The sequence below is a fragment of the Cupressus sempervirens genome, chromosome 5, assembly GCF_028749045.1.
Source record: "Cupressus sempervirens isolate cs-2001-9-10 chromosome 5, ASM2874904v1, whole genome shotgun sequence".
Lineage (NCBI taxonomy): Eukaryota > Viridiplantae > Streptophyta > Pinopsida > Cupressales > Cupressaceae > Cupressus > Cupressus sempervirens.
Genome location: NC_143122.1, coordinates 455,402,687 through 455,691,044, shown reverse-complemented (window position 1 = coordinate 455,691,044; position 288,358 = coordinate 455,402,687). Strand labels below are relative to the sequence as shown.

At 36.6% G+C, this 288,358-nt stretch overlaps 2 protein-coding genes and 1 long non-coding RNA gene across 5 annotated transcripts; all 3 read left to right on the top strand.

Annotated features, from left to right (window-relative positions):
* The first annotated feature begins 68,147 nt into the window (after positions 1–68,147).
* On the top strand, positions 68,148–286,133 carry LOC149556741 (internal alternative NAD(P)H-ubiquinone oxidoreductase A2, mitochondrial-like). 2 transcript variants are annotated; one of them, XM_089831254.1, is made up of 8 exons: positions 68,152–69,285; positions 104,855–105,068; positions 131,421–131,581; positions 137,265–137,330; positions 189,150–189,313; positions 189,545–189,659; positions 285,017–285,196; positions 285,279–286,133. In XM_089831254.1, exons 1-8 carry the CDS (start codon positions 68,647–68,649, stop codon positions 285,429–285,431), a joined length of 1,692 nt encoding a protein of 563 aa, XP_089687380.1. In that variant the 5' UTR covers positions 68,152–68,646; the 3' UTR covers positions 285,432–286,133. The 2 variants fall into 2 exon arrangements, with proteins under 2 accessions (XP_089687381.1, XP_089687380.1); XM_089831255.1 differs by lacking the exons at positions 189,150–189,313; positions 189,545–189,659 and having other exon boundaries at positions 68,148–69,285.
* Positions 71,554–75,652, top strand: LOC149556743 (uncharacterized). 2 transcript variants are annotated; one of them, XM_089831252.1, is made up of 7 exons: positions 71,554–72,311; positions 72,501–73,149; positions 73,272–73,504; positions 73,622–73,774; positions 73,846–74,246; positions 74,351–74,756; positions 74,892–75,652. In XM_089831252.1, exons 2-7 carry the CDS (start codon positions 72,533–72,535, stop codon positions 75,473–75,475), a joined length of 2,394 nt encoding a protein of 797 aa, XP_089687378.1. In that variant the 5' UTR covers positions 71,554–72,311; positions 72,501–72,532; the 3' UTR covers positions 75,476–75,652. The 2 variants fall into 2 exon arrangements, with proteins under 2 accessions (XP_089687378.1, XP_089687379.1); XM_089831253.1 differs by having other exon boundaries at positions 71,966–72,311; positions 72,504–73,149.
* Positions 76,875–80,390, top strand: LOC149556742 (uncharacterized). Its single transcript, XR_016364769.1, has 3 exons — positions 76,875–76,965; positions 77,183–78,832; positions 79,673–80,390. It is a non-coding gene; the product is annotated as an uncharacterized LOC149556742 (long non-coding RNA).
* Positions 286,134–288,358: the final 2,225 nt, after the last annotated feature.

Here is a 288,358-nt window from a genome sequence, read left to right as displayed (position 1 = left end):
AAATTAGTAGTTCACTTGACCATCGTCTCCACCTTTGAACTGGCATCTCTAACTATAAAACTATCATTTGTGATTTCCCAACGACCCACTATTTTGTCGTATGTGATTTTTCTGGCAAGTTTTATTGTCCATGTGGTTTGTTGTTTGCATTCTGCTACTATCGTCTGCGATTGACCAGAGTAAGAATCATGTATTTACTATTTTATTTTTTTGTCATTTCTGAGTTCTAACATCTCTGAATTTTTATCATCTCTGCCTACATTCTGTCATTTGTGATTTTTTAATTATAAAAGAAAAAAAAGAGTATAAATCAAAATTTGACCTTTTGTGGATTTGTAGGATTGGAGTCATTCTAAGCTTATTTATGTATAGAAAAAAATTTAATAAAAAAGTTAAAATATTTTTTTCCCATAGTTATCTTTTATTTTTTGAGATTTTTTTCAAGCTAATCAACTTGCATACTGTAGCATTGCAGATGGGAACATTTTAGAAACACCTAACCATATTTTCTTGCAGGTTTTCTTTAATGTTTTATTGCTCTTGGGAATGAAATTGAATGCTTAATCATTTGTCTTTGAATGTATGTTGCAATTAATTTGATAAATCCAACCCACTCTTGAATGTCTTGAAGCTAAAACAATCCAAATTTAATCTTGAATTCCTTAAGGAGATTCACAAACATTTTTTGGAATGAATGGTTAGAAGTCAAATACACTCTTGAATGCATAAAGGTCAAAGAAAAATGCTATAATATACATTTTCACTTGGGTTTAAAATGAATCTCATCAAATCTTGAACTCTTAAGGTTCAAAGAACATTACAATGAACATTTGCATTTGGTGTTTAAAATGAACACACACTCAATCTTGAATGACTTAAAAGAATTGACTCTTTCCTTGTCAAATTTATTATGTTAACGACGATCGATTTACTTTTGTTGATGAATCCTTGCTTTTATTATGTTGATGATGCTATCAAGTTGGAAATAACAATGCATACTTAAACATGAGTGTCTTTAAAAGTTGATAGAAAATCTAAGCTTCATCAGAAAAGAACAAGTGTCTTTTAAACCCAAGATCACTTACATATTCACTCCTCTCACACCTTTGGGTGATCTTGATTGCACAACAAATAAGTGGCCTTGTTTTATATTTTTTAAGGAGGCCTACTTGGGGATTTCATCACCCCTTAGGAGGACCTCAACTCTAGCCTTCTATCAAAGTATAAATATCAAGAGGTGAATCGAAAGACACCTCTCTTGGAAGTAAAATCTTGTCACTCTTGGCTAAGCCCCATAGAATTTTATACCTTTGGGAAGTGAAGGTGGATATTTAGGTTACCATCTCCTCCCAGCTGTGTGACATTATTTTCTTTCATCTACATATTTGGGCCTCATGTACCTTGCGTATATTGAGGACACCCCTAGCTGAGCTTGTATTTCCTAGTCAAAACCTTATAGGGTTGTTGGTGTGTTTGTTGTGCTAAGTGTTAAAAAAACCTCCACATTTGAAGGGGACACACCATCTAAGATTTTCTTGTATATATATTTCATTATAGGCTTTGCATGCTACATTTCAAAAAAATCCAAAAACATTTCAAAAATAAGAAAATAACAAAAAGAAGCTCTTATGTACCAAGCAAGCAATGGGGACAATAGTAGTGGAGGCTGAATGAAGGGAGTGTAGGATGGTTGGTGCTCTAAGAATTTTTGAGTTGGCTGGTGCTTTGTTAGGTGAGAAATTGGAAGGGGGAAATCTTGCAGGAGGTACTGATCATGTTGGGACATGAGATCAAAATGTGGATATTCTGGCAAACTCTACAAGGTTTGTGGGTTCTAGTTCCACTAGATGTGGGGTCTAAAAAATCCCTTTGGATCCTTTACCTACAAATCACATGCCTGGATATGAATTTGAGCTTGAAAAGATCCCGTTGGAGAATGTGGAGGAGACCAAAGAAAGGAAAGTAGAGAACTCGCTGAAAAGGTTAGGAGACCAAAGGGCATGGTCTTCTCTGTTTGGTAGGAAACCTAGAGGAAAATCATCTTTCCCTCTGATCACATCAAAATTTTGCTAGGAGAAAGGTGAGTTTCAAATCTTTATTCCAGACCCCATTGTTGATTTCTCTATCTCTTCTATGGAATTTACTCTTGTTGTTAAATTTATGGGGGCTAGACCAAATATAAATACTTTGAAAAATATGATAAAATAGAAATGGGTTATTTGTGGTCAAGTTGATATAGCTCCTATGATGAATGGCTTCCTTTCATTCATTTTTAACTACAAGGAAGATATGAACATGGTTCTTTGTGGAGGACCATGGTCATTTGGAAAAAGCACTCTCACTATAAAAAAAAATGGGAGCCAAACATGGACTTATCTAATGCCTTCTTCTTAACTACCAAAATCTCGGTTAGACTTCCTAGTCTTCCTTTGGAATTTTGGCATGATGATATTTTTAAGGGAATAGTTGGTTCCTTTGGGGAACTAATTACAATGGATAATGCTACGGCTTCAAAGTCTAAACTTTAGAGTGCAAGATTATATGTGAAGGTGGAAAATCTGAAACACCTTCCTGAATAGGTGGAACTAATTTCAAAACTTGGAAAAAGGACACAAGAAATTATATATGAAGATCTTCCAAATACTTCTTTTACTTGTAAAAAATAGGGCCATTGGGTGAAAAATTTCCCTAACAAAAGCAAGAACTATCCTAAGACTGATAAGGAAGATAAAAAGAAAGAAGAAGAAAACCAAGCAAGAAGTTTGGAAACCTAAAGCTACTCTTGAAAAGGGTTTGAAGGATAAATTGAATCTTGAAAATTACAAAACTGGCAAGATGTCAAATTCTGCCTTGAAGGATAACCCGAGTAGTGAAAATCAGGAGACTAGCATGTTGTTGGATTCCGCCTTACTTGAGGAAAGTAAAGAGAATGTGGTTGACATGATGAAACAATTAGTCATCTACTAGAAGAATGATATAAAATGGGAAGATCTAGTAGAAATGGAGGAAATGGAGGAGGGCAAAATTTTGGCAGATAGGAGTAGATCTTTGGTTTCGAAAGAAACCTAGAATGTTGATTTCCAATCTATTGAAATCTAGAATGTTGTTTCTCGGCCTCTTGAGACACCTTTGTGCAAAGAAATAGGTCCCTTTCGAAATGAATCTGAAGTTGAGGAGAGGAGCATGGAACGGAAGGATTTGAAATAGAAACTGAGTTAAAGGAAAAAGACTAAAAAGAAAAGTAATACAACTCCTAAAGGAGTAGAGACTATAAGTACTAAACTAGAGCAGCAATCCAAGGTGAAACCAAATGTTGGAACTCTGAAGAAACGTGGAAGGAAATCTTCTAGGAAAACTAGAGAGATAGAAATTTTATAGAATATTGCTGATGGAAGATAGGCAACTATTCTGGATTTTACCGCTAAAAAATAAACATGAAAATTATCACTTGGAATTGTTACCAATTTAACATACCTCCTAAATTGCTATGTTATATGCTAAACTAAGTATGTTTTAAGTGCTAAGAATACATATTACAGAATGAAAAGAATGCAAAAAGTAAAGTACATGAATCAATAAACAGGAAGATTGATCACTTTTATTCATAATACAATTACCAAAATAGTACATTTTTTATTATTTTTATCCAAAACTATTTTGATGAGGTACAAAGTGTTCAAGTTTTACATAGTACTTAAATATAATGCATTCAGATATCACAAGCATTCTCAGCTCCTAACATAATATCTAAATTAAACACATTGTATAAACAGAAAAGTACTGAAAAGAAGATAAGACCAAAGGCATCCATTGCATGAATGGAAGGTTTGTTGCGCTAAATGTTGAAGGGTTGAGCCTGCACCTCCATCTGGGACTAAACCTATAAAAAAAATGAAAGAAGAGATGGGTCAGTTCATATGAACTAAGCAATGGAAAAATTTCTTGTCATCTATACTCTATTGTTCCTACAACATGGTTATTCAGATAACTATGTTAAAAGACAAGAAGGAAAGAGAGAAATAAAAAATAAAAACATGTCTATGCTAATGAGTTTGTTCCATGTGCAGATAAAACTATGAGAGAAGTACATCATGGCACCATACTAGAATGTTGTAATACAAATCTAAGATATCTTCTACACCAACAGTATGTCACAGTTGTATCAACAACGAACAACAAGAAAGAAAAGGTGCCACAGTTATATCAAAATATGAACATTATAAAAGCAAAAGCAAGCAAAGTACCTACAACTTCCAGATCTCAAGTCTAGTAGCAGATTTTGAGGTTTTCAAAGTTCAAAATATCTCATAACAAAAGAAAAAGAAGGCAACATTCATAAGTAAATTTTGCGGAAAGAGGAACAAGAGATCATAGAATTAAAGGCAGTTGTTTGGGATCTTAAGTCACAAATGAAACTTCCATTACTACCATAGAAGAAATAGGATAAGAAAATCAAGGAATTAGGAGAAAACCTTACTGTAGTGAATGTTTACAACACAAAGTAGAATGGGTAAGTTGTTGATGAAGGACTCTACAGGAAGAAAATGATGAGATTGGAATGATGGCTTCTGAGGGGAAGATACATGAACTTGGTATGAAGCTTAAGCGACAAAAGAATCGGAATCTTGAGCTAAGACACCAAATTCAAGAATTATTGAACTACATGGAAAAGCTGCTGATGAAGGACTATACAGTGAAGAAAATAGCTTGAAGACAAAGATATTTCATCAAATAAAATGTCAAAAGACAATGTTACTGGGGAAGTTTTTAACTGATGGAATTGTTGATTCGACAATGGATGATCAAATAAACTTATACCCAGCAAGCAAACTAAAGCTTTGAATAGCAAAATATAAACCGAGAATTGCATATGATGATTATAACTCCAATGCTATGAAAAATATGCAGCTCATACTATTAATGCAAATAATCAAAGAAATATGGCATCTTACAGCATTTATAAGTCAAAACTTGACTGGATGAGAGAAAGCTCAAGAAAATATGGTGTCCAAACATACAGAGACAGCAAGCAAGGAAATTTTAGAGTTACCTCTATAATGCAGTATAGTAAACCCTTGCAAATCCCAACATCCATGCCATGAAAGAAATGTGCAGACAATGAAATACAAGAAGCTGTCTATGATCAGCTATATGGAATCTCAGTTTTTATACCATCGTGCCATATAAAACCTAGACTATATCAGCAGCTGTCCAACCAAAAGAATGGAATCTCACAGGAATGAATCATGCCTAGCAAAGGAATCATGGCGTCTAATGACAGGTACCAAAAAAATGAAGCCCACAGTCAAAGCTCACGCATGAAGGGCATCCAAAGAAATGACCATCATGAAGTCATATGGAGAAAACAAAAATGACTACAACAAAGCTCATGTCCAAGGCCATAATAAAGCTCCCAAAAAACCATGTTGTCCAAGACCATAGTATGGCGTCCAAGAATAGATCAAAGAGAAGAAAATCATAGAGTTTTCCCACTGCGGCTAGGGTTTTAAACCCTCTTTCCTCCTCCATACATGAGCAACCAATTGAAAACAAAACAAATGCCTATGCCTTCTGCCTTAGACATTTTTCATGTTTTTGTATGCTATATTTTAACAAGTTTCAGGTCCATGCTAAGTTATGAGTTAGGTTATTTTTATATTTTAAAAACTGTATTTTTTATTTATTTGTATGTGTATATAACGATGATATTTTATATAAATCATTTTATACATATTCAACTAATAAAAATTATATTTCATGATTTCTTTTTATTTTTATTAATACTAATACGTTTTAAAATTAACAAATAACATTAATTAAAACATATTAATATAAATATAAATAAAAGAATTAAAATTAAATAATTTTCTTTATAATATTTATTTAATATTAACATGTTTATAGAAAATGATAAAATATAATAATAAACACAATAATGTTAAATTAATATAATAAAATGAGCTTTGATTATAAAATTAATATGTCAAGTGGTTGTGATTATAAGACCATTGATTTTATTAATTAATTAAAGGAAATTATAAGAGTTTTAAATGTTTTTAATGCCTAAATGCAAGGAGAGGAAAGCTAATTTTGAACTTCAAGAAAGGACATTAGGTTAAGACTTCAGTAAGGAGCTATTTTTGGAGGTCAAGGATAGTTTTAGTTTCTCATGCAGTGATGGTATTACAAAGTGTTATTTTTAGCTATTTATGGAGTAGTTAAGATCAGTTATGCATCTAGTTCTTATCGAGAGCCTATTTTATGCATATATTATGTAATTAGGAGTAGTTTTACATGCTATATTTGTGGGTTACTTAATGAATTCGAGTTTGGGTTTTTGTGCATGATTTTGGGCAAGTGGTTAAGAGTAGTTTTCAAAGGCTTCTTCATAGTTTTCATCATTTTTGGATGATTTTTTTTAGGCATGATCTTGGAATCTGAGTTGGGGTTTTTTTCTATATATTGTACATTCACCTCATTATGAGGAACCTTCTTTCAGATTCAAATTTTTGCACATTGCAAATTTTGAGTTGATTGTAAGGGCATTTGTAGCAGAGATTTTTCAGCATTGATTATAGAGATTCAGTGGTTCTTTCTCATTAATTCTTGTGCAATATTGTGGATTTTTTTCTTTAATGTTGTGTTTGCCTTCATTTTAGTTACGCTCTTTATTGCAGATTTGAATCTTGATACATCTGATTACAGGTCTATGTTTGTGATCATTGTCTTTCTACAAAAAATTGGTCAAACTTAGGTATCCCTTTCAAAGCAGAAGATTCCAATCCTTACATAGAAACACTTTTGTGGTTACATGTTTTTCTGAGTATTATGAATCAATTGTCTTTTCATGATTCATGTTGATTTGATTAAAGTTACATTCAAAACCATTGGTGTATCACCTCATTAGGATTAGTTTTTATTACTTGTTATTCATTTATTACCCTTATCTTGCATTTAATTTAGGATTAGGTGATCAAAACTTAGGAACCAGCGTAGCTTTCAGAGATTCATCTCTCATTTTAGGAAAACCCACCACCTAAGAGAGTTTCCATGTTTCAGCACGATGGCTAGATTTTGAATCTCACTATAGGTGCAATCCTGATCGACAACAATTTTTTGGCACACTCGATGGGACATGAACTAATTCTCAGTTCATTTGAGTTACATTGATTTACTAGTTTTTGGTGTGAAGATCAGTATTTCAGCCTTTGGAGGCATAATTTACATGCACCTGGCAACTCGGGAAAGGAAGAATTCACTTGGTTTCATAAAGATTAGTTGTTGGTATGTTTATTACAGTTTTATATTCAGATTTCTAGCTTACTATATGAGCAGATATATCAAATTATTATGGCAGGTCAGTGTACCCATCTTCATATTATGACAAAAATGTATATCAAGATCCTTATCAGTCATATACACATAGTCAAAATGTTGATTTTACTACAGCAACAATTTATCTGAAATCTCAAAGTTGTTATCAGACTCAAGAGTATGAGATTCAATGTGAACTCCAAGAATTTAAAGAGACTAGAAAATGACATGAAAAATTAAAAGATATGTTGCATGATTTTAACAATCAAATAAATGAGCTTAAGAGGTAGCAGGACTTTCAAGCCCATATTCATAAGCAGGAAGTTGAAGAAATGCATAAAAGTTTTGGAAATTAGTTGGCTGAAGAAAGAAGACGCTATGAAGAACTTGTTGAAAGAGAACAATAGTATGAGGTACGATGTCAAAAGTATGAAGAAGGTTTTCAAAGGAAATTGAGAGCACATGAAGAATTTCATGATAAGGAGTTACAAGATCAAAAGATTATAATTAGAAGGTTGGAAACCTCATATAGAAACTTAAAAGATAATCAAATTCAGAATTCAAGTTCCCTATGCTTCATCAAGCAAGAAAAGGAAGAACCTATACTTCAGTAGATATTGTCATATAGCAAACTCATTCCTAAAGCTCAATCAATTCTGGATGTTCCAATTCAGCATGTTAAGGAGATTCATAAGTTTGATTTTATGATTTTTAATTATTTCCTTCCAAAACAATAGGTTGAAATTGAAAAGTTAGATCCACCACAAGAAGTTTCTCATATAGGAAAAGTTGATAATTTTCAAGGTCCACTTGATTTGTTTAATGAGCTTCCTGGTATTGTGAGTGAGGAAGAAGATGAGGTTCATGCTAAACAAGAGGAAAATCAAAAAAATACTCAAATTGACTTCAGGACAACAAGAAGATAAAGATGATTTTACTGTTTTGGTCATTCAAGATAGTTCTACTAAGGTATGTAACATTCCTATCTTTTTTAAGGTTGAAGATGATTCTTTTTGGGAAGAAATGGAAGCATTTATTACAGAATTAGATATTCCTTATATATCAATAGATAAGGCAAATCAAGTGCAGACAGTTATTATTGGGGAAACTACTGTGGACAGTCAAGTTCAAAGGCATAAACATGAAGATAATGTTGAAGAGAGATGCCAAGAAGCAGAAACAAACACATTTTTGGTGTATGAGGAACAGGTCAATCACAAAATTGTTGCTGTCAAAGGTATGAATTTTTATGAGGACCAGGAAAGCATTATTGAAGACTTTTGTTCTTTCCTTAATAATGATATGGTACCATTGTAGGAGTTAATTATTGATCAGAAACATCAGGTATATGAAATGATTCCCTTTCCTCTTGATTCTCTTGAATCTAATATTCCAAATCAGTTTGATGTTATGCTTGAAAGGAAGGATGAAAAAGTTAAAATCAGAAAGAGTGAGCAAGAATTTGTCATCACAAATAGTTGCCCTATTAGACATTGTGCCAGGATGGATCTGAAACATGAAGCTTTAGATATTAAAGAGAAGCTCCCACCTTCATACGCATCTCAGACAACTAGCCTATTACTTTCATAATACGTTCCAAGTAAAATTGATAGTTTCATGCGCATGCCATATCATTTCAGTCATATGGATGCATGAAATCTAACCTCTATTGGTCAGAAAAGGAAGCTATTTCAATCAGTCTGTAAATGGATGTATTTGAGGATCTTGATGATTGATTAGCTTAGGGTAGGTTAGGTGTGATTTAGTTTTTGGATTTCAATAAGTGTTGCTTCAACACATTTAGATTCAAGTTTCAGCATGTTAGTTGTTAGTAATAAAGCTGGAAACTACAGCACATCATTATAAATCTGCCATCAACACATGAGCTACATATCACACAAAGCATGGAATGAATTTCGATGCCCTGAATCATACATACCCCATGGGTTCATAATAGGTTCATGATGACATGGTGTAATTTTTAGCCATTTAGCTATAAGAAAATTAGAGAACATTCAGGCATATTGTTGGTACAGATCCTTTTGAAATATTTTTAGAAAAATAGCAAGTATAAATTCTAGTTTTTGAATTATGGTTAACTTGAATGAATATATTGCCCCATAATAGTAATATGATGTGTTATCCAGCATCATACTAGATTGATATGCCATCGTATACAACATAAAAATACTGAAAAATAGGAGGAATGGTCACTCTAAAATAGCTGGTATACCACCCTAGTACAATCATAAATAACGCACCATATTGTTGTTATGATGCAAGGTACGGATTCAAGATTTGCAGTTAAAGTTTTGTAGTTTTTTTTTTAATAGATTTTCAGCCAAATCTACAAGGTGCCATAACAACTAGCAGCTATCAGTCCTCACAACCATGATACAATTGTTTTGTCATAGAAAAGAGATCAGAAAAGAAACTATGTTATCTCTTTGTTGTGGTACAATTCCATCTTGGTTATCAAAATGAACAGCTACGAGATCCTATGGCAACTAACAGATTTGTTTTCAATTTTTAATTTCGGTTTTAGTTTCAGTTTGGTGTGGTGAGGTGTGTTTATTTCAACAATGTTTTCAGTTTGGTAATTTTCTAAAAAAAATTTAAATGTTGAAGATGACTCTGCACCCAATGGACTTATAAGGCAGCTAGTCTATTATTGTTTAGCAGGCAAACAACCCTGAGAGGTCACCAAAATTGTTACCAATTTTACATACCTCTTAAATTGCTATGTTATATGCTCAACTAAGTATGTTTTAAGTGCTGAATACATATTACAGAATGAAAAGAATGATGAAAGTAAAGTACGGGAGTTAGTAAACAAGAAGATTGATCACTTTTATTCATAATACAAGTACCAAAACAGTATATTTTTTATTGATTTTATCCCAAACTATTTTGATGAGGTACAAAGTGTTCAAGTTTTACACAATACTTAAATACAATGCATTCAGATATCACAAGCATTCTCAGCTCCTAACATAATATATGAATTAAACACATTGTATAAACATAAAAGTATTGAAAAGAAGATAAGAGGAAAGGCATCCATTGCCTGAATGGAAGGTTTGTTGCACTGAATGTTGAAGGATTGAGCCGGCACCTCCATCTGGGAGTAAACCTTAAAAAAAAATTGAAAGAAGAGATGGGTCAGTTCATATGAACTGAACAATGGAAAATTTTCCTATCATCTATACTCTACTATTCCTACAACATGGTTATTCAGATAACTATGTTTAAAGACAAGAAAACAAGAGAGAAAATAAATAAATAAAACATGTATATGCTAATGAGTTTGTTCCATGTGCAGATACAGGTATGAGAGAAGTACATCATGGCACCATACTAGAATGTTGTAATACAAATCTAAGATATATTCTACACCAACAGTATGTCACAGTTGTATCAACAGCGAACAGCAAGAAAGAAAAGGTGGCACAATTATATCAAAATATGAACATTATAACAGAAAATGCAAGTAAAGTACCTATAACTTCCAGATCTCAAGTCTACCAGCAGATTTTGAGGTTTTCAAAGTTCAAAATATCTGATACCAAAAGAAAAAGAAGGCAACATTCATAAGTAAATTTTGCAGAAAGGGGAACAAGAGATCACAAAATTAAAGGCAGTTGTTTGGGATCTTAAGTCACAACTGAAACTTCCATCACTGCCACAGAAGAAATAGGATAAGAAAATCAAGGAATTAGGAGAAAACCTTGCTATAGTGAATGTTTACAACACAAAGTAGAATGGGTAAGCTGTTGATGAAGGACTCTACAGGAAGAAAATGATGAGATTGGAATGATGGCTTCTAAGGGGAAGATACATGAACTTGGTATGAAGCTTAAGCTCCAAAAGAATCAAAATCCTTAGCTGAGACACCAAATTCAAGAATTATTGGACTACATGGAAAAGTTGTTAATGAAGGACTATACAATGAAGAAAAAAACTTGAAGACAAAGATATTGCATCTAATAAAATATCAAAAGACAATGTTACTGGGGAAGTTTTTAATTGATGGAATTGTTGATTCAACAATGGATGATCAAATAAACTTATACCCAGCAAGCAAACTAAAGCTCTGAACAGCAAAATATAAACCTAGAATTACATATGATGATTATAGCTCCAATGTTATGAAAAATATGCAACTCATACTATTAATGAAAATAATCAAAGAAATATGGCATCTTAAAACATTTATAAGTCAAAACTCGACTCGATGAGAGAAAGCTCAAGAAAATATGGTGTCCAAACATACAGAGATAGAAAGTAAGGAAATTTTAGAGTTACCTCTATAATGTAGCACAGTAAACCCTTGCAAATCCCAACATCCACGCCATGAAAGAAACATGTAGACAATGAAATACAAGAAGCCATCTATGATCAGCTGTATGGCATCTCAATTTTTATCGTGCCATATAAAACCCAAACTATATCAACAGTTGTCCAACCAAAAGAATGGCATCTCACAGGAATGAATCATGCCCAGCAAAGGAAGCATGACATCTAATGGTAGGTACCAAAAAAATGAAACCTATAGTCAAAGCTCTCGCATGGAGGGCATCCAAAAAAAAAAGACCATCATGAAGTCGTATGGAGAAAAAAAAATGACTACAGCAAAGCTCACGTCTAGGGCCAAAATAAAATGCCTAGAAAACCATGTTGTTCAAGCCCATAGTATGGCATCCAAGAATAGATCAAAGAGTAGAAAATCATAGAGTTTTCCCACTGTGGCTAGGGTTTTAAACCCTCTTTCCTCCTCCATACATGAGCAACCAATTGAAAACAAAACAAATGCCTATGCCTTTTGCCTTAGATGTTTTTCATGTTTTTGTATGCCATATTTTAGCAAGTTTCGGGTCCATGCTAAGTTATGAGTTAGGTTATTTTAATATTTTAAAAACTGTATTTTTATTTATTTGTATGTGTATATAATGATGATATTTTATGTAAATCATTTTATATGTATTCAACTAATAAAAATTATATTTCATGATTTATTTTTATTTTTATTAATACTAATACATTTTAAAATTAACAAATAACGTTAATTAAAACATATTTATTTTAATATAAATAAAAGAATTTAAAATAAATAATTTCCTTTATAATATTTATTTAATATTAACATGTTTATAGAAAATGATAAAATATAATAATAAACTGATAATGTTAAATTAATATAATAAAATGAGCTTTGATTGTAAAATTAATATGTCAAGTGGTCGTAATTATAAGACCATTGATTTTATTAATTAATTAAAGGAAATTATAAGAGTTTTAAATGTTTTTAATGCCTAAATGCAAGGAGAGGAAAGCTAATTTTGAACTCCAAGAAAGGACATTCGGTTAACACTTCAGTAAGGAGCTATTTTTGGAGGTCAAGGACAGTTTTAGTTTCTCATGCAATGATGGGATTACAGAGTGCTATTTTTAGCTATTGATGGAGCAATTAAGATTAGTTATGCATCCAGTTCTTATCGAGAGCCTATTTTATGCATATATTGCATAATTAGAATTAGTTTACATGCTATATTTGTGGGTTACTATTGGGTGATCATTTTACACAAGGTCAATGGCAGGAATCCATTGCGCAATTCCTCTCTTGAAAAGATAATCTTTTGGGATCAACTCCAAGGTTCAGTATTTGTCTTGCAACGTACCAAAATTTGCTCAGTTGAAGATAAATGTGATTTTTCACAAGGAGGCCTTTGCTAGTTCTACTATGATCTTGAAATGAAGTAAATCTATTTTCTATCTCAAAATAATACACAAAAGAAAAATATTTTTGCATTTTTTGGTTTTTCAATGAATGTAATCTAACAGTGCAACTAAAATGAGTTCCTATTCTAACAAGGGGTTAGCAAAGCAAATAAAGAAACTGAAAGCAAATAATATGAAATTGAAATCCTAAATAGACATAAGCTACAGAAAATAACATGCTGTGAGTTAAACTTTCAAAGAAATCGGTAGGAAACCAATGAAAATAGGAGCAATGCTTCCTAGAATCCATTGATGCAATCATCAATGGGAAATTTCAGTAACTGAATGATATTTCACTCTTCATCAAATCTCAAGGCCATAGAAAGTGTGCTCATGTGAGACAAAGAGTTATGTAGGCACAATTTGGTGATTTCTCCTCAAGCTCGATATGTCAACATAATTTGTAAATCTATAGCAAACACTAGAACTAAAAGATTGCGCAACTAGACACAATGCAATAAACCTTTGGTTCAATCATAATTCCATGAACAAAATTCACAAAATAATGACACATTCAAGCAAGAATGACTACGCTCCAAATGCAAGCACCAAAAGCATAATTTTATTGCATAATAACAGCGACCTTGATTACATATTACAATGGGGTATTTATAAGAAATCGTCTCCTCAATTTTTTTAAAGAGTGAGAGATATCTTCATGCAATAAAATGTTTTTAAAACATTAAAACAAACTAAATATATACAGACTAACAATTAATCTTGTGCTTAGAGGGACTCCATCAATATTTTATTCATTTATTGGATGCATGAGCCTTTTACATGTCAAAAATAGAGAAAGCATGAGAGAGAAAGTAAGAAAAAGCCTTTAGTCAAAGTAGGACTGTCTGGAGGTGCCAAAAATAGAAGGTGATCCTTCACTAGGCATGTGTTGAAGTTAAACTGTCATTAGAATGTGTTGTGCTATTTTTGGAACTAGCAGTTAACTGTCGGCACACCTCTAAATTGCAAAGCTACAGACCTATATACCTGTAGAGTTGCACACCTCAAAAATGAGGAGCTGCAGACCTGTTTACCTATGAAGTTGTGCACCTCAAAAATGTGGAGTTGTGTACCTACGAAGTTGCATGCCTCGATAGCTCAAATTGCCAAAAAATCAAAGTTGTCAATTTTGAAAAAGGTTTATGGTTTATGCTCAAATGAGGTTTTAGATCACTTTTTGTGTATATACTTTGCCCCTTTTTGATAATTTATACCCTCTTTATAGCCAGTCACTTTCATAAACTTGAACTCTTGCGTCTTCAATCCAAAATACCAAGGCACCTGTGTTGAATCTTGTCATTAATAGCTGCATAAGATGAGGAACTTGTTTCACTTCATGTGTCCAACCTCTGTATATTCGACCTTTTTCTTCTCTCCAACTACCCTATCCTTTGTGGCAAGAAACCAAGTGATCCAGATGATCAAATGTTTGAAACTTTTTATATTTTTTCACAAGATTTTCTAGGCATTTTTGGAGGTCTTCTGCTCAAAATTTCAAGTCAAAACCTTCGTTGATCCCTAAAACTGGGCAACCAAAGGCTCATTGTTTTAGAGACTGAAATTAGATCTTTAATTCTTCTTTCCAATGGTGTAAACGGTTTTGATTTTCGAGCTATAGGTCAAAAGTTATGACCTAGACAAGTTGAGGATACCTTTTTTACCTACAAAAACAAGCAAACATTAGTCCAGATAGATGAAAAATACTTAATTTAAGACAAACACCTCTGAAAGACAAATTTTAGTGCACCTTGCGCACCTCGGAGGTGTGCTAGGTGCATTCTTTTATTTATTTTATTTATTTTTTATTTTTTTATTTTATTTTTTTTGCAAGGTGAACGGGGGTGCGCGCGTATAGAGGCAAAAAAAATGTTTGGCATAGTGTGGCATGCAGCACATTGATGAAAATAATGAATGGTATATTGTCAATATGTATGTACCTAATATTAAGAATTCTAGAAAAAAGGTATGGGAAACTCTGTCTAATATAAAGAGTAAAGACTACTATGGTAGATGGATCTTCATGGGGGATTTTAATGTTCCTCTTTATGACCATGAAGAAAAGGGGGGTAATGTGACTCAATTAGATGGGAGACTGGATTTTATGGATTTCATTAATAAAGAGGGTTTAATGGATCTGGATCTTCATGGTATAGCGTTTACCTGGAGTAATAAGAGGACAGGTGATGATTGTATTCAGGCTCGATTGGATAGAGCTCTTATTTCTCCTGACTAGAATAAAGATTTTGTATGCAAGTTAGAGGTGTTACAGAAAATTGGGTCAGACCATTTTCCTCTAATCTTTACTGCTGATAAGGTTAATATCACAAAAAAAATTCCTTTTAGGTTTGGAAATGTGGATGCAGCATCTGCAGTTTGAGCGTAAATTGGCTGAATGTTGGAATATAGATATTGATGGAACTACTCTTTTTAGAGTGGCTTCTAAACTAAGAAATGTCAAAAAGGAGGTTAAAATCTGGAATAAAAGATGTTTTGGTAATATTTTTGAGAGTAAATCAAATATCAAGGAAGAACTGCAAAATATCCAAGATAGGATATAGAACAAAGGATACACTCTTGATCTTTTTAGAGAAGAAAATGAAAAATTGGTGGAGTATCATGACATTGTTACTAAAGAGAAAATTTATTGGAGGCAAAGATCTAGATTGGTCTGGCTAAATGACAGAGATAAAAATACTAGGTTTTTCCACCTTTCTACTCTGAAGCATAGAGCTAAAAATCATTTCTAAAATCTTAAAAAAGGAAATATGAAGATTACAGAGGAAAAGGAAATTTCAGTAGAGATGGTCTCCTTTTTTTCCACTCTGATGACATCTAACTCTAATATTGATCCTATTCACCAAGTAGAACTTTTAAAGGTTATTCCATCTCTGATTATTGAAGAGCAAAATAAAATGTTAGGTGTTATTCCTAAGGAAGAGGAAAATTTTAAGGTAGTTTGTTCCTTATGAGGGGATAAGTCTCCAGGACTAGATGGTTTTCCTATGTTCTTTTTCCAAAAAGAATGGAAATTGGCTGGAAAAGATGTGTGTGATACTATTAAAGAATTTTTTGGGGCAAAACCTATGCTGAAGGAGATCAATTCCACCTTCCTCTACCTTATTCCTAAAAAGGTTGGGGCTGATTCTCCAGACCAATTCAGGCCTATTAGTTTGTGTAACTCATTCTATAAGATTATCTCAAAAGTCCTCACTTCTAGGCTACTTATAGTGCTGCTGTCTCTTATTGTTGAACAACAAAATGGTTTTGTACTAGGTAGACAAATTCTTAACTATGTTATTGCTATGCATGAGAATATTCACTCTTTATCTTGTTCCAATAATCAAGATTTTATTATGAAAATTGATATTGCATAAGCTTATGATAGAGTGGAATGGACTTTTCTTTAAAATAATTTATTGGCCTTTGGCTTTAGTAATAGGATAGTAAGGGTAATTCTTCAATTGATTTCTACAACCTTGATTGTTGTACTGGTGAATGGGTATTCCTCTGTATTCTTTAGCCCTTCTAGGGGATTGAGACAAGGAGACCCTTTATCCCCTATTCTCTTCACCATTATGGTTGATTTTTTGGGAAGGTATATTGGGAAATTGGTTTTGCAAGGGGATATTAAAGGTTTGCAGCCTTCTTCTCAGCCTCTTACTTTCTCTCATGGACAATTTTTTGATGACACTATTTTCATGGGGAAAGTTGAAGTCAGGGAAGCCAGAAATCTTTAAAAAGCTCTCAGCCTCTACTCTTCTACTTCAGGTTAGTTGATTAACTAGAACAAGAGATCTTTGTTTTTTGTTAACACCCCAACTTTAATACAGGAAAAAAATTGCTAAGATTCTTGGGTGCTAAATAAGTTCTTTTCCTTGTATTTACCTGGGTCTCCCTTTGGGACCTTTAGCTCTAGATTCTTTTTGAGATGATCTCATTAAGAAGTTTAATAAGAAACATACTGGCTAGAAGGGTAACCTTTTGAGCCAAGCTAGCCAAATCACTCTCCTTAAAGCTTGTCTCCAAAGTGTCCCTACTTATGCTTTGAATATCTTTAGAATTCTAGTAAAATTTGTAGATACTATTGACAAAATCCAAAGAAATTTTCTCTGGTCTAGCAATGAGGAAAGGAAGAGAATGACTCTGATAGCTTGGGATCAAATTTGTAAGCCTATTAGGGAAGGTGGTCTGGGAATTAGGTCAGTGTGAAGTATGAATAAATCTCTTCTTGCTAAGCAGGGATGGAGAGTGTATCATGATGATAAGGAATGGAGCACTATATGGAAACATAAATACATTTTTAATACTCATTCTTTATCTAATTTTCTATCATATCCTAATGTTCTCTCCCCTTTCTGCATCTAGGGGGCTATGCAGGGAGCTAAGAAAATCTTAAGAAAAGGATGCTCCTAGAAAGTTGGAAATGGGTAGAAGGCCAGATTCTGGGAAGATGCTTGGATCTTGGATCATCCACTGATTGAAGAATTTGAGGATAGGACCCAAATTGATATATGTAAGCAATTGTATGGAATACTTGTGGGACATTACTAGTATAATAACACTTGGGTTAGCCTTGTTGATATTAAGTAGGATTTTCATAATATCCAAATTATGTTGAATGCCTTTTGTTTGTATCCCCATAAGGAAGATAAAATGATATGAAGTGTTGAATATAAGTGGTTGTTTCAAAGTTTCGTTTGTGTTCAAATCTGAGGAGAAAGGTTTTCACCCTTCATGGACTAGAGCTTGGATTAAAGGTCTTACTCCAAAAATAAATATCTTTTACTAGATATTGCTTTAGAATAAAATTCTTACTCAGGACAATTTGCAAAAGAGAGGCATTAATGTGGTTAATTGGTGTAGCCTATGTAAAGAAGGTTATGAAGATAGAGATCACTTGTTCTAAAATTGTACTTATAGTCAAAAAGATGGAGTTCTATCCTCAACTTCTAGAATATTACTTGGGTCCATCAAAACAACATTGAAAACTCTTTTTAGAGCTAGAATTGTCTATCTAAGGATAGTGATGTTGGTTTCCTATGTAAAATCACTCTTCCCCATCTCTGGTGGGGAATCTAGAAAGAAAGAAATAACAAAATCTTTAGAAAAAAAGAATTTCCTGAGTGGGTGCTTGGCGAAAACATTGTCAAAGCTATAAAGGAAAACTTCAAATCCCAGACAAAGTGCAATGAAGATTTCCAAATTGGCAATCCAATGCATACTAAAGGTTCTAAAATGAAGAAAGAAGATCAAACACTAAATACTAAGTGGAAGGCTCCTACTATGGGATGGATCAAAGGGAATTTTGATGGTGTTGATAAAGGAAATCCTGGCAAAGCAGGTTGCAAAGGGGTTTTGAGGGATCACACTTGTAATATTATAGATGTTATTGCTATACCTATTGATAATTCTACTAGTCATAAAGTTGAGGCTGCTACAACTCTTTATACGATGAAGATGGAAGTGGAAACTGGTTATCGGTACCTCTAGATGGAAATAGACTCCTTGAATATCATAAATATGCTTAATGGTAAAAGTCTTATTACATGTTCTATTGAAGCTAGTGTAATGAAAAATTAAAACCTTAATGGATAAATTTGATAAAGTCATTTTCTCTCATTTCTATCATGAAGGAAATATTGTGGCTGACTAGATTGCTAACCAGGCTATCCAACAAGAATGTAAGATGAGCTAGCATGATGACCTAAGTAGGAGTGTGGATTTGAAAGCACTAATTAATTATGACAACTCACACCATAGAAGGAAAGATTTTCTAAGATTGGTAATTTAATGATAAGTGGAGGTGGGGTTATGGAGGAGAGTGTTATATTCCCTAGGAAGTACCTACAAGTGATTGTTACTTCTGCTTGACACATAAGTGTTTTAATGAGCACCTAGGTAGTTCTAATGAGCACCTTAGCTTTTCTCAAATCTTTATGTCTCCTAGTCTACTCTAATTTGGCATTTCACAAAGAATTTTTTTTTTTGGAAATGGGCGAGGAATCGAGAAAACAAGAACCAAAGAATTGTAAAGCATGGAAGCCCAAAGCCTCTGTTTGGCAAATTTTGGAGAAGGGTGATATTACTACTTACCTAGAGCACCTTCATGGATACAAACCACATATCATAGAGGCCTTCTTTAAAAATTGGTTTGAAGATAGGGTTTCCATGCATGTTGTTACAATTTACTTGACTAAAGATTTCATTGTCAAAGTCACGGGGCTTCCTAAGGAGGGCATAAAGTTTAGCAAGGAAACCAATATCTCTAATGCTGCATTCAAGAAATTTTTGAAGACAAAAGAGGAGGAAAAGAATTTGGAGAAAAATGGTGACTTTTATGAGCTGACTTAAATAAAAGTTATTTGGCAGGACGTCCTCTCTTACATCCCTGAGTACTTCATTTTAGATGGTAGGGCAAAAAGAGATCATAAATTTCATTTTGTGTTTCTGAATCATTTTTGGTATAAGTATATGATCTCTTTTCCATTTTATCTGAGGTTCTTCTTGCTTTAAAGTCTTCAAGCCCATAGGGAAAAGGATTCTCATCTGGTTTTACATGAAGGGCTAATACTTTTAATTGAAAAATATTGTAAGAGTAAGGCAATTGTATCTTCCCCACCCTTTGAGAAAAAGAGAGGTTTTGTTAGTGAAACTCATTCAAGAAAGAGTAAGGGAGATGAAGGGGTAAGTGTGAAAAAGAAGAGTCTAAAGCAGAACACACCTCAAAAAAATGTTGAGGAAATTACTGAGTCTAAGAATTCAAACAAAAATGATGAAATGAATATGAAGAATGAGAAGAATACGGATATGGGGGACTTTAGTTCAAACCTAGAGGGTTACCCTGGCAGCAAAGGTGAGCCTGGAAAGGACGAAGTTGAGGAAAGTTATGACAAAAATATAGGGTTGAAAAATATTGGAGAAGAGGATAAAAACCAGAGTGAGCAACCCTAGAAAGCTACTGAGGAAAATGTGGCGAAAGATAGTGGGAATGAGAAGGATGACCTCACTAGTAAGGGTGCTATGAGTATGGAGGAAGATACAAGGAAGGAGAAGGATGACTAAATTGGTAAGGATACTACACTTTCTTTCCTTCACACTACCATGCTCAAGGAAAAATCCTCTCTCCAAGGTGATTCCTGGATGTACAATGAGTTAATGAATCTGAAAAAAGGAATGGGAAAGATGTAGTAGGACTAGGAAACTAATCGAGCTAAGATCATCTAGCTGAAAGTTCAAGTTGGCAATATCCTAAAGAAGTTAAAGGAATATGAACATGAGCTCTGTCTTTTGAATAGGGAGAGTGGTAATAAGATGGAATAGGTCACTTCAAGAATTTGTGTGGTTGCTACTAGCTTAGGTAAGAGAAATAATGAGGAAATCATGTCTCCTAGAGTGCCAAGAAAAAGAACAAGAAAGAATTCAAGGAAGAAGGCAACTGAGGCAACTTGGGGATCTGGGTTCTCTACTACTAACATTATCCAAAACACTATGGAGGCAAGCAAGGAGGTGGTGAAAATGATCAAGGAGTTGCAATAGTTGTTGGTGGTGGTTTTGGTAACTAGTCTTTGGTTTGGGTTTCTTAACTGGTTTTTGTTCCTCTTGTTTAAACTTTAGGTTCTAGGTCCTTGTAAAACTTGGCTTTGTTTACTGGTTCTTTTTTGTGGTTTCAGCTCCCTGTAAAACCTACTTTTGTAACTTTCATACTGTAGGTTTTAGGTCCTTGTAAAACCTGGTTGTGCTTATTTAAATATCTTTTGTTTTTTTGTTAAGGGTTTCAGGTCCCTTTAAAACTTTTTTTTACCTTAATCTAAAACAAAAAGAAGCTTTTATTTTCCCCATCACTTCTTCTATCCATAAAATTCATCACCATCATACATCTCTTGTCTTAATCATTCAAATCATTGCTCAAAATCTTAATCATCTCTAATCATAATCATTTCCTTATCTTCTTAATCATTCAATCAAATCCCTAATATCCATCCTAGTCATGGTTCATAATCCACATAGAGATCTAATTCCATCATCCAATGCTTCATACTCATGATTATTAATCCAATCTCTTGTCAAATTCATTTATTTCTAATCAATTACTTATTCAATCGATTTTCATCTTCATCCAAAATCAATCAATCATTCTTCATCTATTCAAATATTCTTCTAATTCAATTTTCATAAAATCTTCTACTTTGGACTTAGGAGCACCATCATAATCATTGGACTTTAATCTTAGTTATCTTAAATGACCCAAATCTCATCAAGGTTATCTCAAACCTTCATCCAATATCATATCAAATCAAATCAAATCCAATCAATATCAAGTCAAATCCAATTCAAGTCAAATCAAACACAAAGTCAAAATTTGCTCCTAGTGTTAAGGCCATATTTCATCCATCACCAAATCTTTCATCACCCCTCATATAAGTTTCATGGATAAAAATTGTCTTAACCAAATGGTTGGGAACCTTCAAAGGTAATAAGGAGTGACACCTCCAGCACAAACCCCATATCAAATCAATCCTCAAAACTTCATATCTAATTCTAATCCATCTCATGTTCATTATTCTCCTAGCTTTGACAAGGGAAATCTACCTCATTATCCTTCAACCGCATATGATTTCATTCATAGCCCACTCAATTCCTCAAACAAAAATTTCATTTCCAAAGAAATTGAGGAACTCAAGAATTCTATCTTGAGCCTAGCAAATCCAAAGCAAAAGTCTACCTTCCACAACATATGTTCTCTTCCCTCATGTTTCCAAGACCATAATCCTCATGTCCCATCCAACCCAAATCCTCCATGTAATTCCCCATACTTTTAACTTAATTTCCAAAACCATCATCCCAATCCCCTACCCATACCTCCACCTTCACACAACCCTAATCCTCCAAAATCAACATCATTACCACCTTTTAATAGGTTTATCTCACTAGGAACCTTGTCTAAGTACAAAACTAAAAATAAAGTGATCCAACAACCCAAAGTCATACACCCAATTCCATCTCTCAACCTTCCTCCAAAGCATGCCATTATGGATTCCTTTTCTCCTCTAGATCTGAGCATTTCACCATCCCATTATTCCCTTATCTCTTAATATCCATTTATCCCTATTATTCCATCTCATGATCCCCTTCCTAATCAAGATCAAGACCTTCCATGTACCATGCACATTATTGATTCCATTCTATCTCAAGAGTTAGCATCCATAGATCCTCCACTTCATGAAGATTCTCCTTCCACTCCATCCACTAATACTCCTCCATGTCAAGATCAAATCACTCCATCTCATGGTTCAATTCCCTCCACTACATTATATGATTCTATTCTATTATATGATCCAATCATTCCTTCCATTCCACTACATGATCCTCTCTTAAGTCAAGATCAAAGTACCCCTTCATTTGCCTTTCATGATCCCACTCCATCTCAAGATCCTATTATCCCTCATAATTCCCCTCATGATCCTAATCCTCCACATGACCCTATCAGACCTATCCAATCCATTCATGAACCCCCTATGCATGGACTCATATCTTGTATTTAAAATGATAAGTATCCCATTGAAGAAATATTGTCTCAAGATGTTGGTACACCTTCCACTCTTTCAAACCTAAAATTCCTCCATCCAAACCTAAATGTTCCCATCATCCATATTCCAAGTCCATTTTGGGTCCTTACATTCCAAAGACAAACCCTTCATCCCTTCCATCCGTTTTGGGTCCTTACATACACCCATCCACCATATCCATTTTTTCCACTTCATCCCCTCATATACCTATTCAATATCAACAAGGGCACACATCCTTGAATTCCTTCCAATGTTCACCCTCCGTAATTTCATCTACCATCTCTCCATACCATTTATCTTCATACACCTATCCCATGGTCAATGGAAACACATTGGATGCCAAAGATAAACTGAATAAAGACAAAAATCTACAAAAATCCAAGGATCAACATGTCCACTCTAAACGACATGTTCAAGAAAAGAAAAATGTGGTCCAAAGGAAATAAAAAATCAAAAGGACACAAAGGCTCAAAATAAAAAGTGAAAAAAATATGTGGATTCCAAAGCTACTTAATGAAGCAACGAATCTCAAAGAAAACATCAAAATGACATCCAATTTCATTAATCCAAAGGCTTCCCTCATTCATAAATGCTCAAAGCTTCCATTTTCAAAATCCATTTTGGGTCCTTACGTACCCAAATCCAACATCCTAAATCCATCATCTCCTTCATCCATTATGGGTCCTTATAACCCAAAATTCAAACTTTCTCCTACATATCCTCTAAAATTTCCTCATTTCCATCACCCTTCAAGGTGTGTATTAATTTTGATCTTTCTAACTCCTTCATCCACTCATTCACCAGTCTTCCAACCTAGCATCCATCAACCATATCTTCCTCCCAACCACTCCACCCCCTTAATCCAAACTTTTTCATAAGTCCTTGATCTCCATTTCCCAACCCATTTCACCCTTCTTTTCACTATCCTACCAACATCTATGAGAAAATAGTAAAAAATTCCTTGAAAAATAATAAAGAAAGATAAATAAATATCAAGGGATACCATTCATGTATCTAGATGCTTGAGTCCTCCCTTTATTTTCCTATCATGAATCCAATGTCTTCCAATTGCACTTATCAACCCATTCATTATTTTTCTTCCACTTGCACTCTACACTGCGGAAAAGCTCCATCCGTACTGAATTGCCTTACATATCTTCCATATTTCCATCATCTTTTTCCATCTTTGATCTTGACTATCATGTTCATTCATGCCCACTCAACATATTCCTTGCACATTATCCACACACTATCATAAATACTCCCACCATTTGTTCACATATTTGATCTTGACATCCTACCAATATCTTGCATCCCATAGTCCTTGGCATTTTCCTTTCTACTATCCTCCATCCATACACCTTCATACTTCCATCCTCCTTTCATATGTCCTTGGTCTTGGTTATCCCATCCATTTCATGTCCCACATTTTATCCATACTCTTCATATCATTATCCCTATTTCATACCCTCCCTCCCATATCCCTTATTCATTCCATTTTCAAGCCTGTTCTTGTGATAAATACTAGAGACACAACAACAAAATATTCATTTATGCTTTGGAAATACACATGCCTTCCCTTCCTCCATACAACAGCCTTCGCATCATCTTTCCATTTCTACACATCTTTCCCCACCACTTTTCCTTCCATTTTTCCTATCCTTCGTATGGGGCATTTTTGGTCACTCCTTTGAAACATGGTTCTTGGCTCCCCATTGTCCTATACTGGATCCTTTGGTCCCCATATTATTCCTACATTCAGATATCCCCACCCTTTTCATCCAATTACCATTCCTTGGATCTCCCTTGTCACTAGTCCCAATCTAGTCATTTTCATCAATTCAATCAATTCATTTCTCCTCTAATCTAATCATATTCCCTTCTAATCATTTCATACACATCATTTTCCATAGTCAATTGCTTCATTTTACTATCTATTTGCATATACCTTGATCAAATTTCTAGTCTTCCATTAAACAAACTTTCTTCTAGAGAGCATTTATCAATTGCTCTCTCGCATTCCCCTTCCATTTCAATTCAATTCATCCATCATCTTATCATATCTTATCTAAATTCTTTTATTTATCTCATGACACAAAGCTTTACACCATCAAACTGAGCTTATCAAAATGGTGATTGCAACCAATTTTACACAAACTCACACTAAGACTAAATGATTTGAGAATCTTGTTCCTTTCACACAATTGTCAGTGAACAATCACAAACATTTCAATACAATTCAATCAAACAATCAATTTTTTCCTTACAGAATGCATCCTTCCTACACAGGATTAACAAATTTCACTATCAGAATCAAGTTCATGCCAAGAACTGTGGACTAAATGACTATTTGGCCATAAGGTTTTTTTTGTTTATTTTATCTTTGTGTGTCAATGATAGCCTTCCTAGGTGTGTCTCAATCTGTTGGAAATATTCAAGACTATGCTAAGTTACTGAGAGGGAAGGGGTGAATCAGTAACTTCTAAAACTTCTACCAATTTCAATTCTTAATTCAATAAACCAATTAACATTTAATTCACCACATCTAATCTAATTGCATGCATGAGAAACTAAAAATATAAAAGCATCCACAACACTTGAACACAATGATTTGGTGACCCAAAAACCTTCCAAATAGAAAGTAAAACTGGGGTGGGGATGATACCCACAAACTTCAATACTGTAGTATAAAGTTGGCTTGTTAAGGCTTACATTGATCACTTCTAATGATCTGCCCTATTAGGAGCAAATAGAACTACTAGGTCCACCTTGTGAGAGGATTTAAAAACATACAATGAAGTATGCACTCGGTAAATAAATTTGGAAAAGACTATTAGGTCTACCTTGTTAAAGGATTTTGACTAGTTCACCTATAAGGATGAAGTAGTAGATCTCTAATTTGCAACTGAGTTTGTTGATAGAGATTCCTTGATGTACTGATCACCTTTCTGTGATAGATTTGTCATTGCTACTCCTTATGCTGATATGACCTTCATAAATCTTTATCTCCTACTTACATTCACATTCTTGCACTTGCATTACATATTCATTACATTCCATACTACATTAGATATGATACAATACATCACATATATATATGCAAATCCAATTTACAAAATAAAAAAGTTGACCATGACACAAGTTAACACAAATATGACAAAGTTGGTCCACATGAAGATACTCGGGTTCTAAAGACTGACTCAATGAGGTTTTGATACTCAGCATCCACTTTCACTGCTTGGCATCATCATGCTCTTGGTGAATGTAGAAGCTTGGTCCATACTGATCACTTCAAGTAGTCTTGAACTCAGTCTGCACTTGTGACTCGATAGATATTATGTAACTTGGCAAACATTGAATCACTTGGTTATCATGGAGTGGCTTGGTTAACATTGCCTTCACATTGGATGAACTAAGAACTTGGTAGACACTGTAATGCTTGATAACCACTAACTTCGCATCATATGAACTACAAACTTAGTAGCCACTGATAAACTTGGTATACACTAAACTACTTGGTTTATACTACTGAACTTCACACTAACTAAATCAGCTCAGTAACCACTGGTAATAGTCCAAAGGACTCGGTAGTAATTGTAGAAGCTTGGTGGCTACTGAATTACATGGAAAACATTGTAAACTATTCAAGGAGCTTGGTTGTTGTATAGAATTTGAATAAGTGTGTGTCACTAATAAAAAACTTGACTAATATGTCAATAATCTCGATCTTCAATATCTTGGTATCATATAAATGGTTTAACCTGATTACACGTGTCATTTTGTGATATGATCTATTTTCATGATTCTTTAGCACATCTCTATCAGTTTTTTAGTTATGGTTCTACATTGCTCATTAAGGGCAACAAGTTTGCATAGTTTCCACCAAGATCCCTAAAAAGAATTTGGATGTGCTTAGACCTCTCCAGTGCATATATGTCATATTTTTCATCATGACTATGAAGTCTACATCTATGTTGCTAAAGTCTCTATTTTGTTGAAAGTCCAGCCCACTCAAAGGAATCTTGTTATCTACACTTCTATAGCATTTGATGCATAACTCCTCTTGCAATATCAAACTAGGGTGTGCTCTCCCATATGAATAGAATTGAATCCCATACATTCATGTAATTCAACTATATTTAGATTAATTATTATCCAATTCACCCTGTTGCCTTCCACCCTTACCAACAAGTCATGCAAGGCCTTGTTTTGAGCCTTTTTTTCCTTCCCTTTTCTTTCCCGTGTATATTTTAAGAAAATGGGGCAAAATTTATTCCTTTTTCACCGCAGGGCACGCTCCTCCCTTTTCATCACTATGACATGAATCTTAGGACTCCTAGCCTCTTTGAGGAAACCTATATTTTCTTTTCTTTGATATAATCTTGTTCTGACATCGCATCAAAGAGGGGTAAAATGTAGATGCTTAAAATTGTCCCAAACACTATATTAATTTATTTAATATTTCCTTTGACATTATAATTAATCATTAATTAATTAATTATATTTTCCATATTCTTCTACTTATTTAATTAAATTTCTTAAATTAAATAGGTTCATTTCCCTAATGTATTTAAATTTGATTTGAATACATCCCCTCTAATTTATTAAACTTATTTAATACATGGTGCTCCATAAATCCCCTTTTAAATAAATTCTAATTTATATAATTCCCTCCACTTTATTAAATTACTTAATCTAGTGATTAAGTTAAATCTTATTTAATTTAATCTTAATCTCATCCTATAAAACCTAGTCTACACCCATCACTCTCATCCTTCTAAGCCTATCCATTAATTAATTCCGCTTATTTATCTTAAACATGTTTATAAACACCTTTTAGCTCTTAAGTGTTTGCTCACACATGTGAGAAGCTCATGATCCAATAAAGATTCCACTTCATTTACACCTTTGTCCCCCACTCCTTTCCCCAAGGTTGCTCACACGTGTGAGCATACCTTGAGCCTCTCAATCATAAAGGTTATTTTTTACTTTTGCATGGCTTTGTTCTTTAACCCATGTGTCTCCCTTGTGGCACTTATGCGGATGTCAAATAGGTGCCACCTCCCCAAGGCCTCTCTCAAACCTATAAATACAACCCTTTTCTCAAACATTTTTCATCTCCCTCATTTGCATTGTTATCATGATAGTTTAGAATTAGAGCTTTTTAGTGATCTTAATGATTTTATGCATTGTTACTAACCTCTTGATAGTTGTTAGATTTCATTTCATTTGCATTGTTAATCTAGTTTGATTTCTTGCATCCACATGCATATCCTTTGAGTGCTTTCAAGCATGGTTGCTTCTATAGTCGTTGCTTGAAGTATTCTCTGTTCATCTTAGTATAGTCTCATTATCATTGCATATCATTTATCAATCATTGGGATTCATAGTTGTGTTTGGGAGAGCACATCTAGTACATCCCCCACACTTAAGCACACCAACAAGGTCTCTTATGGGCGCCCTTGTTGAGTTGCTTTGAGGTTGTGTGGGAACTCTTTCTTTTTTGTTACTTAAGTTATAAAACTGAAGTCTAACATTAGTTATTTTAAATTTGTTATAATCTTTGATATTCACATGCTACTAATGTTTGCTTGTTTATGCGTGCTCCCGATAGGTTATGTTTTCACGCATACATTTTGGCATACCTAGTGCGACCCACGTCCCTTTTCCATTATTAAATTCACTCAAAAACTTGAATTTTTTTGTAAAAAAAATTGCGCATTGTTATCTCCGTTAGGATGCAGTGTCGTCTGCACAGACATTTTTTCGTCTCTACAGATCATTGTCTCTGTGTTTTGCCATCTCTTCCAGACTCAACCCACAAAAATTGTCAATTTTTTTTTTGTTCTATCATCTCTGCATACTAAATTGTTGTCTCCACAGTTTAATTTTTTTATCAACTACATTGTGGGTGGCTAAAAATCAGTAGTTCACTTGACCATCGTCTCTACCTTTGAACTGGCATCTCTAACTATAGAACTATCGTCTGCGATTTCCTAGCCACCCACTATTTTGTCATATGTGATTTTTCTGGCAAGTTTTGTTGTCCATGTGGTTTATTGTCTACATTCTGCTACTATTGTCTATGATTGACTAGAGTAAGTATCATGTATTTATTGTTTTATTTTTTCTCATCTGTGAGTTCTAGCATCTTTGCATTTTTGCCATCTCTGCCTGCATTCTGTTGTCTACAATTTTTAAATTATAAAAGGAAAAAAGAGTATAAACCAAAATTTGACTTTTTTGTGGATACGTAGGATTGGAGTCATTCTAAGCTTATTTACATATAGAAAAAAATTTAATAAAAAAGTTAAAATATTTTTTTCCCATAGTTATCTTTTATTTTTTGAGATTTTGTTAAAGCTAATCAACTTGTTTACTGTAGCATTGGAGATGAGAGCATTTTAGAAACACCTAACCATATTTTCTTGCAGGTTTTTTTTAATGTTTTATTGCTCTTGGGAATGAACTTGAATGCTTAATCATTTGTCTTAGAATGTATGTTGCAATTAATTTGATAAATCCAGCCCACTCTTGAATGTCTTGAAGCTAAAACAATCCAAATTTAATCTTGAATACCTTAAGGAAATTCACAAACATTTTTTGGAATGAATGATTAGAAGTCAAATACACTCTTGAATGCATAAAGGTCAAAGAAAAATTTCATGATATACATTTTCACTTGGGTTTAAAATGAATCTCATCAAATCTTGAATGCTTAAGGTTCAAATAAAATTACAATGAACATTTGCATTTGGTGTTTAAAATGAACACACTCTCAATCTTGAATGACTTAAAAGAATTGACTCTTTCCTTGTCAAATTTTTTACATTAATGATGATTGATTTACTTTTGTTGATGAATCCTCACTATTATTATGTTGACAATGCTATCAAGTTGGAAATAACAATGCATTTTTAAACATGAGTGTCTTTAAAAGTAGAAAGAAAATCTAAGCTTCATAAAAAAAAACAAGTGTCTTTTAAATCCAAGATCACTTACATATTCACTCCTCTCACACCTTTGGGTGATCTTGATTGCATAGGAAATAAGTGGCCTTCTTTTATATTCTTTTAGGAGGCCTACTTGGGGATTTCATCACCCCTTAGGAGGACCTCAACTCTAGCCTTCTATTAGAGTATAAATATCAAGAGGTGAATCGAAAGACACCTCTCTTGGAAGTAAAATCTTGTCACTCTTGGCTAAGCCCCAAAGAATTTTATACCTTTGGGAAGTGAATGTGGAGATTTAGGTTACCATCTCCTCCCAACTATGTGACATTATTTTCTTTCATCTACAAATTTTGGCCTCATGTACCTTGTGTATATTGAGGACACCCCTAGCTGAGCTTGTATATCCTAGTCAAAACCTTATAGGGTTGTTGGTGTGTTTGATGTGCTAAGTGTTCAAAAAACCTCCCCATTAAGGATTAATTGGTAATAAAGGCTTAAGTTTTATAAGTTACTGATTCACACCTCCCCTCTCAATAACTTTGCCTATCATTTATATTTCCAACAAACATAAGTGATTATTTTAATATGTTTTATATTGCACATCTTTTGTCCCACATTGCTCATGTGAGTGGAATGGACCCTTGGAGAAAGAATAAAAGGGAGCATTAGTGGCTTCATTCGGCAAGTGGAATATGAGAAGAAATTGATGTGTGAGTTGCATATCCATTCTTAGCATTAGAGGATATTTATCCTCTGTTGTGACATTCTAGATGTCATTCCCTTGGGGTTTGGCCTTTGGAATTCATTGCTATCAAATTCATTAATAAGCAGATTGGGTGCATTCCTAGCTATAGGTAGATTGGGTGTTTGGTCATATCATTCTCGCTTCTTTTTCGATGCTTATGCCATTATGAAGGGATGATTTTATGAGAGTCTTGGACTGATTGAAGGAAATTTTTACTGTAGCAGCACTATAGCGTGGCACTATTCATAATAATATAGTAGCAAGATGGGAAGTCATTACTGGAAAATTATGTTATAATGTTGGAGTAATTAGTGAATTAAAAAGTCTACTATGTATTTGATTTTATTAGTTAAAAATGAATATTATTTCAATAGTTGTTCAATCTTTAGTTTACATATTATTATAAATTCCTTCTTGTTCATGTTATGTGGTTTTAAATCTATGCAAAGACATAAAAACAAACAAACATTTTATTTCTGGAGCCATAAAAGGGTTTAAACATTTAATGGAGAAATTAAGAGTTGGATACAAATTATTTGACTAAATTCCTATCAGCAGTTGGTTCAGTTGTTGGGAAATTCTAGGGTGTCCATTACAAAGTGGGGCCTCCTTTTAGTAAAACGTGCATGTTTTACTTAACCAAATCCATGCGAGAAGAAAACAAGTGAAAAGATTAAAACAAAAAGAAACAAAGCTGAAGTTGAAGTTGCACTTTCTTGCTTCAACTTTGACTTCTTCCTTGCATAGGACATGTTGGAGAAATGGGAAAATGGAAGAAAGGATTTTGCACTTTCGCGAATGATACTGTCTTGAACTAGAATTTGAAGTATAAAGGGAACACGGTTTAAGTTCAACTTCAATTTGGTAAAACTTTGGGTATCAGTATCAACAATCGACAAGATAAATATGGGGCTAACACTTCTAACCCACTCAATGTGCACACATAAAGTCCTTTTCCTATATACAAATTAAAAGAAAAGACTTTTATCTCACATGAAAAGTCAACTTATTTTCATTGGTTGACTTTCTCTTACACATGGATCATGCCATAAGTCAACCCCCGCCCTTGATTATCTACATCTTGATCTTGATCTCAACCACCTATCTACCTTTAAAAAGAGAGAGCTCTCTCCTTCTCAAAGGATCCACATTCTTGAGTATTATTATGTTGCAAGTTTCTTAATAGGTGTTCATAGAGCTTTGTGGATAATTTCTCTTCCTTGTGTAAATTCTCTCATTACCATCCTCAAATTAGCTTAAATTCATTTACAAGGACTTTAGATGCATTTATAATAGCTTAAACTACCTATGCTCATCTTGCTTAATCTAGTTGCATTTGTGCATTCTCATTCTGGCATAGATCATACTTTCATTGAATCTTGAGAATTCTTTGGACACTTGCATTCTTTCTTTTATCTCAAGAACCTACCATTGCATGGTTTACTAGTAAGGGTTGTGTCTTTAAGGCTCAGCTGAGAGCTATTCATATGCTCAAAAATACTCCTTTGCACTCCATGGATAGGGAGCTCTAAGCCAACATTCAAGCATTCCAGTTCATGGGGTCACTTGAATAGAAGGGTTTAGAGTAGTGCACATTTCTAGTGTACATTTTTGGTGCCCACTGTGGGGTAGAACATTCTGGTTTTTCTCCTGATCCACATCTTTTTCTTGCACTTTCTGCTTGTTATCTGATCTTTTAATTATTTTTTACAGTCATGAATATTGGGCAATGTTTTCTCAATATTATATGATATTTATTTATACTATTGTAAAATTCTTTTTGAGTAAAAGTATCACACTCCTATAGAGAACTCTATCGTACCAGTATATGAAGGTTTATCATTTGGCTTAAGGAGAAATATTTTACAAGGAAAAAGTATTGTACCAATACTAGAAATTATTGTACAATACTTTGTTAGCTAAAAATATCACCTAGCCTAAAATTGGTTTCTATTTTGGTTCTTTGGTTAGTTTTTTTATCTATAACAGTCTGTTTGTCAAGTTTTTTAGGTTCATTACAGTCTGACAAAGGTCCTATTACAGCTTTTCATATTGTTTTTGGGACTAACTCTTGTTGGACTAACGATTGTGCTTGTAGGTTCTGCCTTAAATGCTTGAAAATTTTTCATAAAAAAATACATGTCAAAACATCAAATAAAAAAAGGCTACTAACGATTGCTTTCAAGGCTACCTAAAAGCATAAAAACCAAACAAGTGCTTGTATTTTCCCTTATTTTGCATGCAGTGATCTTACTAATTGTTTGTATTTGCATAGGCACATAAGACTTGTGATTGTAGTCTCTTGGTGGTAGGAGAGTACGCTCTTCACCCTTGTGGAGAATCAGGAATCTTGACCCACCTTTAGATTTCAAAGGAAAGATGGTTAATGGAACTTGTTTGACATGTTTAGGGGAAGCAATTGGGATAGGAGAGTATTCTCTTCACCCTTGCGATGAATTAGAAATCTTGGCCCCCAAGGGTGGATACAATCTATTTTAGTCTAGCATCCTTTTGTCATGCCCAAACTTACTTTCAAAAACACAACTACAATTTAATTTTTTTAAAGTGCACTATAGATTTTGTGTATAGATCTAGGTTAATTATGAATGTTATTATTGGATGGTGACTTGTCAATGTGAATTTCCACTAAATTTGGATATGGTAGAGTTAGTTGATGAAACAAAATTAGTTTCAATCGAAATCTAGATTATAAGTGTTTTATGAGGAATCACCTAGTTGACTTCCAAGGTCATCATACTAAATTATAATGATATATTGGATATAACCCCTTTCACCTACTTTACTCTTAATTAAGACACTTCACAAATGTAAGTGAAGTTCAATTATCGTATTGATGTAGTAGCATTGTTTCTAGGTTTTACAAATGCAAAGATGTTTTATAAATTGTCAAAATGTGGTTTGAAAACAATTGCCCTTCTACATACATCCCCTCCTCATTTATCTTTCATTTGCATATAATTGCATATATATATGTATGTATGTATGTATCCCCTAAATGAACTCCTGATATATCATTTGTGTCTTTATTTTATCTTATCTATTTATTTATTTATTTCTATTTATTTTATTATTATTATTATGATCCCTTTTAATTTGCTAAATTAAATCCTACTATACTATGTTATTAAGTTCAGTCTAAAATATAATTCCCTAATCCAAAGTTTATACAAGGTGCCTATGACCAATCTCTATTAAAGAATACTAGCACAACCCACTTAACTTATTTTTCGTAACTATTAAAACACCATATTAAACCTACCCTAAATATCCTAATTCTTTTTTTAAAAACACACACACACACACACACATTACAAATCATTACTTTCGAGTAATCCCTCCACAATACTATAAATTGCTTCTTTTCGCTTAACATCTAAATGCCTAACTAAGCCCACTAATACTAATACCACCTTGATACAAATATAAACTAAATTACATAAATAAATTATCATATAAAATACTATCACTATCCTAAGCCCAAGATATTTACTAGCCTAATCGACCCCCTTCCATCCTATCAATATACTTTTATAAAACATTTGTACCCATCCCAAACTTGACCTATACATCCCAATCTCCCAACACATGTCACAACTACTAACCAACCCCAAACTTAACACTAAACAATATGACACCTTACCTTGATCTCATGCTTGCTTGTCCCCTCCTGATGCCTACCCCAAGATGACCTCCCCACCCCAAGCACTAGGACTAAGGTGTCTTCCTTACTTCCTTCCAAAGGAAAGTCGACTAGGGAGTGTGTCAAATTTATGATAGACCAAAAAGCATGGTTGTTATCACCATACATGCCTAGAAGGATGGGAGAGCATTTTCAAAATAATGAACCCATTTTTTTTAAAGAAAAACCACTAACCAAATGTGTCTTTTTTGTCTTACTCCAAGGAGGGGCACCTTGGTGGGCGGTCCTGACTTTATGTTAGTGGCTTTCCCTTTTCAAACATGTCATGTGTGCCCATTTGATGTAAATGTGCCTAGGCTAGGAAGTTAGTTTTTTTTTTTTTGAGTTTTTTTTTCCCTCCATGAAGTTGGTGCCCACAAGTTTAAAAGTGAGACTTTCCCCTTAGCCCAAGGTTGATATACTTGGGATTGGGGTCTGACTTAATGTCAAATTTGTCCCCATTCCTCATATCCTCATGCATGAGACTCCCAAGAAAAGTAAGATATGTGCTTGGGTAATGATAGTTTTTATTTTAGTTTATTCTATATTTTGTTTAGTTTGTTGTAGTTAGTCTATTTTTTATTTTTTTTGATGGGGACTACTCCTAGGTACTTCTAAGCTTAATTATTAGTGTCTAGTCTTAGCTTACTTTTTTTTAAAACTGACATAATCTCAGTCAGACTATATATATATATATATATATATATATATATATATATATATATATATATATATATAAACTTATGTTGTTTTCAAGAGAAGTTGACCTCAGGGTCACATGATCTATGTATAATTTTGTTTTAGCTTAAGGATATATATATATTTTATTATTATTATTTTGTTTTGTTCTAGGAATATTCGCTTGAATATTTTAAGGGATTGTAATAGGGGAAAGTTATGTTTCCAATCCTCATACATTTTCTAGAGAGGAAAATGTGGACCTATAGCAAGTCTATTTTAGATTTGGTCTAAGTGTTACTTTTGTGAAGCTAAATTTCTTTGTGTTTGTCTATTCCATCATAAATTTTTAAGTAAATATATTGGTTGATAGGATGGTATTATCTTCCTAGCAAATTTGTTTGAACTTTGAAAACCAAAAGATTAAATGAATATACATATACAATGAATTATCAAACATGATGATTTTCTTCCAAGTTATGAAATGCACAACATATAACTTTTCAATGCAACATATATATTTTGAATTTGACCAACTCTACTCATAATATTCTTCCACATATTGTTTATGAAATATATATATATATATATATATACCTACCAATCATCTACAATAACCCAAGGAGAAGGATCTCATCCAAATTTTCTCTCATAACACATCAAATTTAACATGGAAGATTTCCTACAAGTAAAATATATGTATACAACTTTTTTTTTCAATTTTTCCTTCCACAATTCCAGATGATATATAATGATACAAATCCCTTTTTACAACTCCTACTAATCTTTTCATAAGACATCAATTTTTAAGGACTATCTCCTTAATACACACACACACACACACACACACACACACACACACACACTCTACTAAATCAATCCTTACACCTTTTAAATAGAATATGATAATATGAAATTTTTATTTTGCACCACATTGAGATAACAAAGGAGACTTAAAATCTCAACACATTTAAGATGACATGAACATCAATCTCTCTTTGCACACTTGAATCATTTCAAACTTTATCAAGGGTGGAACCTTGATGCCTTCAAGGGATGCATCTTCATGCGACCTGCACATATCTCACAAAATAGGAACCATGGAGGCTCACCTCGCAACCTAGGCCTCAAGGAGGCCACCCACCGAGCTAGGGGAAACAAGGCTCAATCGGGATACATTCAAACAACATCACAACCCAAGCACCAACATGGATACAAGAATCTCATAGCACATTTACAACCCCAACCAAGGTTTTCACAATGATTCCAAATGGAATCATAAACATTGGGTGAAGGTGGGCTCTCCGAGGAGGAGAATGCCATATCCTTATGAACAACAAATCTTGCAATTACAATATGCCAATAAGGCTTTCAAGGATCATGCCACAACAAGGCCATCAATAATCACATGCCTCAACAAGGCTATCAACACTTACTCTTCTTCACATATCCTCACTTATATCTCCCATGGAACAATAGAAAGGTATATGGCTTCAATGGAGCCCATACTCCATGAAAACTATCCCTTCTCCAAGAGGAGGATTTCTCAACTTCAATGTTGAGCCCAACTAACCCCTTCACCCCAAGGCTTATCTTCCCTCCCAAGGGTGAGTGAAGCCTTCACACCCAACACAACATTCAATCCACCACAATAAATCAAGAAAACAAAACCAAATGCAAGTGAATCCAACATGCTCATTTACAATCACAAACATTTACAACACACACCATATGCAAATCACGTAATTCCTACAAGAACACTATCACAAGTTCCATATTTCAACTTCCATGAGATGAGACAAAAACCAAGCATGAAACACTAACCTCCTTCCAAGCTAATGGTTGATGAATAGTGATGAAGAGCGCCCTCCTTGATTTCCAAGTTTCTTCTCCTCAAAAACCCTAAGTGTCTCTACAATTAGAGACTGGGTGAACAACAACTAATTTGGCACAAGCTCCCTAAAAATACCTCCACTTTCATTCCCACCTACCCTTCCTACCCCCTTGTACCTTTCTACCAATAAGAAGTTAACCAAGTGGAGGGGTGAGGAAAGAAGTCATGCGACACTTTGATTTTTGAATTGGCTTAAAATGACTAGTTTAGAGAGTCTCCTAGGTCCCTTAGACCAACTCATGGTTATATTTAGATCCCCAACATATACTACTACCATGTGGGTGACTTATTTGCACAAAAATAACAATTGGGAACCACTTTTAGGCCCTCTAAAGTTCCTATCACATTTGAATTCAAAATCCATCACAAAGGTGACTCATCCTAACACTCTCCCAAGTGTGTTCACTTGAATTCATAATGGGGATTAGATTTGGTTTGAGTGACTTCATGCCCAAAAACCTTATATGACATGTCATTTACACATAGAAAATGTGAGTGTCAAATGACACACATTAAGATACTTTACACAACAAAATGACATGTCTCTAATTATTCATGATTTCTAACTTTATTACACCCATGCACAATCACATTACGAAATAAACACAATACAACGAGGTTTTGAATCTTCCAAAGATTCACCTTGGCTTTACCATGTTCACATAGTTTTGAACCTTGTTTCCCCGAATAATTTCCATGGTTCAACTTTTCCTACACACTCAACTTAAACATTAGTAGTCCAATGAAAATAGTATAGAAGTACATGTACATAGATGCAGAATAATCCATTATCACATTAACATACACAATTGTTTCCCCTTTCTAATCATTTCCATAAAGTATTCAAACATTGAAATATCAAAATATGTGTATAAGCATTTATCTTAACTTAACATAATCAAGTTAACATTCTAAATATCATCACAATCCTTTCTATCATAACAATGAAACACTGAAGTCATATTTATTGAATCATTAAAACAATTAAATGGATCCCGAAATATGTCATGAGTGAAAATCATTAATATGCAAACATGTTGACTAGTATCCTTTTATCACATTATGAGATGTGTGTCCCTAGGGTCAATTTCTCAGGTCATTAGAATACTTTTATAATTATGTCATCATGGTTTAGAACCAATTCTCAAACACAACCTTTATTGTTTGTTGTCATTATAATCTACATTCCTTGTTTCTCATGAGATTAAATGTTAATTCCTCTTTCCTAATTGTCTAGTAGATCATACCTTGAATTCCTTGACCAAGTTCTCAGCTTGAACATATTGAATCTCGTTTCATGTGGTCTTATCTCATCAAACTCATATTATTGAATAGGGTATTAAACTTATAATATTCAAAATCTACATTCATCCCTAACAGAATCTCATAATCATTCTAAGTAACAAAAATGTCAATCATGACCTAATTTAACTCCTAATCACATGCATTCCTTATGGTTTATAATAGGGTATGAGTGTGGGCCTTACACCTTTAGAGGGCCTTCTCTTGAGAAATCAAGGGGAATGACCCAAGTGCAGACAAGAAAACCAAGCTATACTGATCCACTCAAAATGCAAGGCTACCAAGGACACAAAACCTTGGTAGACGTAGTGTTTTTCTTTGTTTAGTGTGAGTACTTATGGGATTGGGACCATGAGGAAAATGCTAGGCAAGAACGCTTAAGGTGTTCTTGTGACCACATTGTTTGTTACTTTCCATAGGGCATGGTGTCTCATAATTGGGTGCAGGAGGAACAATACGAACACAATCTTAATATAAACACTTTAGGTTAGTAATTACCTTATTTTTCCACTCAACTTCTTGGTGTAAGGATCGATCCTAGTGGATTACTATGATCACCCCAAGATTTTACACTCATCATCTATGTACCCTTAGTTATACTAATGGCACCTCCATGACAAAGCCAATATCTCTTGTGGGCAACCACTTGGTGTGAGGTGAAGGGGCACTTAGTGTGGGCAATTTGTTGAGTAATGAACCTTGACTCTTAGGTAGATCTTCTTGGCAAGTGTTTTCAAATGTTTTGGACCTATATAAACATTCTTACAAATAAAACATCTCATTAGCATTGGTAGGAATTTTCTTTGATATCACAATTACATGTTGGAAAGGTTGCTTTGTCCCTTGTTCAACTATTTGAGACATGCAAATTACCCTTACTATTTGAAAACTATGTTTTTCTCTGACAAAAACTAAGGTCCTATACTATCTGCATAACACTTTGTTCTGAAAACATTTGATGATCAAATTGAAACATAATTCTTTCTTGTTCAAAACTACTCTTTCTCATAATTGACTGGCACACTATCATACAACTGTAGGAGAAATATCGTACGATATTATTTTGCTGAAATTATATTGCCTACCTTATATATATTCTATCATCTAGATATAGTCAACTATATCACCCTCCTTAAGGAAATGTATCACCTAAAGGAAAAGTGTTGCCTCACTATTGTCAACTATATTGGCTGATGCTTTTTGTTTTCCTAATATTACTTGGATCTCTAAAAAAAATCACCTGGCTTCTACTTCTTGTAAAACTAAGTTAAAATTGTGTCTAGTTAGTCTAGTTGTGTTATCACATCATCCTAACTAAGTGTGGTAAAAAATCTCTGTGTTAGGTATTGTTCTAAGTCAAAAAGATGAGTTTAGTCTATCATATGTAAGCTAAAAACAATAAATAATAGTCACTTGTTGAAATCTAGTTATCTTTCTATGCTAGCTACTTGCTATCAAGCTTCTTTCTCACTCTCTTGGCTCTAGTCACTAGTGTTGTAAATGCTTGGGCACTCTTGACAAGCCACTCACTTATTTTATCTTTGCCAAGTGATCATTCTTGATCCTCCGTGCTTCAAATATGAAATGCTTCTCTCATCCTATTAAATGAAGATATTTCCTTATATGTTGGTTGCGACTAGGTTCCAAATTGATAAAAATAGTCATCCTTTTTTCACCTTCAAACAATTGAAAACTCCAACTAGGCACCCTCATGGATAACCTTGTGTGGAGGATCTTTTCTTTGATAAACCACAAGAACCTAATATCTGGCACAACTTGCTCTAGAGCTTTGAGAATCCATTTGGTACACCCTTTGATACACCCAAGGTTGAAAAAAATGTAGCATTCACCATGCATCTCGAGGTGATAAAAAGTTGCTTAGAAGAACAAGTGCGAGAGAATGAAAGATTTAAAGAGTCCATAAACATGGCTAATAGAGAAAGAACCTACCATCAAGATGAGTCTGATGCTCATGCACATAATGACTAAAATAGGCAGGGCTACTACAACAACCCATTTGATAGTATCTCTCTCGATGACAATGATGGAAACAATAAACCTCCTAGGACTCCTAGAGTCTATGCAGGAGCATGCCCATCACCACCTAGAAATTCACAATCACATCATGAAAGTGATGATGAAATCACTAGTGAAGACTTGATGAGATTCCAACAAGATGAGGTCGCCCAAAGGATACTGCTCAAAGCCTTAGAACAAAATGGAGACCAATAATTTAAATACATGACAACAAAGAGATGGAAATTCTCTCAAGACTTTGATGTACAAATGATAATCCAAAAATGACAACATACTAAAGATGAGATCTTGAGGGAAGAAATGCAAAAACTTAGAAATCAATTTACACAACTTTCTAAGGAAAAACCCAAAACATCCTTTGTTGAATTGATATGTGCTCTTCCTCTTGATAAGAGTCTTTACATGCTTCCATTTCCTAGGGATATAGAGGTTCTAAAATATGATAAATATGATAGAAATGGTGATCCTCACAACCATGTAAGATACTTCTATTCTAGCAATATGGACTTCATGCATGAAGACACATACCTTATGAGGTTGTTTCCTAGGAGCTTGAGAGGCCAAGCCATGGAACGGTTCGCAAAATTGTTGCCTCCTCTTAAAACATTTGATGAGCTTACACAAAATTTCATCCAAAAATACTCTTACAACATTCAACACCCCATTACTATGCTAGATTTGTGCAACATTAAATAAAAACAAGGTGAATCCTATGCAATGTATCTCCTGCAATGGAGATCTTTACATTCTAGATATCCTTGACAAATTCTTGAGACTGAGAAGATTGAAATTTTTTTCAATATACTTGTACTATGACTCTACTTCAACCTTAGAAAATAACTCTTTGCATCCTTCAATTCCATAGTAGAAAGTGCATACCACATTAAGAATGTTGCTATTAGAAAAGGTGGCATTGCCTTGAATAAAGACAAAATTGGTAATGGGAATGGAAAAGACAAGAACAAGCCTTGGAATAAGAACAAATATGTTGTCAATGATGGAGTAGTGGATACTCCTAAGACCAAGGATTTTTCCTTTAACCTTTCCAATTCTATTTATGCTGTGAAACAACAAGAGACTTCAAAGTCTCAAACATCTGATAAAAAATATATATATATAAGCCAAGACGTGTTTACACACCTATGGTAGAACCTTATCAAGTAGTTTTGAAAACCCTACTTGCAAACAAGCTAGTCACACTTCCAAATAACTCCTGACCCTACGATCCACCCATCATACCTACTTGGTGGAGAGAGGACCATGTTTGCAGTTACCATAGGAGCAAAGGCCATAACAATGAACATTGCTTCAAGATCAAAGATGTTATCCAGGATCTCATCGATACCAAAAAAGTTGTATCGGATGGCATAGTTAAAAACTTTGATCACAAAGCCTTCAAACAACCATTACTAGAATATGAAAAAGGGGAATCATCTAAGGCTAACAAGAAAAATCATGATGCAAAGATCAACTACACGTACACTGACACTAACAGTGTCAGAAACATGATAGAACCTATTGAATATCTTTGCATGATGGGTCCTAAGTTTGAAAAAGAACCCAATTATGATATAGATGATGAAATACCTAAGGTATTCCTCAAAATTTGCAATGTATCACAAAAACATAGGACCACTCGACCTAAGGTATTCTTATAGTGGAAAAACCTTCCTCCTTGCATGGTGAGACGCTTAATGCTGTCACTAAAGGGAAATCAAAAGTTGTCCTTAAAGTTGCAAATGATCCTAAGAATGCATTATCATCCAACAAGTAGCTACCCTCACTATATCTAGCTATGAACTTATTAATCAGTTGAAAAGAACTCGGACACAAATACCCATCTTTGAATTGTTAGAACTATCTCCCTTGCACAAGGAGATCCTTGAAAAATCTTTACCCACATCCAATGTCCCCACAAATATTAGCTAAGTGATTCCAAGCTATGGTGAACCATATTTCTTCACCACATTACCTCACATTCTCCAAAGAATATGACAAATCCTTTAGTCATCCCCATAATCTAGCCTTGCACATAGAAGTCCAAATCTTTTGTACTCGTATTTTCCAAGTATTGATAGAAAATGGTGCAAGGTTAAACAATATCTCTTTCAATGTTATTCAATAGTGCAGCATGTCCAAATTTACTATCGACCCTAGGTGGAAGATCACCATCAAAGCCTATGGTGAGGTTGAATGGCCTTGTAAAGGCCTTATTGTGCTACCAATCCACGTTGGTCCTATTGAAAAAGTTGTGGTCTTCCAAGTTCTAGAGATCCCATTAGCATATAATTTGATGCTTGGAAGACCATAGATTCATGACATGCAGGAAGTATTGTCTATGTACCACCAATGTATAAAGTTTCCCTTCAATGATACTAGAATAGTTCATTCCTGGGGACAATTCTATGTCTATCAACAGACTATCATTTGTTGACACACTCATCCCTCACAATTACTCTTCTCATGAGCTCAAATTATCTCTCCAAGAGTGTGAACAAAAATTGAAAATGATGAGCCTAGGTATGGAAGAGTGCACTCTAGATTCTGTTGGTGCTCTACTAGTTTCTCCTCAATCTTACATGAAACCTTATAAAAAATTGAAGCCCTCAGCTTCCACTATGACCATTTTGGGCTTTTTTGTTCAATCCTCAATTCCCCTAGAAGTAGAAAAAGAAGACCAAGCTATCAAAGATTGAATATCTATGGAAGAGGAAGATATGGAGGAAGTCACGGTCATTATTCCTATCTCTCCTAAGCATTATGGAAAATGATACAAATTTCTTTAAAATATGGGCAATTAGGGCTACGAGTCCTTAATTGGTAAAAAAAAAGCTCCAAACCCTTAAGTCATATCGAGGGTCACAAAACTAGAGATATTGTTGGCCTAGGCTTTGGGCTAGAAGATAAAGTACCAATATTTGAAAGAAGATCTCCCATGTTTAGCAAATCAGAGGATGATGAACCATCCTTTGCTACAACCATCCAATAAGAAGAGGATCTTATGTGTCCTACTTCTCTCCTTTGAAGAGAAGAACCTATGATTACCTCTAATGATGTTGAGGCTTCTACCTATTGACAACACCAATTTAATGAACCTGATCATGAAGATCCAAACAAATGAAGGATAAGAAAGAACATTGCTCACTTGATTGGTAGGAACCAAAGTATAGATTATGGTGAGTATGAATGGAAAAGTATCTCTAATGCATCTTGTGAATTAGGAGTGGATTTCATCCATGCCTATGCTACTCAACCAAATGTGGTCAAAGAATCTAGTTTAGGGTTTGACGTGTTTTCTTCACAAACTGCTTTAGTGGATCACACTGATCCCTCTAGGCCCATTCTTGATCTAGATTCCTTTGGAACTTTCACTATAGGCTCAACTTATCATATCATTAGAGATGATTCCTACCATATCAATAACCTTGAAGCTTCCACATTCCTCTCATTAATCCACCATGATCTCATAGATTGGTCTTCTCGACACCAAGGACTTGAACTACCATCTTTCTATAGTGATTATAACATTTCTTGTTACCTCAATGCCATTGAACCTATGTTATCTTCCACCATCAAACCCAAAGTTAACATGATAGAAAAAAAATATCAAGTACCTCATTCATTAAATCAAAAGAAAAAATAAGTGTTCATTCGGAGAAAACCACTTTGTGGAGGTGTCTAAACCAAAAAAAAGAAGTAAAAATAAAGACGCATCTAAAGGTGAAAACCTCTTTGAGGAACCTACAGATGAGGTACTTAGTAGTTTGACAAGCTATTTTGAGGATAGATCTTTGGTCCTCATCAAACCCACAAAACCTATCAACTTTGGTACACAGGAGTCTCCTAAAATCATTCATGTGGCTCACTCTCTATCAGCTGAAGAAAAGGAGGACTTTACTAAGTTCTTTCTAGAGAAGAAAATCAAATTTTCCTAGACCTACCTAGATATGCATAGTATTAACACTAATCTCATTATGCATCATCTATCTATTTCTCCTAGTGTCAAGCCTATTAAACAAAAGTTGAGAAAAAAATACTCACATGTGGCTCTTTTTTTCAAGACAGAATTAGAAAAATTCCTAAGTGAAAACTTTATCAGAGCTATTGATTATGCAGAATGGATCTCAAACATTGTACTTATGTCTAAAGTCCATTCGGGTTTGCACCAATTTCAAAGACCTAAACAAAGGATGCCCTAAGGATGATTTTACATTGCCTAACATAAATATGATAGTGGATATGACTGCAGACTATGAAATTTACTCTTTAATGGATGGATTCTCTCGGTAAAATCAAATAAAAAATTGCTTGTGTAGATCAAGATTTTTTTTACATGTGCATGGGGTACCTTTTGTTGGATTGTCTTGTCCTTTGGGCTAAAATAGACAAGATATACCTATCACCAATCCATGACCACCATCTTCTATGACATGATGCACAAAAATATGGAAGACTATGTTGATGACAGATTGGCCAAATCTAAACAAAGAAAAACACATCTTGATGACCTTAGTTTGATATTAGATCGCATGGAACAATTTAAACTTAGATTAAATCCAAAAAATTGTGCCTTTGGTGTCACATCAGGTAAATTGCTAGGTTATATCATATTAGAAAAAGGCATTGAGGTTGATCCTGAAAAAGTGCAAGCCATCATGGAAATGCCTCCTCCCAAGAATATTAGTCAATTACAAAGTCTCCAAGGGCATCTACAATCCATTAGGAGGTTCATATCTCAATTGGTTGATAAAGATCAATCTTTCAACAAAAACTTGCATAAAGGCTCCACCTCTATCTGGATTGAAGATTGTCAACAAGGCTTAGATCAAATCAAAAGTTATTTTCCCAAACCTATAGTATTGATGCCATCTATACTAGGAAAAGCTTGGATTCTATACATCTTAGCTATAGATTCTTCCCTAGGAAAACTCATAGAAAAAAGTATTGAAACTAGAAAAGAGCGTACTATTTACTACATCAGTCGTACTTTAGTGGCCTATGAGATGAACTACATCAACACTAAGAAGGTTTGCCTTGCAATGGTATTTGCCTCCCAAAAGATTAAACTCTACATATTGGCTCACACAATGCATCTCATAGCAAAAATAGATCCTCTCAAGTATTTATCGAGTAAATCTGCACTTACTGGACATCTTGCTAAATGGATGATGATTCTCTCCAAATTTGACATTTAGTATGTCAAGGAAAAGCTATTAAGGGACAAGCCATTGCTAATCAACTAGTTGATTTTCCACTACTAGATAAAACTCCTATACAAATCAAGTTTTCAGATGCTTCCATTATGTATATCATTGAAAGAACTTGGAAGATATTCTTTGAAGGTTCTCACACCCAACATGGGGTTGGTGCAGGCATTTTGTTTATCACACCTCATGGTTACACAATCCCTAAGTCCTACAAGCTCTTGTTTCCTTGCACTAATAATATAGTAGAGTATGAGGCCTTAACAAATGGGATTAAAATGGTTTTAGAATGGAGGATCATGTAGATGCATATCTATGGAGATTCTCAGCTTGTCATAAACCAAGTTAATAATGAGTATCAAACCAAAGATGATAAGTTGGTACCCTATAAGAAATTTATTGATGCTATACAAAAATATTTTACATTTGTGACATTTAAATAAATTCCTTGAACAAAAAACAAGGTTGTAGATGCTATGGTCACCCTAGCATCTATTCTTCAATTACATGATCAAGAATAACATTTTGCATTCCTGGTGGAATAATTATGTCACCCTGCATATGAATCCTTTGACAACCATGTGATCTACACTATTGTTGGCCATGACTCCTCATGTTACTCCACCATTTTTTCCTACCTATGTGACTAGATCATTCCTGAAGATCTCACATGAAATCAAAAGTTCCAACTCCTTCACAGTGCCTCACACTACACCCTTGTCTTTGGTGACTTGTATAGGAAGGGTTTACATGGAACACTCCTTAGATGTCTAGAACTAGAAAAGTCTGAAAAGACATTAGCCAAAGTCCATGATGATATGTATGGGTCACACTCCAATGGCCTTGCACTTGTTCTAAAGCTACTTAGGACATGCTACTATTGGCCAACCATGTAGGCTGACATTGTTCACTATGCTAAATCCTGTAAGAAATATTATTTTCATGGTAACTCGATTCATGCTCTAGGACATGACTTTATACCTTCTATTACATATTGGTCATTTCAACAATGGGACTTTGATTTTGTAGGAAAGATTCACCTGAGTTTGTCTAGTGGTCACAATTTTATCATCACAATAATAGAATATTTTAGAAAATGGGTTCAAGCTTACATTTATCTGTTGCTACAGGCAAGCATGTTGCCTTATTTATTCTCAACCACATTATCTATCGCTATGGCATCCCATCGTCCATCATTATCGATAATAAAGGATAGTTTAAAAATAAGGACCATAAATAGTTGTGTAAGAAATTCAAGATCAAACAACACTGGTCCTCAATCTACTATCCCCAAGGGAATGGCCAAGCTGAGGCCTCTAATAAGCCATTGCTCAAAATTGTCCATAGTATGGTTCACAAATTAGGTAAAGATTGGCAATTACAGATCAATCCAACACTATGGACCTACAGGACCACCATACATACTCCTACACGGGCTATACCTTTTTCTTTAATCTATAGTTCTAAGGTTGTATTCCCATTACAAGTCGAGATTCCCTCACTACGAGTCTCCCTACATGGGTTGATAACTAATGAAGCCCATAGGGCTATGAGGATATAAGAGCTAAAAACCCTCGATGAGCTCCACAAGACTGCTTTTGATCACATGAGGGCCTATCAAAAACATATTTCTACTACCTATAATAAAAAGGTTCATCCTCGTCAGTTCCAAGTAGGTGAGCTTGTACTTCAAGAAAATCCCAAAAATTAGAAAAACAAGGAATAGAAAGGGAAGTTTGAGCCTAATTGGTTGGGTCCTTACATTGTTATAGTAGCATTTGGATCTGGTGCCTATCAACTTTCTACTCCTGAAGGGGAACAACTAGCTGAGCCTATCAACATTCTACATCTGAAGAAATTCTACGCTTAAAGGCTCACAACTTAGTTGTCTGTATATATCTATTAATCCTGAAAGAAATCTAAAAATTAGAAAATGTCATGAAAAAATAATCATCTTAGTGAAAACCTCACAATAGGGGCTTTGACATATCACCAAAAAAAACTAAAAATCTCAAAAAATCCAAAAGGATCATAAAAAGTCTTGAAAAAAATTGTCAAGTGGTGAAAACCTGGAAAGAGGCACTGCTTGAAACCCTTGCACCTTTGTCTATCAGTCTCATTCACTCCATAATACTTTTCTTAGCTTGGAATTGTCTCTTGTCCTTGTCTTGGAGGCACAATTGTTTCTCTTATTAGGGTCTCCTTGTGTGTTGGTGTTTCTTTGGAAACTTGTCTAACATTGTTTCTCAACACTACGTCCCCCCCCCTCGACATCGAGTGTTTCTCAACACTTTTCAGATACTCTTGTGATATTCCCCATTTTAAAAGTTGAATTTAATAAATACTATTAAAATAAAATAATAAATAAATAAATAACACAAGTCATTGTTAAATATATTTTAAGAGGTCAAATTAATACAATATAATACTATATAATTGATATAGTTATAATGTGAATAGACATAATTTCTTTGGGAACTCCTCAGCAAAGAGAAACATATATGATACATGCAATAATAGTGACTTTCATAAGGAACCTATGTAAGAAGAAGCCCAAACACGAGTCTACTTGGCACTAGTTCAATATTTAATGTTGTTGAAGGTACAACTCATATCAAGAGAGCATGAACCTATATAATTTGATAATCAGATACACTATCTAACCGTTTGCATATTGTTGAGGTTCCCAATCAGACATAACATTATCAAACCACTCACATAATATTAAAGTATCCAATAGGCATAATAATTATAGCTGTAGCATAAGTCTTAAAGATCTTTTGTAACAATTTCATTGATTGCAAGATATCATTCTATCCTATCGGGGACCACAAAGATCATAAACTACATATATTAGACATATCTAAAAAAGAAAGGTTTAGTCTTCAAATACAACTCTTCTACTTCTTGAAGTGTATTTTCAATTTTTATATTACCATAACTTTGTTCCAATAATAATATTGACTATTCATTATTAATATTGAGCTGCAAAGGAATAAGGTAAAAGAACTTATGTATTTATCCCAAAATTCATAGGATATCTAAAAGGGATATTATAGTGGTATTAGAGCCTAGTTCCTGCCATCCTGTGAGTGAAGGCTTATGGAAAAAACTTACAAGAGGAGGACAAATAAAACAACAATGAATGACTTGGAAAATGAGGTGAGATCCTATATGGATCAAAACAACCAAACCAACCAAACAATATTGAATCAAATGGAAAGATCAAATCAAGCACTTCTCCAAGCATTGCAAGATATGGGAAACTCTATCAACAATTTGAGAGGTCAACCCAACCAGACAAGAGAGACTAGCTTTACTCACTCAGAAAATAATAATGTGTTTTTTGCAATCAGAATACCACAACCATTATTCCTTCATAGAGCAGAGCTACCAAGAGAATAAGATGGAATAGAACAACCAATGACTGGGACTAAGGAAATCGCAAGGGCATATGTAGCTCTAGGGCCTAACATTAGAGAATTGGTATCTTTTAGAGAATTTTGTGATGATAAACGATGAGAGAAATCTAGAAGGACTATAAATAAAGAACTCAAACATAAGATTAACAAAATAAAGCTTCCACATTTTCATGGTTCATAAAAGATTACACTACGCCAATGATTAGAGAAATTAAACACATTTTTTTATTATGAATCCCATGATGGAAGAAGATGCCTTGCAATTTGCTATAGTGCATCTAAAGGGACCAACACATGATTGGTGGACCCATGGGCGTATCTCATTGGGACATAAAGATGTAAAATCCTATGAAGAATTCTTTCAAAAGCTCATGAACAAATTTGATGATAAGGACATCGAATGGTATTTTCAAGAACTAACTCAACTCAGAAAAACTAGAACAGTGGAAGACTATGCTCACAAATTCTAAGAGTTATCAGTTATGGTCCTAGACCTTTCCTAAAAGAGACTCACTCATATATTTATAAAAGGATTAAAAGACTCCACTAGGCACTCTGTTAAATTGCATGAACTACAAAACTTGGAAGAAGCCATTAGATAAACAAAAATGGTAGAATCAAACCCTTCAAAGGAAAGATCTAATAATTTTTCAGCAAAGACAGAACATAGAAACAATGACTTGAGAAAATATCATAAAGAAAAAGAACATCATTTTTGCAAAGTGTCATGCCCAAACTACGAGGGCAAAAACACACAATTTTTTTTTTTTTTTTTATAATTATAATTATTAAATAAAGTGCTTTAAGATGAAATGATTGAGATAACATTTTAAGTACTGGTTCTCTACATTACGTCTTAAGATTAAAAACATGAGGACGATTACGTTGTTAAGATATTGAAACTTTTGTTATAAGATTGATATCGATCAAAGATATGTTATTTGATTATCTTACAACAATATGAAACAACTATTTAATCAACAATGTAAATGTATTCGGGTTTAGATTAATTGTAATTATCTAAACAAAATTTACTAAAAAAAATCTCGTAGTTAATTATTGATTGACAAACTAATCGATAAAGAAAATCACTTTAACACCATTGACTATATTAAAGCTGAATATATAAATATCTAAAACTTATTAACTTAAAACATTTCGACTAACTTATCATAAAAATTTACTCTCTAATTTTACTAAATTTAAAATTCATTTACTAACAACTAACCAAATCTAACGCCAACTAACTAAGAAGGAACTTATAACATTTCATAATTTTAACATAAGTCTAAACTTATTTAAATTTAAACCAACTAACTAAATCATACTAATAACTAAAACCACTAATATAAATAAAATTTTAAAATAGAAACTTTTAACAAATAACAATAAACAATAAAATTAAAACTTTAAGACTTAAATAAAATTAAAACTAAATCTAAATTCTAACATCACTATCTACCAATAAATTTTAAAACATACTAATTCTAATAAGGAAATTTATTAAATCACTAATAAAATTGAAACTAAGAATTTAACATTTAACTATATGTAGCATAGACTAACTAGCACAAAACAAAAACTAATCTAAAACTAAATTAAATTATAAATTAACATATTTCTTAATTAAACTAACCCATCCCCAAACCTAAACATGACTCACTATCACACCAATTAATACTACCTCAAACCTAATACTCTATACCTATACTAGGCCGGCATTCACCTTTCCAAAGTCCTTAAGGTGGCGTCCAACTAATGCAGTCATCCTTTAAAAAGTTTGTAGCGCTTTCCCATACTGCAAACTCTGCCCGAGGTGATATGGTGCGCTGACCCAGGGTGGAGTGATGTGGGTGGCCCAAGAGGAGGGTGAAAAGAATAAGTTTGAACTTAATTAAATGCATTCCCAACAAAGGCAGCGAGACTGAGCACTTTTTCAAGGACGCATGACCCAAGGTTGAGATGAGGGGACATGGTGATGTCACCCTCATAACCACTAGCAAATTAAGATAAAAATTAATAACAAAAGTCTTTTCAAATCATTTAGGAGGGCTACGTCTAGCAAGGAAAGGAAGAAAAGCATTTAAGGAAAAAGTAATATAGGTAAGGTTTAGGATACTAGCTATATGAAGTTATAATTATATTATTTTTTTGAATTTTCCTTGTAAATTTAACAAGCATAACAATGTTTTCTCCTATTTGTTTTATTACAAAATTTAAATGAAAAGGATAATTAATAGAATATTTTCTGTTGCTCAAACTCATTTAATTTCTTCTCTCATACAAAAGGCAGAGAGTTTTACTCTCTTTCAACACACTTTTTTTTTTGAAAAATTTTCTAAGTATAGAAGTTACAAGGCAAGTATTTTTTTTTTCAAGGTGTATTTTTTTTGAATAGATTTAAAACATTTATACCAAAATATTTGATCTCCTATAAATCTTAATTTGGAATAATACGACCTATGTCAATAATTTCTTTTAAATGAAAAATCCATAGAGCCTAATTACAACCTTAACATACTAAGAATATGAATTATCCATTTTATTCAATAATGCAATGCTTGTTGATTCAAATAATCGTGCAACCTGAATCTACATCCATGATCATAATTTTTGTTTTCAACAGATAAGGAAACTTGAAATTTTGTTAAATTGAACATCATCAATTCCATCCTATTTTTGAGATTCATCCATCTAAACTCAATTCACAATTACATCACATGATAACCAAATATACTCGATCACCACTTTTGTTAGCTAACTGGACGGTCCGACGGTATTTTGTATTCTGTAGCCGACGGTTTGGCGGTGTTTCTGTAGCTGACGGTCCGGCGGTATTCTGTATTCTGTAGCCGACGGTCCGATGGTGTTTCTGTATTTTGTAGCCAAAGGTCCAGCGGTGTTTTTGTATTCTGTAGCCGACACTCCGGCGGTGTTTCTATATTCTGTAGCCGACATCGTTGGTAAATAGTTTGTAGCGGATAGAATAATTGTGGCTGACGGACTCCTTCGGGAAGGTTCAACGATAGTATTTATATCCTGTCTAGGATCATTGTAAAGGATCATATCATTCATCTACTATTGCGAATAATAATATAAATTCTGCTGTTCATGTTCTATTGTCTGTATGCGTTCATTTTTTTTACCTGTACGGTAAACATTTGGCGTCGTTGCCTTATGAATCTGGAAGGTGGGAAGAATGAAAACTAATGCCAAATCAGCTTAACAAGGATCGGAATAAGGTGAAGGGAAAAGATGGAATCCGTACTGCATAAGAACATTTAATTCTGGCACAGCAGGCAGACCGCCGAAGGAGGTTCCAGAAGCTTGCCGACAGAAATAGGAGTGCGGAGGACTTGTTGGAGGAGACTCAGCAGCGGGTGGAATTGGTGGACAAAGCACGGGAGGAGTTCTTGAACTTATGTTCGCCAAGGGAGGAAAACTCTGACGGAAGAACATCGACTTGCATAGCTCGCAGTGCCGACGGAGCACAAGCGTGGAGTGATCTCTTCATCCAAGATAGACTTTCGCGGGAAACAATTTCAAAGGATCCTTCTTCTTCACCAAGGTTCGTAGCTGTCGACACCTTCGATGCCAGAGTGCAGACTGCCCATGTGGGAATTCAGACTGCTGGTGCGGGAGTGCAGACTGTTGGTGTGGGAGTTCAAACCACTAGTGCGGGAGTGCAGACCTCTGGTGTGACAGTGCAGACCTCCAGTGTGGTGATGGCGGGACCCAAAGAAAAGCTGCCGAAATTCAAAGGCGATGGTACAGCTGACCCCATCCGACATTGTAAGACATGTGAGACAATCTGGCGGGCAAATGGAATCACAGATGCCAATGAATGGGCCGGGCAATTTTCGGCAACCCTACGGGGTGTCGCGATTGATTGGTTTTCGGATATGGATCCGTAGAAGCTAGATACATGGGATAACATTAAAAAGGAGTTCGTGGCAGAATTTAAACTCTTGCGGGACGATAATGAAATCGTAGCGAAAATTTTCAATACCAAGCAAGGGAAGCACGAAACTATCCGTGTCTATGCCAGAAGATTAAAAGACTTAATAAACAAAATGGAAAGCAAGCCAGCGGACGGATTGCAGAAAAGATGGTTCGTGGACGGCCTACAATCGAAATTGCGGAGGAAAATGAAAATTGTCCCACCATCGTCATATGTGGATGCGTATAACAGAGCACTAGACCTTGAAAGTGAGCAGAAGACAAAGAAGAAAAAAACTACCTCCTCTGATTCTGATGACGACAAGCCTGCCAGAGATGATAGTAGTGACAACGAAGGCAGCAGCAAGAAGGTTTGTGCCCTACAGAAGGATATGGTTCGCATGACGAAAGAATTTAAAAACATGCAGAAGGAGCCAAAAGGCAGTGAGTTGTGGTGCACGGAGTGTAAGACAGACGGGCATACTAAAGGATCGTGTCCAAAGAACCAATTCTGTGACATTTGTCAGATCATGGGCCATTCGACAAAGGAGTGCCCCTTTAACATGAAGACAAGAGGATCTCCGCAGATGTTTCTCACATAGGAGGCTTTCCCGTCGGGTAGTAGCGGAAATAGGAATACCGTCGGTGCTACATTCGGAGGATACATGAATAATAACAGAGGGCAAAATAATAACAATAATAACAATAATAATGGGAGCCGAAGTCGAACTCAGTATGATGCAAATGGACGGCCGATCGTTCAATGCCGAGCATGTAATTTGTGGGGTCATTTTGCGTGGGACTGTACAATGGCAAACACATCCAAATTATTATGTAGATGGTGCGGATTCGACGATCACAAAGATTCCAAGTGTCCAAAGGTTAGAGTAAACTTGATCACTGTTGGCACGGATGTAGAGGAGGTTCTGGCAATTACACGGAGGCAAGTGGAGGAAAAGAGAAAAGTGGGGGAAGTGTAGGCGGACATTGCAAAGGCATCATCGGCGGGAACATCTCAGTTGAAGGATATCACCGGCACCTTGGAAAGGAACTTCGCAGAACAAAACATTGTATGACAGATCTTACAAACGGAGATACTAGTCAAGATAAGTGACCTCCTTCTCATAATGCCCCAGTTACGGATGGCTATTCTGAATCATACACCGTTTTCGAAAACACCAGAGGACACAGGAAGGAATAATAGGGAAGTGATGACAACAGACCCAATGCTGCTGGCACTCCTCCGGACGGCATCCAACGGTAGTCAAGATGGGGATTTTGGGAAATGTTTTGACAGAAACAATTGTTGACGGAGGGTCTGGCGTGAATGTATTGCCAGAGGATACTTGGAAGAAGTTGGGAAAGCCGACGCTGTGGCCACCTGCATTTCAATTGCTCACGGCAGACCAACATGGAATCAAACCGTTGGGAATTCTGAAAGCGCAACCGGTAACAATTGGTACGCAACCATTTTTATTGAATTTTGTGGTTATTCCTTTGAAAAGAAAAGGATATGATGTTATTCTTGGACGAGATTGGTTGGTGCAAGCCAAAGTAAAGCATGACTGGAAATGAAATACCCTATCAATGGAGCGCGGAGGTAAAAGATTCATAATTGACCTACACACGCAAATGGTTGGCGAGGAGGCAGCATTGTCAGATTCTGACAGTGAAGGCGAGAGTGATGATGAAGGAAAGAGGAGAATGGAACTGGATGAAGAAGGAGTATTGAGACTTGACGGAGGATCGAATGACGACGACCTAGACTCGGTGAATGGCCTTTACCACTGGCAGATAGAAGACTACGAACTCTTTTTGAGATGTAATATTCTAAGGGTCGACGAAGATGAGAAAAAGGAGGAAAACGAATGTCCGGAGGAATGCAGGGAATTGGAAGAAGGAAAAGCTGTCATGGCTGAAGCTAAGGGAAAGAACATACAGTCTAAACACAGAAAAACGAAAAATCTCATTCTCTAGTACATGGTGAATGGATCGCGTAGAAGGAAAAGGTTACACCGCAGCATAAATTTAGTGGAAAGGCACCGACAGCAAGGAAATAATCCAGTTGCGCGATGACTATAGGCATAGTGGGCGACGGGGGTGGCACAGAACAAACGTAAGGTGTACGACGGCCAGAATGAAACCAAAGTGAAAAAGTTTAAGGGCAGATGGGTTGGACCATATCAGATTCGGAAGGTCGGTGACAATGGAGCGATCAGATTATCAACTTTGGACGGGCAGAAGGTACCTCCAGTAGTCAACATATCCAAATTCAAAATATATAGTGCTAGGAAGACTCCATCGTTGTCACAAGATGGCCAGCTGACTCCGTCGCCATTGCAGAATGGCGACGCCTCGAGGCAAAATAGAGGTACCTCTGTTATTTGATTTCTTTTAAGAGGAAAAAAAATGAAAAAAAAAAAAAAAAATTTGAAATTTTTTTGAAAAAGGGCCGCGGATAGAAAGGCTCGCTGGCAGTTGCTGTCCGCGGGCAGAAAATGAGGGGCCGCAGACAGATAGACCCGCGAACAACTGTTGTCTATGGGCAGACAAGCCCCACGGGCAGGGAACCGATGGTCCCCGCGGACAGTCTGTCCGCGGGTTATTAAAAGCCCCGCGGGCAGATGTCCGCGGGCTTACCATTTTATAAACCCTCGCTCAGTTAGCCACGGGTAGAAAAAGAAAGACCCACGAGTAGAAAAAGAAAGACCGTGGGTGAAGACGGAAAAGCTGCGAGGAGAACAGAAAGGCAGCGGGGAGAACAGAAAGGCCACGGGCGACGAAGTTGTGGTTGCGTCTGGCGAAGTTTTTTAAATTACCGTGAAGTGGTTGCTGGCGAAACTTTGCTGTCGTCCAACCAGATCCTTTTCCGTCGTCCAACCAGATCCTGGGGTTACTGTTGCGGGTCATTGCCATGGGAAGAATTGATCTATAGCAATGGTGCAGGTTTCAATTCATGATTTGCCCTATGCTCATCCGTAGAGGCTGTTTTCATCTCTTGCTAATTGTGAGCATGGTAGCAAACATTATTTTTCGACAGAGAGTGTGCTTGTAATGAATAGAGGATACTTATTTACCAAAAAAAAAAAATGACGACAAAATCAAGTTGTTCAGAATGAGTGACAGATGATGCCAAAGGGAAGGGGACACATCCGTGGTTGCCAGAAAGAGTGCAGAATCGGCAAATAATGACAGAAATGGTGTGTTCCGTGCATTTTTGTGTGGGTTTCGAAGTGCTAATTTGGTCTTGGCGGGCGCACCCGGGGCGCTGCCCCAGGACCCCGCGGGGGTGCTGCCCCTTGACCCCACCTTGGGCGTTTCCCCCTAGACCCCCAGTCGTGGCGGATATCAGTTGTGGGAGTTTGACCAGTTGAGAAGAGTTGAAGTTGTTGCAGGCATGGACTTTCTGTGTACCTGAGGTAGTGGGAGCAAGTTTTGGCTGTGAGGCTGTCTTGGTAGATGCGTAGAGAGCTCGAGAGGAGCTGATCATCCAGTTGGAGGCAGTGCAGCGACACTTGGCTCAGGGTACCGAGGAATTGAAAAACAAAGAAAGCAACACAGGTGGCTATCAAGGTCAGCTTGAGGAGACAGTATTGTGTTAGCAGAGGCTCCGGATGTAACGGGATGAATGTGGAAGTGATGTGACAAAAATAGATTTTTCTTGTTGTAGTTACTCTGTTAATGTATTTGTTTGTTAATTTGTCTCAAATATTTTGTCAGTCGTCAAGAGACGACTTTTCTTTTTGGGGGGGATGGTGTTAGTTGACTGGACGGTTATCCCGTCTAGGATCATTGTAAAGGATCATATCATTCATCTACTATTGCGAATAATAATATAAATTCTGCTGTTCATGTTCTATTGTCTGTATGCGTTCATTTTCTTTACCTGTACGGTAAACAACTTTTATTGGCAAACCTAATTCAAAGGCTCAGTCGAGAAAGAATCAGGAAGAAAACTCAGCTTCGTTGCCATTACAACAAAGTGTGAAATACAATTTACATGGGATATCAATCCCAAACTTACAACAATTTAGTTAAATTTTCTTCATGACCCTCACCAAAGGAATTCATAACAATTTTCTGCAACACATTTCAAGAATCATGGAGGGAACAAAATCTGATCAGGTGACCAAAAGCATGACCAAGAACAATTCAAAACATTCATATTTATACAAGGTTTTCACAACAAGATCTACAACGAATCAACACTAGGGAAAGGTGGATTCTTCCAACTAGGAGAAGTCGAGCACAACACTAAATCAGATGCCCAATCAGGGCTATTAACCAAAAACTTTCGTTCTTCCATTTAAAAATACCATACTCATACGAGGTTTGTGCTGACGAGTAGGGGCCCATAACACCCTACCCTTTCTCCCTCTTCTCATCCTGAGAAGAGACTCTACACTGATTGGAGTCCAACTAAACAGACATTTCCCAAAATTGGTCACTTTTTCCCTCTCCAAGGGTGAGTAATACCAAAACACCCATGCGAGAAAAAATCTCAAAATTGCAAACATAAATATGAAAGGAAAACATCCACAATAACATGGTTTTCAAATCTTCCCAACATACCCACAAACATACAAACATTGAAACAACAACAAGGTAGCATAAGCATGAGACAAATATGAAAACTGAATAAGGGAGATGAGAATTTCCTACCTTTACAAAGAGGTAATGGAAATGAACAATTTGAGTAGAGTTTTCACTTCCTTCCTTCAATCTTCAAGAACTCCTCTCTAAATGTAGAGATTGAGTAACAACCTCTACAAGTCCAAGAAGGGCCTCTAAATAAGCCTCTAACTCAACCACCCAAAAGGAGCAATAACTACTTCCACCCACTAGCAATTCTAGAAACTCCTAACTCAGCCCACACTATGGTTAAACACAAAGTGGAGGTGAGGTGGGGTGACTCAAGATAACCACTTGCAATTTTCGCACAAAGGAAAAATGAGACTTTTTGAGTGGCCTCAAAAGTCAATAAAAGGGGCTTAGGGGTTGGAAAAGACCCCTAACCCATACCCATACCCTTTGGGTATAATAATTTCATGTTTTAAGCCTTAGGAAAAAGGTTTAGAGCCAAATAAAATCTAGGAATAAAATAGGACCTTCTAACTACTCTAACATGCAAATTAAGCACTAATCCGGATTAAGGGATGACTAACCTAGATTAAGAACCCAATTAGCAAATTGACACCAACTAAACCAACTGGGGTCCAAAGGTTAAACAACTAACCTTAAACAACACACTGAAGCACATAAACACTTTTACGAGTGTCAAGCAACACTAAAAGAACATAATTACGAACATTAACATTCACTGAACAAAGAAGATACATACATATATCTCACAAGACAATACATGAATTACGAACAACAAGGTTTCCAAAATTAGCACAAGGAGATCAATTATGTTCCTCCGTAGGGTTTCTCGGCTAAATATCTGCACACTCATTGCACACATCAGTAGTCCCGTAAAATCACATGTACATACATGTATACGTATCATAAATTTACATAAATTAAAACATACATCAATAACAATTTCTTCATCCTGCTTAATTCTTAATCATTTAAAATATCTTAAATCAAAGTCTCAATCCTACATTTACTGATTTCATCAACATACATATACATGAAACATTAAATGATAATCATCAAATATATCTGAAAGTAACATCACACAACATGAAATAATAAAGTATGTTCTAAGCATCAGATAATGTCTCGACATCTCAAGTCGTGAATATCAAAATAATAGTAATGTATCACTATGCTACGATGGGCCGGGGCGAGGCCTCACACAAAAGACAATGGAGTGTTGGGCATTAATACCAAGGAAAGGATGCTCTCAAGAAAAAAGAGGACATAATAAAGAAAGGCGTATGCTTTAGATGTAGAGAACCATGGGCATCAGGTCACAAGTGTAGCAAAGGGAATCAAATTAATATAATAGAAGAAACATCCAAGAGAGAAACAAAAGAGTCGCATAAGAAAGCAAGACATGATCCAAGATATCTAAATAGTATCCAAGAACAAAATGAAGGAAAAAAGAAATGGTATTTTGAAAAAAATTCTGCTTGATGCATAAATTTGAATGGAATTAGTAAGCGATATTAGAGAAGAAGGGAAAATAAATGAGATCATAAGAAATTATTCACTTTTCAATTAGTATTTGTACCTATTTCTTTTGGATTGACAAGTTAAAAACAAGTAATTGATTATGAGAACTTTTAATAAGCGTATGATTGTAAATATTCAATTGTATTTTACTCAAAATTTCCTCAAAACTCCTGGAACGAAACTATAGAAAGATCATGCACTTCTAGAGGCCTTAGGATGAGATAAAGTCTCTCCTATGGATTAAATAGAGAGGGATACTCCTAAAGGGATATCCTAGTGACCTAGGACGAGATAAAGTCTTTCCTAAGGATTCTAGACATGAGTACATCCTAAAGGGATACTCAAAGAGGCCTAGGAAGAAATAAAGTCCCTCTTGGGAATTACAAAGATGGATAATCCTAAAGGGATGTCCATAGAGGCCTTAGGATGGGATAAAGTCTCTCCTAAGGATTTAAAAATAATTAGGGATTATCCTAAAGGGATATCCATCAAGGCCTAAGGGCAGGAAAAATTCTCCCTTAAGGATTACAAATGCATGCTAAAAGAGTACTAATAAGATCTGGGAAGAGATAAAGCCTCTCCCAAGGACCATAAGAATTCTCATCAAGACTCGTCAGGCATAGCCATGATAAAATACTATAATACATCAAGATAAGTTACATATTTTGAATTATTTTTAGTATTTAACATTATGATCTTTAGTTTTAACAAACTTATTTTTGTAAACATATTATAGTTCTAATTTCTAACTAGAATTCTTTTGCAGGACTATCGATCAAATTATAAGGATAGAATATTGAATTACTTGAGGACAAGCAATTTGGGGAAAGACACACTATGATATCCCCCATTTTAAAAGTTGAATTTAATAAATACTATTAAATTAAAATAATAAATAAATAACACAATTTACTATAAAATATTTTTTAAGAAATTGAATTAATATAATATAATACTATATAAATGATATAGTCATAATGTGAATATAATATAATATAATTGACAATATTGATTATACAATATAGATGAATTTTGTAAATAACTAAAAATAATGTATTATTATAATTATTACATTATGATAAAATAATCACTGTAATAATAAATACATACATAATGCACACCAAAAATTGATAGTAATATTACAAGAATAAATGAACATTAATAAAGGAATATATGATCCAATCAGTAAAGGTCATTATGAGCATCATAATGGCGATGTAAATGAATTTTATGTACTAGAAAATATATGTTACAATACTAATGATATCAAATCAAAAAGTTACACCTAGAGTAAGGGAACAATATTCTCAATATAAACTGAGTGTGTCTATTCAACGACAAGAGGTGTGACCTTAAGAGTCACGTCCATCCAAGAGCCCACTTCTATACTGTAATACCTATAAGTCCATTTGGAAGGATGACATGGGGAAGTGGAAGGAATCAAAAGAAAGACAATTGCAAATTTAGAGGTAAATTGCTAAGTCAGATCACATCTATTACTAAAGTCGCAGAAGCAAACAAGGTTGAAGACCAATATCTATTCGAGAGCCAAATAAGACAAATACCACTTGTGAGAGAAAAAAATATTTTGAAGGAGATTAATTGGCATCCACAACACCACTAGATGTTGGGTATCAAATCCGAGAAGGAATATATTATGCCTTTTAATTTCTTTGGGAAATCCTCGGCAAAGAGAAACATATATGATACATGCAATAATAGTGACTATCATAAGGAACATGTGTAAGAAGAAGTCTAAACACGAGTCCACTTGGCACTAGTTCAATATATAATGTTGTTAAAGGTACATCTCATATTAAGAGAGCATGAACCTTTGAAATTTGATAATTAGACATACTATCCAACTGTTTGCATATTGTTGAGTTTCCCTATGGGTCATAACGTTATCAAACCACTCACATAATATTAAAGTATCCAATAGTCACAATAATTATGGTTGTAGCATAAGTCTTAAAGATCTTTTGTAATAGTTCCATCAGTTGCAAGATATCACTTTATCCTATTGGGGACCACAAAGATCATAAATTGCATATATCAGACATATCTGAAAAGAAAGGTTTAGTCTTCAAATAAAATCTTCCACTTCTTGAAGTGTATATTTTTATATTACCATAAATTTGTTCCAATAATAATATTTACTGGTCATTATTAATATTGAGCTACAAAGGAATAAGTTAAAATAATTCAAGTATTTGTCCCAAAATTCTTAGGATATCTAGAAGGGACATTACAACTCTACCTATAATCTAGGATGCTACAATATTTCTCACTATTAGATGCAAGTCTTGAAGAAGTGGCCATGTGACTTACACACACACTCTAAACAATAAACTTGTTTAGCTATGATGAACTTTATCTTCTTTGTGTATTTTTCATGATGATTTCTTTGTTGATGTTCCCTCCCTAATAGTCTTTCGAGGATGTCATGGACTAGAAGAATGGGGGCATGAGACATGCTTTACTTACTTTCTCCTTATGGGTATACTTTGTTAGTGTAAGGTGTTTAGAGCATTCATGCTTGTCCTACTTAACACCTTTGACCTACAACATATCATCCTTGTCTATTTTCACAAGATCACACTCGAGGGTTATCCTGACACTCATGCCTTGATACAAGTGTAATCTTGCTACACTAAACTTAGGGAATCTAATTGCATTAGCCATCTTGACTTACATTTCTTTGATGCTTAGATTGGGTTCCCACATTTCTATCTGACATAGATCATAATCGTATTCTCATAGTTATACTAGTGATGATTGTATGATCTTATGATGTTCCTAATAATGCTCAATGATGAAATTAGAATCTAAATGTTTTGCGACCCTTGTAGGTAAACCAATTTGCATACTAGTTTTCATTATAGGCTCATTCTAGCTTAGTCTTGCATTTTAGATATGGAGAGAGCTCTCTCTTCATCTTTCATGGACACGTTAGATAATTGCATTCATCTCTTCTAAAATCTTTCTCTCGATCATGTCTTTTATTCCTTGTCGATCATATCTACTTTCTTGCTTCTTCTATATCTATCATCAAAATGGTTAATAATATCATCAAATCTATCTACCCTTTTAGATATCTTATTTATCCTTTTTTTACTTTACCTAATTTTGATGTCCTGGCGTTGATGCTCAAAAATGGTTCGTGTCTACGGTTTCATCAAAATGAAGCTCCATTTGACATATAGTGCACTTTTTGAAAGCAAAAGTCTTCTCCTCATTCTAACTAGTCCTAATATCATCTCTTCACTCTTATTTCATTCATATCTTCATTCACCACCATGATCATGTGTTTCGATACACCAAATCATCTTCATCTTGCGTTCCTACATTCCTGCATCATCCTAAACTGTCTGTCAACCTTCTAGGGATTTCCATCCAATACAACCTTAGTTTGACCTTTGTTTGACAAATTTTGACCAAATGTGACCATGTTTGACTGATTTTATCCATGTTATGACCTCTTTTTATCATTTTGGGCATGCACACAAAGTTTCAGGTCATTCCGAGTCCAATCGGGCTATTTTTGGTTTGTGGAGCCTTCTAGGGCGCAATCTGCACTTTCAGAGTGCACTTGGGCTTCCCAAGTGCACCCAAGTTGCACTCAGTACTGTCATAGCACACTTGGGATTACCAAGTGCACACTAGGTGCACTCGGGTGCTTTTTGGGCACACTTGGGGCAGTAAGATGCCCGGAACTGCTCTCGAAGTCCCTATGTTGCACTTTGGAGGCCATAACTTTTGCATTTAAACTTTGATTTTCAATCCGTCAATTGCATTGGATTCATGTCTTTGTTGTGAACAAATTGAGCTATCATTTTCATTATTTGGTCACTGTCTTGAGTGGTAACCCTTGAAAATACTCTTGGGCCCTTGAATTGACATCACTTTTCATACTAATTCATCCCATTTTCTCATTCCACTAACTCTGATCTTTTGGCCAACCTGATTGTATCTCAATAATGACTATCATCATCATATCCTCTTTCAAATCAATTGCACATCATTTTGGAACCATTTCAACATCATTAGAAATCATATCAAATCAACTTGCAATCATATTAAACTAACTCAAAATCATATCAAATCAACTTAGAATTATCCCAAATCAACTCAAAATCACCCAGAATCAACCATAACCAACTCAAAACATGTTAGATACCTTAAATCAATCATCAACTATCCAATCCTAGGCATTGTTGTGGCTTTCAATGCTATGGAAACCTATCAATCTATCAAATCTTATCGATCTGACCTTAGTACTATCATGACTCTTAGTGCTAGGTCAAACTATCATTCATGTCATATGATCTTTGACATCGTCAAGTCTCTCAGTGTTGCATCATGGCGTTATCAATCATTTAATAACATTGACAGTGTCTGTCAGTGTTATTTATCAACCAATCTCAATCTTGTAGCATTTTACAATGCTAGTTGAATGTTACATGTCCTTAGTTCATGTCATGTGTCCTTGGCATGTTATCAATTTCATCAATCAATCAATTTGACCATGGCTTTGGTCTATCCATCATCATCCTCGTCAACCTCCATTATCATCACATTTCATCAAAGGATACTGTCACACTTATTTAATCAAAGTGGCTAATCATCTACTAATTTTCTCTATAGGATTAAATAACCCATAATTTAATCCTATGTCATTTCACTAATTATTCTTCTAAACTAACCCCCTCAATTAATTGATATTTTATTGATTAATTGATTCATCATTCACGAACCATGGAAATTCTCAATTTCCTAAGTCATATTTTCCTCCATTAATTCCATTTTCACTAATTTCTATTTGTGTGGAATAATGGATTTTTAGTTCAAATATTCCACAAAATATTGACATCATCGTGACACATGGGTGTGACACCTCATGGATTCTCCATTTACACTTGGCTAAGGTATGTCATACTCCATATATTCTTATTCTCTTATGCACATCCATATTTGGCTTCTATTGTCATAGATTCTTGGCTTTAAGTGGGTTTGAGGTGTCATATGACGCATCATAGATCCTCTTCCATCTTTAGCCAAGTTTGACTTCCAAGCGTCATACAATCCTACACTTGGCATCTTGTGTCATATGTGTCATGGATTCTCAAAGGAATCTCTTTCCATATCACATATCTAAGGTGATAATTTCAATGCTCTCATCTTCCGTGTTGGTTATAAAATGAGCATTCTTCCTCTCATTTCTAGTCCCTAGTTTCGTAGTCTTTTTGCTCTTTCTCTCACACAAAAATCACATCTTCTAGTATTCTCATAGCATTATCCCTATCATAGACTTTTGCTTCCTAATTGTGTGCACTATAGGCAATTTGGAGCCACATCACATAGAGAAGAAAGAAGGACATGGGAGAAACAAATGAAAGAGGGGGTTTCTAACCTTGTGTTGCTTCCTTTTTGTTTATTTGACTTTTATGGTAGACTAGAGGGTGTCAATGTATGTTTAGTGAGTTTGTGATCCACTCATAGTATGTTAGACATTAGCCCATTTTCTAGTCCTACACCTGGATCCATTTTTGGGATCAAAATTGAAATCCGAGTTCATCTTGATGGTCAAAATCACATTTTAAAATCCCACCTTCTTCTATGGAGCTAGTTGACCTTTTGAGGTCTAATCTTCACATCTTAGTTGGGGCATCTTTGTTTCTCCATGCCTTCATGATTTCTACACTTCATAACTACTTCAAATCACATCTTTCACATCTAAATCATCTTTCTACTTGATTTGACCTAATTTTCAAGCTTTATCCTTCTTGGTCAACTCCAGTCAAACTAGGGCATCCTATCATTTCTTTATGCTCACTCTTTGGTTCTAATCACTCGTATGCCATCATGAACTTTGCTAAATCTCAATTTTTTCATATCTGGCTCATATTTGCATTCCCTTTACCTCATTTTGATTTTGATCCCGAGGGAGCAGAAATACTCTATCATTGCTTGCTTGCTACAACTATCCATTTCTTAGGACCATATGTTTGATCTTCTTATTCTCTCTCTCTCTCTCTCTCTCTCTCTCTCTCTCTCTCTCTCTCTATCTATCTAATTTTCTTAGGTGTTGTTACTCGTCTTGGGTCCTGATATCTTCTCTTTCCTAGTGTTTAGTACTATCTCTAATAAACCATACATTCACGACTTGCTATCTCTTTCTGTGTTTCATTCTTTAGAATCAAATCTCTCTATCTATTGCTGCCTACTTGGCTTCTATATTCTTTGATGTCATGTATTCCTAGATTGATCACACATTAGTAAAAAAAGGGAAAATGTAATCACCTCAAAATGGTCATCTAGACTATTAGCCCCCTTCTCAACATTTTGGCTAAATTAGTTAATTATTTTCCTAGGCTAAATTGTTAAAAATCAATTAATTTGATTTTAAACTATAGTTTGACTATAATATCATAAGTCCATATTTGATTAAAAGAACGTCCCTTTTAAATAAAATAAAAGACCCCGTTCTTCTAACCCACTCAATGTGCACACATAAAGTCCTTCTTCTATTTACAAATTAAAAGAAAAGGTTTTTGTCTCACATGCAAAGTCAACTACTTTTCATCGGTTGACTTTATCTTACACATGGATCATGCCAAAAGTCAACCCCCACCCTTGATTATCTACATCTTGATCTTGATCTCAACTGTCTATCTACCTTTAAAAGAGATAGCTCTCTCCTTCTCAAAGGATCTACATTCTTGAGTATTGTTATGTTGTAGGTTTCTCAACAGGTGTTCATAGAGCTTTGTGGAGAACTTCTCTTCCTTGTCTAAATTCTCTCATGACCATCCTCATATTAGCTGAAATTCATTTGCAAGTAGCTTAGATGCATTTGTAATAGCTTAAACCACCTAGTTTAGTTAGAATGGCTCTTGTAATATGCTCATCTTGCTTAATCTAGTTGCATTTTCATTCTAGCATAGATCATACTTGCATTGCATCTTGAGAATTCTTTGAACACTTGCATTCTCTTGTCTCAAGAACATCCCATTGCATGGTTTACTAGCAAGGGTTGTGTCTCTAAGGCTCAATTGAGAGCTATTCATATGCTCAAAAACACTCCTTTGCAATCCATGGATAGGGAGCTCTAAGCCGACATTGAAGCATTCCAATTCATTGGTCACTTGAATAGAAGGGTTTAGTGTAGTGCACATTTCTATTATATAAGTAAATGCTTAGGCAAGACACCTATAAGCAAGAAGCCCAAGGTGAAAACTATGATTGAACTGGATGAGAAAATAGGGTGTTGGATCACTGATTGTATAAGTCCGCTAAGGGTAAGGATTGTGACGATATAATGCAACATTAGGACAAATGATGCATTGGCCAAAGAGAGGCTAGTATCTTTTTGGTAGAGCTTTTTCATAATAAGATCCTATATTCTAGACGTAATTTATACGACTTTTAGCCAAGCTCGATGTCCTAAAGACTTGTAACATAGTTAAGCCAAAAAATGGGCTAATAGCTTAGCTTGTACAATACTCTAGTAACAAATGAGAGGTCCTAGCTTTTGAGTCCCACTTGGTTTATATGAGTTTTAGCTCACCATATTTGGTAGCCAAACTAGGTGTTCCAAGCACCAATAACCTAATTGAAGGAGGTTGCTGGAAATAAGAAATGCTTGAATAGACAACGTGGTGGCAAAAAATTGTTAATTAATGTAATGCTAGAAGACTAAAGCATCAAATAAATGGTCCAAGATTCATGTTGTAGCTGGTCCATATGAACCATAGTTCAACATGTTGCTTACAAGGCAAACCTAGATTGACAAAGAACTAGTTAAAGAGGGGCTAATAACTCGAGGTTTTAAGTGAGAGTTCTAGTCAATCTATATGTGTTATAGTTTAATTTGCAACATCATAACTAAATTAAGGTCGACAAACGATCATAGCTAGATTGTTATAGTTCAATCTACAACATCATAAGTAAATTAAGATCGACAAACAATCATAACTAGATTACGATCAACAAACATCTAATAGAACTGAAAGAAATATTGAAGATACGCCTTCTATATTAATTGACTTAAAAGAAGATAATATCTTAGTTATTAGTCCCTGCCTATCTATAGGCAGGGTACTAATGTTTTTGGTTGTGGTCACCAATTAAATTTTATGAGCAAAGTCTACATATTGCTAAAGTTTACAATTATTTATTTTTAAATGAATTTTTAAACATTAATTTCTTATTTGTGATTCGCTAATCTCTATTTTTGTAGGGGTAATATTCAATTTTCTCCAACAAAAATTCAAATATTTTTCTAACATTAATTAATGAATGCACATTAATTACAACTTCATCTTTTCAACATTTGTGACAAGTGGATTAACTTTAAAAAAGATAATCATTTTATCTTCCACCTCACAAATAAATGTCTAATCAATATTAATTATCAACATTAATTCCAAATATTTGCACTTGTCACCAATTTATATTTTTAAATTTATTTTTTCTTTCAATTTATTTTTTTCTTTTTAATATTTTAAAAGTTTATAATAAATTAATCAATATAAACCTTAAGATATGCAATATAACATATTAATGGTTAATAACTTATTTTTATATATAAAATGATTATTATATCATATCACATGTAATATATAAATAAATGATTTTATTGTATATAATGTGAATATGATTTGTAATGATGTTTTAAAAGTATTGAATATTATAATAATATTTTTTAAGACAATAAGACAACATAAAGAAGATCAAATATTTAAAATTGATTAGTTTGTAATTGTGATGTGAATATCAGGATTTAACTGTGTGATTTTTGAGTCAAACCCGATGACCCATGTTTCATGAGTAGTGATTCAACATGAATCCATCTCTCATGAGAATAAATGGAACACTTAGCACTCATTGGATCTAGGTGATGCTCACAGGGGTGAAGCACCGGGACTTCCCGGGAGGTCACCCATCCCAGTACTACTCCAGCCTGAGCGCGCTTAACTACAGAGTTTCCTCCACAGTTAAACCCAACGCTTATTTTACAAATAAAACTTCCATCTATTTTTTTCTATTTTTTTAAGGTAATTTTTATATTTTATTAAATAGAAGTAGATATTTACAATTTTTAGGCAATTCATGCTTGCCAAAGATCTGAACATCTTAACACTAGGCCACTACAAGTATTCAGCTACACCCATTATACATTTGACAAAATGGTCATAAGCACCGAAGAACCTCCATCTATTTTATCTACTTTCTAACCATCACATAAGACAAGGACTCGAGCTCAACTAGAACTCTTGTTAGAGTTTTGGATTTGGATCTTCCTTGCTCATTTGAACTTAGATCAGCATTGCACAATTTTAGTCATTTAAAAAAAATTACACAAATTCCTTATGAATCAATGCTTAAGTATTATTACAATGACGTGGAGGACAGTGGAATGCATGAGATTCTCACGTAAACAGTGCCGGCGTATGTTCTAGGACTGTAAGACTGCCCACTTGACAAAACAGAACGTGTATACACGTCATTGCTCACCAATCATAAGTTATTCTGTTTCTGGCATTGCCTACGAGTTTCAGATTTTGAGCTTAATTGAATCTAATTAGAGTATGACCCGTAATTTTCCTACATTTTGTCTATCATCTGTTGCAGAAGCTGCCCTGTTTTTTCAATTCATTAGAAATCAAACTGAAAGGAAAAATTTACAAAATAGCCGGGAAGTCATCTTTTTGCATTTTTTCTCCCGGTTGTAGAACAGATTATATCGAGGGATTTAAGTTTGTTCAGATTTTTATTTTTCTCACACTGTGGCATTATGACCAAAAAAGGCACCAACTTTCCGAAGTTATAAGTCTTTTGTAATTTAAGAGATCGAGTTCGTGAAAGCAAGTTGTTTGGCCGTCAGTTTGCATATTTTTGCCAACGAATGATGAATCTGAAACATATTGAGTAGATCTAATAGCCAAAACCAAAAAAGAAATATACGGATATTAGAATTTTTTTACTCATGGCCTGGTTACCTTCTATGAGAAGACAATGGCAATCGTCTGCTTTTAATCTGGCAAAGAAAGCTTCCAATGGATTCAATCAATCTGAGTTTCATTCTTCTTTTTGTAATTCAACAAGGTTTAATAATTATAGTGTATTTAACCCATCTGAGGCAGGGGTAGGGCTCCAAGGGCTTCCGAGTAGCAGAAAAGTTACAACAAGTTTGCAGAGTAGGTTTGGTCAAGTGGATCCGTCGACCATAACCAGCCAAAAAAAAAGTACTAGTGAAACAAATGATAACACGGCGAATACAAATGCCTCGGATGATGGGAACAACCGTCTTCCCAACGAGGTGAAATGTCTGGTCGGTTTGGGGCCTACTAAGGCAGGAGAGAAGGCCAGAGTTGTAGTACTGGGGACTGGTTGGGCTGGATGTCGTGTTATTAAAGGTTTGGATACTAAACTTTATGACGTGGTTTGCATTTCTCCTCGGAACCACATGGTTTTTACTCCTTTGCTAGCGTCAACCTGTGTGGGAACACTTGAATTCCGGTCTGTGGCCGAGCCTGTTAGTAGGATTCAACCCGAATTGTCAAGGTCACCGAATTCTTACTTTCTTCTGGCACACTGTCAAGATATTGATCCAGACAATCACGAGGTAAGTTAAATTCTTAAATTAGATTTGTGGAACAGTAGAATTTGTAAAACAGCGGGAAGCTTTTGGCTCTTAAGCTTCCAAATGTTCTTTTGGTACTGAATAATGGCCATTGTGTATGTTACTCGTTTTGAAACCTTTCGGCTTATGTATGCTATCTGCCATGGATCGAGGGGAAACCATTCCACCAAAATCTGCTTGCGGCTTGAATCCAGTTTCATCTTTTTAACCTTAGGCAATGTAGCCACGGTGGAAGGTTTGGGTAGAAGAGAGGTACGAGGTAAAACATGGAGCATTTTAAATTGAAACGCTCTTCTGAAAATGCAATTTCTAGCTTTTCTTTGCAGTCTTTCAAGATCCTGCACCTAAAACTGACTAGGAAATACATCACGAAATTATTTACACCCATACTGCCATTTTGCAAAAGATTTCTTCAAAATGCCTGTTCGTGAACTGCAAAGTCCTAGCCACCCTCCCTATCTGCCACTCAAAGATTTTTGCTAAAATTGACTGTTCCCATCTGTGAGGAGAAGGTTGTATTCTTTTCGAATTTCACAACAATGAAAGTTTTTATGCTCGCCACTTCAACAATAGAGAAATATCAGAGGTAGCTTCTATGAGTTTATGTACTGTTTATAAAGATTGTTTTACTTTTGCCTTGGTTCTTTCTAAACGGATGCTCTTCTATTTAATCTGCAATATAGAAGACCTCCCTTTTGTGGCCTCCGTGCTAAATTTGGCCTCTAATTGTGGCTTCTAATAGAAACGGTATTGGACATAGGCATTCTCAGTGTAAAAGTAATACGAGTTATTGATGCAGACTTTCCTTTGATCTGCAAGGGAAACCCTAGTTGCAGCTCCTAATAGTGAGGAAAAAGTAAAAATAAACTAACAGCAGGAGCAGAAATCATAGCAATTTTTTCAAATGCTCTATTTTTGAGATTTATTACAGTACAAACTCTCTTCAATGCTTAGCTCAGCTCAGGCAATGCACCCCTAAACTGGCTTTAAGAAAAAAAGAAAAGCTCCTAAACACTGTACTACAACAGCCATTAATGGCAGTTAGAACAAAAAATCCAAAAAGATCGAGGCAGAAAATTAAAATGACAGTTTTGAAGTCATTGCTTTAAAGACACTGCACATCAACCACCGCATCATTTAGAAATTTGAACTTCTTGGTGCAAAGAACTCAAGAGCCTGATTCCCATAGCCTGCCCTTCCGGCATTTTAAGTTCTTTTCAATTTTTCACAATTTTTTTTCCTTTTCTTCTAGCTTCTTGTTGGACCATAAGTTGTCCTTGTCTGCCAATTTATTTTTCCTATTTTTTCAACTTGTTTTGGGCGCAGACCCACCTCTAGTGGTTCTCCTATGCTGAAAGCCATTATTGCTCTTCCCATCCCTTGACCAAATTTCTATCGTGCCTACACATAAACAACTAAAATAAAAAGTTGACTTACAAGAATAACATGTTCCGGCAAGTGCTTTCTCTTTCTCAATTATACGATTTAAGTATGCTTTCCATTTCTTCTTTCCTGCTTGTATCGTGTCATTGGATTGTTGCCCTATCGCAGACTATCTAGAGTCCTTTTTTCTCCTTATGCATTTGATTGCTATATCATCTTATGTCTTGCTCACAATAACATGCCCTTCATAATCATTTTCCACAATGTTAACCTCTTGAGGTCTTATTCGCTGCCATCAAACATAGTTCTCCAAAGATCTCTAGCTTTGTTGTTGCTTTATCTCTGATGTGGATTGCTTCCACAGTTTCAGAATCTTGGATCACCTGGTACACTGCATCCTCTTCACTATAGTCTTCAAGCTCTTCTCCTCTTCCATTTTAATCATTGATATTTCCCCTTTTGTGTTAACATAACATTTTCATCCCATATATCCTCTTCATCTTCATCTCATTCATTTAATGCCCCAAGCTTTTTCTCAAGACATAAATGGCACCATTTTAAGTTTCTAAAAAATAAAGCACAAAATAGAATAAATACAAATGTCTATTTTATAATGCCTGGTTGTGGTGGTGATAGTGGGGTTGCTGGCGTCACCATACATTTACTCAGCCAGGTATCAACTTGTGTGGCTCCAACTCCCTCTTGGAAATGTCAGTGCTGTGTCTGCCAAGGGTACAACAACTTGGGGTACTCCCACAATGATGGCTACTGGGACTCTCGCTGGCAAGAGCAAGTGCATGTCTAATACTCATAGTGATTGTCTGAACTAGAGGTGGTGGTCACACGGGTCATACTGGCACTGAGTAGGTCTTTGCTGATTCATTGTTTGAACATTAAAACTGCATTCTAGGCTAACATCTTTGTGACTGGTGTCTTTGATAGATGAAGATATTGAAATTGTTGTGCATCCATAGCCTTCTGCTTGGCGCTTCCTCTTCCTTGGCAGTTGTGTTGTTGATGGAACAACTTCCTCTCTAGCTGCCTAAATCTCCAAATGATCCCAATAAAATAATGTCGGCCACCCTAGTTCTAGCTGTCCCATTTGTTGGGTTCGATCCCATCGCTTTGGAGGCACCTATATATATATATATCAGAGTAACGAGAATCGCCATAAAATCGCCTGAATCGGCGATTCGGCGATTAGATTCAGCAATGGCGATTTTTTTGGAGTCGGAAATCGCCATTGCCGATTTCTTCAAGTGAATCGCCTGAATCGCCGATTCAGGTGATTCAGGCAAAAAATCGCATGAATCGCCTAGAAAAATCGGCAGGAATCGCCCGCGGCCAATAAAGTATAGAGTTGTAAAATTTTAAAAAATTGCTTGGTTTTTTTACTTTGTTTTTGACCATTTCTCTTTGTTATAACCCTAAAGGGCCTTCTATTTATTTAACATGAGTAGAAGAGAGGAAAAGTGAGAGAGAAGAAGAGAAAAGAAAAGCCATAGGTTTCTAACCGGCAAGAAGAAAGAGCACAAAAGAGATCAGCAATCCATTTGGGGAGGCCATCAATTGCATTGGGAGCATTAGGGAGCCAATCTCAACACTCCTCAACTCATTTGCAAGAGGTAAGTGCTCTTTTTTTTTTTGCATGTTAGTGTATTATGCATTTTTTGTTAAATTTTCATAGTTTTCAAGATTTTTAGTTTAGATCTTGAATGTTCTTTATTTTTACTAAGTTGCAAACTAGGTTTTGTTGTTTTGTAGCTTTTATTAGCTTCAAACTTTGATATTTTACATATAAATTTTTATTGCAGCAGCCTTTGCTTTCATTTTTTGCAAATTCGCAATGGGTAGAAAAGATGAATGTTGGAAATATAACGAAGAGTTTCCTGGAAGAACCAAATATCAAACAAAATGTATTTTTTGTAAAGAAAAAATAACTTCTGGGGGTATTTATAGATTGAAATACCACATTGCTGCTATACCTGGACACGATGTTACAATTTGCACTCACCAAACTCCTGAGGCAAAACGCACTTGCTTAATGGCATTAGAAAAAATTGAAAAAGACAAAGCCAATAGGAAAATGCAACTTGAAGGGTTAAGGGGTATTGGCTCCCATGTTCCCGCATCCGCATCTGCAGCCGCATCCACATCTGCATCTGCATCAGCTTCTGCATCTGTAGGTTGTGTTGGAGAGGGTTCTTCTAGGCCTCCTTTTTATCCTAGTTCTTCTGCTCGTGCTGGTGCTAGTCGGTCACATACTGAGACAGAGTCCCACACCAACCTATTGCAGCCTAGAGTGCGGAAAAACAGAATGGATAGTTACTTTGTGCCCCACACTACTCCTGGTTCCCAACCCACGCTTGAGGGCATGGGTTTGAACAAGGAAATTCATGATGCTGCCAGAAAGGAGATATGCAAATTTTGGTACTTTTGCAACATTCCATTTATTGCAGCCAGGTAATTGATTCTTTTTTCGTTGTTTTCTTTAAAGTTAAAATTAAAAGTAAAAGTAAAACTTTAATTATATTTACTTGTTTTATAATTTGAGTCTTTGACATCTAAATTTTTATTTGTGACAGGGCTCCTTATTGGCAGAACATGATAGACGCGGTTGCTATTTGTGGTCCGGGGTTTAAAGCCCCAACTGAGGCTGAGTTGAGCGGATACCTCTTGGATGAGATGGTAGAGGACATGAGGGCTGAGCTCGAGGAGAACCGAAAGGAGTGGATTGCAAAGGGTTGCACCATCATGACTGATGGTTGGACAGATAGGAGGAATAGAACACTCCTCAATTTTCTTGTATCCTGTGGAGGTAATTGATCATTCTACTTTCCTACATACATAATTGTAAATTTTGATTTGTTGAATGCTAATTTGTTGATGATCCATTTAATTTTAATATTCTAATTCGTTGTTTTGTTACTTGTAGGATATACCATGTTCATCAAATCCATTGATGCTTCCGCACATGTAAAAAATGCCACATACTTATGTGAGGCTATTGAGGAAGTCATAGCAGAGGTGGGAGAACAAAATGTGATCCAGGTGGTGACGGATAATGCAGCAAGTTATGTTGCTGCAGGTAAACTTTTAACTTTTCAAGTTTTGAAAATAAATTTATTTGAATTTCTAATTGACTTAAAATTGTTGTAGGTAAACTTTTGATGGAGAGGCACCCCACCATATTTTGGTCCCCTTGTGCGGCACATTGCATTGACCTCATGTTGGAGGAAATTGGCAAACTTGAGTTTGTCAAGTCATGTGTGGAAAGGGCAAAAAACATATGCAAATTCATTTATAATCATTCATTTGTCCTTAGCACAATGAGGAAGTACACAGAAGGAAAAGAGTTAGCTCGCCCAGGTATCACGAGGTTTGCCTCGAATTTCATCACCTTGCAGTCCTTGTTGACATCAAGGGATGAATTGAGGAGCATGTTTGTTGGGCGGGAGTGGATTTCCTCTTCCTATGCTACGACCACTGTAGGGATAGATGTGGCGGATTGCATATTTGATGAGGATGGTTTTTGGAAACCCGCTAGAGAAATCCTGCAGGTAAATTTATTGCAATTTAACATTTAGTATTTTACTTTTACTTTAAGTTATATTATTTTATATTTAAGTTTTGACTCAAGTTTTTTGTTTTACTTTATATGTAGGTCACTGAGCCCCTTGTAGCTTTGCTACGAACTGCTGATGGGGAGAAGCCCTCTATGGGCTACATTTATGAGGGCATGGATAGGGCCAAGGAGGCCATCAAAGCCCAATATGCAGGAGTGCAGGAGAGGTATGGCCCTATTTGGGACATCATCGATAGGAGATGGCAGAATCAGCTCCATCGACCCATCCATGCAGCAGCTTACTTTCTGAATCCGGCATATCGTTTCCGTCCTGAGTTCAAGGCGGATGCGGAGGTTCTCACTGGCTTATACACAGTGATTCAGAGGTTGAGTAGCGATGAAGATAGCGCTGCTACGATTGTTGAGCTAGACCAGTTCAACAATAAAGAGGGGCCACTTTTCTCTAGCAGGATGGCCATAAATGCTCAGACAACACTACAGCCAGGTAAAAATTAAATAATATATTCAATGTTCATGAATCTAGATTCTAATCTTAAAGTTGATTATGTAATTTTAGAGTTAACTTGTAATTTGTAAATGAGACTAATTGTTTCTATTTTCAATTTTTCCCTTATTGCAGATAGATGGTGGCAAATGTTTGGGGCCACAACCCCAAAACTTCAAAAAATTGCCATTCGTATTCTGAGTCAGCCAAGCAGCGCTTCTGGATGTGAGCGCAGTTGGTCCATGTTCGAGCACATCCATTCGAAGAGGAGAAACAGGTTGACAGTGCAGAAGTTGAATGATATTGTCTTTGTTCATTACAACCTCCGTCTTAGGATCAGACAGATTTTGGGCACTGACTCCTCTCCGATCATTCTAGAGGAGATTGATCCAGAATCAGAGTGGCTCACAGAGGTTGTGGATCCAGTCTTCACTGAGGAAGACTGTGTGTGGGTTGACCAGGTGGATATAGAGGCTGAGGCAGCTAGAGCACGTTCTTCAGGCATTGGTAGACGCACACGTGCACGCACAGGCACAGGCCCTAGCGACGTTCATGAGCCCATCTTACATGCAGGAGATATGGCTCGGCAGTCCTCTAGGACCTACATTAGACGCCTTGCTACTAGGCAGACTGGATACTCAGAGGCTGAGGCTGAGGCTGCAGCCGAGCTTCAGGATGATGTTGAGGATGATGATGATGACTATGAGTCTGAGGCTTGAGCTGGAGCCTTGTTTTTATATTTTGTTTACAGATATTGGTACTGAATCATTGATAGACATATGTTTCAAACTTTCATGGATCTTCATCTTAGATTCTTACATACATTTATGATTTGATGTCTTATGGATCATCTTACATACATTCTATGATTTAAATCATTGTGATCATTTGATTTCTATTTACTTCAGCTAGCCTACAATTTACATTTTAGATAACATAGTTACATATGTGATGGATTTTATGTTCCATGTTTATGTATGTTAAGTTTTAACTTCTATTTGATGATGTTATAGTGTGTTTAAGTTATATTCAATAAAGGGTGCATGAAATAAGTTTTAAATTGTTAAAATCTTTAAATTTAAAGGGTTTTTTCAAATTTGCCGATTCATTGCCGATTCATTGCCGATTCACGATTCGATTCGGCCTTGCCGATTCCGATCCGATTCCGATTCTTGTTACTTTGATATATATATATATATATATATATATATATATATATATATAACATTGAGTAACCCAATGACATGTTGGGTGATATGAAGTGTCTTACGCCTTCATGAATCCTTTCAGATAGCCCCCTTGTTCATTGTGCACTTTACCCACACTTAGTTGGGTCATAAATTCTATTATCTTGAACACTACATTTGAAGCTCGATTGACACCCAATAGTTTACATTTGAGGAGGTCATGTGTGCACTTCCACTTTGCCGTGGCTAAGAAGTTCTTCTTGAGTTGCCTATTTCCTCTCGAGTCGCAAATGTTCTCTCACTTTGCCTGTGTCAAATCTTTTCTTCAAACCTTCTCAATGAGTGTCTCCTTATGTTGTGGATTTATCTTAGTTGTTTTTCCTACATAAATCCCTCTTGAGGGAACACCAACGCCCATATGAAGCTTGGGGGTCTGTACAAAACAATCACTCAAAATATACATGCTAAATTTTCAAACTAATTTAATGAATTAATAAATAACAATTTTTTTCTTTTTCAAAGTTACACGAAAGATAGTTATAATGACCTTAGTATCATCTACACATGATTACTGTCATAGTTACGGGACTTTGCGAGTCCGAGGCAGAGTTAGTCTTTCCGAGGCAAATGGCCTCTAGAATCAGACTTGATCGAGGCTTGGCAGAGTCCACGTGGACTCGCCAAGTCCTGAGCTCAGGGCTCTCACCTGCGGCTGAGGACAAAAAGTGGAAAAAAACATTAAAATAAAAAGCTAAGTTGCCTTTTTTTGGTTTGTATAACATCTGTTTGACCTAAAAAGGTCATTCCACCCTTTGCTAATGCTTGTGATAGAGAGGAAAGGATTAGAGAAGAGTATTGGGTTTTGAGAGAGAAATTAGCAAACCGTTTGGCTCTCCCATATTGATTGCTGATGGTTTGTGCAACTTTGTAGCTTGCACTTAAGCATCGAGAGGAGCTTAAGGAAGCATTTGGAGGAGGCTTCTACAAACTTGCATTTCCATTGTTTGTGCAAATTTGAAGAGGTAAGCAACAAGTTGCATTTCTTTTTGTTGTTTTGTAAATTGTTTTACATTCATATTTTTTACTTTCCATTTTGTTTACATTTGTTTTAGTCTCTACTATTTAGATTTATTCTAATTTATCTCGACGAAAAACTTGATAAGTAAGAAGGCCGTAAAGTTTAAAAATCTGATTTGATGCTAACATTTTTCTATTTATAATATATTCATATTGTAGTAGCAAACACATTGACATCATGCCTCAAGGTGAGCTTTGTGGAAGTGGAGCTAGGGCTGCATGGAACCCTAATGCAGACCCAACTGCAAGAGCAAGGGATAGGGCTTGGAAACATGCCATTCTGGGCCACAAAAAGGGAGTTGTTACATGTTGGCATTGCGGTGTAATATATAGCGGGGGAGGCATAAATAGATTGAAGTATCACCAAGCACATATATCTAGGTGTGATGCTAAAAAATGCAAAGAAGTACCCCAGGATGTTATGCAAGACATGCAAGCTCTTCTAGAGGAAAATATGGAGAAACAAGAAACAATAATTGAAAAAGAAGCAACAAGAAAAAATAGCACAACTAGCTCAATAGGGATCTTCTAGTTTTCACTCTCCATTATCCCCTACTCCACCTATTGCTGCTACAGCTTCTATGAGTGTGACCATTGAGCCTCGCATTCGTAAGAAAAGGTTGAGACTTGATTCCATCTTTGTTCCACGCACGGCTCCAGGTACACAACCATCACTTTAGAGCATGGGTTGGAACAAGGAGAAGCATGATAATGCAAAATTGGCATTTGGAGGCGTCTTCATCTACAACAACATTTCATTCAATGTAGCAAGGTACTTATTTATTTTAATTTTAATTTATGTCTTACTTCTCTTGCTTTCAAGTTTCAAGAGACAATAATATGGTTATTTTGTTTATTTTAATTTATTTTCAAATTTAATAGTAATAATATAATATATTAATTTGTTTAACTTTAAATTTTATTTAATTTGTTTTAGGTCCCCTTATTGGCAAATTGCAATTGATGCTGTTATTGTGTGTGGTTCGGAGTTCAAAGCCCCTAGTGTTGACGAGCTAGAGGCCCTATTTTGACCCAAAGGGTGGTTGATGTAGAAGGTGCAATTAAGGAGCAGCATGAGGTTTGGAAGACGAAGGGTTGCACCATCATAACTGATGGTTGGATTGATAGAAGGAGTAGAACACTCCTCAACTTTCTTGTCTCCTCATCAGGTAATTGTAGACATTAAAAATTTAGAAGTAGAACTTGTACTTAAGTGATTATGTTTATAAGTTATGAATTTATGATTGATCATTGATCATTATACTAATTTGTTTCTTTTTCTTCAGGTGCCATGGTTTTTTTAAAATCAATTGATGCCTCAGGAAAAACAAAGAATGTTGAATATCTTTGTGTGGTAATGGATGAAGTGATAAAGGACGTGGGTGAGGAGAATGTGGTGCAGATAGTTACAGATAATGCAACAAATTATGTTGCTGCAGGAGAATTTCTTATGGAGAGACACCCTCACTTATTTGGACCCCTTGTGCTGCTCACTGCATTGACCTTATGTTAGAGGATCTTGGTAAACTCCTTTGGATAAAAACAATTATAGAGCAAAGAAGGAGTGTATGCAAATTCATATATAATCATACATGGTCCTCAGTCTCATGAGGAAATACACTAAACAAAAGGAGTTGTCTCGTCCAGGGGTCACTAGATTTGCAATCAATTTTCTCACATTGCAATCTTTGCTTGATTCAAATTGAGACGCATGTTTGTGAGGAGTGGATTGCATTATCATATGCAAAGACCATTGTAGGGATTGATATAGACGAGGCTTCCTTTTGGACACCGATCATTGATATTGTGAAGGTAATGTTCCTTTTTGTAAGGAAACTTGGCAACAAAGAATATAACCGTTTCCACATAACCCATAATAGATCTGAAATAAATACGAAATTAAAATCCACATGCAAGAGAATAGACAACATACCCACAAAATTGTGACACAAGATATACCCTGGGAAACCCTCATTGAGGGAAAAAAAACCAGCCTCCAAAAGCATCCATCACCATGTATTATTCAGCAAAATAACCATTGCCATACAACCATGGAAGCCTTCATGGCCATAGCCACAACCGAGCAAACTATGTGAACAAGCATGAATGCACACATCCCATGCCATGCTTTCAACCTTCACAAATGCTCCCTTGGCTAACCTGTCAAGCCTTGTCCCGCTTGACTCTTGCCTTTTTCACTCTTACTCTCTCTCTCTATATATAACAACTACCCTTGTGGCTGCTTATATAGTAGCAAGTCAAACAAAACCAAGTGGTATTACATAAACCATGTGCTAAAACCATGTGCTACCTAACCCACTGACCCCACATTTAATATTGGGCATTTAATTCTTTTCCCCAATATTAAATAATTACATAAAATATTTTTACAATGTTACAATACAACTCATCAAGAATATTCCATGGGAATCTTTACATGTTGCACGTCCATCTAGGCACAATATTACATAACAAAATAAAATAATAAAATATAACAATATTATGCAATGTGTGCAACACCCATTATCTCAACACTTTTTGTCCTCATTTCAATTTTTTTGTTTATGAAATTTTGTTATAAATTATTGTTCATTTTTTAAAGAAAAAACTTAAAGTTGATTGTTTCTCTTTCAACTTTCATAATGATTGCAGTTCGTAAAACCTCTTTTTGTTCTCCTACGAATTGCTAATGGAGAGAAACCCTTGGTGGGTTACATTTATGAGGGCATGTATAGGGTGAAGGAGGCCATTTGCTCTTTTTTGGCAGGGAATCAAGATAGGTATGGGCCTATATGGGATGCCATTATAGACGTTGGCACAATCTACTTCATAGGCCTATACATGTAGCAGCCTACTTCCTTAATTCAGTATACCAACTCAACCCACATTTCAAGGCAGAGTGGAACACAGAGATTGCTGATCCTGTCTTCAGTGATGAAGACAGAGTGGGTTGATAAGGTGGATCGGAAGGCTGAGGCAATAGCTATGGTAGTCAAGGATGCTAGAGTGCAAGCAGACAGAGTCCAGGACCTTAAGGCTAGGAGTGATGGATTCGAGTCTGATGATGAGGATTATGTGGGTGAGGGTGAGGATGAGGATGAGGATGAGGATGAGGATCAGCCTCAGACAAAAGGAGAGAGGATGGCTCTACAATCTTCCGTGACTTATCTTAGGCGTACTCGTAGCAGGACATAGACTACTATGAGCCTTAGTCTTCTACTGTTCTACTCTCTAGTTGTTATATTGATATATGTTTTGAACTTTTGATACCATGGATTTTGTAATCTATGAATATTGTAGACATTTGACACTGCAGTAACACTATATTTATTACTTTATATTGTATTATTCAGTTTTTTCCTTTCAGAAATTCACTTTTATACTCATGTGATCTATGCAAAATTGTGTATGTGTATTAAGTAGCTTCTATTTATCTCAATTATTGTGTATTTGATGTTAATTGACTAAAAAATGCATGAATTTTTTTTTGAATTTCATGTGTTTGTCAATTTCCGGAGTCCTTGCCGAGTCCGATCACCAAGTTTGAGTCTGAGTTGGATTTTGACTTTTCGAGTCAGAGGCGAGTCCGAGTCTCATAACACTGATTACTGTTTCATTTCCATTTATACATATTCAAGTAAAGAAATAATTGATTTAACTGCTTCTCAATTTAATGAAAGAGAAACTAATCTTAACCATAATATTCATCTACAATACATAATTGAAAATGCGGGACAATAAATATAAAGTACCCGAATTTTAGATGTTTTGCTTATAGACCTTATCCTTGAGTTTTGCAAGCCTTGGCTTCTAGAGGAGAGGAGAAGCATTGCCAAGAGCTTAACAGATAAATAATTCTTGTAGTCTATGCTTGATTCATAATGGTGCAATGTCTTATTTTAGAGAATATATTTCAAATATCTATGTATAAGTTTGCGCTTCAGTTATCTATGATTTTGAAAGGAAATTACTTATATGAAAAATGCCATAGTCTTGCTCGATCTAGAGCAATCTTACTATATTGTTTATAAAGAAAGAAGACATTAAATCATATCTTGATCGAGCTCTAACAACACTAATATTACTTTCCAATCTAGGCTTCAATTACGACCTCACTATATCAAATTAAAAACATGAAGTTAAGCAAAGGTATTTTCATGACTTGACTATAGGTCGCCTCTTGAAATGCTCAAAATTGTCTTGAGCAATGCTGGTGATCAGAGTCACTGGTTGCTACGTGAAATGCAAGGATAGTAGCAATCGACTATTGCTGCCTGGTGCAGGAAGCTCGACACCAAAATATTAAATATGAACAAAAGCAATGCTTGAATAAGGAAGAAGCTCTATCTCATGCAAGGTGGAGCTAGAGGATGGTATGCATCTATTGAAGAATTCTGTGGAACTCACAGAGAAGAATGTGAAGCAAGAATGGAATGAAAGTATTTTAGAGCGTAGGTGATGGTATTCACTTTGTTGGAGATAAGAAAGTTGTTTCAAAATGAGCTATCACTCCATAAATCTTTTCCTTCTTGGCTGCATGCTCAGTTACGAGCAAGAAAATGTGAAGGTGGCGAGGAGTTATAATACAAAAGGCCATCAACACAAGTATGTGGTGATATTATTAAATTGTCCACCAATCATCATAAGGGCCAATGAAAAATATAATAGAGATATGGCCGCCCAAATAAAATAATAAAATAATGGCCAAGGAGTAAAAATAACTCAATGTCTCAATATAATATTATCATGCTATACCCACCTATACTTGTGTATATATGTACACACGTATATATATATATATAAGTATGATAATCCAACAACGTATCAAAGTATACGTCGTATATATATAAGTGGGCATATATGTACGTCTTATTTGAATTTACGCATACATACATATATGCGTATTTACATATGCAAGCATATATAGGTGTTATGGGATTATTGTATTAAAACATAACAACATCACACAAGCTCTTAGACCATTTAATTATATAAGGTAACACATTAATTTAATGTTTAACAATCTTTTTAATAATGCATATATATTGACTGGGTAGCTCATGGTAATCCATAGTACTCTTGCTTGCCTAGCCATTTACCCCTTAGCCTTGCTGGTTAGAATTCATTCCTTTCGACCCATAGGCGGATTGGTGTCCCTCATCCAATTCCTCTCTGCCAATGCTTCCCCCCTTCGATGTGCTCCTGCAAAAAGAAAATTCTCCACGATAATAAAATATTCCTTAAAATAAATCAAAATGAATAACCAACTTTCCATGATTTCAAGATAACAGTAATCATAATAACATCACAACGATTAACTAACATGTCCTCGTTACATGAAATTATAATGAATAACCATCTTACCATTTCGCATGATCATAAATAATTTTACCTATCAACTGACTTCATATGAAACCTCAACAGCTATATGAACAATTTTAAATTTGGTAAAATTTGGGATGTAACATATATGTCGTATGGAAAGTGTTTACTAACTACTGTAGCTAGATTCTTGGAATGTGCTACCATATGGACCAGGTCATACGTTGTATGAGAGTTACAAGGACTATATGGTGACAGTAGACTCACATGTCTTATGGAAGTTGCAGACCATACAAAGCTCTTGAAGTCCACACAAGGAATCCATATGAAGGAACAAATAGGTTGAATGGAGGTCAATGGGTAAACTTCTCTGGCCCTTTGTGCCAATTATTTTACCGTAATTTTTTCATAGTCCTCTTTATTTTTATTATTTCTTCATCTCCCATCTTTTTTGACTTTCTTTTCTTGGCATTTTAAAGATTTTGTATACTTTAATAATTTTTTATACCTTCACAGTATTGGTTAGTCACCTTAGTTTCACTAGAAATTTTAGTCTTTGCTATTGGCCCATTCCTATTCTCTTGAATTTCAATTGTCTTGCATTAAAAATTTTTCTCCTCAATTTTTTCATTTTGCTGTTTTCTTCATTTCACTCTCTTCCTTAACTTTGATATTTTGTCTATTTATTCTTTTCCACCTTGCATCACAAGGTTTTCTTTTTATTCCATTGCCCCACTTTGCCAATCTCATTTTTATCTTGGAGGCATACTGCCACGAACAAGTACTCAGGTCACTTACAATGCGTGCCAATAGACTCTAGATCAAATTTCTTATCCAAGGGTGCAAGTCCAATACTTTTATAATGTTTGTCAATATATCAGCCTCTATATTGGTGGTACTATGTTACATCCTTTCCATTGACCTCAAATTGACCTGTAGGGTTTGGTATGACTCATCATAATCTGTTTGAGGTGGTTAGTGGGGGTTTGATGCCTTTCTCTATGTAGTCCTTGACAAGGTCTTCATTGTAGCTACTTCACTCATACATGAACCAACTGTCAACCCTCACAACTATTTTTATACAAGGTTCAATATCTTTCCCATAAGCCTCAAGGTCAATCTCCTTTTCTAACTCCTCAGGATTTGCATCTTGTTTGGTTTTATCCTCCTCCTGCTTCTTTTTCGCTTCCTCATTAGTCTCATACACCAAATACCCTTATTGCATACCTTCGTAAGGTGATATCCACTTCTAATGGCGGCTCATTTGTCTCTGAAGTACTGGAATGTCAAAGTAAGAGTTTGTTAAATGCTTATGGATTCTTGGCACAAAAATACCTTATACATGTTTACTCACTAGCCTTTCCTTAGCCATTTGGCTCGTTTCACCCTAACATTCCTTTGGTGCTAATTATGTGAGTTTTGTTCCACTACAACATGTAGGATATAACACCTAATGTTTTAGGATGAAACACCAAATATAGAATCCTCTCTTGAATAAGGAATCTCATATGCTTAACAATTTAAATGAATTGTGTGATCAATTGAGACAACCTCAAAGTTCCTTCTTAACTATGGACTTGCACTCAATTTTATGATGTGATATGTTGGTTATCACAAAGGGACTTATGTTGTTCAATCAATGGATATCAACTTGACTTTAACTTCTTCCAACCAAACTAGTTGCAAAGTGTTCCATCCAAATTTTTGGACTAATTTTAAATGTTCCTTATAGTGTTCATTAAAATTTCAAAGTTCATTGAGGATGATGAAACACAAAGGGGAGGGTATGTTACATCCCAATTTAAAAATGTTGATATAATCGTTGAGGTTTCATGTGAAGTCAATTGATAGGTAAAATTAGTTATGATCATGTGAAATGGTAAGATGGTTAATTGTTGTAATTTCATATGAAGATGACATGTTAGTTAATCATTATGATGTTATTATAATGTTACCTTGAAATCTTGGAAAGTTGGTTATTCATCATGAATTTGTGGAAAGTGAAATGGTGGTTGGCCGTTATGATAGTTTATGAATGATAACTTGTTATACTAATTGTGATTATATTGAGAAACGTGATATTATCATCGATAATTTCTTCCTTACAGGAGCACGTTGAAGGGGAGGAAGCATTGCCAGAAAGGAATTGGGCATGGGGGCACCACCTACCTTTGAGTAAATAGGTAAGAGTCCTAAACCACCACGAACAAGGAAATCGGCTAGGCAAGAAAGTGTATACCAAGGGTCACAACCATGAGCTAATCGGTTCAACTTATATAATTCAATAATTACTCAACTTAAATCTTGAGAACTATAGTTGCCTTTAAGCAATATCATTTTATGTTTTAATATTATCTTATGTTACTGGTCCCTATATCTTATGTTTAATACTATTATATGTTCTAGTATTATTATTATTATTTCTTGACATTAGTTTATTTTCTCTTTGAGCGGCCACATTTCTATATTGCTCTCATCGGCCTTTTTATTATTTATTATTGGATGGCCATATTATCAATATTATTATTACAATGTGCTGATGGCCAAAAAATCTTTTAACTCTTGCCACCCTTGTATCTTGCTCATTACTGAGCCAAGAAGGCTACATTTCACGTGATGGCTCTTGATTATAGATATCTTTTCTTCTTGGTAAAAATGAGATGCTAGTATTCCCTCATTTTTTATTTCTGCTCTGCTCTTGATACTTTCTCTACAATTGAATACACCTCTTATCGACATTTGCATTTAGAGTTTCTTACATCAGTAGATATATAATCATCGCATTTTGAATTCTCTTGGAGAAGGCATTCCATGCATCATCTAGAGCTTCTTATATTGTGCAAATCGGACATTAATCAGGTCATGTTGTTACCTTTGCACATGTATCAGTATATTCTGCAAATAGATTGTAATGCACGACTAAAGCATCTAAAGATTTTCCTACTCTGTTTTATTGATTGTAAATGAAATGATGATCTTCTTATGAACAACATGATTGTGCTGAATTGCAAAGTTTATATTTGTTTGAAAGTTTTTATTGAAATATAAACTAGCACATGTGCATCGTAAACAAGAGTATTTGCAATATACTTCTTGCAATGAGAAATTTGTACGTTGCAGATTCAAATTTGTAAAAGATCAAACTTCTATACCATTTTATATTAGAGAGCCAGATTGGTTGAATATCAAATTGATTAAAGGAAACTATCATTACATTGTAAATGCCAAAATGACAAATATACTGGCTATTATATGAATGCTTAATCATTTCCAAATTTCCTTTGGAAATGCCAATGCCAGAATGGTAGAAGAATTGGCCGTTCATATTAAGATTTAAATTCATAATTCTCTTAATAATGCTAAGGCTAGAAAGAAAGATTATTGGCGGTGATTACCATTACTCATACAACCACGTGATGAATCATCCAAGAGGACTAACATGGTAATGGTGTGAACGGAGGATACTCTTGCATGATAAAAAGAAAGAATCTTCAGTAACTAAAACAAGCAATGTGTTTTGATTAAGAACCAGTGTCATCTCGTGGTAGTCTAGAGTATAGGTCAAGGTATAATATAGTGGCGAATTTTCGTATTTTGGCGAATTTGAGGTTTTGCTAGTGTTATTTTTGGCGATTTGTGAGCCCTTCCATGGTTTCCCTGGTCGCCAAGCTTTGTTGGGTTTACTTGGTTGCCTAGCATTGTAATCGCCAAGGCAAACGTTACGTTTGAGTTTTTTCTTGGCAGTATTTGCCTTTCACGCAGCCGACCAGGTAATGCTTATCGAGTAATGTTCGCCAGGTTTCAAGTTTCCATTTCATACAGTATGGGGGAATTTGCCATCCCACTTTCATTTTACCGTGGAGGAGTCGGCTCGTTTCACGTTATGGAAAGTGGAGGAGTTGGCTCGTTTTGCCAACACACTTTCAGTTTGCCGTGGAGGAGTCGGCTCATTTGGTGTGGTAAATTGGTAATTGATTTGTAATATGTATAAATCTGAATTCGCCAAGCAATGAGACATTCACTAAATACCGCTGGCACTCCATCAAATTTCTAGCAGCGCAGGACACATCGCGGGCACGACTCAGACTCCAAAGATAGCTTCCAAAAGTGGTGGTATGTGCTATAAAATATTCTCCTTGAGCTTATCTAGTTTAATTTAATAAGAAGCTTATCTACAATTTTCTTTCTTATCTCATTTTCATTAGAAATTTTTCAAAAAGTGGACGCAATGCTGGAAGTTGTTGGCGACGTTAATGGTTTTTAAAGCTTGAATACATGGATATTGACCACCTTTATTTCCTTTGTCGTGGAATGTCAATTCACCAACTGTCAAAAATCAGATTTGAAATTTAACTTTTTTTCTTTAAGTTTCAATTCCTAGTCTGAAAGTAATACTGCTTATTCTCAGGGAAGTAAACGGATTGTTAGTGGATTGAGATGTTAGGGGAGGGTGAGTCTATAACTAATATTGCTCAGTCTGAGGGAAGTGACAAGGGTAAGACCCCAAAGGGCAGTGAAGGGATTAATCTTACATCAAAATGCCAAAAACCTCTGCCATAATCTTGTCCATCTTTGAACAGGCAATGCCTCTCCGAAATTGTCCAAAGCTTCAATGAAACTGGAATCCACATGGCCCACATTGTAGAAGAGGATGAGATGCATAAGCAACAAGTAATGTAGAAAGTTGAAATTGCCAAGCTCAACTTGCTGAGTTGTCACCATCTACCCATGAATACTATCAGCAATGAATGTTCCAAAATCATACCCCACATTAGTATGTGGGTCCTGAATGTCTAGAGCTATCACATACAATGTTGGGGAAGCATCCATGGATCCATCTACTCCCAATAGTTTGTTCAACTCGAAAACTGTTTTCTGAAAGTATGGACAAAAATATGACAAGGGTATAAAATCAGTAACCTTTTTCGAGAATTCTCCTTTCATCTTGTTTTCCCTCGGGATATGTCACAACATTGCCTGTTTTGTATAGAAACCTCTCTGTTTCTGAAATGCTGCTTCCAATTTTTCCAGTTTAATAGGAATTGACATGGGACCCTGCAAATCAAATGCTTCAGCAAAAGCATCCTTACTTAATGTACAGAGAATGCTCATATCCTTTCTATGAAAGGACCGAGTGGTTGGATTATATGCATTTACCAATGCCTTGATAAGGTCAACATCCACGTATACCTTTGACATTATCAACTTCCCCAGGTTCTTCGTCCATGGATTTGAGATGGAAACCTTTTGCACCCTATTCTTGTAAAAGTACCAGAATAATTCAGTTCCATTGGTGTCCGGTACTTGAGCATCTCTACAGAAGCTGTAAGGTTCTCTAAACATGTGGACATTAGCACTTTGAGCATTGGAAGATTTAGGGAGAATCTTCAACCATTCTTCTACAAATTTGGCAGACAATGAAACCTTGCTGCCCTTTGCAGTGCCCTTCTTTACTGATGATTCTGCTTCTGCCATTCTGATCTTACTGCAAATTCTTTTTGCTTTGTTAGCTCTAGATATTTGAGAATTCTAGTTTTTTGCAACTTGGTGATGAGCCACGACGTTAATGGCTTTAAAAGCTTGCATGTGCATGGATATCGACCAGTAGTAAGTACTGCCTTTATTTCATTTGCCTTAGAATGTCAACTCATCAACTGTCGGGAATCAGATAATAGATTTGAAAACTTGTTCTTTTGTACTTTCAAGCTTTAAAAATAAAATCTTATGAGTTGCGAAACCATTCTTTCTACACTTTGTCGCAAGCGGTTGAAGTTAACCTTGAATTCTTTTTGCGAAACTGCAAAACCCTTCTTTTTCTTTTCTCAGGCTATCGCAACTGTTAAATCAAATATTGACTTTACCCTTGCGACCCTGCGATAAGCCTTATATCCTCTTCCAATGAGATTCCCCTTTTGTCGCAGCTTCAGAACTTAAACTTTTCACATTGCAGTCTCGCAGTTGTCAAAACCCATTTCCTTCTAACCGGTGTGAAGTGGCGAAGACGACTTCATGTTAACTTTTCGTGGCTTTGCAGGATGACATATCTTTCTATCGGAACCTTGGAACATGAAAATCCCTGCCATCGTGGTCTCGCGGTTGCTAGAAGTCTTTTCCCTTTAACTGCTGCGAACATGCGAAAACCGCCTGAATTAACATTTTGCGGTCTCGCAACCAACAGACTAACTGCCTGGAAAAAACCTCCGATGATGTGATCTCCCTTTTCACGACTTCACAACATAAAAGTTCACTGAATCACCATCATTTAACTGCCGATGCCGCGAAATATCCTTTTTGCAAAGTCGCAATGTTAACTCCTTTATCTTTTCAATTGACGATGATGCGATCTCTGCTCTCCTCGCGGTTTCGCAACACACAAACTATTAACTTTCACTTTGACAGCGACATTGTGATAGATCTGTTTAAAGCCTTTCTCGTGGTTTTGCAACCACCAACTTCGAGTTGATGAAACCCTTTGCAAACCTCCGATGCCATTGACTTCGCATATGTTTTTTTTAACCTTGAATACAATGAAATGATTTGCCCAAAAAATTAAAATTTTGCTATGATTATTATTTTTTGTTCGCCAATGTATAAATTCTTTGTGGTTTTAAAATAACACAATTTGCCCAAATTTTACACGTTGTTTGAGAGACTATGAATGATTCGCCAATGGAGATTATTATTTTTTCTTTGTAAACTATTTTTTTTGTCAAAGCGTTTTACACTTTTCGCCAAGTTTTTACACCTTTTCTAAAGGAGGGGTTTCTTAAAGTATACCCTGGTATAGGTCTTGTTGTGTAGTCGAGCAGTGATTGGCTACTCTTAACGCTAGGATGCTCAGTGGTTGGGTAGTGGTTCCCAAGCCTGAATTCCAGGGTAGGGAGGGCTTTTCTTGGTAGAGATTGTGTGGGGGTACTTAGAGGCCTGTGGTTGGGAGGTTAAGCCCAATGGTAATGCTTCTCCTCTCCACCAAATGCCAAGGCTTGCACAAGGCAGAGATATGATAGGCATTCAGATATCTGCTAGTAATAGGTATTTTACTTTTATGAAGTTGAAGATATGTTAGATGGTTAATATCATTTAATCAGTTATTTTCTTTGGTTATAGCCGTTGGATCTCTTCCATTTGAATATGTAAAGTAGTTGGGAAATTGTCTTCATTTGATTATGAAAAGTAATGTATCTTTATTAGGAGAAAAGATCTCTCTTCCATTAAGTAACGATTGGTTATGATGGTAGTTATATTCACCATATTTGTTGAATGCATACTCCTTCAATTGTTAGTTAAGACATTTCAGTTATATTGATTTTAGCCGTTAACCTCTTTCATATGAACATGTAATATAGCTGTTATTGCCTTCTCATGCTCTTGAATATGAAATAATAACTGTCTTCAATGACATGTTAGTTGTTAACCAAGGTCCAGGAAAAGGGGTTGTTACATGAAGGAAAGGATTTAGAAAGCTAATCTACTTCGAGAATGCAAGAAATTGTGGATGTCTTTGTGACTGTAGTAGACTTAGTTTAGTTATCAACATCAACCAAATCAGCACAATCTCCTAAGGTAAATGTAAGATGTTCATAACTTCATACTACCACCATTCCATTAACATCATCCATCGATGCATATCAATATTCAAGCAATAATCGTAGTTAAAATCATAAATATGCCATTCAACCACACAAGGTGTACTTACAATTAGCAAGAAGCTAGTGGTTTGGTCTAAACAAGTTCACCAAAGATGTTCCAAAATATCTTCCATTCAACTAAACACTTTCTATTCAACATGAAATGAAATTCTAATCTAAGTGAGGGAGTGAAGTAACCATGCAACACTCCAAAGCAATACAAGTAATCCACCATGAAGACCAACAATGAATTGATAATTACTTTGATAACATTATGGAAACAATTTCAACAAGTCTCCTCTCCTATTCTATTCTAATCTTAATTTATTCTCCCCTCTAATCTTAACTACTAAAAATGAGAAGGCCTTGGCCTTCTATAGTTACTCAATTACAATGAAGGCCGAAGATTAATTTAAGATCAAGGATCAAGTTCAACCCATTACAAACCCTAATTAGGGTTGCCACCACTATCACCCAATTAGATGAAGGCACCATCTTGTAGGCCAGTAAAAAAATTGCAATGCTTTTGAGAACCAATGAGAAAATAGATAAGGTAGAGGCACTAGATGCCTTCCACATGTACATTTGACATAATATGATTGAATGTGCTTGAACACGTGCAATTGGAGCCTTTTGATTGGTTGAAGACGAGTGGGGGCCACCTCAACATCCTTATCCCATATAATTGATAAACATCTTTGGTGATGAGAAAATATCTCTTGATATTCAACATTATCCAGCCTTCAATTATGATGGCATATTCCCAAATTGCTTCATCTTCTCAATTTTTTTCCATTTTCTGAAAATCTTCTCATTGCCATGATTTTGCACTTGCTTGTAGTTGCACACTTAATGTCTCTTTCGATGCCTTGACTTTGATCTTCTTGAAGTATGGAAGTTTTTGATGTAGCTGTATCTTTCAAAGTGAACTTGGATTTCCGGAGATAATTCAAGTTGGTTACGATCTTCTTTAACTTGTAGGCCTGCAAATTTTCTCTCTCTCTCTCTCTCTCTTCTTTGGTTTTGCACCCCATCTTAATCTTGTTTTTTGAATTTGCATTTTCAACTTGGAGCATCATCTTTCTTGTCCTTGAGCATCCTTGTCTTGTTCTTGATCTCAAACCATCTCTTTGTTTGAAGTTTTGAGCTTGATCCTGTAGCACGCATTTTGTTTGTGCGATGGTTGAGGATTTGCATACTATCCATGTTCTAATCTTTAAAATTGCTCCAATGAGTGAATCTCGATTCAGACCTCTCTCCTTCATGGTTACTTTGCAAAAACAAAAGAGAAATATTATCAAGCTCACAAAATCTCAAGTGTAAATATTAAGGAAATATGAAAGCTTACATGAGAAGAAGTTGCATCTAGAGCTTTAAATCAACTTTTTCCTCTACTTGATCAAGAACTGCCAATTTTCTAAGGCCTGATTTTTCTAATTTATACCCAGATTTCTCTATTTAGCACACTTCAACTTTGATTTTGTTGTTTTTTTAGCTCAGATTTCCTCTTTTGCAAGTTTTAATTCTGATTTTTGGTTTTCTACCCTAGATTGCTTTCTTTACAATCAGAGATTCATCCCTTTTGAAATCCTCCTCAAAATTAACTTTTACTCCACAAAAGTTGGTGCTTACTTTATATAATTTGCTGCTTCTTGATAAGTAGTTCACTGCGTTTATGATGATATCAATCTGCATTTGGTTTGATGCAAAAATGAAATGGATCTCCTTTATATAGGCACTTTAGTGAAAAAGAGGTGGCCAGTGGTCTAGGTTGCTTGTCCTTGTTTGGCCAATTAAATTGATTTTATTTAAACGTTTGAATTCTTCTAATGAGGCTGACCTGTCTATTTAGCAATAGCTCATCTCCATGGTGGAAATTATGAAATCTCAAGTTTTGGAAATTTCCCCTTGGCAGATATCCTAAGTTTTTAAGGTTTTTGACCTTGAATTTGGAGTTGATTGTCACTTACTTTAGTTCATTTGCCATCCATTTTTTCTCAAAGAACTTGAGTTTTTCCTCAAATTTCATCAAACCTGCCCCTCAAACTTAGTTTTTTATCCTTTTGATTAATATTGAGTTGATAATTATCTTTGAAATGCTATTATGGCTAGGCGGGTTTTTGGATTCTTGGGATTATCTTGGGGTGGAAATCCTAGGATTTGGAGATTTCCTTCCCACTTTGCATGTTCCATTTTGTTAATTCAAGTATAAACTCATGCTTGAAGATGGTTTTCAAGGCTTATCAATCATATGATTACAATCCCTTTTCATCTCACTTTTCATCGTTTATCCCAGAATTTCAACTGATTTTTCTTTCATCATTAACTCTATCATTCTCCATCAACTTGGTTTTTGAATTTCACCTAGGGCAGCCTTCAATCTGGGACAGAGATTTTGAAATCTTAGGATTTTCAAGGGGCGTAAATCTTGAAATGTTGAGATCTCCCCTGCACTTAAATGACAAAACTTTCAATTGCTCCCCCTCCACACTTGGATTTATCCATAAAATTTCATGCCTTGTTCAAACTCTGAATCTCATAATCTCCCTGTGAAATCTTTGATTTGTTAATATTTTGCAAGGGGTAGAAATATTTAGATGTTTAAATTTCCTCTCTCTTTTCAAGTTAACTCCCAATTGTTTACTTCAGTCTCTCCAAGTTGGAGGGCAAAATAAGCTCTATAAAATGTAAGATTTAATACAAGTTACAACTTATACTTTAAGTTATATTTTATACCTATATTTTATATAAATATTGTCAAGATGTTTCTGGTTCATATGAGTTATAGTAAAGATTTTAGATTTGGGAGATTCTAGAAAAAATCACACTTTGCCAAATTTTTGGCATTGACATGCGTCCTCTATGTTAGCTCCCACAACTTTTCTTGTCTTTGTAAGATAAAATTGAAACTAGAACAAGGATTTTCGAAGGATTGTAACTGATTTCATCACAAATCCCTTGATTTCAACTTCACATGCTTGACTACTTTTGGCCCATCTCTCATAAAATGGACTAGGTTGACTATCTAGCAAGGAAAAGCTACCCAAACTTATCTCTAAGACTTGGAGACTTAAAAATTGCCATCAACAGACCACCTAAGATCGCTACTTCTACTGCCAAGCAAAAGGAAGGGGATCCCCATGATGGAACCCAAATTTTCACAAAATTTTTGTCCTAAGCACCATGGAAAAGACAGAATCTTTAGATCCTACCCACTACTTATTTTCAAACAATATGCTTCAAAGTATTAAAATTCATGAGCAGGACAGTTGTAGGTGGTTCACAGAGATTTGAAGCAAGAATGAATAGACAGTGATGAATCAAGAGAATAGTACAAAAGTTAAAGGAAATGAGCTGTTGTGGAGTATTTAAAAAACATGGTTGCAGATCTACAGTATGAGAAGTGTCAAGGTTCTGCTGTCACAGAGATACCTTATGGTTATAGAGAAATAATTTTCTCAGCCTTCTATTATTCTTCTTGATCCCATTTACATGCAGTTCGACATTTCTTGGATAACTATGAAATACACTGGTAGTACACTACGAACCTGATGAACTAAACTCTGAAATGGATTAAAGCATGCTGTAATGTATCCAGAGAATAGATTTGTTTGAACTTGAAGACTGCAATCAGGAACAACATATCTATAACGCAGCAGTGCAAAGGAATCAAATAAATATATGCGAAGAAGCATCGAGTCAATCTTATTTCTGATACATGCAGATAAAGAGGCAATCATTATACCAGTTGCAAATAGTGGAATCCAAAGGTGGGAGGTAAATGCAGAAACAAAGAATCCATCTATTTATGGCACAATGATTAAAACAGTGATTAAGAAATAATGACCTATCATATTCAGCACCAGAAAAACAGAGTGTGTATAAATTTGAAAATTTTGTTTCAGATTATGCAAGTATGAATAAGCCAATCTTAAGGGTCTTTACTGGAGAAGCATTAAGTAGGGAGAGACCATATTGCCGGCTGTATAAAGAGAAAGTTATTTGTGCAAGTAAAATCATCAGGAAAGGGTATCCAAGACCACAAAGAGAATGCACAATGGTTTGCCTCTGGACAATGGTAATTAGATACTTCATTCAAGCTTTTCCGTGGATGGTCACTTTGTGGTCAAGAACAGACTAGACACACAGGAGGAAAATAGAGACAAAATAAAAGATTACTAGGCAGCGATAGGAGACAGGTAGAAAGACAATCAGAATTCTGACAGGTATTGTGTGTAGTGCTAACAAGCAACAGATTTGTTTGAGAGAAGGAGCAGAGTAAACTATGTGCAAGCAATTATGAGTCAGTAACAGTTAGCAACAATACTTGGATTCTCACCGTAAATGGCCTGGATGGCAGGAGCAAATACATAAGAATTGGTCAATTTCTAGTATGGAATACCCACCCAAACAGTAAATACAAAAATAAAAGGAAATATTGCAAATTCAAATAAAAGAAAACACATAAAAGAAAGCATGAGTCTCGGATGCTAGCGAATGGTCTTCTAGGAGATTTTGGTGTGTTGACATGATTCTTGTTTTGCATTTCATCCAGATTCTAGAGAATCTTAGTGCCCATATCCTTCGAAGCCACCAAAGCAAGCGATCTGTGTTCTTTATTATTAATCTTATTTAATCATTTCTAACGTTGCTACATGTTTGTTGTAGGATGAGAATGGGTGGCTAGAATTTGTTGCTGTTGAATTCTTTGTAGAAGAGGAGTTTCCCAATGGAGGGTTTTCAAAGAGAAGTTTGTTGCAAGGAGCCAAATGTTGCATGAAATGGTAGCATGAAACGAGGGTGAACAAAAGGTAACGAGAGCCGTGAGATATGAAGGACGCCCAATCAGAGACTTTCGGCATGAATGATCATTTCAGACTTGAAGAAAAAATGCGATGAGTATGAAGTTTAATCTACCCGAGTTCAAAAGCATGTGCTTAAGAGGAGGGCGCGATAATTTTTGACGCCGGTTCAAATTACCTTCTCCAAGTCGTGACTACGGCGGTTTTATGATCAGGAATCTATGGTTATTGTGATTGGTAAAAGGAAGCCATTTGATGGATGAAGGATTGCGTAGGAGGCATTCACGGACTAAAATAAATCATATTGAATATTATAAGCCCTAGGAGATATAATTGATGGCTAAAGTTCAAATTGATAAACATTGAAATAATACAACCACCAATTACAATACGGGTTAGGTATTTGTTAGTTGTATTATGCAAAGGTGCATTGTTTGGTTGAATAACCAATGCCTTTTTATCCTCTATAAATAGGAGGATGTAAAATCAAAACAATATGTACATAGCCCATATTATATGAAACTCTTTGCAATATTTTTCTTAAGTATACATACTATCATTTTTTTTTCAAAGGGAAATTGTTGAAGTATTGAGCAAAGCAGTTGGAAATTGAAAATTATTGAACATAAACACTAAAGTTTTCTATGATTGAGTTGTATCGAATAGAGCATCAACAAATGTGGGTGTCTCTAGTACAAGCTATCCAGCAATAAAATCAATAAGAATTTTTTTTTTTTTAGAGTTAGTATGTGTATAACTTGTCCTTTGTGATTTGATGATCATTTGTTTATAATTTACTATTTCGATAGGTACATAGAATTATTCATTGCTTTTCAGATTTGATAAATACGAATATTGCAGGATATAATCTTTCCAATATTTGTATCTGTTGTGTCCACATAAAGGTTAAATCATGATAGACTAGTCTGAATATGCAAAAGTGTAATAATTCATAGCATCGTAATCATTGAATTATCAACAAATATAATATCATTAATATCATTAAGTTATATGTAAGAAATATATGTTTGACTCTGTTACCCATTAAAATTTAGCACTGATCATTAATTTGTCCATAATTTTCAACCTATATGCTGGCAATTCTTTAGCTTTTTCTTTTGAAGAGTTTGAATCTTATTCATAATAGTAATTCGTTTTAACTTATTCTTTCAGCAACACACAAATCTAATAAAATAATCAAAGTTTGAAGATAGGAAGTTATTAATTGTTATCCAAAAGTTTCCTTAAACACTTGCCAGTTGAGGAATTTGTTTTTATGTTATAATTCGTTGTAAATCATCTTGGATCCGAGTTTTTGTTATCCAGGATTTGGGTAAATAGGCCCTGGTTTGGCAGAGCTAGAAGCGCAGAGGATTTGAATTGATTAGATTAATCCTGTCAAGTTGGCCAAAATCAGTTAGATACCCAGCATTGAGCAGGCAAGGCTCATAGGTATCTAACCAGTGATTTTGATAACCAACACCCCATTTGCAACAAGGTGATGATATGAAAACCTCACAAGAAGTGCAAGTGCTTTTCTGTATTGATTGGATCTTCCTCTAGTGTATCATCTCTTTTAACTATCCATTTCCCTCAAGTTGCATATCCCAACATGTTGATTGCCAAGGTGGGTCCTTTGGGCTCTTGGTTGATTCTAAGTTTTGAGCTATTGAGAGTTTCCCAAGTGGGCATATTATCTAGAGTTGCCAATTTGATTTCCCCATTCTAGCCAGGCTCCTTGAAATTATAAGATCCAAGGCAACAAAATTTAAACTTCCTAAGCTTGATTTTAGTACAAACATTATATTTTAGAATAACTTGTGCTATTAAAAAGTGCATTCATTGGAGGTGCTTATTGTGCTATAATATCCACCGATGTTGTATTGCGTTAGTGGCTTATTGTGTCTCTAACTATTGCTTGTCCAATTTGTTAAGTGTGACAAGTCATTCCTTCAATCTTTTCATGCCACTAAGATGTCTTTCTATTGCGATTCTCAAGCTTGACACCATGAAGTCACTAGGGACCACAACCTCCTGCCCATACATCATTGAAATGGTGCATGTCTTGTCTTTTTATGTACAACAGGTGTACAATACTATCATAACTCGTTCCTTCAAATTTTAGTCCTCAACACTACATGACTTGTATATGATTGAGACCAATGCTTTATTTGTTTGTTTTGCTTGGTTGTTGGGTCTTGGGTAGTACAAACTTGAGAGATTATCTAAAATATTGAACACCGTAGTCATCAATCAAATAACATGGCTGACAAAAAGCACCCCTTTATCACTTGTGATTTGATTGGAATGCCATATCGTGTTACTATTTGCTCATATATGAACTTTGTTGTATTGGTGGCAATATTGTCGTAGGTAGTGCCTTCACCTCTACCCACTTTGTGAGATATTCCTTGGCTATCATATTATATCAACACATATATGTGACTGACCTTCAATGGTAAGATGGAATCCAATCTCATTTGTCAAAAAGTTCCCGAGGTTGGGAAGGAAATAGTGGCTTAAAGGCTCACTTTGGTGATTTGTCATCTCTTTGGCATGTATCACATCCCACTACCCATTCACAAGCATTTGTATGTAGTGTTGGCCACCATAGCTCTGCTAATAAGACTTTGCATGCAATGTTTTTTGGTCCCACATGGCTGTTAGCCAAACCTTCATGTGCTTTTGTCAACACTTGGAGTCCTCATCTTGCATGACACATCTTTGTAGCACATGGTCATGACCCATCTTGTATAAGAAGCCATTTATGAGTTGGAAAGTTTTTCTTTTAAGGGTTAGTTTTCTCCCCTGGCTTGGTGCATCTCCCTTAGAAAGGTAGATGTTGATAGGTACTCCCCAATGCTCTTGTACTATAGTGACAATGTTACAACTTGAAATCGATGAGCATCTGGAAAGTCCTTGTCCACCTCGTTAGGTGGCTTGTTTGACTTGATCTAGACAATTGGTGAACAATGACATGGCTCTTTTTTAGTCGGACAACAATGATGAATGCAAACTCTTGCAATAAGAGTAACCATTTACTCATTCATCCTTGGGCAATCAACTTATTTATGAAGTACATCAGAGCATGGTGGTCCATGAAAGAAACTTCTGGATGGAGTGCACCATCCAAAATGCCTTTCTTTCAATTGCTTTGTAATTCGTTTCTACCTTTGAGAGTAGGCAACTAACATAAAGTATAGGATGATCTATTCCTTGGAGCCATAGTTTTGCCATTGTAGCCTTAATTGCGTAGTTGGAGGCATCTATACGCAAACAAAATTCCTTGTTCTAGTATGGGTACACCAAGATAGGCGCATTTACTAGTCTTGACTTTAGCTCATTGAATATTTTGTCTTACTCCTCTCCCTACATGAATGGTTGTTCCTTCCTTGTCAACATATCTAGGGGGTGCAAAATCTGAGCAAAGTTCTTTATAAATCTTTGATAGCAGCCAACATGTCTGAGTAATGATTTGACTTTTGTTCAATTTTTGATGTCTCCATTTGTATGATGACCCCTAACTTATCCGAGTTAGTCTCAAATCTTTTGTCGCAAACACATGGCTCTACAAATTGCCTTGGGGCAGCATACATATGCACTTTTTTAGGCTTAAGGACAATCTTGCCCTTCAAAACCTCTTCATGCATTGTTTGAGTGCATTGATATGAATATCCTACCCACAGTGTATTGGCCGACAATCCAAAAATTCTTTGAAGTTTCCCACGAACAGGTTGTCAAAGATGTGTAAGATAGTGTGTTGGAAGGTAGACATGGCATTACATAGATTGAATGACATTTTGTTGTATGTGTACACCCCATCTTCTACTATGAAGGTAGTCTTCAATTTGCCTTTCTTGACGATACTTATCTGGTTGTACCTTGTGAATAGCTTTATAAAGAAATATATCTAATGGCCTATAATTTCCTCTATTACAGTGTTTGTGAATGAAATTGGGAAGAGATCTTTGATTGTTACTACATTTAGGCATGTGAATAACACACAATTCTTGATCTAGTAGGCATCCTTGAGGGATATTACAATTGGTGAGATCCACTTGCTCATTTCTACCTTGAAGATTATGCTTTCCTCTGGCATTTTCTCAATCTCCTTATGCACCTTGGCAACTTAGTTTTTGTTCATTCTATAAGGTCTCTTCCATACAACTTATGCACCTAGTACGAGGGGAATTTCATAATGCAAATGTCTAGTTGTGTCCCCTTTAATTCTTTGTTTGTTCAATTGAAGGTGTCCTTATACTCTGAATATCTTGAACGTGGATGCTTTCGATACGAGGTTCTAGTTGTCACCACTTAGGATGACCTTCAGATTGTCTTCATAGCACAAACATATCTTATTCACACTTCACTCTTCATTTTTCATTACATCTCTTTCAAAACATGGAGAGCTCGTATTATCCACCTGCACTACTCTCCCTTCTATTCTTTGTACTTTAGGGGAAAAGTAGCATTCTTTGCATTGTGGTGGACTTTTTCAATCTTCCCAATTTGTAGCATGTTGCATTCAAGGAGAAAGCTTTCGTAGTCTTCCTTTTGCTAGTGGAATAATCTATTTATAGAGAGTTTGTTTCATCCTTGGAGCGGTCTTCAAATTTGAGCACCCCTTCATTATAAGGTTTGATTGCTTTCCTTCATCCAGAGTCACGTCCATCTTTAAACTTTGATTTGGAGGATGCTAGTTCCTTGCTTATTGCTTGAATCCTAAGGTCAATGATGTACTTGCTCCCTTCATTTTTGATCGAGAGTGTATTCTACTTCCAATTATGGTTTTCCTTTGCAGTGATTAACCAACCCTTCCCAAGGAGTTGCCTCATATGCCTTCTCCAACAAGATCACTAGAAAAGTCCTAGAAAATCATTGTTTACCCATTATTACTTTTTGTACTATCAATGTCCCCAACAACTTAATGCCTTATTGGTCGACATCCACTAAGTGTAAGACTGGTGGACTGAGTGTTAGCTTCCCCAGGCATTTCCAAGTTTCCTCCAGTAGCACATTGACTTGTGTTTGTCAACTTCCCCCAAGTATTTCCATCTAGACGATGGTTGACTTCCTCTTGATGCTCACTATCAACAACATAGGGTCAACAACTTGGTTGTCTTTAGGTGGTGACTTTGCTACTGGTTCCCCTTATGGCTTGTATTGTTTCTAGCTGGCTATGCTGACTATATTTGTGATTGTTATTTTTAATCATGGAATGGTTTGTAAAAGGTTTCTTAGCTTTACATGTATCATTATTTGTAGCAATTGTTGTACTCTATTCTTTTTTGACTTTGACCAAAGAGGGGTACTTGTAGCTTCATTGGAGGCTTTTTGCTCATTTGCCATCACCAATTCTACCTTAGCCTTGGCCTCTCAAAGTATTTAGTTATTTGTTCAAGGGGTACATTGCCTTCATCTATAGCTTGGAAATTGCAAGTACTTCCTCATCTAGATCCTCTACAATCAACATGTTCACTTACTTCTGCTTTGGATAGTCAACATCTTCACAGTTTTTGGGTTCACATTATTTGCACAATCCTATCTTATTTTGTTTGCTTTGGCACTCTTGGGTGAAGTGACCTCATTCATTGTACTTCTGACACTAAATAATTACTCTTCCCTTTGTGTTATTTTGTATTTTGCTTTGTGGTCCACTATTGTTATCATTGCTATTATTTCCTCGCTTGTCGCATTAACTGCTAGGTGATGCATTAGAATTTGTAAATGGTTTTGGTGCTGTAGATGGTGGGCTTGATTGATCCCTTGAGTATAGAGTACTTATGTGCTCCTTGTTTTCAAGTTGTATGGGCATTCCTTGATGGAATGCCTTGGTTTCTAACATATGTCACAAAACAATTTCTTCAAATATGTCATTTTTTGTGTGACCTACTTTGTAGTCAGTGCTTCACATTTTTAATGCTCATTTGAACTCTCTTTCTTAGCCTTTAATTTCTTTATCATTTGTAGCTTATCCTATTTGAGGGCTTGTCCCGATTTCAACTCACTGTCATTGCTGGTATCCTTCGTACTTCTGTCATTGCTTGTTTCTTTCCTCGTTATGTTCTTGTTTTCACTTTCAACATTCATTGCCTGATTGTAGGCATTGATGTATGATGACATATGTGCTACCTTCATCTTCTTACTGGGCATGGGAATCAGTCCCTAAATGAATCAACTCTTCCTCAACTCATCAGTTGGCTGGTTTTCCATCTTGCCCAGTAGTTCCTTGAGCCTATGATTGTAAGCTTAGACATTTTCATGTTTCCCTTGCTTGTTGTTGTAAATTCTAGCCACAATTTCACTATCACCTCTTAGGATTTTAAAGTTCTTGTAGAATGCCTTCTTTAGGTTGTCCCAAGCTTGTTCATCTTTCATTTATGAGAACCGGTCTATGGCTATTCCTTATAATGTGGCTGAAAAAAAACCTTAACCAACTATCCTTATTAACCCGACCTCTTGGCAACCATATGGTTTCACATGTCTTACTGTGCTATATAGGATCCTCTAATCCATTACCAATGAACTTAGGGAGTTTTTACCTGTCATTACCAAGACTTGTTGGGGGGCCACTACCATTTTGGACTGCTATGTACCATGTATCGAGGAATTGACTAGACTACTTTTCTCTCCTCGACATTTTAATGCTTCTCTTGCACTCCTGCCTATGTGCAAGCCCTCTTCACGTCCACCATTAGTATTTTTTGCATCTTGGTTACTTTCCTCATTTTGGAACCCCCTTCTCTAGGCCTTTGGTGCAGGTCCCATATTCTCAGTTCCTTTTCCATAGAAAGGTTATCAATGCGGTGTAGATTTTTTTCAAATATCTTGGCATCCTCATTCTTGAGGTTCCTTCCTTCGTTCTCTTTGTGAATTATCGACTGTATTGATAGGCTACTCTCCGTGGACTGTCTTAGAGTCTTCTTCGGCTGAATTAATTATGTTGATTGATTGTTTGTTAGCTCAACAAACTCTTTGTTTTGTTCGTCAAGGAGTGGTAGGCTTTTAGCAATTTCCTCCCACTTGCTCAAGATATGTCCCTTCTTTTATGGATGGTTTGTATCTTTCTTGATTACGTCCTTGGTTAATCCTTCTACTTTTACTTTTTGCTGGACTCTAGGGTTCCTCGGTGTTTCTCTGCAACCACCGGTTCCTTTCACTCTTTTTCTTGATCCAAAGATATCTTCTCACCTTTCCCTATCCCCCCTCTCGGGTGTGCATAATACATCATTTGCCCTTATGTGGAAGTAGGGGCATTGATTGTCGGAGGTGCAACATTTTCTTGTATCACGTTCTTCTTCCTCCCTTTGGTTTCTTTCCTCGTATTATTGTAGTTTCTATTGCTGACATTGTTCACAATCTCTGTCCTCTCGAAGACCTTAAAGGATAATAAAGTTGCACGCTGACAACTTTTGTATTTTTTAGAGAAGATGTTGACCACATTATTTATTGTCAAATTGTCTCATATGGTGCTCATAGGGACCTCTCAGTTGAGGGCCTCCCTTTAAATATATTGGTTGATGGATGCTTCCCAAAAATACACCAGGTGTTATGTCAACTCGTTGTCCATCGTGTCTTCTCTTTGACTTCAAACACTTTAGATCAGCCCATTACACTGCCATCTACTTGTTGCCGTTCTTCTCTATGGTATAGATGTCTAGGCTTCACACAACTACTTTTCCAAAGTGTTTACTCCCACATGGAACTTACCATACAGAGTTAATATAGATATTGTTTGCAGAACATAGAATAACAAAATGTAACAATGCCAACCAAAATATAGTTTCAGAAAGATGTTTCTTTCATTACCATATGCACTGTGTACAATGTAGAATTGGTCCGCGATAGACAAAATGGGTGTCATAAATACTACTTGGCAGTTGCTTAAGAGTATTAACTGCCAATAACTTACTTGTCCGGAACAAACAATATCATACAAGCCAACTATTATTTACATTATTAATACTTTGACTAGCAACATGTTTATTTATGAACACCCAACATAACTGTTATCTACATAATTTTTAATTATTTAGTTAAATTATTTCTTTCTCCTCATCCACATCAGTCAAATAATTTATAACAATTAATTTCACCGGCTTGTTCTAGTTTCTTTAATTAACTAATTACCTAATATTTCTTTCACAATTATTAAAATAAATAAATAAATTGAATATCTTTGTCTTAAAAAAATAAAATCAATATCTTATTCATTATTCTATCTTAAATTCATGCATGAGTTATACTATTTTAATTATTTGATTCTCTATTTTATTTCTGATACACCTTCAACACTTCAGTTCAGCTCACAGTCACTCTCCATTGACTCTTCAGTTGATTCAGTCTTCTAATCCATTCATTCACTTAACTCATCATCTCAATCAATTCACTGAATCATGTAACCAGTTCATTTCCTAAATTTAACCTTCATGTCCTCTTAGTTATTCTCATCCATCGATCTTCAGTTCAATCTCTAATGTTGATCAATATTAGGTTGAATCTATATATCGATTATCTTTCATCAAACCAAACCCTATTCAATTATTATCAAGAATTATCATTACCTGGCTAGCTATCTTATCAATTATTCAATCATTCAAGTCCATTTCAAAGTATCATCAAGTGTCGAGTATCGGAATGCAACCATCATGTTGACAAATTGAGCAATCATCATATCAGAATCGTGAAGCATATTCAAGAACATTAGAGAAACACTATGGTCTTGATGAAGGTATTATTGTTTATCATCCTATTTTATGCATTGACCTTACAAATTTATCGTGTGTTGTGATTGACTTTAAATTTGGTTTTTCTGTTATTCCTTTCTTAATAACATGTAAATTTTCATCTCCACATGAATATTGTCGTAGCTCTAAACATAATTCTTGAAAGACAAATTCCCTTCTACTGCCTATACACTTAAAGATTAAATGGTGATATGCGTCACTAAAATTTACAAATCGGATAAAGTGTATCATAGCTACTCAAAAGAACAGCTATTCATAAGGATTATTCATCCTCACTAGCATTGACTTTCAAAATTATCTAGCGAGAGACAATATTTAAGATATGCAGTTTCCCAAGACACATGCAACTCATTGTGAACAGTCTCTCAAAAAACAAAATTAGAATTTAACCTACTTGAGCATTGATAGGCGAATGGATTTAGGTGATGTGACAATATAGTCTTTTACTTTTAAATCGTATTCATATATAACTTTAACAAAATGTATTTAGTAGAGCCTTGGTCTTGTATGCAGATTAACTTTTCCTCTTTTGACTATGTTTTTCAATTATTTCAGTCTACCCTGGAAATGCGCTTGAAATCTTTCAATTTATAGGCACATTAGGGGAGAGGAGCCAGTAAATGCTCACCCTAACTTCACACTTCTTGAAATTCTAAATGAAATTTTTAGATTACTCAATTTTTTACAGAAGCTAATTGGTCAAGCACCCTATTAAAACAAAATTTTAAGTTCACATGGTCAAATATGATGCCACATCAGTATAGTTTTTGTTTAAGTGTCCAAAATGGTCCCAAAAAGTGATAATACCCATAGGTATGCACTAAATCTTGTTCAATGGTGCATTGATGTGTTTGCACATGAGTGGTTCTTTCTTAAAATTTTGAGGCATCTTTTTGGGGATATGCATTGATGGGACATTTTTAGTACACCACTATAGGTCTATTTTATTCATCTACTGGTCTAATCTACTCACCTAACATATCACCTATTGGACCCTACCCATGCATTGGCTCCTATCACCTATCCTTTACTTTTTGAAATATTTTAAAGCAATCTTATTTAGGAAAAACATTTTGCCTTAATTTTTAGCAACTTTCTTCTGTTGGCAATCTATCATTTTTAATCGATTTCTGTAAACAAAACTTTGGAGAATTTTGGTATGGTTTACAAGTCATGGTGTCCTGGTTATAATTTCTGATTGTGCAATGGGACTATGATATAGGTGCTACAAGGTTTAAGCAGTTCCAGCATGCATGTCATCTAGTAGCATTCTAATTTATTTTGAATCTATAAACATTTGATCTATACTTAGACTATTTTAATTGCTGGATTCAGATATATTGTGAGACTGTTGGAGAAAATGGATCCCAAACTAATTGCAAGCGGGTAAAGGTTGCCTACGATAAGCTAATAATTGCTTCAGGGGCTGAGGCTTTAACTTTTGGAATCCATGGGGTTAAGGAATATGCAACTTTTCTTCGTGAAGTGCATCATGCTCAGGAAATCCGTCGAAAGCTTCTAACAAATTTGATGTTGTCTGATATTCCTGGTAAGTTATACAAATCTTTCCAAGAAATATATTATTTGGATAACTTTGAAAAGATTGTGTCACACAAGTGCCATGCCTTGTAGTAGGTACAAAAACATATCATACGCACACAAGCCCTCATATCCACACACACACATACGTGTTCACCTAATACAAGAGGTCAGGCCTGGTATAATATTATTTATTATCTTATTCTGAATGCAAGAAATGTTTCATAAGTTTGTAACCAAAATTTTTCAGTTACATTATGAGTTTGAAACAACTGCATTTCAATTATATATCTTTTCCTATGCTGGTAGATGCAACAAATGATTTGTAAACAATTTATTTTATCTTTGTTTTCATTCTGAATAATATTTGTGCATTCCATTCATTTATGTGCTACCTGTACTATAGTATCCATCTGAAGCTATTGGTTAATTCAAATGTTTACACCATACATTCATTGCACGGTAATCTTAGAATCACAGTTTATTCTCATGCTATTCTGAATAACTGGAGTTCATTATTCTTATTTATTCAAATCAAATTTCCATCAGTGCCAGAGCCTGTGGATACTGCCTGCTAAATGTGGATAAGTTTAGATAGTGTGAAGCTGGTTTTGCATGCATGGGATACTCGTAAGTGATTTTTGCATGCTCTCTTTCTTTGTCATTATAAATTTATGTTGATGCCAATTTTTTTCTTCAAAATCTCTTTTCATTTCAAGAGGTTAGAGACCGCTTACTAATGGAGTGATCAAGCTTTACTCACTTGAGTGTTAGATGTAATGTCCTCGAAGTTTGATAAATTAAATTAATTATTCTAAAGTTGTCTAAAAAATTTATAAATTAAAAGGATGACTTTGTTTTAATTAATTTAACTAAAAAGTGTCTAAAATAAAATTATATTATAGTCACTTTATTTAATAAAATTCTCCAGTTTGTTTGAGAAGCAACTTCGTGAGGGAAAGTCTAGAAGCTTCACCCAATTGTCATAAATGGGAGGGGTTTGCAATGCATTCAACATGTTGAGATGATTATTGAAATTATGGAAACGTTTGTTGCTCTACATTGACTACATCTCTAATGTCACAAACTTTCAGCAGATTGACTAAGGGCTGGACGAAACCCTAGGTCTTCCCGAGAGTGGATTTGTGATGGAGTTCACATTTAGCCAGATTTGTGAAGTGGCTAATGAGACAAATTTGCAGCATTAAGGTTAAATATCAAACAGAGGTAATTTGCATTGTCTAGAATGTAAAGATAATTGTTCTGAATATTAACGGCAATAATAAAGTTTAATGTTTAGAAGCTGTAATCCTTTATTTGAACCAATGATTATATTATTCAGCCTAATAGCATTTCATTGATATAAAAGGGTATAGGATTCATTGAGGATGTAAAGTTGTGAAATTTCATCAGCTGTAAAATACCAATGGCAATGATTAATTCTTGCCAAATATTACAAGATTATATTATGGGCGATTAACATTTCTAGTGACCTAATAATTTTGTGAAGATAGGCGATTAATATTTGTATTCAGCATTGGAAATACTTATGCATAGAAATTATATTCCTAGATTCATTGTTCTCTCATTTGCGTGAGCATTTCCATGGTTAATTCCTGGCATGAAGACTTTAGAGATTGCAGTTTTCTTGGATTTAATGGAATATGAGTGCAGTTTGCTTATCCAGGTAACAACGGTGATGGCTGGAAATATTTTGGGTATTGACAGGAATAACAGGAATCATTTTTGTGATTGGTCATTGCCTTAAAAGGGTTGACAAAAGTTGCGTGACATTGGAAGTTAGAGGACACATTGAAGACTCATGGTATTTTCTTCAGGAGCCAAATAGGGTGCTGTGAATATGCTAGAGTTGTCTTGCTGTGTGAACTAGGTGTTATCAGCTATTGGTAATAAAAGATATAGATGGTGAGTCGTCAGGTGTTTGCATAGAATCATCAGGGGTTGGTCATCAATTGCCATCCATAGTTAATAATGTTAAAAGGAAGGGGTTTCAATATGGAATGAGAAGAGTGGTAAACCTTTTCCTTGAGCAACTGGCCTGGTGAAATAGTGAGAAGGACCAGCCCACAACACCTAGGCATGAGCTGATGCAGTGGAATCATCGCAAGGATAATTTGAATTGATTTATTACCATATGATTCAGATTTGATGCTGCTGTTTGTGACAAAATTGAATCTGTTATAAAAAGGTCAGAATTATATATCTCGCTTTGAAAGCTTTATCAGCTTGTTGATAAAGAATACAGAATTGAAAGGTTCTTGCAAATTCATAATCATTTACCAAAATGTATAAATGAGACACTTAGAACCATGTAATTTGTATGGATTTCAGTGTTATCAGAATTATATTCTTTAGTAGGCTGTCCAATGATTTGTGGTTGTAATGTTCCGTTGTTCAATTAACCTTTAGGAACTTGTTTGCCCATGTGTGAGCATGGCGAACGCTAGAATCAAACTCCAGACAAAGTGTGCACTTGGTCACAATAGCCATACATAACAGCTTGAGTAGGACGTATGGTTGTGCAGGACCACCTATTGGTTGGAATTCTGGCTGTACGGTAGCTACTAGAGCTTGCTGTGGAGGTCGTATCGTAGTGAAAAACTGATGTTTGTACAGTATGCTCAGGAGGCCGTACGGTAGTAGACTGGGCCATGTAGGATGGTATGCAATTCGTACAGTGGAATTTGAGATGTACAGATATGGCCGTACGAGGTGTGGCAATTGTTTGGTGAGGGGAGGAATGGGCTGTACGGTATGTATTTTGGCCACAGGTTTGCAATGAGTGGTGCGGTGTGTGAAATTTGAACTATAACTGGATGCTAGAACAATGCATTCACTGAAGATGCCAATTAACGTTAGTACAAGGGTTTCAATCCAATCTCCATATATATATATGCCAATATGAAACAAGATGGTGCGCCAATTTGCTAGATTCAAGCGAGTAATGCAAAGATGGAATAGGGTGAGGTTTGAATCCCACTGAAACCGAAAAGCCAAGTAGGGAAGATCTTTCACTTCCGAAATAGCGAACAATAGAGAATTCCAATGGGAATTCGTAGTACAAAAATAATTTAAATCGCATACCAACTACTACCTACATGTGCTTAAATACCCATCGGGAAAACCTTTCCGAGGGTGTACAAAGATAGCTGATGGCTACACCTACCTATAGAAATAATTAATAAAAAAATGGGTCCAAGATATACTAAATCAATCGGCCCATTAACAAATGTTTGAAATATTTATTTAATGACGGGAACATTACAGTCTTTCTGTCCCAAAATTTGCTTGTCCTCAAGCAAATGCAAATTTGATTCTTGGAAACCTTTTGCAATCAGCTTCTTCATTTTCGAGTTAGGTACCAAGCAGATCTTATCACCGTAGTAAATGATATCATCAATAACTTTGTATCTTTCATCTTGTATATCACCATCCATCAATTGGCATGGAAAATGGTTCTTGGAGTACTCGATCAATAGATGGGCCCGCCAATTATCCAAGGAATGGGGTAAGGTGTTGTTTGTTATGTTTTTACTTGCAGCGTCTAGGATCTTATCATGTTTAAAAATGGCCTCCATCTTCTTGATTGTGACTTCCCTCGATCCTTTATTTGACATTCCTCTTAACAACACCTTCTTGCTGTCCATCTTGAATGAAAAGTCCATCTTCAAACTTTGGGTGTACTGGTCAAGGGTCTCCATCCATTGGATGCCCAATATGATATCAGTATCAACCAAATTTATGACAAATAAATCATCTGTCAAGGTATAGTTTCTCATGGAAATTTTTAGCCATGGGATCACATGAGTGCAAGGTAACAAGGTTCCTCCAGCAACCTTAACCTTGAATCCTCCATGCTCTACTGTATGCAAGCCCTTACTAGTGGCCAAAGATGAATTGATGAAGTTGAGTGTGACACCACTATCAATCATGAATGTGACTTGTTTCCTCGGGAGTCTTCCATGAACCCTGAAGATACTACTTTCAGCCACTATAGTGAGGGTAGCAATGGAACCCTCTTTTTGTATCAGGGCATTTATTCTCTCCTATTGATTAATTTCTTTACCAGTCACTATAGGTACTTTTCCTTTGTCGTCATCAGGAAACACCTCAATGTAATGAATCTTCCCCTTCCCAAGGCAGCGATGACCTGTCCCCATGGTTCCTTGCATGTGAAACAAAGATTTGTCATCCGGAGCACTTGCCGACAGTCTTCATCCAACAAAGGTTTTTTCCGAATTGGCTCCTTGTCTTTGTCTTATTGTTGGGACGGTGTCAACATAGCTATGTGAGTTTTAGAGGAAGATGTGGCCCTGTCACGCACCTTCTTAATAGCTTCCTTGAGTACGCATGGGTCAACCCTTTGATCCAGCCTCTCAGAAGCTCTCTCAACCCATCCATGAATAACATGATTCGACGTCTTTCAGAGATATTTGTGACTAGTACTGTTAGCCTTTGGAACTTAGTGATGTAATTGTCTACCGTACCTGTTTGCTTTAGTTGAGCTAGATATTTGAAGTTTAGTTTAGGATCCTTACCATCGAACCGATCAATGAGTCTCTCAGTGAACTCGACATAAGAGGTTAATTGGTTATGGCTGAGAGTGACCAATCCATGATGCCACCACTCTTGCATCACTCCTTCTAGATAGGGTGTTGTGAACTTGATTGTTTCCTCTTCGAGCATCGAGTTGAGTTGGAAATAGGTGTCTGCCTTCAAAACCCATGCTTGTGCGGTAATGGCTCTAGATCCATCAAATGGTGATAAGTTTACCTTTCCGATCTTTCTCTTGAGATTATCATTAAAATAATTGCGATTCCCCCCACTTGAATATCTCATTTTTAGATCAACATAGTTTCTGTAAGATATATCACCTTCCATATTCGCGTTCCTCCAATCTTCCCGAAGTTTTTCTTGCATTTCCTGAAAAGTGGGCTTTCTTTCTTTGCGTGGCACTTCTATCCTTGGAAGGAAGATGGGTATCAAGGGTCGAGAGCGAGAGGGTTGAAAATTGTTCCTTCTCAAAATAGAGTCGTTACTATGCCCATTTTGTTCTCTTGTTGTCTATTCCTCAGGCAATTTTTGTAGTGTTTTGTGCATAAGCCTTTGGGTTTTGTTGATTTGCATTTGGTTTCTGCTGAGCTCTTTTAAAAGATTCATGAGTTTTGTCATAGGATCCTGATGATTTGCCATTCTACCAACAAGGTTATTTCGCCTTCTCCTTTGAGTACACACTTGCATTCACTTCCACAGGTTGGCAGAATAACTAGGCTTTGATACCATTGTAATGTTTCGTTGTCCGATTAACCTTCAGGAATTGGTTTGCTCGTGTGTGAGCTTGACGAACGCCAGAATTAAACTCTAGACAAAGCGTGCACTTGGTCACAATAGCTGTACAAAACAACCTGAGTAGGATGCACGGTTTTGCAGGACCACTTATTGGTTGGAATTCTGGCCGTACAGTCGCTACTAGAGTTTGCTGCAGAGGCCGTACGGTAGTGACACACTGATGTCCGTACGGTATGCTCAAGAGACCGTATGGTAGTAGATTGGGCCATATAGGATGGTATACAATCCGTACGGTGGAATTTGAGATGTACAGATATGGCCGTATGGAGTGTGGTAGTCGTGTGGTGAGGGGAGGAATAGGTCGTATGGTATGTATTTTGGCCACAAGTTTGCATTGAGTGGTGCAGTGTGTGCATTATGAACTATAACTAGATGCTAGAACAATACGTTAACCGAAGATGCAAATTAATGCCAATACAAGGGTTTCAATCCAATCCACAGATATATATATATATATATATATATATGCCAATTTGCAACAAGATGGTGCACGGATTTGCCAGATCTGAGCAAGTAATACAAAGACGGAATAGGGTGAGGTTTGAATCCCATTGAAACTGGAAAGCCAAGTAGGGAAGATCTTTCACTTCCAAAATGGTGAACAACAGAGAATTCCAATAGGAATTCGCAGTACAAAGAAATAATCTAAATCGCATACCAACTACTACCTACATGCTGTGCTTAAAATACCTGTCAGGGAAACCTTTTTGAGGGTGTGCCAAGATAGCTGACAACCACACCTACCTACAGAAACAATTAAATAAAAAATGGGGCTGACATATACTAAATCAATCGGCCCATTAACAAAGGTTTGATTAAATATTTATTTAATGATGAGAACATTACAGTGGTTGCATCCTATCTTCCAACGAATGAGTTCAAATACAACATAGTCAAATCTTGCACACAAATTTTATGACTTAATGTCTAACGCCACACACATTCGAAATCACACAACAATATGTCAACCGTTTGAAAGAATGCACTTGAAGGGAAAATTTCAGAACTAGTTAATCACAACTGTTTGACGAAATTGCGAAAAGTTAAAGTGCAAACATGTGCAAGATTCTTATAAGGGATCTGTTGATGTGATTTTTATGGCACCACAACATGCATAACTATATACTTTGTTTTCCAAACAAAACACCAAACTCCAACCCTCTCTTGAACAAGGAGGCTCATATGCATGCAAAGGTGATATTACTCCTTCCTTGATCGAATGGTCAATATTTCCTTACGTGCATTGGCGTAGTCAATGTAACATGTGAGATGCCCTTTGAATTACTTGTTTGCTTCCTTGGCCACTTGCTTTTCCCAATGGTGTGTGATCATTCTTTTTTAATTATTTGTTGATTGTTGTCTCAGACTTCACAAAACCGCCTCGATGCTTGTATTGGGTACTTAATCCTACTCGCACATGGATTTGAGTATGTCAATGTGGCAATGGCTATGTCCTTTCTGTTTGACAGGGGCGCTTGGTAGTCAACTGTGTATTCCTTCCACTTTGGTTAACGGTTTTTTCCTTGATTTAATAAGATTTTCTATAATGCTTAGCATACATTCCTTTAGGGTCTCCAACATGATCGTTGACATGTAGAAACCTTCGTTGATGTTTTGATTTATTTCCATCCGATTGCATTCATTGGTAGGGACGTATTCATCTATACCCTTTCATGATTCCCTTGTCATTCTCTCTTGATAGTGAGCATTGTCAGGTTTGTTGGGTGGATATTTTGCAACCGACAATTTTGGGTAAAAATCCAGTCGCAAAATAGGATGACCAGCCACAGTGTGTGAGACAGAGTCTCTCCTACCTTAAAGGGAAGGCTCCCCCTTTTCACCGTTCCTTGGATCAACTCAAGGTAAGCAAGAAGTCAAGAGATTTTATAAAATGGGTGTTATCAATATACTTTCTTCTTATCTTTCAAGAAAGAATCCAGTTACTCGTGGAGCGAGTAATGGGCAAGGTGAATCTCTAACTACACTTCTATCAAGAGCTGGAAACAGTGATACCAATAAACCTTCACTAACTTAAAGGCTAGCTGAAAATGTACTAGTTTGGCTCTAAGTCCGGTCATACTTCTATATAGAAAAGCTCTACAGTTAGGTCACAAAGACTCTTAAAAGTAAGAATAACTTAACTATTTTACAAATTAAGAAAGAAGTATAAGCTATAGACAAAGCTTCTAGCTATATATTTCCACAATCACTACTAGTCAAAGCTTTAGGTCTGATTGCTTCTATGCTCTTTTCTTGAACACACAATAATAACATGAATAAAAAACAATAGGTACAAATTATAGTCAAATCTTCTAATTTGCTCTATCACAATTGCTTCTAGTCAAAGCTTCAAATCCAGTTGCTTTCTTTATTCACTTTTCTCCCAAATTCGTACTACGCAATCAAAGTTATGCTTGCACAAATGTGGTAGAGCTTTCTTTCATACAAAAAAAGATGATTTTTACAATGAGGGGGTAGTCTTTTATATAGGCATAGGAGTTGAGAAAAAGGTGGAGGAAAAAGTGGGAGCAACTCAACCAACTTTGACCTATTCTAACTACAAGAGAAAATATAGGATTACATGCAACTGCACATGCAAGTAGCATTAAATCTTTTACATACACTTGTAACTCGCATTACCTGTAATTGCATATCTTCATTTAATACATCCTCTTCAATTACAAACATGAAAGAAGAAGAAGAAGAAAGACGGAAGAGAATTAAAACAATCCTAGGGATTGTCCTGAAAAGGCCTTGTACTTGGCGATGCTATCCTGGATGATCATAGGATTGGAAGTTCCTAGTACTTTATACTGCTGCATTCACCTTGATAACCATGGTGTTGCATCTTTTGATAACCTTTGACTTCGATGAATTGTTTGCTGTCATGTGGAAACTTGATGTGATCCAACTTTTCTCACTCAAGTTGTGAATTCTTCTTTGTAGATTGGTACATTCTAGATTCTCTGACACTTTGAAAACCTTCTTGATGGTGTCTGGATGTAAACTCGGAACAACTTTCCATGAGCACCTTTAACTAAGTGCTTGGCGCATGGGAATGCGTGCAAATGGAGATTGCTGATTTAAAAGTGCGACTTGAGCTTTCAAGATGTCATTGCACGGAAAGTGGATTACATGTATATGCAACATGTAATGAGGAATGGAAAGTGAGATGACATGCAAATGTGGATGGAGGATGCACTTTTACATGTAAGTGCAAATGGAAGATTAGGTGCAAAGCACGAAAAGATGGGGAAAATGGAAAAGCATGTATTTGCTCATGGAGGCGTGGATGCATATGGAGAGATGAAAATGGAAAATGGAAGAGGGATAATGAATTTTATAGTCATCTTTGGTGAAAAGGTGAAGTCAAAGTACATGAAAGATGAAAATGACATCTATTTGATTTTTCAAAAAGTGACTTTTAATCAAAATTGGACCTTTGAGATGCAATTACACATAAGGCATTTTGTGTAATCGTGTCGTGCGAATGGATATGGAAAGTGAGGAGTGTGAATGAAAGCAAAAAATGGGATTACATGCATGTGCGGATGGTGAATGAGATGGAAAACATGTAATTGCATTTGTCGGATGAGATGTGAAGTGTTGTGACATGGAAGATGGAAGTGAAACGTGATAATGCTTTCGCATGAAGTAAAGCAACAAGTAGTTCTTGGGAAAGAACTTTTGACTTCTCCGAAGTGGAAAAAACCGACAAACAAACACAAAACAAACACATGCCTTTGGAAAAAGACTCAAATATGTCAACAAGCAAGCCACTTTAACATGCAAATTCAAATTTGGAATTTGGGGAAATTCCAAAAGTGTGCAAATGAGAGTTCTTATCATTTTTAAAGGCAAAATGCACTTTTCATGGCATATATATGAACAAGTGTACAATAACAAGCCATAATATGCATGGAAATAGCAAGATAAGCATGCATTGATGAGCAAGTTTGAAAATGTCCACTTACTTGGAGGTTAAAGAGCCAAAATAGCAAGTTTTACAGACTTGAAGACGAATTCTTCCTCAAATCTGGATTTTCAAACAACTTTTTGACTTTTCCTGTATTTGCATATAATGGACATTCAATGGTCGAATTTGACAAGAGAAGGCTAAAAACATGGTCTCCAAAGACAAGAGTATGCATTTAAAACTCAAAAACAATCCCTCTTGATCAAAGGTATGGGCTGGATATGCCTTTTTTTTGAATTTTTTGAACAAAAACATGACTTTTTTATGCAGAAATCTGGGCCGTTTTTGCAAAAACGTGGCAAAAAAATGCATGTTTTTTAGTCATTATTGACTTATGAATGCAAAAACAGCTTCCTCAAATGCATATTGTTTACCGTACAAGGTAAAAGGATACTTATTGCATGTAGTATAGCAAGATATAACAAAGAACATATACTTATTCATATACACAATATGAACTCCAATGCTTACAATATGATTTTGCTCACTCCAATGATTTGGTGATTACAATGATGTTACAAAGTCCCTTTCGGACGGTGTACATATACTTTACTGAAGGAGTGACTCAACCATCACGTGCCCTTTCGGATACAATTCTACCTGTCGGCTACAATATAGAATTTACGGACATCATCCTCCCCAAAAAGTAAAGTCGTCTCCGAACGACAATACAAAAAAACTCAAAAATAAACAACTAATTACATTAATGTATAGATACTAAGCATATGGATGCGTCACTGGCGTAGTGGCTATCCACGCCCTCAGCTTGTTCAGCTTTGCCCGTAGCTTGTACACTTGCTCCTTCCGAACTTTCAATTCAGCCTCAGCCTCCATCTGAAGCTCCAAAGTTGATTGCATCATCCCATCAATTTCTCCCAGCTCCCTCTCTTTCTCATCTGCCACCTGCTCCTTTTGTGTTGCTAACTGTTCCTTCTTTGCTGCCACTTTCTGTAGTTGACTCTGTTTGACTAACAAGGCTACCTTCTCGGATTCCTAGGCTACCCTCTCCATAGCTAGCCTGACGGCTGACTCCTCCCAAGCCCTCTCAGTTGCTACTTGATCTGCCTGGCTCCTCCGAAGGGTGTAATATGCCTCCTTGTGTATCTCCACTATCTCCTGAGTCAAAGCCTCTACTTGGCTTTCCATACCAGGATCTCTCGTCATGGCCCAATCTTGTCGCATCTTTGCAGTCTCCACCCTCGGCCATCCTCGTTTCTCAAAATAGTCTGTTAAGGTAGCTGGGCACCGTAATTTCATGAAGGATACTACTCTCTCTAGCTCCTTTACTACTGAGTCAATGCTTGTCTCTCTACAGAAGCCATTACCTGGCGATCTCGAGTTGCTAGAGCTACTATATCAGCAAAGAATGCCTCTTTCATCATTGTTTTTGGCGCTACTGGATGCTGTTGTTGCACACCCATAGCCCTCTCTATTGCTTCCGCCATCCGCTCAACAACGCTATGTGGTAGTCCCTCATCCTGTGTTGGCTCCTCCACCTATGCCTGCAAAGGGTCTTCCTTCGGAATTACTTCTCGTGTAGGTGTATGCAGGTATGCCACTCGAGGCGCTGGGGTATAGTGGAGCTGCATACTTAGGTACGTGCTCAACTTCTGGGTTATGCTTTCTCTGTCTCGCTTAGGAGATGCTAATAATGCCGTATCCACTGTAACCACTACATCTGAACCCACTGTCCAATTGGACACTCGACGCCCTCAAACCTTCGCCTGTTAGTATCTCCATTACTCCTACCTCAGTGTCTATTTCTACATCAGGTACAAGTACCTCAGCCCCAGCCTCTGGTAAAGCCTCACGAGTAGGCTCCATCGTTAGCTCTGGAATGACTGTCTCGATTGGTGGCAGATGTTCCTCTACTAATGCCTCAGGAATAGCTCATGTCTCTGTTCGTGCCTCCGTGGTAGGCTGAATCACAACTGAAGTTGGCATCATCACTATTGGCTGCCTGCACTGACCAAACCCCAGAATGCCATGTATACCAACAAGAGCCAAGTGTGCTATTGCTGAAAGTGCAAGCCGTGGGAATCTCAATGGTGTAGCTGTAATTACTTCTACTTCTTCATCCTCTTCCTCTTCTTCGTCAGTCCCACTTTCCTCAGAAGAAGTCTCCTCCCAACCACTATCAATATTTCTACCGTTTGGTCTTGGTTTTCTATCCGATCGTGGTCTTGGTGCCAAGTGTATCAAGATGTCTCCACTGCATAATCAGGAGTTTGCCTGGCATGAGTGGTCCCGATTTGGCCTCCAATGCATCGTTGGGGATCACCCACGTCGTTGCCTCCAAGAATAGCTTGATGGTATAATGTGGCATGTAGAATGTCTTGTGCTGTAATGTCATAAATTCATACATTCATTCCGCCAACAATGCAACCTAGTCATACACCCTACCATGCAGAACCCCGTTCATCATCACCGCATATGGAATGAAATATCTGAGGCGCAGCTAGGGCCTGTGAGGCGACTCTTCACAACGTCCATTGGACAACGCCAGTGACCTTCCAACACGTTGGATTTCTTCAATCCTCTATCCCTTGATGTGTCTGTGAGAGCTTCTTGCTCTGCTTGTGTCAGATCCCCACATACCAGCTGTATCAATTGTGTCTTTACTTCTCGACTTGACTTTTTTGGTTTGCTATCTATTTTCCTTCCCCCTTGTGCATGACCAAGTATCCCAAATACCCGTGTGAAGTCGGCTAGTTTGAATGATATCACCAAGTTGCAACCAAAGTAAGTAAACGTACTGGTTCGAGAGAACCTATCATACGTTTCTATCATGATGCGTAAAAACCCTTCATAATCTCTGATACAGAACACAAGCATTTGTATCACCCATTCGACCTGTGCCTTCCGAATGTTGGCCTTCACTGGATGGTTATCAGGTAATCTGCTGAAGCTTTTGTTTGCGCTCCGTCTGTTGTGCTAAAATTAAAACTTCCTGTGTTGTGCGTATTTCATCCTTATTTTTTATCTTATTCCTATCCTTGTTAGGCAGATTCGGCATTATCTTCATAACACTTCCTTTGTTCTAGGTTCAACTGGCAACGACGCCAAATGTTTACCGTACAGGGTAAAAGAATACTTATCGCATGTAGTACAGTAAGATATAACACATAACAGATACTTTATTCATATACGCAATATGTACTCCAATGCTTACAATATGATTATGATGATTACAAATGACAATGATTCAAAGTCCCTTCCGGACGGTGTACATATACTTTTCCGAAGGGGTGACTCAATCGTCACGCACGTTTTTGGATACACATCTACCCATCGGCTACAATATAGAATTTACCGACATCATCCCCCAAAAAGTAAAGTTGTGTCCGGACAACAATTACAAAATTACCGAGACAGATTAAAAAAATGGAATACATTAACTGTGACTAACAGAATAGATTACATTCACATTCCTCCTGTGCTTGCACCAAACTAGTATCTAAAACACGTTGCATTTGTAGCCTCTGCTAACACCATACTGTCTCCTTAGCCAATCTGACCTTGATAGCCATCGGTGCCGCCTTCTCTGCTTCTAACTCCTAGGTACGCTGAGCCAAGTGTCGCTCTACTGCCTCCAACCGGATGGTCGACTCTAGCTCTCTATGCATCCACCAAGATAGCCTCACGTCCAACACCTACTCCGAGTGCCTCAAAGTGTAGCATCCCTCTCGAAAGACTTGCTCTAGTGCTCTCTCCACCTCTGGCACACAGACACTCCATGCCTGCAGCAGCTCTAGGTCTCATCAACTGGTCACACTTCCCACGACTGATAACTGAATTGATCGGGGGTTTAGGGGGCAATGCCCCCAGCGGGGTCGAGGAGCAGCACCCCCGTGGGGTCTTGGGGCTCGAGGGGCAGCTCCCCCATCGCCAAGACCAAATTAGCACTCTCAAACCCACACAGAAGTCCATGGAACACACTATTTTCTTGATTTTCTTCTGACCCCATACTCTTTCTGCCAACTGCTTATGTTTTCTTCACTACTTGTTTATTTTTTTCCCTTCGACACCATACGTTATTCATTATGAACTGTTTTGATTTTTCGTCTTTTTAAAAAAAAAAATTTAGAATGTCCTATCACCATTCTGCTGTGTCCATATGGTGGTTGTCTCTTGTATTTGAACTAGTGTAAGATATTTTGTTGCATTGTACAGTGGTCCCTTGTTGTCAATACCGTATAGTGTATGGCTACACAATGTATTGCCTCCATAGTGTATTTTGTAGGGTCACCTCTACCTCATTTAACAATGGCCGTACAACAATATTTGTCTTTTATAGCTGTCTGTATGATGCTCTTCCTAGGTCGTACGGACTATCGTAGTCCCTTGTGCTGTACGATCTACTTCCTGTTGCCTCCTCTCTTTGTCTCCCTTGCCGTATGGTGTATCAGTGTACCGCTTGTGCGATTTCTACTCTTCGCTTGGCTGTACGATGGATCACTGTGATTACCTATTGCCTCTACACAAGGTCACATGGTCCAATATATCCCCCCTATTGCATTCTGTACATTCGTACGACCCTTAAGTTTGTTACTCCCTTTATATTTTCTTTCTTCTGTACAGTGTTTGTTCTGAGTGCTTCCTTAATGCTTTTCCCTTGCGTATGGTGGTATGGCCGTATAGCTTCCCAGTTTGCACGTCCATACCATACTTGCTTGCACTTATTATAATTCCTCTTATAGCCGTACAATGAAAATTTGCTCAACTTTATACATTATTTAATGGTATATGTGATTTATTGAATCCGTACAGTACTATTATCCCCTGCAGATAAGTCTTCCAGTGCATTGTAATTCTTTTATCACCATTCTATTAACAAATTACAATTTCACATTCTTTATTATTATTTACATTTACTTTTACATATATACATTAATAATTACTATTTTTATACTGTCTCTTAGTTGTTTGTCCGCGTGGGCGTGTTATTACTTTTTTGATTAATTTTCAACTTTGACCCATTCACTGCATCGAGCACTTCCTTCCTGTCGAGCCTCCATATTTTGATAGCTCCATTATTGCCGACTTCATGGATTTTGTATGATCCTACCCACTTTACTTTGAACTTTCCTGGTCTAATGTCATTCCACCCATTATACTTCAAAACTAAGTGGCCTGGTTCAAATTTATTCAATTTTTAATACTTGTCATGCCATACCTTATGCCTATTTTGTGTAACTTCTGTGGCCCATTGTGTTTGCAATCGTCGCTCTTCCAGTTTATTTAAATTGTATAAACTTTCCTTCAGGTTTTCCATATCTCCTAGCTTGTTTTCGATCGCAATCCTCAAACTTAGTACCATGAATTCCGTCGGCTACCACCCCTTGCCATCAATAGCTGTATTCTTGATTCTAGAACCTTTACTCCATACTACTGCAACTTTTATTAAGCCCTTCCTCTTTGTTTCTTGTGCAAACTGTATGATGTGTTTTCCTTACTGCTGGTACCTTTTTACTAATCCGTGGTGCATCATAACCTTTTCTTTTCGTGCGGTCCATTCACTGTGTACCATATGGTGGAATCTTTCCTTTTTTTGGGTTCGTATGGTATGTTCTTCCTCTTGTACTGGCCATACGGTATGTTCTTTCTTTCGGCTTCAACCGCAACTGCCTTGCCTTCTTTCACTTCTCTGTATTCCTTCGGACATTCATTTTCCTCTCCTTCCTTACCTTCGTTGACCCTTAACATATTGCAGCTCAAAAATAGCTCATAGTCCTCCATCTGCCAATAGAGTAGGCCATTCACCAAGTCCAGGTCGTCATCGTTAGACCCTCCTTCCAGTCCCAATACTCCCTCTTCATCAACTTCCATTCTCTTCTTCCTTTCGTTGTTCCCTCCACCTTCGCCTTCAGAATTCGACAACACTGCCTCCTCACCTATCATCTGTGTGTGCAGGTCAATTATAAATCTTTGGCCTCCGTGTTCCATGGATAGGGTATTTCGTTTCCAATCATGTTTCACTTTTGCTTGAACCAACCAACCCTATCCAAGGATAATGTCATACCCTTTTCTTTTTAACAGAATGACCACGAAATCTAATAGAAATGGTTATGTTTCGATAGTTACCGGCTGTGCCATCAGGGTTCCCAGTAGCTTGATTCCATGCTGAAATGCAATGAATAACTGAGATGTAGGTGGCCACAATCTACGTTTTCCCAACTTTTTCCATATATCCTCCAGTAACACATTATTGACCCTCCGTTGACGATTGTGTCTGTGAGTACGGTTCCCAGGATACTCATCTCTACTACTGCTGGATGTCTTCCCGTCATGAGTGCCAGTAGCATTGGGTTTGCTGTAGTCGTTCCACTGCCATCCTTTCCTAGTTCCTCCGTTGCTTTCGGAAGTGGTGTCATGTTCAATATCGCCGTTCGCAGCTGAGGCATTGTAAGGTCATTTAATTTTATAGGAACTCATATTTGCATTACTTGCCTTATCATGTTTTGTTCTGCTAGGTTTCTCCTCGAGGTGCCGGTAGAGTCTTTTGCTTGCAACTTTCCTGTTTCCATCTGTTTCTCCAACTTCGTTCGTGCTTGCTGCAACCTCTTCTTTTCTTCCTCTGCATCAGGGTACTTTGCCTTCTTAGCTTGCTCACGTGTAATGGCTAGTGCTTTCTCATCACATTTTTTGATGCTTAACAAATTCACCCTCTGCTTCGGGCATTTTGAATCTTCGTGGTCTCTCAGAACACACCATCTACATAACAACTGCGGTGTCTCCTTCGTGGTACAATCTCTGGCGAAGTGCCCCCAGAGATTGCACGCACGACACTATATCATCGGCCGTCCACTCAAGTCGTATTGTATCCGACTTCGGCTTCCATTAATATTATTGATTCCACCTCTTTCGCACTAGTTATTGTTGTGATATCCTCCTGAGGTTGCATCGTTGTTCGTGTTTGTTCTGGTGGACACTTCCTGCATTAGTAACACTTGCTAGTGTCCCCTTGACTTCATGTTGAATGGGCATTCCTTTATGGAATGTCTTACAATTTGGCAGATATCACAAAATTGTTTTTTCGGGCAGGAGCCCTTTGTGTGGCCTTCCTCCTTACAGTTCGTACACCACAATTCCCCATTCACCGAGTCAGGATTTTTTTTTAGATTTTTAAATTCCTTCATCATCTGCAGCATATCCTTCTATAATGCTCGAACTTTCTTACTCGATTCTTCGTCGTTGCTGCTACTTTTGGACGATGAATCGTTTGAGTCCGACGATTTGTGCTTCTTCTTCTTGCCTTTTTTTGTTCACTATCCAGATCCATTGCTCGATTATACGCATCTACTTACGATGCTGAAGGTACAATCTTCATTTTCTTCTTTAGAGCCGGCTGTAGCCCCTCAACAAACCATCGTTTCTTTAATCCATCAGCCGGTGGGCTCTCCATCTTCCCCACCAACTCTTTTAACCTTCTCACATAGACATGGATCATTTCGTTCTTTCTTTGCTTTGTGCTGTATATTTCTGCCACAATTTCGTTGTTGTGCCTTAGCAGTCAGAACTCTGCTATGAACTCCTTTTTGATGTCTGCCCATGTAGTCAATTTTTGAGGATCGACATCCGCAAACCAATCAATGGCCACACCTTGCAAGGTCGTTGGAAACTATCGAACCCAATCATCCTCGTCCATTACACCATTTGTCGTCCATATTGTTTCACATGTCTTGCAGTGTCTGATTGGATTTGTCGTCCTGTCACCATTGAACTTCGGCAATTTTTCTTTTGGTCCTGCCATTACTACTTTCTTCTGAAGTGGTGGTGCTTGCTATGTACCCGCGTTGTTTCGAACACCTGCACTTTTTTGCATAATTGTGCTGCTTCGGACAACTACTCTACTTCCAACAATTGCGTTACCTGGTGAGAAAAGATCTTCCTCAAACGAAGTTGTTCAATTCTCTGCCTATATCCGTTCGTCGGGTTTATCGGGAACAAAGAGTTCACTCCATGCTCGTGCTCCTTTGGCACTTCGAGCTGTGTGAGTTACTTCCCTTCAGTTCGGATTCTCTACCCTCGGCGTATACAAGTTAAGAAACTCCTCCCTTGTCTCTTCCACCAAATTCAATCGCTGTTGAGACTCTTCTAGTAATTCCTTGGCTTGCTAGGTGAATGCACTCCCTCCGTCTGTGCTCCTTTACCCCCTCGGTGTCCGTTACTAATTTGCTGAAGCTTCTATTTGCGCTCCGCTTGTTGTGCTAAAATTAAAACTTCCTGTGCTATGTGTATTTCATCCTTATCATTTATCTTATTCCTATCCTTCTTAAGTAGATTTGGCGTTAATCTTCATAACACTTCCTTCGTTTTAGGTTCAACTGGCAACGACGCCAAATGTTTACCATATAGGGTAAAATGATACTTATCGCATGTAGTATAGCAAGATATAACACAGAACAAATACTTTATTCATATATGCAATATGCACTTCAATGCTTACAATATGATCATGCTCATTCCAGTGATTTGGTGATTATAATGATGTTCCAAAGTCCCTTCCGGACAATGTACATATACTTTATCGAAGGGGTGACTCAACTGTCACACACCCTTTTGGATACAATTCTACCCATTGGCTACAATATAGAATTTACCGACAACACATATACATGAATCAAAATGCAATAATGTGACTGCAAAATGCAAAAAAGTGGATAAAAACCCCAATTTCTTGGCATTTTTAGCAAAAACCTAATTCATAAAGGCATGAAATGAATTCATTTTTGGCTTGTAAGTTCAAAAATGTGAGCCAAGATGTATTGTAAATGATTGATGATGCCAAAACGCCTCTTTTCCTTGCAAAAACGTGATTTAAATCACTCTAAATGGATTTATTTGAAGATTTTTCCAAAAACGTGCCCTTGGAAGGAGTTCGAAAAAACGTTGTTTAACAAGATAAACCCATTTTTTATGTTAGAAAATCGATTGCCAAGCAAAAACGACCCTATTGGAGAAAATCCCATGCAAATCCATAAAAAAAATCTCCATTAATGATTAAAATCGGGTTCTTGGAGGGCAAAAACATGTATTTCTTCAAAATCGGACTTTGTGGAGACCAATACACATATTAAAACATGCTTTAGTTTAAAATCAGACCTTTTAGAGTCAATAACATATTTTAAAATGTGCAAACAAGGCAACTCAAATCTTTTTGGGTCAATGGCATATTTTAAAATGTGCAAGCAATCAAAATTGGACCTTTTGGATGCAATTGCATAGTTTAAGTTACATCTCACATTTTGGATACAAAGACATAAAAACTTAACTTTTGATGCAGTGACATCAAAAATGTGCACTTTTGATAACCTTTTGATGTAATGACATCAAAAAGGTTCACCAAGTTGAATTTTATATGCAGTGACATGTAAAATGTCCACTTTTGATGGATTTTACACGTAATTGCATATAAAATGTCCACTTTTGATAACTTCAAGTCATTTAATCCACTTAAATTTATAAAAATGTTACTAAATGAGTCATAAACAATATTTATATATTATATTTAAAAATATAACATATAAACATCATTTAAAAAGTAACATTTAAATGAGCATTTGATTTAAAAATCAAAAATTAAATTGGAACTATATAGTTATATAGTCACTTTAAGTGAAAAATTAAAAAGTAACTCAACTTAAAATTATAACATAAAGTGGACTATAGTCACTTTAAGTTAAATTTTTTAAGTTAAACTAACATAACAAAAAGTGAATTTAGGTTATATTTATCAAAAAGTGAAAGTCAAAATAAAAATATAACATCATATTTTTAATTTATGCTGTTGTATCAAAAAGGTCCACTTTTTGGGAACTAAAATGTCCATATCTCTTGACTGACAAGTCCGATTGAGCTCCAGGTTAGACTGAATTGAAGGGAAAAGCGAAAGGCATGACATGAGCTTTTAAAACCAAAGGACTAAAAACCAACAAACGCAAACTCACAAGCAAACAAAAGATGATGAAGGCTTCAAAAATCAAGTAAAGGCTCAAAAGAAAGCAAAACGAAAAAACTTGACGAAAGCCTTTAGTAAAATGATTTGATACATGAATTGAAATGGATGGATCGATCAACATTAAGCAATTGAATATCAAATTCAAGCTTAGAGAAATGCAAAACTAGTTTGAAAAAGTTTTGTGCTGTTACCAACATTTTGTGGTGACAAAATGCAGGACAACAGGGTTCATATACTAATAAAGTACATATAAAATTTATTACTATGATCTGCGTCGTCCACCAACTCTTGCTCTTCTACTTACATGGAATGTGTAACCTTTGTCTTATCTCATTCCAAAGTGCATTTGGTTGTTTCTTACACCCAATCTCATTGTCATTTGCAGCTTGGCTTTGATACCATGTTGGGTTTTTTTTGAGAATTGCTGCAAATGTATTTGCATTGCCATAATGTTTGGTATGTGATTTCCAAATGACAACAACCTCTTATTTAAATTGAGAATAAACCATGAAGAGATATGTCCCATGACATGTCCCATGAATGGGACATGTCTATTCGATAATTAATATAATAAACATTTAATCATTGTTATATATATATTTCTCTCATATAAAAAAAAAAACTTATGTATGTCAATTATATCTTGTATATAATTATATATAGGTTTATTTGACAGAAGCTACCAAACATCAACATGAACAACTTTAACTCAAGAAAGACTATATTCTTGATGATAAGGAGAAAGAAGAGACAACAATAGACAATGCAGATAATCTTACAGAGGCAACAAATTTAAATGCAGACAAAGGTGAAGGAAAATCAGTTGATGATAATTAGTTGGGTGAACAGGTTAGAGAAGAAACGAATGCAAAGATAGACCAGACTCATGGAGGAGATGAGGAGAGAGGTCTTTAGGAGAAAATTGAGCATAAAGTGGAGGCAAAAGACAATTGGAAGGAAGTGGCTAAATTCTTAGATGACAATACTACTGATATGGAGAACATGCAAATAATACAAGGTCCAATTTAGTTGAACACTCTCAGTTCAATTCTGTTGATAGGACTTGCTTGAGTGGCTTAGACCGAAGAAAGAAAGCAGATTCCAAGGTTACACAAGAAAGATAATGAACTACTTTCCCTTGCATCATAATTCTTAAGCAAAATCATGTTCACCTATTTAACAAATCAGAATGAGTCTTTGTTGAATGCAGTAAATGCTCATTTTGAATATTTGGAGAAGTCTGCAATGGTGAAAGTTAAGAATGAATTTGATGCTAGGAGATTTAGTAAGCTAAACTCATTGATAGCCACTGATAAAATTTCATTGGGAGTTTCTATTCACCAGTTGAAGGATGCATTATCAGTAGGATGTAAAATCTATAAAGCTTGTATCGTATATCCTAAGTGTTTTTTTTATATTGACAAGATCACAAAGGATAGTGAAGTGAAGCTAACACAAATATCACAAGCATTTGATCCTTTGAAGGAATTAGCCTCAATCCATGCAGCTCATGTGACTTCATTGAATGATAAAATCAAAACAGTTATCACTGTGAGAGATAGAATGAAGGGAAGGGTCATTGAATTGCTAAACTTAATTATTCCTAAGCTTCACATTTTGTTGAGAGGTTTGAAGGAAGTAGTTGCAACCTATGAATATCTTGATGCACCTGATTTGGTTGAAGCAGGAAGCTGGCTTAATGCAGATTGTGGACAAGTTTTGGTTGCAGAGTGCATCAAAAAGAGTTGGGACACAAATTTTTCTGCTCTGAGAAACAATGTCTGCGATGTATTTAAGCTCTCGTAAGTATATTTTTGCATACTTGTCTATACAAACAGATTTCATAAGGTTTTGGTAGTCACATTTTGTGAAGATTCCCAACCTTTTCTATTGATGTCAAGGGGGGAGAGATAAGGAGTGAAAAATGAGACAATTAGCTCAGGGGTAGCACAATTTTTTGGTCAGGGAGAGATCTTTATGGAGTTTGGCATTTTGTTTGGATACTTAAGCATTTTTCACTAAGTGTTGCTGTCAATGGCAAAGGGGGAGATTGTTAGCAAGAGACACTGATATCATATATTGTATGCTGTCATTGATGACAACCATACACATTAATACTGGTTACTCGTCATTTTTTGGTTACACTCAAGATCAGATTGATAAATTGACTAAGTATGTCAAAACAGGGACAATGTATAGGTTACGATGTATTGATCAATACAAACAACAAAGTTCGAGTTTTAAATCAGGCAACTAGGATAAGATTCTACAAGGTATACACTATTTCGAGTTTTGAGTCTTGCAACTAGGATAAGATTCTACGAGGTATATACTATGTTATCCTATGTTCACACTTGATGTTATCATTTCCTCGAGTTATGAAGTTGTCAGTATCGATTAAGAAATGAAGTGTGAAGAACAATCTCAGTTAGCTATTGGATCAGTCAATAATCCTAACAGATTGATGATCTGATTGGTTTGAGAGTTATAATTGTTAGAGTTGACATGATTGATGATATATATGTGTTTGGTGAAGGTTAGCATGAAGATTTGTGAATAGATTTGGCCAACGTTCTACACATCACACTTTATGTTCTTGACACCGATTAGTTGAGTTATTGTTTTTGGAATCAGGTATATAAGATCGAGTTTTGGAGTTGATTTAATATAGAAAAGTAGAGTGAAGTACAAGAATGATATGTTGATATGTTGTTTGTACAAAGAACCTAACTACAGAGGGTAGGTTGATGATTTTATATTGTACTACATAGATTTTTTAAGGCATAGTTGATGCTATTTCTCTGTTCATTATTTTGGATTATAGTCCAATCATTTTGTATGACAATGAGTCTTTATATGTTATAATCTACGCAGTGAGCTCTAGGCACTGTGCTTGAATGCAAGTGCATTTCTCTTTTTGTACACAATCAACCTTTAACAGGGTTATTATTTCTTTAGAACAATCATTTGTCGGTTTTGTCCCAATGTGGTTTTTCCCCTAATAGGTTTCCACACAAAAGTCATGGTGTCATAATGTTGTGAATGCTTTGTCTATTCTTTTGTTCTTTTCTTTCATTTTTATTTGGTTTATGGTTGTGCAATTAGTTTAAGAAGGTTAAAAAGTTTAGAACACATAACATATCTAAAGTTGAACACCAAAGCAATGAACTCACACTGGAGGATATACATGAGAATTTGAGACTAGATTGTTTCAAGGGATGTCTTCAACAAGATATGTTAGGATTATATTTATCTATGGATGAAGTACCAACCTAAGGAATATAGAACTCATCACTTGGACATAAGAGGGGAAAGTGGAAAGCATGAACTCTGTAAGGAACGGGAGAAAAATGATTGCAATACACCAATTGCATCAGGAGTCTCACACATCCACTCTTCACATAAAATGGAGGTGTTGGAAGTGGTTGCATCAAAAGAAGAAAGGGTAATTGCAAATTATGAAACCGTAGAAGAGGTCAGAGCGAGAGAAGATCTTCAAACACCACAAGAGTAGGGGAAAGAAAAAGAGGCTATTGAATCCTCGTGTATCATGAATGAGTTAAGTATGGGGATCCATTAGGATGATAAGGTTGACCTCACATCATTGCAATGATTGTGCATAGGGGATGACAAATGAGTTGTTGAATCTTGGAACCATGGTTCAAGTTTTTTTGAATTTGTTAGAGATAAAAATATCAATGAAAATTCTCTTTAATGCTTCTATTACAAGTAATGCTTCTAATACAAGTAAATCAGAAGTCACTTCATGTATCTAATATCTTCAACTTGAAGTTGATAAACAAGGGAAGTTGCCATTGACATTGAAGTTGCAAAGGGGTAGAGTTCAGCAAAAGATTCCTTCTTTTGAGAAAAGTTCAAGAAAGGAATGTTTGAATTTAATAGCAATAATAGGTTATGCTCCCCATATATATGTTATCCAAAATAGTAATGACTACCATTATGTTCCATTTACAGTTACAACAGTAGGAGGACAATTGAACATTTTGACATCTCTAGGTTCAAAAAGGGCAATGATTCAGATTTGTATCTTCATCACAATGGATGGTAACATCTAGCAAATTTCAAAGTCATTCATGATAACTAGAAGTTGGATAAATGGTGATGGTCCCCTTAAACTCCTGAGGAAAGGTATTGAGTTTGACTCTATGGTCGAACAAAATCTTCTCGTTAGTCAAGAGTGCAGCCAGCCATGATACCTATTTTGATTGGAGGCACAAGGAGCAAATTATGGAAACCAGAATGGTGCAGCGGCAACAGGAGGGTATATGCATCATTCAATAATGGATATAAGTTTAAGATTATTAATGGAGATCCTTGAAAAGAGTCTATGCTGCATTGGGTGACTTGTCCTAACGATGAACGCTACAAGATCAATATTCCGGGTGATCAACTTAACTATATTAAAAAACCATTGGAACTCTAATCTTTGGATTCAGATGTCAACATAATGAGTAGATTCTATAAGGAGTCGAGTGACATACACATGAAGCAGCGGATAATGTTGAACCATTCTACATATTTACTTGGGATCTAGGAATCATCTTGACAATATAAGAGTTCTTGTGGGAAAGCATTTAACAAGAGGGGGAGATTGTAATGTTCCTAATCAATTTTGTGAAGTCTTTGGAAAGAGAAAATTGCAATAATGATTGCAAAGATGTATAGTCATTTAGTTATAAACATATTTGAAGATGAACTACATAAAGAAGCAACTTTAGATAAGAAAACATTATTAGTGATCAGTTATGAATACCAGGTGTGATGATTGGTGGCAGCAATTAATATTAATAGGCATGATTTGTTAACCTTTATTGAGATAGAAGAAGGATGTAAGCGACTGAGTCATACTGCAAGCTACATAAAGTATATGGTGATAACCATAATCAATGATCATGAACATAGGAAAGCCAATGATCAAAGTCGATGCAGATCAAGAAAGTGACTTAAGTCAAGCTTTTTAATAAGTATCAGTAAATTAGGCATCAACACAAGGAGGATATTAAGTGGCTGTGGTTTAATGAGTATCGCACTACCCGTATCGATCACCATATTTTTATATTGTCTAAATTGATGATTAAGACTTAGTCAACAATATATGAATTATGAAGAGGTGACAAAAAGGCTATAAAGAGATGACTCAGAAAAGTCATAAGTGCCATGTAATACTTGGTCAAGAAGTCATCAACACTATAATACCGAAGGACCATGATGTAGAGAAGGGAAATTGGCAACTATGTAAGTAGTGGTAAGTATCCCGATCAAACAAGCAATGGAAAAAGCATGGAATGATATCATTGCCAGCAACTAGACCATATCGATCTAGTAGATCAGAAAACACTTTCGATGACCACATCAAAGGATAACATCGATTAACAAATCGATTATTTTTAAGCATTTGAAGGCACGATGATTATCAGCAGTTATGACTTGACGATGGTCAAGGATGTGTATCATTCATACATTCTTAGAAGGCACAAATCATCTTCACATTATCAGTGACCTGTTATTTAGAAGATTAGTTATCAAGTCGAGCAAGATGGTGGTTGAGAATCCTATTGGCAGTGCTGCATCATGCATTGATTAGTAAATAGAGTTATTAACCATTAAGAGAAGACTAATCGATCATTTGGAAACACATGGTCTAGTTTATTTTTGAACATCACTGATGACAGCAACATCATAATGGAAACTCATAAACTAATTGTTATCACTTAAAAAAGGAACAGCTGTCAAGGGATGTGACTCATTGAATGAAGAGGTGCATTCTTTTCTATTTGTAAGGTCTAAATGGGAGATGGATCACTCTCCATCATTTAATCATTGATAACCTTGTTATACATAATCCAGTTGGATTTGCTCATATCAAAACATCCCCTTCTCAGGCATTAGTCGGTTGAAACTACATAAGTTTATATCAGAAACAGTACCTTTTGATTGCAGGGAAAAATAGTATATATCAGACATAGGATCCTATTCATTGCAAGATTATAATTCATTGTCTTAGCTAACAACTATATTGCTGTTAAGTGATTTTTACAATAAACAATATTATCACTGTAAGTGATATGTAAGTCATCATTGCACACAACTCAAAGATCACATCTGATTTAGCAATTGGATTGCCATTGGCAATTTTGTCTTACCAATTATTTGCTTACAATTAAAGAATCATATTAGAAACCACAATGTGATCTGTATAAGTGATTTTAGACTAAGTTCATAAGCACATTCTCCATTGATAAATCAGACAAGGCTAATATTCTTGGCATTAGAAATAAAGATAAACTTGCAAAATCATTATCATTAGAGATCAAAGGCTCAGACATCTATATAAATATAAATATATTTCTTGGAATAATAATATCATTTTCCATCTTATCAATTGCATTATTTTCACATTCGTAAAGCATAATCCTTAGTAGCAATTAAGGACTTGAAGGAAGGTTGTCTCTTGTGATTTGAGTTAGAAGGTAATTGTCTCCATTTCCTGACTTAGCCAAAAATGAGACATTACAAATACCACAGAATTAAATGACCGTTATAATGCACTTGTGACTTGGTACATATTATAATCGTAGAATTGACTTTATACATATATGCACTTAACAAAAATATTCAGACTTGAAATATTTTATCTTTTGTGTCCTCTCTCAACCTAATGCTTATATGAGCTTGGAAGGATCATTGTAATTTGTTGCTCTAAAGTCTCCTTTGACACTACTGGACTGAACAATGATTATAATGCATTTGTTACTTGTCATGTAATGAAATTGTAGAATAGATAATATACCATATGCAATCAACAGAAAAAAGTATGCATTATGTTTGTCTTTTGAAGAAACTAAGCTGCTACAAATATAAAATAACTGGACTTTATAATCCACTGGCTGCATTTGATGAGAATTCATTTCCGTTCATATATAAATGCAAATAGGAATACGTGTGCATTCTATTTGTTAATTGTTGCTTCTGGAAAGGGTTTAACATTTAGCTTAATTTTTCTCAAGTTGGTACGTTTTTTGATGGAAACACAGGAATAACAGAGGATGAGAAAAAACGACTTCTACATTGTGTTGTTGTAGGAGGAGGACCCACAGGTGTGGAGTTTAGCGGTGAACTCAGTGATTTCATTAAAAAAGATGTGCATGAGAGATACTCTCATGTTAAAGATTATATTCATGTCACTCTTATTGAGGTACTTTGAAGTTCAAGCTTATTAAATATTGTTGTCTTGATCAGTTCCTTTTCTTTCCTTATTTCTTTCTAGCTAACATAAATAAATTCTTGGCTTCAGCCTTTTTATTTAAAATTTTAACAAATATCCATATTATACAAAAATGCTGCTCAGCAAATGCTTAAAAGTATTCATCCAAATCACATCAAATCTGCTGTTGACTCAATCTAAAATCTGAAGATTTCTTCCAGAAAGACAACAAAAAGAAATTATATGTATTGCACAATTACTTCCTTTTAGCCTAGGTCACAGAGTTTTCTGAACTTCAAGCATGGAATTTGAAACTTGTCAAATTAATGTTGGCAAAAACATCATTAGAATTGACAAATAAATTTGTGTTGGAAAAATGAGTTGATTTTTACTAAAATGATTCTTGCTAAGCACTTTTTTCAGGAGTTTCAATAGGTTTTTTAAAATTAATTAAAGCACAATTCGATAAAACATATAATTAGTCATGCTGAACTTGCTGTTGACTCATATTAATAATCTGTTGCTGGCACCTAGGGCATAGGATTGCTCAAATTAATGCTATTTAAGAAACAATAAAGTTCTAGGAGATCACCTTGTGGTGTAGTGGTGTTGTGGTTGCACGGTTAATGGTGCAACCAAGGTTCAAATCCCTGCTTGGCCCAAAAATAGTGTTAATGCTGGTTGGGCCTGTCTTGATTGTTGCATGTGGTGGGCTGGGAGTGATCACGAACCCTGTGTTGGACCTACATTGGGTGTGTTGGTTGTGCCCTTCGGGCTTGGTGTCCAAGCCGGGCTTCTGTGTGCTTGCAGATCTTGGGTGTTGGATTTGGGGGTGAGGTCCCCCAGATTGTGGCCTCACTAGTTCATAGCTCTAGTCAAAAGCGAAATATTACCGATAAAAAAAAGCAATAAAGGTTCTGATTTTTATGATACTAGCTCCTTGCTTGAGTATAATGATGGTGTTGATGTCAGGGAAAGTGTGGAGGATGTTGTTGGTGTCACCATGAGTGTTGACATACAAGATGGGAGTGTCAAATATGAGGATTGCATAGAAAATATGAGCTCTAACAATTCTGATTTTATGCTGGTACTCAAGATTTGGGCACTTCTGATACATATTATGATGCAGTCTCATGTTACAGTGAGTTTGATTTTTCATATCAGACTTTAGGAAATGAATCAGAGAATTCTTTGGTTGATATTAGGTCGCAGGACCATATCTTGCTGAGGCTTACAGTTACATGGGAAGTGGGACTGCGGGGAGGCTGTTGTAGCAGCTTCCACTTGATCAGACGAGCCATTGGTTGAGGTTCTTAGCAATAGGACCCTGGCTATTGACGTGTGCAGAGATGATAAAACACATGATGATATTTATAATGAGGTGAGTGATGCCACTACAACTTCAAAGAGCTTGCGTAGGAGTCATAAATTTTAGAGATATCACTTAGTTGGGTAACTAAAGGTGAGTGATAGTCGAATTTCTACAACCATTGAGCGTTGTGATGCTCCTTGTCAGATGTTAGCCATATTTGTTTAGGGTACTCTTATGTTGGATGAGCATAGTGATAGTAGCCTCCTCTCATAGAGATCTAGTCACTTTAATAAGCAGTTTGGATAAAGGAGTGCCCCTCATTGTTAAAATCATCTTCTTATTATATGCAAGAGAGCTCTGCCAAACTTGTGCAAGCATACCTGTGGGTGTAGTGCAAATTTGAAAGAAAAGTGAATAGAAAGAAGCAATTGGATTCAAAGCTTTGACTGGAAGCAATTGCAATAGAACAAATTGGAAGTTGTGATGGTGACTTGTTCCTATTTATCTTTCGTTCATGTTATTATTGGATGTTTAATAGAGCATAGTGAATATAAGAAACAATTGGAGTTGAAGCTTTGGCTGGGAGCGATTGTGGTAATATATAGACTAGAAGCTGCAACTAGAACTCTTATTATTGTCTCAAATTCACGCAAATAGTTAGAAATTCTCTACTTTTGGAAGTTTGTGCGCCCCAATAGTAGAGATTTTTCTTATAGAATAGATAAAAGTAGACGTAGATCTAAGTCGGTACACTCTCAATCAACCTTTGAGTTGGTGTTTGGTATTGGTATCACTGTTTCCAGCTTTAGACAAAAGTGTAGTGTAAGAGATCCACCTTGCCCATTACCTGACCCACGAGTAAGTGGATTGTTTCCTGAAAGAAAGAGGAAAGAATATTAGTAACACCCTATAACACATCTCTTAACTTCTTGCTTGCCTTAAGTTGATCTAAGGAATGGAGAGAAGGGGGAGCCTTCCCTTATAGGTAGGAGAGACTGTGTCTCGCATGCTGTGGCTGGTCTACCCATTTTGCGAGTGAATTTGCATAAACTGTCAGTTGCAAAATATGCACCCAATAGGATGTATTGAAACAACTTGGAAGTCTTGCCATCTCCTTTTTTGAATAGGTGGCCTTCATAGCACAAGCCTTCGACAAGACAACAATTATACCTCAATTTCTCTAGTAGAAAGGCTTAGGTGAACCTTTGACATCTTCAAAGAAGAAGAGGTTTAATGCACTTATTGTCACAAGTTTGGTCACTTGAAGAAAGATTGTAGGAAATAGTTGGCAATCGTGCAGTCTTCACACAAAGGGTCTTAGCAAAAGGTCCCAGTTTCTTTGTATTGAAGTGATGATTTTGACTCATATGCCTTCTGATCAACTTAATATGGGAGGGTTTTAATAATTTTTCCCCAAAAATTATCTAGTTGGTTTTCATAATTTTTTTCTTAAAAACATTCAGCTGAGTTTTACCTTTTTTCCAAAAAACAGAGTTTCGTATTCTCTGATCCATATTTCTACTTCTGTTTGAATTTGATTGATTTTTCACCTCAAAGATCATGTTGGTTTTGATCAAATTTTCACTTCAAAATTTGTGTTTCGGTTTGGTTGATTTTCTGCCTCAAAAGATTTCTAGTTTATATTATATGTGAAGTTTGCATGGATGTTATTTCAGGGGTTTTACTAGATTTCTCTGAAAAATGATGCTCTGTACTCTTAAATCAGGGTATTTTGTAGTCATTTTTTGGGTATCCGGCTCATCTGTAATAGTTTGGAGGGTTTGGCAGTTGTTCTCATTGTGGCTTTGTCTACAAAGAAGGGCAACTTAGTTGTTCTCAGTGTGTCTCTGTCTACTAGAAAAGGGCAGCTCAGTTATCCAACATTAGGTTGGATGTTTTTTGTGATGATTTATGCTTAATGGTTTTGTAGATTTTGGCAGGGTAAATGGCAAAATCAGTGACAGAGTCTACCCTCATGGTGCAAACCATTCTGAAGAAGAGAACAACCTTCTCTTTTTCTAGGCTACTCTTGGTCTGTTATATTCCATAGATCTAGGGAGGGTCTCAGCTACAACAAAATGTTATGAAGGATTTGTAACTACAAGACATGTAGTGTCTTCTGCAGGGTAGTTCATAGAATGACCATTAAGGGGGTGGTTCTTGTTAAAATTAGCTTGTTCTTCTTAAATCTTAGTTAATGGTCATTTAGTCTTTATTTTTTATTTTTTCTTAATTTAATCTATTTTTAGACTACGCTATTATTAGTGTCTGTAAACTCTATTTAAGAGGTAATTGCTAATACAATTATTCATCCAGTTTTTAACAATTTCAGAACTTAGGTAACTAAAATTATCATTGTTAAATGCCAATTGATACTAATAAATATGAAATATTTATTAGTTGGCGTTAATATTTATCTTTATCACTACTATTATACTATGAAATGTATTAATTTCACAACTCTGAATATTTCTATAATTTTTTTGTATATATATTATATAAAAATGTATCCAAGGGGAAAATTTTTCCCATTCCAATGTACTTGGTTCTTATGCCCATATCCGTATTGGCAACTTAGCACAATAGCCTTCAACATAAGGATATGCTTGATCATACTGATTGTTCCTATTCTGTTGTATGCTTATCTGTTTCATTTTCTTCCATTTTCCATATTCAAAATATACATTTGAACCTTAAACAAAATGATTTATGCTGAAAATCCCTGAGCATCATGTTTTCCTTTATACTTGAATTGTGGCTTATCTCCTATTTCCTTCATGTTCAAAATTCTTACTTCAATCCTCTTATTAGTTTATGGTTCTGGACCTTTTTATTTCTTCATTCTGATAGTCATTATTGTTATTGTGGATCCCAACAATACGTCCATTCTCTTATTGGAGTCCATTGGGAAATATCATCATTTTAATCATTGAGCGTCCAAGTCGTTCAGAATTTTCGCATGTCTTTTGACCTGGGTTTTCATAGGCTGTAAGTATAGGCTTTGTGTTTTAAACATTCGATTCATTTTTACTTTTAAGATGTAAATCTTAAAATTTCTAGCCTTGCATATATTGTTTTTTCTGACTTGACAATTTTGATAACATGTTAGTTTCCCGGACTCTTTGAAATTGGGATCTTGAGCAAAACTCTTGATCTGAAAATTCCTACCCACAAAATTAACAGACTTCACTACAGATTGCTGTGCTCCAAGATGTGAATGTTAATAATTAAAATCTCAAGTAACGTGCCTAATAAATCCAAGATATTCAGATCTTTTGAAACCTTTAGTCATCAAGTTCCAATTGATGCAATGAGAATAGTTGATGCCAAGGACTTGGGAATGCTTTCTGGATTATAGGCATTCAACCATATGGAACTTTATGGTTCTATGTGTAGATATCTTAGCCCTAGACATCTTTCTGCTTTTGTCAACAATTTCAAAGAGGTTTCAGCTTTCTGAATCTTAATTCTTGGGGTCTTGGATAACTGATCAGTGAACTTAAGGAAGCTTGAGACTGTTTTAATGAGTCCATTCTAATCTTTATCTGGTCCTAGAGAATTATACCTTGCGCCATCAACAGTGCTGGATAATTTTCCAAAGACCTTTTTACAAAACATTTGCAATAATTGTATGATGGAACTAGAGAGGAAATGAAAAGGAATCAGATAGTGATTACATACAATGTAACCTTGTCCACAAACTTACCAGATCAAATCCCTTTTAAGACCCTTTTTCCTTCTTAATTAATAATATCCAATCTTTCCCCAATCATTTCATGTCTGATGATCTAGTGATTTGCCCCACCTTTTCCTAGCACTCGTAATAATGGATTCAATGTACAATTTGATGGTCTGCTGTTCCACTGACATATAATAGTTATTGTCTCCATGCCATATGCAGATCAGATCCACTAAAGATCTCTTGTTCTTAAACACATAAATTCCTTCCCACTACCTTTCGTTTTCTATCTTTGCCCTCACTTTTCAATCTTAGCTTTATTTACTTATTTCTTAAGTGTTTTATAAATTTATAATCACCTCGGGATTTTCCGAAATCCATATTTTTTACATTTCTTGTAATAATGCCACTTCAAGGCTTGTAATAACCATTGCTAATTTTGCCTGAGTATTTGTCTAGTAGGTTACACTCTTACAAAAGATTGATAGAATTCTTATTTACTTGTTATATTCTTGAACAATCCATAGTTTTTGACCAACTTCAAAGGTAATGATGAGAAAGACAATTGTGCGTCTGTAAAAGTAATTTTGTTTTTACTGTATATTTGGACTCGCATTAGAGAAACAGTTATATGAAATCAAGATTGGAGTAAATGCTTACAAATTTCATATCCGTGTGAGCAGGCAAATGAAATCCTGTCTTCTTTTGATGTGCGCCTAAGGCAATACGCTATTAAACATTTAACTAAGGTAAGAATTTTTCTTTAAATGAAATATTTGTTGAGGGAAGCATTTTATTCAAATAGGAATTCAATAATTGTTTTGTTCCATTTTTTTTCGTAGAATTTTTTACATTGATATGAAGTTTCTGTAGGTATGATTTAAATTATGCAATGTACTCCCCTGTAATCTGGCATTGAGGTTGGTTAGTTTACCAGCTTGAAATCCAAAAGTATTTGTAAATTAAAAAATATAGGATTCACTTCTCTAATTTTTGTCTACTCTATGCACATTATGGTTCTGTTTATTAGAGAATACCAGATTGAGATTGTTGACAATAATGAGATGGCTTCATGAACAAATACTCTATGACTTGAGCACTCATAACTATGTCTCACATGTTTGTCGTTATGTTTCTAATTTTCTGTTGGAGTTATTCAAATTAATAATGTTTTAAGCTTAAGAATGAAGGCTATATTATTCTAGGTGATAGGGAGAAGGTTGACCTATTATTCGAGATCCTGTAGGTCAACGATATGGTCAGGGGACTAAATTAGAGGTTTATGGAGCTTTGGAAGGGCTCTGTGAGTTGTTTCAAATGCTTAGATAATAGTTCCTACATTTTAGGAGTTATTCCTATTTTTAGGGAATGATTGGGATTTGGTTTTGGGGTGTCTACATACTATTCCAGATGAGTTGAGATCACTCCTGTATTTTAGGGAGGGGTCCTTATTTTTAGGGAGGACTGACAGTTGACTTGTTAAACACTTGGAGCACCATGGAACAGAGCAGGTTCCCTTTTGAGCAGTTTCAGTTGGTTGGAGACGGGTTGCTAAATTTTAGGGTGAGTTCCTATCTGCTAGGGGAAAATGCCAGTTAGCCTGCAGGGTTTAGTCTTCATCAGTGATCATGGCACTTAAGATAGAATTCAAATATGAGCCTGGATTCACAATTTATGGATTAATAAGAAAATATTTAATATTTCCCAAGTTAAGGAATTAAATAAATTAATATTATAATTACTTTGTAATAGAATAAATTACAAGTTGTGGACCCTTAGCTAGGTAGACCACTTAAAACAATAAAATAATATAAAGGTTATTTTATTATCTCTTTTTAACAAAGTAATAAAGCAATTTTATAATAAAAAGGAAAAATGAAAACCTAATTCAAAATTAGGGTTGGAGCTGAAAATAAAGGTGAATAAAAAAGGTTTTGACTCATTCATGATTTTCTAGGTTATTTTATTTATCAAATATTCAATGCAGAGTTATGATTTTGAGAATTGCGGCCATACCGTTTTAAAAAATGAAACCTTTTGAAAAAGAGAAGTCACAGACTTCTCAAACTTGTCTATAGATTGGAAATTCACTGATATATCAACTTTGAGAGCAACTGGTAGTTTGAAATTGTGATAGATTTGCAGGTTGGGGATGCTAGTTAGGGTTTATTATACAGATCTGGAAAGAGCAGCTATCATACATTATATGATAATGTAATCACTCCCAGCTGAGCCAAAATTGCTTGAAGAAAATATGAGATAAATAATGCATTGACCTAACCCATGGTAAAAGGAAATGGCCTACAAAAATGAAATGAAATGGATCAAATCATATGCGTAAGTACTATAATTTTTTTGAAAAGCACCTAATCAAATTGTAAAAACTTTTCCTTTAGGAGTTCTAATGGTGTAAAGAAGTTATACTTTATAGCATACATGTCACATGTGAGAGAAGTTATACTTTATATTGTCGTGCCAAACAGCCAAACAACAATAAACTTATAAAATTCAACACCCCTATCAAGGAGACAATTTTGTTATAAAAGACAAAATACACAAAACATGGGAGTCAACAAAGAAATTCATTTGTGGGAGAGCTAAGACTCCAAAATACAAGTGCTGGAGTGCAAATCGTATTAGTTTCAAACTTTCAACCTAAGTTGCCGGTTCAAGTTTGGGTTCAGATGCGGGTTCTAAATTCGTTCAAGTTTTTTTTGGGGTGGGTTCAAATTCATTTTGGGTTCGTCCGTACAAAAACATATATATGATATGTATATGTATATATATGCAGCAGAAAATAAGTTCATACACCACTACGCTAATAGTAAAGCAACATAGCAATATGGTTTCTCTTTGTAGCCTTTTTTGTGGTCTATTTTAGGGTTGGGGGATTGGATTGACTAAGATGGACCAAGAAAAACTTTAACAAAGTAAAACAATTCCATTTTTTGGTAAAATTCAGCCTGGGTTCTGCTGCAGATTTGGCAATTTGCCATAGAAACTGCAAAGTTTGTGTCGGATTCGTCTAACAGAATTTGGACAGACTTTTGCAAGAATGGGACCAAACCTTGGGCTGGCCAAGGAAGAATTTGGTAACATAGGTTTCAACAGGTTGTGTGTTTGCCAGGCAATTCTTTCCATCCATACAGCAGCAAAAGGAGAGGAAATTGCATTGAGGGTTTGAATTTTGGAAGGCTTTCAGTTCAAAACCAGTTTGCAGTAGCTACAGGTTTGTGTTCAGATTTCTTAACAGAAGCTGTAGGTGCATAACAGACCAAAATGAAAATACCATTGATCCTACAGCGACCAGCAAGGGGAATAACAGTGCGTTTTCAAGGAAGCTTTGTCTAGGGGTTTGAAGCATTTCATGACCATTTTTAAGTGTATTTGAGTCTGTAAACAGAAATCAGACCCTGCATGCTGTAACCAACCATTATCATTTCAATCAAGGTCAAGCTTCTTCATCTGGGTATGTCATAAAATGTTGAATGATTTTATTTCCTAAATCTGAAGTTGTATGCTTCCTGTTTACTACATTTACAGTCATCTATTGGTATTATTTGGGAGTCATATTGCTACCCTTCCATCTTCATATCATAGAAACAACATTGGTAGAGATGAAACATCAAAACCCCAACACAAACTTCTGGAAAGCAAATAAAAAAACTTGGACCAGAACTAAAAAATGTAGAAAGCCGAGGTTGCAAGAAAACTGTTTGCCAAAATGACAAACTTCCAAAATTTAAAAAAAACAGAACAGAAAACTATAAGGAGTTCTTAAGAAATATCACAAAGGAATGTTGTATTTTTCATCTTTCCAACGTATAAATGTATTCAGCATTTGTTTAACCTAGAGAAGGAACAAATATATATATATATATATATATATATATATATATCATGTTTCTCTTCTCTGTGCAACTGTCAAATACGATGGTGCAACCCTTAGATTATGTCCCATGCTTCTTATGGACAGTGGATCTCATATCTACCACCTTTTTTATTCAAGATTAGGCTCCTTACCTCTTCATCATTCGGAGCTTTGAACTTTGCCTCATCAACAACAATAGCATCCACAAAACATTTACCAGTAGGGAGATGCAGAAGAGACAAAAATAAAAACTTATTCCCTTGCTTGATGAAGGAGAATTGAACAATGGAATCAAAAATCACCAGCAGTATTCGTCATCATTTGGTAATAATGTCTATTGCAACCTGTTTTCTCAGGTGACAAATGAGAATTGGGAGAGGAATGTGGTACAAGATGAAATTAATTTTGATCCATGAACAATATGACCCACATTAAAATTTGAACAAAGGGAACGGAGGAATTTTTTAAGTAAAGTGTGGATGTGGGCCATAGCATCCATTTCTCCTCTTTGCCTCTTTATAAAATCCTCTTAGTCAAAATATATTTACTAAGTTAGGACGTCTTGCACAAGTTGAGGTGGAATCAGTGTGCATAAAGAAGCATCTTCACTAGCTATATGGTCAATGTTGAATTTCAGGCGATCAATGCCTATCGGATATCCCACTAATTTTGGTATGTGTAATATCCTACCTGGATATTCTTTTCCAATTTTCCTCAATAAAATTCTAGAAATGTAAACGGAGAATTTCTGCAATAAATCGAACAAATACTCATATAAAATACTTAGAAAATGTTATTGCATTATAATGTTTAACAATACAATAACAATCCAATCATAAAAATAGTGATAACAGTTAGATTGGATAACCAGAAATGAACTTGAAATGTAACTATGAACTTTGTCAGGAATTCACCATAGATGATGAACTGGGGCTACATCCAATCCACCCAAGAAGAACCTTAAGGGTTTGCATCCTCAGATCCTAAATAGAAGTTGAAACTTCTTTAATTTCTCCAAGAGAAATCTCAAACCAAATCAATATCCAAGCATGTCCAAATGAAACCATCTCTCCTCCTTTTAATGTCCAATGTCATAATTCTTCGGCTTCACCTACCCTGTCTCCTTGTCTTCTTGCCATTTCATCTTTTCTTAATGCTCCTTTAATATAAATCTAGCAATATTACTAATCTGCATTAAGCTCTCATAAGCCAACTTGAACATTTCATAAATTTAACTTTAATTTTTTTAATGTCCCAAAAAGGGGACATAACAATCCTCCCACCTTGAGATTCTTGTCCTCAAGCAATCAATCTTGTAATTATCTTGGGATCCCATATAAATCTGCTAGAAGCTATGCAACTCAATCTAGAAACAGACAGATAATATCCTCTAATATTGTGAAGCAAGTGGTACAAGTGCAACTCATCTATCCATAGGATACATGGATCCCATGTCAATCTGAAAATTACTGCTACACCCAGCTACTGTGCTACTTGGATTAAAATTGATCCAGACACAAAAATGTGTAGCAACTTGTCATAACTTCAAAAAGTGAAGCACTCATCCTGTCAACTCTTGGATCCGAAACCATCCCATCCATCTGATCCTAGTAATAGGAGTGCATCCTCCTACAATCTTCTCTGGAAATCACCCTATCGCTGTAGTCTTGCAACTATGTCTCAACACTAATGTGTACACCTGAGTCCCAAATCCTGCAATCAATCTCATCCTTGTCATGTAATTCAGTTGGATCTTCCTCATCCACTTAAAAATGTGGATTATCAAAAGTCGAATCAGCATCCATCTCAAATAAATAAATGTCAACCAATTGAATGTCTTCCATCTTATCTTGATGTTCCAATGCTTCCATCAATTTCTTGGTGCAGCTATCCAAATCATAGTTCTGTTGAATACTATCCAGTTCCTTAATTGCTTTTTGGAAAAACACACGCCTTCCTTTATCCTCCTATTCCCTGGATTGATTGGTGACGATAATCAGATTTTTGTTTCATGAATAGCAACTCATGTATTATCCAAGGCATTTCGAGCATCCTTAAGCTCCCTATTGAGCTTACTAATCTCATCCTCTTTTTTTCCCTAGTTGACCAGCATAATTCTTAGCAACATTTAAGATGTAATCCCTATCTATAAGTAGGCATAAATAATCTGATTTCAACGATTCCAAGGCTACTTTAACCCCTTGTAAATCAGTAACATAAGAATCTCTTTCCATTCCCATTTACCTCTTTTCTATTTGTGCCTTAATGTAAAGATCCTGAACAATCCTATGAGTGTCATCATAGCTCACTAAGGCTGCAACAATCATATGTTCAGCGACTCTCAATTGTTTCTTCAAGAATTGCTTCTCATCATTTTCATTATGAATTGCATTTTCTGATAGGTTATCCAAATCACCATCTTCCTTGAATGGCATCTTTGCTCAGTCCTCTAAATCACTATTATGTACAAGTGAATTGCTGATATAAGAAACAAATGATTCATTATGTCTCAAACTCCCCGTTTGATTGATTAAAGCTAAGGGTGTTGCTATGTTATTAAACAATTCCTCATGACATGAAGTTTTGTAAACTTCCTTGGAGACATCCAACATGTTTTCACATTGAGTATAACTATTCTTAATAGAACGGTTGTCAATTTTAGTCTCTAAATCACCAATGTAGAGTTTTGAATGTCCCATACCTTTGGCAATAGTTGAATTCATGTCATGACCACTAATCATGTTACTTTGTGGGGGCAAAATGGTGAAATTCGTATCATCTCCAAAGCTGTTCTGTATTTCTTTGGTTATCCCATCATCAAAAACATGACCGGTGTCCAAGTTTGGTGACATGTGAAACAAATCTGCTCTCTCCTCATTTGATTCTTGCTCCTTTTTGGAGATCCAACAACCTGTTTGCTTGCTGAAATTAGCTCATCTTCAGTCATGAACTCCTCTAACTTTTCAAATTTATGCTCAATCAATTCTCTAGAGAATTCATGTACAGTTGGTGATACAATATGTTTCTTCTTCCAAATGACCAACAATTCAGATTGCAATTGTTGGGATATTTCATTATCTTCATCAAGGATTAAAGATATCGTGGTGTGCATGCATTGTAATTTGTAATGCCTATCCCTAGTTTACTTTTCATGTTGGATTGCTGAATTGTTTTATGCCAGTTTTATGATTAGTGGTACTTGGTTACCGGATTTGATTTGATGTTATTCCATACTCATTTTACTTATTTGATGAACTACTTGATATTCAGTTATTTCGTGTGTTTATGTTATTCTTTCAATAATGATGCTATTATATAGTGATTTTAGTTATTGTATGATGATAGATAAATGGATGTTTTATATGCAGTTTCTATGGTTACTTACCTCATACTTGCATGTGTATAGTGTATTTATATGTTTATTGACATTCCTGATGTGGTTGAGGGAGGGAGTCATAGTCACCTGCTAGTCGAGATCTACATGATGCACCACTCCCTGCCATTGCTTGTTTAGTTTATATTATATGTGTATGTAAATGCTTGAATTTTATGCAGATTGCAGGTACTAGGCATGGACTTCCCTGAATTGTGAAGATGAGCGTGCCCAATTGCAGTATCTCAAAAGATAATTTCATGATTTAATTTAATAAAAAAATTTATAAAGAAAATTTAATATTTAATTATGTTTAATTAATTGAGAAATTAATTAAATAAAAGAATTAAATTTAAAAGATATAGTTGAAGTTCTAATTTTGGTGTAATCATATTTATTTAATTTAATAATAATATATTTAGGAGTTTCATATTTATAATAAACTCTAAATGTTATTATTATTAATAAATATTTTATTAAAATACATCTTGTGAATTAATAGAAGAGAGAGGAATTGATTTAAATAAAGTTACATTAATTGAAGTTGCAAAAAGGTTGCACATCTAATTTAAATTATAATAAAAATAATAAAGGAAAAGGGTTTTGCGTGATTGCAAAATCGAAGCCCTAATTTGGGGAAAGCTCTTTAGTAGGAAATTAGAGCTCATTTCTCCATACATAGGTTTGGAGGAGCCAATTTTTCCAAGAAGAGAGTTTCGAAAGAAAAAAAAATTGGTTGCGAGTTCTGTGCATTTGGTTGTTAGCATCAGATCCAGGTAGGATCTTGTGGGTTTTGCGTAATAGTTTCATTCTTTTGAAATATCTATCTTCTCCGTGTTTGTATGGAATTGTTTTCAGAATTTATTTTGAGTTAAAACCTTCATATTGAAATTTATTGTTATCCATTCTTGAAAATGTCTGTGAACGATTTAATTAATTGAGACCCTTGTTTGTGAATCTTGTATTTGTAATTTGATTAATTAAAATCGGGATGTGGGTTTAGAAGAGATAACTAGATTTGTTTTATAAGTTTTGACTATTTAATCTGGGTTGCTATACTAGGTTTATATTGGAAAATTTATCAATTTTTTTTTTTAATATAATCACCCATTAATTTATAATTACTGTGATAATTATAAAAATATTAAAAAAAAAAAAAAAAAAAAAAAATCTTGCAAGTGGGCATGATTGTGTTTGTTTTAATTAAAAAATATTTTATGTTGGGCAGGGGCCACTACCCCCCCTCACCCACCTCCCTTCTTTAGTTTGTCGGCGACAATACAACTGCTCATGACAAGCCTCCTACCGAAGCAACAGGTACTATTGATGCAGACCTGCTATTGCGATAGTAGGTGTAATGTCCCCATCTTTTTAGCCTCTCAATGAAGTTCTTAGCCTTTCATTCTTTGAAGGCTTAGTGGACAAATAAGGTGAAATAATTAAATTAATTTCTTAGAGTCATTAAATAATTTAAAAATTAAAAGGTGACTTTATATTTAATTAATTTAATTAAAAAGTGACTAAAATAAATATTAAATCATAAGTCACTAAAATAATATTTTATTATATGGAAAAGGGAATCTTCTAGAAGCACAACTAATTATTGTTGGAAAGGAGGAAGCTTCTTGAAAAGTGCAATAAAATAATATTTTTGTTCTTCTAGAAGGGGTGAAGGAATAAAATAAATAGAGGAGAGAACCTCATTGTAGGGCATCCAGATTTGATATTGAGATTTTCTTGTGCACTTGTGGAGCCAAGGGTTTCTGCAGGACATTTCAGTCATTAAGAATGATAATTCTCTTTGATTGACAACTTTGAGGCTGTGAAACTATCAGCTGATATTGTTGCATTTGTTGGAGGTGATATTTCAGTCATCTCATTGAAGCTTATTGAGTTTTTGCAACAATTCATGAAGAAGATACACTTCAAATTTAAGGATTATTCGATGCCCTCATTTTATCTACACTTTGGAAGGAGTTAATCAGCTAATTCGAAGGCATATTAGGAAGTTTATACCCATCTGCTACAGTACCATCGCTACAGGAATTGTGAACATTGTCATCACTACAGGAATTGTGACTAGTGTTATGGCTACAATGGTCGTGAATAGTATTGCTACATTGCTGTGAACAATACCGCTACAGTGCATGACAAATTCTGATCAGTTTTAAAGCTGCCTACCAATCTCAAGTTCCCTTTATTTTATCTTCATGTTTATGCATTATTTGAAAATACATCTATATGGTTCTGTATGAACAGTCTAGTTAGATTGTTGAAGGCATTGTAACTTGATTTAATATAAGAATTTTTATATTAGCAAAATATCAATTTTGAAGTTTGAAAAATAATGTTAGTTTGCATGCCAACTGTTTGACATAATGTCACTTGGCTGTAAGTGTTAATTTGCATTGAATAGATGTCATATATTACATCAAGAAAAAACAGAAAAAAAGAGTTGCATTTCATGTTAGGTGTAGACTAAGCGGAAGAGAAGTCATTTTTCAATCATCCTATGATATTAGAAGTCATCTTTCTTATTTTGAAAACAAACTGAAAATAAAATCAGTCACATATCTCTTTGCTGTACAAGTGTTTGACAAAATTTCTTAAAGCAAATATAGCAAGTTGCAATCAGATTTGGATAGGGATGTTATAGTAGTTGCTGCAACACCCTTTACTGGCCTTTGGGCTTTAAATACTTGTAAAGGGAAGTTTGTTTCAAAATTAAATTTTGTTTTAATATATTTTTATTATTATTAAATATTAACTTTGTTAAATATATATATATTTTTTTGATAGGTAATGGGCCAAAGCCTAGATTAATTATTATTATTTGTTTGAAATTAATTATTATGTGTTAAACTTGGGTGGATTCGAACCCAACACCTCTCCATTGAGAGGCTCACAAGTTACCATTGTGTTATAGGCTCTTGCCTAGTTAAATATTAAATGTTATTATTAGTTTTAATAAATTTTTAATTGAAGTTGTTAATATTATTAAATATTATTGTTAATATTAAATAATATTTTTATTACTATATTAATTTTAATAATAAAAAATTATTAATGAATAACTTAGTACTATTTGTTAATAATTTAAATAGTTATTACTGTTATTATTTAATAATTATTATCTGATACTAGTAATGTTGTTAATTGCGGCTAGGGCACAAATGGTGAGATGGGTGGTAGCTAGGGCACAAAAGATGAGCTAGGTAGCGACTAGGGCTTAGAAGACGAGTTGGGTATCATCTCCACCTTGATTCTCACTTGCCACATACATGGAGGAGGCAAGATAGTAGATCGAGAAGATCACCTACAGAAAAAATCAGATTTGGAGAAATGCTCCTCTGTGGACTTTTGGAGAAGATCACAGAAGGATATGTTTGCATTTTGAATCGAAGTAATCTTTGGTACATTTCGAGTAACAACAATGATCAAGCTTCCGTCCATCTTCCGCTCTCAACCAGTTGTGCAACCCCCTAGAAACAAGCTTCAGTACATGAAATTTCACCAATTTGTTCAACCACCATTTGACATTTGTGGGGAAGATTCACAAATTGAAAGATCGTTGTTTTCTTGCTTTGCGGCTAGTGAGGATAAGGCTGTCCCACCTGATTTTCACCATATCTTTAGAAGGAACCTGATTGTTCTTAAGGCGAGACCAAGAAAATAGACTCTTTGTCCGCCTTCCTTCAACAGAGTGGGTATCTTAGGGTCTGGTCCTTCAAAAGGCCTTTGCAAGTTTCATGAAACTACATCCCCTAGGAACGCATGTTTCCAATCTCATGAGAGAGGCCAATCCTCAAAATCTCAAGTGCATAGGTCGATGACGATTTACTCTTTGCCTAGTAATGCAGATCCCTCTCTCTTCAAGAAATTCACCCATTAGACTTCAAGCTTCTATGATCTTGAAACCTCATGTGCAGATGCAGGGGATGCCCTCTCTATGACAAAGGGAAAAAATTATTTGGGCCCTAAAGCAACCCACCAAAGAAACGAGAACTCATGATATCTTAGATTATCCCATCATTAGATTTGGTCTGGTGGAAATCACATTTAATTAGGTCCAGCTCACGCCCTCAGTAAAGGACCTCCGTTCTTGAGCTAGCATTTGTAAGTTCTGGGGAAAGGCCTTTGATATCTCTTAATTATAGGATTTATATTTTTCAGAATGGGAAGAGGTTTCTCAAGTCTTTTATATTGATAAGCATTCTGGTTTATTTATAGGTTTATTCCATTCCCCCATCGAAAGGGATGTTGTTTTACAAAATAAAGCATGGACTCACGAAGGTCATGGCCTATATATCTAACTTCTCCCCCTTGATGTTTGATCTCCGTTTTGTCCCATTTTGGTTGCAATTTTCCAATCTTCCACTGGAATATAGAGAGTTCTAGATCCTAGAAATCATGGCAAACAAATTGGGCATTTTCTTTAACATTGATCATGTTGCATATTCCAACCCTACCCTTCCTGTTAGAATTTGTATCCTCATGGATACTTGAAAACCTTTTCTTGTGAACATCATCCTTACCTCCAAACTTGGGAGCCGGGATCAAGAAATTTTCGTTAAACTTCCTAACAATGTTTGCCACATTTTCCATTCTTCTGATCTCCTCTCCAACTTTTGTAACTTAGTTGTTTCAAAGTCTTCCTAGTCATGAGCTAATCAACTTTCGGCCCATAGTACCAAGGAGTTTGAAAAGCATAGTATAGATTTGTCCCTTTCAACTCCCCCCCCCTTTAGTTCCCACAACTGTATCCCTCTTTGGCTTGCTCCACCTCCTTTATCCCTTCTTGGCCCAAGTAACCCGTCCCCCATCATCCTTTCACAATTTGCCTCCTTTTTGCTTCAATTCAATCCCGTTCAAGGATTGGCTGGAACCTAGCTTCATTTCCCAATCGATCTCTTTTTTCCTTGAGGTCATTGCCAAAGAGTATAAGCTCCACAAATAATCAGATCTACATGTAATACTGTAGGATTTTCAGTGCACTTCATCTTACTTGGGCTACTGAGCTTGGGTTTTTCAATATTACCCCTCCGGAAATTCCTTCATTTTCGCCAGCCCATCATGCACCCCTGCTTTTCAAAATTTCATTGCATTACCCACCCCAGTGGGTTTTGATTTTGAAAAATCTCTCATTACAATAGACCCCATTGATCTTACCCACAAAGAGGGGAAGTAAAAACAAAATCCCAAGTATTTTCAAGTACTTCATTGTCTCGCCACTCCTCCACTTGGACAAGAAGAAAAATAACAAACAAACCAAAACAAACATGTTCAACAGTTCAGATTTACTAGATCATCAAAGCAGTTTTGATTCAGTCCTTCTCAACAGTAAAGGTTTGAGGATTGCAGGTAGCACTCCTCAAGGGTCATGAAGATCATATCATGGAATGTCAGAGGCATGAATGCCTCTGACAAGTGTTCCTGAATCAAGAAGCAACTTGATTCGAGTAAAGCGGATATTATTCTAATTCAAGAAACTAAGATGTTAGACAAAAGTTTTCAGACCCTCCTCCCTATATGGAAGAAATGGCGTATAATCAATGTTGCCGCACAAGGTGCTTCTGGAGGCTTATTCACAATTTGTAATCCCAAAGCAATTAGCTGGAACCAATAAACTCAAGTCCTCATTGCCAACTTGCCAAAGTAACACATTTTGGCTTCCAATTCATGGTTCTCAATGTCTATGCTCCCAACTCCACGCTAGATAAGGCAATGTTGTGGGATAACTTGTCTCTAGTAATTTAAGGGCTGCCTATTCACCACTTCATACTTGGAGGAGATTTCAATGCCATTATATCTCCCACAAAGAAACAAGGTGGGATCTTTCCTCCCTTAAAGGTTATGGAAGAATGCTCTAATTGACATTATTCCAGCCAATGGGAAATTCACTTGGTCCAACAAAAGAAAAGACATTCTTCAGGTAGCAGATAGGTTAGACAGGTTCCTTCTTTCCCCAAATTGTTTTCCCAATAATACAATCACTTCCCATATATTACCCTTTCTGTGCTTTGATCACTACACAATCTCTATGGTTATTGAACATCCCAACTCCACACCGCACATATTTTCTAGCTTCAAGTTTGAGAAAATGTGGCTTCGACACCTGAAACTCCTCCCTTCAATCAAATAGTGGTGGAATTCTTTCCCCCCTTGTTGGCACTCGAATGTACCACTTCCACATGAAGCTCCAATGTATACAACAAAAATTATGCCAATAGAATAAAGCTGTCTTCAAAAACATATTCTATCAAAAACAGAAGATTGAGGTAGAGTTAAAACAAATCCACGAAGAGATAATTCAAAAGGGCCTATATTGACATATGTCACATATCTATAACAAACAAAAGTAGCTTCAAGATGAATGGGTAGAGCAATGCAAATGCGAAGAGATCTACTGGCAACAAAAATCCAGAGAGACATGGCTATGTGAAGGGGACAGAAACGCACAATATTTTCATGCAACTGCCAAAATTGAAAAAGCTAGCCCAACAATACCATCTTTAGTATTCAACATGCATCTTTCAATAATCTCCTTCTCAGCAGAGAGGAAATTCAGAATGAAGGCCTCAGATTTTTCACTGAACTTCTAGCCGTAGCCGACCTATTAGCACCTAAAAGTGTTCTTGCAAAGGATCTTATCTTGCAATACATCCCCCCTCTGATTTCCCTAGATGATAATATTTCTTTGCTAAAGCTGTTTACTCTAGAGGAAATTAAAAATAGTGTCTTATCCCTACCCCCAGATAAAGCTCCTAGCCCTGATGGATTCACTACTATTTTCTTCCTAAAAGCATGGGATATTATAGGTTTTGATCTTCTGCTGGCAATGGAAGAGTCAAGAAAAAATGGAGCAATGCTTAGCAACTTCAATGCTACCAACATAGTCCTAATTCCAAAAATCAAGCAGCCCAAAACATTCACAGATTTTAGGCCTATTGTACTTTGTAACACATTCTACAAAATCTTTACCAAAGCAATATACCTCAGGCTGCTTCCAATCATACAAAATATAATATTGACACAAGGAGGATTTGTCCTTGGTAGAGAAACTGCTGATGGTGCTATAGTGGCCCGTGAGGTCCTTCACTCTATCAAACAACATATTATTCCTGCTTGTTGTTACATCCCAATTTTTGACCTAATTTGAAATATAGCCATTGAGGTTCACATGAAGTCAGTTGGTAGTTTAATTCGTTATAATCTGACGAAATGGTAAGATAGTTAGTCTTTATGATTTGAAGTGAAGATAACATGCTAGTTAATCGTAATCATGAATTCATGGAATTGAGATGATGGTTAACTGTTGTGATTATTTATAATTAAATAATTTATTATGATAATATACTTTAACTGTGGAGAATTTCCTTATAGGAAGCATGTCAAAAGGGTGGAAGCTTTGTCAGAAAAGAATTAGGTAGGCACATCACCACATTGAGCAAATGGGTTGAGAACCTAACAACTCGAAAACAGGGTACATCTGTGGGACCCACATGAGCTATTAAGGAAGCAATATAATAAAAACATTAAATAATAAAAATAAAAATATAACGCATACCTTTAAAGATTGTTTATTAAATTTTATCTTATCATTATTATAAACCCTTTAATACTAACACATATATAAAAATGAAATGACACCAATAAATTATAATTTAATAATCTAATGATGTCATTTCACCAATATATACACGTGAACATATATGAGCATATAATAATAATAAAATAAAAATTTTAAACTCTTCAACTCCTTATTCCTTTTCCCTCTTTATTTCTTTCTTTAATAATTTGAATTTGTGATGCATTTGAATGGCCTTCTTGATAATTGAAGGTAGCCAAGAAGTCAAGGCTGGCCATTTAAAAGAATATTATGAATTATGATAGACACAACTCTTTTTCTCACTGCATTACCACTACCTTTACATCCACCTGTTACTGCATTTTAGCAAGCCGAGTAAATCTGAGATCATTATCGGATTCATAACATACCATCTCGTCTGATTTTCTCCTTCCCTTCTTCATTCATCGACGAGTACAGAGCAAGGAAAAACATGGGAGATCATTAATTCCGGCCGTGGGAGGAAGAAATATCTTGCTACTGGTCACGTGGATCATGCTTAGTCCATTTCGATGGCAACTCATGATTGTAGTTTGTTCTGGAGATACTCCCATCATACCATAGTCATATTGACAGTAATCCATTCAGTTCTTAGTTATTTTATTTATTTATTTGTGTAACCTACTTCAAGTGCTGCGAGCCAAGATTGGGACTTCATAATTGAAAGGCTTCTAATTATATTTCAGCAAGAGCAAGAACCAGATATTGCAATCATTCTCTATCACAAGGGGATGGTGATCAGGTCATGCATTCTCTTAAATACTCTTTCAAAATTTGATATATGATGTGATTCCCTAAAAGCTAGAGAAGGAGATCTTTAATCTAGACTTTGTAGAAGTATCTTTTGTTCCTCATGATGGCTGCACATAAGCTTAAGTATTGAATAGCAAGTTATAAATCAGAATATTGATTCCATAATAGAATATAGATTTTTATATCAGAACTTTGTTTAAAAGGGTGGTCATATCAGAGCAAGCTTAAACAAAAGTATTTTCCATGTGCCTCTGAGATAAGGGATAGTACTTTCAAGAAGAATCAATAAATAATTTACAAAGCAATTTAAATCTTTGCTAAGCCATAGACCCAAGTCGGGCACACTGCATTGGCTGTGAATATAAAATGTATCTGTACTGTTATGAAAAACAAGTATTATGAATCTTTTTTTGAAGCCAACAACAACATAGTACGGATCCATAACCATTATACCGATGGATATTAAACTTAAACAATCAAATTTTGGAATCTTTAAAGAACATAATGATGTAATCACAGATTGTGAAATGCTGGATGTATGTAATCTTTCTTGTATAATTGATAGAACTGGTTGTTCTGAGAATTCCAAACACCTGGGTCTATCTCGGCTATGTAGCCAAGGAAATGGGCGATGAGGTGAGAGAAAAGAATATGCAATAATGTGATTCAGTATTAGTTATGACATAATAAGATTTAATATTTTAAAAAAAGAAACATTTAATAGCTCATGCAAGATCCTATTTAATGTATCTTTTGTTGTCAAGTTAGGAGGTGTGGTTAATACCAGGATGTCCAGTGTATCACAAGATGACTCTTGGTTGTTTCGGGTAGGGAGGGCCTTTCTCGTTAGAGATCATGTGGGGATAAGATTTGGTCCGAGGTTGGGTGGTTAAGCCCCTGACAATGCTTCAACTCTCCCCAAGTTGTTGGATGTACAATAGACAAAGATAAGTTGTACATTAAATTGTTTGTTTCTGATTAGATAAACAGGTTTTACAGGGATCCTGAAACCCGAGAGTTAATACAAATCAGGCTGAAAATAAGCATTAGAAGCCTAGCCACAAAAGAAACAAGTCTAAAGTCTGAAGTAGCACAAGGCCCAGCCAAATAAACAAAGGCCAAACCAAAAAGACAAAATGGAACAGCCAAAAGCCAGAACGAAAAGCTAGTAAAAAAGGAAAAAATAGGAACTACTCCTCTATCTTTCTTTCCAGCTCCTGCATGACTTGAGCAGCCTCCTGAGCCATCTTGTTCTCCTCGGCCTCTTGCTGGTGAGTCCTGAGATCTTCCTAGTCCAGAGTAGAAAAGGTGATACCAGTGGTATTGTCTTCATCGGATCTGGCTTTACCCCTGTCTTTTCCTTCCACATCCCCCTGCATGCCTCTATCTTTAAGCCACTCAGTTAAAGATAAAATGTTTGTTTGTTGGAAACAGGTAATATCACTTTTATGATGTATATGCAAGAAGGTAAGATTAATTGAGTTATTTCTTAGTTATAGATATTATATACCTAGATGCAAGAGATAGATTTATGGATTGTTTTTCATTTATATGAATATCGAATATGGGCATATTTTCTAATCTTGAGTCATTGCCACAGTTAAGTAATCAGAAGGAATTGGAAGCCCTAATTGAAATCAGTGGTAATTGGAACCCTAAATGATACAACGGAATCGAACGCCCAAATTGAATCAGTGGTATCAGAAGCCCTAATTGAATCAGTGGTAATTGGAATCCTAAATGATACAGCAGTATCGGAAGCCCTAAATGAATCAATGGTTACCGAAAGCCTTAAGTGGTAACAAAGTAATTGAAAGCCCCAAATGAACCATTGTTAATCGATGCCCTAATTGATACAGTGGTATGTGATGCCCTAATTTTAAATATAATGGTATTTAATCGTAATCATCATTTGATTTGGAGATAGTGGTTTTGAGATGGTAGTTGTCATGCGATATTGTTATAATGGTATTTGTGGACTAATCCGGGTGGTTGCAAAAGCATCTCTAGTTTTGATTTCGATCTCAAATTTCATGGTATGTGGTTTTTAACTTCTATTGTAATTTTCATTGATTGTGTTTTCAGCTCTTCGTTAAGAAATTTTGTTTAACTGTTTTTAACAGTAAATCTCTTTCACATGAACATGACTAATATAACTGTCTTCCTATGAAATTGAAGTAATATCCATATTTTTTGGAGATGTTAGTTGTTAAATAAGACCTGGGAAACTAGGATGTTACACTTGTGTGGTAAAGCTTGACATGATGAAGGCTTATGACAAGGTAAAGTGGGCCTTCCTGCATAAGGTGTTACTAAGATTTGGCTTCCACCCTAAATGTTGCAAGTGGATTATGGCATGCATCAAAGGTGCCATCTTTTTGATCATCATAAATGGTCAATCAGTGGGATTGTTCAATAGCACACAAGGTGTTAGACAAGGAGATCCCTTATCTCCATTTTTATTTATCACTCTGGCAGACACACTTAGCAGAAGTATAGCGCACAATTAATCCCAAGGTCTTTGGAATGGTATTCATATCCCCAATACAACATTTGCAATTACACATTCATTATTCGTGGATGACACTCTTTTATTTGGCCAAGTATACATTTAGGAAGCAAGGCAGATGAAAAAAGTTCTTGATTTGTATGAATCAGCATCTATCAAAAGATTAATCATGCAAAATCTACTATCTTTATTTTTAATGCCAATCAAGCCACTAAAAATATGATAGTAGACTGTCTAGGCTTCAAAGAAGCACACCTTCCAAGTTCATATCTGCGGATTCCACTCTTCATGGGGACAAACAAAATTCAGTATTGGCACATCATAATTGACAGGCTTAAAGCTCGTACATCTTCATGGAAAGCTAGATGGCTTTCCTTACCAGGGAGAATCCTTTTGGTCAAAACATGCCTTGCTGCGATCCCAAACTATTTTATTGCTGTCCTCAAAGCCCCTACCACAGTCATTAAAAAGATGGAGCAAATTATAGCTAACTTCATTTGGAGAGAAATATGACTGACAAAAAAAGTCCCGCTAGTCTTCATCAAAAATATGTCTAGACAAAAAGTTGGAGGAGTGGGTTTACATGACATTCATATAAGAAATTTAGCATTTGGTGCCAAACTAGCATGGAACATGTATGCAAAGCCTCATGCATATTGGGTACAAATTATGCAAGAAAAATATCTCGATTCTCCTCTCAACACTAGAATTTTTACAGCAGCCAATCCTCCAGTGGGATTTGTGATGTGGAACTTTCTGATTCAATCTAGAGAAAGTATCACAGAGTTTGTCTCTTGGGAAGTTAACAATGGGGAACAAGTAAAGTTTTGGACTGATTCTTGGGGAGGAAATCCACCTTTGATAAGCAATCTTGATCTCAACTTCATCTATCCCTTGATTTCACAGCTCTGGGGTGTAGCACTTATAAATTATGTTGATGTTGTGGAATTGGGCTTCAATTGGGTGATATGGAAAGATCCATCAACTTTGCCTATCCCAATTCTCTATCAGCAATTATTAGCAAATACATTACATGGGAGTGTAGTATTCCTAAATGGTAACAATGACAAAATCATATGGGCTCCTGCTTCCAATGGTATCTACTCAGTAAGAGCAGGCTATTCTGCAATTAAAAAAATACAAGAACATCAAACACTTATCAAACCATACATATTTTGTTGGTCAAATACGGTTCCCCCTAAAGCTGGTTGCTTTGCATGGTTGGCTATTAATTATAGAGCCCTTATGAGTGACAGATTGGTGAGATTGCATATTGTAAATCAGTTCCAATGTACAATGTGCAATAAGACAACAAAAACATCAGATCATCTCTTTCTATCATGTGAGTTTGCCCTGGATTGCTGGTCACACGTCCTTCCAAAACTGAGTTATCAAATGCCTCTTCCTAACACACTTGCGAATTTGTTTCTAGCATGGCCAATCCTGTTTAAAGATTCATTCTTTTCATTCGTTTGGATCCTTATTCCTACAATAACAGTATGGTCAATATGGTGGGAAAGAAAAATGAGAATCTTCAGATACACATCCTCCACAATTGTGAAGTTCTTGAACAAGTTAGACACTTCTATTGAGTAAGCCATCTCGACATATGTCTACATTAGCAAAAACCAATCCTCAATATTTTCATCTTGGGACAGCAAGATTTTAAAAGATTGGCCAGGTATAAAGCTTCCTTTTCCAGGGTCACAATTTACCACTAATAAACAAAAGGTGAATAGGAAGGAGATTAGATGGAGACCGCCTCTACCTCCATATGTTAAGCTAAATTTTGATGGTGCCTCAAGAGGCAACCCAGGACAGTCTGGTATTGGATTTGTATCCTAAAATCACTTTGGTGATCTCATTATGATGCTTGCAATGCCATTTCCCCAACGGACCAATAATCAGGCTGAAGCAATGGCATTGTTAATTGGCCTTCAACACACCCTAAGGATAGGCTGCACAAAGGTTCACATTAAGGGGGACTCTACGCTTATTGTGGAGGGCATCAAATACCAAAAGTGCTCCAACTGGCGCATCAAATATATTATGACCCAAATCTGGAGTATTATGCTAATGTTTCCATCTATTTGCATCACTCACACATATCGTGAGGGAAATAAATTGACTAACAATCTCGCAAACCACGACTGTAATGGTATAACTTTGCACTTTGAAGGGCCAATACCACATATTTTCGACTTCCCCGATATCATGCAAAACATAATTGAAGATCACACAAGTTTTGCATAATCAGCTCTTTTCTCTGGTGAAATATACCCTTAGGGAAGTCATTCTTCTTCTCCCAAAGACCTCTTTTTTCTCTGTTTCATTTCTTTGTTCCAGGCTTCCATGCCTTTGTTATATTTCTTTATTTTAATATATATTTCATATAAGCCCTGGGCCTTTTGCTTTAAAAATAAAATAAAATAATAATATTGTTTTTAAATGATGGATTCTATAGTTGTAGCAATCATGCGATATAAATCAATTTAAAAAAATTTGGGGTTTTATTTTTAAAATATTTCTAATGATTTTTTGAGAGTTGAGACTCATGTGAACTCGAGAACTCAGCAAATCTATGACTTAAAAACAAAAATGAAAACTTGAAACCCAATTGTGAAAATTGAGCTTTTATGTTTTCAAAACTTAATGAATTATTAAAGCTACGTTTGTTACGTACTCTATGTGATGTGTGGTTTGCTATTGTGGGTTTCGGGTTTGACTTAGTGCTTGACCATTCAAGATGTTTACTAGAGGCTTGGGGGTTTTGTTTTATGATGATGTTTTGTATATGATCTTTCATACCCGACCATGGTGATGATTCACGTATTTTCTATGATGAGTTTGTTCAGATGTTTGTGGTGCTTTCTAGTTTCTTGTGTAGAACTAAGGTGAATGGTGTGACTTTTCTGGTGTAACTTTTGAGTCTTTGATCAGTTATTTTTTGATGCTTTCTAGTTGCTTGTATAGGATTGAGGTGATTTTTGGGTTTTATCTTTTGGTGCTTTCTAGTTGCTTGTATAGGATTGAGGTGATATTGAGATTTGTCTTTAGGTGCTTTTCAATTGCTTTAAAGGACTAAGATGAATATTGTACTTTATCTATAGGTTCTTTCTAGTCGCTTGTAAAGGACTGAGGTGAAAATTGTGATTCTATGAGTTATACTTTTTATGAGCCTAGGGTAGGTAATCTATGTGTACGTTGAGAAGGGGCTTGCAATGGAGGCCAAATCCCTAAGTGGCTGCCTGGGTAACCCATTGTAAGTTGTTTTAATAAGTGATAACATTTCTTTAAATGGGTTTTAAAATGAATTAATAAGTTATTGTTTTTCCTCACCCATGCCTCGAGTGCTAGTACAGGCTAGGATGGGAGTAGAGAGGATGCTTGGTTGTGACCTTGCTTTGTTAGTATGCCTTGTTTGTACGAGAGGATACTGGTGCCGCATAGAGACACTAGGGGGCCAGAGTCTAGAAAGGCTGCCGGGGAAACCTTAAAGAGTTGGCTCATGCGATGACACTTGCCCACTTACATATTAGATTTCCTACTTGTCATTGTTGCCTCTGGGTTTAGATGTCATTTGCGTCTTGGTACCTTTGAGATAGATTGCTTTTAGGATTTCCTTGACCTAGATGTTGGATTTGACTTTTGGGATTGATATCTGTATGGGACTTGAGGTCATCTCCTCAACATGGTGGGAGTGGACCATTTAGGTTCCACGAGGTTAGCTGGTAGTTTTTAGTTTTACCATTGAGATCTGTCCGTTGGATGCCATTGCTGGATGTACCTGTGTAGTTGTTTCTTTCTATTTGATCTTGTATTTGTGATGTATGGTTATATTCTTTTGTATTGTATTTGTTTTACCAGAGATACTATGGGATGATGTATATTCTTTGAGCTTTTCATACCCTGTGACCTGTACAAGGATGATTATGCATTTTGGTTATGCCAAGTGGTGTTAGCCGACTGGATTGTCGTTGGTGTTTTTGTAGCCGACGGGATGATTGTCGTCGGTGTTTCTGTATTCTGTAGCCGACAGGTAAATAGTTTGTAGCGGACATAATGGTTGTGGCCGACGGACTCCTTCGGGAATGTTCAGCGGATAGTATTTATATCCCATCTGGGATCATTGTAAAGCATCTTCTATCATTAATCTTATGAAGCATAATGTATGTCTGGCATATGCGAATATAATTCTGCTGTTCGTGTTCGTGTTCATTGTCTGTATGCATTGTTTTAATTTACCCGTATGGTAAACAAGTGGCATCCTATGTAATTGTATATTCTTTAAATGGATTTGTACTTGTGGTTATCTATGATATGGATTTGTTATGTATTATTTGCAGTAGTAATAAAACTTGAATGTGATTCAACGTTATGGAACCCTTAAGAGATGTAATTCGTTTTTGTAATGCTTATGCATGTTTGTATGTTATTGCTTCTGCTATGTTATTGATTGTTATTATCTTTATGTTAAAAGAAAATAAAAATGTTTGGCAAACTTTAGGTTGTTTTCTTTTGGGTTCCCTGGCAGGGCATCACATGCATGCTTTCACATTATTAGGATAATGCTCCCTAATTTTAGTCAAGAAGCATTGAATTAATTGATGAATCAAATCCTTGCATTCAAGATCAATCATTATGGAAAACGATCTGATCTTCTTCATAATATCCAAGATCTTAACCCTAATGGCAAATGTGGGATCTTTGTCATCATGTAACCCATGAAAAGTTCTCAGTAAAACTTTCCTCACCACATTATCATTATAGGCTGCCATAGTTGCAGTTATCCATGTAATCTCAGTGAAACATGAAGCCACTGCAAGTCTAACATTTTTATTTGGATGTTCCATAAGTCTATGCTAAACCAAAGCAATCATTGAAGGTTGTAAAACCCAATTAAGAAGCCTACAATCTGTTTGGTCTACCTTGGACAAATATGTTTCTATTTCTTCTGGCTTGAAGACAATACCATCTAGGATTTTTGTGGACTTCAATTGTAAGCCAATCATATACAGCCAGTTGCCCATTTCTATTTCTTTTGGTAAGTCCTGAAGTTGTTTACGATCAAATGTGTAATTGAATTCCTTTGAAAAGTTAGTACTTTTCAGATCTTTCATTTTTTCTTTATTTTTTTTCTCTAACTATAAGATGCTATCACTATTCTAAAGTACTTGTACCAATGCTATTACTTAGGAGTTTGTGTGCTGACAAACAATACTGATTTGTGTGCTGATTGTTATTGAAGCTCGCTCTAAAATGTGTTGCAGCATACATTTAGATACTATCTAGCCGTGTTAAGTACTGCAACCTCTGTAGGAACTTCTTGCTAGTTCAGCTAATATACCTCACTGCTGTAGCTTGTTTGCTGCCTTCCAATGACAGTTCTAAAGATCAAAATTGTGTTTGAAAATTTCACACAGTTGTTAGCCGACTGGATGGTCCCGGCGGTGTTCTATAGCCGATGGAATGATTGTTGTCGGTGTTTTGTATTTTGTAGCCGACGGGTAAATAGTTTGTAGCGGACATAATATTTGTGGCTGACGGACTCCTTCGGGAAGGTTTGGCGAATAGTATTTATATCCCGTCTAGGATCATATTAAATCATCTTCTATCTTCTATTACCATTCATCTTATGAAGTATAATGTATGTTTGGCATATGTGAATATAATTCTGCTATTCTGTTCCATTGTCTGTATGCGTTGATTTCTTTACCAGTACGGTAAACATTTGGCGCCGTTGCCTTATGAATCTGGAAGGTGGGAGGAATGAAGATTAATGCCAAATCAGCTTAACAAAGATCGGAATAAGGTCAAGGAAAAAGATGGAACCCGTACTGCGCAAGAGAATTTAATTCTGGCACAGCAAGTCGAACGCTGACGGAGATTTCAGAAGATTGCCGACGGAAACCGAAGCGCCAAAGAATTGTTGGAGGAGACTCGACAACGGGTGGAATTGGTGGAAGAAGCATGGGAGGAGTTCTTGAATTTGTGTTTGCCGAGGGAGGAAAATTCAGACGGAAGAGCATCAACTCGCACGGCTCGCAGTGCCGAGGGAGCACGAGCGTGGAGTGACCTCTTCGTCCAGGATAGACTTCCGCGGGAAACAACTTTAGAAGATCCTTCTTCTTCACCAAGGTTCGCAGCTGTCGACACCTCCGGTGTGGGAGTGCAAACCGCTGGTGTGGGAGTTCAGACTGCCGGGGTGGGAGTGCAGACCGCCGGTGTGGGAGTTTAGACTGTCAGTGTGGGAGTGCCGACCGCTGCCGGTGTGGGAGTGCAGACCGCCGATGTGGGAGTGCAGACCGCCGGTGTGGGAGTGCAGACCTCCAGTTTTGTGATGGCGAGACCCAAAGAAAAGTTGCTGAAGTTTGAGGGCGATGGTACAGCCGACCCCATCCGACACTGTAAGACATGTGAGACGATCTGGTGGGCAAATGGAATCACAGATGCCAAGGAATGGGTCGGGCAATTTTCGGCAACCCTACGGGGGGTGGTGATTGATTGGTTTTCGGATACGGATCCATAAAAGCTAAATAGTTGGGATAAAATTAAAAAGGAGTTCTTGGCAGAATTTAAACTCTTGCGGGATGATAATGAAATCGTAGCAGAGATTTTCAATACCAAACAGGGGAAGCACAAAACTGTCCATGTCTATGCCAGGAGATTAAAAGACTTAATAAACAAAATGGAAAGCAAGCCGGTAGACGAATTGCAAAAAAGATGGTTTGTGGATGGCCTACGCTCGAAGTTGCGAAGGAAAATGGAAATTGTGCCACCATCGTCATATGTGGATGCGTATAATAGAGCACTGGACTTTGAAAGTGAACAGAAGACAAAGAAGAAAACTAGCTCCTTTGATTCTGATGACGACGAGCCTGTCGGAGATGATAGCAGTGATGACAAAGGTAGCAGCAAGAAGGTTCGTGCCCTACAGAAGGATATGGTTCGCATGATGGAGGAGTTTAAAAACATGCAAAAGAGCCAAAAGGCAGTGAACTGTGGTGCACGGAGTGTAAGACCGACGGTCATACTAAAGGATCGTGTCCAAAGAACCAATTTTGTGACATTTGTTAGATCATGGGCCATTCGACAAAAGACTGCACCTTTAACATGAAGACAAGAGGATCTCCGCAGGTGCTTCTCACACAGGAGGCTTCCTCGTCAAGTAGTAGCGAAAACACGAATACCACTGGCGCTACATCCAGAGGATACAGGAATAATTGGCGTGGACAGAATAATAACAACAATGCGAATAATAACAATAATAATGGGAGCCAAAGTCGAACTTAGTATGATGCAAACGGACGGCCGATTGTTCAATGTCGAGCATGTAATTTGTGGGGTCATTTTGCGCGGGATTGTACAACGGCAAACACACCGAAATTATTGTGCAGATGGTGCGGACCCGGCGATCACGAAGATTCCAAGTGTCCAAAGTTTGGAGTAAACTTGATCACTGTCGGCACGGATGTAGAGGAGGTTCTGACAATTACACGGAGGCAAGCGGAGGAAATAAGAAAATTGGGGGAAATGCAGGCGGAAATTGGAAAGGCATCGTCAGCAGGGACATCTCAGTTGAAGGATATCACCGACACCTTGGAAAAGAACTTCGCAGAACAAAACATTGTACGACAGATCTTACAAACGGAGATATCAGTCAAGATAATTGACCTCCTCACAATGCCCCAGTTATGGACGGCCATTTTGAATCATACACCGTTTTCGAAAGCAACGAAGGAGACAGGAAGGGACAGTAGGGAAGTGATGACAACAGACCCAATGCTGTTGGCACTCACGTCTGGACGACATTCGGCGGTCGTCGAGATGGGGATTTTGGAAAATGTTTTGACAGACAATTGTCGACGGAGGGTCCGGCATGAATGTGTTGCCGGAGGATACTTGGAAGAAGTTGGGAAAGCCGACACTGTGGCCACCTACATTCCAGTTGCTCACGGCAGACCAGCACGGGATCAAACCGTTGGGAACCTTGAGGGCGCCACCGGTAACTATTGGTACGCAACCATTTTTATTGGATTTCGTAGTCATTCCATTGAAAAGAAAAGGATATGATGCTATTCTGGGACGGGATTGGTTGGTGCAAGAAAAAGTAAAATATGATTGGAAACGAAATACCTTATCAATAGAGGGTAGAGGCAAAAGATTCACAATTGACTTGCACACACAAATGGTTGGCGAGGAGGCAGCATCGTCAGATTCAGAAAGTGACGACGAAAGTGATGATGAAGGAAAGAAGAGAATGGAACTAGACGAAGAAGGAATATTGAGACTAGACGGAGGATCGAATGACGACGACCTAGACTCTGTGAATGGCCTTTACCATTGGCAAATAGAAGACTACAAACTCTTTTCGAGTTGTAATATGCTAAGTGTCGACGAAGTTGAGAAAAATGAGAAGAATGAGTGTCCGGAGGAATACAGAGAAGTAGATGACGCAAAGGAGGTTACGGCTGAAGAAGGGAAGGACATACAATACAGACCCAGAAAAAAAAAATTCCCACCATTTGGTACACGGTGAATGGACTACACAGGAGGAAAAGAACGCATTGCACCATAAAATTGGTTGAAGGGTACCGACAACAAGGAAATAAGTTAGATGCGCGACGACCGCAGGCACAGTGGGTGACGGAGGTAACACAGAATAGACATAAGGCGTGGCATGAAAAACTCAGTAGGTTTCAGCCGAGGCAGTTGGTACTCAAGTACGACGGTCGGGATGAAATGAAATAGGAAAGGTTTAAGGCAAGATGGGTTGGACTAGATCAGACCCGGGAGGTCGGCGACAATTGGGTGATAAAATTGGAGATATTGGACGAGCAAGAGGTGCCTCCGGCAGTCAACGGATTTAAATTGCAAATATATGGTGCCAGGAAGACTTCGTCACTGTCACAGAATGGCCAGTTGACTCCGTCGTTGTTGCAGAATGGCGACGCCTGGAGGCAAAATTGAGGTGTTGTCTTTCTATTTTATTTTTTGTTAGAAAAAAAAAAAAAACCTATCCAGGAGGTGCTCCGTGGGCACCTGTCCGGAGGTGTTCCGCGGCACCTATCCGGAGGTTGACGGGAGATGTCCCGCGGGCACCTGTCCGGAGGTGCTCCGCGGGCAGCTCTCCGAAGGTTTGCGGGAGGTGTTCCGCGGGCACCAGTCCGGAGGTCCGCAGGAGGTGTTCCGCAGGCACCTGTCCGGAGGTGCTCCACGGGCACCTGTCCGGAGGTTCGCGGGAGGTGTCCCGCGGGCACCTGTCTGGAGGTCCTCTTCCTGCTGGGTATTCACGCGCCTTGTGAAGACCTCTTTCAAGTCTGCGGATGGGTGAATGTTCACAGTTTCAGTTGTTGTAAGCTTTCGTGGGAGAAAAAGAAAAATTAAACCAGAGGTATTGTCGATGTTCCTCACAGAACATGGCCGAGGAAAACAAAAGCGATGGAAGGAGAAACTTGTAGAGAGTCTGAATAGCAACAGACAAATAGAAGCAGGAGGGGTTGCTAAAAAAAAATAAAAAAAAATGACGGCAGAATCAAATTGTTCAAAATGAGTTACAGATGATGCCAAAGGGAAGGGGAAGCATCAGTGGCTGCCAGAAAGAGTGTAGAATCGGCAGAAATGCTGTGTTCTGTGCAGTTTTGTGTGGGTTTCGAAGTGCTAATTTGGTCTTGGCGGCCTGCCCCTCGACCTTGCCCCCTGGACCCCCAGTCGTTGCGGATATCAGTCGTGGGAGTTTGACCAGTTGAGAAGAGTTGAAGTTGCTGCAGGCACAAACTTTCTGTGTACTAGAGGCACTGGGAGTAGGTGTTGGCCGGGAGGCTGTCTTGGTGGATGCGTAGAGAGCTCGAGAGGAGCTAATCATCCAGTTGGAGGCAGTGCAGCGACACTTGGCTCAGGGTACCGAGGAATTGAAAACAGAGAAAGCAGCATAGGTGGCTATCAAGGTCAGCTTCATTAAGGAAGCAGTGTTGTGTTAGCAGAGGCTACAGGGACGGGATGAATGTGGAAGTGATGGGACAGAAGCAGATTTTTCTTGTTGTAGTCACTTTGATAATGTATTTTGTTTGTTAATTTGCCTCAGATATTTTGTAATTGTCATTTGAAGACGACTTTTCTTTTTGGGGGGGGATGGTGTTAGCCGACATGGTCCGGACGGTGTTTTATAGTCGACGGAATGATTGTTGTCGGTGTTTTGTATTTTGTAGCTGACGGGTAAATAGTTTGTAGCGGACGTAATATTTGTGGCCGATGGACTCCTCCGGGAGGTTCGGCGAATAGTATTTATATCCCATCTGGGATCATATTAAATCATCTTCTATCTTCTATTACTATTCATCTTATGAAGTATAATGTATGTCTGGCATATGCGAATATAATTCTACTATTCTGTTCCATTGTCTGTATGCGTTGATTTCTTTACCAGTATGGTAAACAATAGTGAGACTTGAAATAGCCCAGTTCAGAGTATAGAGTGTTGGCAATACTGTCTAGATAAATCAACACTGCAAATTATGCTGCAACTTATGAATCCGATAGGGGACTTGTAGTTCAAACACCCCTTTCTAATCTTTTTCACTTTCAAGATGATCACCAAGAGAGTCTCAAAAGATCAAACACCAATAACTTATTTACTGTCAAGATCAAAGATCTCTACTGGTATAGGTGGCCTGCAACAACATTAAACACAACCATTTCTTATTTAACAGCATGATTTCTTGAGGCTCCTCATGGGTACATTTAGAAAGTCTGTTGAGCTGATTCTGAAAGTGGCTAACTTCTCACACCTTTACACTGTTAGGAATCTCTCATCCTTACAAGACCCAAAAGGAGTTGTGCCCGAGAACCACTAAATAAACTGAAGGTTCTCAGTCAGAAGCAATAGCAAATCCATGTAATATCCTGCTCAACAAGCCAAGAGACCCCCCAATATTCCAGAACTACCTTCACGATTTTATGAACCCGCCACACGATTCCTAAGAAAGTTTTCTTTACAAACTTGTTGCGTAAATAAAAGAAACGAGAATCATTTAGAATAATACAGGTTTGATTGAATATAAACTGGCCTTGCCAAATAGGCTAATCATAAATTACCGCCAGTCATTAGTTCACCAGAAACAATTTGACTTGTCGCAGTTCATAGGGATTATAAATAATAACCTTAATAACAAGAAACAATTAAACAGTATAATAGTAAAGAGACAATGATGTCCATTTTCTGTTCCCCGAGTTTGATTTCAAATACATGTCAAATGTTGTTGACTTCAACGCCCTTCCCAAATTGTAAATTGTTTACAAGTTTCAATAACAAGAATGCCTGTTGAATTCAATTTCTAACCACCTTGTATTGTCATGATTTGGCTAGCGGTCTTTCCCTTGTTTTCCAGTTGTGTCAGAACAATTTGCTAGTTTAGAGTTTGTTCGTAAGGCTCCGCAAGAGTATTTTGAATCAGTTTGCAAGTTCTAGTTAGCCTTTTGTCTCAGATTTCAATGATAGTGTAATGGTTTTTGTCCACCCAAGTAACACTTATTTTTAGTAGCTAAGGAAGAGGAATTTTTTTTCATCCAAAAGACAATGATCTATCACATTCCCTGAACTCCATTATCGTATCTCTATCATTCCAGACTCTGTTACAAGATCATGGTAGATTGTCGTTTTCAGTGTAAACTGCTCCAAAAAAGAACCTTTCCCAGTCGAAATCTTCAATGTATATTAGGTATTCTATACTTCACCGAGCAAATAATTATTCACAAAACATTAACTGATGCTTCCTAGATTATTAATTTCCTAGCGGCAGTACTAAGAAAATGTTAATTTTTTTTTCCAAACATTAGAAAATGAATTCACCCGGGCATCTCATAAAACTTTGGCAATCCTTTTATAGACCAAGACAATATGCAACAAGAAAATGAAGGGTTGTGCGCGTGAAACGTCAGTGTGTGGTGACAAGCTCACAATTCGAACTTGATAAACTTCCTGACTCTAGGTTTCCCTAATGGCAAAAAATAAGCATAACTTTTCTTTCTCTGTGATGGAGCCAAATTTTTGCAAATTTTAAGGCCTCCAGTTATGAAATAATGTTGGAAACTTAGATTAAGTATTTTCATTGATGTCATTTTCTTATTAGAGGTGTGAAAGAGGAAGTTATGTATGTTACTCTTGGGGTTTCCTGAAGAAATCTAATACACTGCCTGTAGGAAGAAGTTGTTTCCAATATTGTTTATAAGTTTCACAAATGGCTTGGTTGTTGCAACAAAGGTTCAATATAAGAGACATAATTGATTGAAGTTATAAATGAAACAATTTCAAAAAACAAGGAATGAAGTCAAACTACTCATTAAGACAGCTCAGGAAAGTAGATTAGAGGCAGAACTGGGTCAAATAGTGATGGATCTTTTAAAACAGAGTCAATCAAATATGGCCTGTGTTAAATTCAGGGAGCATAACATAGATAGCTGCTGAGGCAAAATCTGTGCTCTGTCCTTTCTCGAAAGATGATGCAAATGCAGTTGCAGAATTAACCAATGTATTGTCTAGAATACCATTGTTCAATATTGCTTGTGTACGAGAGAAATTGCAATTACTTTCAAAGACCTGCTCAGTTCAGATGAACTTCAGGAAGCAGACTTGTATTACATTTATAATTTTCATCTCATAAGGTTGGTACCAGCCACCCAGCAATTGTTGAGCATATTATTCTTCCATGCCTAGGAGTTATAGCTTATGCCTACACTTTGCCAAACATCAGTAATCAAACAAATATTGAGGGGCCATGTGTATGAAGACATTTCAAACATAGAACCGCGTAATTCAAATTTGAAGAGAAGGGAGTGATAAACGATGCAATAAATATATCCTCAAAAATCATCCCTATACCGTGAGTTCCATGATAGTCTACTATTGGATTGCTCACTGCAAATTCAATGGATAGATAAGCAAATAGCTTCTGGAGTTGGACGTTGAAGTATTTGAATGGTAAACGATAATGCCCACCAAATGCAAGGAACAGTGAATAATATCGTAGAAGGGACAAGTTAGCAGTCTGAAGGAGAAGACATTGAAATGGAGTGGCAATATGAAAGAAAGCACTTCACAGATTCTGTCAAGAATAAATCGATTATCCCTACACATCATTACAAGGGTGATGTCTGGAGCAATATTTGTGAGAATTATAGTGAAACCGTTGAGATATCGAGTGAACCATAAATTTGGGTATCATTAAAAGTAAAACTTGGACTTTTAACGGAATGGAGAGTGATTGAGGATATGTTTAAATCACCATCTGTGGACCTGTAACTGATCTTAGGGATGAACATGTGCAGATATGGAATGCACAATTTCCTCACACCATATTGATCATAACTGGAGGTCATCCGCCAAATTTTTTCATTCGATGAGGGCATCCAAACAGTGTCATCTTGATAAGAATTCAAGCTTTACAGAGTTCCTGAGCAAATGACTTCATATTCTTATCAGGTGCCATGGAAACCTAATGACTTCTTCCTTGGTTTTTGCCATAGGTTTGTACGCACAGAAGAATGAGACAGAAACATTGGAACGGATGTGGGAGATACCATAATAGCCCTAGACAATATTATTGAAGCACTCAAAAGGAATAACCATAAAAGTCCAAATGTTTTCTTTTTTGAAATGGTTATTTTTAAATTTGTTATATTAACAAATATTTTGGGATTATCGGGTAGTTTTATGGATTAGGTGCCCAAGTGATTGTGTTCTTCCACTCACCTTTTCATAGTATATAAGTGTATGGCCATTTCATTCTTAAAAACAATCTTTTTCCATATACAATACATACTCATATTTAAAATTTTTATATATTATGAGGCACTGATGATGTATTATATTCTCCCATTGGCAAAGAAATGAATTCTTGAACAAAGCCCGTGGTTTAATTATTGGGTGAATTTTGTGCGATTCAGATAAATTCACAATAGATGGATCATCTGTAAGAAGTGTCTTTATTGTGATTTTATTTTTGGCATAATTATTTATTTTAAATTTCAGAGTTGAAATATTATTAAGTTGTGTCCTTTATAATTATTTTTTAAATTCTATAAATATTTTAATGTTCAGACAAATGGACTAGGTTATTATTGCATTTTAAACTTGATAAACATAAATGTTGTGAAACATTTAATTATTTCTATATTTATGTCTAGTTTGTCTCCATATTATAGGAGTTAAAGTGCATCCTAGACTTAGTTTAAAATTCTGTTTATATAATTGATCCGTCGCGTTTGAATTGTTAATTTGTTTATAGTTTAAATATGTTGAACTTTATGATATTGACTCTGATTGCACATTTAATTAAGCATTGGTCTTTACATTACTCTTGATTCATAATCCATATGCTGGCAATTGTTTCATTTCTTTCGTGTGAGGAATTAATATATTCATTTGTTGCATTAATCTATAATTATTCTTAATTTAAAAACATTATCACATTTATACAATCATTTACTTTTGTTCTCAGTTTATAATTTGCAGGTTAAAAGCTTTCTATAATTCTTGCCATTTTGAAAGCTTTCATTATATTCGTGTTCTAATCAATCTACTATAAGGATCCTAGGATTAAGTGTTTTGTTCATAATTAGGTACACCCACCATGGTTTTGCAAAGCTAGAAGCACAAGGGATTTGGATCGCATCGATCAATCCCATCAAGTTGATCTTAACCGGTTGGATATCCCAACATCAAGCAGGCAAGGCTCGTAGGATTCCAATCTGCAGTTTTGGGAACTAACACTCTGCTCGTCACCAATTTCTCACCTCCCTTCAACACACGACTGAGAGTCCAAAAACAAAAGGCTTAAACATTTCATGGAAGCAATTGTTCCCAATATATCTTGTGACTCACTCTCAACACGAAAGACACCGATATCCAAAAATCCTCCACTCTTCCATTTTCACTTATGGAAAATCTATTGAATCTTGTGATTGAAATATGTAGTTCCTCCCTGGAGTTCACATAGAGGCAACCCAAGTTCCCAATCCCGCGATAGAACTTGTGAAATGTTGATTCAAAATTTGTAATGTTTTCTCAGACTTATGGGCAAGGAATACCCTCCTGGACTAATTTTCCCATTGAATCAAGATTCACCAATTTCGTCGACAATTTACAATAACCCACCAATATTAAATCAGCTTAAGGAAATATTGAATGCCTTAATATAATTAAAAAGACTTGACTTCTCATCTTTAGAAATACATCACGACACCAAATATTTATTCTAATATCTAGTTCCAGGCGATATGTATCGTCCGTGAGAAAAATGAAGCTTGCAAATTTTTGAACATTAATAATTTACGACCCACTGTTTCTTATAATATCTTCAAACACTAACATTAAACCTCAAATATTTCCACTCCGGTAATTTACAACAATAGTTTAGAGAATTTTCTATCCGCAACATATGGTTTGGGCCCCCACCACCGGTTAACTCAAAATTCTAGCATATTAATTGCTACTAATGAAAAGGCAATTTAATATTTTTCATCAAACCAATGAGCTCCTTCCTGTAAGATAATCCAGCAAAACTTTGTACATGTTGCGGGTACCCCGAGTCTTTAATATTTGCAAACTCAAGCAAAAATAATTCCCAAAGCTACTATAAACATTTTGAACCCACTAAAAATATCAGATCTCAAAACACAATCTGGCTAGAATATCTTTGATAAAAATTCTGATAAATAATTCTCAGCTTTTAGGAAAAACTCTAATAAAATACTTCCGCGATAATTTCTTTTGTCAATAAAATTCAAATGATGGTAGGATTTTTGGCTCTGATGCTCCATTGTAATATCCTACCCGAATATTCTTTTTCGATTTTCCCCAATAAAATTCAAGAAATATAAACAAAGAATTTATTTAATGTCCCTATTTTTAGCAGGTTTTTGCAATTGGCTTGGTCAGTTTACAATCACAACCCTCATTAGTTGACAGTGGGATTTGAGCATCTCAGTTGTGGGATTATAGGCTTTCCACTAGACTATGGTGTGTTTTGGCTTCGTTTGAGGGACTTACTACTTATAGTAAGTCAACTATTGATTCTAATTTGAGTTAGAGGAGTTGAATGATTGTCTCAATTTTTTTTTTGGGCTTTTGGTTTGGGCTCCAAGAATCTTGGAGGGAGAGTATTTATAGTCAGTCACCCTGTCAAGTTCATTCATCGTCTTTCTTCATCAGGATCACTTTGGTGTTGTTAGATTTTGATTCTGATGCTTCCTTAATTTTTTTTTTGGATCGGTAAATGGCCGAAGCCTAGATTAAATTTTCTTAATTAATTTAATTAATTATTTTTTATGTGTTGAGTGAATTCAAACCCAAGACCTCCCACATGAGAGGCTCACAAGTTACCATTGTGTTGTAGGCTCTTGCCTTCTGATGCTTCCTTAGTTGTTTTCACAAGACGGGTGAATTATTATTAATATTCATCTGAATAAGCTGAGGTTGCTATTTTTGTTGGGGTTGTATGTTGGTCGCTTCTATATCATAGTTCGTTGGAATTGGGTTGAAAAGTTTTAAATTGTGGGCACAAGAAACAATGGCCTTGTGTGTCAGAATATTATGTTATGGTGGAAAATGTCATTTTTGGGAGCCAAAAGCAATTAATAAATTATATTGTAATGACACTTTATTATATTTTAATATTGTGTGGAGGAAGCTTCTTAAGTGGAGTTTATTTGGGAAACTTGTGCCATTCGGAGATTATAAATATGTGCCCATTTGATGAGAAAAGCATCGTACTATTTGATTATCTATTGCTTTTGTTCTCTTTGTGACAATTTTGAGTTTGTGGATTTTGTGGCCTTCTGAAATATAAGGGTTTGATCTAGAGATTTGAGATTAAGTTGGAGTTTCGAAATTAGTGCCGAGCTATAGTGATTTTGTTTATATTTTGAATAGTTATTGTATCTCCCATACTATGTTTCCTGTGGCTGGGAGAAGTAAAGAATTTAGTGGAGAATCTATAAGCTGAAGTAATGATTTAAATGCCATGAATTTCTTTACTGTGGTGCAATTTCTTCCTTGCTATATGGTGGTGTTTGGGTCTGCAACTTGGTGTTTGATTATATGCATTCCTGATGCCTAAACTTCTAGTCTATTAGATTTCAGGGTAAGTGCTGTTAGGAGTTTCAAAGCTGCACATTAGGCATGGACTTAATAGAGTCTAGGCACTAGTGTTATCAGCTATTGGGCACCTGTGTTATTGCAGACCTGGGCATATTATTGGAGAAAACAGAATTGCTTCCTGGTATGATTGATTTGTCCTATTGGGCTGTTGTATTTTGGACACCACTTTGGGTGACTGTTGCTTCCAAATGCAGCTTGCTGTTTGGTTTTGAGCGTCTATGCTGAATCTTCTCAGGGCAACAATATTGGTAGTCGTGGCATTTGAAGGGAATCAATTATAAATAGATTCTCAATTTTAATTACAGATTTCCTTATCTCATAAGCATTTGTTTTTTGCCAATTAAGTGAATTGTAAAAGTTCAGTTTTCCAGAGCTAGTGCGACTTAAATTGCATTTTCAGAATTTTATTACAATTCAGAATTTTCATTTCATGGTTATGTGCAAAGAAATTTTTATAAAAAAAGACAAGACCACTGAAAAACAACATATTTGATCTATCAGCCCTTGCTTGCCAAGTGTTTGACAAAATGCCAAACAATTAAATAATGAAGAAATTGGTGTTGTCAAGTTTAGAACCGGTGAGAGTTTTTTATAGTGGCATTAGAGCAATTTCCTGCCATCTCATGGCGTAGGAAATTCTTTCTTATTTCAGATCCTCAGTAGTGATTGGAGTGATCAGCACTCTTGTTGTTTCTAGTTATGGATAGACACATGAGGCCTAGTAGTTTCAGGAGCTAGTGAAGTAGTGAGGAAGATAGTAGGAAAATAAATGCCTCCAGAAAGAGAGTTGATAAACTTAAGCTTCATTAGTAGAGATTTCCTGAGAGACTATTGGATCTAGAGACGATTGATAGGGCAGCGAGGTATATGGTTTTCGCCTTTTAGAAGACCAACATTGAGGATGCAGGGAAGAAGGCTTGAGTTCTTTCTGCTTGGAATTCAGGAGGCGGATGACCACCAAAAAACAACATATTTGATCTATCAGCCCTTGCTTGCCAAGTGTTTGACAAAATGTCAAACAATTAAATAGTGAAGAAATTGGTGTTGTCAAGTTTAGAACTGGTGAGAGTTTTTATAGTGGCATCAAAGTGGTTTCCTACCATCTTATGGCATAGGAAATTCTCTCTTATTTCAGATCCTCAATAGTGATTGGAGTGATCAGCACTCTTGTTGTTTCCAGTTATGGATAGACACATGAGGCCTAGTAGTTTTAGGAGCTAGTGAAGTAGTGAGGAAGATAGTAGGAAAATAAATGCCTCCAGAGAGAGTGTTAACAAACTTAAGCTTCATCAGTAGAGATTGCTTGAGAGACTATCAGATCTAGAGACAATTGATAGGGCAGCGAGGTATATGGTTTTCACTTTTAGAAGACCAACATTAAGGATGCAGGGAAGAAGGCTTGAGTTCTTTCCGCTTGGAATTCAGGAGACGGATGTACTTGTGTTTAGTATGACATCCACTAGTCCTATTCGTAGTTTTGATGGACTTTCCACACAAAGACATGTGGATGTGCTTGTGCCTTTGGTTGATAGCAATACCTGAGCTTCAGCCGGTCCATGATTGTAGAGTTGTTGCTGCGGATAGTGCAGGTGCTATTGGGGCAGTAGTTACTACTAATTATTCTAACCCTCTCTAGGAGGGTATTGTTATTGGATATTTGAATGTCAATTGTTGCAGTGTTACTCCTTTGCGAGAGGCAGTTGCTCGTGTAGGTGGGACTAATGTATGTATGAAGTCACGCAATTGTGTTATTGATGATTTGGGTGTTACAATGGATTCAATAGATGTTGGTTTATGCTCTAGCATTATTCATTCACTAGTTTGTATAGAGTCATGTGTGCAAAATCAATTTGTGTGACGAGCATATAGATAGTATGGACATCTTAGATGATCCATTTGAGAATGCTATGAGCTGCACTAGGTATGAAATTCCATGTCAGAAATTGGGTGATGACTATGAGGAGGTTTTTGTTGGGTCCTAGGATCAAGATTTACAGGGACTTTTTGTTGAGGAGGAAGTAGAGTCATGTGAGGAGTGCAATACAATGAGTGCCTTTGCTTCATCAAAGGAGGTGTCAATTGAGGTAGCGAGTAGTTATACCTCGACTGCAAATGTGTGCAAAGACAGTAGCACACATGCAGTGAGCAATCTTGTTGTGAGCGATTTTGATTCAGTTTCCTATCACAGTGCAGTCAGTGAGATAGAGAGTTTGCATAGGAGGCAGGGGTTACAGAGGCATCATGTTACCAGTTAGTTGGAGGTGAGTAAGAGTGACATTTCTTCAGTTCTTGAGCATTATGATGCTATCTGTTAGATGGTAGTTACATCAGGTTGGGGTACTCTAATGTTAGATGAGCACAACCATAGTAGTCTTTCCCTAGCAGAGGTTCATGTGCTTCGAGAGGCTATCAGGATCTTGAAGCATTGTTACTCTCAGCTAGTTGTTGACAGGGATTACCTTTTGGAGTGGGGTAGCACTTGTTATAAGATGTTGTGGTTGAGTTCACCCAGGAGCTTGAGGTGTTTGTGGACTCTCTTGAGTGTACTTAGTTGGCTCTTTAGGAGTCACAGTCATAGTTGGATAAGGTTACCATGGAGTTAGAGTAGGTATAGTAGATGCCAACCCCAGATCCCGTTCAGTTCCATATTGTGGTTGGTGGTGAGTTTGCTTCTATGGTTGGGGATGATGGATGCAATGATGTAGCTAAAACATTTGTCTAGGATATGGGTGCAATAGGTACGAAGGAGGTGAGAGCATCAGTGGAGAAAAGCTCTCATGATGATTTGCTTCCTTCTATTGGATGTGATTCTATTTCTTCATCTCATACAATTTGTAGCATTGGATAGTTGTCAGTGCCACATTTTCAGAGGAATCAGTTGTGGGTCATGGGGAGCAGTTGTATCTTTTGGAGAGTTTGAATCTGCTGGAGAATTCAGACAAAGTGTCTAAGGGTACTCTCTTCTAGGGCTCTCGTGTTATTGAGAGGTTGGTGGGAACAATTGTAGAGACTTTGTCTACAATGCTTCCCCATAGGGATCTTGTGGTCAGTTTGTTGAGAGAGTTGCCCAGGATCCTGCTTAACCAATAGCTTGGAGTCAAAGATTGGAACCATCTACTGATTCCTAGTTTGGTACTGATGAGTCACTAACAGAGATTGGAGGTTTTTACTTGTATTACACAATAAGAAGTGCTCATCATTTCACATTTGACCCAAAAATAGAGGATTTGGTTTCACATTGGTGTGGGTTGGCTCCAGTTTCATACCATCCATTATGGGATGGGTTAGCACCATCTTTTGTAGATGGGATTGACAATACTAGCAAGTTAGACCACTGGTAGTATCTACACACCTAGGACAGTTTATTAGAGGTTGGAGTTGGTGATAGTTATTTAGGTACTTATGGTAGTTACAAAGTAATGAGAATTGGAATTGGCAAGGTTGAATCAAATTGTGAATTGGCCATGAATCATAATCAAATCGGCTATGAATTGACAAATTAAACCTTTTAAATTTAAAGATTTTAACAATTTAAAACTTATTTCATGCACCCTTTATTGAATATAACTTAAACACTATCAAATAGAAGTTAACATACATAAACATGAAACATAAATGATAAATCCATCACATATATAACTATGTTACATGTAAAATGTAAATTGTAGGATGTAGCTAAAGTAAATAGAAATCATATGATCATAATGATTCAAATCATAGAATTTGTGTAGGATGAAGATCCATAAGACATCAAATCATAAATGTATGTAAGAATCTAAGATGAAGATCCATGAAACATATGTCTATCAATATCTGTAAACAAAATGAAAAAACAAGGCTCCAGCTCAAGCCTCATCATCATCCTCAAGCTCGGTCATAGCCTCAGCCTCTATGTATCCAGCCTGCCTTCTAGAAAGGCGTCTAAGGTAGGTCCTAGAGGACTGTCGAGCCATGACCCTTGCATGTAAGATGGGCTCATGAACAACATCACTATGGCTTGGGTCTGTGTGTGTGCGTGTGCATCTACCGGTGCCTAAATGTGCTCTAGCTGCCTCCTCTACCATGGCCACAGTATCAACCTCTCTATTGACCTGGTCAACCCACTCATGGTCTTCCATAGTGAAGACTGGATCCACAACCTCAGTGAGCCACTCTGATTCTGGATTAATCTTCTCCAGAATGATTAGAGAGGAGTCAGCGCCCAAAATCTATCTGATCCTAAGATGAAGGTTGTAATGAACAAAGAAAAGATCATTCAACCTCTGCATAGTCAACTTATTTCTCCTTTTCGAGTGATTGTGCTCAAATGTGGACCAACTGTGCTCACATCCAAAAGCGTTGCTTGGCTAAGTCAGAATACGGATGACAATTTTTTGAAGTTTTGGGGTTGTGGGCCCAAACATTTTCCACCATCTATCTGAAATAAGGGAAAACAAAAACAATTAGTCTCCTTACAACTTTAAAATTACATAATCAACAAATAAAATGCACAACTTATAAGTCAAGCTTAAGATTCATGAATATATTATTTTTACTTGGCTATATTGTTGTTTGAGCATCTATTGCCATCCTATCAAAGAAAAGTGACCCTTCTTTATTATTGAACTTGTCTAGCTCAATGGTTGTAACTGTAATATCCTCATCACTACTCAACCTTTGGATCACTGTATATAAGCCGGTGAGAACCTCCTCATCTGCCTTGAAGTCAGGACGAAAATGAAATGCCAGATTCAGAAAATAAGCTATTGCATGGATAGGTCGGTGGAGCTGATTCTGCCATCTCCTATCAATGATCTCCCAAATAGGGGCATACTTCTTCTGCACTCCTGCATACTAGGCTCTAATGGTCTCCTTGGCCCTATCCATGCCCTTATATATGTAGCCCAAATAGAGCTTCTCCCCACCAACAGTTCGTAGGAGAGATACAAAGGGCTCAGTGACCTGCAGATAATGTAAAATTTTTTTTTGAGTCAAAACTTAAATATAAAATAATATAATTAAAAGTAAAACTAAATCATTAAACAATTAAATAATAAATATTAAATACTAAATTGTAAATTACTAAATGTTAAATTGCAATAAATTTACCATAAGGATTTCTCTAACAAGTTTCCAAGAACCATCATCATCAAAGATGCAATTCACCACATCATTAAATATAAAATAATATAACTAAAAGTAAAACTAAATCATTAAACAATCAAATAATAAATATTTAATACTAAATGTTAAATTGCAATAAATTTACCTTCAGGATTTCTCTAGCAGGTTTCCAAAAACCATCATCATCAAAGATGCAATTCACCACATCTACCCTTGCAGTGGTCGTGGCATAGGAAGATGTAATCCACTCTTGCCCAACAAACATTCTCCTCAAATCGTCCCTTGATGTCAACAAGGACTATAGTGTGATGAAATTCGAGGCAAACTTCATGATACTTGGATGAGTTAACTCCTTGCCTCATGTGTAGTCCCTCCTTATGCTAAGGACAAATGAATGATTGTAGATAAACTTGCATATACTTTTCTCCCTTTCAACACTTTTTTTTACCCACTCAAGCTTGTCAATTTCCTCCAACATGAGGTCAAGGCAATGTACCGCACAAGGAGACCAAAATATGGTGAGGTGCCTCTCTATCAAAAGTTTACCTACAACAATTTTAAGTTAATTAGAAATTCAAACATATTAGGAAACTTAGAATTAGAAAAAGTTCAAAATTCAAATAAATTTATTTTCAAAACTTGAAAAGTTTAAAAATTCACCTGCAACAACATAACTTGTTGCATTATCCATCACCACTTGCACCACATGTTGTTCCCCCACCTTTGCTATGACTCCTTAATAACCTCACATAAGTATGTGACATTTGCGATATGAGCGGAAGCATCAATGGATTTGAGGAACGTGTTATATCTTACAAAACAATGAATTATCATGGATCATCAACAAATTAGCAATCAACAAATCAAAATTTGAAATATTCAATCACGATTCACAATTCACAATGTATATAGGAAAGTAGAATGATCAATTACCTCCACAGGAAAAAAAAATTGAGGAGTATTCTATTCCTCTTATCTGTCCAACCATCAATCATGATGGTTCAACCCTTTTTGATCCACTCCTTTCGGTGGTCCTCAAGCTCAACCTTCATATCATCTACCATTTCATCCAAGATGTATCCACTTAACTCAGCCTCAGTTGGGGCTTTAAACCCAGGACCATAAGCAACTGCATCTATCATGTTTTGCCAATAAGGAGCCCTATTAGAAATAGATTATAATTAGAAATTTAGATGAAAAATAATTATGTAAGCTTGTAAAGTGAATCTATGAATAATCAATGAATCATAAAACAAGTAGATATAATTAAAATTTTACTTTAACCTTAAAGAAAGCAAAGAAAAAAGAATCAATTGCTTGGCTGCAACAAATGAAATGTTGTAAAAGTGCCAAAATATGCAAATTTCGTTTCTGGGAGCATCATGAATCTCCTTGTTCAAACCCATGCCCTCAAGTGTGGGTTGTGAGCCAGGAATAGTGCAAGGCACAAAGTAACTATCCAATATGTTCTTTTGCACTCTAGGCTGCAATAGGTTGGACTCAAACTCAATATAAGACCGACTAGCACTAGCACTAGCATGAGCACTAGAACTAGGACGAAAAGGAGGCTTGGAAGAACTGTCTCTAACACAACTTATGGATGCTAATGCTGATGCGGATGCAGATGCAGCTATGGGAGCCAATAGCCCTTAACCCTTCAAGTTGCCTTTTCTTATTCAATTTATCTTGTTCATATTTTTCTAATGCCACTAAACAAGTGTGTTTTGCCTCAACACTTTGTTTAGTGCAAATTGTAATATAATGTCCAAGTATAGTAGCAATGTGGTATTTGAATCTATAAATACCACCAAAATTTATTTCTTTACAAACATACATTTCATTTGAAATTTGGTTCTTCCAGGAAAGTCTTCAGTATATTTTCAACATTCATCTTTTTTACCCATTGTGGATAATGAAAGTTAAGGCTGCTACAATAAGAAAATTCAAGTAAAATTTCAAAGTTTGAAACTAATAAACAAAAGTTACAAAACAACAAACCCTACTTTGCAATTTAGTAAAACTAAAAAAGAATCAAGATTTGCAAATGAAAACTGAAAAAATTTAACAAAGAATGCGTAATACACTAACATGCAGAAAAAGTTCAAGACCTACCTTGTGCAAATGAGTTGAGTGTTGCTATTGACTCCTTAATGCTCCCAATGCAATCTTATGGCCTCCCCAAATGGACTTTTGATCTCTTTGGTGCTCTTCCTTCTTGCTGTTTGCAAATATATGGTTTTTCTTTTCTCTTCTTCTCTCTCACTTTTCCTCTCTTCTACTCATCCTTAACAATTAGAAGGCCCTTTAGGGTTAAAACAAATAGGAAAGACAAATTTTTTTTAAAAAACATGTGTTTTAATTAAAAAACGAGTTCACTTTTTGCCAATTCATGGAGTTGATTCATGCGATTTTTTGTATGAATCACATGAATTGGCGATTCATGGCAAAAAATCACTGATTTGATTCAGTGGCTCCAAAAAAATCGGCATGCCTGAATCGAATTGCCAAACCGGCGATTCTGGCGATTCTCGGAACTATGGTTGGTTATCATCACCATAGTACAGTTGGGTGTGAGTGTCAGTTTGATAGGGACTCAAATGTTTACAAAGTTGGTATTTCAGTTAGATTGAGTTCCAATAAGTTGTTGTCATCAACACCTATAGTTAGTTTCCAGATGATTTTGTCATTGATATTAGTTATTTGGGTGCTAGTGCTACAGGAGTCGCTTGTACATAGTAGGGATAGTACACAGTTCTACTCTTAAGATCCAGGTGGAGTGTGATGTTCATTTTGCTTTGAGATTGTGTAGGGACAAGCAATCTTAGGGAGGGCAGACTTTAATGTCCCCACTTTTAGCAGGTTTCTGTAGTTGGCTTGGTCAGTTCACCATCGTGACCCTCACAAGTCGATAATGGGATTTGAGGGTTTCATTTGTGGGGTTATAGGCTTTCCAACAATCTATGGTGTGTTTTGGATCCGTTTGAGGAACTTACTATTTATAGTAAGTCAATTGTTGGTTCTGATAAGCTCAATTGAGTTAGAGGAGTTGAGTGATGTTCTCAGTTTTTACTTAGGATTTCTAGTTTGGGCTCCAAGAATCTTGGAGGGAGCATTTATTTATTGTTAGTCACCCTATCAGGTTTATTCATTGTCTTTCTTCATCAGGATTACTTTGATGTTGTTAGATTTCGATTCTAATGCTTCTTTAGTTGTTTTTGCAACAAAGGTGTATTATTATAATTTTTCATCTAACTATGCCGAGGTTGCTATTTTTGTTGGTGTTGTATGTTGGTCACCTCAGTATCATGGCTCGTTGGAACTAGGTCGAGAAGTTTTAAATTGTGGGCACAAGGACAATGGTCTTGTGTGTTAGAATATTACATTATGGCAGAAAGGTCATTTTTGAGAGCCAAAAGCAATTAATAAATTATATTATAATGACATTTTATTATATTTTAATGTTGTGTGGAGGAAGCTTCTTAAATTGAGTTCATTTGGGAAACTTGTGTCATTTGGAGATTATAAATATGTGCCCATTTGATGAGAAAAGCATCCATTTATTTGATTATCTATTTTTGTTTTCTTTGGGATAATTCTGAGTTTGTGGATTTTGTGGCCTTGCTGAAATATAAGGGTTTGATTTGGAAAATTGAGATTAAGTTGGAGTTTCAAAATCACTGCTGAGGTATAGAGATTTTATTCATATTCTAAATAGTTATTGTATCTCCCATACTGTGTTTCCTGTGGCTGGGAGAAGTAAAGAATGTAGTGGAGAATCTGTAAGCTGAAGTAATGATTTAGACGCCATGGATATCTTCTGTGTGGCGCAATTTCTTCCTTTCTATATGGTGGTGTTTGGGTCTCTAACTTGGTGTTTGATTATATGCATTCCAGACACCTAAACTTGTAGTCTATTGGATATTGAAGTAGATTCTGTTAGGAGTTTCAAATCTGCACACCAGGCATTGGACTTCTTAGATTCTGGGTGCTAGTGTTATCAGCTATTGGGCATCTGTGTTATTGCAAACTTGGGCATATTATTGGAGGGAACCAAATTGCGTCTTGGGAGGACTAATTTACCCAATCGGGCTGTTGTATTTTGGACGCCACTTTGGGTGACTATGTTGCTTCCAAATGCAGCCTGCTGTTTGGTTTTAAGCATCCATTCCAAATCTTACCAAGGCAGCAATATTGGTAGTTGTGGCATTTGAAGGGAATCAATTGTAAACAGGTTCTCTATTTTAATTTCAGATTTCCTTATCTCATAAGCATTTGGTTTTTGCTGATTAAGTTAATTGTGGACATTCAGTTTTCTAGAACTAGTGTGAGTTAGATTGCATTTTCAAATTTTATTGCAATTCGGAATTTTGATTTTGTAAGAATTTGGCTTAGGCAAGAATTCACCCAAGAACTAAAGAACTCAACACAAGCACACAGTAGACCAAAATAGACAGAGTATGATCAGAATGACGATATTCATTCAATAACTGGATGAGAGTACACTAGGAGTGCCTGAATATAAAGGCCTCAGGAGAGCTTCTAGAATGCATAGAAGTCAGCATCATGATATGTCATACAACCAGGCACATGTCCACCAGATATGGATTATCCTCCATTGAGCACGAGATTAAGTGCAATGATGTGAGGATAAGCCTACAATGGTGTAGCACGCAAATCAGTGGAGTAGACAACATGTGCTAAATAAGGAGTGCGGATAACTGTGTTGTCATCATGACAACTCAGTGAATGATGCATAATCCTGTGTTGTAGACACCATGTGCATAATTAGAATTGTGTAACTCAATGAGAGTACACAAACTCCTAAGTGTCTCACCTAAAATAATAATAAAATATTGCAAAATAATTAAATACTGCATTAACCTAAGTAAAACTTAAGTAAGTGTAATAAGTAAATACTTATTTACACCAACACCCCCCCCTTAAGTGCAAGTTAGGGGAATGCCCTTAAGCTTACAAAATCTAGGATGAAATGCATAATGGGTCCCGACTACTAGGCCATATTAGGTACCCATGTACATAATGATATGCAATCTCCCATACAGCGGGGAAAGAGAGAAAACCTCATGGGAAAAACCCTCCCCCAAAAAGAGAGATAAAAAAGGATGCATCGATGGATTGAGTAATCAAGACCCCCCCATTATGACGTACACCCAATATATACATAAGAGAATGATGAGAAGAGGAAGAGAGACAAGATGGGCTCCCCCTCCCAAAGAAGAATGCCGAACAATGATTGCTCCGATGAAGAAGCTGATCCAAGACTGCAGAATGGTGTTCCTCCCCTTAGGAAGAAACAATGCCAAGGGTACAAATGAGATGCTTCCGCTGTGTGTGGAAAGAATCACATGGATGAGTGATGTCTCTGAAACTTGCTCAACTGACTGAAGAACCTGTCCCAAAGAACTCTTTGTCTTTGCAATTGATGAAGAACCCTGCTGCAACTGCTGATCATAAGTATCCACAATCACTTCAACCTGTAAGGATTGATCATGTAGAGAATGAACAAGAGAGTCGGATGGAACCTCGTGACAACTAAAGAAGGTAATTCTGCATCAAGAAGAAGAGGCAAATCATCAATATTGTCCCCCAAATCTATCACTGAACCTGTATCTGGAAGACTAGATGTACCCTGCTGTTCTGGACCTATCACTGTGGCGATGTATGCATGTGGATTGAACTGATGAAGTGACCTCCCACTGTATCTGTCGACGAAACTCTACGTGTCTGAATCTGTTGAAGTACTATTGCTGGAATCACTATCAGTTTCCACACTGTATGATGTGCGAAGAGGAGTAGAGGACAAGCTTGGAGAACTTTCCTCAAAGTGTACATCCTTCTCCACAAAAATCTGATGAGTCTCAGGATCTAGAAGTCTGTATGCCTTCACATTGTCTTCGTAACCAATGAAAGTACAAGGCCGAGATGACTGTACCTTGCTTCCCCTGGAAGATCTCTTTGCCCATGCAGGACAATCGAAGGCTCTGAAGTGTGTCACAATAGGTTTTCTGCTGCACCATGCCTCAAAAGGAGTTTTGCCATCTAAGGCTGGATGAGGAGAACGATTAAGAATGTTAGTGGCACTTGAGATTGCTTCGACTTCTAATGATGGATCGAGAGACTTGGCATGAATCATGCAACTTGCCATAGACTTAAGAGTGCAAATCCTCAAAGCTGCAACATTTGTCTTATGTGGACTGAATGCTGGTGGAGTCTGAAGATCAATGCCCTCATGTCTGCAAAAATCCTTAAGTCTTCTGTTCACATCCATGCTACCATTGTCCATGCGGAGTACTTTGATGGCTTTCTTGGCTTTCCGTTCTACATGAGCCTTGAAATCGAGAAATGTGTCCAACACTTCATTCTTACTATGCAGAAAGTAGACCCAAGTGAACCTTGAAAAGTCATCAACTAAGGTAAGTATGTAGCAACCTTGGCTGAATGCAAAAGGACCGGCTAATACCATGTGAACCATCTGTAGAACACCAGTTTCTCTTGAAGACTTCCCTCTTTGTAACTTCCCCTCTGGATGCATATCCACTGAATCTGTTGAACATTCACCCTTAGAAAAGTTGATTTGAGGTAGACCTTTCACCATTTGGTATGTGCAAAGTTGCTGAAGATAGCGATAGTCAAGATGACCATACCACTCATGCCATAATTGCATGTTTGAATTTGATTGTGATAAGAAGGCTTTTGAAGGAGACTTGGGCACAAAATGCAAGAAAGAGTGCAACCTCTTGTGATCATTCACTTTCCCCACTGCAACCAAGGAATCGTCTTTAAGACTGTGCACCTGAACCGAGTCTGGAAGGAACTCAACTCTATGTCCATCTCCAAGATGAGTGATTTGGTAGATTGATAGGAGATTTGAACTTAGGTTTGGAACATAGAGAACCTCTTGAAACTCTCCATTTTCCATCTCCACATTTCCTTTTCCTTCAACTTCCATTTTGCTGTCATTGCCCATGAAGATGTGTGGTACCTTTGGACTCCTTCATTGAAGAAAAATCCTCTTTTGAAGATCCCATGTGATATGAGGCACCTGAGTCAAATATCCATTCCTTTGAAGAGTTTGAATTAGCCATGAGTGCTTGCCCTTTGACCTTCAAATCTAAAGTCGATCCTTTATCCTTATAAGCATTAGGCAATGGAACATTATGTTTATTCATGATGTTGGTTAATTCATCAATCTTTTTGAGATAACACTCATGCTCTTCATGACCCGTTTTCTTGCAATAAGCACACTTCTTCTCCTTATTGTTGTCCCTTTTCTTGTTCGAATTTGAGGACTTGCCTTGTTGATTGGATTGTGGTGTTGTCTTTTCTGCATCCTCAGATTTGTCCTTCTTCCATTTCTTCTTACCCTTTCCTTTATTTGAAGACTATCCAGCTGAATTTTGAGAACCCTCATTGGCCATCAATGCTTTGGACTGAGGTGATTTGAGCATCCCCATTGATTTCAACTTCTTTTCTTCATCATCCAACAGTTTTGCATATTCATCAAAAGTGACTTTCTTGCAGGCAGACCCTAAGGTAGTCTTTGAGGTGTTAAAAGAAGATGCAAATGTGGAATATTCTGATGGCAGCTTGTTATGGATGAGATAGATCAGTCTGTCATTTTTGATTGAACTCCCACAATCAATAAGCTTTGTCCTTATTTCATTCACCTTGATGATGAAGTCCTGGATGGAGTCATACGACTTAGGATCTAAGGTAACAAGCTCATCTTCAATTTTGAACACATCCTCTTTAGACACACTCCCATAAAGGCTTTCGAGGGTATCCCAAGCTTCCTTGGATGTAGTACATTTCTTGATTTGATACATGATTTTATCATCTACCCCCAAACATATATCACCTAGGGCTTTTCTATCCATTGCTACCCAATTTGAAATTTCACTTGTTGATACATTATCACTTGCTGATTTAGAAAGAGTACCATCTACATATTGTGAAACTCCATTATGCATTAAGTGTACAACATTTTGATTGACCACGAAGCATAGTTATGAGGAGTTAATGTAGGAAACTTAAAGTTGCCCATAATGTAGAAAATGAAAGAAAATTGTAGAAAAGAGAGAACACAACACCAAGAACACCCCCCCTTTTCACTAAATCAAGAAACCCCCCCAAAATAGATGCTTTGGGCACTTTATCAGTAGTGCAATTACAATGGGCCACTTGCCAATTTTGACCTTCGTGGACTTCTGATTCTACTTGTTACAACCTCTTAATAGAGTACGAATCTGAAACTTTACAATGTGCTACAATACTGAAGCATTATAAAGCAAAAAAAGGCCCTATGCTGAAAATGACACTTTTGTCCACACAAAACTACAATCTGATGCCAGATCTGGAAAGTAGACGAAAAAATACGCACTTTCAAAAAAAACGGAACCTCTTTTCGACTCCAGACGTGCTCGTACGGAGCTTTTGAAGTTGCAAAATGTAGGATTATTCAGGTGCAGTCGCCAAAAAATGAAATTTTTGAACAATCTGTGCACCAAAACTAGAAAATAGCTGCACCATTGAAAAATTTAGAATTTTACCCAATTTCAAAAAAAATTGCACTTGATTTGGAGTTCGGATATGCGAGTTATAGCCTCTTGAAGTCGGATTGCAAAAACCAAAATTGATTTGGAGAGGGGTTGCATCAGTGAAATACGAGGTTAAATTTGACGGTCATATGACCGTCGCAGCAGTTAAAACCCGCCCTGGAATGACGTCCAAACAGGCGTCAATTTTAATACTGTTGATTGATGACATCAGCAAGGAAATTCGGACCCACTGGATGACATCAGCGCTTATGTGGTAGTATGGTACTGTACAAATATTTTCGCATGTCCTACCTGCGTGTTAGTACGGATTTGTTGACTGGGCATTGAATCAACTACTGAGTAGGATGCCAGGTAGGCAGTCTTGCATGTACAGTCACTGTTGACTGTGATAATAGGTGGGCGAATGAGGTATCGTCGCGTGTCTTGTTCTGACAGGTCAGCGCAGGGAACCAAGGAATATACCCTGCACTGCGGGAGGTTATTATTGCGCCGGATTTCATGTTTTGCCCACCGGAATTTTCAGTTGCCGTCGATACGTTGCCGGAGAACGGAAATGGGTGCCGGTTTGTATAAAGCGTGGGCCGAAGTTTGAATCTTTAATCCCACATTCATGGGATAGGCGCTCACTGCGCCTTTTAAATGAAAACCCCCCATGGGTTATACAAACAAAGCCTTCGCCGAATTATTGGCTTGGGTCGCTGACCTTGAAGGGAGGTGCCGGATTATAATGACGCCAGTTGTTTCTATCTCCGTGGCCGGATTCTGTAGTGATAATGTTGTATGGCCTGCGAGGTATGCAGAGGTGCCCACACAGTAAATAATATGCCTTGCGAATAATATAATAATCCACCAATAATAACAAAGGGCCGAGCTAGGGTGACACTACCCGATTTCGGCCAAAAAAATATTTTCCTTGCCTATCTAACCGAAAATACCAAATTCGGAAAATACAGAGACACAGATCTGAAAATAAAATTAAATAATCAGATCAAATAGATCATACCAAATTGCAAATCGGGGCCTCTGGGTTCTAATTTGCCAATTTTTTTTGCCTCACGATCAACTTTAGCCGAATATAGGAAAGTTTATAGTCAATCTTCATCGAATTGACGTTTCAGACGCAACGGTGAAGTCAGATCTGGCTCTAGATGCTCCCAATTTCTGCAGATCCTTCGGATTCGTGTCGAGGTGCTGAAGCATGAACGGTCTCGAATGGCTACGTGATGAGAATCTCCCTCAGCTCTTATACCATGTAAGAATTTGGCTTAGGCCAGAATTCACCCAAGAACTAAAGAACTCAACACAAGCACACAGTAGACCAAAATAGACAGAGTATGATCAGAATGACGATATTCATTCAATAACTGGATGAGAGTACACTAGGAGTGCCTGAATATAAAGGCCTCAGAAGAGCTTCTAGAATGCATAGAAGTCATCATCATGATATGTCATACAACCAAGCACATGTCCACTAGATATGGATTATCCTCCATTGAGCACGAGATTAAGTGCGATGATGTGAGGATAAGCCTACAATGGTGTAGCATGCAAATCAGTGGAGTAGACAACATGTGCTAAATAAGGAGTGCGGATAACTGTGTTGTCATCATGACAACTCAGTGAATGATGCATACTCTTGTGTTGTAGACACCATGTGCATAATTAGAGTTGCATAACTCAATGAGAGTACACAAACTCCTAAGTGTCTCACCTAAAATAATAATAAAATAATGCAAAATAATTAAATAATGCATTAGCCTAAGTAAAACTTAAGTAAGTGTAATAAGTAAATACTTATTTACACCAACAAATTTCATGCTTATGTGCGTAGAACTTTAAAAAAAAAAATGTCAATACCACCAGAAAACAACATAGTTGATCTATCACACCTTGCTTGCCAAGTGTTTGACAAAATGTCAAACAATTAAATAGTGAAGAAATTGGTGTTGTCAAGTTAGAACCGGTGAGGGTTTTTACAATTCATGCAATAAATCCAGCAAATTATTATAAAATACTCAGAAATTGTTATTGCATTATAATGTTTAGCAATACAATAACAATCTAATCATAAAAAGATAATGGTTAGATTGGACAACCAAAAATGCAACTGTGAACTTCGTTGCAAATCCACCACAGATGATGAGTCGCAACTACGTCCAATCTACACAAGAAGAACCTGAGGGTTTGCGTCCTGAGACCTTGAATAGATGCTGATGCTTCCTTAATTTCTCCAAGATAAATCTCGAACCAAATCAATATCCAAGCATGTGCAAATTAAACCATCTCTCCTCCTTTTAATGTCCAATGTCATGACTCTTCAACTTCCCCTCCCCTGTCTCCTTGTCTTCTTACCATTTCATCTCTTATTATTGCCCCTTTAATATAAACCAACCCTTTTACTAATTTGCATTAAGCTCTTATAAGCCAAATTAAATATTTCATAAATTTAACTTTTAGTTTTTCTAATGTCCCAAAAAGGGGACATTATAGTGTGACAATAATTGGAAACAAATTCCCCTTTATTTGCAATTTGGCTGGTATGTTTCCAATAGGGATGCTTTCTTATTGGTGTTGATCTTATGATTAGTAAATTTATAAGAAGGCTACAAGAGAAAAAGAAGATTTTTTTTCAACTTTTGCTTTTTGTTGAAAAAAAGATACAAACAGATGGAATTATTTAATGTATAGGAAAAATAGAAGCCAAATAAAAGAAAACAATGAAAATGAAGGAGGAGGAAAAAAGTAAAATAGAATGGTAAACACAAAGGAAAAGATTCAATTAAAGGTATAGCCATTTAAATTTTCTTCACTGAACAAACTGTGGGGTGATTCAAATGCACCACGGGCTGCTCCAAATGCACTACAATATGCTCCAAATCTGCAAATTCACACTTTGACCATTGTTTCTTGCTGTTATTGATTGGCTGTCTTTTGCCAAAATCTCTTCTTGCTTTCTCTTCTGTCTTCTTGTTTGTTTTTTTAAATCATTTTTATTTCTTTGCATTGATTTTTATCTTTTATGTTTTTGCTTGTTATAGTTTAGAATGTGACTTTTATTTTAGGAATTGGAGTTTGCGACACCAAGTCTATACATCAAATATCATGAGTTCAGAGATGGTGGGTGAGTCTCTTATAATTGTGCAGTCTCAAAATAAGTATGCAGGCCTTGTTTTAGCCTTGCTCGACTCAGGACTTACCAAGTTTGCCAGATAACCAGAAATAAATGCAACGGTTGTTTTTGTAATAGTTTACTAGTTTGATAATGTAAAAGTGGTGAATCTGAATATTGACATCATATCATAGCAAGGTACTTTACAACATCTCATGTGGATATTTTGAGAAAAAAAATTATATTCCATGATTCCAATCTGTTAAACTACAGTACCTTTGCAGTCCATCTTCAACTCCATAGTCACAAGACACCAAATCAGTTGGAGAAGGAGAAACTACAAGGATGGACATACTTATTTTAAACACAGAATGAACCAATTATCTACTCATGCTGAATAGTAGAAAATTAGAAATCAGATATATTCTCTACTACATTTTTGATACCTATGTGCAATGTTACTTGTTAACATTGTCTGATCTTATACAGTCCGGAGTTCAGCTTGTTCGGGGTGTTGTCAAAGATGTACAATCTCAGAAGATTGTTCTCAATGATGATACTGAGGTTCCTTATGGTCTGTTAATATGGTCTACAGGCGTTGGGCCTTCTTCTTTTACAAGTTCATTAAAACTTCCAAAGTCACCTGGGGGAAGGTACTTTCTTGTTTCCACATACTGGTTCCTCATTCCATTTGCTATGAATTTTCCTTAACCCAGCACTAGAAGACAACTTTTGAAAATAAGTGTAATAGATTTTATTATGTTCACAAAAAAGAGAGGCCTAATTTTTGTATGTAGTTGAATGGTGTCCCCTATTTTGTGAGGTTGATTCCTCCTCCTCTTATTTTATTCGTCTCATTGTGAATGGCATGCTTTCTGACACAGAATTGGTGTTGATGACTGGTTACGTGTTCCTTCAGCAGAAGATGTTTATGCCATAGGGGATTGCTGTGGTTTTCTTGAAAGTACCAACAGGCCCACTCTTCCAGCTCTGGCTCAGGTGAGGTTGATTGTCATGACATCCAGTCGCTGAGCAGTTTTTTGATTTTGATAATAAAAGATGGCACTCTATTTATTTAAATTTCTGAGCTAATCATTTATGCTGTTTTTTTTTCACTTGTCTTAATATTTAGTGCTTAGTCATTTGTCAAACAGTTCACATGCATTTTATCTGAGAAAATTCCAGATTGAAATATTTTATGACAGATGTCTGATGGATTTTGGTTCACATTGCTGCTGTATGGACACTCATAACTTCCAACTTGGCATTCAAATAATTGATGGACAATATAACAAATAGTTTGCACCAATGCATTATGAATAAATACATTAAAACTCAAGATTTCTGAAAATTCTTTCCAATGACCTAACTCTAAAAATGCCTCTACAGGTAATATTGAAATTTTCCTGCAAATGCTCATGTTACAGCTGCGATGGTAATTTGGTTAGACTTCACGTGTCCCAGCGTAAGGCTTCTCGTGGGTCCTCTTCCTCACACCCAACAGCCAGCGTATCATAATCAAACCATCTGAACTTGGCCCCAAAGGTGTTGACTTTCATCATGCAATTGAATGTCTAGATCTTACAATGGAACACCCAGCAATCTTTGACACTGACACCTGGCAATAGTCAAATTTTGTGTCCAGAAATTGAGACAGACCATATACCTTGCTGATGGAATGTGTTCTAGCCAATCACAATGTGTATTGTTGCCCAACTTGCTGACTTTTGGAAATTGCCCAGCAGCAATGACTTCTCTTCGTGCTTGCAAGACTTCACAAATGATTGAATCTCCAATCATAAAATTCTTGTATAAAACCTTTGTGATGCCACCTGCAATCAGCCAGAGTAGATATCTCACCACCCTTAGGGTTTTCGTCGAGGTTTTGCTCCAATGAGGATCTCAAACTCCGCAATAAAGAAAACTAAAGAAGCATGTCTAAATGAGCTTCAAATCCTCTTTTTATATTTTCCCAAGGAACCTTCCCAAAGGGACTTTGTAAATTCACTCCTAAAATGCTCATTAGCACATTTGTAAAGTGACATTTAATATTTCGTCTTTAATTCATTTAAGTCACTTTATTAAATCAATAAAAACAAAGTCATTCGAAACATTTCCTTTATTGGATAATTTTAAATTAGCCTACATGAACTAATAGGTAAATGGGTCATTTATGCGACTCTACAGAAGGGAACATTACAATCCTCCCTTCTTGAGATTTCTTGTCCTCGAGCAATTAAAGATTTGGATGTTTGTGGAATCTATTCACTTTCCTAGCTAGTGTCTTTAAAGGGTGTTAGCCGACTGGATGGGTCCGGCGGTGTTTCTGTAGCCGACGGATTGACTGTCGTCGATGTTTTGTATTTTGTAGCCGACGGGTAAATAGTTTGTAGCGGATGTAATGTTGTGGCCGACGGACTCCTTCGGGAAGGTTCGGTGGTAGTATTTATATCCCATCTGGGATCATTGTAAAGCATCATCATCTACTATTGCCAATATTATTCTGCTATTCTATTCCATTGTCTGTATGCGTTGATTTCTTTACCACTACGGTAAACATTTGGCGCCGTTGCCTTATGAATCTGGAAGGTGGGAAGAATGAAGATTAATGCCAAATCAGCTTAACAAGGATCGGATTAAGGCAAAGGGAAAAGATGGAATCTGTACTGCACAAGAACATTTAATTCTGGCACAGCAGGCAGATCGCCGAAGGAGATTCCAGAAGCTTGCCGACGGAAATAGGAGTGTGGAGGAATTGTTGGAGGAGACTTGGCAGCGGGTGGAATTGTTGGAAGAAGCACAGGAGGCGTTCTTGAAATTGTGTTCGTCGAGGGAAGAAAATTCAGACAGAAGAGCATCAACTTGCACGGCTTGCAGTGCTGAGGGAGCATGAGCGTGGAGTGACCTCTTCGTCCAAGATAGACTTCCGTAGGAAACAACTTTAGAAGATCCTTGTTCTTCACCAAGGTTCGCACTTGTCGACACCTTCGGTGTGGGAGAGCAATCCGCCGGTGTGGGAGTGCAGTCCGCCGGTGTGGGAGAGCAATCCGCCGGTGTGGGAGTGCAGACCGTCGGTGTGGGAGAGCAGTCCGCCGGTGTGGGAGAGCAGTCCGCCGGTGTTGGAGTGCAGACCGCCGGTGTGGGATACCAATCCGTTGGTGTGGGATACAGACTGTCGGTGTGGGAGTGCAGACCGCCGGTGTGGGAGTGAAGAGCGCCAGTGTTGCAGGACCGAGCAACGCTTGTTTACAGAAACCAATTGTGATGGCGGGACCAAAAGAGAAACTGCCGAAGTTCAATGGCGATGGTACAGTCGATCCCATTCGACATTGCAAAACATGTGAAATGATTTGGAAGGCAAATGGGATAATTGATGAAGACGACTGGATGAGACAATTTTCGGCAACCCTACGGGGTGTGGCGATTGATTGGTTTTCGGATACAGATCCACAAAAGCTAAATAGCTGGGATAACATTAAAAAGGAGTTCCTGGCGGAATTTAAACTCTTGCGGGATGATAATGAAATCGTAGCAGAGATTTTCAATACCAAATAGGGGAAGCACGAAACTGTCCGCATCTACGCCAGGAGATTAAAAGACTTAATAAACAAAATGGAAAGCAATCCGGCGGATGGATTGCGGAAAAGATGGTTTGTGGACGGCCTACGCTCGAAATTGCGGAGGAAAATGAAAATTGTGCCACCGTCGTCATATGTGGATGCGTATAACAAAGCACTGGACCTTGAAAGTGAGCAGAAGACAAAGAAGAAGAAAACTAGCTCCTCTGATTCTGATGACGATGAGCCTGCCGGAGATGATAGCAGCGACGACGAAGGCAGCAGCAAGAAGGTTCGTGCCCTACAGGAGGACATGATCCGCATGATGGAGTTTAAAAACATGCAGAAAGAGCCAAAAGGCAGTGAACTGTGGTGCACGGAGTGTAAGACCGACGGTCATACTAAAGGATCGTGTCCAAAGAACCAATTTTGTGACATTTGTCAGATCATGGGCCATTCGACAAAAGAGTGCCCCTTTAACATGAAGACAAGAGGATCTCCGCAGGTGTTTCTCACACAGGAGGCTTCCCCGTCGGGCAATAGAAGAAATATGAATAGCGCAAGTGCCACATCCGAAGGGTACAGGAATAATAATAGAGGGCAAAATAACAACAATGTGAACAATAACAATAATAATGGGAGCCGAAGTCGAACTCAGTATGATGCAAACGGACAGTCGATTGTTCAATGCCGAGCATGTAATTTGTGGGGTCATTTTGCGCGGGATTGTACTCCTGCAGCCACACAATAACATAACTATTGGTTGTTCTTGCGGCATGTTTAACGTATGGGGTAAATAGATTAATGCATACAGACCATGAAACAAGAATATGTAACAACAGTACTCCTTTTATTATTTGCATATGCCAAAGACATTACATTATGCTTATAATGATGATTACAATAATATCGACGGGTGTATATATACTTTCCGAAGAACCTTCCCGAAGGGGTTTGTCGGCTACATAACAAGAACCTTTCTAAAGGGGCTCGTCGGCTATAGAACACTTGCTGACGGCATTAACCCGTTGGCTACACAATATTTATCAACAACATACATCCTGTCGGCTACACAATATTTACCAACGACATCATCCCCCCCAAAAGAAAGTCATCTCTGGACGACAATTACAAAATATCCGAGACAGATTAACAAAATGGAATACATTAACTGACTAACTACAACAAAATATATCAGTTTCTGTCACACCACTTTCACATTCGTTTGGTGCCTGCATCAAACTAGTCTCCAAAATACTTTGCATTTGCAGCCTTTCCTAACACAGTACTGTTTCCTTAGCTGACCTTGATAGCCACTCATGCTACTTTATCTGTTTCCAACTCTTGGGTACCCTGAGCCAAGTGTCGTTGAACTGCCTTCAACTGGATGATTAGCTCCTCCCGAGCTCTCTATGCATCCACCAAGACAACTTCACGTCCAACACCTACTCCAAGTGCCTCAAAGCGTATCATCCCTCTCGAAAGGCTTGCTCCGTTGATCTTTACACCTTTGGTACACAGACACTCTATGCCTGCAGCAGCTCCAGGTCTCATCAACTGGTCACACTTCCCTCGATTGATAACCGCACCGACTGGGGGTCTAGGGGGCATTGCCCCCAGCGAGGTCGAGGGGCAGCGCAGGGGCGCGCTCCCTGCCCTTGTCGCCAAGACCAAATTAGCACTCTCTAACCCACACAAACTCCATGGAACACACCATTTTTTAGATTTTCTTCCAATTCCACACTCTTTCTGGCAACTGCTTATGTTTTACTACCTATTTATGTCTTCCCCTTCCCTTTGGCATCATGTGTTATTCATTTTGAACATTTTTGATTTGTTGTCATTTTTTTTTTTACTGCACCTGCTTCCTGAAGAGTCTTAAATGTTTTCTCCCTCTACGTCTATACGGACTAATTTGTTTCCTGTCTCCTGCTTGACAATGCTTGCACGATTGCTTTTAATATGCACACAGAAATGCTGTACAATACAGTTTCAAGTCTTCAACTAACACCCCTTGGCCGTGTGGTGATGTCTAGTGGCTCACTTTGTTCTGGTCGTATGGCTTGTTCTCTTCTCTATAAACGTAGACTGTACTGTCCTTCTCTCTGTCTTCGGCCATACTGACTTCATCGTACAGATTTTTTTTTTGACTTCATATGAGCGTATAAGCCGTACGAAATCAGGCCATACGTTCCCTATTCTAAGTTGACATTACCGTACGGTCCTTTCCTTTGTCTTCCGTTGTTGTTCACCATACTATCCACCGTACTGTGGCTTTTGCTTTGACTTTCTTCCACCTTTTGCTCGGTTTTCTTTCTATTTCTCCTCATTGTATGCCATACGGTGTTTATCTTTTCTCCACCTTTCTTGTTGCTGTGCATCGTACGGTCTTTATATTTTTCCTTGTCCTACCATATGGTTCACAATCTTTAACAATTGTTTGCTAGTACTGGCCGTATGGTGACTTAAATATATGAGCAGGGCTTTCGTACAGCCCGTACATTGCAATGCTATTTGTCCGGTCTTGCTGAGTTCTTAACCCACTCCTCAATGCCGTACGATACAATCTTTCCACTAATTGTGTGAATGATTATTTAACAATCATGTTCCAAATTTTATTGCTTCCGTACTCTGATGTTTTATTACTTTATTACTTCGCAGTGGCACTCAAAAATTATATTTAACTCTGTCCTTATCTTACATATGTATAGTATTTACATATATAGAGTATTTACAGTCATTCTTTTCTTAGTTGTTCGTCCACAGAGGTGCATTATTTCTTTCATGGTAGACATTCAACCTCGACCCATTCACTACGCTAGCCAATTCTTTTTTGTCTAGTGTCTGTAGTTTTATTGCTCTGTTATCACCTACTTCCCGGATTTGGTATGGCCTGACCTGTTGACTTTAAACTTGCCTGGTTTGATTTCGTTCCGTCTGCCATACTTCTACATTAGCTATCTCGGTTGAAATTTGTTTAGTTTTAGGTGTTTATCATGCCACACTTTGCACCTGCTCTGTGTCACCTCCGTACCTCCGTGGCCCATTGTGCCTGCAATCATCGTTCATCAAGTTTATTTAAGTTACATGATTTCTCCTTCAGGTTTTCCGTATCGCCTGGTTTGTTTTTGAAACTTGGTATCATGAATTCCGTCGGCTGCAACTCCTTGCCGTCTATAACTGTATTCTTGATTTTAGAACCTTCACTATGTACTGCTGAAGCTTTTATTAAACCCTTTCTCTTTGTTTCCTGTGCAAACCATATGATGTGTTTTCTTTGTTACCAACACCCTTCTACTATATCCATGGTTCGACATAACATTTTCTTTTTGCGCGGTTTGTTTATTGTGTTCCGTACGGTGGAATATTTCCTTTTTCTAGATTTGTACTGCATGTTCTTCCCTTCAACTTCTGTCGTAACCGCCTTTGCTTCCTCTGCCTCTCTATATTCCTTCGGACATTCATTCCCTGTTCTTTCTCACCTTCGTCAATCCTTAACATATTATAGCTTGGAAAGAGCTTGTAATCCTCCATCTGCTAGTGGAAAAGGTCATTTACCAAATTCAAATCATTGTCCGTCAAGCCAACTTCCAACTGTAGGACTCCTTCCTCATTGGGTTCCAATCACTGCTTTCCTTCATCCTCTTCTTCTGAATCAGATGATACAGCTTCTTTGTGTTAATTATTGTGAATCTTTGATAGATAAAACAATTACAAACAAATGCTTGTAGAGAATATCTTACTTGAACAATGCAAAATATATTTGCTTTTCTATGGCAGCGATCTCAGTAATATATTTGCTTTATCTTTCTCCTTCAACAGTAACTGCAATATCGAAGTGCTGTATAACAAATGAAATAATGATGATGACAAAAAGTAATGTTAACAATATTGTTGTTGACTGTAGGTACTTGAATGCCGTGTGTATTGATACTTTCCCTGGGGTAGCATGCTCAGGCATGTTAGTTTATATCAATAGCAAACAAACTTTATATACGTGCCCGATAACAATAACAAGGCACGATAATGAAATTGTCTCCTGATAATAAGGAGCCCGATCCTTATGAAGTCTGCCGATTAATCAATAAATATGATCTCAGTACTGCTGATAATCCATGAAACATTACAAGGATGTAGGCATATGTATGTGTATACGTATATTAATACATATACATACATGTATGCTTATATCTCTGTCATTTATGGAATCAATAGTAATTTCAGTATATCAAGTAATTCACGTTTTTCTTCTTTTGATGCTAAACATTAACACTTCGTCCACCATTTGTGTGTAAATCAATAGTGAATCGTCGTCTCCTACTTTCCATTGATAGTGTATTCTTCTTCCAATCATGCTTAGCCCTTGGTTGTACAAGCCATCCCCGGCCCAGAATGGTGTCGTATCCTCTCCTCTTCAGCGGAATGACGACGAAGTCGAGTAGGAACGACTGTGTTCTGATAGTCACTGGTTGTGCCATTAGGATGCCGAGAGGTTTAATGCCGTGTTGATCCGCCGTTAGTAATTGGAACGTAGGTGGCCACAACATCGGCTCTCCCAACCTCTTCCAGGTATCTTCTAGTAACACATTCACACCTGACCCTCTGCCCACAATTGTGTCTATCAAAACAGTTCCTAGAATTCCCATTTCGATGACCGTTAGGTGTTGTTTGGATATAAGGGCTAGTAGCATTAGGTCCTCTGCTCTTGCTCCACTTTCCTTCTCCCTTGTTCTCCTGGTAATTTAGCAGTTGGAGTGATGCTTGTGAGTGCCGATTAGAGTTGAGGCATTGTGAGTAGCAGATCATTTATTTTGATTGGTACTCCAGTTTGTAATATCTGTCGTATGATGTTCTGTTCCGCGCAATTCCTTGCTGAGGTACTAGTAGTTTCCTTCAAGTGTGCTTTCTTCACTTGCGTTGCCTTCTCAATTTCTGCCCGTGTTTCCTCTAATCTCTTTTCTTTCTTCCATCGGATCGGGGTACAGTTTTGCTTTCTTCCGTGTGATTGCCAGAACCTCCTCTTCGTCCGTCCTGATGGTGATCAAATTCACTCCTGATTTCGGGCACTTGGCATCTTCATGATCTCCAAGATTGCACCATCTGCATAACAACTTTGGTTCATTTGCCATTGTACTGTCTCAGGCAAAGTGGACCTACAAATTGCATGCTCGGCATTGAACCATCGGGCGACCGTTCGCATCGTACTGAATTCGGCTGCGGCTCCCATTATTATTGTTGGCATTGTTGTTGTTGTTTTGCCCTTGTCTATTATTTTTGTACCCTCTTGACGTGGCACCCTCATTACTGGTGTTTCCGCTCCCTCTTGACGCAGAAGCCTCTTGGGTCAGGAGCACTTGTTAAGGTCCTCTTGTTTTCATATTGAAGGGGCATTCTTTTGTAGAATGTCCCATGATCTGGTAGATCTTGTAGAACTGGTTCTTTGGACAAGATCCCTTCATGTGACCTTCTATCTTACATTCTGTGCACCATAGCTCGTTTCCCTTCGTCTCTTTCTACATGTTCTTAAATTCCTTCATCATTCGGATCATATCCTTCTGGAGAGCTTAGACCTTCTTGTTGCCCTTTTCGTCATCGCTGCTATCTTCTTCCGAAGACGTGTCGTCATTTGAATCGGATGAGCTACTCTTCTTTTTTGTTTTCTGCTCACATTCTAAGTTCATCACCCGATTGTACACTTCAGTGTATGACGATGATGGCACAATCTTCATTTTATTCCATAACTTCGGGCGTAGTCTTTCAATGAACCATCTCTTTTGCAGCCCATTTGCCGGCTTACTTTTCATCTTGTTCATTAATTCTTTTAATTTTCTGGCATATACTCGAACTGTTTCATTTTTTTCTTGCTTTGTGTTGTATATCTCTGCTACGATCTCATTGTCGTCGCACAGCAATTGAAATTCAGTGATAAATTCCTTTATAACTTCTGCCCAATTGGTTAATTTCTGGGGATCCGTATCGACAAACCAATCAATTGCTACACCCCTTAGGGTTGCTGGAAATTGTCGCACCCATTCATTTGTGTCAGTTACGCCATTCGCCATCCAAATTGTTTTGCATGCCTTACAGTGTTTGATTGGATTGGCCATTTCATCACCATCAAACTTTGACAACTTCTCTTTTGGTCCTGCCATTATTACTTGATTTTGTGTATGGGTGCTGTTCGACACTGCGATACCAGCGCTATTTTGTACTCTGACACCGACGTTCTGCACTCCGGCATTGACGCTTTGTATTTCGACACCAACGCTCTGCACTTTGACACCGACGCTCTACACTCCAACATCGATGTTGTTTCGTGCAATCGTCTTATTCCCAACAGCTGTGTTGTTTGGTGAAGAAGGGTCTTCGTTAAGCGAAATTGTCCATGCTAGAAGTGTATCGCAGATGAAGAGTTAACTCCACGCTCGTGCTCCCTTGGCATGTTGAGCCGTGCGAGTTAATTCCCTTCCATCTGAATTCTCTTCCCTCGGCGAATATAGGTTCAAAAATTCCTCCCTTGCTTCTTCCACCAATTCCACCCACTATTGAGTCTCCTCCAACAATTCCTCAGTGCTTCAGTATCCGTCGGCAATTTGCTGAAACCTTCGTCTGCGTTCGGCTTGTTGTGCCAAAATTAAATTTTCTTGTGCGGTGCATATTCCATCTTTTCCCTTTATTTTATTTCTATCCTTGTTAAGCTGATTTGGCATTAGTCTTCATTCCTCTGCCCTCGTTCCAGGTCCATTGGGCAATGACACCAAATGTTTACCGCATGGGGTAAATGAATGAATGCATACAAACAATAGACAAGAACATGTAACATAGCAGTACTCCTTTTATTATTCGCATATGCCAAAGACATTACATTATGCTTATAATGATGATTACAATGATCTCGGCGGGTGTATATATACTTTTCGAAAAACCTTCCCGAAGGGGCCTGTCAGCTGCATAACACTTACCGATGGCATCAACCCGTCGGCTACACAATATTTACCAACGACACGGCATGGGTAAAATAGAGTAGTATCTTGTTTGTATTTAAATTCCTTTGCAGTGGATTAACTGTTCTATTTTGTACTTAGTTTCAGCATTCCAGTTTCATAGTCTTAGTGAAAGAAATTAGGTTGGTTTAGAGCATATACTTTGCAAATACCATTTCGAGTATATGTCCCTGGTTGATATATTAAATGAGTCTAAAAAATCATTTGGTCATTGCTTAGGGATGTTCAATCCATAAGTAATGTGTGCAAATCTCTAGTTTCCAAAAAGATTAATTGGCCAAACATTTTTGGCATTGTTGCTGGGGATGGTGTCAATCTAAATCTTCATAAGGGTCATTTCCCTAGTTTTCATAAAATACAAAGTTTTCTTTTCATTCATTTTGTATGCATAGAAGAGACCGCCTAGGGAGATTCCTTTCTCAGGTTGACCCCTTTGAAATAGAAGAAATTATTCATTCCGAGCCAGAAATTCCCAAAGAAGAAGACCAAGAAGAGAACCAACCATTTGAAAATCCATTTGCTGTTGACCAAGAAGAATTACGTTCACCTCCATCTTTAGAAGGATCATTGCACTTGAATGACCTCTTTGTTGAACCAGAATATCAGGATAACCATCTACCTCTCCTAAATTATCAGCAAGGAAGACAAAGAGCTCCACCTCCACCACCAATGATGGCTCAGCCTACTTTTCCCTTTCCCATACTTGACCAACATGATAATAGCAACTTGAAGAACATTCCAGCCTCTGCACTCCCCAAATTCTATTTCCTGATCACTGAAGATCTTGAAACCTTCCTTATTGAGCTTGACATTCTCTGTAGGAGTTATGATGACACTCACAGGCTCAAGTTGTTTCCCTTCACTCTAAAAGAGGCAGCTTCAAGGTGGTTCATGGGACTGGGTGCTTGATGTTTTAGCTGACTGGGATGCAATGAAGAATTTGTTCTTGACAAAATATAAGGAGTATTATAGGGGGTATGATATGAAAGGTGATGACATCTTTAAAATGTCACAAAAAGAGGATGAGACCTTGGAAGATTATGTCTCTAGGTTCATGTTTAATCTACAGAAAAATACTTAAGACCAGCTGAATGAGGAGTCTCAAAAACATTTTTTCTTGAAAGGTGTTAATGATGCATGTATTGAAGCTGTGGACCTCATTGTAGGAGGTGATAATACTCAAAGAAACTAGGTTGATATCAAAATAATTTTCCTCAATTATTCAAGGGCAATTGTGAAGAAAGGAATAGGGAGTCGAATTACATCTAGTAATTCTAACGTTTTGAAGTATCAAATGTAGTGATTTCAAATCTCTTATTTGACTTCAAGTAGGACATCATCAACAATGTTGCTACTCAACTAGATACCATGCAAGCTAAACAGAAACATGAGGAAGCTGAAGCTATGCTAGCTGAATTCTACTCCCGTTGTAGAGAAAAGAAGAGGAATTGCAAATACAAGACAGTTGCCAACCTGGAGACCCAGCCTCAGCCAATTCTGATTGAGTTCAGAGCTATTGATGAGAATGGAGATGTGCTTTATGTTGCTTAATGCAAGAAATGGGCCCAGAGACAAGGTATGCCTCAAGACCCTCTACAAAATTCTGGTAATTTTAATAATCAATGGCAAAATCCATATTCCCAGAATGTTGGCCATAGAATCCTAACTACTGGAATAATCCTTTGCCTAACCAACCTTAGCCAGCATGGAATAATCAACCATGACAACAACCTCCTCCTGATCAATGGCAACAACAAGACTGGTAGTCCAATTCTCCTAACCAGTGGCAACAACCTCATCAAATTTGGCAGCAACAACCCAATCAATAGCAGCCTCCACAAGGTAACTGGCAACAGTCACCACAATGGTGGCCTAACCAGCAATATGGTGCCCTGCAGCAACCACAAAAATAAGCTATAATGCCTCCTCCTGTAGCCAATCATAATCCACCTAAGAAAACTCACTTTCCTTCCCAACCTGCGCCTAATCCTAACAACAAGCCTCAAACACAAGTATACCCTTCTAATGCTAATCAACGACAAACTTATTCCATTCATGTTAATGAGATACACCTCAAGTCAGGAACTGCTCTTCCTCACCTAAAGGCCTGTCATAACAGAAGTAACCACTGAGGATGCACTTGTTGAAGAGGAAGTTGTCCCTGTACCAACACTAGCTCCTGTAGCTAAGACTCCACCCTTTCTGCACAGTCTTGCTAACCCTGCTATCCCCATTGAAAATCCAGTTGTTGTAGAATTGCTTAGCCAGTTAAAACAAATGACTATAAAGATATCATTGTTGGATGCTACTAAAGAAGTTCCAACGTATACCAAAGGCATCAGGGAATTTTGTGTCAAACAACCTGGTAGAAAAAGAAAAGATCCCTTGACTGTCCATGTCATGGGTCAGCTATCCGATCTGATGTTGGATAGGTTGTCAATTCCTAAGTACTCTGATTCTGGAAGCCCTGTTGTTTCTATTTACATTAATGGAGTTCAGGTTCAGAAAGCCTTAGTTAATTTAGGAGCAGCAACCAATGTGATGACAAGAGACGTTTGAACTCACCTAAACATAATTGGTATAAGAGAAACCCCCACCATCCTTCTACTTGTTGATAACTCCACTGTTAAACCTGACGGAATGATTGAAGATATAATTGCCACGTTGGATTCTTGGGAGTATCCAGTAGATTTTGTCAGTTTGTCTCCTAAGGCCACCTTGGGAGGTTATCCTAAAATTCTAGGAAGGCCATGGTTAGCTACTGCTGACGCTTGTATAGCCTTCCATTCTGGAAAAATGACAATCTCTAATGACATGACACTAAGAAATTAACATTGTATTCCCCTGCTAAACCATTCTTACAAGATGATCAAGCCTTGTGGCTTGACTTAGGTGACAATGAACAAGAAGCTAATTCAGTAAGCCAACTTATGTTAATTGATAGGAATCCATTTTGGTTTCTCAGGAAGATGATGATATTCTCACATCTATTCTTTCCAATGAGTATGGTGCAGACTCCCCTCTATGTGGTGAGAAGAATTGTTCCTGAGAAACAATCCTTCCTCGTAAAAGTACACCTAACTTTCCTGCGACATTTCAGTACCTTCACACATTACTACCTCATTAGTTGCACTCATCTAACTTTTCAGAAGTAGTAATGTTAGAAAAGGTGTCCAAAATAGAAGTAAGTCCAAGTAAAGGGTTAAATGTTAAGAAGAGTCTTTCTCCTACCCACCAAGAGAGTTTGCTTAAGTTGCTGGAGGAGAACTAACAAGCATTTGCATGGGACTACACGGACATGAAGGAGCTTGATGCCAAGCTTTGTACCCAATAGAATCTACATAAGCCCAGAATGCAAACCTGTTAGGCAGCTGCAAAGAAGAATCAATCCAATATTAAGGGGCACTGTGAAGATTGATTTGCAAAAGTTACTAAATGCCAGATTCATTTACCCCATCTCTGACAAGAAGGGGGGTAAATGGAGAGTTTGTGTAGATTACAGAGAACTCAAGTCCCCAGCTAGGAAGGACCATTTTCCATTGCCTTTCATTGATCAAGTGCTTGATAATTTGGCTGGCAAGAAGTATTTTTCCTTTTTGGATGGGTTTAGTGGGTACAACCAGTTCAAGATATCACCAGAAGACTAAGATAAAACTACCTTTATCTACCCTTGGGGAACAATTGCATATTCAGTTCTTCTTTTTGGTCTATTTAATGCACTTGCCACTTTCCAAAGGGTTGTGAATAGTATATTTTTGGATATATTTGCTGATTGTATGGAGATTTATATGGATGACTTCACTGCATATGGATCCACTTTTGAAGAAGCACAAGTCATTTTAGAGAAAGTCCTCAAAAGATGTCAAGAGTATAATCTTTTTTTGAATAGTGAAAAATGCTACATGATGATGGAAGGAGTTGTCTTGGGAGACTACATTTCATCACTTGGTATTTAAGTTGAGCCAGCTAAGATAGAGCTGATCCGTACTTTGCCTACTCCATGAAAGAAAAAGATGTCAGAAGTTTTCTTGGACATGCTGGTTACTACAGGAGATTCATATAAGATTTCAGTTAGATTGCATCTCCACTGTACAATTTGCTGAAAAAGAATTTTAACTTTTCATGGAGTTCAGACTATGACAAATTGTTTTAGTTGTTGAAGGAGGTCTTAACTAAAGCACCTGTATTGAGAGGTCCTAATTGGTACCTTCCATTTCATATCCACACTGATGCTTCAGGTTATGCCATAGGTGTTGTCTCAGGACAGAAAGAGGGAGTTGTGGAACATGTTATTTATTATAGCTGTAAGAACTTGCAAGGGGCAAAGCTCAACTACAATGCCATTGAGAAAGAGCTACTTTCGGTGATTTATACACTTAATAAGTTTAGGCATTATATATCTAGTTATGAGATTTTTGTGCATACGTATCATGCCGCAATAAAGTATTTGATAAATAAGCTTGTTATTTTCCAGAGATTAGCTCGACAGTTATTACTCAAGCAAGAATTTGAGATAAGGACAGAAGATAAACTAGGGAAGGCTAATGTAGTACCTGATTTTCTCTCATGATTGCAAGTTCCTAATAATCACGCAGCCATTGACGACAGTTTCCCAAATGAACTCTTTGTCTGCCCATAACCCATGGTATGCTGATATAGTGAATTACCTTACTACAGGAAGGACTCCAACTCATTTCTCTCCAAAAGAAAGATCGCTAACTGAGAAAAGCTTCAAATTTTCTTGGATCGCTGGATGCATGTTTTACACAAGAGTTGATCAGGTGTGTACATGAAGATGAGGCATGTGACATCCTTCATGCAAGTCATGATTAGCCATGTGGAGGTCATTTTGCAGCAAAGAGGACAACCTTCAAAATATTGACAACCGGTTTCTCCTAATCAAATCTACACAAGGATGTAACACGATACACTAAGAAATGTGACAAATGCCAAAGGATGGGTAGAGCTACCAAATTTGATGAAATGCCCCTCCAGCCATAGGTAGTTGTTACACCTTTTGACAAATGGGAAATTGATTTTGTTGGACCAATAGAACCTTCATCAAATGATAAATCTTACATTTTAGTTTGTATTGATTATGTCTCTAAGTGGGTAGAGGCAATACCTAGAAACACGCTAGGAATAACAATGTTGTAAATTGTATAAAGCCATTTTTACTAGATTTGGTTTCCCTAGAGAGTTAGTGACTGATCAAGGTGCCTAGTTTACCTTAACCCTGATCACTGCCTTGATGAATCAGTATACCATTAGGCATGGAAAGTCGTCTCCTTATTACCCTCAGGCTAATGGCCAAGCAAAGATAACCAATAGGTAGATTGAAGGAATCTTAACAAAGACAATAGCGATCCATAAGAAACATTGGGCACTCTTCCTTCTTCAAGCAATTTGGGCTTGTGGGACATGGAAAATCAGTACTGGCTTCACCCTCTTTGAGTTGGTTTATGGAAAATTAGTTGTTATGCCTGTGGAGTTTGAGCACAAGACACTTCAGACAACCCTGGAGTTGAACATTGATCTCGCTGAAGCTCAAAGAGAAATAATCCTGCAGCTGAATGGATTGAATGAGTATAGGAAATTTGCTTGGCATAATACTGAGGTTATCCAACAACAATGCAAGAAATGACATGATAAATTCATAAAGGAAAAACAGTTCTGAGTTGGCGACTAGGCTCTACTGTATGATTCTCCTTACCAACACACTCTTGGAAAATTTCAAACCAAGTGGTTGGGCCCATATGAAATAGTAGCAATCTTTGACAACGGTGTTGTGCAATTCTCTACCATAGATCTTGTGAAGTTCAAGTTGTTGGTAAATGACCATCGCCTCAAGCTCTAGCACAAATCATAGAGTAAGGAAGAGTTCCTGCAGCAACAAAATTTGGGTCATATACCTAGATTTAATCTTCTCTTTGATTCCATTCAAAGACCCATAATAAAATTTACACTTTGTGAAAGCCATGTTCTCCATAATAATGCTAACAATTCATCTTTTGTCTTTTTCCATCCTCCACCTCACCATTACTTCAACACCAACATACGAAGCAGAATATTTTTAATCAACATTTTGTCCAGTATGTACTCTGCCTTCGTACATGTATTCATTTCTTTTAATTTGGTAGATACACATTATTTTGTACTTAATTTTTCTCACACAGCATGGTGGGACCCATGGTCAATTATAGTCGGGGGGAGGATGTGCAACATTTTTCATTATTTTTGTGTACCATTTTGATTTAATATTTGTTGCATGTGCAAAAGTTCAGACTTAGTAATATGGTGACATTTCATGTTTGTGTACATCAATCCGAAAAGAAAACATTTATGAAATGATCTTGCAAATGAGTTAAATGCCTAATGTTGATAAGACATGCTTCTAAAAATGTCTGTTTTTAATCATCATTTTCTCCACTAAATTGGTCGCTTTCAACATTTTGCTCTGCAAGTTTTCAAAATTTGTTGGTTTGTAAACTTGTTCCATTTCTTGTTTTGGGGTTTTTTAGTTGGACTTTGAGGAACTTGAAGTACAGTTGCAATGGGGGAGGATTAATTCGTCATGAACCAGTAATTCATGGTATAATTCTGCAAGACCAAGCTTGCTGTCCCAAATTCGAAGCCCGTGGCTGGTTAGCATATTTTTTGAAACTAACTTCATGGGATGAAGTAGTGTTTCAGTACTTGAATTCTTTGCAAGATGGTGTGGCTATGTTGAAAGGACTCAGGGTTAAATGTAACGGAAGAGCAATTGCAGAAGTATCTGGCTTGGCGGAGGAGGGTGAAATATTTAAGGACCTAGACTCAAGATTTGCTAGAGCTCAATTCACTTTGCACTCAAATAGGCATTTGGACATTGACAAGAAACAGGGCACTAGAAGAATGTCGTTGCCAAAACCCTATGGGCAGTGTGCCTTGTATGTTATGCAATATATAACCTGTGAAGGGCGGCATCAATGGTTGCATGGAGTACACTCAAAGCTTCTAAGTTGTCTCCAGAATGACAATAGACCAGTCAACCTTCTGAATTTCTTGTTCAACTTGTTGAAGAAAAGGGTTGTTGCTATACAAGAAGTTAAGCCCAACTCTGTGGCAACTCATTGTTTGATCGAAGTGTTAGCTGAAAGAGACTTTCAATAAAATCTGATTGTATCTTGAGATGGTTTCTTGTTAATGGATGAGTATGTGCCTAAACTAGTAGGACCTAGAGGACAGGGTAGAGGAAGAAAAGTTGTTACTGCAACTGGGACTAAAAAGATTGTAGAAAGATTTGATCCTTCACCTTCCGATTCCTCTGAAAACCCTAAGCCTGCTAAGAAGAAAAAGTCTGATAAACCCCCACATGCTCTTAACTCCGGAAAAGGAAAGGAAAAAGAAGCCCCTTGTGAAGAATTTGTTATGCCTCAATTTGTTGTTAAGATTACATCCTCTTCTCGGAAAAATAAGGGGAAAACAATTAAGGAACCAGTAGAGTAATATGTTAAGCAACCAGAAAAATCAGAGTATGTAGAGGACTTCATCGTTTCTCCCAAACATCCTTCTAAACAAAAATAAGTTCAAAAAGAAACTCTTGTAGTGTCTGCTAAAGGAGAATCTGCTTGCAGCAAAAGGAAGAAAGTCTTTAAGACTTTGTTTGGCATACCTGTTAGGTGTGGCAGAATTGCCAATAACCCTAGCTTGGGTAGTGTCCTTGTTATCTCTCCTTTTCATGATGTTATCTCAGAAACTTTTGAACAAGAAACAACTGGGCCAAACATGCATATAGATAATGAGACAGATGTACCACAAGAGGATTTTGGAATTTTTCCAAATGAGCTAGAAAAGGTGATGAAATCATCTTCATTGAGGATGATAGTGGTAGTGATGAGTCAACACCGCACAACTTTGTATTTCGAAGAAAAGGACGAGCTTCACAGGTTGTGCATGAATCTTTAGATGATGAGAAAGAAGTGATGGATGAGGAAACGATATTTGGTTTTGGAGATATACAGATGAACCTCCTACAATGCTTGATGAAAATAATAAAATATTGATGATGAGTACCTTGACATAAAATGGAAACTGTTGACTAGATTGTTGAACACATTATTAATGAAGGATTGGAAACTATTGTACAAGAAGCTCAACAATTAGAGGTTGAGCAACCACAACAATAAGAAGTTGAGCGTCTACAACAGTCAGAGGTTGAGAATTGAGAAAGGGCAATAGTTCTATGGACTGGGCACCCAAATCATAAAGCAGAGAATGATAAACAAGTAGCTTCCATGGGGTCTGGATGGATAAGCCTTGAATAGTAGGGTCCAATGCCTCCACGATATTTTTCTACACCTTTGACAGATGGACTTAGCCCATACCAGTCCATGCTAATTAAGAAGGCTATGTGGAAAGAAGAGAAAAAGAAGTTACAAAAATGATTGATAATCAACAACAAGAATTAAGGGATAAAGAAAATGAGATTATAGTACTAAAGAACAAGGTTACTCAAATTACTGCTATGATACCTAAATTGCGTTAATGCCGACTACCAGCACAGGTATATGCTTTATTTCTAAAAGAACAATTGTTGAATTTCAAAATGACCATGATAGTCCATGATCTTAATCCATCCCTTCTTTATCATGTTTTCCAAAACTCTCTTGCAACAATTAAAAACCTTTTATATCAATTATAATTGTCACGTTGAATTAGAATTGATGAGTCAACACCACACAACTTTGTATTCCGAAGGAAACAACGAGCTCCGCAGGTTGTGCATGAATCTTCAAATGATGAGAAAGAAGTATTGGATGAGGAAGTAATATTTCTTTCTAGAGATATATAGAAAGAACCTCCTATAGCGCCTAATGAAAATATTGATGATGAGTACCACAACATAAACATGGAAACTGTTGACTAGATTGTTGATCATGTTATTAATGAAGGATTGGAAACTCTTGCACAAGCAGCTCAACAGTTAGAGGTTGAGCAACCAAAACAATAAGAAGTTGAGTGTCAACAACAACCAGAGGTTGCAAATTCAGAAAGAGCAATAGTTCTATGGACTACATGCATGATTGCTAAAAATTTTGTAAGTCACTACCTACGACTTACAAAATTGTGACTTTAGGCAACTTTTCATGAGATTTATCTTTCATTTCAGCTATAGGGGAGGCTCCCTTCTTACCATAGGTGGCTTCAATAAGAACTAAATTGAAATCACAAAAAGGATAGTTCTCTTGATCAATTCATCTTTTTTCAGGAATTATTTGCATACAACTCTAACTTTCTAGCTTAATGAAATGAAAAGTGCCTTGTTGCTATGCTAATACCAATGACCCTGGAATTGAGATAAGAACAACACTAGGGTTAGTAGTTTACTTTTTATATTTTGTGAAACAAAAACAAGAATGCAAAGTCTCCTACACTTGCCTCAAATGAAGATTCGAGTAGAATAACAAGTAATGCACAAAGTCTCTTATTGGATACCCTCAAATTCAATAAAAACACTTATAATTGAAGCCTAAAGTCTTCAAATCTAAGTGATTACAGCCACTACTATCTATTTTGTTCTCTTGCAGCACAAAGTCTTCAAAAGTTCACATTGGTGCTGAATGCAATAGGTAGTTCAAATTTTGCACTATTAAATTCAAATCCCTCTTGATCAAAGATCCAAAACTCATAATCAATATCCAAAAAATGTCGTCAAATAACACCTTGAGTCAACACAAAGTTTGAAAGCAAGTTGCCTCTTTTATTAATAGCAATTTAGATTTACATCTGAGCACAAACTCTTAAGAGTGCACATATAAATTGGTAGAATTTTCTTGCCTTGCCAAAAGATGATTATTTACAATGATCTCTCCTTTATATAGGAAAATAGGAGAGAGAAAGGTGGAGGGAAAAGAGGAAACCCTAAACCACCTTGACTTATTCTCTAACAAACTTCTAACTAACTAATTTGACTTACTTGAAGTTGCATGCCTAATGTAGCTGCAATTTGACTGAGTTGATTATAAGGGGACATGTTATTTTGTACTCAGGGATAATTGCTCTTTATATGTAATCTTCCTACTACTATTTACTTGAAGCATATGAAAATTTTGAATCCTTGAGCTCAGCTAGGTTGCTAAGCAATGTGATAAGATCATTGATCTCCTCCTTGAACTTTGACCTCCACATGTCTTTAGGGAGAGATTGGGCCTCCTTTAAATCAACCAGTTGTCATTAATGAATTTGATATAGTAAGAACTATCTTTTCTCCACCACTCCAAGGCTCTACGTCTAGTGATGCTTGTGACAAATAGAGTTCGAGGAACATGAAAAATACGATCAATAGTCTTTGGATCAAGATTAATGATGGTATTTCCATTTTAGTCCTTGATAGTTCTAGAGGTTGCATTGAGATGTTTGGTGCATGCAAGGATGAACTTGGGTTTAGGAGCCGCCTTAGGAAAAGGTAGATAGCAAATGAATATTCCTTTGTTTGGTCCAAGTCATATTCTTAGTGGCTTCAACATTGAATCTTATGAGAAAAATCTTCCATATTCATTTGTATCTCAAACCTCATCACTATAGGAAGTTATTTGTGATGGTGGGATGGAGTTGTGGTACTAGTCATACTAGTACTTCATCTTTTTCTTATCTTTGGCTTTTGCTGATGCAAGCTCTTTTGACATTGTAGAGCGATGAACTTGTGCAACTATTAAATGAATGTTCCATAGTGTAAGAACATCATCATATGAGGAGTCCATACCAAGATTTTGCTGTGTAAGAAGACAAATTTGGTCAAAGTTTGAACAGGGAAAGTGTAAGAGATGATTGTGGAGAGCGAATAAGAAAACAGGTAAAGATCAGAATGGATAAAAAATAGCTAGAATAGCCAAAAAAATTCTTTTTGGAGTGGATTGCATATGTAGATAGTGAGCTCTAAATTGTGCAAATGAGGAGTAAAGTGTAATGAAATGGAAACATAATATGCTTTAGATTGTGCAAATGAGGAGTAAAGTGTAATGAAATGGAAACATAATATGCTTTAATAGGCATAAGTCATGCTATGTATCCAGCAAGCATGTGGGAAATTCTTTTTAAACCATAGGGCATCCGTATGGGGGTTCATGGAATGCATATTGGTGGGAACTACGCTTGGATTCTAATGAGGGAAAATAAGGGACTTGCTTCCATATTAGAACAGGATTTTACCCTGACTAAATATGCAAGTAAATGGGACCTTGCATATGTGTAATAACCCCAATCAAGCTCACACAAATAGAACTAAAGAAGTTCGTAACTAGATGCTTTAGAACTACAACTTTTGTTTCCAAGAAATTTCACTCTTAATTATTACAGATGTAGAGCCAACTTCCTCTAATCCCAAGAACCTCTACTAATATTGTAATCAAATTTTGCAAGTATAGAATTCTCAAATTATGGCTTCACAACTAGAAATGAGATTGGGATTCTTAAAGATTTACCAATTTCCCAAATACTGAATATCGAATTGACATTTTTTAACAACCAATACTAAAAGCAATAGCAAAATCTTATTAATTCAAGCTAATGCCGGCACAATATATAAATTGAGACTAGTGTGAGGAACTTGGAAATAGCTTCCTTTAATTAATTGTAGGCCCTGCAAATGTATCTACAGCAGCCCAGATATGCAGAAATAAATAATGCACAACAACACAATATTGTCATTTAAAATCCAGAGAGTTACATGTCCATAATAGAGATTTTATGGTATTCAGATCCAAAAATAATACCGCTCTAGAATGTAGTTTGAACAACCTAAATAGCAGAGATAAACATGTCAAACAACAGATATTAATGTGGCCTTTGACAGGATTTTTAGACCACTGGAATCCAATGCTTGCAACCAGAAATCTAGGCGTGTGAAGAGCCAATGAGAACTTACAACAAAACTTTGAGAAATGATGCCAAACTCCATACCCTAGGTGTACCAAAGCATGGGATTTTCTTTAGTTATCAATCCTCTTCTCAATCAATGGCATAATATAGATAACCTCCAAACAACATATATCTTCCAAGCCATAGTAAGTACAGTAATGGAAGATGGCAATCAAACTCCAAAAATGCAATACTCCCAGCCACAAATAATAACAGTAGGGGAGATTAAATGGAATCACTTTACCTCAGCAGTTATTCAAAAACACTTCTCAGCTTCCCTTATACCTCAGCAAGGGCAACAAAATTCAGTACCTTAGAAAGCCACAAAGGCAACAAAAGCAAATATATATTCAAGCATCCTTTTCTCAACAAATGGGCTTATATTTATAACCTCCAAATTCCCTTTTGTTGCCAAAATATAACTTCACTCAAGAAGCTTCACCACACAACATTAATTAGAAGCTTCCTCTAAATTCTCTCACTTGACTTGGCTTAACTAATTAATAAATGACACTTTACAATGATAACTCAACTCCCAACTTAAGTGAAATTATAACTTTATAATAAGCCATTTAATAATTAATAATAATTTGGCCACTAAAAATATAATAACTCCCAAAATACTCATCAGTTAAATATGCCGTCTGAAATAGGAGTCATACCTATTATTTCTCCATATGACCAAATGCACTTTCCAAAAATAGAAAGGGTCCATCTTGATCAACACCAACTTACCACAAATAGTAACTACACAAAACTAAGCCCAAACAAAGTCTGATATGAGCCAAACGAAGGCCAACCTGTAGCTTACTGAAATGTGGAGAAGATAAGACCCTCCTAAGCCAAGCCTCTACCACAGAAGACCCTCTATCCACAATAATTAGCCTAGAAGGATCACAATAATAGGCTAATCCCTAAAACTCAAATGCCGACAAAATTGGGGACATTACAGTCCTCCCTCCCTGAGATTGCTTGTCCTCAAGCAATTCGGCAATACAATGAACTCCAACCTCCACCTAGATCCCAAATGAAGAAGTACATGGCATCCCTGACAACATTGAACCAACTACACTCCAATATCATCAGGTGCATCAACATTGCTTGCAATATAGCACCCAACACTTGTGCTGATGATGTGAGAGTCAGGGCATCACCAGAAGATAACTCTATAGGAGATCTCGGCATAGTGTTCTTTCCCGTAGCCACCCATATAATATATATTGGACTGGAATCGTGATCATTAGCAACAATCCCAGAAAAAGACATAGCTATAGGAGAACCATATGCACTCATGCCAACTGTACCTATAACTACATCCTCATCAAAAACTATGGCTATAAGAACATCACCAATTATGGCTATAGAAAATTGAACCCCGTCTACAAATGGTGAAAACTAAGTCCAACTCCTCTCTAGTGGGTGATCAACATCAATCTCAAACACTGGATTGTCATAAGACAATGCTGCATCCATTTCGAATATAGGATTGTCCACAAAGTGTACCTCATCATCATTGACATGTGAACTATCATTAAGGCACACATCTACAACCACTGCATGCATATTACTAAACTCCTTGCTAGATAGCTTAACCGACACAGAAGTGGTTGCTGATATGACAGTATCCTCACATGCTCCTACTCCCACTACTGTTGCATTGCTATCAACTGCATGATCTTGGGAACTCATGCCAACAACTGCATCATCTGACTCAACCTGACATGAATTGTCATCACATTCCACTACAATTGTGCCCCACTCATGCGGTGTCTCATAAGAAATGTCCTGTGCATCTGTAGTTGCAACTATATCATCACATTTCGCTCTTCCAAAAAGTGATATCAAGCTCTGCTCAAATCTCGGATTTGAAATCAGCTGGGTCATCCATTTGTGATTTTGATTCAGCTCATTCACTAACACATCCAACTGTTTCACAATACTCTGCATCTTAGATTCTCGATCCCTTGGTAGAGAAGTATGTCCTTTGTGAGTATAATATCTACCTAGAATGAATCTCCTGTCACCCTCCATGTCACTATACCAATCACAAAATTAATTTGACAATCTCAGAAGTAAGCATTGACCAAAATAATAATCGAGCCCAATTCCTGCAGGCTGGCAGGAAACCGCTTTGATACCACTGTAATAACTCCAATAATAACCCCAATCAAGCTCATACAAATAGAACTAGAGAAGTTCATAGCTAGATGCTTCACAACTACAACTTTGTTTCCAAGAAATTTTACCCTTCATTATTACAGAATTAGAGCCAATTTCCTCTAATCCCAAGAACCTCTACTAATATTGTAATCAGATTTTGCAAGTACATAATTCTCACATTATGGCTTCACAACTCGAAATGAGATTGGGATTCTTAAAGATTTACCAATTTCCCAAATACTTAATATCGAATTGACATTTCTTAAAAATAGCCATTACTGAAAGCAATAGCAAAATATTATTAATTCAAGCTAATGCTGGCACAATATATAAAATGAGACTAGTGTGAGGAACCTGGAAATAGCTTCCTTTAAATAATTGCAGGCCCTGAAAATGTATCTGCAGTAGCCCAGATATGCAGAAATAAATAATGCATAGCAGCACAATATTGTCATTTAAAATCCAGAGAGTTACATGTCCATAATAGAGATTTTATGGTATTCATATTCAAAAATAATACCGCTCTAGAATGCAGTTTGAACAACCCAAATAGCAGAGATAAACATGTCAAAAGTAGACATTAATGTGGCCTTTGACAGGACTTTTAGACCATTGTAATCCAACGCCTGCAACCAGAAATCTAGGTGTGTGAAGAGCGAATGAGAACTTACAACAAAACTCTGAGAAATGATGCCAAACTTCAAACCTTAGGTGTACCAAAGCATGAGATTTTCTTTAGTTATTAGCCCTCTTCTCAATCAATGGCAAAATATAGATAACCTCCAGCCAACATATATCTTCCAAGCCATAGTAAGTATGGTAATGGAAGGGTCAATCAAAATTTAGAAATGCAATACTCCCAACCACAAATAATAATAGGAAGGGAGATTGAATGGAACCACTTTACCTCATGAGTGATTCGAAAACACTTCTCAGCTTCCCTTATACCTCAGCAAGGGCAAAAAAATTCAGTACTTCAGACAGCCACCAAGGCAACAATAGAAAATATATATTCAAACATCATTTTTTCAACAAATGGGCTTGTATTTATAACTTCCAAATTCCCTTTTGTTGCCAAAATGTAACATCACTCAAGAAGCTTCACTAATTAATTAGAAGCTTCCTCTAAATTCTCTCACTTGACTTGGCTTAACTAATCAATAAATGACACTTTCCAATGATAACTCAACTCCCAACTTAAGTGAAATTATAACTTTATAATAAGCCATTTAATAATTAATAATAATTTGGCCACTAAAAATATAACTCCCAAAATACTCATCATTTAAATATGCCGTTTGAAATAGGAGTCATACCTATTATTTCTCCATATGACCAAATGCACTTTCCAAAAATAGAAAGGGTCCATCCCAATCAACACCAACTTACCACAAATAGTAAGTAAGCAAAACTAAGCCCAAACAAAGTGCGATCTGAGCCAAACGAAGGCCAACCTGTAGCTTACTGAAATATGAAGATAAGACCCTCCCAAGTGAAGCCTCTGCCATAGAAGACCCTCTATCCACAATAATTAGCCTAGGAGGATCACAATAATAGGCTAATCCCTAAAACTCCGATGCTGAGAAAATTGGAGACATTACAATATGCAACTTGAAGAATACAGACGATAAAGAGGACACAACATATATACAAAAACTTGCAAATCTAAAAATGAAAATTGAAAGTCTTGCAAAAGGAAAATCAACAAGACCAAAATGCCTTAAGGAAAATAAGGGAAAAACATACCTCTCCACCAACAACAAAATAAAAGTCTTTTTCAAATTTTTAACAAATCTGAAAATAAATCCAAGAGATTTTGGATTAAGATTTGTTTAATATTGCAAGAATTATATAGATTTCAAAATTCCAATATTGGGGATGGTCAAGGTTCGAATTTGGACATGTGAAGATAGATAAAATGCCGAAAATTTGCAACAAACTTTGACCAAATCAATGCCATATGCAAATGCATTAAAAAATGGCATCATTTAAAGCTTGGAAATGATGAAGAACAAGCTGAAAATTGAAATGCATACACTAGACTACTTCTTGGAATAATTGGAAGCCAAGAACCATTAAGAAATGCAGAGTTTTTGGTAAACAACGTGCCCTAGATGGGCTGTTTTTTACCAAACGTATGTGTTAAAGAACATGCTTTCATTCCCAAATTCCACATTCTTCAAAAACGCCCAAAAATGCCTTCTTTTTTGGTTAAAAACGTGACTTTTTTAAGGAAAACCCTTGCCAATGTGTTGCTAGTACATGGACGCAGTTTCAGAAGGCATTTGCATATGAAAATAATGCTAAAAACCCTCTCAAATCACTGCTGGAAATCAAAACACACTTCTAGAAGGAAAACACATTCATTAAAATGTACATAAATGCATGAAAAATCACCACTAATGAAGACTTGTTCAAGGGCTGCCTTTAGACACAAGGAAAAAAGAAGAAGAAAAGACACGGAAGTTTACAAAAAATTAAGTGTTTGTAGTCAAAGAAGAAATTTTTTTACTAGCAAACAATTGGGTATTTAACTCGATGGAAACCTTCAAAAAGAATGCATAGATAGGATCACATAGAGTACAATTCAGAGATAATGAATTGTTTCATGACACCTTATGGACACATTAAAATAAAGAGGATGTGCCTACAAATCCATAAGAAAATTGCATAAGGTTGCCCCAGGTTTTTGAATCCAAAATTGAGGACAACTAACTCTAACTGGGGAACATTCCTCATTTGTTCTTAGAAACAATGAGGAATGTAGGATCTAGAGCTTTAAGTGCATTTATCTACTCTATTGGGCTATAGAGTCAGGTGACCAAAAATAAAGAGACTCAAATGCGACTAACACGAAGCAAACCTAGTTTGAAACAAACTTGTGCAAGCATGCTTACTAAAAACAAAGAAAAACCTACCTAATTAAAAGTAGCCAACAATGCAACTTTTTATATGACACTGTTACCTACATTTTCACCCCTGGCTAAATTTAAGAAGAACAATCAAGGATGCACTTTTTTGTTTTGCCAAGAACAAGAGCTTTGATTTCATGTAAAACAAGAAGCTGAAACATTACATTTGATGAAGAAAAAAATCATAAAATTGATTCTTACATGCTTTTCTGAAAATATAATTCTTTATTGATCATATATTTTCAAATGTTTTACACAAGTTGTGCAACTAGTTAAAGAAAAAATTCAAAATTTGAGTTTGAAAACATGAATACATGTGTAAAAAGAGGAACTAAGGCATAAAGAGTCATAGGAGCGAGCCATTGCCTGAATGAATGGTGATGTTGCTACTTACTTTGTCCATGCATGCTTTTGATGCCATGCTGCTCTTGTTTTCCCGTGTTCCGGCGCCAAGTCCTGCAATCACAAGAAAGAGGGGTTAGATCCAATGGATCCAAGCAATGACTATGTAATGTCCCCTTCTCCGCGCTAGGCCCTTTTTGGCGCTTTGTTGGTCTATCTTCCCATTCGAATAGGCTAACAGCATTAATCTAGAGGATGCTAGCTAGTCACAGGAATTTATTTGGTTCCATTCGGGGGAAATATTAAAATTTGAGGAGCTTTTCTATAGTTAAGTCACTTTATTTTATAAAGTGGATTTATAAAGTTATTTTATGACTTAAAGTCATTTTAATAACAAAAGTAACTTAAGTGACTAAAAGACAAAAATGGTTTTTATCCCACATTGCCTAGTTGTGTGTGCTATCTCTCATATCGAGGTTATAAAAGAAATGGCCTTTCTTGGGATTGTGGAGCATGAAAAATAATATTATCCCAAAATGACATTGGTTGCTTAAATGTGACTAGTTGCTCTTGAGGACAAAACCCCTTGAGATAGTTTGAGAAGTTGGATGTAGCCCCAACATCTCATTGGAGACTATATTCATAAACCAAGCGTGGAATTGTATGAAAATCCATTGTGGCCAAGAATCTACACCCAGAAGTAAGTAGCCTAACAAGCATACACAAGGTGAAGATCTCTGATATTACCTAGAGGCTGCAAGACAAATCTGCAAGGTATAGGACAACAATCATCATAGAGAACGGTAGAGTGGAAAGGCTATACTGTCAACATGGGCATTAGATACAGCAGCTCCGAGTCGGTAACATGGTGGTTGGAGGTGTCGGGCATCCCATATCCTCATTGTGGGGAGAGGTAAAGGGGCTAGTCTTTCGCATGGGGAAATCTTTGATATACAATGGGTGCATTCTAGGTGTTGCGAGTGTGATTGTCAATAGTAGCAGCCCGGGAACATTGGTGATCTCATGACACGGCATCAAGATGCTGGATTGATCATTGACAGCAGACAGGAACGCTATTCCAACCATGGCCGTGTAAATAGACATCCCATTCACAGAAACATCAGGTGCCATTGTTATTTTGTTCTGCATTTTGGTTTGTAATAAACTTTAAGAATGTTGTTCAGATCATGGATCTATGTGCATTACATTTCTAAATAGTTGTTATCACAAACCATTTATGGGATGAAAACTCGGAGGAATTGAATATTTGGTTGAATGCATTTTTGGAGTATATTGTAATTTCTGAGTTCCTTTTGAGTATTTGCATTTGTTATATTGTAATCTTTGCGATTTTCTAGAATAGTTAAAAGTTGGGATAGCACCGCAGTCACCACTCCTCACTATATATATTAAGTTGGATTAGTTCAGGCTATTGCTTTCTGGGTTTGGTTATTACAGTGGTATCAGAGCCACAAGACTTAGCCAACTTGTGGGTAAATTTGGCATGAATAGGGAGCCATATAATTTTAGACACATCCGACCTGAATAGAAAAGATCTTCAGACTAGATTGATATTGAGGACAGTTGTACAGTTGTTGAGGAGCTAACCTTTGAGACAAGCATATAGGTTGAATAGGTTGAACAGGTACACGTCACTCAAATGGCTCAAGATGCTAATGATCAGGAATGGGAAGTGAGGGAAACCTTGTGTGCTATTAGGGATGGATAGAATAATATTGCTACTGCACTTTAGCAGCTAGCCTCGATACATAGGAGAGCACTGAGTCATCATAGTGGAGGTGGTAGTGTGGTAGGATCACCCCGAGTTGCTAAGGCTCCCACACGGAACATTGACAGGCCATTGATGCCCATTTTCGGCGAGAATAATGCCGAGGAAGAGGTAGCCCTATCTACAGCAACAAGCTTACTTCTGGATAATGTTATGGTTATGTACGATGAGTGGGATCTATTCCCTGAACTGGTAAAGCAGAATCTAACATTTGTTCAATACTTGAATCAAAAAAGGGAGTCAAAGAGGACACAACAGGACAAGAGGCCTAGGGCACAGAATAGGGACTTGAAGCATGTCATGAACAAGTTAGCACTCCCTATTTTTGATGGCAATAGTAAGACGTCCGCTAAAACTTGGATTCACAAGTTAGACACCTACTTGACACTTAAACCCATGTCAAAAACATAAGCCATTAGATTTGCCACAATGCATTTAGAGGGAGCAACATATGATTGGTGGCATCATGGGCTAGTCACCCCGGATCATGGTCTCATTACATGTTACCAGATTTTCAGCTTTAAGCTAAGCACTTGTTTTGACAGGAAGGACATTGAGGTCTACTACAGGGATTTGGCGCAATTGCGACAGGGTGGGTCTTTAGTTGATTTCATTGGTGAGTTTCAACGGATCTCTGTTATGTTTCCAGATATGACAAAAAAGCATAAGGTAATGTTGTTCATAGAGGGCTTACAGGACAGATTTAGAGGTTTGGTCAAGGTCCTTAAACTAGACACCTTGGATGATGCTATTAAGGTCGTACATGATTTGGACTCACCTTCTTCGATACTACAGCCTCCTAACAAATCTTATAAGGGGTACACTTCGATCTAGAAGAACAAGAATCAGAATAAGACTCTCCCCAAGGTTGAACTTTGAGACATGGAATGAACTGAGGATGAAGAAGCTATGAGGACGAAGAAGCTATGCTTCACTTGTAGGGAGCCATGGACAACGGATCATAGGTGCCTTGGTAAGGGTAAAATACATTATGTTGAGGTTCTTTCGGAAGAGGATGAGCAACAGGAGACAGTGATGTTGATCGCAGTGATGAGGAAGGAAGCGAGGAGCAAACTTCTAAAGAGAGGAAGAAGAAATCCACTCCCTGGCAGTTCCCTATTAGAGCTTCCGTTTCTGGCAATCCCATTGGTCACCCCTTTCATTTGAAGGGCATAGTTAGAGGGCAGCGTATTGTGTGCCTCTTAGATACAGGTGCATCACATAATTTCATAAGCACACACTGGGTTTTGAAGAGAAGGTTATAGGTGATGATATACCATAGTTCAAAGTTAAGGTTGCAGGGGGTGATAGATTAAGGTGCATAGATAAAGTGTCAGGGCTTTTGATTCACATTGATGACTATCTTCTAGAGGCAGATTTTTATGTTGTTGATTTGAATGGGTTAGACATCATGTTGAGTAGGCATTGGTTACAGACTAGTGACAGGTATATAGTTGATCATGGTAAGATGTAGTTGGAATTCTTACAGAAGGGTCCGCAGGTGATTCTCAAGGCCATGCTAGAGGGTGAACGCAAAGTGATTTTAGTTCACATGATTGAGGCAATTATGAGGCATGGTGACATGGAGTGGGCAACCCATTGTTTCATTTCCTCTAAGGCTACATTAGGCTCAGGACAATAGTTTCACTATGACATCTAGCCGGTGCTTGATAAGCACAAGAGGGTTTTTCCTCGGGTATTCCCCCAGATAGAAGGTTTGAGCATATCATCGAGTTAGAGGAGGGTGCCAAGGTCGTCATTACCACCCCTTATCGTTACCCTATGCACTATAAAGAGGAAATAGAAAGGACGATTAAGAAACTCTTAGACATGGGACACATCAGACCCATCTCCAACCCTTTTGCTTCTTCAGTAGTTTCGGTGAAGAAGAAGGATGGTACTCTTGGCATGTGTATCAATTACCATGCTCTCAACAAGAGAACCATTAAGAATAGGAACTGCATTCCTCGCATTGATGAGTTATTAAATGAACTACATGGGGTAGTCTATTTCTTGAAGATAGTTCTTCGATTTGGATACCATAAAATACATGTTTGTGAGGAGGACGTGCATAAGACAGCTTTTAGATGCCACTGCGGAACTATGAGTTTTTGGTGATGCCATTTGGATTCACTAATGCACTTGCCACATTTCAGTCATGTATGAAACATATTTTTAAAAAGTAGTTGCGCAAGAGCATGTTGGTATTCTTTGATGATATTTTGGTTTTTAGTAGGACTTGGGAGGAGCATTTGTAACACTTAGATGATGCACTCAACATTACAGAGGAACATTCATTGTTTGTGAATGAATCGAAGTGTGAGTTCGGATTGACTGAGATTCTTTACCTTGGACACGTGATTGGTGCAGATGGGGTTAAGGTACACTAGGAAAAGACACAAGCGATCCTAGATTGGCCGCCTCCGAGGAATGTATCAGATTTTAGGGGCTTCCTCGGTCTTTGCTCTTATTACAAGAGGTTCGCTAGAGGCTACTCTCAGATAGTAGCTCCCTTCACCAATCTCACATAGAAAGGGGCATTCAAGTGGACAAATGATGCAGAGGTAGTCTTTGATAGACTCAAGAAGGTGATGAGCACATGCTCAATTCTGGCACTTCCCGACTTCTCTTGCCCTTTTGTTGTAGAGTGTGATGCTTCAAGAAATGGAATTGGCACAGTTTTGATGCAGGACAGACATCCGATAGCTTATGAGAGTTGGAAGCTGAAAGACAATGAGAGATTGTACTCCACCTATGACAAGGAGATGCTAGCCATTATGCACGCTTTAACTATGTTTAGACAATACTTGGTGGGTAGCAAATTCACGGTTAAGATGAACCACAACAACTTGCAATATTTCTTAGAACAAAAGGATCTGAATGAAAGACAACAAAAGTGGGTCAGCAAGATTCAGTCCTATGATTTTGATATCAAGTATGTCATGGATAAGAACAATACAGTCACTGATACTCTTTCCAGGAGACCTCCTATAGTAGAGTGTTGTGTCATTTTAGAGGTATCAGTAGATTGGAAGTCACAGTTATTGGTTGAGTATTCTAACAATACTCAAGCTTGTCAGATCATGGATGGGCAACTCTAGGACAATAGGTACAAGGTAATCAATGATATGATTTTTATAAGGATAGAATCTATCTCGTGCCTGAGTCTAAGCTCGAGGTAAAAATTATGAATGCCCTTCATGATGTGCCATGAACCAAACACCCAGGTTTCTTTAAAACCTATAGGAAGGTCAGAGAAAAGTTTTCATGGAAGGGCCTCAAGGATGATGTCCTTCAGCATGTCAAGAGAATGCCAGACTTGTCAGCAAAACAAGTTGGAGCACGAGTTCCTAGCCAAATTATTATAGCCTCTTCCTATTCCAGCACAAAAATGGGAGGGCATCTCCATGGACTTTATTATAGGATTGTCGAGAGTTTAGGGCAAAGATTCCATTTTTGTAGTTGTGGATAGATTGACGAAGTTTTCTTATTTTTATGCTATAGCGGCAAACTGGTCAGCCTCTTAGGTCGCCGAGTTGTTTTTTTGTGAGGTTTTTCGTCTACACGACCTACGTTGGACCATTGTGAGCGACAAGGATAGCAAATTTCTCAACACTTTTTGCTAGGAGTTATTTAGATTGGCAAGTATGGAATTGACACCCAACACGAGTTACCACCCACAAATAGATGGGCAGACCGAGATAGTAAATAAATGGGTGGAGGGTTATCTCCGGAACTATGTAGTAGGGAAACAAAGAGCCTGGGTTAAATGGTTGTATTTAGGGGGGTACTACTATAACTTCTATCGCATGTCCATCTGGATGATGCCATTCTGAGCTCTCTATGGCAGCGATCCACTATCATTCGTAGATTTGGCCCTACAGGACTAAAGAGCACCACTAGCTGGAGATTAAATATAGGACCAGTAGGACATTCTCATATATCTTCGGGAGAACATCCTACAGGCTCAAAATCAGCAAAAGATGTATGCTGATCGACACCGAATAGAGAGGAGTTTTGAGTTGGGTGACATGGTTTACCTTCGCCTCCAACCTTACAAGCAGAGTTCCTTGAAGAAGAGTGGGTCCAAAAGGCTTCAATCTAAATTTTATGGCCCCTATCGCATTACCACGATGGTTGGTGAGGTTGTTTATGAGCTAGAATTGCTAGGTGATAGTAGGATCCATAATGTTTTTCACGTGTCTTGCCTCAAGAAGGTGATTGGTTAGCATATAGTGCCTTTCGTTGGATTGCCCCCACTTGACGTGGAAGGGAAATTGGTTTTGTTTCCAGCCGAGGTGATTGAGATTAGAGAGAGGAAGTTGCGTAACAGATCCATTAGGGAATATTTATTTCACTGAAATGATTTTCCATATGAGGATGCCACTTGGGAGGGTGAATCAATCTTGTAGCATCCGGCACTGAGATTTCTTGAGGGCAAGCAATCTCGGGAAGGGAGGACTGTAATGTCCCCTTCTCCGTGCTAGGCCTTTCTGGTGCCTTGTTGGTCTATCTTCCCATCCGGATAGGTTAACAAAATTAATCTAGAGGATGCCAGCCAGTCACAGGAATTTATTTGGTTTTGTTTGGGGGAAATATTAAAGTTTGAGAAGCTTTTCTATAGTTAAGTCACTTTATTTTATAAAGTTATTTTTATAACAAAAGTAACTTAAGTGACTAAAAGACTAAAATGGTTTTTATCCCACATTGCCTAGTTGTGTGTGTTCCCCCTCATATCAAGGTTATAAAAGCAATGGGCTTTCTTGGGATTGGGGAGCATGAAAAATAATATTATCCCAAAATTATGCTTTGAACATCAGTGACTTAAATCTAGAAATGATTATCTAGAAAAAAGAGAGCCATCCTTTTATCATTGTTACTAAGATATCAATTTTTGAGGGAATGTTATCACAGTATATGAAAGCAGCCAAAGCGCAGAGTGTATCACAGAAGCAACAAGATTTATGGTTTTGTCACAGTGAGCAAAGAAGCTTGTGAAATATAATTATTGTATTGTTGCAATCAGAAGAGCGACATATAGTCTATATTTGCTACAATCAGTGACAAGTGATTCAAGACAACTCATACTGATATGGGTGTAGGATGCACTGTTTTTGGATAATAGAAGTTAAGATCTATTACTAAAGAAGTTGTGGAGCTATTGTTGTAACAATGGTAATTTTATCACAAGAGAGCATATGTTCAAATTGATGGATGTCAAACTATTACAGAGCTGCTGCGGTGAGAACATAGCTATAAAAGAATAGAGAAGCTTTATGGCAGCCTTCCACAAAAAAGGAAAAACAGATAGCATTTTCAGAATAGCAGTTCCAAATATTGGCATCTTTCTAGCAGCTGTTTATCTCATTTAGAAAACAACTTCAGCTTCTATGCTTAACAAGGGTGATAGTTTATTTTCCAGGCAGAATATTTGGCACAAATTCTTAATGCTGTTACAAACTGAGTGCATCTAAAGGGTTTCCAGTCAAAGATGGTTGTGCAGACCCAAAATCACAAGAATGTGGCAGTGAACTGTCAGGTTGCTTCATATATGTCATTGTACTAAAATATCAGGAGTAATAGAGATCCAAGCCCCAAAATGAAATGATCATATGGAAATAGAAGAAAAATACAGCCACAACAAGCTGCAAGTTCAAGCCCAGCTCAAAGGCATAATGGAAATAAATCCTAATGAAATAAAGAGAGCTTCTATTAAGCAACGTTTTTTTTTACAGCCATGGCTACTTTAAACTAAGAAGAATCTTCCATAATTTTGTTGAGGTTCATCCATATTTCTATAAGGAGAAAAATAATCAAATACACAAGGAAATACTCACCATGAACTAAACCGAGGATGAAAGATAAGCTCAAAATGTACATACTTTTTCAAGTTCAGGTTGTGGAAACCCTTGTTATTTTCATGACGGTGTTGGTTTCCAAAACCGCAGATTGGAATCCTACGAGCCTTGCCTGCTCGATGTTGGGATATCCTACCAGTTATGGCCAACTTGATGAGACTGATCGATGCAATCCAAATACCCTGCGCTTTTGGCTCTACAAGACCAAGGCGGGTATACCCAATCTTGAACAAAAACACTTAAGCCTAGGATGCTTATAGAAAATTGGTTAGAATGCAAATATAATGAAAGCTTCCCAAATGGGAAGAATTATAGAAAGGTTTTAACTTGCAAATTACGAGTTTAAGAATAAAAGTAAATGATTGTATAAATATGATAATATTTTAAATAAAGAATAATTATAGATTAATGCAACAAATGAATATATTAATTCTTCAAAGGAAAGGTATGAAACAATTGCCAGCATATGGATTGCGAATTATGAAAAATATAAAGACCAGTGCTGAAGGGCAATAGAGTCAGTATTATAAGTTTAAAACATACAACTTTATAAAATTCTATGCACATTAATTATAAACAATTTAGTAATCAAGATGAGACAAATCACATATATGGACGCAATTTTAAAATAGTCTAGGATGTATTTTAACTCCTGTGGTTCAGAGACAAACCAGACATAGATTCGAAAACAATTAAATATTTCTCAATATCTATGATGCTCAATTTTAAAATGCTATAATTGATCCTGTCCACTTATGTATCATATAAATTATTTATAAAATTAAAATAATAATTATAAAAGGACGAAACTATATAATATCTTAACTCTAAAGCTTCATGCAAATAAAATATATATTTCTTACTGATCATGCTAGAAATAAAATTGTGGATGATCCATCCAATGCAGTTTGACTCCAGAATCGCATAAGTATATTTACTCAATAATCCGAATTCACGAGCTTTGTTCAAAAAATCATTTCTTTACCAATGAAAGAACAAAATATATCATAGAGCATATATATAACTTGGGTATGGAAAAATTTGTATGGAAAAAATATATATTGTCAATTGTCTCTGACATCCCCTATTTATAAAGGATGAAGTGGCAATATTAACCATCGCACCCTTTTGTAACAAATAATTGAAGACTTAATATAATTTTGATTTGACATAACTGGTGGTTTTATAACTTTTTGAATCATATTCATAGGTGGTGGCATGAATAATTTGAATAGTTTGCTCCATGCATGAATAGGCTAGAATCCTCCACTCCATATCAATACAAGCGCTTCCTCCTTCCAACGTGTATTTCCAAACACTCAACACATCTGCTAGGAATACCAACGCTGTAAACTCCAGATGATCTGCATGAGGCGCTCCTGCAAAAAATACACGAGAGAGTTGGATGTCATTTACAAATAGTAAAATCCCACTCTCATGTAGTCCCGTGAGAATTAGGTATTGAAAACTCTGCTATATATCGTGACTCTTTGTATTCATCTACAGGCGCTTGAACCATGTATGTAATCTGATGAAAGTCTTTCATATCTACAATCTTTGGCTTATCGTTGCTGGTGTATTTCTTTCATAACGCAAACCATGAACAATGTGTCTGTTGCACAAATAAAGAGTTATGATATCTTTCCATCACACTCTTCTTGTAGTGATTTATCTGCAATTTTGAATATCGTTTGGGTCAAGAGTATCCGATTCTTTTACCACTTTTTGTCTTTGGAAAGGATGCTATAGATCAATGTGTGAGGAACCTTTTCAATGTATCAAAACTGCTCTCTGTTCATGGTATGATTGATCGTTGGTATGCCAAATGCAATATTGCCCTTATCATCTTTTACCCATTGATTTTACTTAACTTGTTCTATATATATCGCCTGTCAAACTGTTTGAATCCTAAAAATACTCCCGCACATTTATACCCTAAGAACAATCATCCCAATTACTAGTATATCCACTGAAAATGATTCTGGACATAGATAACTAAAACTGGAGAGTCAATAACTTTAATTTTAATTGATTATTGACTTCACTGTTATCTCCATAACTGAATAACCATATTAAACATGAGCACAATTGTGATGTCCAAAGGGATTCTTATAAGCTAGGAAGGTATGTATTCACTTTTCATATTGAACACCATATCTAGTTCTTAATAGTTGCTTTATGTTGGTCTATGGAACTTAATTTTATATAGTTGATATTCATTAATGCTTCATTACTGTAGCAGCAGCACCAATCAGTATAACAGACACAACACAATATAGTAACTGCATGGATTGCTGTAGCATACCCTTCAATTGGCCAACACATGTATCTCTGTTATGTGATATAGTAAGATATTCCTTTGGCTAGGTGTGCTTTTGTAGAATAGGAAATTCCATTATGAATCTCCAACATGCTCTCTCAAATGGAGGCAAAATTTTTGGGCTCCATCAGGCGGAATAACCAGCAGTGTGAAGAAGAAGCAAGCAAAAAACTTTCCATCAAGTTTGATTGAGAAGGCCCTCTTTCTTCCATTCATGGACTCCAGCAGAGAAATATCAGAAAAACATGCCCAGAAAGATCTAGATTCGAGCCACAAAATGGCTTCAAAACATCAACAAAACCCTTGCATGTCCTCTCATGGTGGCCAACAAAGAATGAAGACAGAAAATGAAGAGTTTTAGCAGAATTTTTAGCTGAATATCTCCAAAGTTCTCTGAAGTTACAAGGGAAATACTCACCAAATAATGAATTTGCAAGAGGAAAGTGCACATGAGACGACTTCAAAAAAGCCTCAGCAACTCTCGATTTCTTCCATTCATGGTGCCCCAACAGAAAAATAACAAAAAATGAATGGTTTTGGTCCTAGTAGCAGAAAAATCAAAGGAAAATGCCCAGAAAGCTTCATTTTCGAGCTACAAATGCCATCCATTATAGCTCCAAACCCTCATTTTCTTCCTAGGCGGCGGCAAAGTCTTTCTCCAAAGTCACAAATGAAAAATGAAGCCTTTTGTTTGTTTTAGGGTAGTCTTATCTTGGAAGCATCGAGGCTTTGTGAAAGATTTTTATTTTTCCAGGTCTTTTATTTCCATGTCGTGGATTGCCTTTTCCATGCCAAATGTGGTGTCGGTTCTTTGCTGTTGTCGGTAAATTCTATATTGTAGCCGACAGGTAGAATTGTACCCAAAGGGGTGCATGACAGTTGAGTCACCCGTTTAGGAAAGTATATGTACACTATCTAGAAGGGACTTTGAATCATCAACAGTATCATAATCATTATTGTAAGCATTGGAGTGCATATTGCGTATATGAATAAAGTATTTGTTTTGTGTTATATCTTACTATACTACATGCAATAAGTATCCTTTTACCTTGTACGGTAAACATTTGGCGCCATTGCCAGTCGAACTTGGAACAAAGGAAGTGTTATGAAGATTAATGCCTAATTTGCTTACTAAAGATAGGAATAAGATAAAAGATAAGGATGAGATGTACACAATACAAGAAGTATTAATTTTAGCACAACAGGCGGAGTGTAGATAGAAGCTTCAGCAGATTACTGACAGACATCGAGGGGGTGAAGGAGCATAGATGGAGGGAGTGCATTCACCTAGCAGATCGAGGAGTGTTGAGGAATTGCTTGAAGAGACTCGATAGCGATTGAATTTGGTGGAAGCGACAAAGGAGGAGTTCCTTAACTTGTATATCCTGAGGGTAGAGAATCTGAATGGAAGGGAAGTAACTCGCACAACTCAAAGTGTCGAAGGAGTACGAGCATAGAGTGAACTCTTCATTCTCGATACAATGGATGAACGGATACAGGCAGAGAATCAAACAACTTCGCTTGCGGAAGATCTTTTCTCACCAGGTAATGTAGTTGTTGAAAGTAGGGTGATTGTCCGAAGCAACGCTATTGTGCAGAACTCCACGGGTACTCAAAACAACACGGTTACTTAGAACAACACAGGTACATAGCAAGTACCATAGAATCAGAAGAAAGTAGCAATGGTAGGACCAAAGAAAAAATTGCTGAAGTTCAATGGTGATGGGAAGACAGATTTGATCAGACACTGCAAGACATGCAAAACAATATGGATAACGAATGGTGTAACGGACCAGGATGACTAGGTCTGATAGTTTTCGGCGACCCTACGGGGTGTAGCAATTGATTGGTTTGTAGATAGCGATCCTTAGAAATTAACTACATGGACAGAAGTCAGGAAGGAATTCATAGAAGAGTTCCGACTACTGAGGGACGATAATGAAATTGTGGCAAAAATATATAGTATAAAGCAAGGAAAGAATGAAACAATTTGTGTGTATGCAAGAAGGCTGAAAGAGTTGGTGGGAAAGATAGAGCCCACTAGCGGACAGATTAAAGAAACGATGGTTTGTCGAAGGGCTACGATCGGAATTAAAGAAAAAGATGAAAGTTGTACCTCCAACATCGTATATTGATGTGTATAATCGGGCGAAGGATTTGGAGAGAAAAAAATGAGCAAAAAGAAGCACAAATCGTCGGACTTAGATGATTCATCTTCTGAAAGTAGCAGCAAGGACGAAGAATCAAGTAAGAAAGTTTGAGCATTGCAAAAAGATATATTACGGATGATGAAGGAATCAACTAAGAAAGTTCAAGCATTGCATCCACCAAGACAGCCTCAAATCCAACTAACACCTACTCCAAGTGCCTTAAAGCGTAGCATCCCTCTCGAAAGGCTTGCTCCAGTGCTCTCTCCACCTTTGGCACACAGACACTCTATGCTTGCAGTAGCTCTAGGTCTCATCAATTGGTCACACTTCCCATGATTGATAACTGAATTGCCTGGGGGTCTAGGGGGCAACGCTCCTACAAGGTCCCGCAGTGTAACCAAATTAGCACCCTCAAACCCGCATAGAAGTTCATGGAACACACCATTTTTGTGATTTTCTTTTGAACCCATACTCTTTCTACCAACCGCTTATGTTTTCTTCATTACTTGTTTATGTCTTTCCCTTCGATACCATACATTTTCCATTGTCAACTTTTTTGATTTTACTTCGTTCTTTTTTTTTAGAACCTCCTATCACCCTTCTTCTGTGTCGTCCCTTGTATCAATTTATGTCGTACGACTGTGCAATGATGTTTTATAACTTCTCTGTGGCTGCCATACGGTGTACAACATTCTCATGTCCATACGTTGGTCTTCTTATGGTGTTTCAAGTGCCCCTTCTTTGTGTGAACCGTACGACCATACGACAGTCCTTCCAGTTCGTACTGCACTCCTTCCTCCCAATCCGTATGATGGTCCTTGCTCCTAGTCCATATGCTGGTTCCTCCTAGTCCATATGGTGGTCCCTTCTCTTGGTCTGTATGATAGTCCTTCCTCCTAGTCCGTACGGTGTACTTATGTGCCAGCTGTATGCGCATACGGTGTCCGCCTACTTCTACCTCCAAGGCTGTACGATGTCTTTATCTGATGTGCTTCTTTCATATGGTGGTCTCCCCTCTTGTTTTTCCGTACGGTGGGCTCTCTTTGTTATACCCTACTTGTACAAAGGCAGTACAATGCTTCTAAGTTCCTTATAAGTATGGCTGTACGGTCGCTTCCTGTACAATCCTCCCAGGCCGTACAAAACTTCCTGTCCCCTTATATCAAAAGGTTGTATGGTGGCCCTACAAACCTCTATAGCTCTTGTGTACACTGTACAGTGATTTTATAGGCTGTTGGCTTGCATGTTGTTAATCCTTATTTGATGCTCGTACAACTGTATGACATCACTCCTTGATTGATGGTTGTACGACTAGTCCTAATGCTTGTACGATGCTGCTTCTTTACCGTATGGAACTCCAAATATTTGTGCCTTTCCAAGTGCTCTATTTTTATCCTCCTGTTGCTATCGTATGGTCCCTTTTAAAGTTGTATAATGTGCTCCTAAGGCCATACAGTGCTAGCCTCACGGTCCCTCCTGTATGTGGTGGTCGTACAGTATCTTTTTAGGTCATCGGCCACTCTTTTCCAACTCCGTATAGTGCACCTTCTATGTTGCAAGGTGTCAAATGCCAAATATCTACTTTTTCCTGTGTGCTTTGCATCCGTACGGTGTTCTTTCCTTCCTCGTAATGATTGTACGACATCATCTTCTTTCCACTTAATGGCCTTCAATTTATTCTTTTATCATTGCTCTATTAACATATTACAATTTTACATTATTTACATTTACTTTACATATATACATTACTAATTACTATTTTATTTTATTTTTATTCTCTCTGAGTTGTTTGCGGAAGCACGTTGTTTCTTTCATGATAGATTTGCAACTTTGATCCATTCACTGCATCAACTACTTCCTTCCCATCGAGTGTCCATAATTTGATTGCCCCATTATCACCAACTTCACGGATCTTGTATGGTCCGATCCATTTAACTTTAAATTTTCCTAGTCTGATCTCGTTACGCCCGTTATACTTTAAAACTAACTGGCCTGTTGAAATTTATTCAATTTCAAATGCTTTTCATGCCATACTTTTCACCTATTCTGTGTAACCTTCGTGGCCTATTATGCCTGCAATCGTCGCTTATCAAGTTTATTTAAGTTATACAATCTCTCCCTTAAACATTCCATATCTCCCGATTTATTCTCGATCGCGATCCTTAAACTTGGTACCATGAATTCTGTCAGCTACCACTCCTTGCCATCAATAACTGTATTCTTGATTCTAGAACCTTCACTTTGTACTATTGCAATCCTTCCTCTTTGTTTCCTGTGCAGATCGTACAATGTGTTTTCCTGGTTGCCGGTACCTTTCTACTAAATCCGTGGTGCAGTGTAACATTTTCCTTCCACGCAGTCCATTCACTGTGTACCGTATGGTGGAATCTTTCCTTTTTCTAGGTTCGTACTGTATGTTCTTCCTCTTGTATTGGCCATATGGTATCTTCTTTTCTTCAGCTTCAGTCATAATGGCCTTGCCTTCTTTCGCTTCTTTGTATTCCTCCAGACATTCATTTTCCTCTCCTTTATTACCTTCGTTGACCTTTAACATATTACAGCTCCAAAAGAGCTCGTAGTCCTCCATTTGCCAATGGAGTAGGCCATTCACAGAGTCCAATTCATCATCATTAGACCCTCCTTCCAGCCTCAATACTCCCTCTTCATCAGGTTCCATTCTCTTCATCCCCTCATTGTCCCCTCCACCTTCACCTTCAAAATCCAACGACGCTGCCTCTTCACCTATCATCTGTGTGTGTAGTTCAATTACAAATCTTCGGCCTCCGCATTCCATGGACAGAGTATTTCGTTTCCAATCATATTTCACCTTCACCTCTACCAGCCAGCCTTGTCCAAGGATGGCATCATAACTTTTCTTTTTAATGGAATGACCACAAAATCCAATAAGAATGGTTGTGTTCTAATGGTTATCGGCTACGCCATCAGGGTTCACAACGACTTGATTCTGTGCTGATCTGCAGTAACTGAAATGTAAGTTGCCACAATGTAGGTTGTCCCAACTTTTTCCATATATCCTCCAGTAACATGTTTACACCTGACCCTCCATTGACAATAGTGTCTGTGAGTACGATTCCTAGGATACCCATCTCTACTACTGCAAGATGTCTTCTCGTATTGAGTACCAGTAGTATTGGGTCTGTTGCAGTCACTATGTTGCCATCCTTTCCTGTCTCTTTTGCTGCTTTTAGGAGTGGTGTCATGTTTAGTATCGCTGTCCACAACTAAGGCATCGTAAGAAGGTAATTTAATTTTATAGGAACTTCCATTTGCATTACCTGCCTTACCATGTTTTGTTCTGCCAGGTTTCTCCTTGAGGTCCGACAGAGTCTTTTTGTTTGTAATTTCTCTGTTTTCATTTGTTTTTCCAACTCCGTGCGTGCTTGTTGCAACCTCTTCTTTTCTTCTTCTGCATCTGGGTACATTGCCTTCTTTGCTTGTTCGCGAGTGATGGCTAGCATCTTCTCATTACATGCTTTGATGCTTAAAAAGTTCTCCCCATGCTTAGGGCATTTTGAATCCTTGTGGTCTCCTGGTCCACACCATCTGCATAACAACTGCGACGTTTCCTTTGTGGTATAGTCTCTGGCGAAGTGCCCCTAGAGGTTGCACAGATGACATTGTATCATCAACCGTCCACTCAAGTCGTATTATATCCGACTTTGGTTTCCATTATTGTTATTATTGTTATTTTTACCAGCTCGTCCGCGCTAGTTATTATTACAATATCCTCCTGAGGTTGCGTTGTTCATGTTCATTTGTGCTCCTGAGGTGGATACTTCCTGTGTCAGTAACACTTGCTGGTGTCCCTTCATCTTCATATTGAACGAGCATTCCTTTATGGAATGTTCCACAAGCTGGCAGATATCGCAAAATTGTTTCTTTGGGCAGGAGCCCTTTGGTTGGCCCTCCTCCTTACAGTTTGTACACCACAACTCTCCTTTCATCAAGTCGGGATTCTTTTTCAAAATTTTAAATTCCTTCATCATCCATAACATATCTTTCTGCAACATTCGAACTTTCTTACTTGATTCTTCGTCGCTGCTGCTACTTTCGGAAGATGAATCATCTTAGTCCAATGATTTGTGCTTCTTTTTGCTCGTTTTTTTCTCTCTCCATACCCATCGCCCGATTATACGCATCAGTGTATGATGCTAGAGGTACAATTTTTATCTTTTTCTTGGTCGTAGCCCTTCGACAAACCATCGTTTCTTTAATCCGTCTACTGGTGGGCTCTCCATCTTTCCCACCAACTCTTTCAGCCTTCTTGCATACATACGGATCATTTCATTCTTTCCTTGCTTCGTACTGTATATTTCTGCCACAATTTCATTATTGTCCCTTAGTAGTCGAAACTCTTCTATGAATTCCTTCCTAACTTCTGTCCATGTAGTTAATTTCTGAGGATCAGCATCCACAAACCAATCAATCGCTACACCTCATAGGGTTGCCGGGAACTGTTGGCCCCAGTCATCCTGGTCCCTTACACCATTCACCATCCATATTGTTTCGCATGTCTTGCACTGTCTAATCCGATCTACCGTCCCATCATTGTTGAACTTCGGCAATTTTTCCTTTGGTCCTGCCATTGCTACTTTCTTATGATTCTGTGGTAATTTCTATGGACCTGGACTATTCTGAGTACCCACGTTGTTCTGCACAACCGCGTTGCTTTGGACAATCGTCCTACTTCCAACAATCGCGTCACCTGGTGAGAAAAGATCTTCCTCAAGCGAAGTTGTTCGATTCTCTGTCTGTATCTGTTCGTCGGGTGTATTGAGAACAAAGAGTTCACTCCACGCTTGTGCTCCTTCAACACTTCAAGCCGTGCGAGTTACTTCCCTTCCATTCAGATTCTCTACCCTCAGCGTATACAAGTTAAGGAACTCCTCCCTTGTCTCTTTCACCAAATTCAATCATTGTCAAGTCTCTTCTAGCAATTCCTTAGCACTCCTCGGTCTGCTAGGTGAATGCACTCCCTCCGTCTGTGCTCTTTTACCCCCTCGGTGTCCGTCGGTAATCTACTGATGCTTTTGTTTATGCTCTGCCTGTTGTGCTAAATTAATACTTCCTGTGCTGTGCATATCTCATCCTTATCTTTTATCTTATTCCTATCTTTATTAAGCAAATTAGGCATTAATCTTCAGAACACTTCCTTTGTTCCAGGTTTGATTGGCAATGACGCCAAATGTTTACCGTACAAGATAAAAGGATACTTGTCGCATGTAGTATAGTAAGATATAACATAAAACAAATACTTTGTTTATATACGCAAGATGCACTCCAATGGTTATAATAATGATTATGACGATTCTGCTGATGATCCAAAGTAAATAGATGTAGTTTATTTTTACATCACATATATTTTATTTGTAACATTTGTAATTTATTATTATAAAATTTGAGTGCATTAATAATATTGTTAAGTATTTTGTATTACTTAATAATATTACCAACGCAATCAATTTTTATAATAATAAATTAAAACCATTATAAATAAAACTTTTAATACTTTTATTATTTAATAATATTTAATACATAATAAATAAATTATTATTTTAATATATATTAATTAGATCAATAATATTATTACGTGGTTTAAACCATCACTTAATAAACATTATAAATATAGTTACTATGTACTAAAATAATAACATAGGAATTATGTAAGAAATAAATATTAAGAATATTGAATATTTTATAGTTCATTTATTCAATAAGGTTTCTTTTTTATATTTATGAACTATAAATATTTTAATGTAATTGATATAAAAACAAAAATATTTACTTTACCTTTTAGAAGTCAGATTGGGATATTTTTTAGTGTTAATTGCAAAACTTCCAAGGTCATGTTGATTGGATGGGAAGTCAGGTGGAGAGTTATTACATTTTAGCGACTTCTGTGAGTCTTTTTGAGGATATGACTACATTTATGATGAGGCTTTATGCTGATATTTTGGGGCCATTTGTACACTTTTTGAAATCTTTTTGGGGGCTCAAAAAGTGCCTTGTTGACTGAATTCGACCAAGGAGTTGGTGTTTGCATTTATGATGTAGTTGGATGTAAAAATGCATAAGTATGAGCTTGAGGCTCATTTGTAAGGGTTCTAGTTTTTATGCAAAAGCAGTTTTGGAGTGATCTTTCTGGGTCCTTCATGATATTTTGTGGGTTACTTTGTAATTAGTTTGATGAGTGTTATTGTATCACTCTTGGGGCTTAAATAGTTTGGAATCCTTTTTTGTGTTCACTTTGTTGTGTAAGTAACTGATTTCATGTAATTTTTGTGATTTGTTTTAAATCCTTGAGTTAATGTCTTATTTTTAGCATTTGCAAGTTAATTTTGGAATATACATATAGGTTGTAAGTTGTGAAAATACGTTGGTCTTCTTATGGTGTTTCAAGTGCCCCTTCTTTGTGTGAACCGTACGACCATACGACAGTCCTTCCAGTTCGTACTGCACTCCTTCCTCCCAATCCGTATGATGGTCCTTGCTCCTAGTCCATATGCTGGTTCCTCCTAGTCCATATGGTGGTCCCTTCTCTTGGTCTGTATGATAGTCCTTCCTCCTAGTCCGTACGGTGTACTTATGTGCCAGCTGTATGCGCATACGGTGTCCGCCTACTTCTACCTCCAAGGCTGTACGATGTCTTTATCTGATGTGCTTCTTTCATATGGTGGTCTCCCCTCTTGTTTTTCCGTACGGTGGGCTCTCTTTGTTATACCCTACTTGTACAAAGGCAGTACAATGCTTCTAAGTTCCTTATAAGTATGGCTGTACGGTCGCTTCCTGTACAATCCTCCCAGGCCGTACAAAACTTCCTGTCCCCTTATATCAAAAGGTTGTATGGTGGCCCTACAAACCTCTATAGCTCTTGTGTACACTGTACAGTGATTTTATAGGCTGTTGGCTTGCATGTTGTTAATCCTTATTTGATGCTCGTACAACTGTATGACATCACTCCTTGATTGATGGTTGTACGACTAGTCCTAATGCTTGTACGATGCTGCTTCTTTACCGTATGGAACTCCAAATATTTGTGCCTTTCCAAGTGCTCTATTTTTATCCTCCTGTTGCTATCGTATGGTCCCTTTTAAAGTTGTATAATGTGCTCCTAAGGCCATACAGTGCTAGCCTCACGGTCCCTCCTGTATGTGGTGGTCGTACAGTATCTTTTTAGGTCATCGGCCACTCTTTTCCAACTCCGTATAGTGCACCTTCTATGTTGCAAGGTGTCAAATGCCAAATATCTACTTTTTCCTGTGTGCTTTGCATCCGTACGGTGTTCTTTCCTTCCTCGTAATGATTGTACGACATCATCTTCTTTCCACTTAATGGCCTTCAATTTATTCTTTTATCATTGCTCTATTAACATATTACAATTTTACATTATTTACATTTACTTTACATATATACATTACTAATTACTATTTTATTTTATTTTTATTCTCTCTGAGTTGTTTGCGGAAGCACGTTGTTTCTTTCATGATAGATTTGCAACTTTGATCCATTCACTGCATCAACTACTTCCTTCCCATCGAGTGTCCATAATTTGATTGCCCCATTATCACCAACTTCACGGATCTTGTATGGTCCGATCCATTTAACTTTAAATTTTCCTAGTCTGATCTCGTTACGCCCGTTATACTTTAAAACTAACTGGCCTGTTGAAATTTATTCAATTTCAAATGCTTTTCATGCCATACTTTTCACCTATTCTGTGTAACCTTCGTGGCCTATTATGCCTGCAATCGTCGCTTATCAAGTTTATTTAAGTTATACAATCTCTCCCTTAAACATTCCATATCTCCCGATTTATTCTCGATCGCGATCCTTAAACTTGGTACCATGAATTCTGTCAGCTACCACTCCTTGCCATCAATAACTGTATTCTTGATTCTAGAACCTTCACTTTGTACTATTGCAATCCTTCCTCTTTGTTTCCTGTGCAGATCGTACAATGTGTTTTCCTGGTTGCCGGTACCTTTCTACTAAATCCGTGGTGCAGTGTAACATTTTCCTTCCACGCAGTCCATTCACTGTGTACCGTATGGTGGAATCTTTCCTTTTTCTAGGTTCGTACTGTATGTTCTTCCTCTTGTATTGGCCATATGGTATCTTCTTTTCTTCAGCTTCAGTCATAATGGCCTTGCCTTCTTTCGCTTCTTTGTATTCCTCCAGACATTCATTTTCCTCTCCTTTATTACCTTCGTTGACCTTTAACATATTACAGCTCCAAAAGAGCTCGTAGTCCTCCATTTGCCAATGGAGTAGGCCATTCACAGAGTCCAATTCATCATCATTAGACCCTCCTTCCAGCCTCAATACTCCCTCTTCATCAGGTTCCATTCTCTTCATCCCCTCATTGTCCCCTCCACCTTCACCTTCAAAATCCAACGACGCTGCCTCTTCACCTATCATCTGTGTGTGTAGTTCAATTACAAATCTTCGGCCTCCGCATTCCATGGACAGAGTATTTCGTTTCCAATCATATTTCACCTTCACCTCTACCAGCCAGCCTTGTCCAAGGATGGCATCATAACTTTTCTTTTTAATGGAATGACCACAAAATCCAATAAGAATGGTTGTGTTCTAATGGTTATCGGCTACGCCATCAGGGTTCACAACGACTTGATTCTGTGCTGATCTGCAGTAACTGAAATGTAAGTTGCCACAATGTAGGTTGTCCCAACTTTTTCCATATATCCTCCAGTAACATGTTTACACCTGACCCTCCATTGACAATAGTGTCTGTGAGTACGATTCCTAGGATACCCATCTCTACTACTGCAAGATGTCTTCTCGTATTGAGTACCAGTAGTATTGGGTCTGTTGCAGTCACTATGTTGCCATCCTTTCCTGTCTCTTTTGCTGCTTTTAGGAGTGGTGTCATGTTTAGTATCGCTGTCCACAACTAAGGCATCGTAAGAAGGTAATTTAATTTTATAGGAACTTCCATTTGCATTACCTGCCTTACCATGTTTTGTTCTGCCAGGTTTCTCCTTGAGGTCCGACAGAGTCTTTTTGTTTGTAATTTCTCTGTTTTCATTTGTTTTTCCAACTCCGTGCGTGCTTGTTGCAACCTCTTCTTTTCTTCTTCTGCATCTGGGTACATTGCCTTCTTTGCTTGTTCGCGAGTGATGGCTAGCATCTTCTCATTACATGCTTTGATGCTTAAAAAGTTCTCCCCATGCTTAGGGCATTTTGAATCCTTGTGGTCTCCTGGTCCACACCATCTGCATAACAACTGCGACGTTTCCTTTGTGGTATAGTCTCTGGCGAAGTGCCCCTAGAGGTTGCACAGATGACATTGTATCATCAACCGTCCACTCAAGTCGTATTATATCCGACTTTGGTTTCCATTATTGTTATTATTGTTATTTTTACCAGCTCGTCCGCGCTAGTTATTATTACAATATCCTCCTGAGGTTGCGTTGTTCATGTTCATTTGTGCTCCTGAGGTGGATACTTCCTGTGTCAGTAACACTTGCTGGTGTCCCTTCATCTTCATATTGAACGAGCATTCCTTTATGGAATGTTCCACAAGCTGGCAGATATCGCAAAATTGTTTCTTTGGGCAGGAGCCCTTTGGTTGGCCCTCCTCCTTACAGTTTGTACACCACAACTCTCCTTTCATCAAGTCGGGATTCTTTTTCAAAATTTTAAATTCCTTCATCATCCATAACATATCTTTCTGCAACATTCGAACTTTCTTACTTGATTCTTCGTCGCTGCTGCTACTTTCGGAAGATGAATCATCTTAGTCCAATGATTTGTGCTTCTTTTTGCTCGTTTTTTTCTCTCTCCATACCCATCGCCCGATTATACGCATCAGTGTATGATGCTAGAGGTACAATTTTTATCTTTTTCTTGGTCGTAGCCCTTCGACAAACCATCGTTTCTTTAATCCGTCTACTGGTGGGCTCTCCATCTTTCCCACCAACTCTTTCAGCCTTCTTGCATACATACGGATCATTTCATTCTTTCCTTGCTTCGTACTGTATATTTCTGCCACAATTTCATTATTGTCCCTTAGTAGTCGAAACTCTTCTATGAATTCCTTCCTAACTTCTGTCCATGTAGTTAATTTCTGAGGATCAGCATCCACAAACCAATCAATCGCTACACCTCATAGGGTTGCCGGGAACTGTTGGCCCCAGTCATCCTGGTCCCTTACACCATTCACCATCCATATTGTTTCGCATGTCTTGCACTGTCTAATCCGATCTACCGTCCCATCATTGTTGAACTTCGGCAATTTTTCCTTTGGTCCTGCCATTGCTACTTTCTTATGATTCTGTGGTAATTTCTATGGACCTGGACTATTCTGAGTACCCACGTTGTTCTGCACAACCGCGTTGCTTTGGACAATCGTCCTACTTCCAACAATCGCGTCACCTGGTGAGAAAAGATCTTCCTCAAGCGAAGTTGTTCGATTCTCTGTCTGTATCTGTTCGTCGGGTGTATTGAGAACAAAGAGTTCACTCCACGCTTGTGCTCCTTCAACACTTCAAGCCGTGCGAGTTACTTCCCTTCCATTCAGATTCTCTACCCTCAGCGTATACAAGTTAAGGAACTCCTCCCTTGTCTCTTTCACCAAATTCAATCATTGTCAAGTCTCTTCTAGCAATTCCTTAGCACTCCTCGGTCTGCTAGGTGAATGCACTCCCTCCGTCTGTGCTCTTTTACCCCCTCGGTGTCCGTCGGTAATCTACTGATGCTTTTGTTTATGCTCTGCCTGTTGTGCTAAATTAATACTTCCTGTGCTGTGCATATCTCATCCTTATCTTTTATCTTATTCCTATCTTTATTAAGCAAATTAGGCATTAATCTTCAGAACACTTCCTTTGTTCCAGGTTTGATTGGCAATGACGCCAAATGTTTACCGTACAAGATAAAAGGATACTTGTCGCATGTAGTATAGTAAGATATAACATAAAACAAATACTTTGTTTATATACGCAAGATGCACTCCAATGGTTATAATAATGATTATGACGATTCTGCTGATGATCCAAAGTAAATAGATGTAGTTTATTTTTACATCACATATATTTTATTTGTAACATTTGTAATTTATTATTATAAAATTTGAGTGCATTAATAATATTGTTAAGTATTTTGTATTACTTAATAATATTACCAACGCAATCAATTTTTATAATAATAAATTAAAACCATTATAAATAAAACTTTTAATACTTTTATTATTTAATAATATTTAATACATAATAAATAAATTATTATTTTAATATATATTAATTAGATCAATAATATTATTACGTGGTTTAAACCATCACTTAATAAACATTATAAATATAGTTACTATGTACTAAAATAATAACATAGGAATTATGTAAGAAATAAATATTAAGAATATTGAATATTTTATAGTTCATTTATTCAATAAGGTTTCTTTTTTATATTTATGAACTATAAATATTTTAATGTAATTGATATAAAAACAAAAATATTTACTTTACCTTTTAGAAGTCAGATTGGGATATTTTTTAGTGTTAATTGCAAAACTTCCAAGGTCATGTTGATTGGATGGGAAGTCAGGTGGAGAGTTATTACATTTTAGCGACTTCTGTGAGTCTTTTTGAGGATATGACTACATTTATGATGAGGCTTTATGCTGATATTTTGGGGCCATTTGTACACTTTTTGAAATCTTTTTGGGGGCTCAAAAAGTGCCTTGTTGACTGAATTCGACCAAGGAGTTGGTGTTTGCATTTATGATGTAGTTGGATGTAAAAATGCATAAGTATGAGCTTGAGGCTCATTTGTAAGGGTTCTAGTTTTTATGCAAAAGCAGTTTTGGAGTGATCTTTCTGGGTCCTTCATGATATTTTGTGGGTTACTTTGTAATTAGTTTGATGAGTGTTATTGTATCACTCTTGGGGCTTAAATAGTTTGGAATCCTTTTTTGTGTTCACTTTGTTGTGTAAGTAACTGATTTCATGTAATTTTTGTGATTTGTTTTAAATCCTTGAGTTAATGTCTTATTTTTAGCATTTGCAAGTTAATTTTGGAATATACATATAGGTTGTAAGTTGTGAAAATGTGCTTCATCTCAGGTTGTTAATTGTGAATATCATTATTCCTGTTAGCATTTTGTGTGAAGTGTTAAAGTTTTAGTCAATTCGGATATCTTTATCCTTTATATATGTGTGTTTATTATATGAGATAATATAATAATATTATATGACTATGGTTATATTTATTATAATTATATAATAATAATAATATTATAAATATGTTATAATATTAATTACATAAATTAACAAATAGACATGTCCCCATGTCTATTCATGACTTATGGCTATTATACAATGAGAGATGCCTTTGGAACTTACATACCTTGAATAGGCAGTGTCATTACAAATTTAACATGGTATCATAGTAGGTTCCTTACTAGGCCTATAGAATTGAAGAGAAGTTCAAAATGGAATTGTGTAAAGCTTTAGGAGAATATTGTGTAATTAGGAGGATGAGACTACATACAACTTGAGAAGAAAACTGCATAGTAGATTTTTGGGATATGAAACATACAACAAACAAAATTACCAGTTTCTCTATCTATTAAAGCAATGATCCCATTCACATAACAAAGCCAAAGCAGACACAAGGCGACCAAAGCTACAATAACCATGAATGTCAGATCTAGAAAATGTTATGCTCTTTCAGAAGTTTATGAATGAGAATGAGTCATCGCTCTAATGCCTACTCCAAAGCTACAACTTGGTCTTTCGAAATAAAGTCTTTTGTGTAGGTAAAAGATATGAGGATTTGGAAGTGTCCTATTTCCGCGTTATCTAATTTGTTCGGTGAGAAGGTGGAGGTCTCTTGTTTGAGTCCTAAGGAGTAGATGATCAAGGAAAAGGAGTTTCTTTTCCCTTTCACGAAGGCGGCCATGGATGTGCAGGCCCAAGCACAAATGGAGGAATGTACTGCTTCGATGCACCACACAAAGCCACACCCTCTAGTTTGGGGCGTAAGTAAAATTGGCATGCAGAAGCAAACATAATATTTGGATGCCCTGTATCCTTTTACAAGGAAATTTATACTGATCAACCTAAAACTGTCGAGTCCATGATTAACTTGTGGGGCCTTAAGTTGTCAAATCAGAGATGGAAACCAATGAGAAAATCAAACTAAAGAGACAAGTTGGATGATTTCATGAAGTAGATTTGACCATCTTGAATCTCAAGCTCAGAATTTTCTAGACTAGATTGGATGGCAAGCTGGGTAACCCATGTAGAAGGTGGGAGTTCGAATCTAATTAGATTCTTCTGCAATCTTGCATGGTGTCATACTCAACAAGTAAAATTGGGTACTCTATGTTTAATGTTCTCACTGTCCAAATGCGCTTGGGGTTGAATGTCAAATGAATGTCAATGGATTGTTGCAATAAATCATAGACGCAATAGATGTTGCAATATATCACATAGAGAAGACATGGAGTGACATGGAGCATGAGGATGAGTTGGGGATAGGATGCATAGTAGCAACCAAGTAAATCAAGGTGCTACACCCTTACATAATCAATTGCAATGTATAGTCAACCAAGGAGATGGATGTCAGATAAAGGCATTTCAAGCATGAGAGAAGATGACGACTATACAAGCACAAAACAAAAGAAAGATATTACATCGAACAGGAGGATAGAAAAACATTTTATAAATGATACCAATCATTGATAAGATTAGGATCAAATTGGATGGAAAGGATGGCGTGTGGTCAAAGAAATACCACGACATAGTAGACACATAATCCACACACACACAGACATGGAATAAAGCTATTTGCAAATACCTCTTCCACGCTGAAGACTATGGGAATCAAAGAGCGCACAGCTAATAGAGTCAACAGGTAATGACTTGTATGATGGATGGACCCACAGCTAGTGAATGGTGTCATAAGCTTTGAATAAGGTCGAAGAAGATATCAGTTAAAGTAAAATTTATGAAGCAAAAGCCTCTCTATTAGCACGATAATAGTACCCAAGCCAATGTGGCCATCCACATCAGTATTGCTAAAATATGATATGCTAATTGGAAGGGAAGAGTAGATGTGTTTCGATTGTACAAGCGATGTGATAGGTGTATAAAGAATAAAGGATACTACTATAAAGGACTTTTGGTCAAGCCAAGGGAAGGATTCGATTAATATATGATGGGGATCTCGTTAAGAAGGGGTCATTACAAGTGGTACTGGGAAACATAAGCAAGAAGGATTGAGCACCTTACACCAGTGGCATATTGGATTTGACATCAAAAGCAAGGAGGGACATATAAACACTAAGGTGACGTGGACATGGGTTAAATTGTCCATTGACTCCACCCTTTGGATCACTGCATATTACAACATCAAGGATCAATCACACTATCATCCATATTCAATACCTCAAGGCATGCCAAACAATGTTTCCAACCATGTGACTTTGAGATTGATGGTAGTTGCACGCTTATCCAAACTAGAATCATTCTGTGGGTCCAAGAAACCAATGGAAATGAACAAGCATTTTGGAGAATGCCAAAGAAAGAATATAGGCAGTTGAAATTAGGTTTGACCTAATATCATGCACAAAAGACATAACACGTTATGAGCAGTGTCCCATGTCACATGGGCATAGAGGACCCACCACCAATTGAGTAGATATTAAAGGGAGGAGATTAAAATGTAAGAAGGTAAAATTAAGGTTGGTCTATTATAATTCTTATACATTGACTTTATTATTGTTTTGATTTATTTTATATATATATATATATATATATATATATATATATATATATATATATATATATATATATATATATATATATATATATTCACACACACAATGGGGAGAAATATTGAATACATATAAAATGAAGAATTCTTTTATGATATATATATATAGACACACACATACATTTGTTATTAAATTAATAATATTAAATTTTCAAGTATTGTATTCCTAATATAAGAAATCTCTCTTGTATTTATTGTGTTTTTGTACATACTATATGAGCTATTTTGCCTTGATCTTTTTCTCCGAGAATGTTATTGTAGGAAGAGGGAGATTGAGATTTAGAGGGAGCTTGACATTTCATCAGAGGCAACTTTGAAAGAGGAGTAGATTATGCTGAGATGGTTTCTCTACTGATCAGGTTCGGAGGAAGTCATGACACCTTATTGGAAATAAGCTTGACAAGGAGGTCTAAAGGTTAGTATTTCTTCATGAAGAATAAGTTCCAAGTGAAATCCCTCGTAATACATTCTTCTCTATGAGAGATAAGCTTGAGGAGAAAATCTTATTCTCTAGTATCATCCATGGTGGATTTCATGACAACACCAGACGATAGTATTTGTGGTGACTTCATATGTGTATGGGCCTACCCCTTGTGTACATCATGAAGAAGTGATGACTTCCAAATGATATCACTTGTATCTGCAAAAGTTATTGTAAGGTGACAATCTTACAATAACTTGTATTATGTGATATCAAACCTTACTTTGAGTACTTGGTGAATATCATTTGATTGATGTTCAGATAGGCCAATACTCATGTTATCTAATATGATATCAAAAGTGTATTTGGTGAATGTCGTGTGTTAACATTCTGATAGGGCAATACCCATGTGATATCATATAATTGAAGTCTTCTAATCAAAGACTTCTTCGATGTGTGGCAGCTTAAGTTGGCTAAATTCTATGTTATACATTTTGAGTAAGTGTTGTACTTAAATCATGAGAATATGCATCTTGTGAGACTTACAACTGGGTGCTTAGATGCCATTAAATTGACTGTCTTTGAGTTGTTTGTATAGATCATAGTTCCAAGAATCACCCTAAAATCTACAGAATTGTCGATTTGGTGATTCGATTCATGCTTGGTGATTTTTTTGGAGCCAGTGAATCAAATCATCGATTTTTTTTCATTAATCACATGAATTGGCAATTAATGCAATTCATGCAAAAAATGGCATGAATCAGCCTGATGAATCAGCACGGGCAGCCAAAAGTGAAGACATTTTTTTTTAATAAAAACACTTTTTTTTTTTTTTTTTGCCTTTTCTCTTTGTTTTAACCCTAAAGGGCTTTCTAATTGTTTAGCATGAGTAGAAGAGAGGATCTTCATCTTAGATTCTTACATACATAAGGTTCATGGATCTTCATCTTACATACATATGTTTCATGGATCTTCATCTTAGATTCATACATACATTTATGATTTGATGCCTTATGAATCTTCATCTTATATACATTCTATGATTTGAATCATTATGATCCTATGATTTCTATTTACTTCAGCTATAGCCTATAATTTACATTTTACGTGTAACATAGTTACATATATGATGGATTTATCATTTATGTTCCATGGTTATGTATGTTAACTTCTATTTGATTATGTTATAGTGCATTTAAGTTATATTCAATAAAGGGTGTATGAAATAATTTTAAATTGTTTAAATCTCTAAATTTCAAAATTTTTATAAGTTTGCCGATTCGATTCTAATTCATGGCCGATTCGCAATTCGATTTGGCCTTACCGATTCCGATCCAATTCCAATTCTCGTTACTTTGGTATAGATGCATATTGGGTATGAGGTAAGTATGTGTTTTGTGAGACTAACAACTAAGAGCTTAGATATCGTCAAATTGATTATCTTTGGGTTGTTTCTATAAATGCATACTAGGTATTTTAATAACTAAGAGCTTAGATATCATCTCATCAATAATCTTTGGGTTATTCAAAATAATTGTCATCCTTTCCCTTTGATTATCAAAATGTATTTATCCTTCTTGACTAAGAGGGAGTGTTAAAGTTTTAGTGAATTTGGATATCTTTATCCTTTATATATGTGTGTGTTTATTATATGAGATAATATAATAATATTATATGACTATGGTTCTATTTATTATAATTATATAATAATATTATAAATATGTTATAATATTAATTATATAAATTAACAAGTAGTCAATGTCTATTCATGACTTATGACTATTAATACAAGGAGAGATGCCTTTGGAACTTACATACCTTGAATAGGTAGTGTCATTATAAAGTGATTATATATGGGTTTTAAAATTTTTTATTGTGCTAGTATCAAGTTGTTTAAGAGAGCCTTCATCGTGCTTGTTTTAGTCAACTTCTCATTTCAATGTTTTGGTGCATCACCTTAAGTTTCTGTCAAATTTACCATTTCAGTATTTAAATTTCATGCAAGAATTCCTTCTTACCCTTTTCTTGCCAAGTATTTTTCATTCTTGCATCAATCTTAAGTGAAGTAGCATTTAGGAACCGGCCTAGAATCCGGAGATCTACTCCATTTTTGGGTCCCACAGACCCAAGAGTATTTCCATGTTTTTCGGAGCAATTGAGTTTTAGAATTGAGTCAGGGTGCAACTTTTAGAGATAACAAAAACCATTTACTAGCCCAACAAAATAGCTATCTTTTTTCAGCAGCTTGCAATATTGGCATGTTCACAACCAACTTCATATAGATGGAACATGAACAATTAGAGCAATGATGTCAATGCTTGATGATGGACAAATTCACCTTTTAGAGAAAAATCATATGTATTGCTACTACAAGATAGGTCCATGAATTAAACTGCTCCTAAATCAAACATGCTTTTTTGATTTCTTTAATGGTATCTTCATGCTTAGGTACTTGTGGAAAGTTTAACTTACCATTGGCCTCCAACCAAGCTAGATGTTGGATTGGACATCCCCTTGATGGAACAAATTCTGAACTCTTCTTGCCAACTGTAACTTGCTTGGCTAGTTCATCAATCACTTGTACCTCGGGCTGATTGGGAAGACCTTGCTTATGTGTTTCTAGTAATGACATGACTACATTGCGCATTTCAACAAGTGTACCTAGTTCATGACCTTGAGGCACAAATACATCATTTTCAACTTGACAAAGACTTGTTGGAATGCCCACTTTTATGACATGATCATTTTGACCGTTGGAAATTTTTTTTTTCTTCCTCAACTTTTCATTAGTGGCCTTTTGAGATTGCGTGAACCAGATATGAGAGTCGTTAGCGATGTCTTCTTCCTTTTCTTGAAAGAGAATAGCAAGATCACTAGTTTCAGATGCAGGATGTTGTGTTGCTACCTTTACTGATGGTGCCTTAGTTGCAATCTTTTTCGGTAGTGAAATTAACTTTTGTTGATTCTCATTAACAAGATTATGAGCAACATTAGGAATAGGTATCCTGGTATATCTTTGTGAGGAACAAAAAACATGCCTTGAGCTATTTTCTTTTCGAGCGCAATTAATCCATTTGCTAATTGCTCCACCGTAGGATTTGTCCTTGTGATGGAAGAAAATGAATTAGAAGGAAGATAGATTACCTCAAACTTTCTTGCCTCAATGCTTATCTTGTTGGAATCATCATTGCCGCTACACCAAAAGCTCGAGTTGTCAATGAACGTCACAATAGCTAGAGACAAGGATCCACAAGAGGCGATTAAGCACATGTCAGAAATCCATCAGTCTGTGCTAAATGATACCTTCACCTAGAGGGGACGGAGGCACCAACCTCTCAACAATCGCCCCCTCAGCATGACTGAAGGGATTTGAACCCATAACCTAGTGCTCTGATACCACTTGTTGGAATCACCGTTGCCATTACACCAAAAGCTCGAGCTATCATTGAATGCCACAATAGCCAAAGACAAGGATCTGCAGGAGGCAGTAAAGCACATGTCACAAATCCATCAGTCTATGTTGAATGATACCTTCACCTAGAGGGAACAGAGGCACCAACCTCCCAACATAGTAATCTTCAGATAAACTGTGACAATAATCTAAGGAAGAATAGCTTATATCGAATGCTGAATGCAAGTATGTGTTCTGCTGCTGTAGATATTGATCATGTCATTAATTGATAAACTTATCTCTAGTAGTGGCTAAAGGTGTAACAACCACTTTTTTTGAGCCTTAGCTAACAACTAGCAAATCAATGAAATATAGATACTGCTTCACGTTCATGAGAAAGTAGTTAAAACAATTATGTTCATGTGAAAGAGAGTAATGGTATAATCAGTTAAACTGAAATATCATAACTAACAATTGGAGCATCGCCAAACAAATTAAATAGAGCGTTTAACTTTTCCATACCCTAAATTCCGAAAGCGGAATCCACCTAGGGCAGCCTTTGCAAAACCCAGGTTAGTCCACATATACCACTTAGGGCACAAATAGTTATACCAGTATCAATGTCAATTACCATTTAGGGCATCAAATACCACAATATCATCTTTTTCTTTCCTATTGATAATTATGGCAATAACAAATAGTTAAAAGATACATTCATTTTCATTATTCATATAAAAGGACAATTATAACATTCATCAAATAGACCTATCTCAAGCATACTGTAACATACCAATTTACTAAGCTGAAAATAGATAACTTGCCCTAGGGTTATAACTGAATATTCATAATGAAATGACAAAGTAACAACATTTTGAAATGAACAAGTAACTGAGATTTGCAAGTATTCATAATTAAAAAACAATGACTATTTCTAATTCATATGAAAGATAACAGATTAGCATTCATAACTAACTTCTATCATACAATTGGGTAAGAACTAGTAATGAAATCTATATTGACAAGTATACATATCATATATCATAAAAGTAAATAACTTAGAATTCATACATGTTTTTGGACTAACTATCGACGTGTTGTGCAAGCCTCAACATCCAGAGAAGAGGAGAAGCATTGACATAGGCTTAACCTTCCAATTGTGGACCTACCATATCCCCACACAATCTCTTACGAGAAAGGCCCTACCTACCCCGGGTTAGGCTTGGGCCACTATAGTCTAGCCATTCGAGCATACCAGTGTTAGAGTGACTACTCAGCAGCAGACAAGGTTGAGGATATACCTCCACCAACCTTCTCTCTGTCAATTGGCACCACTGACCTCTTTGTGATCCATGTTTACCTTATAGGGTAAAAGGGTACTTATCACTTTTAGTAGATTAAGATGTAACAAAGGACAGATACTTTGTTCATATACGCAATATGTACTCCAAGTACAATGCTTACAATGATAATGATTATGATATCCGAGAGTCCCTTTTGGGCGGTGTACATATACTTTCCTGAAGGAGTGACTCAACCATCACACACCCTTTTGGATACAATTCTACCCGTCGGCTACAATATAGAATTTACTGACAACATCATCCCCCCCAAAAAGTAAAGTTGTCTCCGGACGACAATTACAAAATGTCTGAGGCAGATTAACAAAATGGAATACATTAACTGTGACTAACTATAACAGGATAGATCTTTTTCCCTCACATCACATTCACATTCCTCTCGTGCCTACACCAAACTGGTCTCCAAAACACATTGCATCTGTAGCCTCTGCTAACACAATACTGTCTCCTTAGCCAATCTGACCTTGATAGCCACTCGTGCCGACTTCCCTGTTTCCAACTCCTGGGTACGCTGAGTCAAGTGTCGCTCTACTGCCTCCAACTAGGTGGTCAACTCCTCCCGAGCTCTCTACGCATCCACCAAAGCAGCCTTATGACCAACCAACACCTACTCCGAGTATCTCACAGCGTAGCACCCCTCTCGAAAGGCTTGCTCCAATGCTCCCTCCACCACTGGCATATAGATACTATGCCTGCAGCAGCTCCAGGTCTCATCAATTGGTCACACTTCCCAAGATTGATAATTGAACTGACTAGGGGTTTAGGAGGCAAACCACACAAAAGTCTATGGAACACACCATTTTTTGTGATTTTCTTCCAATCTCATGCTCTTTCTGCCAACTGCGTATGTTTTCTTCACTACCTGTTTGTCTTTCCCTTCGGTACCATACGTTATTCATTGTGAACTATTTTGATTTGTCTTTGTTTTTTGTTTTTAGAAATTTCTCCTCGGCTGCCACTCCTTGTCATCAATAATTGTATTCTTGATTCTAGAACCTTCACTCTGTACTACTGAAATGTAGGTGCCCACAACATAGGTTGTCCCAACTTCTTTTATACATCTTCTGGTAATACATTCACTTGTGACCCTCCATCGATGATTGTGTCTGAGTATGGTTCCTAGAATACCCATCTTTACTACTGCAGGATGTCTTCCCATAGTGAGTGCCAGTAGCATTGGGTCTGTTCTAGTTCTGCTGCCATCCTTTCATGTCTCCTCTGTTGCTTTCGAGAGTGGTGTCATGTTAAGTATTTTCGTTCGTAACTGAGGCATTGTAAGTAGGTCATTCAGTTTCATAGGAACTTCCATTTGCATTACCTGCCTTATAATATTTTGTCCTGCCAGGTTCCTTTTTGAGATGCCAATAGTGTCTTTTGTTTGTGGTTTCTCAGCTTCCATTTGTTTTTCCAATTCTGCTTGTGCTTAGTGCAACCTCTTCTTTTCTTCCTCTACATCTGGGTGCATTGCCTTCTTTGCTTGCTCGCAAGTGATGGCTAGTGTCTCCTCATCACATGTTTCGATGCTTAACAAGTTCACCCCTTGCTTAGGGCATTTTGAATCCTTGTGGTCTCCTAGACCACACCATCTACATAACAGTTGTGGTGTTCTGTTTGTGGTACAGTCTCTGGCAAAGTGCCCCTAGAGGTTACACGCATGGCATTGTATCATCGGCCATCCACTCGAGTCATACTGTATCCAACTTCAACCCCCATTATTATTATTATTATTATTGTTACTGCCTTGTCCACATTGGTTATTGTTGCGGTACCCTTCTGAGGTTGCGTCATAGTTCGTGTTCATTCCTGCTTTTGCAATGGACACTTTTGCGTTAGTCACATTTGTTGGTGTCCCTTCATCTTCATATTGAGTGGGCATTCCTTGGTGGAATGTCTCGCAATTCAATAGATACCGCAAAATTGTTTCTTCGAGTAGGAGCCCTTTGTGTGGCCCTCCTCCTTACAGTTAGTACACCAAAGTTCCCCCTTCATTGAGTTAGTATTCTTTTTCAGATTTTTGAACACCATCATCTATAACATATCCTTCTGTAATGCTCAAACTTTCTTACTAGACTCTTCATTGCTGCTGCTGCTATCAGAAGATGAATCGTCTGAGTTTGACGATTTGTGTTTCTTCTTTTTGCTTGTTTTCTACTCACTCTCTAGATCCATTGCACGATTATATGCATCTATGTATGATGCTAGGGGTACAATTTTCATCTATTTCTTTAATGTTGGTCATTAACCTTCAACAAACCACCTTTTCTTTAACCCGTCCGTTCATTGGCTTTCCATTTTCTCCATCAGTTCCTTCGGCCTTCTTGCATATACATGGATTGTTGCGTTCTTTCCCTATTTCATACTATATATTTCCACTACTATTTCATTATCATCCCTCATTAGTTAGAATTTTGCGATGAATTCTTTCTTGATGGTTGGCTATGTAGTTAATTTCTGAGGATTGGCATCCAAAAACCAATCAATTGCTACACCTCGTAAGGTCACCGGAAATTGTCAGATCCAGTCATCTTGGTCTATTACACCGTTCGCCATCCAAATTGTTTCACATGTTTTACAGTGTCTAATTGGATCAGCTGTCCCATAGACATTAAACTTCGACAATTTTTCCTTTGGTCCTACCATTGCTACTTTCTTCTAAATTGGTGGTACTTGTTGAGTACCTGTGTTGTTCTGAGTACTCGCACTATTGTTTTGAGTACCCGCTTTGTTTTCCACAACCGCACTACTTAGGACAACTGCCCTACTTCCAACAACCGCGTTACCTGGTGTGAAACGATCTTCCTCAAGCGAAGTTGTTTGATTCTCTACTTGTATTCATTCGTCGGGTGTATCGGGAACGAAGAGTTCACTCCACGCTCATGCTCCTTTGACACTTCGAGCCGTGCGAGTTAATTCCCTTCCGTTCAGATTCTCTACCCTCGTCATATACAAGTTAAGGAACTCCTCCCTTGTCTCTTGCACCAAATTCAATTGTTGTAGAGTTTCTTCAAGAAATTCCTCGGCATTCTTCGGTCTGCTAGATGAATGCACTCCCTCTGTCTGTGCTTCTTCACCCTCTCAGTGTCTGTCAGTAAGCTACTAAAGCTTCTGTCTGTGCTCCACCTATTGTGCTAAAATTAATACTTCCTATGTTGTGTGTATCTCATCCTTATCTTTTATCTTATTCCTATCTTGATTAAGCAAATTCGGCATTAATCTTTATAACACTTCCTTGTTTCAGGTTCGACTGGCAATGACACCAAATGTTTATCGTATAGGGTAAAAGGATACTTATCGCATTCAGTAGATTAAGGTGTAACACATAACAGATACTTTGTTCATATACGCAATATGCACTTCAAGTATAATGCTTACGATAGTGATTATGATATCCCGATAGTCCCTTTGGAATGGTGTACATATACTTTTCTGAAGGGGTGACTCAATTGTCACGCACCCTTTCGGATACAATTCTACCCATCGGCTACAATATAGAATTTACCGACAACAATCCATTTAAGCAAGCATGCTTCTAATCTACCTTGGCTAAAGATTTAGTTGGGCAAATAAATAGCTGATCATCACCGCTCGACTTGACAACGGAGTATAATTTGGACAATCATGAACTAATTTGGATTTAGCAACTTCTTTTTAAGGTGTTCATGCATTTGAATTTTGATCATAGTTGTTTTTCCCTTGCAGGATTCCTCTCCTCTTCACCCATTCACAGTGGCTTCACTAGCCTTGGATGCATCCCAAGAGATTGCTATTAATAATGAGATCTTTATCATATGGTTTCTTTGAACACCTTTCTGATTCTTACCACAACTGGTATACAACAAATACTAGTGTGCAAGTCAAAACGTCATAACTTTGGATTCAGATTCTAAATAAGAATACTCATGCAAAATATAATCAAGAATATGTGTTAAGGGAACTATAAGCTGTCCCCATGGTTATGCGATCAGCATATAGAGAACTGAGATTCTGATATAAATAAAAAACAAAGCTTGAAACAAATTTGAATTGTTTCTATAGTCAAATATGGTTGCATTTTCATTGGTATCTATGACTTCAGCATGACTATCTTTATATACCTGATAGAATAGATGCTTAATGGCATTGACAAGAACATAGAATGGAAAGAAGATTTGATCGTGAAGATCCATGACCTGTAATAATACCAGTAATTTGGTGGCAATCGATTCAGCGGTAAGGCTCCACCCGTGTGACAAAGTAGACAAACCAAGATGCCGATAGAAAGAGGAAGAAAAATTGCTAAGCTCACGGTTTAGGAATTATGCTCATAATAGGGTGATTGTGCTTTGATTTTGAATGCCCTCCTTCTGCGACTATGAGAGATTATATGGTCTCTCGTGTGCGGTTACAAGATGGCTTCACAAATTTGAAATTTTTTAAAAAATGGTTTTGTTATTGAGATGGTCACCGCTCATTGATGTGGAGTTAAAAGGATAATATTTCCATGGTTTAAAAAGAATCATTTATATATATATATATTAATATATATCATCATGCTATTTGTTATATCTATAATTGTGCCTATATGTATACATATATCTATATACATGTGCGATTTAGAGAGTACATATGATTTATTTGTAACATCTTATTCTCTCTATATATGCACATGCATATATATATAAACATGTATGTGTAATTCATAGATATCGTCAAAGTATCATGGTGACATCATATATATGTGCGTGTGGGTGTGTGTGAAAATTCATAATGTTAATCACTTCCAAGGTCTCAAAACAAGAGAGGTAATTGTTCTTATCATGATTATTAAATGTTTAATGTTATAAAAGATTGATCAAGTAGCTCATGATTGTCCAAGGTGTACTCTATTGCCTAGCCGTTAAATCCTTCACCAAGGTAGTTAGAGTCTATACTTGATGGTCTGATGATGGACCAAAGTAGTGCCCTATTCCTTGAATCCTATTTAGCAATGCTTTCTCCCCTCCATCTACTCCTGCAACCACAATTGCAACATTTCCACAATAATAACATGTTCCTCCTTTTAAATCAAAATATCAAGAACATAATAAGTTAATAACTGATAACTATAACAATGGCTAACTACCATTAATCAAGTAAATAAGTATACATAATGAATCAATTGACAAATCATTTTCACATGAAATAATAGTTAATCGTATTTCCATGAATCAAACTAACAAGTCCTTTTCACATGAAATAAACAGTTAACCATAACTTCAATTTCACAAGATCATGACATTCAAAAGTTCTAACTAACCATTGCAACGGCTATAAGATGATTTTTAAATAGGTCAAAATTTGGGATGTAACAAAAGGTATATATATATATAAGACATGGAGTCAAGTCCAAATAGGGTCATGTCTCTACATGGACTTAATTTAGTCAACTTAATAACGTAGTCCTCAATGATGATATGAGATCGAGGGTTAAATAGGGTTCAACGTTTATATATTATCGGTGGTTTAAAATTCCACCCTAATAATATGAGAAGAGCCCGATACTTTTAAGGAAAACAATATGTGATTCAATTTAGTTTGGTAAATCATGTCTCATATTTAAGTGTAAGTATATTTTATATATATATATATATATATATATATATATATATATATTCTGATTTACCACAAGTTTTAATTCAACTGAAGCTACAGCTTTAACACTCCCTCTTAGCGAGGGAGGATTGAATCATCAATGTTTCCTCACCATAGTGATATGTGCATTGATATCAGATTCGTGATGTCTATCAAGAGAATAAGTTATCTAATTTCTGGCACTCCGAGACAACAACTTAATATAGTCTATCAGATAACAAGAAATCACAATACCATGATCTCTATCATAACAAGTATCATGATCTCTGACAGTCCAGGACAACAACTTAATGAAGTTTGATCATGACGCATTCGTTATCATGACTTTTGGCACTCCGATACAACAACTTAATGAAGTTTGTCATGATAATAGGTCAAGCTATTGATAAGATCGTCACCTTACAGTAGAAAATACACAAACATCAATGAAAGATTGTCACCTCTTATGATGTTTTCCCACAAAATTATGTGGTAACTCACATGATATCCACCATAATCCAAGTCATAGCTGCTCACTCTCTTTGAATCTGATATCAACCTTTTGACCTCATACAAGGTTGCCTTCGATGAAGTGACAGACTCCCTCTTTATATAGAAAGATACTCATAATCTCAACCATCAAAGATATTCATTTCAAGAGCCTCACTTTATCTATCCTAGTCATTAGATGACCAATGAATTCCAGATCACAGCTTCTTTGGAGCTACTATCATAAGATTGAGTTTGCACAATATTTGGTAGTATGTATAAAGTACCAACTTTCTTTTCTTGCAAGAACATCCCCAGAGATAAAGGAAAAGATCAAGGCAAATAACTCTTATAGTACATATGAAAATACAATTAAGAGAGCGAATACAATGAATAGATAAATGTAATACTTAAAGCTATTGAATACTTATCAATGCATCCTTGCTTTAACGAAGGCTCATATGCATCAAATCAAAGGATGATATAAATTTGAAACATAGATGATGTACCTGTTAAAAGATTCAAGAATTGCCAGATTAACAGATTTCCAGATGATTGATTGATTAACAGAGGAAAAAATGTGTTCCTTATAAAGAATTACAAGGACATTGTTTCTAAAAGAAACAACGTAGACTGAAGACGAAATTAGAAACAAAATTGAAGACAAGATCGGAAACATTCCTATCTAGACTGAAAGACGGACTACAGACAAGTAGTTGACCATTATAGAAAGTATTTAACTAAGGAGATAATATTTTAATAAAGATATTAAAGATATTATCTTAATACCCTCCTTTAATGGTCAACATACAGATGTCGGAACATTTGGGGATAACTGAGACCCTCCTTTAATGGTCAACATACAGATGTCGGAACATTTGGGGATAACTGAGACCCTCCTTGGATCTACAGAATGCTAAAACCATGAAGCTTTGCTAGAAGAGTGCTATGACTCAAAACAGATTGCAATTACAAAACTTCGTTGTTGTGGAAAAAATGGTAAAACCCAGAATCTCAAGCAACCTTGCATATTACAGACAACATGAAATGATTTTTAAGGAGAAAATCAACAAACCTAGAAAAAGAGAAACAGATTCAGAAGGCGAAAAATGCAGCTTTGCCTTGGTTAGGAAGCTTGACAACTTGTGTTGTTGGCTGGGAAGCATTTTGCCTTGCTTGGGCAGCTAAATGTTTTCAGCACTCGAACTTCATATGGCCAAACTTGTGACAGTAATTACATTGTAAATTTTGCTTCATAGAGCCATCCAGGGATTGAGCAAAAGGTTGATGCTGGAAAGGCTGAGAAGACTAATGGTTGCCGATGTTTTGTTGAAAGGATTTTGCAGGAAATGCTTGCTTTGAGGAGGCTATAGAAGCACTGCTGCCAAACTGTTGTTTCCAACGATCCTATTGTAGAAGTTTGGTGCATAATTATGGAAACTTCAGATCAACATTAGTTGACGTAATGTTGAGTGTTTCTATGAAGTGCTCATAGGACGATGGTAGACTTTTCAGAGTGATGACTACCATATCCTCTTCCTCCATTTTTTGACCAATAGCTTCGAGTTGATCACGGATGTCCTTAATCTTTGTCAGATGCTCTTGTAAGGAGATACGTTCATCCATCATAATGGAGAACAATTGATTCTTTAAAAAGAATGCCCGACTTTTGTCAGATGTTTCATGCAACTCCTTCAGGTATTTCCAGATTTTTGCAGCTGACTTGCCAAAAGGAATCTGCGGTAGCTGATCATCAATAACAGAGAGCTTGAGAAGCATAACAGCCTCTCGATTGCGATCATCAAACTTGTGCTGTTCTGCTTGGTTGGAGGTCGGATGAGTCTGTGCCTAGAACAAGCTCATCCAAACGACGATACTCGAAGATGGTTAACATGCGCTACTTCCAGTGGTTATAATTGTGGCCATTGAATTGTAGACTGCCCTCCAACATCAAATTAGTCAAAGATGCCATTTCAAAGAATTCAGGTACAAACTTCAAGACTGAAATTCAACAGGTACAGATTTCAAGGAAAATTCCTAGCTAACCCAGAAAAAATCGACAGTTACCTAGAAGACCTAAGACAAAACCCAAAAAGAATCTGAAGTCGAATTTCAAATCCGTCGGCTTAAAAATTGAGGCGCGAAAAACAAGGCACCTACAAAAAATTGATGAAGACCCATTTGAGATCTCGAAAAACCCACCAAAAAGATGCAATCAAAAAATTTTCCAACCCCAAAAATTAGGGTTTCGAATAGAAAAACCAGTGAGTGGACATGGAGGTCAAAAAATGCAGAAATAATGTTGTTTTGAGCAGAAATTGGCATTTGAAGAGATGACCAATGTTGGAATGAAGTCACAACAGTTTGGAGGAGGAAAAAACGACGGCCAGAGGTCACTCAAACAAAAGAAAAAATGACATGAAGTTCTCCATTTTTGGGTAAAAAACGACCTTCGTTGTTTCTGAGTTGCATGCGAAGAACACTGGCAGAACTTGTCGTTTGACCCTGCAAGAAAAAAACGCAATGTATAGAGACGCACGAACTGGAAGTCGTGATTCATTGTAGCAGATACCAACATTTCTTCTCAAAAAAAACCGCGATTTGTTGGCCGAACAGAAACCCTAGCCGTTGTGTGAAATAGCGGTTACGAATCCGGCGTGAGCAGAGAAATCGCTATACAAAAAATTGACGCGATTTTGATAGATGATTTGCAGACAAACCCGAATTCAGGATTTTTTCTCTAGGCTGAAAACCCTAGGTAGGTTTGAGAGAAAAGCTCAGAAATAAATTTGAAAAATTCAAGAAAATAATTTCAAAAGAAAATATAGATTTTTCAAAAAAAATTGGAGTATTGGCTCTGATACTATGTTACAAGATTCAAGAATTGGCAGATTAACGGATTTCCGGATGATTGATTGATTAACAGAGCTACAAATGTGTTCCTTATAAAGAATTACAAGGACGTTGTTTCTAAAAGAAACAACATAGACTGAAGACGAAATTAGAAACAAAACTGAAGACAGGATAGGAAACATTCCTATCTAGACTAAAAGACGAACTACAAACAAGTAGTTGACCATTATAGAAAGTATTTAACTAAGGAGATAATATCTTAATAAAGATATTAAAGATATTATCTTAATAGTACCTTCCTTGACCTCTCGCCCCCCCTTTTTTTAAGATGGTTCAAGTGGGAATGGAACATTTTATATTATTTCCCCCTTTCAATGTAAAATTCCCACTCTTATATCATTTGAACAGTTGTTTTTTGCATCACATTAAAATATGGCAAACTTCTTTTTATTCTTCTTTTTCTTTGCAAAGAATCATCCAATACTTATGTCTAGATGCTCATTAACATCCTTCCTAATGAATCACTGCTACTTTAGTCTTTTAGCATAAGTCTTCCTTCAAGCTCCAATTTGGTTCAAGGTTCTTTCTCTACTTTCCTACTCTTGTGAAATTTAAAAACTCTATTGCATTTTCTATAATCTTCATGGTTTTCTAATTCACTATGCAAACCATCTATAGGTCTCTCTTTGATGAGCAAAGCTTAGAATATAAGTCACAGGTTCATTCCTACAACACAGGCATTCTCCAAGCAGATATCTTTCATACGCCTTTCATGTTGTTACCACAGAAAGGTAGAATTTGTCTTTCATATTAAAGAACAATGCATCTTCCTTGTTTATATCCATTTCATCTACTCTCATATTCCAATCATTGATGAGAAGCTTGAAGAGGTCGACATTTCTTAATTGTATCAGGCCCTTCTATAGTTCTCAATTCACTTGAGTGTCTGACTTTGTATTTTTCCTCTGATATGTCTCCAACAATAGTTGTAAGCAACATGCTTCCAACAACTTTTGGAATTATATGTTTCCAACTCTTGAAATCTAATTTATAATTTCACTTATATGTGTTCATATTCTTATCGTCTTTTTATCCACTTTGATGAATCTGATATGCTACACTATTAACCAATTGCTATATATAAAGTATATGTTTATCTCCGACACATCTTTTTATTCTGCATCTCATAATCATTATGAGATGATCTATCTCCTCAATAATATATATCTAATGCGGACCTTATCTGAATGTAGAGTGTGCTTAGCATGGAAATTTTTCTGCAGCATTGAAATCCTAAAATGCCCTCATTAATATGTCAATATAAATCGTCCATGACAAAATTAGCCCTCTACATCAGCCTTCGAAAATCTTCAAAGAATTCTGACTGTGTAAATCTTGTTCCACCATGCTCATCGTTATCTTTTTATTGGTCCCATTATTTCTTAAGAACAGGATTAGATGACTATGTTCATTGTCTTCTCCTCTGGTGGGTTATGCATGTAGGTTCTTCACTACTCAAATCACAATCATGTACGTTGATAGGGTCAAGGCTCTAATAACCAAAACACTCTCCTATCTGACATGCACCAACATACAGACAATTTATGCAGAAAGCGTTTTATATTACAGAGCATGGAGAACGATTTTTAGCCACCAAATAAGCACATGATTTCTTCAAGGGGCCATGATAAATTATCTAACTATTCTGGAATTGCACCCATTCTGAGACCATGAAGGCACTGAAAAAGGGGAGCTCTTGGCATGAAAATCGAGTGACTTCATGTCTAACCAAATTTCTCAAAAGCTTTACGCAACTGCATTCTGAAGCTTGAACCAATTTTGTGACAACTACTAGTATCGTTGATATTTCCTTGATCCATATAGAAGAGAGAGAATTCTTACATCAGAAAGAGCCACTGCAATTCAGTTGGGTGTCGAGACAGAGGACACTGTCAGTATAAAGCCAAGCGGCTTAAGCACTAGACATGAGCTCCTCACATAGCATTTATGTCACCATAATAAAATGCACGTTGGTGATGTGATTTTACCATTTATTGTAATCCGAAGTTTAAATGATAACTGATTATTTATGTTCTATCAGTTAGGCTCTAATACCATGTAAAGGATAATTGGATCTCTGATACAGTAACAGAGTGAGTATTGCAGTGTTCTAGACTGTGGTTCCGATGTATAAATAACTTCTATTTATCAGCCTGCTATTCCCAGTGTCTGTTTTGAACTATCCAAGTACTCAGAACAAATAACAATATATAATAGTAATCTTCAAATAAACTGTGACAATAATCCAAGACAGAATGGCTTATATCGAATGTTGATTGCAAGTATGTGGTCTGCTGCTGTCGATACTGATCATGGCGTTAATAGATAAACTTCTCTCCAGCAAAAGGTACACACACACACACACACTAAGTAGCCGAATCAAGTATGGGAACGGGTACGGGTACGTGGGTACAGAATGTTGGTACGACATACACTATTTTAGGTGTCGGGTACGGGTACAGGTACATCCACATATATACACAAAAAATCTATATATATATATATATATATGTATGTGTGCTGGTAGAAAACATACCAATATAAAAAACAAATTAAATTTAGAATTCAAATACTAACACATATGCTAGCAGCTAAACAAAACCATTATAAATCTCAGATTTTGAAACATAATTATTTAATTTGAAATTCAGTTTTCGATATCAAAAAAGATCGAGCTAGTGTCATGAAATATAGTTATTTTTTGCAATAGAAATAACACTAGAAATCACTGATCAGCTCACTCATCAGAACCATATGGGTCATCATCACTATAAAGATTGTCATCAACATTGACATAAGATAATTGAATCTCACTGGTACTTGCACTAAAAGTATGCTGACTACTTAAATCCTCAATTGGTAATGTTTGTGCATCAATAGAAAAATCCAAGTCAGTATGCTCAGGTTCTACATCCCAAACCTTTCCGGCCCCTTCCTTGTATCATCATTTTTGTGAGTAAGAAGGCACAAGTTTGAATGCACATAGACTAATCCTTAGCTTTGCTTGATGCCAACCGATTGCGCTTCAGTGAATGGATGAAGGAGTATGTACTCCAATTTCATTCGGCTGAAGATGATCTAGCAACCTAATGAAGAAAAGGAATATCTCATTGGAGTATCTAAAATTTAAGTAAAGTAAATCAAATGAGTTTGTTAATATCAAAATGACAACCAGATTTAGAGAGTGTATACAAATTCATACGCTTACTTGTGATAAAATTTTGATTGCTAGAGTTTGGAGGTTTGGTGATTTGTGGCAATTGAGGTACCACCAAGAGTGAGAAATCCTTCCTATACTTGTCACGAATAGCAGCAGGACTGACTAGTGGATGATACAAAATCAACAAATTCACTTGTAATTGCATCTTCCATTTCAATAATAGGGAAGAGTTTAGTAATAGCTTTCTTGAATCCTGTACCTACTTCTGCATCACGATATGGTGGCACCCTTGTTAGCAAAGCAAGAATCTCTTCACTATAATATTTGAGACTCAATGCAAAGGCAAGGAGATGGAGTGGGGTGGTCATTTTGTTCCATCGCTAAAAAATATTGATTGCACCTCTTTAAAGAAGGTTTCTTCAGGGTCTTTCTCTTTGGCATTTATGACGGATCTCATATTCTCAATCATTGAGTCTATTCCATCATAAACCTCCCCCAAGCATGGCTTATCCATGTCAGTAAAGTGTATCATACCTAGGATGGGCTCTATGAAATTAAGAAGGTATGCTACATGATCCCACCAAGCATCTTCCAAAATCCTTTTCCTAATAATTATTGCCATGTTAGTGCTGGATTGCCTCCATATGGTCCATTGTTGGCTGATCACCATAGCAGAAAGTGCCTCTCGAACATTCACCAGTCGTCTCAAGACAATAGTATTCGATGCAAATCTAGTCTCAGCAACCTATTTGAAAATAAAAAAACAAGTAATTAAAATAAAGAATGTGCATATATATATATATATATATATGACACAGTGCAAGGTAGGAGAATCCCCAAAGGAGATGTCCTAGCCCCCAGCAAATAACCACAATAACAATGCAAGATCTGATATCAAATCACAACTCTTTATTTATAAAATAATTGTTACATGCAATGTGCTAGGCTGTAAGGCCTTCCCGGTTACGGCCAATTACAATAGCAATTACAATAATAGTTTTGCAAGATCCCTCAAGATCCAACCCATACACTAGCTAGTCCAGATCCATACTTTGGTAGAAACCTCCAAGATCTCAACTTGTGCTCACAAGCCCACCAAGCAATCTCCTTGTCTTCCAAGCTGCAGCTACTATCTCTTCTCCAACTTTACCCAAGATCGAAGTGTAAACTGCCTCAAATTCGGCGCTCTGTCCACACATTCACAACTCCATCACAATCCTGTTGTAAACTGCCTCACATTCGGCGCTCCATTCACAAACTCAGGAAAACTCACTCTTTACTTCCTCCTCTTCAAGCTTCTACTAAGAAGAGATCACACCTTGAAGCTTTCACCTTGAAGCTTTCACACCTTAAAGCTTGATTAGAAATGCTCACATGCTTTGTTTAAATAGGCACTTACCACCCAAGACATTACAAACACAACTAATGTGGGATAAAAGGTAAATACAACTACCTTAAAACAAATATTAAATTCCCACCCAAATACAACTAAGCACCACCATGTGGCCCAATTAGAAAATAACATTTCCTTTATGGATCACAACAAATATTAAATGCATGATTTAAGGAACTTTCCACAAGCTTCTAAGATGCCACCTACACACTTCGATAAATAGAATGACAACCATTTTCTTATTTTTTTTATTTACACCACCTATGCACCTTGAAAATAGAAATTTCTCTTTTCCTCTTTTTTTGTTTTTTTTTTCTTTCTATTTTTGTCACTTTTTCGCTCCACAATTTTTTTTTTTTTTTTTTTTGAAATTTTACTTTCAACATGCCCTTTTTATTTTGGATGCAAGATGATCCTGCATCAGACTCCCCAAGTAGACAGAAAAGTGTGCCCTAGACTTTGGCACCAAAAGAAAGATCTCCAACCATCTTCATCTTTACCAAAGGTTTCCATCTTAACAGGGACAAGAAAACCAATCTGCACATCATCCACATATGCATCACTCTGTCAAACACCAGAATATCAATCATCCAACTTGCATGCTCACTCTCAGGAACAAATTGAACATAATACTTCATCAACAAATCCTCATCCACATCAACAACTAGTGAATCCACACCAGTAGCAACAAACTCCACATCAGAAAGAATATGTAGATCTCCATCAACACATGTCAAACTCACAACACCAACAATCTCATTGCTCACAACAAGATGCTCTGCAACTTACAAGTCACCACCAACAGCAACTAGACCATCCACGACCAAGTGCTCTACAATTTCCATGTCAGACTCAACCAACTGATCATGAAAATCAACCTCCATCCCAACATCAACACTGTTAGAAATATCTTTAGCAACAATCTCTAGTTGCTCTGCAAGTTCTGTATCAAACTCCACAAACTGATCAACAAAACCAACTTCTTCCACCTCAACCTTGTGATGCCATCGTCTCTCTCGAACAAGTCTCTTAACTAGCCAAACAACTCTCTTTCGGATCGGTAGACTCCATCTCCACAAATGTTCACAGAATTCCTTCTTCACCCCATCCCTAACTCAATCAGCCAAGCTAGCTTCAAGCCGAGCAGTCATCTTAGAAAACCTCCTCTCCACCACATCACAGAGATTCGCAATCATCTCAGGGTCCACTCCTCTTGGAGCCATCTCACAAGATCTTCGTAAACCCTTTGCAACAAATCCTTCCCATGCTCCTTGTGACAACCTTGAATTGTTTGCAAGTCACATCGCAACCTGCCACCTCACACGAACAATCAGGAACCACATCACAAGTCTAGGACCACGGATTTTAATCCACAAACTCTCTATGATCATGCCTCAACAAGATCAACCTTCCATCTTCGCATCCATCGATCAATCTGCATGTCCTCCCAAGGTCCTAGTGCAAATTGCCACAACTTCGGCGATTTGTCTACATGCTCAGGAACAACTGTGCTCTGATACCATCTGATGCAATGCAAGGCAGGAGAATCTCCAAAGGAGATGTCCTAGCCCCCAACAAATAGCCACACAGTGGAAGCACAATAACAATGCAAGATCTAATATCAAATCACAACTCTTTATTTATAAAATAACTGTTACATGCAATGTGCCGGGTTGTAAGACCTTCCCGGTTATGGCCAATTACAATAGCAATTACAATAACAGTTCTGCAAGATCCTTCAAGATCCAACCCATACACTAGCTAGTTCAGATCCATACTCTGGTAGAAACCTCCAAGATCTCAATTTGTGCTCGCAAGCCCACCAAGCAATCTCCTTGTCTTCCAAGCCGCAGCTGCTAGCTCTTCTCCAACTTTACCCAAGATCCAAGTGTAAATTGCCTCACATTCGGTGCTCTGTCCACACATTGACAACTCCATCACAATCCTATTGTAAACTGCCTCACATTCGGCGCTCTGTTCACAGACTCAGGAAAACTCACTCCTCACTTTTTCCTTCTCTTCAAGCTTCTACTAAGAAGAAATCACACCTTGAAGCTTTCACCTTGAAGCTTTCACACCTTAAAACTTGATTAAAAATGCTCACATGCCTTGCTTAAATAGACACTTACCACCCAAGACATTACAAACACAACCAATGTGGGATAAAAAGTAAATACAACTACCTTAAAACAAATATTAAATTCCCACCCAAATACAACTAAGCACCACCATGTGGCCCAATTAGAAAATTACATTTCCTTTATAGATCACAACAAATATTAAATGCATGATTTAAGGAACTTTCCACAAGCTTCTAAGATGCCACCTACACACTTCGATAAATGGAATGACAACCATTTTCTTATTTTTTCTATTTATGCCACCTATGCACCTTGAAAATAGAAATTCCTCTTTTCTTCTTTTTTTTATTTTCTATTTTTAAAAAAATTTCTTTCTATTTTCGTCACTTTCTCTCTCCACAATTTTTTTTTGTTTTTTAAATTTTACTTTTAACATGCCCCCTTTATTTCAGATGCAAGATGCTCCTGCATCAATATATATATATATATATATATATATATATATATAATTTTACTAAAATAAATCACTAAAGTAAAATGTTAAGATGAAGTATTTGAATTTTGAATTACCTTCAATAGCTCCAACTACAAGAATGATCTTAAAAATAGCCTACAAGAAGTGGTTTGTTATGAACATTTGGATATCTTGAGCTTCATCATACACTTGTTTAATCCAAGTTATTTTAGTACCCAACTTCTATAGCATGAGGTTGAGTGAATGCACGGCACAAGGTGTCCAAAATATATTTGGGAATCGTGTCTCAACTAGCATACCAACTTCTCTACAATTCTTTGCATTGCCCGTTACAACTTGGACAACATTTTGAGGACCTATTTCATTAATGCATTGTATGAGAAGACCAATAAATTGGCATCCTTCACTTGGCCTTTACAATCAACAACTTTTATTTAGGGGACATTGCAATCACATAAATTAAGGGTCTATTTTTTGTATCCTTCCACCATAAGAAATAATGGACACACCTGTTTCTTTCCATGAGGCCTTAATAGGAGCTAATGAAGTCTATATGTTTGACCTCCTTTGGCAATAAAACCTTATCATAACCTGGGCCAGTGTACCCCTTTAGAGCTTCGCTTATTTTTCTTACCATTTCTTGCCAATAGGGTGATCTAACAAAATTGAATGATAAACCATTTGCATAGAAGCACCTAGCAATGGCTTCATTGGCAATATCTCTAGCACCATTATTAAATGCCATTTCTAATGGTACTCTTGCTCTCTTCGGATTACCAGCCTCATTTTCATTTCTCCTCATAAATGGATGGCTTTCTACCACAATATCAGGAGCAGCAATAGGTGTATGACTATGAGATGACGAAGCATGTGACTTCCATGAGCCCCTTCCTTTAAGCAATGGATGCCCCATCCTACATCCAACCCTTTTGTTTGCTTCCTCCTGCTCAATATATGCTGCTACTTTAGAAGCTGGTATACGTACTTTATCTTTTCCTCAACAAAATTTGATTTCCTTTCTAGGAATTTCATAGAAATGTGCTTTCACTCGGTTGTAGAAACTTGTATACTTCACATCACATCCATGACATATCCAAATGCATGTCCCTCCACCTAAAACATGCTCTAATATTTTCACATGCCTCCATAGTGGTGAAGTTGGATCAACATTGAATGTAGTAGTGTCTGCCATAGTATATTTAATTAGCTGCTATACAAATAGCACCCTGCAATTTAGTCATAAATGACTGAGATTTTCTTTTAAAATTAATAAAATCAATTAAATTTAATTAATTTTACTTAATAAAGTATTTGCATTCAATAAGATATTATTTTTTAACTCTCCACTAGACACAACAATTAGCTAACCTCTAAGTATACCATTTTTTATTTTAAAATTATTATTTATATTATAAAATTTTAAAATTATATATAAGAATATAATAATATAAACTAGTTTGATTTATATAATATTTAGTATTTATTGTATAATAATAGTATATAGTAATATACTAAAAATATTAATCAAAATTGAGAATACAATATTAATGCATATGGCTAGTTTTGATTCTTGCTTATAACTACTATATTTTATTATTAATATTATAACTTAATGCATATGCATCATTTAAATTTTTTAATATGCATATAACTATATACCTACGTTTTGTGTTTTAATATAGTTTTGATTTTAACAAAACTATTGAAATGGACGAATTGTGTTTAATCGCATACAATTTTACAAAACTATAAAAAAATGGAGGAAAATACCTCCAGTTTGTTGCAGCGTCTACTGCAAAGTCAAATGTTGTCTTCTACCTTTGCAAACCATCGTGCTACCTTTGCAGCCGTGAAAGAAAATGTGAAAGCAAACCCAGCCACAAATATGAAAGCAAATGCAGGTGTGAAGAAGAAAAAACAGCCACGGGAAGAAGAAAATGAGGAAAAGCAGTTGCGTGAAAGGGGGAAAAGCAGCCGTGCGAAACAAAAATTAGGTTTTCCTCATTTGAAAAGTCAAACTCAGTTTCAAATTTTCTTGGAGTTGCCCACAAATCACCACGCTAGCTTGGAATACGAGAAAAAATGACTCCAAACAACTTGAAACGATTCACATGTCAAAACAACGTACCCTGTTTGTGCCCACAAGGATTCAGACTCGATTTCGACTCTAAATTGTTTCGTTTGTACAATTGATGGGCTTAGAGGCTGATTCAGTTACTTAGTATACATACATACCCACATACATACATACATGCATACATACATATATATAAGATAGGGAGTCATGTCCATGTAGGGACATGACTACATGGTAAGTACCGTGTAGGGTCATGTCCCTACGTAGACTTAATTTAGTCAACCTTAATAACATAGTCCTCAACGATGATATGAGATCGGGGGTTAAACAGGGGTCAATGTTTATATATTATTGGTGGTTTAAAATACCACCCTAATAATATGAAAATAGCCCGATACTTATAAGACAAACAAAATGTGTTTCAATGTAGTTTGGTAAATCATGTCTCATATTTAAGTATATGTTAAATATAAATATATACATGTATATAATATTCTGATTTACTGCACATTTCAACTCGACTGAAGCTACAACTTTAACATTATATTTTTAATTGAAGGTTTATTTTTATTTTCTTATTCTTTAAATTTATTATTAGTTTTATTATTAAATCCTATTTCAAAAAGGGGACATTACACTATCTGAAGCAGTCAAAGACGCATATGCTAAAAGAAAGTATAAGAGATGGTTTAAAAATAGTTAGACAGAAAACCAATCCATATTCAGATCGAGGCATAAGCAATACATAAAAGTGTTGACTAATGCAAGCAAACCTACAAAGTGCAATTATCGAAGGAAATATATTCTGATTATTTAAAAGGAACTATTCATCATAAGTAGATGCAATACAAGGACAGCATATAAAAGAAATATAGTGACGAGATTCTTAATAAGGCCACGTAAATGATTGAAAGATTATGGTCACTCAGTGTTGTCTCAAGGAAGAGGGGCAGATTGTGAAAACAAAACTAGAAAAGAAAATTAGTTACCAAGTGGAGAAAGTGTAATTCCTCTTAATGGACAAACTAATAACAAAAAAAACATAATAAAGAGGTACATGTTGGGTGGATATTTTACAGCCGACAGTTTTGGATAAAATCCAGTCGCAAAATAGGATGACCAACCACAACGTGTGAGATAGAGTCTTTCCTACCTTAAAGGGAAGGCTCCCCTTTCTCACTGTTCCTTGGATCAACTCAAGGTAAGCAAGAAGTTGAGAGATTTTGTAACAGGTGTTACTAATATTCTTCCTCTTAGCTTTCAAGGAAGAATCCACTTACCTGTGGAGCGAGTAATGGGCAAGATGAAACCTCAAACTACACTTCTATCTAAAGTTGTAAATGGTGATACCGATAAATTAACACTAACTCAAAGGTTAGCTGAAAGCGTACCAATTTGGCTTAAAGTCCTGTTTAACCTATTCTATAAGAATAACATCTACCATTGGGGCACAAAGACTTCCAGAAGTAGGGAATTCTAACTATTTTTCGTGAATTTGAAATGGTAATACAAGCTACAGTCAAAGCTCCTAGTCTATGTATTACCACAACCGCTCCCAGTCAAAGCTTTGGCTCCAATCGCTTCTTAAATTTGTCATGTCCCCATTTTGGCTGACATCGTTTAGCGTGCCAGATCAGTCTATCACAGGCTCTCGTAGACTGGTGGTGATGTGGAGAGAGTCAACCAATGACTATTTGGTAGTATTTTGTCCTTACAGTTGATTAATGATTTGGGCCTACGTTTGTCATAAAGTAAAGTTACTTTATTTGGGCCCAGTTTTATAATTTGATGTTGAGATGCACTTTTTATTATAAAGTAATATTTTATAAAAGTGCACTTTATTTTATAAGAATATTTGGATGCTTCTAGAATGTTTAAGTGACTTCTAGAGGAAGCTACTGAAAAGTGAATAAATAGAACCTATGGGTCTTGCATTTGATCATCCAGTTTGTATTTTCTCCCTTGACATCAGATTGTGATTTAGTTACATAGTCTATTATGGAGCCAAGTGGTTTCAGATAGTCACTAGGTCTTTGGGAACGGAGTCTCCCTTTGATTCGCATAACTGTGGAGGTGAAATATCCTTTGAAGGGTTGCACATTTGGAGGTGATACTACAATCACTTTAGCTAGGGCATCATTGGGCCTAAAGCCATTTTCAGCATTTCAGCATTTCAGGAGGCATTTTTAGCAGAGCCGAAATTATAGGAGGCCATTTTTAGCAGGTCCGAAATTATAGGAAGCCATTTTAGCAGATCCGAAATTATAGGAAGCCATTTTTAGCAAATCCAAAATTTTAGGAGGCTTCTTTCAACAGACTTGAAATTATAGGAGGGCATTTGCTGAGGACTATACATTTTTAGTCATGGATTGATTGCAGGACATCTTTAGAAGGCTTTATAGTGGTGGACGAAAGATTTATAGCTGTTGGTTCTTTTTTGCTACAAGTCTGATCCAATTTTCAAAATTTCAAGATAGGGCTTGGAACCACATTTTTGTTCATATCTTCCTCATTACTTAGCATATCATTCTGGATATTTTTGCATCGGATTTCTATCGTCGAGGAGATAAAGATAGGTGCATTTTGAAGTTCCAAAATGTCATGATTTATTTTTAAGAAATTTTTCAAATCTCCTAGACATCTTCGAAATTTGGCAAGGAAGTACATTTTCAAATTTGGGGTGACTTTGGCTTGGGTGTTGGCATCTTGAGCATTGGTAAAAATTATTATAGCCATCTATAATCAGGTTTTTCACTTCTCATTTGGCATTTGGCATATTTTCTGAGAAATGTTTGTTTTCAGCTGAGTACAAAATATAGCTTCAACACTTTACTATTTTACATTGTACTTGTCTTTGTTTGCCATTTGGCATTACTGGTATCAAAGGAAGGCTAGGATTTTGCAAGTAAAAGATGTATTGTAATTTTTAGACTATTTATATTGCCAACCTAGGGTTTGATGATCATATTATTGGCTGAAATATGTATGGCATTGTTGCAAATTGTTGATATATAAATGACATATGGTTTTGAGCAATTTCCTATGTTCGGCATTTACTTTCAGTAGTCTTCAGTTGCATGCCAAGTGTTTGACAAAATTTCTCAATTCAACATTAGAGGTTTTTAGTGGCCTATTGGTAGGGGTCATTACTGTGGTATCAGAGCGGTTTTCTTGCAATCCTGTTGGGTAAGAGCCGTCTTGTATGAGTGATCAGCACTCTACTTTATCCAGAATGGACAGGTATAGTACAGAGCCTCAAAGGACACGATCTTGGATAGTTGATAGACAAAGTAGGAAGATCCAGAGTCGGAACAGTAGAAAGGATGGTTATTTAGACATTCGAGATTAACTTAGGAAAATAAGCCATGACATGTCTGAACAGTTGGTTAAGCACCACCATATATGAATGACATGCTGTCCGACCTAGCTAAGGTGGATAAGTTGACTGGATTTCTATTTGGCAGATCTTCTCACAGAGCAAATAACACAATTACCAGGAACTTGCATGAGGAGTTCGAGAAACTAGCTTACAGCTAGGCAGAGGTCTCAAATTCTACTCTGCCACAGGAGGTAGTGGTAAAGGATATTACGTAAATTGATAGTAACGGTCAACTTCATACTCAAGTTGAGACAGTTGTATACAGGTCACTAGAGGGTGATGTCACAGGTACTCAGGATGGTTTAGTTACGACAGGCAATGACTACAGCGTAGAGGGTTTAGATGATGGTTGTGAGGATGTTGTTGTGCACGACGGTGAGATACCTGGTAGAGATGAGCAGACTTTGAGTATTCATGACTTTGCTGAGAGGGAGTACCAGGCACATTTGGATGCTTCGTCATGAGGTTGAGGCTAGTAGTACTTCACATGATTTGTCCAGCTAGCTGAAGGTGAGCGAAGATAGTATTGTGACTTCATTGTCTCATCATGACAAGATGCATTATATGATAGAAGATCACATCCAGAGGATTCAATTATAGGGCAGACATAAGGGAGTTCAAGCAAAGTCTTCTTGTGTTGATTTGCAGGTGATTAGGGAAGGAATGGGAACAATGAAGTTGAGTTATTTACATCTTCTATCAGATCGTGACCATCTTCTTAGCCTTGCTAGTGACTATTCAGATGCCTTGAGGAGGAAGGAGAAGGAAGTTGACAGGCTTTCTCGCAAGCTTGAGGACACTCGAGCTTCCTTGGTGAATACTCCGTTGGCATTACAGGACTTGGAAAGACATGGGGATGAGCATGGCGTGGAGTTGAGCTTAGTTCCATCTTGCTCACCTGATACTCAGTTTCCTGCAGCAGGCGGATCATATGTGGTCGTTGATAATGTTGTGAGTTCATCTTGTATTCACATCTAGGATACAGGGACAGTGTCAGACAGGTTTGTGGAGTTAGTTGGTATTAGTCATATTACTCAAGTTAGAAGTTTGCTTGAGTTACCAACTGATTCTAGTTTACAGATATGGACTCGAGATTGTTATATTGGCATTTGGGATTCAGTTGACTGGAGATCTTTATCACTTTTTGGTAGCAGTGATTGTTTGGGTGCTATCATGGATTTGATTAGTAGATTGCACGGTGTTGTCCTTTCTTGTGCCAACAGCTTGTCTGATGTTGGTATTAGTTTTTATACACCGGTGTTGGGCTTTGTTCATATAACCAGTCGACCATTCTTGCTGGAGTGTGTTGATGATCTTTCATATTTGGTAGTGTTTACAGATGAGTCCCAGGATCATATTGGCATTGATGACATCCAAGAGGATGCAGTGGGCAGTTTTGAGGACTTAGTTTCCTTGGCAATTTCTTTTGGTACAGAGGAATTGGGCAACGGTGCTACGGTTTTTGATACTCCGTATGTTGATATGAGCTTTGGAGTTGATTCGTAGGATGTGGATGGTAATACAATAGAGACCAGTAACTTTGAGGATACTCCTTTGGATAGTGCATCAGAGGAGGTTTGTAGGAGACAGTTTAGCTAGCGCCATCATGTGTCTAGTTAGCTGAGAGTTAGCAAGCAAGACATTGCTATTGCTTGCCAACATTTCGATGCTACTCATCAGTTGTTAGCAGTTTATGGATGGGGTTCTCCTACTAGTGATGAGCAGGGAGGCAATTATCTTTCCTTGACAGAGATCCACTCTTTATGGGAGGCTAACTGGATTCTAAGACAGAAATATATGCAGTTGGTAGCCGACAGAGATTATCTTATGGAGTGGGGGTGTACAACATACGATGCATTATTAGCCAAGGAAGATGTGGTGAGTGAGCTTACTCAGCAGCTCGAGGTGACTTCTGAGATTCTTGAGAGTACACTGTTGGCTTTTGAGGAGTCACATTTTCATTTGGCTGAGGTGACCATGGAGTTAGAGCAACTGCAGTCTTTACCAGATTCTGTACAGTCACAGGCTATGGTGGATCCGAGGATGTCCATGGTCGAGATTGTCAGAGACAGTGGAGATGGGGATGCATCCATCCTTGATACTGGCATTGGCATACTAGGTTCATTTCCACTAGAGTCAGGTTCAGTTGAGTTGGGTGCTGCAGTAGATTGTTGTGGTATGCCTAACATGGTGATGGCCTCTACTATTGATGGCATGGAGACTAGGGATGTTGTGTCAGAGATCATGTGTGATGTTGGTGAGCCGACAGTTGGCATAGTTCCTACTAGTGATACTACTCCCTTGGCGATGTCTTCAGAGGTAGTAGTCAGTTCCAGCTTGGTTGGTGATCGGTTGCAGTTAGTTTCATCTGGATTGCAGTTTGAGCCATTGATTGAGATTGGCGCATTTTATCGGCATTATACTGTGAGGTATGCTCATCAATTTACCTTTGATGACCATGTTGATGAGATGATGATACGAAGATGTACTTTGGTTCCTAGTGCTTGTCATCAGTTATGGGATGGTTTGACGCCATGGGATGAGAGTTGTGATGGGCATGACATGGCAATAGGTTCTGAGGTTGACAGTTTGATAGTACATGACTTAGAGCAGGAGTTTGGGAGTGATGCTTCAGCGGTTGTTATTGATTCTACCCCTTTGGCTATGTCATCTCCTGACTTGGTGATCAGTTGCAATGGGTTGTATCACCTGTGCATGGCGAGCTGTCGACTGAGGCTAGTTATTTTGATCAACATTATACTGTGGGGTATGTTCATCAGTTTGCATTTGATCCATGTGTTGAGGAGTTGATGGCAGGCAAACTTGGTTTGGGTTCTATTTCTTGCTGTTTATCTTGTGATGTCTACACACCATCAGTGGTGCATGGGAGTTATGGTTATGAGACAGTGGCCGACGATTTGCAGAGTTGTGCTGATTGCAGTAGGTGTACAGTGTGTGGATTCTTCGTACTTGGTACAGTTTCATTCGGGAGTGTCCACCATTGTGACAGAGTTGGATTGTACATTCCGCATAGGCCAGTGGGATGTGTCGATGGTATTTACTGTGTTGGCAATTTGGGATGTCCACTCTACTTGGGTTCTGATATTTTGGGAGTTTGTGTCTCGTGGGTTCTTGAGTATGGCAATAGTGGATTTGAAGTTTAGTTGAGCAGTGATTCACGCTTCAGTCATGGATTCTTCTTGGTTATATTGCAGAGGATATTACAGGAGCCTGCATTGATTGATAGCAGTATAGTACATGACTATATTTGGGATCCAGGTGGGTTGATTGGTTTATTGTTCAGTCATTGCTTGGGGACAAGCAATTTCAAGAAGGGTGGACTATCATGTCCCCATTTTGGATGACATTGTTTAGCGTGTCAGATCAATCTATCACAGGCTCTTGTAGATTGGTGGTGATGTGGAGGGAGTCGACCAACGACTATTTGGCAGTATTTTGTCCTTACAGTTGATTAGTGATTTGGGCCTACGTTTGTTATAAAGTAAAGTTACTTTGTTCGGGCCCAGTTTTATAATTTGATGTTGAGATGCACTTTTTATTATAAAGTAATATTTTATAAAAGTGCACTTTATTTCATAAGAATATTTGGATGCTTCTAGAATGTTTAAGTGACTTCTAGAGGAAGCTACTGAAAAGTGAATAAATAGACCCTATGGGTCTTGCATTTGATCGTCCAGTTTTTATTTTCTCCTTTGACATCAGATTGTGATTTAGTCACATAGTCTATTATGGAGCCAAGTGGTTTTAGATAATCAGTAGGTCTTTGGGAATGAAGTCTCCCTTGGATTCGCATAACTGAGGAGGTGAAATATCCTTTGAAGGGTTGCATATTTGGAGGTGATACTTTAGTCACTTCAACTAGGGCATCATTGGGCCTAAGGCCATTTTCAGCATTTCAGCATTTCAAGAGGCATTTTTAGCAGGGCCGAAATTATAGGAGGCCGTTTTTAGCAGGTCTGAAATTATAGGAAGCCATTTTTAGCATATCCAAAATTATAGGAAGCCATTTTTAGCAAATCTGAAATTTTAGGAGGCTTCTTTCAGCAAACCCGAAATTATAGGAGGGCATTTGCTGAGGACTATACATTTTCAGTCATGGATTGATTGCAGGACATTTTTAGAAGGCTTTATTGTGGTGGAGGAAAGATTTATAGCTGCTAGTTCATTTTTGCTACAAGTCTGATCCAATTTTTAGAATTTCAGGATAGGGCTTGGAACCACATTTTTGTTCATATCTTTCTCATTACTCAGCGTATCATTCTGGGTATTTTTGCATCGGATTTCTATCATCAAGCAGATAAAGATAGGTGCATTTTGGAGTTCCAAAATGCCATGATTTATTTTTAAAGAATTTTTCAAAACTCCTAGACATTTTCGAAAATTTGCAAGAAAGTACATTTTCAGATTTGGGGTGACTTTGGCTTGGGTGTTGGCATCTTTAGCATTGGTAAAAATTATTACAGCCATCTACAATCAGGTTCTTCACTTCTCATTTGGCATTTGGCATATTTTCTGAGAAATGCTTGTTTTCAGCTGAGTACAAAATATAGCTTCAACACTTTACTATTTTACATTGTACTTGTCTTTGTCTGCCATTTGACATTATTGGTATCAAAGGAAGGCTAGGATTTTGCAAGTGAAAGATGTATTGTAATTTTTAGACTATCTATATTGTCGACCTAGGGTTTGATGATCATATTATTGGCTGAAATATGTATGGCATTGTTGCAAATTATTGATATATAAATCGCATATGGTTTTGAGCAATTTCCTATGTTCAGCATTTACTTTCAGTGGTAGTCTTCAGTTGCATGCCAAGCGTTTGACAAAATTTCTCAATTCACCATTAGAGGTTTTTAGTGGCCTATTGGTAGGGGTCATTACAAAATCCCTATGCTCTATTATTAAACACACAATAATAACATGAATCAAAGACAATAGGCACAAATTACAGTCAAAGCTTCTAATTTGCTCTATCACAATTGCTTCCAGACAAAGCTTCGAATTCAATTGCTTCTTTTATTCACTTTTCTCCCAAATTCGTACTACACGATCAAAGTTATGTTGCACAAATGTGGCAGAGCTTTCTTGCATACAACAAAAGATGATTTTTACAATGAGGGGGGCACTCCTTTATATAGGCAAAGGAGTTGAGAAAAAAGTGGGAGCAACTCAACCAACTTTGACCCAGTCTAATTAAGAGAGAAATTATTGGGTTACATGCAACTGCATGTGTAACTCTCATTACATGTAATTACACATTTTCATGTAAAACATCCTTCAATTACAAACATGAAACAAGAAGAAGAAGAAAGACGGAAGAGTATTGAAACAATCCTAGTGTTTGTCCTGAAAGGCCTTGTACTTGGTGATGCTATCCTGGATGATCACGAGAGTGGAAGTTCATGTATTTTGTGCCACTGCATTCACCTTGATAACCATGGTCTTGCGTCTTTTGATAACCTCTGACTCTCTTTGATGAATTGTCCGTTGTCATTTAAAATTTTGATGTGATCAAGCTTTTCTCGTTCAAGTTTTCATGAATTCTCCTTTGTAGATTGGCACATTCTGGATTCTCTAACACTTCAAAAACCTTCTTGCCGATGTCTGGATGTAAACTCAGAATAACTTTCCTTCAGCACCTATAACTCTTTTTTTTTTGAAGCAAAGTGCATGGAAGGATGGAAATGCTTTGAAACATGAGGTGAAGTGAACTTTATAGTCGTCTTTGTGGAAAGGTGAAGTCCAAGTACATGGGAAAACATGCAGATGGCATTTTTGACCTTTTAAAAAGTGTCTTTTAATAAAAAATGGGTTTTAGAGATGCAATTACACGTAAGACTTTTCATGTAATTGTGTCGTGCGAGTGGATGGGTAAAGTGAGATGAGTGAAAATGGAAGTGAAAAATGAGATTACATGCATGTGCGAATGATGGATGGGATGAAATACATGTAATCGCATTTGATGAATGAGATGCAAAGTATTGCGACATGGAAGATGGAAATGGAATGAAATGATGCTTTTGCATGAAATGGAAAGTGGAGTGAAGTGAAACGTGCTCAAGTTCTTGGGAAAGAACTTGCAATTTCTTCTAAATGAAGAAAAAAGAAGAAGCAAGCAAGCAAACAACAAAAAACAAGCACAAAACAAACACGTCTTTGGTCTTAAACTCAAACATGTCAACAAGCAAGTTGCTTTCAAGTGCAAATTCGAATTAAAATTTGGGGAAATTCCAAAAGTGTGAAAATGAGAGTTTTCATCATTTTTAAAGGCAAAATGCACTTTTCATGGCATATATATGGACAAGTGTGCAATAACAAACCATAATATGCATGTAAATAGCAAGATAAACATGAATTAATGGGCAAATTTGAAAAAGTCCACTTATTTGGAGATTAAAGAGCCAAAATAGCAAGAATCATAGACTTTGAAGACCAATTCTCCTCCAAATTCAGATTCTCACACAATAATTTGACTTTTGCATTCAACAAATATTAATGAGCAATGAAGGGTCGAATTTGATATGAAAATGCCAAATACATAGTCTCCAAAGACAATAGCATGTATTAAAACTCAAAAACGACCCCTCTTGATCCAAATGTATGGGCTGAAATGCCATTTTTTGAATTTTTTGAACAAATACGTGACTTTTTAATGCAAAAATCTGGGCTGTTTTTGCAAAAACGTGGTAAAAAAATGCATGTTTTTGAGTTATTTTTTACTTTTGAATGCAAAAACGACTTCCCCAAATGCAAACATATGGATCCAACTGCAAAAAAGTCACACTTTAAAATGCAAAAAAGTGGATTTAAACCCCAATTTTCTTGGCATTTTTAGCAAAAATGTGATTTATAAGACAAAACAAAAACATTTTGGCTTCCAAACACCAAAACATGAGCCAAGATGCAATGCAAACCACTAAAAATGACAAATTGATTCCTCTTTGGGCCAAAACGTGAGCCAAAAATGGTGTTTTTTGAAGATTTATCCAAAAATGCACCCTTGGAAGGAGTTTGAAAAAAATGTTTTTTAGCAAAATAAATTGATTTTCATTGCTTGAAAACCCATGGCTAAGCAAAAACGACCCTAGTAGAGAAGATTTTGTGATAATGCATGTAGTAAATCTCCCAAAATCTTCAAAAATGGGGTGCTTGGAGGCTCTTTGCATGTGTTTTTCCAAAAACGGGTTTCTTGAGGACAAAAACATGAACTTTCATTCAAAACACACCTTTTAGCTTGCAATGCATATATTAAAAACATGCCAAGATGCAAATCACACCTTTTCATGGTCATTGCATGTTTAAAAACCCCTCCATAGTGCAAATCGCACCTTTTAGGAGGCATTGCATGTTTTAAAATATGCATTTAGCTTAAAAACTTTCTTTTTTGAGGTGATTGCATATTTTAAGTGAAAGCTCACATTTTGGGTGCAATAGCATATTGAAGTTAAAACTCACCTTTTTGATGTCATTGCGCATTTCAAGTGAGTTATATGCAATGGCATCAAAAATGTCCACTTTTGATGATTTTTACATGCAAAGACATGGAAAAGGTCCACTTCTAATGACTTTATGCTTCTAAGTTGAATTTTATATGCAATGGCATAAAAAATGTCCACTTTTGATGGATTTACATGTAATGACATATAAAAGGTCCACTTTTGATGATTTTTACATATAATGACATATAAAAGGTCAACTTTTGATGACTTTAAGTGATTTAATAAGCACATGCCAATTTAAATTCATTAAAATATTACTTAAATGTGACATAAATTATATTTACACATTATATTAATAATATAACATGTAAATATCATTTAAAAAGTAATATTTACTAGAGCATTTGATTTAAATGCTAAAAATTAAATTGAACTATATAGTTAATATAGTCACTTAAGTGACAAAACAAAAAGTAAACTCAACTCAAAATTATAACATAAAGTGCACTATAGTTACTTTAAGTGAAAAAATAAATGATAAAGTAACTTAAAAACATAACATAAAGTGAATGTCAAATTAGAAATATAACATGATATTTTTAATTCGTGTTGTTGCATCAAAAAAGTATACTCATTGGGCACTAAAACGGCCATATCTCTTAATTGACAACTCCAATTAAGCTCTAGATTAGATCAAATCGAAGGGGAAACCGAAAGCTATGACTTGAGCAAGACCAAAGGACTAAAAACCAACAAACACACCCTCAAAAGCAAAGAAAAGGGTGATGAAGGCCTAAAAAATCAAGCATAGGCTCAACAATTAGAGAAACGAAAAAGACTTGACGAAAGCCTTCAATAAAAGAATTTGATATGCGAATTAGATTTGATTGATCGATCAACATTAAGCAATTGAATAACAAATTCAACTTAGAGAGACGTGAAACTAGCTTGAAAAAGTTTTGTACTGTTATCAGCATTTTGTGGTGATAGAACGTGAGACGACAATATGCATGAGTAGTCACAAAGGGGTGTGATGGTGCGGTACAACATCTAACATCAAGCTTTATCAAAGGATATTAAAGACCCTTCGGGAAATTTCTCAAGGCATTGAATCTGATTATTTAATAAGTCATGGCAGCAGCACAAAAGGAGCCTCACATCTGAGTAAGGGGAAAGGGTTAGACAGGCCCATTACAAGGTGGATGCACAGGGATTAAGAGAGAGACATCAGACTCAGTGTGGAAGATTGCATAAAGCTAAAGGAAAATATTTGAGACAACAATCAAAATTCTGATAGCTGATCAGAACCATATGATACTTTGCATGTATTTAATTGAATAATTCAGACACAGCGATCTCTCCAAGAGAGATTGAAAGCAATGATCTAATGTAATGAAGTGCATAAATAACCAGAACTGTGAAACAAAGCCAGTATACCTGTGTGTCCCTTTGGAAGCAATAGGAGGTTATATTACAAATTCTGATATACAGAGATCAGTGCATCTTTTGATTTTCATATTTCATGTAGGGGAGTTTGTGATAAAAAGTGTTAATCAGCAGTGATGACACAAGGAATACACTGGGTTCTGAAATGGAGAGAAAAAGAGTGCAAAGGTAATACAATAACTGCTGTCAGATATGCATATAAGTATTCAGAAACAGTTACAGTAACCAGGAATCAGAAGAGAGGATTAAATCTAGATTAAAAGATATATCCAATGATTAACTAAGGGAAGGACAAACACCAAATAATAATATCAGATGTTCATAAATAAGAGTATACATACGGAAAATGGTATTATTTATAAGATTTTGCAATTTTCTATAGTATTTAAAGACCAAAGGTAAGAAAAAGAATTACGCACACACACACACACACACAGATATAGGTCCATCAAATGAGGAGAATCATTAGGCATCTGATCAAGGATTAAATTTTCAGAATTACAAGTAATAAGCTACATAGTACTTTTACACAATGTCCAAGCATTTGGCTCTCAATCAAGATAAGTTCCATCTTCTGAATTATTCTTAGAACTTTGAGTTGAATATTATAATGAAATGTATTCATTTGTATTAAATTATATTTATAAATGTATTGTGATTTTCATCTCAAGTTGGAATTACTGTTTCAGGAATAAATTAGGATAAATCACAAAAGGAGATATTACAAATGTAAAAGCAAGATAAATCTTTGTTGAGATACTGCAATCATGTTAGACGTATATTCATAATCATCTTAATCATACAACATATACAGTTTTATTATTTAGGTTCAACCATAACGGGCCTTGGATAAGGAGACAATTTAGGGTGCCCGAAGTGATCCTTTACCCTAGGCCCAAGAGCAGATATACCATCCCTCTTGGCCACATGTGTCCTTAGGCCATCCATCCTTCATGAGGTGGTGTACCTAGTGAGGAAACTTGTACCCGCCCTCCCTATTCCTTCCACCCAATTTACCCTCCTATGTTTGAGACTCTCTTGAATCCATCTCAACAATCAACCAATATGAGAAACAACAGTAGGGTGTCCAAATTGATCCTCTTCCCTAGGCCCAAGAGCAGATATACAATCCCCCCTTGCCTCGTGGCCTTCTGCCATCCATCTATCATGAGGTGGTGTAATTGGCAAGAAAGCTTGTATCAGTTTCTCCCTTTTATTTCCTCTCGCCTCACCATGATTGATTGCTGCAATTTGCTGATTGAATTAGGAAATCTAAATATTTCATGTTATTTATGGGGGAGTAAAATAAATTATCATATTGCACACAACCATATAAGAGGAATTATATACTAGATATACTATCATGTTATGTACCATCATTGCCTTCATAATTATGAGAGGAATTATCTATAATAGTAAAACATCACCATGTTGCATACCAAGCTTAAGATTATAGATACATTACAGATCATTTATCAATATTGCATACCAAACTGCTTTCCTGAATTGTCATCGAAAGTGGTATGTCCAATACGTGATATCTGATCAATTCTCTTTCTTTATTTCCCATCTGGTCCTCTTCCTTGTTTTCTGTTGTACTTCCTTCTTTGATTGATCTCTTGTTCCTTCCTCTGTGAATTTGGTCTGACTGTATTGACGAATACTGCTCCTGCTCTTATTCAATGATTCCAGATTTAAACAATGATTTTCTGATTCTTTTCGCCTTCCTCAATTAAAATTCCCCCCTTGAATAACCTCAACTCAACAATAGAGGGTTATGTCCCTCTCTAAACCAGATTGGCCAGCAAGACATTTTCTTAATTAATTAAATATTTTTCCCAAAGTTGGGTGTACTAAGAGGTCAGCCCTCTTTATGAGCCCAAAATGAAGGCCAAATTAAATTAATTTCCCTTGAAGGTAGGTTGGCCAGGGCCTGAGATATTAATATTTATTAGTTTAAAATATACTTTTTGTATTCCCTCAATGGATTTGGCCCGTAGTTATTTAATTGTCATCTTTTTTATTCGCATTTAAATCCCTAGGTTGGCTTCTTATTCCCGTGATTTGTATCAATCTCAGGTGGGGCATAAGATTTTGTGCATTCTCCAACATGTTAAGAAAAAATGGTGTCCAAAGAATGTTTTTGTGACCATTCTCTACCAACATGCTATCTAGTATACAAACACATTGAGTTGGTGGCAACGTATACAATATTTGAGGCTTGATATCCTCTATGGCCTCTTTCAAAATTTGATATTCATAATAATTGAATTGTTGATGCCTATTATCAGTCCACTGATCCATATGATAGTTGGGCAACCCATTTTTAGCCAAGTTTGCCCCATGTTGTCCGTCAACAAACTTACCTTACAATAATCTATATCGAGGGGGTATGCAGTGTATATTCTCAATGAGATAAGAAATTTTTCTTTTGATAGGTAATGGGCCAAAGCCGAGATTAATTATTATTATTTGTTCAAAATCTCAGATTATTTGTTAAATTTGAGTAAGACTCAAACCTGAGACCTCCCAAATGAGAGGATCACAAGTTACCGTTGTGTTGTAGGTTGTTGCCTTCAATAAGATGAAGAGTTAATTGCATTCCCTTTTCAACATTTTTTTGAAATGGGGAAAACATGTCATGTGAAATGAGATGGTATGGGCAAACAAGAATTTGGCAATGCAGAATCTGACTTTTCCCATGACTACACATTCAACATCATTGAAACACAAGTATCCCTTCTCTTTCCTTGGGTAAAACTCTTCCTTTTGACTCTCAATTCCATGGTGTGAGTAGACATAGTATATTGCATTGTTTCTATTGGCATACCCTTATTTATTGCCTCATCCTCCATGTACAACTTAGACACGTAGGCCTTCTCACCAAGGGTTTTCTTTCACCACCTTTACCTCATGCCCAGATATGCATAAAAGATGACTTTAAACTCTTGTGTGGCTACCCTTGTAATCCATGTTTCACACATGGCACAACTGATGTCTACTTAACTTTTTTGTCACTGCCTAGTCATAATGATAGTATTGGAATCATGTTTTGATATGATTTGAACCAATTTATATTCTCCTGAATATCTCCACAATAATCCATAAACATTTTGCATAAGTAGTTTTGGCCACAAATTAATGTTATAATCGAGTCATATGAAGTTTTACTCTTGATATTTATATCTTTGTTTCATTTTGTTATTCACTTACCAGTTTAGAATCAAAATAGCATTTAAATTCTCACTAAGGATATATTGTGGAAATCAGGGTTAGAAAGCACATATAATCATAATATCCAGTATTAAATCAACTGAATGAAGACTAATTCTTTAATTTAACATCATATATCCATAATTAAATTATACATATAAAAACACTGTGACCAAAGGTAATTATGAATCAAAGTATCAATATACAGATCTAGTAAATTGGATTAGAAGAAATGGACTTACCTTTTGATCTTGAGTTGCATTTGGTTTTATTATTTTTTGCTTTTATGATAGTATTTCCTTTGATTTCCAAGATTACCTTTGAGGAAGTGGCTTACCTTAAGTTTAGAATGACAAATATCAGAATATAGTTATGAACTACTAAGTATTTTGCGAGTTCTGAAGCCACTGTTGCTCTTGTACCAACTGCCAATATTTTCTTGGGAGCGAAGGCAATCTAACCTATGCTTGGACAATAGTAGGGAAATTCTCTGTTGAATTAAATCTGTGGGATGAAATGCATAATTTACAGAACTTTCGTCTTCATAAACTATGGTCCTTCTTGGAACATGTAATCTTGCTTTAACTGTTTAGAATATGACCATAAATGATCCCTAGGATATCATTAGGAGTTCTATTCCACTTCTGGACCCAAATAATTACTTTTTTCCAGGTCCAAGATAGGTCCTCGTGAATCTGCAAAGAAGGGATCCTTATAGCAGCCAAAATACTTGTTCCATTGAGGAGCTGTTGGGTGTGGTTTTCAGTTTCAGGAGGAACCTATTTTTATTTTCTACTTGGAAAGTGGAGGGTAGTCTAGAGTATTCTTTGGACATGGTATTGTAACTTGTGAGAGCTCTTATAAAACTACCTTGCTAACCTGTTGTGCTTCTTGGAAGACATTAGATCTGAACATTACATTTAATTTTGTGGAATGATATTCTGAGAAGAGGCCGTGCCCACCTTTAAGAGGCTATCCCTATACCCAGTTATCGTTTGACTGTTTGGGGAGGAAAATTGTTGTTTCTCTTGCAGGAATTATCATGTTTAGAGAGTGGAGGAGCATGAGTGAAGCCTAGTTGACCTATGGTTGGGGTTTCTTTCATATTTACTCCTCCAATGTAAACTTTAAAACCAACAATTTATGATCACACTGACTAACTATAAAGTATAGAATAAAGACTTGAGGGCTCCATTTGAAATAAATTACAAAATGGAGGTTGTTAAAGGTCTCATTTCTCATTTGTTTCTGCCTGTGTGCTGAACACAGGAAACTTAGACATAAATATTTATAAATAAATACACTATTAGTTTTATCTACCTTTCCCTTACACAATGGTTTGCTGACATGTTATAAAAAGACTTTCATAGTGCCAAACTTTTGTTGTCATTGCATCCAAGAAATAGCCACAGCATCACCAGTAGCAGTTTATATTTGTTTATGCCATTGCTCTAGGTGCAGATCACGAAGTCAAGATTTAAAGTGTAGGGTTCATTTGACTAACTGAACTTTCTGCAGTTGCTGTTGAGTTAGATCTATTTTTGTATCAAATATTGTTATTGTCTGAGAATAAGTGATGTCATCATAAACTGTATCTGGTTATCCTTTTTAGGAATTGACTTGAGTAGAAATATCTATGTTTCAATAAAATACAATTCCTATTGTTAAGCTTTAGGGCATTGAACAATACCATCAAATTTGTGGATCTTCTAGGCTTATAATTTGAAAAAACAATGATTGTAGTGGTAGGTTCATGTATAACAACAGTTCAATATAGGGTAATGTGAAACCCAAAATCTTAGACTTTTACTTGCTTCACAACCAAACATTAAAAGTGGCAACAACATTTTTACGATTTTAATGTGCATGGACACTGATAGGGATTCAGAGAGTGCATAGAAATAGATGCAGGTTACCTGTCACTTTAACCTAAAAGTATTGTTTTCTTATATTATACATGTTTAAACATTGCTGGCTCATTTGTCACTCTGGTTTTATTGAGATTTGGTGGATTTTGAAAATGTCTAATTAATGTATTTTTTAAGGTTATATAAGCTGTGTAACTTCTCAATTTGATTAGTCATTGTATAATTAAGTTTGTAGGTTTTATGCAGAGATTCTTCTGACACATTTCTGTGTATATGCATTCTTGGCTCAATCATGGTGACTCTATATCCAGCTCACTGTGGGTTCTGTACTAATCATGTGTTCATCTCTGGGTTGAAACTTGTTCTCTCTCTCTCTGTGACACTGCGGTTCCCTTAGTAAGCTTTAAACTGATCGCACACCTAAAATGGTTTGTTCTGTAATTAGGTAAGAAATGGGACGATAAATGTTATAACTAGGTGCAATCCCTGCCACCGCCAGCCAGATATCCTGGCCTCTTGAAAACAATGCATTCTTTCTACTTTAGTGACTCTCCATAGACAAAGACTTCTTGTGTCTAATAAGTAATATGAGCAGGTTAGCCTGTTAGCCTGAAGCCTCACCTGCTTAGAATCAAATCTCTCTCGCACACTTTCTGAAATGTATGATGGATTCAATCCATCGTTCATCCATGACTTTAAAGGGCTTATAGACATTTTCGTTTACAGATGTTTGCTTGCAGTTGGTAATCTATAGTTATTACAAAGTTTAGGTAAGTATGATACATTTGTAAGGCGAACGCCTTCGTGTCTAATCTACACTTTTTTTCGGACAATAGGTTGCAGAGAGGCAAGGCAAATATTTAGCAGGCCATTTGTCTCGAATTGGAAAAGCGGGTGGTGGACGTGCAGGGGCTTCAAAAGACATACCTTTGGGAGAACCATTTGTGTACCATCACATGGGAAGCATGGCAACGGTTGGACACTATAAGGCATTAGTTGACCTTCGACAAAGCAAGGTGAATAAGCTTCGTTTCCACACTCCCAAACCAATTAAACTTACTGATGTGAACAGCTCTTAATAGCTCTTTTTGTGTGCAGGAGGCAAAAGGTTTATCAATGGCAGGTTTTGTGAGCTGGTTAGTATGGAGATCGGCTTACTTGACACGTACAGTAAGCTGGAGAAATAGATTTTATGTAGCAGTCAATTGGGCTACAACATTCGTGTTTGGTCGTGATATTTCACGCATCTAACTGTTAAATGCAGGATCATTCTAATTTTTAAGACCAGTCATTCTAATTTCATTTAATTTTTAATTCATATGTTGTTTCCACTCCTACATTATGTATGCAGCGCAATTTGCCCTTTTTCTATTGCTACCAAGTGCTCAATAAAATAGCAATAATGACAGAGAGTAGGCTGTCAACACCTGACAAGAATGGAGAATAAGGCCTTGTTGAAATCATCTTATTGAAATCCCTATTCCAGTGCAGTTTTACAGAACCTAGACGGATAATTCTGGTAGGATATTGTATTCTTCTAATTCATGTTGTCTGGATTTCGCACTGGATGGCTTCTAAATAGAGTACAAGTGGATATGATATTTCAAAGATCGGCTGATTTCCTTGGCTACTATTGCCCTTCGTACAGTGATTCTCTGATATCGCCACATAAGCCACGTAGTTGTCGCCCGTAGACATGGCAAGATGAGGGCTACGTGGAGCTGTCCGACTCTTCGTGGGATTGCAATATCGACAGTGTTTGAAAAGGCCGTGAGTGTTAGTTCGTACAGCCATTGCAGGAGCAAGAGGAAAGAGATTGAACTAGAAGAACTTTTGCTATTTATATTAAAAGAAACAAAATAAGAGTATAAAATAAAATAGCTATTATTTGTGAATTTTGATGGTGTCGGTGTAATGCATGACATATTATTACATAATCATTATTTATTAAAATGGGTGAATTACAAAGTGAAATATTAGTGGCAATATACAAGTTAACAATGTAGGAAGTTTAGGTACAAGGGTGATTTGCGAGTTTCTTATGTGGGAGGTCTTGGATTAGAGTCTATTAGAACTTGAACACATAATAATAATAATTTTCATAAATAATAATAATTTAACCAGCTTTCGGCTCATTATCCATCAATATAAAAAGGATATAAGAAGTCTACCATGTGTGTGTATATCTTGATACTGAAGCTCTAAGGTCTAAGGTTGTGCTCATGTTTTCATATACCACATCAAGATAGCTAGGCTTTTGTCATCAAAGAATGACTTGTCATCATTAGTTTATTTTGAATCTTGATCAATTTTGTCAAGTTTAGTTGACTAACTATTCTTGATGTCATTTTACATAATCAATGAATACATAAATTTGTGATATATAAAGAACGAGTATACATATTATTGAATAAAGTCAAATTGATTTCAAAATTTGAATTTCAATTAAATATAATAAAACATTATAACATTGCAAGTTTATTAACCTAAACATTTATTGCACGTAAAGAGGTTGTGTTGAAAAAGTATCAAATTGTTCATTTTCTTTTGAGCCAAGTACTCGTGTTTGTAGGAATGTATGGGTTCAAGCACACTCCAATTAAGCTTACATGTTGATGAATAGCTTTGTTGGCAGTACATATGTGCATCAAAATCCATCATACATTTTAACTTTTTGCTTTGATTTTTTAAGCCATACAACAATTAAAAACACTTTGCCAAGATTCTATCTTCTATATCTTTGTAATAATTGTAATGTATTTCAAATTTAAATGTTCAAACCTTAAAAGAAAGAATTAATAGTTGATTGTAAATGCATGGTTGCAGAATCACACTAAGTTCTACAACATAGATGTTGAATTAAAATCCATTTCCACACTTAGTATAAGAGGATTTTGCAACACTTATTTATTAAGCCTTTGTATTAAGGATAAATCTCTCTATGCATTTGAAAAATCCCTCTACCATCCTTGCATTTTTTCAAAGGATTCACTATAAGATAATGTTGGATTGAGATGGTATACAATTATATAAAGGTAAAATCCATATGTTAATCAAAATTTACAATAGTAATCTTACATATCAACCTGTGATTCTTCATGCTGTGCAACTTCATCTTGATAATCTCCTTGTCCCAATCCATGACATCATAAGTGCCAATGATCCTATTAACCAAATCATGAGAAAAGTTATTTGTTCTGCACTCAATCTAAAGATACCTTAATTTTTTCTCAAGCCAATGTATGTGTATTTGAGTCCACAGGTAATCCTACATCAGCCAAAAAATACTTGTCTTTTCTTTGCTTGTTTATTTTCTTCTTTGTTTTTCTCATAGGTATCAACCATGATTGTTTTAATGATTGAAGATGGTTCATGGCCTAATGATTGCTTCATTTTGTGAAGATGCCCACTAGGTACTAACATTTCAAATTTAGGGAATATTTGTGCACAATTAGATAAGTTACAAAATTTTGGAATTCTATCCATTGAAATAATTGCAGATTTTTATGTGTCGTTAATGCCTAAAGCTACTTGAGAGAAGTTTCCTACAAAAAAAAAATCATATTATTTGGATTTATCTATGTATCTAACAAATTTTGACAATTTCTCTTTCACATCCAATTTTCAACCACTCAGTGAGTGTTGGATTTTTCCTTCACTAGGACTATTCTACAAAACTTTCCCATGACTCCAAATATTCTCTAAATACCCCGTTAATTCTTTATGATTTTTCCTTTTACCTTAATTCCCTCGCAATGACCTACCTAGTAGAACTTTTCATACTATGTAGATATATGTACATACCCCTCAAAATTCCATAAGAAGATTATGTTACCTCAATATGAATATTTAATATGCTTGCAAGTAATAAGGATATTCTCTATACTCGTATTTTTTCAAGTTAAGTTGAAAGCCCCAAGATTGCAAAGTGGTGGTCTTTAAAAATATGTGTGTGAATTTTAGGAACTGGTTAAGGTGTCATATATCCTAGCATGTTTGTACATGGAATAAGCACCTCTAATTTTGGAGATAACATTTTTCGGGACTTCATTTGAAATAATTGAAATAGAGGAACATTAGATAATGTTTTAGACTAAAAGGGATGTCAAGGTTAATGCCTAGGCAGTTGTTTGGGTTGAATGTTTGTAATTGTAAGGTGTATAACCAAGAGGTATAAG

Bases quoted from the DNA above. Each gene is read 5' to 3' on its own strand.
- LOC149556741 (XM_089831254.1), top strand. From the start codon at position 68,647: ATGGCCTGGTTACCTTCTATGAGAAGACAATGGCAATCGTCTGCTTTT. The intron at 189,314-189,544 runs GTACTTTCTTGT...TTTCTGACACAG, and splicing joins CCAAAGTCACCTGGGGGAAG to AATTGGTGTTGATGACTGGT. The intron at 285,197-285,278 runs GTGAATAAGCTT...TTTTGTGTGCAG, and splicing joins TTGACCTTCGACAAAGCAAG to GAGGCAAAAGGTTTATCAAT.
- LOC149556743 (XM_089831252.1), top strand. From the start codon at position 72,533: ATGGGTAGAAAAGATGAATGTTGGAAATATAACGAAGAGTTTCCTGGA. The intron at 73,150-73,271 runs GTAATTGATTCT...TATTTGTGACAG, and splicing joins ATTCCATTTATTGCAGCCAG to GGCTCCTTATTGGCAGAACA. The intron at 73,775-73,845 runs GTAAACTTTTAA...AAATTGTTGTAG, and splicing joins AGCAAGTTATGTTGCTGCAG to GTAAACTTTTGATGGAGAGG.